The following is a 229,913-nucleotide window of genomic DNA, read 5'->3' on the forward strand; positions in this document are numbered from 1 at the left end:
GGTTTGTGCATTGTTGTGTGCAGTTAGTGTGTGTGTGTGTGTGTGTGTGTGTTGTTACCATTTTGTGTTGTTTTCAATATATAAACCCTCTCCTGCCCAGTCACTGAGACGAAGAGGAACGTTTCCCCACTGTAAAGAGACACATGGACACCTAATGGGGACAAATGATGGAGCTGGAAGTACCTGTCTCCATCCAGAGGTTTTAAAGGTCAACCTACTTATTTATTTATTTATTTTGGTTTTTCAAGGCAGGGTCTCACTCTAGCTCAGGCTGACCTGAAATTCATCATGTAATCTCAGGGTGGCCTCAAACTCATGGCGATCCTCCTACCTCTGCCTCCCGAGTGCTGGGATTAAAGGTGTGCACCACTACACCTGGCTAACCAATTTATTATTTAAAATATTTATTTATTTATTTATTTATTTGCAAGCAGAGAAAGATGGAAAGGAGAGATCAGACAGAGAGAATTGTCATGCCAGGGCATCAAGCCACTGCAAACAAGCTCCAGATGCATGTGCCACTTTGTGTATCTGGCTTTACATGGGTACTGGGGACTCCAACTCAGGTCAGTAGGCTTTGCAGGCAAGTGCCTGAACCACTGAGCAATCTCTCCAGCCTGTATGTAGATCAACCTGCTTCTCCAGTCAGAAAGCCTTATAAACCCCAAGGTGGAAAAAACATTGATGGTTGAGAAGTTCAAGGTGATTGTTTGCAAGGACAGCTGGCCTGAATTTCATTCCTCAGTAGCCATACAGAGCCAGATACATAGGGTGGCATGAGTCTGGAGTTCGTTTGCAGTATCAGGAGGGCTGGGCATGCACATGTGCTCTCTTTGTCTGTGTGTGTGTGTCCTTGTAAATAAATTAATTAGGGAGAGGATACGATGGAGAATGGAGTTTCAAAGGGGAAAATGGGGGAGAGGGAGGGTATTACCACTGGGTATTTTTTTATAGTCATGGAAGTTGTTAATAAAAATTTGGGAAAAAATTAATTAATTAATTAACAATATCAAACATCAGAAAAAGCCAGGCGTGATGGCACAGGCTTTAATCCCAGCACTCAGGAGCCAGAGGTAGAAGGATCACTGTGAGTTCGAGGCCACCATGAGAATACATAATGACTTCCAGGTCAGCCTGAACTAGAGTGGGACCCTACCTCAAAAAACAAAAGCAAAAACAAAAGAGAGAGAGAGAGAAGGACCCTACCTCAAAAACCAAAAACAAAAACAAAAAGAGAGAGAGAGGAAGAGAGAGAAAGAAGGAGAGAGGCTCATTGGTAACCCACTTTCCTGGGCTCTTCTCTGTTGCACAAAGCTTTTTTTTTTTTTCTCTCTATTTCTTTCTTTTTTTCCTTCCTTCCTTTTACATCTTTTGCTTTTCAAGGGACAATCTGTCTTTAGATATTCTCTTATATGGGATCTTCTCCTACAAGAGCTATTCTTTCTGACTTTTCTATACAATAAAGCTTGCTTTCTCTCTATAATAAGCTTTTTCTTTAAACTTACTTTCTCTCTGTAATTAACCTTTTCTTTTTTTTTTTTTTTTTTTTTTTTTTTTGGTTTTTTGAGGTAAGGTCTCACTCTAGCCCAGGCTGACCTGGAATTCACTATGGAGTCTCAGGGTGGCCTTGAACTCACGGCGATCCTCCTACCTCTGCCTCCCAAGTGCTGGGATTAAAGGCGTGCGCCACCACGCCCGGCTCCACAACCTTTTCTTTTTAAATTCATCCTTCTGTGAAATTCATTCCTGAATCTGTTATTACATGGGTGGGGTTTTTTGTTGTGTTTTTGTTTTTTTAAGGTACAGTCTCACTCTAGCCCAGGCTGACCTGGAATTCACTAAGTAGTCTCAGGCTGGCCTCAAACTCATGTTGATCCTCCTATCTCAGCCAAGCCTGAGATTAAAGGTGTGAGCCACCATGCCCACTTTAAGCTCTATTTTGTACAAAGACATATACTTTGTAAATATGACTGGGCTAGGCTATCTTTAACATTTTGTATACTGCTTTGGAAATATAAATTCACCCCAAACTTTCTGGAGGGCAATTTGAAGAGGTTGTTTTGTTTGTTTGTGTCTAGTGACCTTCTCCTTGCTGGGATAAAGCACCTGACCAAAACAGCAGATGGGAGGTGAGTCATTTTATTCTGGCTCACAGTCTCAAGAGGAAATGCCATGATGGCAAGGGACAGCATGGCATGAGCAGAGGCTGGACGTCAACTGTGCCACGGCAGGTGGGAAACCGTGGCAGGAGAGTGAGTGGAACTGACTAGCTAGGGGCCAATAAACCTCAAGATCCCCTCCCCCCAGAGACACACCTCCTGCAGAAAGGTTCCACCTCCCAGACTGCCATCAGCGTGGAACTAGGCATTCAAAACACAAGAGTTTATGGTTCAAACTACCACAGGTTTTTTGGTTGTTCTTTGTCTTGTCTTGTTTTGTTTTCTTTGTTTGGCCCGGAACTTCCTATACAGTTGAGGCTGACCTGGAATTCACTTCGTAGTCTCAGGGTGGCCTCAAACTCACAACGATCCTCCTACCTCTGCCTCCGAGTGCTGGGATTAAAGGCGTGTGTCACTACGCCTGGCTTTGAATTCTTGATCTTTCTACCTTTACCTCCCACACACCCAGGTGCTGAGATTAGACAGGCATTGCCATGTAAGACTTTGAAGGACAATTCGACCCAATAATTCAAAACCCTCCAAATAGTTGTTCAACCCAGTAATTCAATTATTTCTCAGAATTTGTCCCATCATAATCACCAGAGAGAGGACCAACTGTTAGGTCAAGGTTATCAGAATGCTGTTTATCATGGAGAAAAACTGAAGGTGGGCTGTAGAGGTGGCTCAGCAGTTTAAGGCAGGTTTTTTTTGCAAAGCTTGATGACCTGGGTTTGATTCCCCAGTGCCCATTTAAAGCTAAATGTATTAAGTGAAACATGCATCTGGAGTTCATTTGCAGTGGCACAAGGCCCTGCCATGCCCGTTCTCTCTTTTTTTATTTTTTAATTTCAGAGAGAGAGGCAGAGAGAATGGCGCACCAGGACCTCAGCCACTGAAGTCGAACTCCAGATGCTTGCGCCACCTAGTGGACATGTGCAACTTTGCACTTGTCTCACCTTTGTGCGTCTGCCTTATATGGGATCTGGAGAGTAGAACATGGGTACTTAGGCTTCACAGGCAAGTGCCTTAACCACTAAGCCATCTCTCCAGGCCTCTTTCTCTCATTTTGCTTTTGGTGTTTTGAGGTAGGGCCTCACTCTGGTCCAGGCTGACCTGGAATTAACTATGGAGTCTCAGGTGGCCTCGAACTCATGGCGATCCTCCTACCTCTGCCTCCCTAGTGCTGGGATTAAAGGTGTGCGCCACCACGCCTGGCCTCTTTCTTTCTTTTTAATGCATGTATTTGCTTATAGACTGTTAACTATATCTGGGACAATAGGGAAATGGCAACATGGCCTCTTGAGAACTGGGTGACTAAAGGGCAGAAGTGGATGGGAAACTCGTTTGCATATGCAAACCTTTCGAGTATTGCGCCATGTGATAGAGATGACTGTCAACATGACTGTAGTCAAGCAAAGCTATGTTGATGAGTTTTCTACTACAAGGATGACTCCATGCCACAGAAACTGTCAGTGTATCAGGACGTGGGAATAGAGATGGACTTTTATAGCAATTGGGCTTCTCTTCTGCTGAGGGATGAAGGGGAGTCTATGGCAAGCAAGAATCAATTCTTTTTTAAAAAAAATTTTTAATATTTTTATTTATTTGAGAGTGACAGACAGAGAGAGAGAGACAAGGGGTGCGCCAGGGCCTCCAGCCACTGCAAACGAACACCAGATGCATGCGCCCCTTTGTGCATATGGCTTACGTGAGTCCTGGGGAATCGAGCCTCGAACTGGGGTCCTTAGGCTTCACAGGCAAACGCTTAACTGCTAAGCCACTCTCCGGTCCCCCCAAAATAATTTTTATTTATTTGTTTTATTTATTCATTTGCAAGCAGAGAGATTGGAGATACAGAGAATAGCCACCGCAAACGAACTCCAGGTGCATGCACCCCCTTGTGCATCCGGCTTACGTGGGTCCTGGGGAATTGAACCTGGGTCCTTTGGCTTTGCAGGCAAGCACTTTAACCACTAAGCAATCTCTCCAGCCCCTAAAAACTAATTTTTGAACCCAGCATTCAGGAGGCAGAGGTAAGAGGATCACCATGAGTTCAAGGTCACCATGAGTTCAAGGTCACCCTGAGACTACATAGTGAATTCAAGGTCAGCCTGAGCTAGAGTGAGATCCTACCTCAGAAAACCAAAAAAAAATACATATATATATATATATACACACACACACACACACACACACACACACACATATATATATATATATATATTTATTTATTTATTTATATTGGAAGCCAGGCGTGGTGATGCACGCCTTTAATCCCAGTACTTGGTAGGCAGAGGGAGGAGAATTGCCGTGAGTTCCAGGCCACACTGAAACTGCATAGTGAATTCCAGATCAGCCTGGGCTAGAATGAAATCCTACCTCAAAAACACAAAACCAAAAAAGGTGTTTTGAGGGGCTAGAGAGATGGCTCAGTGGTTAAGGCACTTGCCTGTGAAGCCTAAAGACCCATGTTCGACTCTCCAGATCCCACACAAGCCTGACACACAAAGGTGAGACAAGCACAGGCTGCTCGTGCCCTCTCGGTGACGGAAGCATCTGGAGTTTGACTGCAGTGGTTGAGGTCCCAGTGTGCCAATTCCCTCTCTAAAATATTGTAAAACATATACTTATTTATTTATTTCCTGAGAGGGGAGGAGGTTTGAGGTAGGGTTTCACTCTAGCCTGGTTGGCCTGAAATTCACTATGTAGTCTCAGGGTGGCTTTGAACTCACGGCGGTCCACCTACCTCTGCCTCCTAGGTGCTGGGATTAAAGGCGTGAACCACCACGCCTGGCTCTATTTTTGTTTTTATTTATTTATTTGAGAGAAAGAGAGAAAAAGGGGTAGGGGGAGAGAATTGGTGAACCAGGGCCTCTAGCTTCTGCAAATGAACTCCAGATACCTGCACCACTTATGTATCTGACTTACGTGTCCTGGAAAATTGAACTTGAGTCCTTTGGATCTGCAGGCAAGTGCCTTAGCCACTAAGCCATCTCTCCAGTCCTCTTTCTCTCTTTTTAAATATTGTATTTATTTATTTTTGAGAAGGGGAAAGAGAGGCAGAGGCAAATAGAGAGCAAGAGAATAGGCACACCAGGACCTTAAGGCACTTGCCTGCAAAGCCTAACGACCGAGGTTCAACTCCCCAGTACCCACATAAAGCCAGATGCACAAAGTGTTATGTGTAACTGGAGATAGTTTGCAGTGGTTACAGACTCTGGCATGCCCACCCATATTCATCTCTCTCTCTTTCTCTCTGTCTCTCTCCTTGCAAGTAAATGAAAAAAAATGGTGTGTCAAGGTAGATAGAGTCTTGGGGCTGGAAAGATGACTCAGTGATAAAGACACCTGCCTGCGAGGCCAAACGACGGACCCAGGTTGTTTCTCCAGGACCCCCATAAACTAGATGCACAAAGTGGCACATGCGTCTGGAGTTCATTTACAGTGGCTGGAGGCCCTGGCATGCCCATTCTTTATCTCTCTATCTGCCTCTTTCTTTCTCAAGGTAGGGTCTCACTCTAGCCCAGGATGGCCTGGAAATCACTCTGTAGTCTTAGGCTGGCGGCGATCCTCCTTCCTCTGCCTCCCGAGTGCTGGGATCAAAGGTTTTGCACCACCATTCTGGGCAAATAACTTTTTTGTGTGTTTGTTTGTTTTTTGAGGTAGGGTCTCACTGTAGCCCAGGCTGACCTGGAATTCACTATGTAGTCTGAAGGTGGCCTCAAACTCACGGTAATCCTCCTACCTCTGCCTCCCAAGTGCTGGGTTTAAAGGTATGTGCCACCATGCCTGGGTATGCAGGTCTTGTTTAGAGAAGGACAGCTGCCTTAAGGCCATGAATACACTAACCACATTATGTCTGGGAGATAGCATTCCAAAGCTCTCCTTGCCATCCTCTGGCTCTTACATTCTTTCCACCAGCTCATCTGAGATAGTGCCTGAACCTTTGGAGGGTATGATAGAGATGTCTCACCAAGTGCTGAACACTCAACTGTCACTTCTGGGCACTTTGCTAAGGTTTGAGTCTCCCCAGCAGTCACCACCATCTGAAAAAAGAGACTTTTCTAACCAAAAGCAAGAGCCACACTAACACACACACACACACACACACACACACACACACACACACACATATATATGCATAGACGTAAGTGTTTAGAGGGAAATTTGGTGGACATAACATATCCATAAGTCCATGTAGTCAAGCAACAGCAGTTTCCTTCTTTTCTTAAAACCCTATCAGGAGAGAAAACAAGTTATCTTAGCACAAGTCTTAGCTCTCTTTTTCCTAATTTATTTTTTTACGTGAGAGAGTGAGAGAGAGAAAGAGGCAGACAGAGAAAGAGAATGGGGGCGCCATGGCCTCCAACCATTGCAAACAAACTCCAGACGCGTGTGCCTTGTGCATCTGGCTAACGTGGGTCCTGGGGAGTTGAACCGAGGTTCTTTGGCTTTACAGACAGGCTCCTTAACTGCTAAGCCATCTCTCCAGCCCAGAAGTCTTAGCTCTCATTAATTCCTCCACGATCCAATCATATGCATTGAGGACTTCTCATTAGCCTAATGAATTGTGACCCTTTCTGGACGCTATGGGCGGGATCAATCATATTCCAATTCCTGTTAAGAAGGTGGATGGTAACATAGCAGCCAACCAAATTTAAATAAATATATACATATAACATATGCATATATATATATATTTGAAAACATCTAAAATGAAAAAAAAATAAACATGGTCATCTCTTAGTGGTTGAAATTATAGGTAATTTGTATACACTTTCTGCATTTTCTGTAATGTGTATATTAGCTAAATGCAGATGGTAAACTTTGTTTACAAAACAACGGAACATATCCCACTGGTTCACTCTGTCCGACCTCCACTCATTCCTGCAAGGACCCCAGGGTGACCGAAGCCGAAGGCCACGCGGAACCTGTGGTTTTACTGCTGCCAGGCCCAAACCCCAGCGTCCCGTGGGTCCTCCTTGTCCACTGGACACACGCCACCAAACCACTCTCCTTGCATTAACTTGGACACTGTGGCCAGTTGGAACCGTAGCTTGGTGTGCTGAGGGTTGACCAGCCAGCCTCAGGAGCAACACTGGAGACAGTGGTCACAACAGTATCAGGAACATTCTGGCATTAGCAGCATGGGACACCCAAGACCTCTCAGGATCCATGCTCCTAATGAGGTAGTGTGTTATCCAGGGCAGCCCTTTCCTTGTGGGGGCGGGGCACTGGGACTAGGGCTCAGTCTGTGATGAGGTCAGGCTCGGTCAGCATCAAGATGAGCCTTTAGTTTAAGACCAGGTTTGAGCCGGGCGTGGCGGCGCCCGCAGTTACTCCCGGCCCTTGGGAGGCAGAGGTAGGAGGATCGCCATGAGTTCAAAGCCACCCTGAGACTACAGAGTGAATTCCAGGTCAGCCTGGGCTAGAGTGAGGCTCTACCTAAAAAAAAAAAAAAGAAAAAGAAAAGAAAGAAAGAAAGAGTAGGCTTAAGCCAGGTGTGGTAATGCACAGATGTAGCCTCAGCATTTGGGAGACTGAGGCTAAATGACCACAAGATCAAGGTCAGCTAGTCCACCTAGTGGAGCCTCGTCTGAAAATATATACCACAACCTACTACAAGAGCCCAGCGGGCTTAGAGCTGAACCTGGGATTGAGCGAGGACTCAGTCTGTAACCAGGATTAAGACTAAGTTTTTTTTTTAATTTAATTTTTATTAACATTTTCCATGATTATAAAAAAAATCCCATGGTAATGCCCTCCCTCCCCCCCCCCCACACTTTCCCCTTTGACATTCCATTCTCCATCATATTACCTCCCCAGCTCAATCATTCTACTTGCATATATACAATACCAACCTAAGACTAAGTTTTTGTAACCAGGGTCATGGCTCAGGTAACAATTAAACTCAGGGGTCAGACTTAGACCAGATTTCAGGAGTCAGTCTAAGGTAAGGGTTCAGTTTATGACCAGAGTAACTAGAATTTGCATGGTCCCGGGTCAGAATTCATTATGAGATCAGGGTTTAATGAATGACTAAACTCGGGGTTCAGTTTGTGACCAAAATATCAGATTTTTTTTTACTATATTTGTTTATTCATTTATTTATTTGTGAGATAGGGTCTTGCTGTAGCCCAGGCTGACCTAGAATTCATTATGTAGTCTCAGGGTAGCCTCAAACAGCTGTCATCCTACCTCTGCCTCCTGAATGCTGGGATTAAAGGCATGCGTCACCACACCTGGAGAGACCAGATCTATTTGTTTTTTCTTTCTCTTTTCCTTTTTTTTTTTTTTGGTTTTTCCAGGTAGGGTCTCACTCTAGCTCAAGCTGACCTGGAATTCACTATGTAGTCTCAGGGTGGCCTTGAACTCACGTCAATCCTCCTACCTCTGTCTCCCAAGTGCTGGGATTAAAAACGTGTGCCATAATGACAGGCGAAACTAGATCTTTTGAAAAATATTTATTTATTTATTTGAGAGAGAGAAAGACAGGAGTGATAAATTAAGTAAGGGCATACCAGGGCCTCCTGCCACTGCAAACAAATTCAATATACATGTGTTACCTTGTGTATCTTGCTTTATATAGATACTTGGGGAACCAGACTTTGGCTGGCAGGCTTTGCAAGCAAGTGCCTTTCACCATAGAGCTATATCCTCAGCCCTAAGATCAGATCTTAACCTTCCATCAGGGTTAGGGTTCGGTCTAAAGCAAGCGTTGATCTAGAAAGGTTAGAAATCAGCCTGTGATTAAGATTCTGTTCTTAGGCTAGAATCCTAGCTGAGTCTGAGTCCAGAATCAAGGCCCCCAAGTCAGGACCAGCCTTTTACCAGGCTTAGCTCAGAGCTAGGTATGTGAATAGTCAAAGATCTAAGGCAATGGGCAGAGGTCGGTCCAGAGCCCGAGTAGAGGTCCAGTGTTGGCGTGAGCTCAAGCCTCAATCAAGACCAAGGTTAGAGATCAAGCTGATTTATGGGAGCAGGGCCACAAACCAGGACTGATTCTGGCTCTCTGCTCTCTTCTGACCTCCAGTGAAGACGTTGTTTTTGGAGATCCAAATGCCCAGAGCAAATCAGCGTGTGAGAAATGAGAGGGCCTCGGGTGCACGCTTAGCAAGGTCTGGTCCCTGCGGTAGCTTTCCCTTCCCCGCTGAGCGGCCCAGTGTCCTAGAGTCTTCTAACCTACATGGCTTGGCTGCTCGAGAACCCCCCGTACCAGAATATAAATAGCCACTCACTTCAGAGCAGCTGACAGCGGGTGCCAGGCTGCCTAGGAGGAGAGGGAGGACAGAAGCCTGAGCTCAGCCCCAGATGTGTGACCTTGGGAAAGTCACTCCTCCTCCTTCAGCCCAGTTCCCGAGTGGCAGCCTGGGGAGCAAGAATGACAACTGTCCCACAAGGTGGGGGTAAGGAGCCACCCATATAACACGCGATTCTGGCTATCAATAAGGACCTCCCAAGAAGAAATGCTGCTCAGTGTCCTGTCTGCTCCATCCTCCTGAGGCCACCTTCTCGTGACACCCTATGACACCCTCTTCATCTTTCCAGATGCATCCCCCACGGTGGCCACTGCGTGGCTTCCTTCCTGGAGAGCCTGGCTCAGGGTACGGAGGGGGACAAAAAGGACTGAGGTACCTATGTCATGGCCACCCTCCCGTCCCCTGGAGAGAATGAGGAGGGAGGGGAAGAAAGTCTTTTCTTCCTGCCCTGCTCACCATGCGTTTTACTCTGAGCCACGAGGCTAGGAAGGCACAGGAGCTAATTTTTTGACTTTCTTTCTTTCTTTTTTTTTTTTTTTTTGAGGTAGGGTCTCACTCTAGCCCAGGCTGACCTGGAATTCACTCTGTATTCTCAGGCTGGCCTCAAACTCAGGGCGATCCTCCTACCTTTGCCTCCCGAGTGCTGGGATTAAAGGAGTACACCACCATTTCTAGACCTTTCGTTTTGTTTTTGTCAGGTCCAGATTTAATATCCTCTCGCAGGCAGAACTTCCACACCCCAGCCTTCCCAGTGCCGCCTTCTCCAGGCTTCTAGCCTCCTAAGCATTTCTTCCTCTTCCGCTTGGCATGGTGAACCCTTCTTCCAAAGACTCAATGGCACCTCTTGTGCAGGGAAAACTGTCCCACCTCCTCCCTAGGAGCACGATCCATGGTTCCTCCTTTGCCAGTGGGGGTTGTGAGAGGGGACTTAACCCGGCAGGGTAACAGAGGAGGAAAGTGCCGGGGATAATGCGTCTGTCTGGTGTCTGTCTGTCACACACCAACCTTTGGTTCTTATCCCTGACCTGAGCTGCCTGGGGGGGGAGGGGGAGGAGCGCGTTTCAGAAAGGGACTGTTTGAGAGCTGGAGGTTCTGCCTGGTACACCCCACAGAGAGAGAGAAGGCAGGGAGCCAGGAGGGGCCTCGGGAGACAGCCGTCTCCAGGGGGGCGGTTCTCCCTGGCAGCTGCCCCCGGCCTGCCGCCCTGAGCCCCGGAGCCTGTTATCAGCCTCCTTAGTCATCATGCCAGTAGCTCAAATATAGCTCCTACCAGCTCCCTTCTCAGCAGGGGTCCGCCCCCCACCCCGTGCCACCTCCTTCTCTTTCCCCTTCCCCTCCCAGGGATACAACCACTCCAAGCCTCAGTTTTACCATCCACCAAATGGGTAGGCTGGAATAGATGATGGTGGCAATGGTGGTGATGAGTTAGATCACAGAGTAGCTGCCTTTACTAAGAGCTTGCCTGAGCCTGGCTCTATGCTAGATGCTTCATATGTGTTCCTTGATTCATGTGCACAGCACATTTAGGAGTTATCTACTGTTCTTTTTGTTTGTTTGTTTTTGTATTTTTCTTTTCTTTCTTCTACTGATTTCTTTAAAGATTTGTTTCAGAAAAATTATTTACAAGCAGAGAGAGATAGAGAGACAAGAGAGAATGGGTGTGCCAGGGCCTCCAGCCACTGCAAACGAACTCCGGATGCATGTGCCACCTTGTGCATCTGGCTTTACGTGGGTCCTGGAAAATAGAACCCAGGTCATTAGGTTTTGCAAGGTAAAATTCCTGTACTGGTGAGCCATCTCTCCAGTCTCTCTTCTACTGATTTTTTTTTTTAATCTCCCTTATACATATCAGGAATCTCAGTGACCTCCCTAAGTAAGTCAGTGGTGGGGCCAGAAACACAGAAACAAAGTCCCTGGAGCTGGAGGGATGGCTTAGCATTTAAAGTGCTTGTCTACAAAGCCAAAGGACCCAGGCTTGATTCCCCAGGACCCACGTAAGCCAGATGCACAAGGGGGCACAGGCATCTGTTGTTCATTTGCAGGGGCTGGAGGCCCTGGCATGCCCATTTTCTCTCTCCTTCTCTTTCTCCCTCTTTCTCTCTGTCAAATAAATAAATAAATGAAAAGTCCCTGGCAGCAGGTCTCGGGGAGTAGGTATTGTGCCCTTGGGCAGAGGTTTCCTCTAGCTGCTCATTTGCATGACATTTGCCTGGCTTCCAAAGGATACCTAGTGACCCTTTCTAAGCCTGAGGGTTGGTCCCAGGGGCCCAGACCTGCCCATAAGCCTTTCCAGAATTGCAACAGAAGCTGGTACTATTTTTTTCTTTTTATAATTTTTTGTTCATTTTTATTTATTTATTTATTTGGGAGTGACAGAGAGAAAGAGACAGATAGAGAGAGAGAGAGAGAGAATGGGCGTGCCAGGGCCTCCAGCTACTGCAAACAAACTCCAGACGCGTGTGCCCCCTTGTGCATCTGGCTAACGTGGGTCCTGGAGAATCGAGCCTCAAACCGGGGTCCTTAGGCTTCACAGGCAAGCGCTTAACTGCTAAGCCATCTCTCCAGCCCAGAAGCTGGTACTCTTGAGGAGGGGGCAACATCTCTATTTATTTATTTGGAAAATAAGAGTTGGAGTACTGGGCAAGGTGGGCATCAATTATCCTCCCTCTCCCCCACCCCCAGGTAGGGTCTTAGGCTAGCTCAGGCTGACCTGGAATTCACTATGTAGTTTCAGAGTGGCCTCGAACTCACGGTGGTCCTTCGTGAGCCACCACGTCCAGCTAATTTCCCTCCCACTTGGTGAACATGTTCGCGCTCACATCCTCCCTCACCACCCCTCCTACCTTCCCCTCCAACCCTACCATCACCTCTCCCCCACTCAACATCCCACCATCTCTCCTCTACTTCCCTGCTACCTTCATTGCCATGGCTACTAGCCCTTCAATCCACTCTCACCTTCGCCCTGCCATCAGCATGTCCACCACCGTCGTTGCCTCCGCCTTTCCCATCCCTCTCCCCATCCCGATCACCACCTCTGCCATCAATCCTGTTCTCATCATCATAGTCACGTGCATGGTCACCTTCTCCAACATCACTGTCACCATACCGTTGTCACCATACGACTGCCATCCAAAGACCTCTCTACCCCAATACCCTAATATGGGCTGAGTCTTTTTCAAAAAAAAAAAAAAAAATAGGGCTGGAGAGATGGCTTAGCTGTTAAGCACTTGCCTGTGAAGCCTAAGAACCCTGGTTCGAGGCTTGATACCTTAGCCAGATGCACAAGGGGGTGCACACATCTGGAGTTGAGTTCATTTGCAGTGGCTGGAAGCTCTGGCATGCCCATTCTCTCCCTCTCTTTCTCTCTCTATCTGCCTCTTTCTCTCTGTCATTCTCAAATAAATAAAAATGAATAAAAAAGTGTCCTTCTCTCTCTAATAAATAAATAAAAATAAAATATTTTTAAAATATTTTATTTGAGAGAAAGAGGGAGGCAAAAAGAGAAGGAAAGAGAAAGAGAGAGAGAATAGGGCTGGAGAGATGGCTTAGTGGTTAAGGCACTTGCCTGTGAAGCCAAAGGACCTCAGTTTGATTCCCCAGGACCCATGTAAGCCAGATGCACAAGGTAGCATATGTGTCTGGAGTTAGTTTGTAGTGGCTGGAGACCCTGGTGCGCCCATTCTTTATCTCTCTCTCCTTCTTTCTCTCTCAAATAAAAATATTTTTAAAAATAAATAATAAAACAAAAGAGAGAAAGAATGGGCACACCAGGGCCTCCAAACGCCAGGCCAAGATGCATATGCCATCTTGTGCATCTGACTTACGTGGGTACTAGGGAAATCGAACCTAGGTCATTAGGTTTCGCAAGGCAAGTGCCTTAACTGCTAAACTATCTCCCCAAGTGCTGAATCTTTGCCCCTACAGATTCCAGCCTCAAAAAGATACTGGCCCAGAAACACAGAAGGGACCCAGAGGGAAGCCCAGCCAGGAGGCTGTAGAGAGCATGTGTCTTCAGCAACTTTGCATAGAGATGGAACAGGCCAAGGAAAATGCAGGGGTGACTGTGGAGCAGCTGGGGCTCTGAACACAGAGCCCTAAACATTTTATGCCTGAACTGGCGGGGGTGGGGGGATTCATTTTCTGTGCAATCCAGAAATCTTGGAAAAGCTGGGATTATAGCAACAGCCTAGCAGAGAAGAATGGGAGAAGATCACAGGCAGCCCACACTTAGCTCTGGCCAAATCTGACTTTATTGATTTTTTTCTTCTTCTTCTTTGAGATACTTGCTATGTAGGCAAGGATGACTTGAACCCTTGATCCACTGGCCACCTCCTAGTGCTGCGATTACAGGCTCAACTCTCCCAGCACATTCATTCATTCAGCAGACACTCTCCTAGGTCTGTTAGTGTGCTATTAATTTATGAGAGAGAGAGAGAAAAAGAGGCTGATAAAGGGAGAGAACAGGCATGACAGGGTCTCCAGCCACTGCAAACAAACTCCAGACGAATGTGCCACCTTGTGCATCTGGCTTTTACGTGGGTCCTGGAGAATCAAACCCGAGTCCTTTGGCTTTACAGGCAAGTGCCTTTACTGCGAAACCATCTCTCCAGCGCTCCCTTTTTTTCTGAGGTAGGGTCTTGCTCTAGTTCAGGCTGACCTGGAATTTGCTATTCAGTCTCAAGGTGGCCTCGAACTCATGGAGATCTTCCTACCTCTGCCTTCTGAGTGCTGGTATTAAAGGTATGTGACACGTGCCACCACGGCTGGCAAGACCTTTTTGGGGGGTTTTGTTTTGTTTTGTTTTTTGGTATTTTTCCAGGTAGGGTCTCACTGTAGCCCAGGCTGACCTGGAACTCATGCAATCCTCCTAACCTCTGCCTCCAGAGTGCTAGGATTAAAGGTACGCTCCACCACATCCAGCATTCTCTCTCTCTTTTTTTATGGGGGGTGTGGTTTGTTTTATTTTATTTGTTTGCTTGCTTTGGTTTGCGGTATGGGGTCCCAGCTAACCCAGGCTGGCTTAAGTGCTCATGAATCCTGCTTCAACCTTCCCACCTTCCCAATTCCAGCTGTGTGCTGCCACCCTGGGCAGGTACGTTTCTTGACTCTTCTGCCAAGTCTCTCCTCCCACTGGTGAACAAGTCCTTTCTTCATCATCCTCAGTTCCCCTTCCCCACATACCCCATTGGCTCCAGCTGGTCTTGGGCCACTGGGCTTGGTTTCCTCCCTGAAGCTCAGGAGACTTCCCTAGTTCACGGGGTGACCTTGAGCAACTGCTCTCCGGAGCCTTGCCCAGTGAATACTAGAAAGAGGACTGGGCTGGGGCAGGCTTGAGTGTGGGGACCTCGGAGGGCAATGAGGTGTGCGCAGAAGAGGCGGGGCTGGTGCTGAGCAGGAGCGGGCAGAGGCCTCCGCTGGATGGAGCCTGCCTGTCTGCTTTGAGAATGGGAAGAGCAGAGCCGGGCAAGGGGGGGTGGAAGGGAGACGCTGCCAACAAGGCTGAAAAATGGAGCAAGGGTGGGGGCCCAGGCCAGGTCTGGGTTGACCAGCAGTTAGGAAAGTCATAGGATCGGGGCTGGCGCTCGGTAGTCTCTGAGGTCTGGAGAGGCTGCTGACCTTGGAACCACCTGTACCTATCTTACCAGCAGGTGTGTCTATGCCCCTCCCTGGAGCAAGGGTTGGTCAAGCCACCTGATTGGAGGGTGGGGCAGACAGAGGTGTCCTCCGTAGGCACCCAGTAAGGGACCTGAGCTAGGCTGTTGGGTGCTCCCAACTGCCCATAGACGTTTCAGGCTCAGCAGCTAGCTGGAAGGGCTCTCAGGGGTTAGCCACTGTGCCTTGGCCACTTCCAGGATGAGAAGTGGAAGTGGGTGTCTGCGCCTTTAAATTCTCAGCAGGTTGAAACGGCTGATGACATCACTAGTTCCCGGGAGCTGAGGAGCAGGAGCCAGAGCCCGAGGGAGCCCAGGCTGCCAGCTTAGGGGCTGCAGACATGGAGGGCCAGAGCAGCAGTGGCAGTGGGAGGCCAGGTGCCCAGGCTGGCCTTGGGTCCTTACCCATGTCCCGCGGGGCTTCACAAACTGGTGCACCCTCCAAGGTAAGACCTCCTAAATCCTAGCCCCCCCATTTATCATCCCTAGTCTCACACCCCCATATACTCTGCAGGTACTCTGGGGCCCCTGGCTAAGGGGGCTGGCACTTGCCCGTATCTACTAAGCTAGAGCTAGACAAAAATACAGGTCACCCTGGGGGGGGGGGCATGATGAGATGCCTGGAGAGAGATGGAGTGAACCATCACCAGGAGCCCCTCAGAAGAGACATGGATAGGTGTCAAGGGACCCAGTTGTTTCCTAGCTTTGCTGTGTGACCTTGGTCAAGTTGCTTGTCTTCTCTGAGTGGATGTAAAATGAGGGGGTTTGTGTCTGAAGACTAGAGCTGTGACATCTGGGATGTCTAAGTTGTTAGTGCTGGAGGCGGTGTGATGTTTAGGGGGGAGGGGGCACACAGTGGGACACTTGGAGCCAAGGAGAGCGCCCAAAAATGCAGCCTCAAAAAGCTGAGGTTTAGACCGAGTTTCAGGTTCTCTGAACCGAGAAGGACAGGGCACACAGATAGAACTGCGTCTCTAGAGAGACAGGGATGGGCCACCCTGGGGCGAATGGAGACCTTCTTCCGTCCTCCCCAGCAAAAGATGCTTTCTCCTGGCTTCTGAAGACAGGGGGTATCACAACCAGAGGGTAGAAGGGGCAAGGGATCAAGCCCCTCAGCTACTGACTCTCTCTACCTTCCACCTGGAAAGGGCACCTGCTTGCTGGCCCTCACAGGTGGAAAGAGGGCAGGAGGGCACAGCCTGAGCACAGAGAGGAGAGGTGGCAGACCCCACTGGATGGAGGGTCACATTGGCTGAGGGCAGCTCATTCTTCAGTGTTCTGGGTAATTCCAGTTCATGTTGGGCTTATAAATGTCTCGAGTCCAAGACTCCTTGGAATGTGGTGTGGTCAGGAAGCTTTACCTAACCCTCGTATTGCAGATAGGGAAACCGAGACCCTGGGCAGAGGGACGTTTGCTTGGCTGGGGAATCTGCATAGCTAGTCTCCACTCCTGGCTCTTGCCCGTGCATGGGTACATTGGGGAATACACGGAAACGGGCAGGGCTGGGACCGAGGGGAAGTGGCAGTGTGAGGGGAAGATCTGAGAGCTGCTGGGTATCTGAAGGGGCGAGGCACTTAGCTGGCTATACCTGGAGTCCCTGTACGGGATGTGGGGCCTTCAGCCCACTGTCAGGTGGCTGTAGGAGTTACAGAACCTGGACAGGTAGACGGAGTAGGTGCCGGGAAGATGAGGAGGAGTGCCCTCAGATTCAAGCTCACGTTCTGCCTAATCTACGTGGGGTTTCAGTTGCTCCATCGGTGGAAGATGTTCTAAACTTGAAGAGGGGCACATGCCTTTGTGTCCTGTTTCCTCCAGGAGAGAAACTGACCTGCAACAGAATGGACTGACATGAGATAGTAGGAAGAACTTCCTTGGATCAATGTGCCATTCTTAGTTACATGGGTCTACTAGGGGCTCGATGGAAGCTGAGACTCAAAGCCCTTGTAAAATCATTGATTTGTCCTCCACAAGGTGAACTCAAGTTTGCAGCTCCCAGTGAAGAGCGTGGCCCCAGGACCTTCAGGACCCAGGCTGGCTCTTGCACCTGTGGGACCACAAGCTGCTATGTCACCTCCCTCAGAGGGGCTGAGGCCGTCTCTGGCATCTTCCCGACCCATCCTGGCTCCCCTGTCTGCCCCTGGAGAACAGAAAAGAGCTCCTGCCCTCCGCAACAACAGCCTGGCTCCAACATCTGTAGGACAGCTGGTGGTATCTGCCTCGGCTGGACCAAAACCTCCACCAGCCACCTCAGGCTCCATGTTGGCTCCAAAGTCACTGGGGCAGCTGGTGATATCTTCCTCAGCTGTCCCAAGGCCTCTCCCACCTACCTTGGGGCCCAGCCTGGCTTCAACTTCCAGGGACCAGAAGCAGTTGTCACCCACCTCTGTGTGTCCTAAGCCAGCACTGGCAGCTTCAGGCCTGAGCCTGGCCCTAGCCTCTCAGGAGCAGTCCGTCCAATCCCCCTCCAGCCCTTCCCCAGTGCCCAGTCCAGTTCTGTCACCCTCTCAGGAGAAGAACCTGCCTGCATCCATGACACCAGCCTCTGCTTGTGAGAAGACCACAGCCAGACAGAGAGATGTCCCGAGCCCCAGGCCCCTCCCCACCACAGAGCAACTCCAGCCCCCAGTTCAGGCAGCTGGTCCTGCCACTTCCCCACCCTGGCCCCAAACATCCCCAGATCCTCGGTTTTTCCGAGCCCGGCCTGAGGTGCCTCGCCATAGCCCTGAGGATCCTGTCTTGCCACCGCCACCGCAGACCCTGCCCTTGGATGTGAGCCCAGGCCTTCCCGAATCTGGCACCCGCTCCCCTGGACTTCTGTCTCCTACCTTCCGGCCAGGAGCACCTTCAAACCAGACTGTGCCCCCAGCTCTACCCAAGCCGCCTCGGTCTCCAAGCCGCTCCCCTAGCCGCTCCCCCAACCGGTCTCCCTGTGTCCCCTCGGCCCCCGAAATGGCCCTTCCCAGACCTGGCAGCCAGGGTGCAGGGTCCGGTACCCAGGGTGCAGGGCCTGGCTTCCAAGGCCCAGGGCCTGGCAGTCAGAATGTTGGGCCTGGCACCCAGAGTACAGGGTCTGGCAGGTGCCTGAGCCCTAATGAGCAGTGCCAAGCAGCCTCAGCCCCTGTCACCCCCTCTCCTTCCACATGTACCTCCTCACCTTCCTCTTGGTCAGCTCAGCCCACATGCAAGAGCGACCCTGGATTCCGGTAAGGGTCTCTCTCTCTCTCTTTTTGTCTCTTCCTCCCTTCCTCCCTCCCCTTGGGCTTGAATGTAGAGACTGGCCATTCTCCCAGGGTAATGATGTATTCTTGCTCCATTCCCCCCCCCCACACACACCCAAGGATTTATCTTTGGGAGGGCTGCTGGGCCCACACTGATACCCTCTGAAGATAGCTTCCCTTCCTAAGGGACTTGGTCCTCTCTTTATTTATTTACTTACTTGACAGAGAAAGAGGGAGGGAGAGGGAGAGAGAGAGAATGGACGCACCAGGGCCTCCAGCCACTGCAAACGAACTCTAGGCCTCTAGGCGTATGCATCCTTGTGCATCTCACTAACATGGGTCTTGGGAAATAGAACCTGGGTCCTTTGGCTTTGCAGGCAAACGCCTTAACCGCTAAGCCATCCCTCCAGCCCGACGGTCCTTTCTAAGGGTGTCTACCCGCACCTGCCTCAGTTTATCTCCCTTGAAGGAGAGTGAGGGTTAAAGTGGTGCCCAGTAAACCCACCTATGGGCCTGTCCTCCCCGCCCCCCACCAGGATCACTGTGGTTACGTGGAACGTGGGGACAGCCATGCCCCCTGACGATGTCACATCCCTCCTTCACCTGGGCGGTGGTCATGACAGTGACGACGCAGACATGATCGCTATAGGGTGAGGAGCAGTGGTGCAGGTGTGGGTGGGCCCCTTCCGGAGCCCTTTGAGCCCCTGGGCCCTCCTCATGCATGACAGGGATGTCTAAGTTGCTGGACTGCCTCCCCTCACCCCCCCATTCCCGTCTCCCCAGGTTGCAGGAAGTGAACTCGATGATCAACCAGCGGCTCAAGGACGCTCTCTTCACGGACCAGTGGAGCGAGCTCTTCATGGACGCCCTGGGACCTTTCAACTTCGTGCTGGTAACACCCTACCCACCTCGGGACAAGCAGACACCCTTCTGCAATTTTTTTTTTTTTTTTGGATTGTTCGAGGTAGGGTCTTGCTGTAGCCCAGGCTGTCCTGGCATTCACTATGTAGTCTCAGGCTGGCCTCGAACTCACAGCGATCATCCTACCTCTGCCTCCCCAGTGCTGGAAGTGAAGTCATGCGCCACCAAGTCCGGCTCCCTTCTGCAGCTCTGCCCCCATCTCCGCCCAGACTCGCTGGGGCTCCTTGCAATAGGGGAAAGGGGGGGGGGGTGAAGGAGCCGACTTTCTAGAGACAGACAGGGGCTAGGGGTGAGGATGTGGCCAGCGCCTCCCCCACCCCCAGCTCACACCTGCTCCCCCTGCAGGTGAGCACTGTGAGGATGCAAGGCGTCATCTTACTGCTGTTCGCCAAGTACTACCACCTCCCGTTCCTGCGGGACGTGCAGACTGACTGCACGCGCACTGGCCTGGGTGGCTACTGGGTGAGCCTGGGGAACGTCTCCGGGAGGGACCGAAACCCCGACGTGGTGGCCCTACATGACTTCCCCAGGCACCTGCAAGGGCCCCTCCCCACGCTGGCCCCTTAGCCCTGCGGGATCTGCCCTTCCCCGAGCACCACCCATTTCTTTAGACCCTGCCCCTTCCCTTCTCTCTCCCCCCACGATTCACCCCAAGGTAGGGTCTCACTCTGGCCCAGGCTGACCTGGAATTCACTATGGAGTCTCAGGGTGGCCTTGAACTCACGGCGATCCTCCTACCTCTGCCTCCCAAGGGCTGGCATTAAAAGCGTGCGCCACCACGCCCGGTTTCACACACCCCCCCTTTTTTTTTTTTTTTTTTTTTTGGTTTTTCGAGGTAGGGTCTCACTCTAGCTCAGGCTGACCTGGAATTCACTATGTAGTCTCAGGGAGGCCTTGAACTCACAACGATCCTCCTACCTCTGCCTCCCGAGTGCTGGGATGAAAGGCGTGCGCCACCACCTTTTTAAGCCTCCTCCTCCTCCTCCTCTTCATTCGCGCCCCCCCACGCGCCCCGCCCATGGTCTCACCTCCTCGCCCAGGCCCCGCCCCTGACCTACCAAACCCCGCCCCCTAGGGTAACAAGGGCGGAGTGAGCGTGCGCCTGGCAGCCTTCGGGCACATGCTGTGCTTTCTCAACTGCCACTTGCCTGCGCATATGGACAAAGCCGAGCAGCGCAAGGATAATTTCCAAACCATCCTGAGCCTCCAGCAATTCCAAGGACCTGGCGCGCACGGCATCTTGGATCACGAGTATGGCTGGGGCGGGGCCAAATAGGGGGTCGGGGGAGGGGCGGGGCCAAATAGGGGGTCGGGGGAGGGGCGGGGCCAAATAGGGGGTCGGGGGAGGGGCGGGGCCAAATAGGGGGCCGGGGGGAGGGGCGGGGCAGGGTGCTCGCTGGCCTTGGAGGGAGAAGGCGGGCCTGTCGATTGGGTGAGGGACTAACTCGGATGGTTAGGGCAGGTAACAGTTTGATGGAGAGGCTGCAGAGGGTGGAGATTTGCTGAGTGGCCCATCTTGCTGTGGATTTCAACCTAATTTCTCTAAGGTCCCCTCCCCCCCCCGGCCCCGCCCCTGGCTGGCTGAAGGTTATTTAGGGCCACCTGCCTGTCATCACTAGAGCCACCAGCGCCGTGCGGTGGGGTGGGATGGGGCCAGGAGAGATCTGAGTCCATTGAGTCTTTGCATCCTGTGGGCCCACCGACCCTCGCCTCTCACTCGGACAGCCTCGTGTTCTGGTTTGGGGACCTGAACTTCCGCATCGAGAGCTACGACCTGCACTTTGTCAAGTTCGCCATCGACAGTGACCAGCTGCATCAGCTCTGGGAGAAAGACCAGGTGGGACCCTTACCCTCCTGCAACCCTTGCAAGTTCTCACCCAGGACCTTAGGCTACGATCCTTGTTTCTGTCTACCTTCTGTGGGTGCCGAAAGGCCCAAGCTCTGGTCTAGTTCTGTCCTTCTGTTTCCTCCCCTCTCCCCTCCGCAGCTCAACATGGCCAAAAACACCTGGCCCATCTTGAAGGGTTTCCAGGAGGGACCCCTGAACTTTGCTCCCACCTTCAAGTTTGATGTGGGTACTAACAAATACGATACCAGGTGAGCAGTGGGGTGGACTTGGGAGGGGATGTGAGCTGACATCTTGTGGAGAAGGGGGCCGTGGGAAGAAGGACAAGCACGGCTGGGGGACTGTCCTTTGACCTCAGGCCCTGACACTCAGGCTGCCCTTCCCACCTGCAGTGCCAAGAAGCGGAAGCCAGCCTGGACCGACCGTATTCTCTGGAAGGTCAAGGCTCCAGGTGGAGGTCCTAGCCCCTCGGGAAGAGAGAGCCACCGGCTCCAGGTGACCCAGCACAGCTACCGAAGTCACATGGAATATACAGTCAGTGACCACAAGCCCGTGGCTGCCCAGTTCGTCCTACAGGTGAGTCTTGGCTTTGTCCTTTCCTCATGATGTCCCTTGGCCCAGCTGAGGATCTCTGCCCAATATTTTATTTTTATTTATTTACTTATTTGAGAGAGAGAGCCCGGTGTGGTGGCGCATGCCTTTAATCCCAGCACTCAGGAGGCAGAGGTAGGAGGATCACTGTGAGTTTGAGGCCATCCTGAGACTACACAGTAAATTCCAAGTCAGCCTGGACTAGAGTGAAACCTTGAAAAAACAAAAAGAGAGAGAGAGAGAGAGAGAGAGAAAGAGAGGCAGATAGAAAGAGAAAGAATGGGCACATAGGGCTTCCAGCCACTGCAAACGAACTCCAGATTCATGTACCACCATGTACATCTGGCTTATGTGGGTTCTGGGGAATCAGACCGGGGTCCTTAGGCTTCACAGGCAAATGCCTTAACTGCCAAGCCATCTCTCCAGCCCCACCAGTAGCTTTTTGCACCTACCCTTAACAGTATCCATTTGTCATGATAGGATGGGTGTGGAGTTATAGCTTTTATTTCCAAATGAGGAGTCTGACGCTCCAAGACTAAGCAACACTTGCTCCATTGTACAACTAGCAGGATGAAGAGTTAGAATTTGAATCCAAGCCAGTTTAATTACAGAGTTCATGCTTTTTCCCTACTGGCTTCCCTTCTTCTGACAAAGGGTTAGAATAACTTAGGTTAAAATTTACACACATAGGCCAGGCGTGGTAACACATGCCTTTAATTCCAGCACTCGGGAGGCAGAGGTAGGAGGATCGCCATGCGTTCAAGACTAGCCTGGTACTACAGAGTGAGTGGCAGGTCAGCCTGGCTAGAGTGAGACCGTGCCTCAAAAAAAAAAAAAAAAAAAAAAAAAAAAAGAAGAAGAAGAAGCTGGGGGTGTCTCACACCTGGAGAGTTAGGAGGATAGCAGTGAGTTCTAGGCCAGCTAAGACTACATAGTGAATTCTAGGTCAGCCTGAGCTAGACACTACGTCAAAAAAAAAAAAAAAAATTCACACATGTAAAGCTGAGTATGGTGGTGTATGTCTATAAGCCCAGCACTCAGGAGGTAGAGGAAGGAAGATAAAGGATTTAAGATTCAGGGACATGATGGTGCATGCCTTTAATCTCACTACTAGGGACACAGAGGTAGGAGGATCACTGTGAGTTCAAGGCCACCCTGAGGCTGCATGGTGAATTCCAGGTCAGTCTGGACTAGAGAGAGACCCTACCTCAAAAATAAGGGGGAGTTGGAGAGGCCGGGCATGGTGCTGCACGCCCTTAATCCCAGCACTCAAGAGGCAGAGGTAGGAGGATCACCATGAGTTCAAGGCCACACTGAAACTACATAGTGAATTCCAGGTCAGCCTGGGCTAGAGAGAGACCCTACCTAGAAAAACAAAAAAAGAGTTGGAGAGAAGGCTCCATGGGAAAGAGTGCCTGCTGAGTGAGCATGAGGACCTAGGTCCAATTCTCAGCACCCCCATAAATTCAGGCATGGCCATGCATGCCAGCACCCCCCACACTGAGAACAGTGGAGACAGGAGGGTGGCCAGGCCTTGCTGGTCAGCCAGTTTAAGCAAAACACAGTGAGTTTCACCTTCCTCTGGTCTCCATAGGCCTGCACATGGGATGCACCTATTTGCACACACATGTCTACAACATACTTACCACGCATGAAAAAAAATAAATTGCAAAAACAGCCGGGCGTCGTGGCACACGCCTTTAATCCCAGCACTTAGGAGGCAGAGGTAGGAGGATCGCCGTGACTCTGAGGCCACCCTGAGACTCCATAGTGAATTCCAGGTCAGCCTGAGCTAGAAAGTAACCCTACCTCGAAAAACCACAAAAAAAAAAAAAAAAAAAAAAAAAGTTGACTCAAATCCCATGTGACAGTCATTCATTTTTCTTTAAGGCTTAGAGAGGTTTTTATTAGATTATAACGAGAACTTAAAGTGCCTAAGAGAAGGAAAGTGGAGAGAGCGTGTAGACAGCGCCTGCCCAGGAGAAGGAAGGAGTTGGAGTAAAGCCCTATTTATTGATTTTAATTTTTAAATATTTTTATTTATTCTAAGGAGGGAGAGGGCAGTATGCCAGGGCTTTTTTTTTTTTTTTTTTTTTGGTTTTTTGAGGTAGGGTCTCACTGTAGCTCAGGCTAACCTGGAATTCACTACGTAGTCTTAGGGTGGCCTCCAGCTCACGGTGATCCTCCTATCTCCGCCTCCCGAGTGCTGGGATTAAAGGCGTGCGCCACCATGCCCAGCCTCTTGTTTATTTTTAAGTTTTATTTATTTGCCGTCTGTGTGCATGTATGATGTGTGTGGGGGGGTGGGCACATCAAGGTCTCCTTGCCACTGCAAGCTAATACCCACCCAGCTTTATGTGGGCTGCTGGGTAAGGAGTACTTACTATCTTGTCATATGGCAAGCATTATGAAACTGAGGCAGTGATGAGGAGGAGGGATAGAGGTATAAAACTGCAAAGCCAGCCTGCAGCTTCATTAGTACAGGGCTTGCCTAGTACTCGTGAAGGCCTGTGGCTTGCCTAGCATTCATGAAGTACCACGCTACCAAGCATGATGGCACAAGCCTATGATCCTACCACTAAGGAAGCCGAGGCAGCAAAAGCAGGAGCTCAGGCTGGAGAGTTGGCTTAGCAGTTGAGACGCTTACCTGTGAAGCCTAAGGACCCAGGTTTGATTCCCCAGAACCCACGTAAGCCAGATGCACATGGTGGCTCGTGCGTTTAGAGTTTGTTTGCAATGGCTAAAGGCCCTGGTTCGCCCATTCTTACCCTCCCCCTCTTTCTCATAAATCAGTAAAAATAAAAATATTTTTAAAATTTAGGAGCTCGGGGGCTGGATGAATGGCTTAGTGGTTAAAGCATTTGCCTGCAAAGCCAAAGGACCTCAGTTCGATTCCCCAGGACCCATGTAAGCCAGATGCACAAGGGGAAGCACGCATCTGGAGTTCATTTGCAGGGTCTGGAGGCCCTGGTGCACCCATTCTCTCCCTCTCTTTCTCTCTCTCTGCCTCTTTCCCTCTCTCAAATAAGTAAATAAAATAAATATTTTTTTTTAAAAGTTAGGAGCTCAAGGCAAACCTCAGCTATATAGTGAGATTGAGACCCTGTCTCAAAAACAGGAAAAAACCAAACTTTGAAACTAGTATAATTGAGTACAGTTAGCTCTGTACATCACAGGTTCAGCCTCTGCAGATGCAGCCTATTACAATTCAAAAGTATTTGAAAAACAATTGTATCTGTACTAAACATGAATAGATCATTTTTCTTAAGTATACAGTATAACAACAACTTATACAACATTTATGTTAGGCATTATAAGTCATTTAGAGATGATTTAAAATATATAGAAGGAGCCTGGTGTGGTGGTACATGCCTTTAATCCCAGCACTAAAGGAAGCCAATGTAGGAGGTTCACTGTGAGTTTGAAGCCAGTCTGAGACTACACAGTAAATTCCAGGTCAGCCTGGGCTAGAGCAAGACCCTACCTCAAAAAACAAACAAACAGAAGATATATGTTTATTGGTATTTTATTTATTTATTTATTTGACATAGAGATAAACAGGTAGAGAGAGAGAAAATGGGCACATTAGGGTCTCCAACCACTGCAAATGAACTCCAGATGTGTGTACCACCTTGTGCATCTGGCTTACATGGGTACTGAGGAATTGAACTTGGATCCTTAGACTTCACAGGCAAGCATCTTAACCATTAAGCCATCTCTCCAGCCCCCTCCAAAAAGATATGTATGGAAGGATCTTGGGAGATGACTCAGTCAGTAAAATGCTTGCCTCACAAGCATAAGGATCTGAGTTTGATCCTCAGAAACTAGGTAAAAATGCTGGGCATGGTAACACAAGACTGTAACCACAGCATTGGGGAAGCAGAGACTGGAAGAGCTGACTGGCCAGCCAGTCTAGCCTAACTGATGCGCACCAGGCCAGTGAGAGAGACCATGTCTCCAAAAAAACAAAAAGAAAGTTGGACAATGTTCCTGAGTGACAAGGTTCCCACCCAAGGCAAGGTTGTCCTCTGGCTTCCATATTCACACATGTACAAATACACATCCACAGGAACATGCACACATACACACACACACACATACATACATTGTTTAAAGTTCCTAAAATATAGAGAAGCCAGGCATGGTGGCGCACACCTTGAATCCCAGCACTTGGGAGGCAGAGGTAGGAGAATCGCTGTTCGAGGCCACCCTGAGACTACATAGTGAATTCCAGGTCAGCCTGGTCTAGAGTGAGACCCTACCTTGAAAAGCAAACAAACACACACACACACACACACACACACACACACACACACACACACACATATATATATATATGAATGCACAAGGTTATATGTACATACTTTTTTTTTTTTTTTTTTTGGTTTTTCAAGGTAGTCTCACTCTAGCCCAGGCTGCTCTGGAATTCACTATGTAGCCTCAGGTTGGCCTTGAACTCACAGAAATTTTCCCATCTCTACCTACCAAATGCTGAGATTAAAGGTATGTGTCACCACACCTGGCTCTACCATTTTTTGAATTATTTAGTTTTTTGAGATAGGATCTTGTTCTAGCCAAGGCTGACCTAGAATTCACTTTGTAGTCTCAGGGTGGCCTCAAACTCTTGGCAGTTCTCCTACCTCTCCCCCGTTCCCCGCTTCCCCCCCCCCCCCCAGTGCTGGAATTAAAGGTATGCACCACAATTCCCAGCTTGGCATTTATTTAGTTAAGAGGGCAGGATAGAGAGCGAGAAAGAGAATGGTGAGCAGGGCTCCTGTCACTGCAGACTCCAGACACATGCGCCACTTTGTGCATCTGGCCCTACATGGGCACTGGGGAATCGAACCCAAGTTGTCAGGCTTTGCAAGCTGAGCCATCTCTGAGCCCTACATACCATTTTGTATAAAGAATTTAAACCTGGGCTGGAGAGATGGCTTAGAGATTAAGCGCTTGCCTATGAAGCCTAAGGACCCCGGTTCGAGCCTCTATTCCCCAGGACCCACATTAGCCAGATGCGCAAGGGGGCGCACACGTCTGGAGTTTGTCTGCAGTGGCTGGAGGCCCTGGTATGCCCATTCTCTCTCTCTCTCTCTCTCTCTCTCTCCCTCTGTTGCTCTCAAATAAGTAAAAATAAACAAAAAAGAATTTAAGCCTACGGGCATGGTGGCGCACACCTTTAATCCCAGCACTCGGGAGGCAGAGGTAGCAAAATCACTGTGAATTTGAGGCCACCCTGAGACTACATAGTGAATTCCAGGTCAGCCTGGGCCAGAGTGAAACCTTATCCCCCCAAAAAAATATTTAAGCCTACTTGGATATGGGTATCCAGCAGGGGGACCCAACTGACCCCAGATGCTGAGAAATTACTGTATTTTGTTGAGGATCCAGACTTCTCATTGCCGCAGTGAAACGGAGTGCCCAATAATGTCAGAACCCATCTGAAAGACAGTGTAGTTTAACTCCCTGTTTCTTTCTCTAGGGTAATCTAAGGCTCTATTGAGATAGGCGTGTGTCCTGAGTCACACAGAGGCTCAGGGGCAAAAAGCAGAGCAGGGTAGATGCCATCTTTCCAACCCTGAAATCCAATCCGGGTTCTCTAGGTCTCTTGATCTGATAAGATCCTCTGCAGACCACAGAATGTTGTTTTTTTCCTGGTAACATTGTCACGTGATCAGCCAATGGGCCAGTGGCCAGTACTGCAGCTAAGAATGGATATCTATCTGCCCATGCCTGGCCTGTAACCTCTGATAAAGAGCTTCAATGGGAATTTCTATTGTTGCTGCTTTGGGGGGGGGGGATCCCCCCGCCATGTGCTTTGGTTGGTTGGTTTTTCTTGAGATAGAGTCTTGCTGTGTACTGTAGACTTCTTTGAATTCCTGACCCTCAGGCCTCAGCAGCCTGAATGCTAGTGTTACCAAGTGCTAGGGTTACAAATATGCCCACCATGCCCTGGGCAGGGTGGGAGCTTTCGCCAGCAGTCAGGAATCTCACCTTGAGAATCATTCCTTTTGGTACCCTATCCTGCCCTTCCTTTCTGCCATGTCCAGGACTAAAGTGTTACCTGGGCCTAGGGATGTAATTCAGTGGCAGAGTGCTTCTCTCTAGCATGGGTAAGGGGGCGGTTTAAAAGAAATTTTATTAAAATAAATGAGTTGGACCTGCTGGCCCCCACCTGTAATCCCAGCAGTGAGAATACTAAAACAGTTGAATTACAAATTCAAGGCAATCCTGGGCCAAGTGGTGAGAACCCTGGAGCATATTTCAATGAGCCCTTCTGTTTAGGAACCTAGGGACAGGGAGAGAATGTGCCGGTTTCTTCTGGAACAGCCTGGCTCAGAAGCTGAGGGAAAGAAACCTGAAACCAGATCAACAGGGAGCCACACAAAGGCTGGCGCCACCTGAGCCCTTCCCTTAGGGACACAGGTGGGCAAACCTCTGGTTGCTTGCCACTGCAGAAGTTCCACCTATTTTAAGTGACCGGTCATCCTGGTTGGTCTGGAGGGACAGATAACCTCACAGTTATAATTTGTCTTCATGGACTGAAGACAAGGCATTGGTTAGTGGGCCCTTTAGTACTTAAGATTGTGGGGGGGGGGGTCGAGTATCAGATCTCCAGACCCCATGTAAAAGCTGGAAGCTGCCGGGCATGGTGGGGCACACATTTAATCCCAGCACTTAGGAGGCAGAGGTAGGAGGATCACCGTGAGTTTGAGACCACCCTGAGATTACATAGTGAATTCCAGAATGAGACCCTATCTTGGGGAAAAAACAAGCCAGAAGCTGTTGCAGGGCTCTGTAATCCCAGCACACTGACTGAGATGGGAAGTGCAGATGAGAGAATTTCCCAGAAACTCTCGGGAGCCAACTAGCCCGGCAAACACAGCAGTGGGTGAGTAACAAAGAAAACAAGAGACCCTACCTCAGAAGAGATAGATGAAGGCCGGGCGTGGTGGCGCACGCCTTTAATCCCAGCACTCGGGAGGCAGCAGTAGGAGGATCACCACGAGTTCGAGGCCACCCTGAGACTACATAGTGAATTTCAGGTCAGCCTGGGCCAGAGTGAGGCTCTACTTCAAAGAAACTAAAAAATGAAACAAAAAAGCAACCACAGAGGTAATGAGACCACAAAAGAGGTAGATGGCAAGGACCAGCACCCAAAAGTTGTCCTGTGGTTTCCGCGTGTGCTCTATGGCATGCACCCCCCATGTACACATCATGTGCACACACACAGATTGAGGATGGCGAGGGTCTTGCCTGAGGCCAGAGCCTGGAGATGAACTAAGGCCTCTGGCCACCCCTCCAGGGCTTTTGTCTGCTTAGGGGAATTGAGTCAACCCCAGGAAATCCCTAGTGCTCCGTAGGACTTTAACTGTCTTCCTTGCTAGCATGTCGGGCACCTGTTTTCATACTGGGAAGTTAGTGAGATGCCTTACAAATTGCACTTAAAGGAGTCGGTAGAACCACCGAAGTGTAAACGAAGAGCCTTTGGATTTACAGACAAGGCCCCTCTCACACACACGTGCACACAAGGACAACTGTTTTTTTTTTTTCCAGGCAGGGTCTCATTCAGGTCCATGTAGACCTAGAATTCACTATGTAGTCTCAGGGTGGCCTCAAACTCACGGTGATCCTCCCACCTCTGCCTCCTGAGTGCTGGGATGAAAGGCGTGCGTCACCACGCCCAGCTGTAAGTACAACTTTTAAAAACCCACTATCGGGTTGGAGAGGTGCCTTAGCAGTTAAGGCGTTTGCCTGCAAAGCCAAAGGACTCTGGTTCAATTCCCCAGGACCCACAAGGGGGCACATGCATCTGGAGTTTGTTCGCAGTGGCTGGAGGCCCTGGTGTGCCCATTCTTTCTCTCTCTCTTAAATAAAAATAAAATAAAAAATACTATCTTCCTGCCTCAGCCAGAGCTGGTGTTAGGAGCCCTAGGTAAGTGAGTTGCTACAGGCTGTCCTCTGATGATGTCCCCTGCCCCCGCCTTGCCTGGGCAGTTTGCCTTCAGGGATGACATGCCGCTGGTGCGACTAGAGGTGGCGGATGAATGGGTACGGCCAGAGCAGGCTGTGGCGAGGTACAGCGTGGAAACCGTGTTTGCCCGCAGCTCCTGGGACTGGATCGGCCTGTACCGAGTAAGAAGGGCAGACTTGTGGCTTCGGGGGAGGGAAGGACCTGGAGGGCCACTGCTTGCCCGCTGTTGGCCACTATCCCTGGAAGCTACTGTAATCCTGCGTTAGGGTCCCAACCTTGGTTTCTCTTGCCGCAGGTGGGCTTCCGCCACTGCAAGGACTATGTAGCCTATGTCTGGGCCAAACATGAAGAGATGGTTGGAAATACGTACCAGGTACTTACGAGGAGGGGAAGGGAGGGAGAAGTCTGCATTGCTGTGGGGACCTTAGAATTCAGTTTGGGGGTCCTGAGGCTGCCTCTTGGCCCCAGCTTGGGCCTCTACCCCCTGTGCCCACCAGGTGACGTTCAGTGAGGAATCACTGCCCAAGGGCCATGGAGACTTCATCCTGGGCTATTACAGCCATCACCACAGCATCCTCATTGGAGTCACAGAACCCTTTCAGGTAAACAGGTCAGACTGCAGGCCCAAGAGGCCTCATTCAGATGCCACGGCCTCCACACTCTGCTCGGTGACCTCAGACCAGCCGTTCAACTTCTGGGTCTGCCAACAGGGAGGGGTGAAGTGGTTCGGGCTACAGAGTGGGATGCCCTGGTGACCAGCGGGTCCTCCCCAACCCCCCCCCAGATCTCGCTGCCTACCTCGGAGTCCTCCAGCAGCAGCACGGACAGCTCAGGTGCCAGCTCAGAGGGGGAGGACGACAGCACCCTGGAGCTGCTGGCACCCAAGTCCCGCAGTCCCAGCCCTGGCAAGTCCAAGAGGCACCGGAGCCGCAGCCCGGGCCTGGCCCGCTTTCCCGGTCTCATCCTCCGGCCCTCGTCCCGCGAACGGCGGGGTGCCAGCCGTAGCCCCTCGCCCCAGAGCCGCCAGCTGCCACGGGGAGCCCCCGACAGGGCCAACAGTGGTGGTGGCCGGGGTAGAAGTGAGGAGGGACCCTCTGGGCTGCCTGGCTCCTGGGCCTTCCCACCAGCTGTGCCTCGAAGCCTGGGTCTGCTGCCAGCCTTGCGCCTGGAGACGGCAGACCCCGGTGGTGGTGGCTCCTGGGGACCAGACAGGGAAGCCTCTGACCCTGACAGCCTGTCTCCCAGCCCGCAGGGCCAACTGGGGCTAGAGGAAGGGGTCCTGGGGCCCTGAGGTAGTCAGGCAGATGGGCCTCGGCAGCCCCGCTCGGTCTCCATCTTCCACAACCTGCCTGCCTCTCTCCTGCTGCGCTCCAGCTGTATCTGCACCTGCCACTCCGTCCTGGCCAAGGGTGGACAACTGAGATCCCCCCTCGCAAGCTCAGTACTGACACCACCTCAACTGTGACAATCAGCAAAGCCCCGCCTGCGCCCCCATCTGGGAAGGTGGGGGAGCTACGGCAGATGTCCCGATCTCGGAGGTCATCCATTAGGAATTAAATTCTCCAGCTGCGTCCCTGGCTCCTTCCTGACTTGTTAGCAGTCTGCGGATAGGGGTGGAAGGAACGAAAGAAGAAGGGACTAAAGCCAGGGCGTGGTGGCGCACGCCTTTAATCCCAGCACTTGGGAGGCAGAGGTAGGAGGATCGCCATGAGTTCAAGGCCACCCTGAGACTCCATAGAGGATTCTAGGTCAGCCTGGGCTAGAGTGAGACCCTACCTTGAAAAAGAGAGAGAGAGAAAGAAAAGAAAGAAGGAAAGGAAGGAAGGAGGAGGTACAGAACTGGTTGATAGCAGGCTTCAGCTCAGCTGTGTGCCCACATCACCTGCACCCATAACCTGTATCGAGTGGTCAGTCCTTAGGCTCATTTCACAGGTGAGCCGACAAAAGGCTCCGAGAGGTTCTACCCGCGTCTCGAGGTCAGACATCAAGGTCAGTTTGGTTGTGTTAGAGGAAGAGAGTGTTTATTAGGTGCATACACGTGTCTGCGCACAGAATAGCTCGCGTACTCCTCAGCAGCACTATGAGGTAGCTCATGTTTACAACTCCCCTTTCCAGAGTAGGAAACAGGCTCAGAATAAGAGGGGGGGAGGTCCCTTGCCCAGCCCCCCCCCCCAAAGGACACAGGAGATTTAAATTTAGTGCAGAAAGATTGGTCCAGGCCTGGGCTTGGATGGGATTAGCAGCTATTAAAAGAAGGGGCCTCCTGGGAGAAGGGGAGTTGAGAAGGCCTCCTGGATTTCAGGCCCGACATCCCTTATTTCCCACTTGCAGCCCTGCGCCTCACAGCCAGGTGTTAGGACTTCCCTAGCCAGGTCTTGAGACACATTGATTTTGCAACATGGGCAGACATGTCACTTCTTTCAGCACCTCCCAGGGCTGCTGCAACCTGTCAGCCAGCCCCTCCCCATTTCCATCTGCATGTGAACTTCCCTGGCAAGGCCCAAGCCCAAGGCATCAAAGTCAGCTTCCTGGACACCACGTCCAGGAACGGGAAGGCAGTGTCTCTCAGTGTAGCGGGAGACTTGAGGTCCCTCCCATCACCCTCCTGGACGTTCCGCAATCAGAGCCACCACCATGCTGGTTCATGAAGAGGCCAGGTCTCCCCAGGGCCTAGCAGAGCCAAGCAGGAAGTCCAAGCTGGTGCCCAGGAGAGCTGCCCCCTGAGGTCATGAGCTCCAGGATGTCTGCTGCCCACTGGGTGTCCAGGTTGCCTGGGTTAGCTGCAGGCACTGACTGAAGAATGACCCAGGAGGCCGCGGGGGCTCCGCAGGCCGCGCTTGTCCCTCGTCTGCGTCTTTATCCCAGCGGTGGGGCTGTCTCCACTGAAGCCGCAAGTGCCGAGCGGACACTCTGATGGCCCTGAGGTCTCTGGAACAGCTGTGGAGAGAATGAACTGATGAGGCGCCAGCAGAGTCCTGCCTGATTCTGAAAATGGGAGCAAGGCCTAGAGAGGACCAGAAAAACACAGAGGGCACAGGGGACGGAATCAACCTGAGCCAGTCTCCAGAGGTCTAGATTCTGATCTACCAGTATCTGGGCTTCAATTCCCCCCACCCCATCTATGTGCTGGACAGGTCTTGAACTATATATATATCATACACTCCATTTCCTTGGCACCTACAACCTTTTAGTTGTAGCTTTTGGTTTTTTTTTTTTTTTAGGGAAGGGTCTCGCTCTAGCCTAGGCTGACCTGGAATTCACTATGTAGTCTCAGGTTCTGTAGCGTAGTGGTTATCGCGTCTACTTTACGCTATGTAGTCTCAGGGTGGCCTCGAACTCACAGCAATCCTTCTACCTCTGCCTCCCAAGTGCTGGGATTAAAGGTGTGTGCCACCATACATTTTGTGTTTGTTTTTTGAATGGGGGTGGGGTGGGTGCTTGTTTGGTTTGATTTGGATTGATTTTGCATACCACCCCTCCCAAGGTAGAGTCTCACTCTGGCCCAGGCTGACCTGGAATTCACTATGTAGTCTCAGGGTGGCCTGGAACTCACAGTGATACTTCTACCTCTGCCTCCTGAGTGCTGGGATTAAAGGTGTGCACCACCACACCTGGCTTGATTTTGCTTTTTTGAGACAGGGTCTCACTGTGAACCCCAGGCTGACCTTGAAGTTGCTATCTATCCCTAGCCTTAAACTTGAGATCCTTCTGCCTCAGACTGGCATCACAGGCATGTGCCACCAAGACTAGCTTTCCTACAGGCAAGGAAGTAGAGGTTTGGAAAGATGAATCAACTCGTCAAGTACACACAAGAATTAAATGACAAATTTGGGAGGCAGAAATAGGAGGATCGCCATGAGTTGAAGGCTGCCCTGAGACTACATAGTGAATTCCAGGTCAGCTTGAGCTACAGTGAGACCCTACCTCAAAAATAAATAAATAAATAAATAAATAAAGGACAGAAAGCCTGGAATGGTGGCACATGCCTTTAATCCCACCACTTAGGAGGCTGAGGTAGGAAGGTCGCCTGAGACTGCACAGTGAATTCCAGGTCTGCCTGTGCTAGAGTGAGACCCTACCTTGGGGGGTGGGGGGAAAAGAATTAAATGACAGGGCCCAGGTATAGCTTCCTACCCGAGGCCAGCTGCAGAGCTGAGACCAGGGGCGGTATGGTTGAGAGAGAGATGATGACCCTTTCTTCACCCCCTTGGCCCAGGCAGTTGGTTATCTATAGATGACCTAGCTGGTGACAGAAGTGTCGCTCTCTACCCCTAGGCTCAGCCATCACTTACCCTTTACCCTCAGCACAGTCCAGCGGAGGGACCAGCTTGAAACAGGTGGTGCCCAGTAACTCCCAGAGCTTGTTGGCGCCAGCAGGTGGGCTGCGGAGCTTCAGGAAGCGTGCCAGGCTGAGGGAAGAGGCAAGCTCAGGCTGGGGCAGGACTGCCAGTCACATGCCCTTTCTCAGTGCCTGGTAGAGAGCAGGCAGCCTGCCCCCCAGGAGCCCAGCAGGCCTCACCGGCGGGTACAGTTACAGTGAAAGAGGGGCTCGTGGGCACTGTTGAGCAGGTGGAACTTGGTTTCTTGGGGCTTGATCTGGTGTCCACACCGGTCCAGGTGGCGGAAGCTACGGCAGGCTCGGCGGGCACCTGGAGCCAAGTGGGGTGGCGAGGGAAGTGCATTGCGCCAAGGAGGCTTCGGTCACACAGTGGGCCTTGGTCTCCCGCCGTGTGTTCTCGGAGCATTGCCCACAGAGAATGTTCCCTCAACACACACACACACACGCACGCACGCACACACACGCAGCAGTCATAGGGGACCCCACAGTGTTGAGGGTGCTCAGGAAAGGCTTTCTGGAAGACAGAGCCTGCAGAGATGAGGCCGGGAGACAAAGAGAGGGATCCCGGCAGGAAAGCCAGTTAGTGCAAAGACCCAGTGGTGAGCGAGAATAGATTGTGGTGGGGGGGGGGGCGGGTTGCTTGTTTGTGTTTCATCCAGGGCTGGGCATCAAACCCAGGACCTTAACACATTGTAGGCAAACGTTCCACCACCGAGATACATCCAAGTCCTTGCAGTCTGCACCTGAGGAACTGGATGAAGTGTGTGAAACTGAAGTTTCAACCAGAGGACGGAGTCCATGGGTTAAGACTGCGGCAGCTGCTATAGAAAGGAGTGAGGGAATCAGCAGGGAAGAACATGGCCCAATCTATGCAGTATGAAAACCCGTTGCCCTATAAGACGTGATGAGAAAGCCTGGGGCACCCTAAGAGAAGGTCGCAGGAGGAAAACAGGCAATACCCCACATTTGCACACACAGGCAAGGACACCCCCTCACCATCAGGAACTCCCCCAAATTTGGTGCTGAGCTCACCTTGAGGTGTTGGACCACTCAGGAGGCGTGGGTGAGGGACCCTTGTCTGGATTCTGAAGACCACATCTGGCCTGAGGGTGGCCCCAGGGGCTGGGAAGGCTGTGGCATTGGCTAGGCTGGGGTGCCTGGACCTTGTCTGCTGTGGGCGCCTTTTCTGAGGGTGCTTGCTGAAAGCTGGGCTCTGGGGGCTGGGAGGAACGGTGGTGGCTACTGAGTTCCAGGAGGCATTGTAGTAGGTCCTGGGCTGGAGGTGCGCAAGGGGCACTGAGCCGTATGTCTTGCACCTGGAAGGTGGCAGAGGCAGTTGGTAACCAGGAATCTCTGCTCCAAGAAGCCCCCAGGGTCTCTCCACCAGTCCCACTCCCCATCCTGCTAGGTTGTGGGAGGTGCTCAAGAAAGGTCCAGGGCTGGAGAGATGGCTTAGTTGTTAAGGTGCATGCCTGCCAAGCCTAAGGACCCAGGTTTGATTCCCCAGGACTCACATAAGCCAGATGCACAAGGTGTCTGGAGTTCATTTGCAGTGGCCAGAGGCCCTGGCACTGCCATTCCCTCCCCCGTCCCTCTCTCTCTCTCTCTGCCTCATTCTCTCTCAAACAAATAAATAAATAAATAAAAATATTTTAAAATTAAAAAAGGAGAAAGTGCCAAACTGGGCTCTGCCCTAAAGAAAGGACAAGCTCTGGACTAGAACGAGAATGAGACCATGAGACCCTAGCTCAAAAACAAAAAAAAAAACAGGCTTGGTGGCGCACACCTTTAATCCCAGCACTCGGGAGGCAGAGGTAGGAGGATCGCCGTGAGTTCGAGGCCACCCTGAGACAACATAGTGAATTCCAGGCCAGCCTGAGCTAGAGTGAGACCCTACCTCAGAAAACCACCAAAATTCAGACAGGACAAGCCTGACAAGGTGTGGTTCCCTAGGAAACCTCCCTCTTTGGAGGCTAGATTTCTCTCTGGTCCCCCATAGTCGGGAAGGGGCTCAAGGGGAGCAGTTACATACCCGCCCCACCAGTACCATGCCACGCAGGACTCCTGCTCTTTCAACACGAAGCAGGGTATCTCCAGCACGTTGAAGAATGCCACACCCACGATGTCCGAAATGGAGTCCCGCTGGCCTCTCAGGCACTGCTGGAACCTGTCATGGAGCCCGAGTTCAAGTGCACAGACCCCAGAGAGCCTCCCACACCCCCTGCAGCCCACCCTGCCGCCGCCTACCAGATGCTTCCTTCTCTTACGCCCCACTTTGACCCTCTGCCACCTGCACCGAGGAGCAGCCTGGTTGATCTTTAGGATGCTCTGGGATTCTAGGGTCTGCACTCAAGAACTGGGCAACTCTGCCTTATTCCCGAACCCCAGGACCCCCCTGCCTGCAGCCAACCTGGCGTCACAGTCGCAGTGGGAGATGGTGTGGAATCGGAAGTTCCGGATGCCATAGTTGTATTGTAAGGGCGAGATGTTCTGCGGGCAGCGGTCATGTTCCTGGCAGCAGAGGTCAGGGCCCCGGAAGATCCCTGTGTGGAAAGAAGGGGACACCAGTTCAGCAGGGTTCCTAGGCACCATGTACCAGCTGTGCCCACCTGGCATATCAGAGGTGTAGAATCCTTGTTCTCATCCCAACCCTGGCAAAACCTTCCGGAGTGGCCTCAGACCAGTGGTTCTTCCTTTAAGAAACCTTCATGGTTTCAAGGTTTTCAGAGAATGTTCAGCCCCTTTTGGATACCTTCTAGGGCTGGACAGGCCACCCATGAGCACACGGAGATGACCTCTTCAGAATATTTAGAATCTGCCCACATAGTTCCCAAGCTCACACCCCAAACAAAACTCTGAACTGATGAAAGCGTGCATAATAAAAACAGGCGGGGTGCCACCTTTCCACCAGCGCAGCAAGGTGTTGGATACTCAGGATGCCAACCTGTTCTACTCAAGTGCCAAGTCTTCCCGTGCCCCTTGCAGACATAGCCATCAATCATGACCCAAGCTGCGGTGGCCTTTACGGGGCACCCTCACACACCCAAGCTCATGAAGGGTCGCCTTCGTTTCGCAGGTGAGGAACCTGGCTTTCAGTGAGGGGGAGGGGCTTTCTCAACTTGCGTGTGGAGTATTTTTTCTTCCTGGTTTGTTTCCAGTGCCAGGGATGGGCTAGAAAAGGCTCCACAACCCCCAACCCTGACTCGCTCAGCTTGAATTGCTGAGCTGGGATTTGAGCCTAGGTTTTCCAGTCTCATCATAGGTCAGAGACTTTTTGGCTCAGGAGACCCTGGATCCTTTCCAGACCTCAGAGGGTGTTAAATGAGAATTCACGGTTTGAATTAAGACCTTTTCTCTCCTTGACTTTTTTTTTTTTTTTTCCTGAGGTAGAGTCTCACTCTAGCCCAGGCTGACCTGGAATTCACTATGTAGTCTCAGGCTGGCCTTGAACTCACAGTGATCCTCCTACCTCGGCCTCTGGAGTGCTGGGATAAAAGCATGCGCCACCACGCCCAGCTTGTCTCCGAAACTTTACTTAAGCATCCCATGATGAGACTCGCGGTCGCCCCTACTTTACAGATGAGAAACTCGAGGCTCAAAGTGCCTAAGTCATTTCCCTAAGGACAAAGCCCAGGAGAAGACAAGTCCCAACCTCCCCCATCGATACCCACCCACACCCCGACGGCTCACCCAGCTCCGAGGAATTCTCAGCAGAGTTCCCAACTCCGCACCACAGGGTGCCAGGCATGGTCCAGCCTCTCTTCTTCCGCAAGTGCCCTCTGCCAGCCGCTCCGCCCTGCCCGGCTGCCGGCTTCTCCCGAGCCCCTGCAGGCCTGTGCTCAGCCTCCCTGCAGGCTTCCCAGTGGCTCCGTAGACTCGTCAGTGCCCTCTGTAACTTCGGTCCTGGGGTGTGGGTGAAGGCGCCCTGGCTGGACTGATGAACGCAGAAGGCACTGAAGGCCGCGGTGAGTTCAGGCGCATCCTGCCGGGTGCAAACCTGCAGCCGCCCGCGAGCATCCCAGCGGGCGTGGAACAGAGCCAGGCCCTGGGCATCCTTGCCCAGGAAGCTTAGGGAGCCAAGAGAGCTGCCAGGGATGGGCTTGACCAAGTGGCAGGATGTGCTGTCCCAGGGATGGGTAAGGGAGCCCCCTGGAGCAACCTCCAAAAAGCCCACCACCCCCAGCAGCACTGCTAGGACCCCCATCCTGCCCTAACTTTAGCCTGGTCAGACAAAGCCCCCCAGATGCCTGACTCTGGCCTCGCACGAGGCAGCAGCTGGGCTGAGCTGAGTGGCTGGAGCGGAGCAGATGCCCAGCAGACCCCGGGCTCCGGGGCCAATGAATGGAGCTGCGGAAGGAGGAGGAAAGAGGTTGGAGTATGGGGTGATCTTGGGCTTGTAACCGAATCCACCGGCCGGGCAGGCTGCTGATTGGCTGGGAAGTGCGTTGCAGGGCCCACGCCTCCAGCACCCTGCCTCAGAGCTGCTAAGTCACCTGCTGGCAGCCTCACCCAGAGGGATGAGGTCTGGGGAGAGCCGAAGCCCTGAGCTGGGAGGGAAGGGGGCAGGCTTGGGGGGTGGGGGTGGGGGGCTATGTCTCTTCGGGGTGGGAAGAGGGTCCAAGGACTTGGAGACTCCCAGAACCTTCCATCCCTGTTGAGGCTGTCACACCTAACTCTATCAGATTGGCAGGAAGCCATGGACCTCAGCCAGGGTGGGTGAAAAATGGCGAAGGGCAGAACTGGGTTCTAGAGTGCCATCCTGGAGTTCCAAAGGAAGATCGAGTCTAGTCCTGCTTTTTAAGACCCTGTATTCAGGGAGGATCTTGGCATGACCAGCAGACAGTGCCCCAGTGGCCACCCCTTCTCACCACACATACATTTTCTTATTTATTTCTTTATCTGAGAGAGGGGGGGGAGGGGGAGGGAGGGAGGGAGGGAGGGAGGGAGAAAATGAGTGTGGGCAGGGTCTCCAGCCACTGTAAACAAACTCCAGATGCATGGGCCACTTTGTGCATCTGCCTTATGTGAGTCCTGGGGAATTAAACTTGGGTCCTTAGACTTTGCAGGCAAGTGCCTTAACTGCTAAGCCAATCTCTTCAGCCCCAACATACATTTTCTGGAAAATCTAAATCTGAGCACAGATACGACCCAGCAACAATCCTTCTGGTCTGATGGTTGAGGAATACATAGCTAGAACAGTACTTTTTTTTTTTTTTTCTTGGTGTTTTCAGGTAGGGTCTCACTCTAGTCCAGGCTGACCTGGAATTCCCTATGTAGTCTCAGGTTGGCCTTGAACTCATGGCAATCCTCCTGCCTCTGCCTCCCGAGTGCTGGAATTCAAGGCATTGTACCACCATGCCTGGCCCAGAAGAGGACTTGAAAGCACTATAGAATTGGGTCGGTGCTTGGCATTTGAAGGAACTATGGTCCCCAGAGGAGTGGAGAGGAGTTCAAGGGGAATACGTATATATGTCTCTGTTCTTGGAGTATGGCTGCCTGGAGGACCAGGAGAAGTCGCATACTCCCCAGGGGGCCCGGGGCTCTCTATCTGGGGGGAGGATTTGAACCTGGGACTCCAGTGCTTGCTCCTGTGGCCCTGTGCTGGTGCATCTCATCCAACTCCTGGCCATAGTGCAGATGAAGAAACCGAGGCTCTGGAAGGGTGAGAAAAATTCAAGTGACAACCAGCTGGGAGAATGAGAATCAGAGCTGGCTGGACCAGTGACTTGTCTTTTTTGGTGCTGTTGTTGTTGTTTGTTTTTGTTTTTTGAGGTAGGATCTCACTCTAGCCCAGGCTGACCTGGAATTCACTATGCAGTCTCAGAGTGGCCTCGAACTCACAGCAATCCTTCAACCTCTGCCTCCTGAGTGCTGGGATTCAAGGTGTGCGCCCCCATGCCCGGCTTTGACTTGTCTTTTACTTGCCTGTAGACTCACAGCATCCCCAATATTCCTCTTGGTCTCCATTCAGTTCTTTTCAGGAGTCAAGCCCCAGTCAGGGAGAGAGTCAGGGCCAGTCCTGGGGAGAGTGCGTTTGGTGTGCAACCAAGGAGGAAGGAGGTTGCAAGGTTGCTGGGCCCTTCTCTGTGGCTTCAGAATCCGTGTAAGCCTGGGGCCCAAGGGGTCATAGATAGGAACAATGAAAACAGAGGATGGGAAGTGGGGCGTGGTGGCACACGCCTTTAATCCCAGCACTTGGGAGGCAGAGGTAGGAGGATCGCTGTGAGTTCGAGGCCACCCTGAGACTCCATAGTGAATTCCAGGTCAGCCTGAGCTAGAGTGAGACCCTACCTCGAAAAACCAAACAAAACAAAACAAAAAAGCAGAAGATGGATATAGCCCAGGAGCCAAAGTACTCTCCAGTAGATCAAATAATGGCAGTGGTGGGAGGGAAACCAAGAGTTCCTAAGGACAGGCAGGGACCCACCTGAGCCAAGATGAATATATATATATATATATATATTTATTTTTTGAGGTAGGGTCTCACTCTACCCTAGGCTGACCTGGAAGTTACTCTGTAGGCCCAGGCTGGCCTCAAACTCACAGCAATCCTCCTACATGTGACTTCCAAGTGCTGGGATTAAAGGTGTGCTTCACTACACTGGGCCAAGATAAATCCTTTTTTAAAAAAAATTATATTTTTTAGCTGCTGGAGAGATAGCTTAGCAGTTAAGGTGCCTGCCTGCAAAGCCAAAGGACCAAGGTTCAATTTCTACATAAGCCAGATGCACAAGGTGGCGCATGTGTCTGGAGTTTATTTGCAGTAGCTGGAGGCCCTGGTATGCCCATTCCCTCTCTGCCTCTTTCTCTATCTCTCTCAAATAAATAAGAAAAAGTTTTATAAAAAATTTAAATATTTTTATTTATTTATTTGAAAGAGAGAGGAACAGTGAGGATGGGTGTGCCAGGGCCTCCTGCCACTGCAAATGAACTCCAGACACATGCGCCACTTAGTGCATCTGGCTTTACATGGGTACTAGGGAATGGAACCCAGCTGTCAGGCTCCGTAAGAAAGTGCTCTTAAAAACTAAGGTTTCTGGGCTGGAGAGATGGCTTAGCGGTTAAGCGCTTGCCTGTGAAGCCTAAGGACCCCGGTTCAAGGCTCGGTTCCCCAGGTCCCACGTTAGCCAGATGCACAAGGGGGCGTACGCGTCTGGAGTTCGTTTGCAGAGGCTGGAAGCCCTGGCGCTCCCATTCTCTCTCTCTCCCACTATCTGTCTTTCTCTCTGTGTCTGTCGCTCTCAAATAAATAAATAAATAAATAAAACTAAGCTTTCTTACTGGGTATTGTGGTTCACACCTTTAATCCCAGCACTCAGGAGGCAGAGGCAGTAGGATCGCTGTGAGTTCAAGTCCACCCTGAGAATACATAGTGAATTCCAGGTCAGCCTGGGCTAGAGTAAAGCCCTACCTCGAAAAACTCAAAAAGAAAAAGAAAAATAAGTTTTCTCTCCAGCAACCCAAAGATGACTCATTCTGGGAAGAATTCTAACATTTTGTCCAAAAAATAACTTATCTTAATACTTTCTCTTTTCATTGATTGAACTGCCACCAGCCTCCGTTCCCCTTTTTTCTTTTTAATATTTTATTTTTATTTATGAGAGAGAGAGAGAATGGGTGCACCAGGGCCTCAAGCCACTGCTAATGCACTCCAAATGCATGCACCACCATATGCATCTGCCGTACGTGGGTTCTGGGGAATTGAACCTGGATCCTTGGGCTTCTCAGGAAAGTGCCTTAATAGCTAAGCCATCTTTCCAGCTCATACTCCCCGTTTTCTATACCAGACTTCTTCCCTGCCCATTGCCTGGAAAGGATGGGCAGAATCATAGCAGTAACCTAGTTTAGGAGGTCAGATGGACCCAGCCTGGGTCCTGGCATTGTGTGAGACCCTAGGTTTCAGGAGGCAGAAGCAGGAGGATCACCACAAGTTCGAGGTCAGCCTGAGATGACATAGTGAATTGCAGGTCAGCCTGGGCCAGAGTGAGTCCCTACTTCAAAACAAAACAAAATAAAGACAAAAGAGAAGTCAACTTCTCTAAGTCTTAATTTCCTTTTCTGTATGATCAGCATAATCCCAGGATGTTGGGTAAGACTTAGAGTCAGTGACATTCCAAACCCTATCACTAAAGCCCCAGGATAGCCGTGGGCAGGAGGTAGCTTGGTAGAACTCACAAAGCTTTGGGGCCACCAAACCTGTAAGATCTGCCACAACCATGTGGATGGGGATGATGGGCCTAGAAGCTAGGGCATTGCCTAGCTGAGGAACTCTGGGATGTCTCTGCCCCTGTCTATCCCTCCTCTGTGCAGGGAAAGGGACTATGGGGTTGACCTTTAATATATCTTCCTGTCTGGGCCCCAAAGAAAGGCAGGCCGGGGCCTGCTCAGGCCTTAAGGGAAGGAGTCACTGGGTTTTCTCTTCATACTCCACCCATGCTATAGGACAAGCCCTGTGCCCAGTGTACCTTGTCTCCCAACTGGGTGCCTCTCAGAGTACAAGAAGGGGCCAAATGAGCTGGACAGGATGGGCTGGGCAGGAAGGGGGGCTCCCAATTTTTCTCTGAGTCCCCACCACCTAGGGTTAGAGCCTATTTCACAGCAAGCAGCAATGGGGACTGTGGAGTGAGTGTGAGAGAAAGGCATTGCTCCTTCTTCTGTTTCTATACAGCAGTTCCCATGGACTTGTTTTTTCCAGGTTAAGTTCTTACCAAGTAGCCCAGGCTGGTCTCAAAATTGGGATCTTCCTGCCTCAGCCTCCTGAGCTCTGGGATTACCAGTACGTGCCCCATAGCCCAGTCCTAACATTTTTTGGTCATCTTTGGCCTCTCTATATAATTTCTCTCCTCTATTCCTCCCTTTTTAACAGTTTTTTTAAAAACATTTTATTATTTATTTATTTGAGAGAGAGAATGGGCATGCAAGGGCCTTTAGTCACTGCAAATGAACTTCAGATGCATGTGCCCCCTTGTGTATCTAGCTTATGTGGGTCCTTGGGAATCGAACCTGAGTCCTTTGGCTTTGCAGGCAAATGCCTTAACTGCTAAGCAGTCTCTCCATCCCTATCCCTCCCTTTCTTTCTCCATCCTTCTGTTCCTTTGACTCTTTCCATTTGACTCCTTCTCCTTCTCCTTTTCTGTCTTCTCCCTCAACCTTCTATCTCTCTCTCTCTCTCTCTCTCTCTCTCTCTCTCTCTCTCTTTTCAAGGGAGGGTCTCACTCTAGTTCAGGCTGACCTGGAATTCACTATGTAGTCTCAGGATGGCCTCGAACTCACACTGATCCTCCAACCTCTACCTCCTGAGTGCTGGGATTAAAGGCGTGTACCACCATGCCCGGCCTTATTTTAATTTTAATTTATTTATTTGAGAGAGAGAAAGAGGGAGATGGACAGAGAGAGACTATGGATGTGCCAGGGCCTCCAGCCACTGCAAATGAACTCCAGATGTGTGTGCCACCTTGTGCATCTGGCTCACGTGAGTACTGGAGAGTTGAACCTGGGTCTTTCAGCTTTGTAGGCAAGCACCTTAACCACTAAGCAATCTCTCCAGCCCTAAATATTTTATTTTTATCTATTTACTTATTTGAAAGAGGGAGAGAAAAAGAAGAGGAAGACACAGAGGAAGACAGAATGGGCACACCAGGACTGTCAGCCACTGGAAACAAACTCCGGATACATGTACTACTGGTGCATCTGGCTTATATGGGTCCTGAGGAATTGAACCTGGGTTGTTTGGCTTTGCAGGTAAGCGCCTTAACCACTAAGCCATTCCTCCAGCCCTTCTATCCCTTTTTTTATGGTGCTAGAGATGGAACCCAGGCCCTTACACATGCTAGGCAAGCACTCTGCCACCAAGCGATACACCCAGCCCCATTGAAAAATGGGTAATTAGAAACTACTTTTGCTTAAAAAAGGGGGTGCTGCCAGGCATGGTGGAACATGGATTTAATCCCAGCACTCGGAAGGCAGAGGTAAGAGGATTGCCGTGAGTTCAAGGCCAGCCTGAGACTACATAGTGAATTCCAGGTCAGCCTAGGCCAGAATGAGACCCTATCTCAAAAAATAAAAAAAAAAAAAACTTAAAAAAAAGGGAAAAAAACGGGGGATGGGGCACTGGAGAGATGGCTTAGTGGTTAAGGTGTATGCCTGCAAAGCCTAAGGACCCACGTTCAATTCTCTAGGTCCCACGTAAGCCAGATGCACAAGGTGGCGCATGCATCTGGAGTTCATTTGCAGTGAGTGGCTGGAGGCCCTGGCGTGCCCATTCTCTCTCTCTCTCTCTCTCTCTCTCTCTCTCAAATAGCTAAACAAAATGTTAAAAAATAAAAAGCTCTGACTCCTCGCTTGGGTCCACAAGGAAACTAAAGAGAAAGATGAAAGCCTGGAGTCTCAGCCTTGTTTCCCATGTGTCTCTTTTACTTTGTCACCTGCTTATCTCTGCCCACGGGCATGTTAATCATTCCCATCATACCTATCTGTAACCTGGGTTCTTAACCCATCTGATGCCCCTTCAAGGCAGAAGGCACCTTACCGCCATCTTTTTACAGTGTTCTATCCCCCCCACACACACACACAAGTTACCCAAAGGCCCCCAGTTGTCCTGAACCTGCAGTTGCCTTGGATTCCAGGACTAGCAGAGCCACAGAGGACAGACCACTCCTCAAAGGAGAGCAATTACCTATCAATTTCCTACGCGGTGAGGCTGTGCCCCCGAGCCTGAGCAATGGCCTCCTGAAACACCGAATCTCCTCAAACAACAGGACTTCTTATTTTATTTTTATGTTATTTATTTGGTTTTTCGGAGTAGGATCTCACTCTAGCTCAGGCTGACCTGGAATTCACTATGTAGTCTCAGGCTGACCTCGAACTCATGGTGATCCGCCTACCTCTGCCTCCTGAGTGCTGGGATTAAAGGCGTGCGCCACCACGCCTGGCTTATTTTTTTTTTTATTTTTATTTATTTGAGAGTGACAGACACAGAGAGAAGGACAGATAGAGGGAGAGAGAGAATGGGCGCGCCAGGGCTTCCACCCTCTGCAAACGAACTCCAGACGCGTACGCCCCCTTGTGCATCTGGCTAACGTGGGACCTGGGGAACCGAGCCTCGAACCGGGGTCCTTAGGCTTCACAGGCAAGCGCTTAACCGCTAAGCCATCTCTCCAGCCTTTTTTTTTTTTTTTTTTTTTTTTGAGGTAGGGTTTTGCACTAGCCCAGGATGACCTGGCCTGGAATTCCCTAATTCCCTTTCAGGGTGGCCTTAAACTCACAGCAATCCTCCTACCTCTGCCTGCCAAGTGCTGGGATTAAAGGCATGTGCCACCACGCCCTGCTCAAAACTTAAAGACGCACCACTGGAATTCGAACCCACGATCTCCTGTTTACAAGACAAGAGTTTTTAACCAACTAAGCCACGGCTCTGCCATCTCCTTTTTTTTTTTTTTTCCCCTCTCTCCCTTCATCTCTCATTCCCTTCTCTACATGTGCCATTGCTTTAGGGTTTGTCTCTCTCCCTCTCTCATTTTGTGCTTCTTGCTCTCTTTTTCTGCCCTCCCCTTGCACACAGTGACCCTAGTACTAAGGGGAGCCTTGGGGTGTGCGGCACCCTTTCCTTTACATTTTCCCAGCCATGACCTCATCTGAGGCTTACAACCCCTGCCCCTCCCTAGGAAGAGAGACAGGGTGGGGCTTCTCTTCATAGTCCACATAGATGGAGGATGGCCCGAGAGGAAGGGTGACTTGCTGGGGGAGTCATCAGCAACTCAAGAATGAAACCTGGTCAGACTTCTCTTGGCATGTGGGGACATTTCCCTGGGACCTAGGAGATGCTGCATGGCCCCTCCTCCACGTCCCCACCCCGCCCCTCCAGCCGCCCGAGGGGCGTCTCCCCCTGGCCTTTGGAGCAGGCACTCCCAATCTCACCAGGAAGGCGCTAGCTAGGCTCCTCCGCGCTAGGAGAATGGGGCGGGCGGTGCCTAGCTCCAGAGTATGCAATGCTCATTCACAAAACAAACAGTTACTGGGTTTACTGTGTGCCAGGCGCTGGGCTGGGCGAGACCCAGGAGAATGCAGGCTCCGGAGAGAGGAAGGGAGGAGAACAAAGCAGGCGCAAGGGTTGGGGGAGGAAAAGGGTAAACCCATCTCCAGGAAGAGTGGGGTCCAGAAACCCACCAGAGGGGCCAAGAGGCCAGTGTTACTGGGTTCCCACAGGAAAGCACTGCCAAGACAGAGTTAGAAGCCCCAGAGATTTATTGAAGGAAGATAAAAGGAGAGGAAGTCGGAGTGGGCAGTGGAAGCCTTGGGGCCATGTTTCAGCTCTGACATCTATGGGAAGGGAGACTAAGGGAATAGAGGTTGGGGAAGGAGCGTTTTACATTGCAGAACCGCTCTGAGAAAGTCTAAACCAGCCAACCGGAGCTCTCCTGCGAAGATTTCCCATAGGGGAGTCCCATGTGGATCCAGGCAGCCAGACCCTGGCGGCCCAGTTTCCATCATTGGCTGGAGGCTTCCCAAGAAGACAGTGGCCTCTGCTGTATGGCAGCTGCAATTGGAGGCTGTCAACCAGAAGCAGCTCAGAGAAATGGATGCTCCAAGGTCTTTCTTCTGGTAGATCCCAGGCTAAGGAGAACTGTTTGGGTACAGGGTACACCTGTGAGATTTTTAGGTAGGATCTGCCCTTTGCACAGCTGACCTTCAACTATGCCTAGGTCCAGGTGTAAGGAAATAAAGATCCAACTGGACAGCTCAGGAGACAGGAAAAAACACATTAGATACAGTGTGGTAGATTAAGCTAACATAGGCTGATGTATTGGTGCATGCCTGGAATTCGAGCAATTGGGAGGTGGAGATAGGAAGATCAGGAGTTCAAAGTCATACTCAGTTATATTCTAAGTTTGAGACCAGCCTGGGCTACATGAAACCCTGTCTCATAGAGAGAGAGAAGGGCTGGAGAGATTGAGATTGCTTAAGTGGTTAAGGTACTTGCCTGCAAAGCCTAAGGACCCAGGTTTGATTCTCTAAGTCCCACATAAGCACATGGTGGCACATGCATCTGGAGTTCGTTTGCACTGGCTAGAGGCCCTAGCATGCCCATTCTTTCTTGCTCTCTCTCTTTCCCTCCCTGTCTCTAATAAAATAAAGATTTTAAAAAACTTTTAAAAATTATTTAAAAACAAGAGCAGAGCCTGGCGTGATGGCACACACCTTTAATCCTCGAACTTGGGAGGCAGAGGTAGGAGGATCACTGTGAGTTCAAGGCCACTCTGAAACTCCATAGTGAATTCCAGGTCAGCTTGGGCTAGAGCAAGATCCTCAAAAAACAAGCTTGGGCTAGAGCAAGATCCTCAAAAAAACAAACAAACCAACAAACAAAAAAATCAAGCCTGGCATGGTGGTGCACGCATTTAATCCCAGCACTCAGGAGGCAGAGGTAGGAGGATCACCATGAGTTGGAAGCCACTCTGAGACTACATGCTGAATTCCAGGTCAGCCTGGACTAGAGTAAAACCCTACCTCAAAAAACAAAAACAAAACAAACAAACAAACAAAAATCCAAAAGAAAAAGAAAAGGAGGGGGGGAGTTAAGGAGAGAAAGGAGATAAAAGAAACTATTTGACCTCATTGAGCAACATCAGAAGTTGTGGTGGCTTAAAAATATGCACATGGATTCTTTGATAATCCCTCCCTGTGACGGGATGAGCCTAAAACCCCTCCCTTGAGTAAAAGCTAAACTTAGCGATTTGCTCTGACAAGTCAAATGTGGTGGAAGTGACGTAACTTCTGCGACTAACTCAGAAAAGACACTGTGTTTTCCTCCTTGCTCTGTTGCTGTATCTCTGGATTCACTCACTCTGGGGAACAGACCCGAGTCATTTAAGCAGTCCTGTGAGGAGGCCCATGTGATGATAAGAGAGGAACTGAGGTGTCTTGGCAGCAGTCTGTGACTGAACCACTTAGAAGCAGTCTGGTTTTCAAATATAGCCCCACCTCATGTGTGTGTGTGTGTGTGTGTGTGTGAGAGAGAGAGAGAGAGAGAGAGAGAGAGAGAGCGAGAGAGACAGAGACAGAGACAGAGAGGCAGCTGTTTGGAGGATATAATTCACATACCACTCAATCCATTCATTCCTTTTTTTTGCAATTTTTTTTTTTTGAGGTAGGGTCTTGCTCTAGCCCAGGCTGACCTGGAATTCAACATGTAGTCTCATGCATACATGTTTTTTTTTTAATTATTTATTTATTTATTTGAGAGTGACAGACACAGAGAGAAAGACAGATAGAGGGAGAGAGAGAGAATGGGCGCGCCAGGGCTTCCAGCCTCTGCAAACGAACTCCAGACGCGTGCGCCCCCTTGTGCATCTGGCTAACGTGGGACCTGGGGAACCGAGCCTCGAACCGGGGTCCTTAGGCTTCACAGGCAAGCGCTTAACTGCTAAGCCATCTCTCCAGCCCAACATACATGTTTTTTAAAGCATGACTGTAGGGATGGGGAGATGGCTTAGTGGTTAAGATGCTTGCCTGTGAAGCCTAAGGACCCAGGTTCGATTCTCCGGGGTCTGCATAAACCAGATGCACAAGGTGGCACATGTGTCTGGAGGTCATTTACAGCAGCAGCAGAAGGCCCTGGTGCGCCCATTCTCTCTCTCTCTCTCTCAAATAAATAAAATAATTTTTTTAAAAAAATTGAGTTGGAAAATGGCTTAGAGGTTAAGGTGCTTGCCTGCAAAGCCAAAGGACCCAGGTTCGATTCCCCAGGACCCACGTAAGCCAGATGTACAAGGTGGCACATGCATCTGGAGTTCATTAGCAGTGGCTGAAGGCCTTAACATTCCCCTTCTCTATCTGCTTCTCTCTCTCTCTAATAAATAAAATAAAGAATATTTTTAAATAACTGTATATGAAATGCTTGGAATAGGTAACTACAGAGACATAAAGAAAATCCATGGTTATTAAATGCTAGAGAGAACCAGGCATGGTGGCTCACACCTTTAATCCCAGCACTCAGGAGGCAGAGGTAGGAGGATCACCGTGAGTTCGAGGCCATCCTGAGACTACAGAGTGAATTCCAGGTCAGCCTGAGCTAGAGTGAGACCCTACCTCGAAAAACAAAAACAAACAAGCAAAATCAAAATAAATGAATAAATGCTAGGAAGAGGTTGTATAATGTCTTTATCTTTGTGTGTGTGTGTGTGTGTGTGTGTGTGTGCGCGCGCGCGCGCACATGTTCCTGTAGGGGGTGCACATGTACCATGGAGCACATGTAGAGAAACACACATGCACAGGTCAGAGGACAAGCCACGGTGTAGGTCCTTGCCTTTGAGACAGGGTCTGTTGTTAACCACAGTGTACAACAAGGCAGCTGGCTTCGAGCGTCTGTCCATTCTCCTGTTTCCATCTCCTTTCTCGCCATAGGACTACTGGGATTACAGACGTTCATGCTGGAGTGTCTGGCTTTACAGGAGTTCTGAAGATCCAAACATGCCTTCACATTTCTCAGCAGCAAGCGTTTTATACGCTGAGCCATCTCCTTGAGGCACCCACCCACACAGGGACGTGTGTACACACGCATCACACAAAGATAAAAATGCTACACAACCTTTCTAGCATTTAATTACCATGATCTACTTTATGTCTCTGTAGTTACCTAATCCCATGCGTTTTATATATAGTCACTTTTGTTTTGTTGTTTGTTGCTTGTTTTTTTTTTTCAAGGTAGGGTCTCGCTCTAGTCCAGGCTGACCTAGAATTCATTATGTAGTCTCAGGCTAGCCTCAAACTCATGGTGATCATCCTACTTCTGCCTCCCACGTGATGGGACTAAAGGCGTATGATACCATGCCCAGCTCTAGTGATTTTTGTAAAAATATGTATGTATGTGTGATGAGAGAGAGAATGGATACTCCAGGGATTCTTCCCACTGCAAACAAACTCCAGATGCCTGCACCACTTTGCACATCTGGCTTTATGTGGGTACTGGCGAATTGAACCTGGAACTTCAGGCTTGGGAAGCAAGCACCTTTAACTACCAAGCCATCTCTCCAGCCCAAAAGTCAAGCTTATTTATTTATTTGTTTATTTTGAGCATGGGTTTTACACGAGCCCAGGCTGACCTGACCTGGTACTCACTCTGTAGCCCAGGCTGGCTTTGAGCTCATGGTGATCCTCCTACCTCAACCTCCTGGGATTAAAGACATGTGCCATCACACTCAGCTCACTTTTTTTTTTTTTTTTTTTTTTTTTGGTTTCTCGAGGTAGGGTCTCAGGCTGACCTGGAATTCACTATGTAGTCTCAGGGTAGCCTCAGACTCATGACGATCCTCCTACCTCTGCCTCCTGAGTGCTGGGATTAAAGGCATGTGCCACTATGCCTGGCTCAGCCCACATGTTTAAACAACTGGCACATGTTCTGATAAATGTTGGGTTGGGTTAGGTTTTGTCACTGTGCAAACACCATAGAGTGTACTTATACAAATCTAGGAAGTCTGGGTTAGTCACTTGACGTGGCTTCTTGATTCAAGAGATGTGTTAAACACAAGCGGTCTGAGGCTGCGGCTCCGTAGCTGGGCTTGCTCTTGCTGCTTCACAATGCATGGTGGTTTTGGTTTTCGAGGCAGGGTCTCGCTCTAGTCCAGGCTGACCTGGAATTCACTATGGAGTCTCAGGGTGGCCTTGAACTCACGGCGATCCTCCTACCTCTGCCTCCCAAGTGCTGGGATTAAAGGCGTGCACCACCACACCTGGCCACAATACCTTGTTTTGTAGTCTACTCTAAAACAACAATAAAATAATATGGCAAGTGTGTAAGTCAGCAACACAGTCACTTATTACCATTGTCAAGTGTTATGTAACTAACTGTCCATAATCGTATGCACCACGCTTTTATGGTTGATAGTTCAGTATCATCATAAAACATGAGCAATTATCTGTCTTACACTATTTTGGTGAATGCAGTATCACTAAGCAATTAGAATTTTCCAGCTCCATTACAATCATATGGGACTGCTGCCATATATGCAGTCTATCATTGATTGCTACCTGGTTGGCTGATATAAATATATAAAAGCATATGGTACTGGGCGTGGTGGCGCACACCTTTAATCCCAGCACTCGGGAGGCAGAGGTAGGAGGATCGCCGTGAGTTTGAGGCCACCCTGAGACTACATAGTGAGTTCCAGGTTAGCCTGGGCTAGAGCAAAACCGTACCTTGAAATACAAACAAAAACCCACCAAAAAAAAGCATATGGTATGTGGTCTTTTTATTATTTTGCTATTATTATTGTTTTGATTTTTCAAGATAGGGACTCACTCTAGCTCAGGCTGACCTGAAATTCACTATATAATCTCAGGGTGGCCTTGAACTCATGGCGATACTCCTGTCTTTGCCTCCAGAGTGCTGGTATTAAAGGCATGCACCACTATGCCCAGGTTGATGGTATTTTTATTTTATTTTTTGGTTTTTCAAGGTAGGGTCTCATTCTAGCCCAGGCTGACCTGAAAGTCACTATGTAGTCCCAGGCTGTCCTTGAACTCATGGCAATCCTTCTACCTCAGCCTCCCAAGTGCTAGGATTAAAGGCATGAGCCACCACACCTGGATGGTCCTTTTTTATTTTTTTTAAGAGAGAGAAGAGACAGAGAGAGAATTGGTGTGCCAGGGCCTCAGCCACTGAAATTGAGCTCCAGACATTTGTGCCAACTAGTGGGCATGTACAACCTTGCACTTGCCTCACCTTTGTGCAGCTGGCTTACGTGGGATCTGAAGAGTAGAACATGAGTCATGAGGATTCACAGGCAAGCACCTGAACCGCTAAACCATCTCTCCAGCCCCTGGTCTTTTTGTTTGTTTTTGTTTTTTCAAGATAGGGTCTTTCTCTAGCCCAGGCTGACCTGGAAGTCACTCTGTAGTCTCAGAGTGGCCTCGAACTCATGTCTCCTACCTCTGCCTCCCAAGTGCTAGGATTAAAGGTGTGCACTACCACACCCAGGCAGCCCCTGATCTTTTTTAAAAATGTATTTATTTATTTGTTTATTTGAGAGAGAGAGAGAAAGAGGAAGACAGAGAGTGAGAATGGGAACACCAGAGCCTCCTGCCACTGAAAACATACTCTAGATTACATGTGCCAGTTTGTGCATCTGCCTTGTACATGGATTCTGGGGATTTGGTCTCAGAACAGCAGGCTTTGCAAGCAAATACCTATAACCGCTGAGCCATCTCCCCAGCCCCTCAAGCTCTGAATTCTTGGTCTCCAGCTGAAGTCAGTGTGGTAGGCAGAGCCTTGCTGGAAGGGGTGTGTCACTGGAGGTGGGCCTTGAGATATATTTGCCCCTCTCTTGCCAGTGTTAGTTGGCTTACTCTCCTGCTGCTGTTTTCCATATGCTGTGACAGAGGTAATGGCCAGCCTCTGCTCATGACAGGCTTCTCCTGCCATCATGAAGCTTCTCTTCCAGACTGTGAGCCAAAATAAGTCCTTTCTTCCCATCAACTGCTTTGGTGAAGTGTTTTGTCCCAGCAATGAGAAGTTATGAACCTCGAGTCAAAACCATTCTACTTGAGCCTGGCGTGGTGGCGCACACCTTTAATCCCATCACTCAGGAGACAGAGGTAGGAGGATTTCCATGAGTTCAAGGCTACCCTGAGACTACATAGTGAATTCCAGATGAGCCTGGGCTAGAGTGAGACCCTACCTCAAAAACAAACAAAAAGTTTATTTTTATTTATTTATTTATTTGAGAGAGAGAGCAGCAGATAAGGCTGGAGAGATGGCTTAGAGGTTAAGGCGCTTGCCTGTGAAGTCAAAGGACTGGGGTTCAATTCCCCAGGACTCATGTGAGCCAGATGCAGAAGGAGGGATCTCAGCCATCTCCAGCCCCCAAGGATTCAAGTTCTCCTGAATGTGAATTTGGCCAAAATAAAGGGCAGAGGAGTGTTGGTGCTAGGACCCTTCTCTGAACCTCCTGACACCCAAGACTCGCCTTATTGCTCCGGAGGTGAGAAGAGAGGGTGAGCAGAGCCATTCGCTCGGTCCACACCACAGAACCCACAGAACAAGACTTGCAGAAAACAGTGGTCCTGCAGGATGCTCCTGGAGTTTGTGCAGCTTCTGCTGCCCTCCAGTGGATATCTAGTGTCAGTGCATCCTCTTAAAATTAAATTTTACTTGAGAGAGAGAAAAAGAGGCAGGTAGAGAGAGGGAATGTGCTCAGACGCGTGCGCCCTCTGTGCTTCTGGCTTACTTGAGTCCTTGGAAATCGAACATGGATTCTTTGGCTTCACCGGCAAATTCCATAAACTCCCCAGCAGTCAGTGCATCTTTGAGAAACTGCTGAACAGGTTGTCTTTGCTTATTTCTGGTTCTTCTGCCTGCTCTTTGCTTAGTTGTTGTTTGCTTGTTTGTTTGTTTGTTTGTTTGTTTGTTTGTTTCAGGTAGGGTCTCACTCTAGCTCAGGCTGACCTGGAATTCACTATGTATTCTCAGGGTGGCCTCGAACTCATGGTGATCCTACTACCTCTGCCTTCCAAAGTGCTGGGATTAAAGGCGTGCTCCACCACACCGCGCTGTGTATCTTTTTTGTTTTAAGTTTATATTCATTAGAGGCAGAGAGAGAGAGAGAGAGTATGGGCATTCTGGGAACTCCTACCACTACAAATACAAAGCTCCACATACATGCACCAGTTTGTGCATCTGGCTTCATGTGGGTACCGGGCAATCAAACCCAGGCCATCAGGGTTGAGGGCAACTGAGAGAACTAGGGCCTTTGTCTCTTTAAACCTTCAGTGCCCCAGGCACTAAGGAAGGGTTCCAGCATTCCAACCAGAGCTGTAGACCCTTGCTGCCCTCTGGTGGCGTGATGCTAGTAACTGCATTTCCTCAAGGTCTGTGGTCACAACGTTTCCACGTTTTTCTAAATATTTTCTTTCTTTCTTTATTTGAGACAAAGAGAGAGAATGGGCATGCCAGGACCTCTAGCCACTAAGACGGATACCAGACGCATGCTCCATCTTGTGCATCTGGTTTACATGTGTACTGGGGAAGTGAACCTGGGTCCTTAGGCTTTGCAAGAAAGTGCCTTAATAGCTAAGCCATCTCTCCAGCGTCCTCCACACTTTTCTATGCATCTCACAGTCTTAGCTTCTATCCTTGCTATTGAAACTGCGGACAGTCCCCAATTAGGATTTTCATATTTAGCAAAAACCCAAACTACATGTGTGGTAGCACACATCTGTAGTCCCAGCTACTTGGGTGACTGAGGCAGGAGGATTGCTTGAGGCCCAGGACTTTAAGGCCAAGCCAGACAATATAGTGAGACCAAAAAAATTTTTTTTTAATTTAGTTAATTCTAAATTTCACTTTTTTGTTTTTTTATTTTAAATTTCAATAAACAACAAATAATTTTTTCTTTTTTATTTTCTATTCTTTCTTTCTTTCTTTTTTTGATTTTTTTGAGGCCGAGTCTCACTTTAGCCCAGGATGACCTAGAACTCACTCTGTAGTCCCAGGCTATCCTTGAACTCACAGCAGTCCTCCTACTTCTGCATCCCAAGTGCTTTTTCTTTGTTTTGAAGCAGGGTCTTGATTTAGTCCAGGCCAACCTGGAATTCACACTATAATCCATACTAGTCTAGAACTCACAGGGATCCTCCTACCTCAGCCTTCCAAGTGCTGGAATTAAAGGTGTGTGCCAACAAATCTAGTCTAACAAATAATATTTTTATCCAGGCATGGTGGCGCACGCCTTTAATCTCAGCACTTGGGAAGCAGAGGTAAGAGGACTGCCATGAGTTCAAGGCCACTCTGAGACTACATAGTGAATTCCATGTCAGCCTGGGCTTGTAAACCCAAAAATAATAACAATATTTTTTTAATTAGTTATTTGACAGAAGAATGAGAAGGGGGTGGCAAATTAGTACAAGTGAGCCAGGGCCTCCTACCATTGCAAACAAACTCCAGATGCATGAGTCATTTTGTCCATATGGATTTATGTGGGTACTGGGGAATCAAACATGGGCCATTGAGCTTTGCAAGCAAGTGCCCATAATCACTGAACTCTCTCTCATCAGCCCTAAAAATCTATTTGAGAGAGGGGGGAGAGAGAGAGAGAGAGAGAGAGAGAGAGGAATGGGCAGGTCAGGGCCTCTTGCCACTGTAAATGAACTCCAAATACATGGGCCTCTTTGAGTTTGGCTTTATGTGGGCACTAGAGAATTGAGCTTGGGCCATCAGGCTTTACAAGCAAGCACCTTTAACTGCTGCGCCATCTCCCTATCCCTAGATTTTCTTTTCTTTTTTCTTCTTTTATTTATTTTTTTCCTTTTTAAAAAATATTTTCATTTTTATTTATTCATTTGAAACAGGAAGAGAGAGAAAGAATGGACACACCAGGTCCTCCAGCCATTATAAACAAACTCCAGATGCATGTGCCACCTTGTGCATCTGGCTTAGATGGGTCCTGGGGAATCAAAACTGGATGCTTTGGTTTTGCAGACAAGTGCCTTAACCACTAAGCCATCTCTCCAGCCCCCTTTTATTTATTTGTTGTTGTTGATCGTATTTTTCTATTTCTTTTTCTTTTCTTTTTGCTGTTGTTTTGTCTTTTTGTTTTGTTTTGTTTAAGGCAATCCCAACAGACTGGCCTTTTTGTGTGTGCGCGTGAGAGAGTGAGAGCAAGCGAGACAGAGAGAGAAAGAATTGGTGAGCCAGGCCCTCCAGCCACTATAATAGAACTCCAGATTCATGTACCACCTTGTGTGCATGTGTGACCTTGTGTATCTGGCTTACGTGAGACCTGGAGAGTGGAACATGGGTCCGGTCCTTAAGCTTTTCAGGTAAGTGCCTTAACCGCTAAGCCATCTCTCCATGGTTTTTTGTTTGTTTGTTTTTTAAGGTAGGGTTTCACTCTAGTTCAGGCTGACCTGGGATTCACTAAGTCAGGGTGGCCTTGAACTCCTACCTTTGCCTCCAGAGTGCTGGGATTAAAGGTATGTACCACCATGCCTCGCTGTTTCGCCTTTTTTAAAAAAATATTTTATTATTTATTTGTGTGTGTGAGAGAGAGAGAGAATAGACACACCAGTGCCTCCAGCCACTGCAAACTCCAGACACATGCTCCACCATGTGCAGCTGGTTTCTGTGGGTCCTGGGGAATCAAACCTGGGTCCTTTGGCTTTGTAGGCAAGTGCCTTAATTGCTGAGCCATCTGTCCAGGACTGTTTTGTCTTTTGAGAGGTTCTTTCCATGCAGTCCAGGCTGGTATTAACTCACAATCTGCTTGCCTTGCCCTTCTGAGTGCTGGGATTATAAGTAGAAGCCCCCATGCCTAACTAAAGCAGGAAAAAGTTTTGTTTTTGGTTTTTTTAAATTTTTATTGATTTATTTGAGAGAGAGAGAGAGAGAGAGAGAGAGAGAGAGAGAGAGAGAATGGGCACACCGGGGCCTCCAGCCACTGCAAACAAACTCCAGACGCATGCGCCCCCTTGTACATCTGGCTTATGTGTGTCCTAGGGAATCGAACCAGGGTCCTTTGGCTTTGCAAGCAAATGTCTTAACCGCTAAGCCACCTCTCCAGACCAGGAAGAAAGTTTTTTGCCCACAAATGTGAATGTACAGTGTGTGTGGTGTGATATGTGTAGTGCATGCAAGGGCAAGTACAGATGCGCAGGCCCTGCAGAGCCCCAAGGAAGGAGTCAGGTTTCCCCCTCTATTGCTTGTTTCCTTGAGTCTTGCTGAACCCAGAGCTGTCACCCTTTGCAGTCAGCCTGGTTGTCCTGTGAGCCCCAGTGACTCCCTGATCTTTGCTCCCCACAGGGCTGGGGTTACAAGGCGGCATGTGTGGGATTTGAACTCAGGGACAGTCGGGCCCTCTCAGGTCCTCTAACCAGCATGGCAGACTCTCTTATCCACTAGCCATTTCCCCAGCCCTAAAGCAGGGCGTTTTAAAATTTTAAGAACTTACTGTTTTGAGTCTGTTCCTACTATCCTCACGACTTTCACATCAGTACTGTGTGCTAACCAACTGTGCCACAGGAGCCGTAGCTCACTATTTCGGGAGCATGAATACACCTCTGGTTAAGCAAGTTGGCGGATCACTTATTACAGAGTTGAAGGGTGATAACAGAGTGAGAACCACAGGGAACAATGGGACATCTCAGTCATACAGGAGTTCAGCGTCATCTGGAGGTCACTGAAGGAGTTCATATTAGGTCATTTGGAGGAGGGTTTAAGGAGGTGGGATTAATCTGGATTGAATGCTGTCCATGAGTCGATAACTTGACAAATTTTATCTAGGAGGGCAGCCCAGACTAAAGCTAACGTTTTGAGTCAGGAGAGGGAAATGGGGTGTGTGTGTTTATTTTTGTGGTTTGGACCTGCTCATGTTTTGTCTGGGTTCGGACATAATCACAGAGGGGTCTTGTTACTGTCTCCATCTGTCATGGTCACAGAGCAATCTCGCTTCATTTTGCTGCTCTGTGTAATCGTTAGGAATACAGAGATCTGCATGAGCGTCACAGCAGCTCTGGGTTGCTTTTATCCTTTCTCAGAGTCGGGACTCAAGTTCAGATTTGTGTGACTTGAAATGGCCCCCATCTCATTCCCACCTTTTTTTTTTTTTTTTTTTTTTTTTTTTTTTAAGGTAGGGTCTCACTCTAGCTCAGGCTGACCTGGAATCCATTATGAAGTCTCAGGGTGGCCTTGAACTCATGGCAATCCTACCTCTGCCTCCTGAGTGCTGGGATTAAAGGTGTGTGCCACCTCACCTGGCATCATTCCCTTCTTTCAGAAAAAAATATTTTGTTTAGTTGAGAAAGAGAGAGAAAATGGGCACACCAGGGCCCCTATCCACTGCATGTGAACTCCAGACACATGTGCCACCTTGTGCATCCAATTTTACATGGGTACTGGGGAATTGAACCTGGATCCTTTGGCCTTGCCGGCAAGCACCTTAACCACCGAGCAATCTCTCCAGCCTTTCATTCCATTTCACATGAAGTTTCAGTTTGAGTTTCACCTACAAGTTTATTTCTCCTATTACATTCTCTTTCTCATGAGCAATCCCTAACAGTCTCTTTAGTAAATGTTTGCTTAAAAAACAAGACATTGAAGATGGGACTGGAGAAATGTTTTAGCCATTAAGGCACTAGCCTGCAAAGCTAAAGTATGTAGGTCAGATTCCCCAGGATCCAGATGAAGCTGGATGCACAAGGTGGCACATGCTTCTGGAGTTTGTTTGCAGTGGCTGAAGGCCCTAGTATGCCCATTTTCCCTCTCTCTCTCCCTCTCTTTCCCTCTTTCTCTCTCAAATAAAAATAAAATATAAAAAATGAAGATGGGCTGGGGAAATGGATCAGCAGTTAAGGCACTTGCCTGCAAAGCCTACTGACCTGGTCTTGATTCCCCAGTCCCCACAAAAAGACAGATACACAAAGTGGCGCATGCATCTGGAGTTTGTTTGCAGTGGCTAAAGGCCTGATATGCCCATTCTCATTCTCTCTTTCCTTTCAAATAAATAAATAAAATATTTGCTTAAAAAATAATTTAAAAAAAAAAACACCAATGGAGATGCCATTAAGGACAATTGCCTTGGGATCAATTGTGGTTCTACCACTTGTGTGTGTGACCTGATATGTTATGTATTAGTAGCTATCCACCATCCCATGTCGTTGTACCATATACCAATGTTGTTACATATCCCAATGTTGTCCATTACAGCTGTTCACAATTCACCTGAGGTCAGGATACAATTTAGAATTGCAACATTTTGCTATCAGGCCTCTTTAGTCTCCTCTAAACTGGAATAGCTCCTCAGTTTTTCATGACCCTGACAGTTACTTTGTGGTATCCTTCAATTCAGATTCTTCTGTTTCCTCACATAATTTGAGCATGCACTTTCACTTTTGTTGTTGTTGGGGGGTGGGTGTTGCTGGGGATGAGACCCAGAGTCTCAGGAATGCTAAGCAAAAGCTCTATTCCTTAGCTACATCTCAGCCCAAGAGCAGAGCTGTGTCCTTCTCAGTGTGTATCTTTTTTTTTTTTTTTTTTTTTTTTTTTGAGGTGGGGTCTCACTCTAGCTCACACTGACCTGGACTTCACTAGGTAGTCTCAGGGTGGCCTTGGACACACAGCGATCTCCTACCTCTACCTCTCAAGTGCTGGGATTAAAGGTGTGCACCACCATGCCCGGCTCAGTGTGTCTCATTAAGAGGAACATGACCTCCGCTTGACCTATTACAGGTGACATTAAATTTGATTTATTTGTTCTGATAGGTTACACCTTTATAACATCACTAGTTTCCTTTTGTAACCAGCAAGTAATTTGTGGATGACATTTCTGTGAAAATATCCTGTTTCTCTAGTTTCACTACTCATTAGTGATTTTTTTTTCCCCCATGAGAATTGCCATTTCTTCCCAAAGAGGCCAAAATCATTGGCAAGGATTCACTATGGGCTGCAAAGGAGACCAGAGAGGCACAAGCACTGATTGGGGATTGTCAGTAGGTTGGAGGAAAGAGAAATGGGTGGGGGAACCCCAACTGTCCCTCCTCCTTCTAATGCCATAGAAAAGGGTCCTCCTCAGGCTGGCTCCCTTTCCCATCCCCCATGTCTACTCTCTCTCTGGGAAAATGGGTTGGGGACTTGGGAAGACAGTGTACTGTGGGTGGGTCCCAGGAGGGAAAAGAGCACTGGGGGGAGTGTCCCCCCTTTCATAAGCACTCACAACACTGATCTCACAGGGAGCAGAAAGGGGGAAGCTAGCTGGACCAAGTCTCCCTCCCGCCCTGGATTATGGATTATAGGAGAGAGGTGTTTGGGGGGCTAGAATGTGGGGTATGGTTAGTGATTTTTTTTTTTTCCAAGATAGGGTCTCACTCTAGCTCAGGCTGACCTGGAATTAACTATGTAGTCTCAGGGTGCTCTGAAACTCATGGCAATCCTCCTACTGCTGCCTCCCGAGGGCTAGGATTGAAGGCATGCACCACCAGGCCCAGCCATTGTTGAATTTTTAACTCCATCATATTTAGTAGTCGGCACTTATGATGGTTGCCCTCTGGTTGTCAACTTGACAGGATTTAGAATTACCATGAGAATAAATCTCTGGTCAGGTCTGTGAGGGATTTTCTAGATTAGTTGAGGTGGGAGGACTCACCCTAACTGTGGGTCCATAGTCTGAGCTCCTGGACTGCATAAATAGAAGAAAGCTAGCTGAGTATTCTTCATTCATCCCGCTACTTGGCTTACTCTCTGCTGATGTGAAGGTGTGACCCTGGATTCCTGCTCCTTGCTATAGCAAAGTCCAAAACCAGACCCGCATCTTGTCTCTGCTTAGGACTCTGGCCACCACTGTCAGATGAATGACGGCATGCACAAAGGGTGCAGGAAAAGGAAAAAAAAAAAAAAGCCCTGATGAGTCAGAATATATAGGAGGAGGAGACATGTCTAGCCAGACTGTTCTTGGGAAGTTATAAAAAAAAAAATACTGTTTAAACACACATGGAGGGCTGGAGAGGTGGTTTAGCAGTTAAGGTGCTTGCCTGCAAAGGCTAAGGACACAGGTTCAATTGCCCAGTACCCACGTTATTTATTAGATATATATATATATAGAGAGAGAATGGGGGTGCCAGGACCTCCAGCCTCTGCAAACAGACTCCAAACACATGTGTCACCTTGTGCATCTGGCTTACATGGGATCTAGAGTCAAACCTGGGTCCTTAAACTTTACAGGCAAATGCCTTAACTGCTAAGCCATCTCTCCAGCCCTACTTTTTATTATTTTGAAAATATTTCGGGGCTGGAGAGATGGCTTAGCAGTTAAGGCATTTGCCTGAAAAGCCAAAGGACCCAGGTTTGATTTCCCAGGACCTATGTAAGCCAGATGGACAAGGTGGCACATGCATCTTGAGTTTATATGCAGAAACTGGAGGCTCTGGCATGCCCATTTCCCCCCCACCCCCACCTCTCTCTCTTTCTGCCTCTTTCCTTCAAATAAAAATAAAAACAATATTTTCCAAAAGCATTTTAAAAAACAATAGAGCTGGAGAAATGGCTTATCAGTCAAGGCCCCAGTAGTACCCATGTAAAGCCAGCTGCACAAGGTGGCGCATGTGTCTGGAGTTTGTTTGCAGTAGCTAGAGGCTCTGGTGCGTCCATTCTCTCCTCCTTCCCTCCCTCTTTCTCTCTCAAATAAATAAGTAAAAAAGTAAAATATTTTTAAATAATTAAAAAAATAGACAGTTGGAAGAGAAAATAAACTGTGCAGAGGTGAAGCTGGAGCTGGTGGCCATGGCAATGGCTTAAGACAGTACCCTGGAGCAGCAGATTTTTGCTTGTGATGACTTCATATCAGAATAAGCAGATCAGGAATGATCTCAAAGTAGGATTCTAGAAGTAAAGTAAAAGATCACCTCTTTTCTTGTACCAGATGTCTAGGAGACAGGACTCCAGAGAACCAGGTCACTGCTGGATTCATGCCGGGATCAAAACTGCCAAGTCCTTAAGAGACAAGTACACTGGAGCTTGTTATGCCTGGGCCTAGATCCCTGTCCACTGGAACCCCTTGCAGAAAGTGAGCACCCCAGCAAAGCCAAAGAGGTCAAGGTGACCTTCAGTACTCTCACTGACTGTGGTGTTCCAGTGACTACCAAAACAAGAAGTCCCTCAGGCACAAGTCTGAGTATTGCCAAGTGAGCAGCAAACGACCTCTGTGCCTTTGTGGCTCCCGTCCAGCATACTGCCCGGAGGGAGAAGGTATATGCTCTCAGACCCTATCCGCGGCTCAACGGGTTCAACTCTACCAGGATCTAGAGTTCCCAGGGTAGGGGTAGTTCACTTTGGTTGTCATAAGCCAGCTTGGGTTGGAGGAAACCACGTATGATGCTGGAGGTGGACATTGGGTCAGGAGCTTTGGAGAGAGGGGTGCAGTCTCGTCTCTCATGGAGTTTTGGCTCCCATGAATTCAAGCAGAAGCTTCAAGCCACCCACTACCCCAATACCCCACACCAACTTGCACTTGAGGATGTAGAACTGCTTGCCATAAGGGACTAGCTTGCTGCCCATGGGAGCTCATGTCCCCAGGATGGAACCCCCATCCTGGTCTATGCAATGAGATGCCTCTGTGTCTCCAATCACTGCAGTTACCCATCTGTATTTGAACGCTGTTGCATTGCAGTAGCATCTGTCATGTACTAACAATTGGAGAATCTTTATTGTCTATTCACTCATGTTTATTTTTAAAATATTTATTGTTATTTACTTGACAGAGAATAAGATAGAAAGAGAATGGGGGTGCCAGGGCCTCTGGGCACTGCAAACGAACTCCAGACGCACGCGCCACCATCTGCATCTGGCTTTACACGGGTCCTGGGTTATCAAGCCTTAACCGCTGAGCCATACGTCCAGTACCCCATTTATATTTATAACAAATATAGACGCTACCGTGGGAGACACACACAAAGAAACAAAACCTCATGGATCAACGTGCTATGCAGTGCTGAGGACAGAACTCGTGGCTTCCCACCGACCTCGTCGCCAGCCTTAACCCCAGCTCTTCCTGAACGGCCCGTGTCCTCCCACTTCCCGCCAGCAGGCGGAACCTTCGAGCCTGCGCACCTGGGCCGGAGAAACCGTGCCGCGGACCAGCCTCTTCCGGTCGTGACCGGAAGTCCGTCCGAAAGAGGGGCGGCCGCGCGTCAGGTGACGGCAGTCGGCTTGGAGGAGGTCCGGGCTTAAGAGACTGAGTAAGACTGGCTTGTGCGCCGGCGGACTGGATAGAGCGGGGCCCCGCGAGGTAATGTGACGGGGTTGGGACGGCGGCAGGGGCCGCGGAGGCAGTGGGGACAGGAGTGGGAGATCCGGTTCTGCCTTTCCCGGGGGGGGGGGGGGGCGGGCCCGTGGGGCCGGAGACCCCCCTCCCCGCCGAGAGCGCCTGGAGCCCCGAGACCTAGCAAGCCCGCTCCTTCCCACGGGATCCCAGCACGGAGCTCAGGCTGGCGTCGTTGCGCTCTTCCGGTCCAAGAGTACAGATTTGCAGAAATCAGGGCCTTTAAGACAAGCTTGCTTTCCAGGCAGGGCTTCACCCTATTTGTTTTTGTCCCGGTGCTGGTCAGCCTCTCCCATGGACATTGAACAAGTTGGCCCGAGTGAGCGGGGAGGAGGGACAGGCGAGGGGCGTGGTGAACAGAGAGAGAATGGGAGAGAGACCTGGGTTCGAAACTTCCCCACCGAACAACCAGTTGTGCATTCTAGGCCAGATCCCTTTCTCGGTGTTGAAAAATCTACGTTCCTCACTTGTGAAACGGGGCACTCTTTCTCAGAATTGTGGTCCTCACAACCGTCTGCTTTGAAATCCTCTGCCAAGGCCGGCTTTTCAGATCCTGAAGTCAAGTCAGACAGCTTGTTTAAGAATGTGAGTTTGGAACCTAGGAAACCTCATTGTGAACGTTCAAGGCCACCCTAAGACTACTAGTGAATTCTAGGTCAGCCTGGGCTAGAGTGAGACCCTACCTCGAAAAAAAAAATCAGGGGGGTGGCAAAGAAGGCATCTCCTTCATCCTAGGAGCTGAAGGAGGCAGAAATAGGATCAATATGGGATTCTACAGGAAGATCAGCTTTTATATATTAGATAAACTTGATGGAAAAATCAAATCAGGTGACCACTATGGTCATGGATTGCTTCCTTGCAGAAGGAGGTATAAAAGTACTAGATGGAGATCTTTTCCACCTTCAAAGTCTCTGATTCTAAGTAGTGACTGTGAATCTTTCTGTTGCTGACTTCTTCCCTCAGAGTAAACGGGACATTTCTTGATGCTGTTGTTTGAAGCAGGGTCTCGTATCCCAGGCTCCACTTCCCTGAGTAACCCAGGTTGGCCTTGAATTTTTGATCTACCTCCCTTGGCCTGTGTGTGCTGTGATTACAGGTTTGCACTGCAACACCCAGTTTAAATGTCTTTGTCCTGTTTTCTTGACAACTCCATCCTCCAAGCCTATTAACTCTTATAAGTAAGGCCAACACAACCTTACATAATCTTTTCATTGTCATGTGCACCAGCCTTCTTTTCAAGGAGTGAGCCAACATCTGAACGAATTGTCTGAAATGTCTGTTGTATGAATAACTAACCAGGGATCCATCCTATTGGTTATTTACTTATTTATTTTTGTTTTTAAAAAATTAATTTATTTACTTGAGAGAGAGAGGCAGATAAAAAGAGAGAGAATGGGTACACCAGGGCTGTCAGTCACTACAAACGAACTCCAGATGCATGTACCACCTTGTACATTTGGTTTTATGTGGGTACTGGGGAATCAAACTTGGGCCCTTTTTACTTTGCAAGTGAGTTCCTTAACTGCTAAGCCATCTCTCCAGTTCCCCCTTTTTTTTGAGGCAGGGTCTCCCTCTAGCCCAGGCTAACTTGGTATGCACTCTGTATACCCCAGGCTAGCCTGGAATTCACAGTGATCCTTTTGCTTCAGCATATGAAGTGCTGGGATTACAGGTGTGCCACCACACCCTGGTTGCCAGTAAACTTTTTTTTTTTTCTTTTGAAATTTTTATTAACATTTTCCATGATTATAAAATATATCCCATGGTCAGTAAACTTTTTGAATAACAGAATGGAGAGCTGTTTGACATTGTTCGGGCTAGCCTTCTCTCTGATATATAAACCCATCTTAAATCCTTTCTCCAGTATTGTGCATGTCAGTATGAGAAATTTTCTGTTTTGTTTTAATTTTTTTTAGAGAGAGAGAGAGAGGATTGGCACACTAGCGCCTCAGCCACTGCACTCGAACTCCAGGTGCTTGCGTCACCTCGTGAACATGTGCAACCTTGCACTTGCCTGGCCTTTGTGCATCTGCCTTACTTGGGATCAGGAGAGTTGAACATGGGTCCTTAGGCTTCATAGGCAAGCTAACCTTAACCGCTAAACCATCTCTCCAGTCCTTAACATTTTTTGTTTTGTTTTGTTTTTTGGTTTTTTCGAGGTAGGGTCTCACTCTAGCCCAGGCTGACCTGGAATTCACTATGGAGTCTCAGGGTGGCCTCGAACTCACGGCAATCCTCCAACCTCTGCCTCCTGAGTGCTGGGATTAAAGACCTGCGCCACCATGCCCAGCAACATTTTTTAAAATATTTTTAAAATTTTTATTTATTTACTTTTTTGAGAGTGACAGACAGAGAAAAAGGCAGAGAGAGAGAGAGAGAGAGAGAGAGAATGGGCACACCAGGGCCTCCAGCCACTGCAAATGAACTCCAGATGCATGCACCTCCTTGTGCATCTGGCTAACATGGGTCCTGGGGAATCGAGCCTTGAACTGGGGTTCTTAGGCTTCACAGGCAAGCACTTAACCACTAAGCCATCTCTCCAGCCCCTTAAATTTTTTTTTTTTTGGTTGTATTTTTTTTTCCAAATTTTCTTTTATTAATGACTTCCATGATTAATAAACAATATCCCATGGTAATGCCCCCTCGCCCCCACTTTTCCCTTTGGAACTCCATTCATCATATCCCCTCCCCCTCTCAATCAGTCTCTCTTTTATTTTGATGTCATGATCTTTTCCTCCTATTATGATGGTCTTGTGTAGGTAGTGTCGGGCCCTGTGAGGTCATGGATATCCAGGCCATTTTGTGTCTGGGGGGAGCATGTTGTAAGGAGTCCTACCCTTTCTTTGGCTCTTACATTCTTTCTGCCACCTCTTCGGCAATAGACCCTGAGCCTTCGAAGGTATGATAGAGGTATTGCAGTGCTGAGCACTCCGGTCACTTCTTCTCAGCACCATGATGCCTTCTGAATCATCCCAAGGTCATTGCCATCTGAAAAGAGAAGGTTCTCTACCAAAAGTGAGAGTAGCATTAATATGAGGGTTTGAACATTAAGAGAAGTTTTTACTGGGTAGTTTGATAAGCATAGTATATACATTTAGCCAGACAGCAGCAGACATTTCACCCTAGGGCTCATGACTACCCTTGTTTTAAATTTTCAGTATCAGGGATATATTCCCTCCCATGGAGTGGGCCTCCAGTCCAATTAGAGGGCAGTTGGTTTCCACCAGGACAGACATGCCACTATTGCATCCATTGGCTCATTTGGCCTGCCTGGCCAAATATAAGGCTTGCAGTGTCCACTGTTGAGTATCTTCACTGGTGATTTCTCTCTCTCCCATTGAACTGCATGCAGAATGGCTTCTTCCAGCTTTCTCTCATGTGGTCTACATGGAGGAGGTTATCAGCTCAGCTCCAGCAGGATTTCTCAGTGGCCTTGCAGCCCAAGTATGTGGAGTCTTCAGCAAGAGGGTCTTACCATCTATTCCTGGTGGAAAACAAAGAGCCTCAGCAATGGCCTGTGATGCTTTGGGGGCATCAGGGACCTCCCTGGCCAACAACTCACTGGAAGGTATTCTATACCTGGCACTGAAAATTTTCCAGCAACAGTCTATGGCTCCTGAGTGTTCCATTGGCCAAAAAGTAGTTTTCCATATGATTTATTTATATCCTCTTAGATTTTGATTATCCCTCCCTCCACCTTTCCTTTTCTCAATCTCTTCCCCTGACCTCACTTGAGCCTTTTCACCCCCATTAATCTATTCTTCTACTTACATATATACAATACCATCCTATTAAGTCCCCCCCTCCCTCCCTTTCTATTCCCTTTATATCTCTTTTCTAGCTCACTGGCCTTTGCTACTGAGTTTTCTTCCTACTCACACAGAAGCCCAGTCATCTGTAGCTAGAATCCACATATGAGAGAACATGCAACATTTGGCTTTCTGGGCCTGGTTTACCTTGCTTGGTATAATCCTTTCCAGATCCATCCATTTTCCTGCAAATTTCATAACTTCATTTTTCTTTACCACTGAGTAGAACTCCATTGTATAAATGTGCCATCTCTTCATTATCCACTCATCAGTTGAGGGACTTCTAGGCTGGTTCCATTTCCCAGCTGTTGTAAATACAGCGGCAATAAACATGGTTGAGCACATACTTCTAAGGAAATAAGATGAGTCCTTAGGATATATGCCTAGGAGTGCTATAGCTGGGTCATATCGTAGACCTATTTTTAGCTGTCTTAGGAACCTCCACACTGATTTCCACAATGGCTGGACCAGATTGCATTCCCACCAACAATGTAGAAGGGTTCCTCTTTTTCCACATCCCTGCCAGCATTTATGATCATTTGTTTTCATGATGGTAGCCAATCTGACAGGATTGAGATGGAATTTTTGCATGAGGTGTTTGCTATATGACATTAAACTCATAGGGGCTGGGGAAAGGCTCAGTGGTTAAAGGGACTTAACTTGCAAAGCCTGTTGGCCTGGGCTCAGTAACCACTTAAAGCGAGACACAAAGAATGGTACATATGTGTTGAGGTCTTTTGCAGCCCCTTGAGGCCTTGGCACACACATGTATAAATAAATAAAAATAAGCTCTTAGAAGGATTCCTCCTTAATTAGTTAATTCATGTCAACCTTATTCATTCTCTTTTTATATTCTACAGTCAGAGTGTTTTTGAGAACTTTAGCTCACCTTCATGTAAAGTCTATTTTTTGTTTGCTTTTTGTTTTTTCAAGGTAGGCTCTCACTCTAGCCTAGGCTGACCTGGAATTCACTGTGTAGTCTCAAACTCATGGCAATCCTCCTTTCTCTTCCTCCATGCCCAGCTTCCACCATGCCCAGCTCATGTAAGTCTAAATTAATGAGGTTCTTCTGATGTACAAAGCATAGATGGGGGAATAGATGGCTCAGTGGACAAAGCCCTTGGCAAGCATGCATGCCCTGTAGCATGAGGTTGAGTTCAGATCCCCAGCCCCCATAAAATGCTGGATGGGCGTGGTGGTCCATTTGTAACATCAATGCTCAGGAAGCTGAGACGGGATCCCCTGGACAAATTGGTGTGCTCTTGGTACAAGTGGGAGACCCTACCTCGGTAAATAAAGTGGAGGTCAGTCAAGGAAGACACCTGGTGTCAAACCCAGCCCCCATGCACACAAAGCGGAACATCCATTCAGTAAACCTTTCCCGTAGCAAAAGGAGGGCAGGCACAATTATCCCTGTTTGCTGCTAAGTGGCATTGGCTTTAGAAAATGACAGAGTCTCAGAATAAATCCCATTTCCAAATGCTCTTTTCAATGTGTTTTACTAGAAACCAACAGCCCTTAACTGTGATCTGTCCAGTCTGAAGAGCTTTTCTGTAATAATTCTCTCTGCTATATTGGTTTGAATTAAAACTGGTGACTTCCTGTCATTCATGTATTCACATACATTTATCTAATATCTGCTTCCTGTCAAATTCTTTGCTGGACCTAGGGGGTGTGTTTTACTAGAGTGGACAGTACGCAGTACATAATCTCCTATGTGAGTACACACACAGAAAGAGGGATGGATGGATGGACAGACAGACACTGGGTACTGGGTAATAGACATGAGTGCAAACCTAGACTATTAGACTGTTCTCTGGCCACAAAATCCTGATTTTTCCCTTCCTCCCCCCAATTTGTTTCAGAGTTTGGCCCAGAGCTTGAGGTGAGGCTTAGTAGAAGTGCTTGCCTAGCATTTGGTGCGCCTTGCCAGTCCTAGCTCTTCCCCACTGCTCGGGGGAGGCGGGGCGGAGGAGAAAAATTGGGAACAATACTTAAAAAAGAAAACCTCAAGCACAGATTCAGTTATGTACCATTTCTTAAAGGCCTGAAGAACATAACCACTGGCCTTGTTCGGATACTGATTTCCCCAAACTTAGTTGACTAGGTTGATTTGTATTGAGTGTGCCTGTCTAAGTGCTCTTGGGCGTGCTTTCTGACAACCTGTCATGTTTAGGAGGTGCCCAGCTCTGTGCTGAGTAAGGCACTGGGAAGCTGGAACAGGGCAAGAGGAAATGCCCAAGAGCAGATCACGGAGGAGCCACCAGCCAGCACGTGGCTTGGGGTTGGGAAGCTTTGCCTCTGACTGGCTCTGGGACCATGGCCAGATGACCTTACTACTGTGAGTCTAATGTAACATCCCAAGGATGCTGACTATGTTACAGTAGTGTAAAGATTAAATGAGATATTCATATTGAAGGCGGGCTGGAATATTGGTTAATGTGTAAGGAATATAGCAAGTGCTCCTGATTTTAACACTTTAGGGAAAATTCTGGCTCATCTGGATCAAACTGTCCCATGCTAGATTTCCTCTCAGTGCATAAATATACATTCTGATGTCTCACCTCACCTGCCTTCAAGGAACAATGCTCGTTCAGAAAGAGAAGTTGTGACTCATCCATTCTGCAAAGTCAGCCTGCTGCTGACTGCATTGCTGTGGGAATATAGAGAAACAACATAGGTTCAGTGACCTTGGAAAGGGTCTTTAGTAGACTAGTGGCCCCTTCCTGCTTTCTCTCATTAATTCTTGCAGTTATCTTGTAAGGAAGGTGATGACCCATTTTCATAGGCAGTTAAGACAGAGAAAATAGCTTGTCTGAAGTCACAGTATAAGTAGCGAACTGAAATTTAAACCCTGAGCTATCAGACCTCTCGGTGCCATGCCAACTGTATTTTCTTTTCTTAAATTTTAAATGTTTGTTTATTTGAGAGAGAGAGAGAATGGGCACACCAGCGCCTCCAGCTACTGCAGACAAACTCCAGACACATGGGCCATCTTGTGCATCTGTCTTTTGTGGGTACTGGAGAATCAAACCTGGATCCTTATGCTTCACAGACAAGCACCTTTACTGCTAAGCCATCTCTCCAGCCCCCGATATGACAACCTTGGGTATTATTCTCAGCAACTCTGCCTTCTTTGAGACCAGGGATCCTCACAGTACATAGTATGATCTACAGTTTGGGTGTAACAGTTTACTTAGGAAATGGGAGCTGGGTGGGGAAAGAAAGACATAAAAATCATGGAAGGTTGGGTTAAATGTCATTGGAGTATGAGCCTGGCAGGCCAGGGCTGAAGGGTTCAAGAAATATAAGAGCATCTTTCCTGGCCTTAGCACCAATCTTGCTGCCTTGCCGTATCTATATGTGCCCTGGGGTTCCAGCTGTGCTGAACTTGGCACAGCGAACTGTCCATTTCTCCCTTGTGCTCTGTGCATACCCTCCTAAGATCGTGTTGTGCGCTTACATACTGGGTGCAGAGTTCTGTCAGTTCCACATTTAGATTTGCCTTAATGGTTTCCTTGTTGGTATCTAGCCTGCATGAAATTTTTTATTTCTATGTCTTGAATGTCTGACAGATAATGAGGTCTTTATTATAAGTTACAGAAGATAGGAGGTGGGGGCTTGAGCAAATAGGGAGATTACTAGGTACCAGAGAAAAGTACAGCCCCCCGGGGTGGGGGGAAGAATCCTTCTCTTCTCAGCTTTTTCTGTTTTCCATCCTTTCTGAAGCAGAAAGTCCTCTTGGCCTTGGTCCTGTATGAGAGGGCCATGTCTCTGAGAGCTGGTGAAGGGACCTAAACACCATTTAGAGTCTCAGCTTTTAGAGCTTGTTTCTTTAGGTCCCAAGTTCTACTCAGTTTCCACTGCAACCTTCTGTGAGTGTGATGTAGGCATTCTTGGAATGCTAGTGTCACACGTGCCTCCATGAGGTCCAGCAGCACCCTCAGGAACAATGCAGACAGCCTCAGGCATGCCGAGGCTCCTTGCAGAAAGCTCCTGTGGGAACAGGTATGTGCCACCGGTGCAAGATCTCTGCTAAGGTCCTGCCAGCTGTTTAACATCCAAATCTGTGGTCTTTGTAATGAAGATTGGCATGTCTGGGTCCCTCAGTACCCCTGGCCTGGGAGATTTTAGAGTTAAAGAGGAGCAGAAGGGTGCTAGGATGTAGCTCAGTGGTTTAGAGCGCTTGCCTAGCCCGCCCGTGACCTTGGATTCACCCTCCACCTACCAAGCGCTAGGATTACAGGAACGTACTACCACGCCTGACTTTTGCAGTGCTGGGGTTCTCACTCAGGGTGCTGGGCTTGCTAGGCAAGCGCTCTACCCACTGGCTACTCCACAGCACCTGTGTGCCACCTGTTAGCTCCTGTGTTAAACTCCAGAGCCCTGGCTTGGTGTTGCTTTTCTTGTGGACCCTCCACTTGGGAACATGGATTGTCATTGCCAATGGACAGTTGTTGGCTACATGAATAAACGGAGTGGTGATAAATTTACTCTTTATTCAGTTCAAAGAGCACAAAAGTTACAGCACAAGTGCACCGAATTTGAGAAAAGACAAAGGCTGTATATTTCATTTCATAAAGCTGCATGATAATGAAGTATAAGGTAACATAAAAGAATATAAAGAGCCGGGCGTGGTGGCGCAGACCTTTAATCCCAGCACTCTGGAGTGAGACCTTACCTCAAAAGACCAAACAAACAAAAACAAAAACAAAAAACCTGGGTGTGGTCATACCCACTATAACCTGGGCACTGAGAGGAGTGGCGACAGGAGGATGTTTGGGCTCACTGGTCAGCCAGCCTAACTGGGAAAAAAAGGGGGGCATCTCCATGTTTAGTGAAAGACTACTGTCTCAAGGAAATAAAGTGAAAGAACAATGCCTGTGAAGCCTAAGGACCCAGGTTCGATTCTCCAGGTCCCTCATAAGTCAGATGCACAAGGTAGTGCAAGCATCGGGAGTTTGTTTGCAGTGGCTGGAGGCCCTGGTGCACCCATTCTTCTCTCCCTCTCTCTGTCTCTAACAAATAAATAAAATTTAAAAAGAAGAAGAAGTATGAGTGCCAATGTGTTGGAAAGTTATCTTGATATGATAGCCTGACCTTAGGCAAGTTCTCTAACCTCCTTGGCCTGATGCCCTTATCTGTAAAATGGAGTGAGGATTAGAAACAGGTATAGATTTGAGCATGCTTTGCAAACTAGAAAATAGTCAGGTCAAGAGTGGAGAATAGGGCTGGAGGGATGGCTTAGCAGTTAAGGTGCTTGCCTGAAAAGCCAAAGGATCCAGGTTCAATTCCCCAGGACCCACGTAAGCCAGGTACACAAGGTGGCATTCATTTGCAGTGGCTGAAGGCCCTGGCATGCCCTTCCTCTCCCTTTCCCTCTCTCAAAAGAGTGGATATATTGGCATATGCCTGTAGTCCTGGCATTGAAACCAGACCAGGCAGCATAACAAGACAAGCCCGGTGAGGTTACTATGTGGTCAAGATAAGATCTGTAAGTACCTACAGAACTGTAGAGACCAGCACTCATTTTGGCAACTCAGGTATAGTCGAGTTCCTTTTTTTTTTTTTTTTTTTTTTCCGAGGTAGGATCTCACTCTAGCCCAGGCTGACCTGGAACTCTATGGAGTCTCAGGGTGGCCTCGAACTGATGGCGATCCTCCTACTTCTGCCTCCCAAGTGCTGGGATTAAAGGCATTTGCCACCATGCCTGGCTTTGAGTTCCTTTTTTAAAAAAATATTTATTTATTTATTTAACAGAGAAAGGAGAGAAAGAGAGAATGAGTGTGCCAGGGCTTCCAGCTACTGCAAATGAACTCCAGATGCATGAGCCCCCTTGTGTATCTGGCTAATGTCAGTCCTGGGGAATCAAATCTGGGTCCTTTGGCTTGCAGGCAAATGCCTTAACTGCTAAGCCATCCCTCCAGGCCCCCCCTTTTTTTAAAGGCATGCTCCACCACACCCCATCTGTTTCCCTTTAAATCCATCCAGTTCCTGAACCAACCAGAGCCTCTTACCTGGTTCAGCATTCCAGTTCAATAGGGCCCATGAGAGAACGGTCACGTCTACACGTGCCTCAATAGACAGGCCCAAGGAACGCTGCTCATCTTTGCCTTACCATTCATTCTGTTGTAGTGAAGTTCCTGCACACAGGGTTTGGAAGAAGGTAGAGAGGAGGCTTCAGGAAATGAATGGGCATGTGTCTCCAGAACTCAAGAGACATTGCAGAGGTGTGTGACCAGCCAGAGTGGCAGTTGATGAGCCCCAGAGTCATGCACACTTGCACGCACTCACTCAGCAAATATCTGAGTGTCTACTGAGGTGAGGCTCTAGAGCTCAGCAGAGGGCATTAGAATGAGAGTGATGGAATCTGTGTAGACTTGGGACTTACAAACCTGGCCTGCTGTGAGGCTCCACATACACCTACACACCTCTACCTGACCTGTTATTTGTTACTGTCTCCTGACACTTGCTGCCCCAACACTTGCCTTCATCTAGGTTTTTCCCTTATGCCCGTGTTAGGAGCATGGGTTGAGCATAGTCGTGCTGGGGTCCACGTAGGGTGGGTTCATGGTAAGTGGTGTGTATGTGTACCTTCTCAGTAGCAATAGCCTTCTCCCACTTTGGCATGCTCTCCCAGTCACTAACCTTAGCCCTATAGGTATGGGAACCTCACTTTTCAGGGGAATGAAGAAATTTAAGCCATGGCCACTCGGTAGTGAAGTCAGGACTGGAACATAGAGCTTTTCAGGATTGGGTAAAACTGGAATATTGTGACAAATTTTTAAAACTGTACTTTTACTCCTGTCTGATACCAAAGTAGGATATGTAAAAATGTCAGTTTTGTCGGGCATTATGGTACATGTCTTTAATCCCAGCACTGGGGATGCAGAGATAGGAGGATCGCCATGAGTTCAAATCTGGGTCCACCTGAGACTACATAGTGAGTCTCAAGGCCACCTTGAGACTACATAGTGAGTCTAAGTCAGTTTTGTAAATTTTGGAGGACTTAGAAAATACTAAGTCATTACTATTAAGCCCCTACCAATATAGAGGCATACATATAGTTATGGTATATTTCTACAGTTAAATACATTTTCTAGTGTTTAGATGTGTGATTATGTTTTACGTGTGTGTGTGTGTGTGTGTGTGTGTGTGTGTGTGTGTGTATACACACACACATTTTATAACTTTTTTTAGAAAGTTAGGAAAATAGCCGGGCATGGTGGTGCATGCCTTTAATCTCAGTACTTGGGAGGTAGAGGTATGAGGATCACCATGAGTTCGAGGTCACCTTGAGACTCCATAGTGAATTCCAGGTCAGCCTGGGCTAGAATGAAACCCTACCTTGAAAAACCAAAAACAAAAAACAAAAAAAAAAGTAAGGAAAGTAATAACTGGCTTGTTATAAATTTATTAAATAGAATAAGAATGTAAACATTCAAAGTAACTTGTCCTCTTCATACCAAAAGTAGTTGATGAGGGTCCCAGGACCCACGTTAGCCAGATGCACAAGGGGGCACACACGTCTGGAGTTCGTTTGCAGTGGCTGATGGCCCTGACATGCCCATTCTTTCCCTCCCCCCCCCTGCCTCTTTCTCTCTGTCTGTCACTCTCAAATAAATAAATAAAAATAAATTTAAAAAAAGAAAGAGGCAGAATCGAGCCTCGAACTGGGGTCCTTAGGCTTCACAGGCAAGTGCTTAACCACTAAGCCACTTCTCCAGCACTCTCTGCCTCTTTTCTTTCTCTGTCTGTCACTCTCAAATAAATAAATAAAAATAAACAACAACAACAACAAAGTTCAGAAACAGAGCCCAGCATGGTGGCGCACGCCTTAAATCCTAGCCTTTGGGAGGCAGAGGTAAGAGGATCACTGTGAGTTTGGCCACCCTGAGACTACAGAGTGAATTCCAGGTCTGGACTAGAGTGAGACCCTACCTCGAAAAACAAAAAACAGACTCATACTCCTCATTCGTTATTCACTTCTTGCAGCCAACTTCCTTGTTCTTGCTTTATCTTTTTCTGCTTTCATTTTTTCTGCTCAGAACATTTTAAAGTAAATCTCAAGTATCTTTCTTTGAGAAATATTCAGTATGTACTTCCAGCAGATGGGATTTTTAAGTTATGTAGTACCACAATCATGTCCTACAAAATTAACAGTTCTGCCAATCGAAAGTAAAATAAAACAAATCAAGTGAAGTAGCTTTGGTTTGAAGCACTTTAAAATGGAGTGGGAAGGCCATCGTTAATCAGATCTCAGACTTTTCCTCAGCTGGACCTTTGAACTACGCTGGACACGTCCACCCAGATGGGAGTTGGCCTTTGAAACATTGCTAGTCTCTGCTGGCCTTACTACCCAGGCTGAGACTATACCCAGTCAGTTTCTTACGAGACATAACTCCTGACTAGTAAATGATGGCATTTCTAATCTCCTGGCACTTTAAAGTCACCATTTTACAAGACCTTGGAACAGCTTTTGTTTTGTGGGCATGTATTTGTGTGTGTAGTGCATGCATGTGCATGTGCCCATGGAGCACTGCGTACGCTCACCTGCAGTGGCCAGAGCAGAATGTCAGGTGTCTTGGTCCATCACTTTATGCCTGTTCTTTTTTTTTTTTTGAGGCAGAGTCTCATTCTAGTCCAGGCTGACCCAGAACTCCCTCTGTAGCCCCAAGCTGACCTTGAACTCATAGAGTTCCTACTACCTCAGTCTCCTGAGTGCTGGGAGCCTGGCTTAATGTTAGATGTTTTGAGAGTAGACTTGAATTTTTATAGTGGTCAAAAGTTACTTGGGCTTAGAGTCGTAGCTGACACCTTTAATCCCAGCACTGGGAACATAGATAGGAGGATTGCTATGAATTCAAGGCCAGCCTGAGACTACATAGTGAATTCCAGGTCAGCCTAGGCTAGAGTGAGTCCCTACCTTGGCAGAAAAAAGTGACTTGTAATTGAACTGAGTATATAGCTCAGTGGTAAAGTGCTAGCCTAACATGTACAAAGACTTGGGCTTGATTCCCAATGCTGCCAAAAAAATTGGACTAGGGATCAAATTTGATCCAGTGAGATCAAAATGTGAGATCATAAAATAATCAGAATGCCTCTCTCTGTAGCTCTTAAACTGGTTCTTAGAAGTAATTTCTCAGAGAGGAAAAAAATCCAGGCCTGGGTCATTGTTACCGTTTGACTCTTTAAAAAAAAACAAAAACAACAAACATATTTATTCACTAGAGAAAGAGAGACTAGTATGGGTGTTCCAAGGCCTCCTGCCATTGCAGAAAAACAGCAGACACATGTCCCACTTTGTGCATCTGACTTTATGTGGTTCCTGGGGAGCTGAACTCAGGCTTTACAAGCAAGCGCCTTTACCCACTGAGCCATCATTCTAGCCCCAGTCTTAACTTTTCCTGTTCTTTTATTAAATTTAGTTTTATTTATTTATTTGAGAGAGAGAAAGAAAGGAAGGGGGAGAGAGAGAATGGGTGCGGCAGTGCCACCAGCTCCTGCAAACAAACTTCAGATGCATGTGGCACCTTGTGCAGCTGGCTTATGTGGGTCCTGGGGAATCAAACCTGGGTCCTTTGGCTTTGCAGGCAAGTGTCTTAACCACTAAGCCATCTCACCAGCCCTTATGTCTCTTCTTATCTGAGCTTAAGCTTGGTGGTTTTTTTCATGAGCAATTCTCAGGTCTGTGCTCTGATATGGGACTGGGGTATAGAATGTGACCGTGCCTAGCTGTTTATGTGGGTCCTGGGGATTGAACTTGAGTGGTCTCTTAGGCCTCCTCTGGCTCTCATATTTGCATAGGAAATGCTCTTAACAGCTGAGCCATCTTTGCACTTTTGGTTTCAATTTTTTTGTTTGTTTATTTTCAAGGGAGGGTCTCAGTCTAGCGCAGGCTGACCTAGAACACATGCTGTAGTCCCAGGCTGGTCTCTGAAGTTTTAAAACTATTTTTGCTGGGCATGGTAGCACATACCTTTGATTCCAGCGCTTGAGAGGCAGAGGTAGGGAGATCATTATGAGTTAGAGGCCAGCCTGAGATTACAGAATGAGTTCTAGACCAATATGGGTTAGAGTGAGACACTACCTCAAAACAAACAACAACAACAACAAAAAAAACCATTTTCTTGGAGGGTGTGTGTGTGCGCGTGCGCGCGCGCACACGTGTGTGTGTGTGTGTGTGTGTGTGTGTACACACATACATACATAGAGTTTGGGGTTTGTTTTTTTTTTAAATTTTTTATTTATTTGAGAGCGACAGACACACAGAGAGAGAGAGAGAATGGGCGCGCCAGGGCTTCCAGCCTCTGCAAACGAACTCCAGACGCGTGCGCCCCCATGTGCATCTGGCTAATGTGGGACCTGGGGAACTGAGCCTCGAACCAGGGTCCTTAGGCTTCACAGGCAAGCGCTTAACCACTAAGCCATCTCTCCAGCCCGAGTTTTGGGTTTTTGACGTAGGGTCTCACTCTAGTTCAGGCTGACCTGTAGTCTCAGGGTGGCCTCGAACTCATGCTGATCCTCCTACCTCTGCCTCCTGAGTGCTGGAATTAAAGACATGTGCCACCACACTCGGCTCTCTATTTTTAAAAATTTCTTTCTTTTATTTTGTTTATGTGAAGGGGGAGGGAAGAGGCAGATAGAGGGAATGGGCACGTCAGAGCCTCTAGCCACTGCAGTGAACAAACTCTAGATGCATGTACCACCTTGTGTATCTGGCTTTATGTGAATATTGGGGAATTGAACCAGGGTGCTTAGGCTTTGCAGGTAAATGCCTTAACAGCTGAGCCATCTTTCCAGCCTTTGGATTATAATCTTTTTTTTTTTTTAAGTTAAAAAAAAAGCATTTATTTTTTTTAGTGAGAGAGAGAAAATTGGTGCTCCAGGGTCTCAGCTACAACAATCATACTTCAGAGGCTTGCACCACCTAGTGGGTATGTGTTACCTTGCGCTTGCCTCACCCTGTGCGTCTGGTTTATGTGGGATCTGGAGAGTCAAACATGGGTCTTTCGGCTTCACAGGCAAGCACCTTAACTGCTAAGCCATCTCTCCAGCCCTAGATTATAATCTTAATTAGCTGGAATAAATGTAGTTTTCTTAGTGGTCATCTAGGTTGATATCATTTTTAGTTGGCAGTTCCTTAAGTGTCCAGAGTGCTGAGATTATAAACTGTGCCACCATGTGCATCTAATCTAGTTCTTCATTTTGAAAGAAAATTTGTTCAGCATGGCAACGCTGGGACTGCTGGTGTGTGTAGTTCAGTGTAGAGTACTTAGTGCTTGCCTGCGTGTGCAAGGCAAAGAAACAAGCGCATGGAGCTTCTTACACTGGAGTGACTTCGAACAGCAGGCTCTCCTTAGATGAAGAGAGCAAGTGTGTATGGGAGAGGAGGAGGCCTCTGGTCACAAGATCTTGGAGCTGAGGCCAGCAAGGCACTGGTACTGTCAGCAGCCAGCTGCCCTTCTGGGACATCACGTAAAATGATGTAACTGAGTGAAAAAGTGGTGGAGAGCCAGCCTTTCTCCCTGCTCAACTCACTAAGCTGCTGTTGCAATGAGAGATGCTTGTGGGCTCCAGGCTCTTAATTCTTCTCTGCAGAAGGTCTCCTGGCCTGAAAAAACTGCAGCTTTTTGGAACTTATCTCATACTTTGGACGCTGAAATTCAGGTGGTCTTCTGATATTCTGGTGGTAAGTCCTAGATTTTCGGAGGGGCCACCTGTTTTGGAGACAGTGACCTAGAATGGCACATGTAAGAGCTAGAAGGGGCACCTGGGAGACCATGTAGTTCAGAACTTCATTTTACACGTGAGAAACGTATGTCCAGAAGTAGTGTGGTTCCCGGCAAGCCTGAAGCTAGCCTTAGCCCAGCATGCAAGCTTCCATTTCCTTTGACTGTGGTAGGCATGCAACATTTTCTACTTTGAATTTCTGAGATGGAAGAGGGCAGCTGGATACAGCTCCTGACAGATTTGTTATTATTTTATTTTAATTTATTTGAGAGAAAGAGGGAGGGAAAAATGGATGCACTAGGGCCTCTAGCCACTGCAAACAAACTCTAGATGCATGTGCCAACTTGTGCATCTTGCTTACACGGGTCCTGGGGAATTGAACTAAGGTCCTTAGGCTTAGCAGGCAAGCACCTTAACTGCTAAACCATCTCTCCAGCCCCCAGATTCACCCCCTGCCCCCAGGTAGGGTCTCAGTCTAGCTCAGACTGACCTGGAATTCACTATGTAGTCTCAGGGTATCCTTGAACTCAGAGCTGTTCTCCTACCTCTGCCTCCCAAGTGCTGGGATTAAAGGTATGCACTACCACATCCAGCTCCCCAGACTTTTAAAAATTATTTTTAAAAGATTTTTAAAAATTTAATTAATTAATTAATTTACTTATTTGAGAGAGAGAAAAGAGAAAGAGGCAGTTAGAGAATGGGTGCGCCAGGGCCTCCAGCCACTGTAAATGAATGCATGTGCTTACTACCTTGTACATCTAGCTTACCTAAGTCCTGGGAAATCGAACCAAGTTCCCATAGCTTTGCAGGCAAATGCCTTAACCGCCAAGTAATCTCTCTAGTCCCTGACAGATTCTTTTTTTTTTTCTTTTTTTTTTTTTAGTTAATTTATTTTTTATTAACAACTTCCATGATTGTAAACAATATCCCATGGTAATGCCTCCTTCCTCCCACTTTCCCCTTTGAAACTCCACTCTCCATCGTATCCTCTCCCCCTCTCAATCAGTCTCTCTTTTATTTTGATGTCATGATCTTTTCCTCCCATTATGATGGTCTTGTGTAGGTGTGTCAGGCACTGTGAGGCCTGACAGATTCTTAATGTGCACTCAAAATTCCTGGGTATCCCTTTGGATGGGTCTCATTCTCCTTGCCCAGGTTCTTTGATGTGGAAGTAGTAGTCAGCAGTAGTCTCCTTCCAAAGGTACTTGATAGCCAGCTTTATCTGTGCTGTGTGGCAGTTTGAATACAAATGGCGTGTCCTGAGTCCTGGTCTCAAACACGTACTAGTTGTACCAGTCACTAACCATGTAACTCAGGCTGCAGTTTTCTGAGGCAAGCAGAGCAGATTGAGATCACCCCAAGCACAACATGAGTGAGCTAGATGACAGTAGTGGGAGGATGGACTTTCTCCATTGTGTTCTTACCTGTCTTTCACTTACAGTAAGTCATACTGATTGTCTGTTTATAGAAGTAACATAGACTTCTTTTTTAAATGTTTTGAGGCTGAAATGTTGAAACAAAAAAAATGCTGGTTGTGGTGGCATACACCCTTAATCCCAGCACTGGGGAGGCAGTGGTGGGAGGTTCACTGTGAGTTCGAGGCCACCGTGAGACTATATAGTGAATTTCAGTTCAGCCTGGACCAGAGTGAGACCCTTGAAAAACAAAACAAACAACAACAACAAAAAAGGTAAGTGGTATTCCACCCTGACAGAAAGAGAAGTACAAAAGATTACAGCTTTGAAGATATGTTCCAGCTTCCTAAGCTTCCACAGTTACAGGAAAAATTTTTGTAGATTCTGACATAGACCAACCACAACCTTGAGTAGATTTGTTGTAGTCAACATAGAAGTTCTCCAAAGTTAGAAGACCACCTCAGAGTTCGTGGTTTTTTTAAAAAAATTATTATTTGCATATGTGTATGCCTGTATGTAAGGGCATGCTAGGGTCTGAACGTTTAGTTTAGTGGAGCATATACATATCCTCAGGATTGGCTGTCTATCACAGGAGATGATGCAGACAAGTGAGACATCTATTGAGAACCTTCTGGAGGCTGCTCTGGTTTTACAGTTTGTGTTGGGTGAGGTATATTGTGGTCCACGTTCATGTGCAGCTAACTCATGAGAAGCATGATGCCGTCCCACACTGTTGTTCCTGCCGCCCTCTGGGAAGTCTGCTGGGGTGGGGGTGAGGGAGTCGCCAGCATAATCTTCTGAGGCTGAGAGAAGATGAGGGTGTTGTCCTGGAAGCTGGAGGAGGTGGGCTGCAGAAACAGGCAGTTGATGTTTTGTGTCGTTTCCTTTTGTCTTTCAGAATTTCCTGGGAAGAAGCATCACTGGAAGCTTTGCTGACAGCCAAGGATGGCAAGCAAAGGGCCGTCGGCCTCTGCGTCTCCTGAAAATTCCAGCGCAGGGGGTCCCAGCGGTACTAGTAATGGGTCTGGCGAGAACGGAGGGCAGGACAGCACCTTTGAGTGCAACATATGTCTGGACACAGCCAAGGACGCCGTCATCAGCCTGTGTGGCCACCTCTTCTGGTTAGTTGCCCAAACTGCCAAGTTTGAAAAACCCGTGGCCCTGGGAAGCTTTGGAGCAGAAGGCTTCTCACCCACTTTGGGTCCTGGTGTGCTCAGGCCCAGGGGTAGGAGGCTTCAGTTACCACCCCAGTTCTGCTGCATCCTTGGCACATCCTGTTTCCACCCCGTCTGCCCTCTGTCTCCTCAGTAATAACACCATCGAGTGAACTGTACTGCCACTGGCCATGCTGGGTCTATAGGCAGCATAGCATAGTGGTTATGAAAAAGAACTGGGGAGCCAGATTCTGTCCTCAGTCTTGACTGCTACTTCTGGACAACCTTGGGCAGGTGTTTACATGCATTCTGCCTCCTTTTGCAGGCTTGTCTGGATTAAATGACATAAAAATAGTAAGTCTTAGAAGAGCCCATAGTACGTAGCAAGTACTCTGTGTTAGCCGTGACTGTACTGTTAGGTATGTGTATGTGAAATGAAGCAACAGGGTCAGTGTACTACTGACCTCGATGGTGACAGAGATGGATGTTGAGTTGTCTCTGTTGAGATTTTGAGCTGAACCTTGAAGGGTAGAGGGAAACCTTGAAAGTAGGAGGGTAGAAAATTGACAGATAAGGTGAATGGTATGTATCACTCCAAGGCAGATGATTTCTAGGGACAGGCATGTGCACTCTTGGGCTCATCTGAGTCCCTGTGGTTACAGTATACCTCTCAGCAGCATTCTGGATGGAGGACTGAGCATATTAGGAAACAAGAATGGCTATGTAGGGTTGGGCCAGATGATAAAACCCAGAATATAGAGCTAATAAATAGTTTTGAGCAGGAAGATGATGTGATGAAAGTTTATTTAAGTAATATTTAGGGGAAGTTTAAGTTCCCAACAGTATAAAAAAGGTAAGCTCATTGGTGAATTAACAGACGAGGGCAGAGATTTTTGTTCTTGAGACTTTCGTCCTAATGGTTGTCTTAAATGGAAAATGTTGTGATCAGGAGGTGATTCAGGGCATCACAGAGCTGGGTCTTGGAACGAGTGGCCATGTGCTGCAGGCAGGCACCACGGGAAAGAACTCAGTCTCAGGTGAGGCAGATGCTTCCGGACTGGCTGACGTGTGTGCAGGCAGGCCTGCTGGCTTCTCTGTTATTCAGTTTGCTCTTCTGTAAAGTAGAAATAATTGTAGCCCTGATAGATGAATGTGACCATCCAGTGCCATTAGCATTTATTTGTATTTTTTTTAATATATTTTATATTTATTTATTATTATGTATATTGTATTTAGTTGGGTGTGGTGGCACACGCCTTTAATCCCAGCACTCAGGAGGCAGAGGTAGGAGGATCGCCATGAGTTTGAGGCCACCCTGAGACTACATAGTAAATTCCAGGTCAGTCTGGGCTATAATGAGACCCTACCTCAAAAAACAAACAAACAAACATATATGTATGTATGTATGTATTTAATTTGAGAGAAAGAGAGAATGGGTGTGCCAGGGCCTCCAGCCACTGCAAACAAACTCCAGATGCATGTGCCCCCTTGAGCATCTGGCTTACGTGGGTCCTGGAGAATTGAACCAGGGTCTTTTGGCTTTGCAGGCAAATGCCTTAACCACTAAGCCATCTCTCCAGCCCCTATTTTTTAGTTTCTTTTTAAATTTATTTTATTTATTTATTTATTTATTTGAGAGAGGGAAAGAGGATGTGTGAGAGAGAGAGAGAGAGAATGGGTGCACCAGGTCTTCCAGCCACTGCAAATGAACTCCAGATGCATGGACCACCTTATGCATCTGGCTTACATGGGTCCTGGGGAATCGAACCGAGGTCCTTTGGCTTTGGAGGCAAGCACTTAACCACTAAAACCACTAAGCCAACTCTCCAGCCCCCCTATTTTTTTTTTTTTTTTTCTGGGACAGGGAGTCACTGTAGTGAAACTTACTATGTAGACCAGCTGACCTTGAACTTTTCTGCCTTTGCCTCCCATGTTGCATCATTATTATAATTTTGAACTTTTACCTTGCTGGTCATTCACCCACCTTCACTTCTCCCCCATAGCCTTTGGGAAAAGCTTTGGTTTGGAGTCCCTTCTGCAGAGGTTAGAGTACATCACCAGGTTAATGTAAGAGTCAGATATGAGGCATCTGTCCAGGAAGATTATGATTGGCTTGTGAAATGAATCTAGCCCAGAAATTGAGAAAAGTGCTATCTGTTTGGTTTTTGGTTTTTGGTTTTTGGTTTTTGGTCTTCCGAGATAGGGTCTCACTCTGGCTCAGGCTGACCACTGATTCACTATGTAGTCTCAGGCTGAACTTGAACTTATGGTGATCCTCCTACCTCTGCCTGAGTGCTAGTATTAAAGGTGTGCACCACCATGCCTGGCCTAGAAAAGAAATATTTAAAATGTGAAATTGAATTCTTTCTCCAGTAGGGTAGGTATTGTCTCCCCCCCCTGCCCCGCCGCCAATGTAGGGACTTGCTCTAGCCCAGGCTGTCCTGGAATTCACTATGTAGTCTCAGGGTAGCCTTGAACTCAAGGCCATCCTCCTACTTTTGTCTCCCCAGTGCTGGACTTAAAGGCATACACTACCACACCCAGCTGGTAATGTCACTTTTGTACGTAGTACTGGATATTGAAAAGGCAGTGAAGAGATTTTAGTCCTGGGGCAAGCTGTTATATGTTTCTGAGCATTCATTTCCTACTTTGAAAAGTGAGGTGTTGGAGCTGGATTTGGTGGTTCACCACTAACCTCAGGACCTTTAACTTGGAGACCAGAGGATGATGAGTTCTAGGCCACTGTGGCCTACCTAGTGAAACCCTATGTCAAACAAAATAAATAAATAAAACCAACAAACAAAAGCTACTGGACAGTAGCTATCTAAGCTGAAGGTAGCCTTTGCTAGCAGTTAGCCTCCGTTCCTTTCTATTTCTTTTTTTTTTTTAATTTTTATTAACATTTTCCATGATTACAAAATATATCCCATGGTAATTCCCTCCCTTCCCTTCCCACCCCCACCTTTGTATTTCTTAAAGATGTCCTGCACTTTTAAGCTACTTTCTGTGAGAAGAGCTTTCTCTTAGACTAAGGACATCCCGAATTTTTTTTTTTTTAATTTTTATTAGACTTTCCATGATTATAAAAAATATCCCATGTTAATTCCCCCCACACACACACTTTCTCCTTTGAAATTCCTTTCTCCATCATATTACCTCCCCATCACAATCATTGCTGAATTATTTTTATTATTTATGCATTGATTTGAGCAAAAGAGAGACAAATAGAGAGAATGGGTGCATCAGGGCCTCCAACTGCTGCAAATGAACTTCAGATGCATGTGCCACCTTGTACATCTGCCTTACATGGGTCCTGTGGAGTCAAACCTGGGTCCTTTGACTTTGCGGGCAAGTGCTTTAAGTGCTAAGCCATCCCTCTAGCTCCTGAATTTTTAAAAATAGATAGAGAGCCTTGTTTTGTTTTGTTTTTGTTTATTTTTATTTATTTGAGAGCAACAGACAGAGGAAGAGGCAGAGAGAGAGAGAATGGGTGCATCAGGGTCTCCAGCCACTGCAAACAAACTCCAGATGCATGCACCACCTTGTGCATGTGGCTTATGTGGGTACTGGAGAATCAAGCCTTGAACTAGGGTCCTTAGGCTTCACAGGCAAGCGCTTAACCACTAAGCCATCTCTCCAGCTCTGAATTTTAAAAAATATTTTATTATTTATTTATTTATTTGAGAGAGAGAGAGACACAGGAGGAGTAAATTTTTTTTAATTAAAAACAAATTCTTGCTGGGCGTGGTGGTGCACGCCTTTAATCCCAGTACTTGGGAGGCAGAGAGGTAGGAGAATCACCGTGAGTTCAAAGCCACTCTGAGACTGCATAGTGAATTCTAGGTAAGCCTGAACTAGAGTGAAACCCTACCTTGAAAAATCAAAAAAAAAAACAAAAAAACTTTTTTTTTTTTTTTTGCTAAATGTGGTGGCACATGCCTTTAATCCCAGCACTCGGGAGGGAGAGGTGAGAGGATCACTGTGAGTTTGAGGCCAGCCTGAGACTGCATAGTGAATTCTAGGTCAGCCTGGACTAGAGTGAGACTGTACCTTGAAACCCCCCACTTCAAATGTGTGTGTGTGTGTGTGTACATGCCAGGATCTCTTGCCACCGCAAAGGAATATCAGACAGTTGTACCACTTTTTGCATCTAGCTTACGTGGGTGGTTTGGGAATTGAACCTGGGACATCAGGCTTCCCGAGGAAATGCCTTTAACTGTTGAGCTGTCTTGCCAGCCTGAAGATTTTCTTAAACAATCTGGACAGTCTGGGAATCCATGTCAGTTGTGAGCCTGAGGAGGCTGTGAGCCCACTCACTTTGGATATAAAATTGGGAGGGGGGGTCTGTGCACTCACATGTGCGCATGGTGCATGGCGGTGCTCCTATGAGTTTTCACTCAGGGTCCTTAAGTTTTACTGGATTCCTTCAGAGCCTGTAACCTCTCAACAGCTCATTTACAGATGAGCTGTGAATGAGTGCTCTGGACTCTGGGGCTTTGTTCTTGGAGTGAGATGCCAGAGGTAGAGATTGAGATCTTATCTCCACTGACTTGTTTTTCCTGTGATTTTAGTCCAGTCTTTGTTCTTGTTGTGTGAGGTAGGATCTCAGTAGCCCAGGCTGGCCTCGGGCTCATTGTATAGCTGAAGATGACCTTGGAATCCTGATCCTCTCTCCTGCATCTTTCTCCAAGCTCTGGTATGTGCCACCACAGCCAGTTTAGGCCAGCCTTTTCTAATCTGTGATGCCAGTAATCCCTGCAGACCCTCCATGTGGCTGTAGTGCCCCAGTTATCCAGTTCGGACGCTCGTTTCCTCCTCCTCAAGTGTCTCTGCTAATGACAGCTTTTTTCTCCCTCTTCCCCATCTCCACCTTGATGATTGGTTGCCCTGGGGACTCTGGCAGTTGGCCGTGTTTACATCAGGTAAGATGCATTTCATTTTACTCTGTCTTTCATCAGCTCCAGTTACACAAGGCAGCCCTAGTCTCTGGAGAATGCTGACAGAAGCTGCAATCTCCCCCTCCTCCTGGGCTTATTTGCTTGCTTAACCCACAACCCTATGTACATACCTGCCCACTGAGGGCCACTTGCTGTAATCAGTCATTTGATACCCAAGATGGCCCTACCTCTATTAGCAGTGGCCATTATGGCCCTGGCTCTGCCCACTGCCTCACTGGGTTTTGGTTCGTCATTTGTAAATTGGATTGAATTTGGTTATATTAGTTCTTTTTGTTTGTTTATTTTATGGTGCTGGAGGTGAAACCCAGAACCTCATGCCTGCTAGGCAGTCACTCTACCACTGAGCCACGTGCCCAGGACTTTTTTTTTTTTTTTTAAAGACAGGGTCTTAGGTAGTCCAGGCTGCCCTCTAGCTTGCTGTGTAGTCCAGGATGATCTTGAACTTCTGACCCTCCTGCCTGTATTTCCTAAGTACTGACATTATAGGCCTGTACCACCATGTCAGTTATGTGGTACAGGGGTCATGGAACCTAAGGCTTCACGCATGTTAGGTGAGTCCTGTTCCAGCTGAGCTTCTTCCCCAGTTGTTATTATTTAAAAATAATTTATTTTATTTGAGAGAGAGAGAGAGAGCACAGGTGCTCCAAGGCCTTCTGCCACTGCAAACCAACTCCAGATGCATGTGCCACTCTGTGCCTCTGGTTTTATGTGGGTACTGTGGAATTGAACCCTGGCAATCAGTCTTTGCAAACAAGCACTTTTAACAACCATCTCTCCAACCCAGGTCCTTTTTTATTTCTGAGATTCTGCATTTATAAAAAGTACTTTTACGCCATGTGTGGTAGCACAGGCCTTTAATCCCAGCAGAAGCCACCCTGAGACTACATAGTGAATTCCAAGTCAGCCTGAGCTAGAGTGAGACCCTACTTCAACCCCCCCCCCAAAAAAAATGTACTTTTGAGGGCTGGAGAGATGGCTTAATGGTTAAGTGTGAAGCCTAAGGACCCATGTTTGATTCTCCAGATCCCATGTAAGCCAGATGCACACGGTGACATAAGTGGGCAAAGTTGCACATGTGCACAAGATGGCACATGCATCTGGAGTTCAACTGTGCAGTGACTGGAGGCCCTGATACGCCAATTCTCGCTCTCATAAAAATTTAAGAATAAATAAATGAATAAATAAAAATAAAGCTGGGTGTGGTTGTGCACACCTTTAATCTCAGCACTCATAAAGCAGAGGTAGGAGGATTGCAGTGAGTTCAAGACCAGCCTGGGACTACATAGTGAATTCCAGGTCAGCTTGGGCTGGAATGAGACCCTACCTCAAAAATAAATAAATATAAAAAATTAAAAAATAAGTAAAAAGTATTTTTGAGCCAGGTGTGGTGGTGTATGCTTTTAATAAGCACATGGGAGGCAAAAGTAGGAGGATCTCTGAGAGTTCAGGCCAGTCTGGGAATACAAGTTCGCCTGGGCTAGAGTGAGAGCCTACCTCAAAATTAAAAAAAAATAAGTTTTTTTCAATCGTCCTCCCTCTCTGAAAGGTCTGGAAAATGTTAAGAGGTCAACATTTTTGGCATCAGTAGATAGCTCTTGCAAGGGAGGGAAGTCTGTTTTCCTAGCTTTAGCTTATTATGAAAACTGATCAGAACTCATTATGACTCAGACACCTGCTTAGTGATCCAGAACTGGGTCTGGCATTGGAAACTAAGTGTGAGTAATTACTGTTGGCATGATGGGTCCTAGTATAGCACCACACTCGTAAGTGGCTTAGAGAATGAGAGGATAGGACCAGTTCCAGATTGCTAGCCCTCAGCGTCTAGGTGGGAAAAGGATGAGCAACTGACCCAAGCAGACTGATTAACATGTTGGTACCAGCTTCAGATCTCACAAGTTTGGGCCCCATCAGAAGTAGAAAAATAGTATACAAAGTCATCAAATGCTGCCATCTCTGTGTCCCTGGAGCCCTCTGTCCATGTTATAAGCCTTCTATCTTTGGGTCTAAAGATACAATTTATGTTCTAAAATAAATAATGAGGGGCTGGGGTGTAGACCAGTGATAGAGTATATATTTGGCAAATCCCTAGCACTAAAAATGCTGGGCATAGTGGGTGCACGCCTTAAATCCCAGCCCTTGGGAGGCTGATGTACATACGAGGGTCAGTGTGAATTCCAGGTCAGGTTGAGCTAGAATGCTACCCTACCTTGAAAAAACATAACAAAAATAAGTTGAGAAAGTATATATAATAAATTGTCTACTGTCCATAAAGACAGTATAGGATGGGTGTGATGGCACACTATTGTATTCCCAGCACCAAGGACATGGAGGAAGGAGGACCAGAAATTCAAGGTTATCCTCAACTGTATAGCAAGTATGAGGTCAGCCTGGCCTACATGAGACCCTGTTTCAAAAAAAAAAAAAAAGACATTGCAGGCATATTTTTAGCATCTTTGGTTATTTTTAAGAACATTTAAGCTGGGCATGGTGGCACATGCCTTTTATCCCAGCACTTGGGAGGCAGAGGTAGGAAGGAGGATCACTGTGAGTTGAAGACCACTAAGACTGCATAGTGAATTCCAGGTCAGCCTGGCCTAAAGTGAGACTCTACCTCAAAACACCAAAATAAGAAAGAAAGAGAGAGAGAGAGAGAGAGAGAGAGAGAGAGAGAGAGAGGGAAAGAAAGAAAGAAAGAAAGAAAGAAGAAAGAGAAAAAGAGAGAGAGAGAGAGAAAGAAAGAAAGAATACAGTTGATACATTGAGAATGGTAGAGGTTTATTTTATTATAATTTTTTCTCTTTTTTGAAGTAGGGTCTTGCTCTAGCCCAGGCTGTCCTGGAATTCACTATGTCACTGTGTAGTCTCAGAGTGGCCTTGAACTCACAGTGATCCTCTCACCTCTGCCTCCCAAGTGCTGAAATTAAAGGTCTGTGCTCCACGCTTGGCTTTAAAGTTCATTATATCCACTATCAGTAGCCTGACATGGGTCTTCCTTGAAAGCCTCAGGCTTGTAGCTCCTGCCTTCTGTTTTATTCATAGCCCCTAGAGAGAAACACAAGAAGAAGCCTGTTTAATTATGTGGTATTTAAGAGCAATTTTGATTTCCCTAGTAGTAAATATTTATTGAGTGCTAGGAGCAGGAATCAGACACAGGTTCCTCAAGATGTTTCCTCCACAACCTGTTCATTCCCTGCTGCAGCTGACTGAGGATTCTGGAGTGGCCTTGGGTCATTTAATTGTTTTTCTCTCTTGCTTGCAGTGGTTAGAGACCAGACCTAACAGACAGGTATGTCCAGTTTGCAAAGCTGGCATCAGCCGAGACAAAGTCATCCCACTGTATGGCAGGGGCAGCACCGGTCAGCAGGACCCCAGGTAAAGAGTTAGGGCTCATCTCAGCCCCTTTCCCCTGTGGATATAAATTCCCTCCATCCAGTACTCCCTAACCCACGCTTAGCTTGGTGCTTGTTGACTGCCTAGTTTTGGAAGCAATCTGACTGACGTGAGAGTGGGTTGTGCAGGTGGGGGTGGCGAGCAGGGCAGCCAAGGTGCCGCTTGCTGGCCTGTGGTCAATACCTGCTGAGTGTCCTCTACCAGCCAGCAGGAGACCCTGCAGTGTGCAAGGCATCACAATTGCAGGTGTGCAGAGTGCTGTAAAAGAGCACTTTCTACAGCCTAGGAAGCAGACTTTTTATATCGAGAATGAGGTCGCTGCCCTAGTGATGTGTGAGGTATAAATAGGGAAGCAAGGAATAGGGAGTCCTTGTGGTTTGGAATTTCAAAAATGAACATGTGGTGGACCCAGCATTCTGTACATGCAAGTACTGAGAGCGCTTAATAGTCTGGCAGCCCAAACCTTTCCAGAAGCATCTCTTGACCTTCTCCCCTCCCGGTATACCCTGCGCCACACTGGACTCCCCACGGGCTCGCCTTCCACCTTGCCTGGCTTGTGTCTGATCTCTGCTCCGCTCCTGCTCTCCTTGGTCCTACTGCCTCCCCTAGCTTCTACCCATCTTTTCTTAAAACATTTTTTAAATTTTTATTTATTTTCGACTCTGAGAGAGAATGGGCACACCAGGGCTTCCAGCTGCTGCAAATGAACTCCAGGCGCATGCACTGCCTTGTGCATCTGGCTTATGTAGGTCCTGGGGAATTGAACCTGGGTCCTTTGGCTTTGCTGGCAAGCTCCTTAACCACTAAACCAACTCTCCAGCCCCTACCCATCTTTTATAAGCAGTCTTAAAGTCACCTCCTCCATGGGTCGTCTTCCCCCCATGAGTTGCCTTTGTTCTGTCAAATTCTTTTTTTAAAAAAAATATTTTGTTGGGCTGGTGAGATGGCTTTGCGGTTAAGGTGCTTGCCTGTGAAGCTTAAGGACCCATGTTTGACTCTCAGAACCCATGTAAGCCATGTGCACAAGGTGGCACACATGTCTAGAATTCAGTCGCAGTGGCTAAGGCCCTGGCATGCCCATTCTCTCTCTCTCTTCAATAAATAAATAAATATATTGTATTTATTTATTTATTGAAGAGAGAGAGAGAATGGGCATGCCATGGCCTCCAGCTACTACAATGAAACTCCAGACACATGTACCACCTGTGCATCTGGCTTACATGGGTACAGAGGAATTGAAACTTTTAGGCTTCACAGATAAATGCTTTAACCGCTAAGCCATCCTTTCTACCCTCTGTCAAAGTCATAATCCTTACCACCCTGTTTTGTGATTGGTTGCACCCCGCCTGAAACCTCTGTTACCACAAGAAGTAGGATGTCACCAGGCTTCATATTGGTAGCATCCTGCCTAGTACCCAGCATGGAACAAGCTCTCAATCGGGCATTTATGAGAAGAGTGACAAGAGGGAGAGATGTGGAGGCTACAAGAATAGCTTGGGCCGCTGGCTCAGGAGTAATGGAGACAAAGCTGAAGTCATAGGAGCAGATCAGAGAGACCTTGAATGTCAGCCCTCTGCGCTGACAGTTCATCCAGTTTCAGTCTGACTGTGGGATTTCTGGCAACTCTGAGCTCATATACAGGTTGGGAAAAAAGAACTGGCCATTTTTCATAACCAGCTTGGCTCAAGATCTCTGTTGCATCAACTAGGCTATAGTGAATTTGATAAGTAGCCCTGAATCTTTTGGTCAGCCCTCACAGGGAGTCACTCAAGACATTATGTGATGGACTTACTTTGCACCATTTCTTTTCAGAGAGAAGACCCCTCCTCGTCCTCAAGGCCAGAGGCCAGAGCCGGAAAATAGAGGGGTGAGGAACATTCTAGTAGAAGCTTTTTAGAAATGAGCCTTTGTCTTTTAAGTTTGCCTGTTGACCTTATCACTTTTCTCCCTGCTTATAAAAGGAAAGGAAACCGTGTAAAGTGCAGAAAGGAAAATGGCTAAGGGGGAATTCCTTATAACCACACCTCCCAGAGATAACAGCCGGCACCATTTTGGCCTGTTCTTTTTCTTTCCTTTGTTATTTTTGATAGAAAGCTGAGAGGGAGTGAGAGAGAGAAAATGGGCGTGCCAGGGCCTTTCAGCTGCTGTGAATCATCTCCAGACACCTTACCCCCTTGTGCGCATGTGCAGCATTGTACTTTTACGTCTGGCTTATGTGGGACTTGGAGATTCGAACATGAATTCTTAGGCTTTGCAGGCAAGCGCCTTAACTGCTAAGCCATCTCTCCATTCCTCTTTCTTTTTCACTTTCTGTGTACACATAAATTTTGTTGATTTATGTGTGTATGTTTATTTTTATTTTACTTTATTTTTGTTTTGTTTTTCAAGGTAGGCTCTCACTGTAGTCTCTGACTTGGAATTTACTATATAGTCTCAGGGTGGCCTCATACTAACAGCGATCTTCCTACCTCTGCCTCCCAAATCCTGGGATTAAAGGCGTGCGCCACCATGCCCAGCTTATTTATTTATTTTTTACAATATGGGAATCCTGCTTTGTAATTTAAAATAACAGGGAGAGAGAGAGAGAGAGAGAGAGAGAGAGAGAGAAAGAAAGAAAGAAAGAAAGAAAGAAAGAAAGAAAGAAAGAAAGAAAGAAAGAAAGGGCACACCAGGGCCTCCAGCCACTGCAAACAAACTCCAGACACATGCACCACCTTGTGCATCTGGCTTACATGGGTCCTGGGGAATCAAACCAGGGTCCTTTGGCTTTGTATGCAAATGCCTTCACTGCTAAACCATCTCTGCAGCCCCCCTTCCTTTTTTTTTTTTCAGACAGTTTCTCATGTACCAGGCTGGTCTTAAAGTCTGTGGATCAAGGATGGCCTTGAATTTCGGATGCTCCTGAGGAGCTGAGGTTTATAGTTGTTCACCTCCACACTGGTTCACAGTGCTCTGGGGTAGAACCCAGGGCATCTTTGTGCATGCTATCAACTGAGCCACATTTCCAAACCTCTCATTTTTTTTAATATATATTTTTATTTATTTTTTGCTGTGTTGGGTATAAAATTAGGGCCTTGAGCTTGCTACCATTAAGCTACATTCTCAGCCCTTTCATTGAACTTTAAAAATAGTTATTTAGGGCTGGAGAGATAGCTTAGTGGTTAAGCGCTTGCCTGTGAAGCCTAAGGACCCCGGTTCGAGGCTCGGTTCCCCAGGTCCCACATTAGCCAGATGCACAAGGGGGCGCACACGTCTGGAGTTCATTTGCAGAGGCTGGAAGCCCTGGTGCACCCATTCTCTCTCCCTCCCTCTATCTGTCTTTCTCTCTCTGTCTGTCGCTCTCAAATAAATAAATTAAAAATTAAAAAAAAATAGTTATTTATTTGAAAGCAGAGAGAGAAGAGAGATAGAGGGAATGGGAGCACCAGGACCTCCAGCTGCTACCAACGAACTCTAGATCCATGTGCCACTTTGTGCATTTGGCTTTACATGGGTACTGGGGAATTAAACTCAAGTCCCTAGACTTTGCAAGCAAGTGCCATAACTGTTAAGCTATCTCTCCAGCCCTCTTCCTTTGAATTTTGATTGATTATACTTCCTTCCTTCCTTTCTTCTTTCTTTCTTTTCTTTTCTTTTTTTTAGTTTTGCGTGTGACTCCATTGTTCTCTTTTTAACATATTTTATTTATTTATTTATTTGAGAGAAAGAGACTGAGAGAGACAATGGGGCACACTAGGGCCTCCAGCCACTGTAAACAAACTCCAGGTGTGTGCACTCCCTTGTGCCTCTGGTATAAATGAGACCTGGAGAGTTGAACTGGGATCCTTTAGCTTTGCAGGCAAATGCCTTAACTGCTAAGCCATCTCTCCAGCCCCTCTTTTCTTTTTTTGAGTATGGTCTCACTCTAGCCCAGGCTGACCTAAAACTCACTATGTAGTCTCAGTGTGGCCTTGAACTCATAGCAGTCCTACTACCTCTGCCTCCCAAGTGCTGGGATTAAAGGCGTGCCATCACACCCAGCTTGATTGAGTATAATTTTGATTTTCTTCATTGAAAAACCTTAGAGTTGCTTCCAGATTTTATTGTTTAAGTAATACTAAGGTGGCAATTTCTGTACACATACTTTTACTTGAATTAGGGCATTTCCTTAAGATTCTTCAGAATTTGATTTAAAAAACAATAGAAGAAATTGGGCTGGAGAGATGGCGTAGTGGTTGAGGCATTTGCCTGCAAAACCTAAGGACCCAAGTTTGATTCTCCAGGTCCCACGTAAGCCAGATGCACATGATGGTACATGCTTCAGTAGTTTGCAGTGGCTAGAAGCCTTGGTCTGCCTAATCCCCCTCCCTCCCTCCCTCCCTCCCCCCCCCCCCGTCTCTAATAAATAAAAATCAGCGAAGAAATTAAGGCTGTTTTCTCCAAATTTTCCGTGATAGTATTTGCAGTTAACACTTAAGTAGTCTTATGGAAGAACTATGTGTTTTAAGAGTTTTATGTGCATAATCTCATTTAAGCCTCATGTCACCCCATTTAAAAAGGGAAACTGAGCTCAGATTGTGAAGTGACCTGTCCAGGGCCAGTGACTAGGCTGATACCCAGTCTGAGTGGCACTGAAGTTCCTGCTGTTGACAGGCAGGCAACAACCTGGTTTCTCATGGAGTGTTAGCAACTGACAGAAATCAGAGGCCTTGGCCTTTATGCCTGAGGGCGTCCCACTGTGTTCCTTAGCACCTCCAGCTGCTGGGAATGCTTCCTTCATGCCCTGCGTCAGCAGCACAAACCCTTCAAACGTGAGGATCTGTGAGGTCGTATAGTCGTTGCTACAAGAGAAGCAGGTCAGTCCTCAGATTGCATTAACAAAGCTGGGATTCCTGATGAAACAGTTGCACCTTCTCCAGTAAGGCAGTCTCGTCCCAGGAGCCCTCCGACTCACCATGGGTGTTTAAGTAGGAGGCATTTCTGCACCAAGGAGATGAATTCTCTTCCCAATAGGTTTGCTCTTTTATTAACCCATACATTGGGCATTATAGGTAGTGTTGTCCACCAAGAAGCTTGGAGTCATGCACTGGAGAGATTGCTCAGTGGTTAAGCTGCTTGCCTGTAAATCCTGAGGACCCAGGTTTGATTCTCCAGTGTCCACATAAAGCCACATGCACAAGATGTTGCATGTGTCTAGAGTTCATTTGCAGTGACTAGAGTCCCTGGCGTGCCCATTCTCTCTCTCTCTCATAAATAAGTAAGTAAGTAAGTAAGTAAGTAAGTAAATAAGAAGCTGGCCGTGGTGGTACACACCTTTAATCCCAGTACTTGAGAGGCAGAGGTAGGAGGATGACCATGAGTTTGAGGCACCCTGAGACTACATAGTGAATTCCAAGGTAGCCTGAGCTAGAGTGAGACCCAACCTCAAAAAGCTTAAAAAAAAAAGTAGTAGTTTGTTGTCAGGTTCAAGGCTATTCAGTAAAGGACAGGAAGTAGCCACTTTTGCATCTTGCAAAAGATTCACAAATATCAGCTGTTTGTGGAGAAAGGTTGGTCCAGTATTATTTTCTTCCTATTTTTAAAAATATTTTTTATTTTTATTTATTTATTTGACAGAAAGAGAGAGAATGAGAATGAATGGGTGCGCCAGGACCTCCAGCCACTGCAAATGAACTCCAGGCGCTTGCGCCCCCTTGTGCATCTGGCTAAAATGTGTCCTAGGGAATTGAACCTGGGTCCTTTGGCTTTGCAAGCAAACGCCTTAATGGCTAAGCCATCCCTCCAGCCCTTTTTCTTCCGTATCCCATCATTTGTTCTAAAGTTATCACCAAAGTTACAAGGGAAGGAAAAAAGGAATTTGTAAGATGTGCATAATGATTGAGTTTTACATCAGATTGACTCAGTTTTAGATCTGAACTCTGTGCCTTGATGAGTCAGTCACCACTAGAACCAGGTTTGATTTTCTGTAAAAAGCGCATGATGCTAATGCAAGCACGGAGTGCAAAAATATTAATAAGCCTGGGGGCACACACCTGTACTTCCAACGCTGGGGGCACACACCTGTACTGCCAACGCTGGGGGCACACACCTGTGCTGCCAACGCTGGGGGCACACACCTGTGCTTCCAACGCTGGGGGGCACACACCTGTACTTCCAACGCTGGGGGCACACACCTGTACTTCCAACGCTGGGGGCACACACCTGTACTTCCAACGCTGGGGGCACACACCTGTACTTCCAACGCTGGGGGCACACACCTGTACTTCCAACGCTGGGGGGGCACACACCTGTATTTCCAACGCTGGGGGCAGAGCGGGAGGCAGGCCTCCATTACATACTGAGTGGGACCCTGTGAGAAAAAGCCAGGAGGAAGATTTTTTTATCCTGTGCCCAGTGCAGAGTTTGCACTTAGACAGTGGTAGTTACTTATTAACAGGCTGCTTGTTCTACTCTATCATTTCATGGAAAAGATGGTATGCAAGATGCCTGGGAGAAAGAAGCTGAGGCTGATACACCAAACTGCTGACAGTGGTTATTTGGAAGGGGGGAATTTCTTTCTTTCCTTTTTTTTTTTTTTTCAAGGTAGGGTCTCACTCTGGCCCAGGAAGGAGGTAGTGTCATGGTGGCCTCGAACTTACATCAGTCCTCCTGCCTCTGCCTCATGAATGCTGGGATTAAAGGCCTGCTCCACCACACCCAGCTGTGACTTTCTTTTAATCAGCATGGTAGTACTGTTTTTTCTTTTTTATTTCTTTTTTAAGGTAGGGTCTCGCTCTAGCCCAGGCTGACATGGAATGCATTCTGTAGTCTCAGGCTGGCCTCAAACTCAAGGCTATCCTCCTTAACCCTGCCTTACCAGTGCTAGGATCAAAGGCATGCGCCACCATGCCCAACTAGGTCTCTATCTTTTTTTATTTTAATATATTTATTATTTTTGGTTTTTCGAAGTAAGGTCTTAATCTAGCTCAAGCTAACCTGGAATTCATTGTGTATTCAGGGTTACCTCAAACTCACAACAATCCTCCTACCTCTGCCTCCCAAGTGCTGTCATTAAAAGCATGTGCCACTACACTCAGCTATATGTGTGTGTGTGTGTGTGTGTGTGTGTGTGTGTGTGTGTGTATGTTAAAAATGTTTATTCATTCATTTGAGAGAGAAAGAATATTGTTTTGAGACAGGATCTCAGCCCAAGTTAGCCTGAAACTTGATTTCTAGTGAAGGATGATCTTGAATACTTGATACTTGATACTCCTGCCTCCAGCTTCCCACTTTCTGAGACAACAGGCATGCACTATTGCATTGCCCTCTCTGGTTTTGTTTTGTTTGTTGTTGTTTTTTTTTCTTTTTTGGTTTTTGGTTTTTCAAGGTAGGGTCTTGCTCTAGCTCAGGCTGACCTGGAATTCACTATATAGACTCAGGCTGGCCTCGAACTCAGGATCCTCCTACCTCTGCCTCCCAAGTGCTGGGATTAAAGGTATGCATCACCATGCCACCACATCTCTCTATTTGTTTGTTTTTTTTGTTTTTTTTTTTTTAAATTTTATTTATTTATTTGAGAGTGACAGACACAGAGAGAAAGACAGGTAGAGAGAGAGAATGGGCGCGCCAGGGCTTCCAGCCTCTGCAAACGAACTCCAGATGCGTGCGCCCCCTTGTGCATCTGGCTAACGTGGGACCTGGGGAACTGAGCCTCGAACCGGGGTCCTTAGTCTTCACAGGCAAGCGCTTAACCGCTAAGCCATCTCTCCAGCCCTGTTTGTTTGTTTTTTAATTTGTTTTATATTTATTTATTTGAGAGAAAGAGGCAGAGAGAAAAAATGATCACACCAGGACAACCAGATCTTTCTTTATTATTATCTGTTTATTCACTTACTTACTTATGTGAGTGCACTTTCTTTTTTTTATTTTTATTTATTTATTTGAGAGAAAAAGAGGAGAGAATGGCACACCAGGGCATCTAGCCGTTGCAAACAAACTCCAGACGCATGCGCCCCCTTGTGCATCTGGCTTATGTGGTCCTAGGGAATCAAACCTGGGTCCTTTGGCTTTGCAGGTAAGCACCTTAACTGCTAAGCCATCTCTTCAGTCCTTCCTTGATTATTTGAAGCAGGATCTTCATATATCCCAGTCTGGCCTTGAACATGATGTGGAGCCAAGGGTAACTTTGAGCTTTTGATCCTCCTGAGTGCTGCCATTATAAACATGTGCCACCACACGCAGTTTATATCATACTAGAGAGCAACTCCATGCAGAGCAAGAACTCTGCCAACTGAGCTGCACTCGTTGCCCCTATAAAGAAAGTGTTGAGCCGGGCATGGTGGCGCATGCCTTTCATCCCAGTGTTTGGGCAACAGAGATAGAATCACTGTGAGCTCAAGGCCATCCTGAGACTATGTAGTGAATCTCAAGTCAGCTTGGGCTAGGGAGACTACCTCAAAAAACCAAAGAGAGAGAGAGAAAAAAAAATAGTTCTTCCATATCTTGACAATATAATTGCATATTCTCATTTACTTGTGGTTTTGGTGTTGAAATAGTTTTGTCTGGTAACTGACTTAGTCATAAGAGTTTTTGCGTGTGTGTGTTTATATTTGTATATGTATGGTGTGCATGTGCACATACCTGTGCCTGATGTGTGTAGGCTATAGAAGCACGTCCTTTTGTATTGCCCTTTGGCTTGTTTCCTTGAGACAGTCTCTCTCATTGTACCCAGAACTGTTTTTGGTCAGACTGGCTGACCTGCAAGCTCCATGATTCTCTGGTCTCTCTTCCCCACAGGACTGGAATTATGGGTGTGCATTGGCTATGCCTACTGTTTACTATGTGAATGCTGGAGAATCAAACTCAGGGCAGATCAAGCCCTCACGTCTTACATGGCAGCAGCTCTTTACCCACTCAACCATCTCCTCAGCCCCTCATTTTTCTGCCACCTGTGGTAACCCACGCCTTTAATCCTAGCATTCAGGAGAATGAAGTAGCAGGATCACCATGAGTTCAAGGCCAGCCTGGGCTAGAGTGAGACCCTCTCTCAAAAAAAAGTCTTTCTTTATGGTTGCATAGATCAGTGTGCTTGTAGTTAAAGCTAGAAGGTTAGAAGTGCCCCAAGATTTTTTCCTTTAGGGATATAGATGAGAGGAAAGGCTGAGTGCTAACCCTGTGGAAACGGCACCACATGCAGTATGACACGTAAATGTGTGGTGGTTAATGGGTATGGAAGACACTTGCTTATTTTCCATTCTCTTAATTGTTATTCTACATAGGGATTTCAAGGATTTGGATTTGGAGATGGTGGATTCCAGATGTCATTTGGAATTGGGGCATTTCCATTTGGTATATTTGCCACAGCATTTAACATAAATGATGGACGGCCTCCCCCAGGTAAGCCCTATTTCCTTAAAAAAGTCAGGAACCTATTAATCCTGCTTGAAAGCTTATTCGAAAATGGCTGTATATATGTTACAGAAAATTGCTTATGTGGATAATCAGCCTCTTCAGACGGTCCTGACTTCTCAGGTGACTGCATGTGTCAGTAATATTGAGCACTTATCACATGCTGGATACATGCAGAGTGCTCACACCCAAGCTCTGAACTTCTGTGCACTTAGCTCCATTTTACAGATCAGAAAATTCTCAGTATTGTTTACCAAGACATATTCTGTGTCTACACAATGAAAAACTAAGCAATACCCAGCAGAGAAAACACCTAGTCCTAAACATGTACCCTCCACCTTGAACACTGAGGGCAGAGAGGAGTGCAGAGTCAGGGCCTATCTGTTCTCTGGTGTCCAGCTATTCTCAGAACACAAAATGGGGCTGATCCCCACCTCAGATCATGGGAGTCTGTTTTATATATGCCACCTGCTGCTGCATTTCTTCCTCTAGTCACTGGTCTGTTTACCTGCTGCATTCAGAGTAGAGCCGTGTAACAAGGTTCATATTAGACTCAGACACCTAAGCCAAGATTAGTGTTCGAGAACCTACAAAAGAGCTCTCTTTGCACCCATTGGAGCTTTGCGGGCCCTAGGCACAGTGTGAGATACAGAAGTGAGCATTGCATGGCTCTGGTCAGGAACTTAGGTTCTAGAGTTGAAAGTCACTCAGAGGTGATCTGAGCAGAGGCCTCAGGAACTTGGCACATAGTAGGCGATCAGTCAGTCTGTCTAGGCCTGCCTGTGTCAGTTAAGCAGAGCACCCAACTATGCAACTTGGAATGGATACAACTCCAAGAAGTACTGGAAGCACCCTTCCATACCTTACCTGCCTGAACATCTCTTGTTCACACACATCATCCAGTGGAAGGAGATACCAAAGCAGGATGTGATTTGCCTTGAAGGAGAGAGAGACCCTGTGGAGGCACAGGGACTTCCTGGCAGCTCGTTTCTGTCTGAGCTGTCCAAGGATTAGACTGAATCCTACTGTTCACTCCACATCCAGGCTGGACTCTGAATCTTCTTATGAAACTTAAAACAATCCATAGTTTTCCTTTCTCATGTGTGGATCAGTTTACCTAGCCTAGATGTTGATTCTCTTGCCCTCTTTCTCCCAAAGTTGGACAGGGAACTCTAAGTAGTAGCTTTTCTGAAAACAATGAGGAACTGAGACCTAAGTTCTTGCCCAGCGCTATCAACCCTTCTATACGGTGTCTGCGCCCTACTTCTCTTAGGGAGACGCACCACCAAAGGCACGCGTAAAGACTGAGGAGATGGCTCAGTTGGGTAAAGGGCTTGCTCTGCAAGTGTGAGGATCTGATCTTAGTTTACAGAGCCATGTTAATGCTGGGCATGATGGTGTATGCCTGTATTCTCAGCGCTTAGGAGGTAAAGGATCCCTAAAGCAAGCTGTCCACATGCACACACATCTCAGACACAAGAAAGGCAGTGGCAGACATGGAGTCCTCTGGGATCAGTGTGTGGAGAGGCAGGAGAGTGCCTCTGCATCTCCACTGCTGTTCTGGGAACTTGCTTAATATTTACAGGAAATTTTATTCATGTATCATAGCAACTCCAACTCTAAGGGGTCAAGCCTGATGTACACCTGCAGTGAAGATTCCTAAGTAAACGTCCCCTGTGAAAACAGACAAGGGCCAGCCGGTTGTGGTGGTGCACACCTTTAGTCCCGGCACTCGGGAGGCAGAGGTAGAGGATGGCTGTGAGTTTGAGGACAGCCTGAGACTACATAGTGAATTCCAGGTCAGCTTGGGCTAAACATATTATTATTATTGATAGCTTCCATATCTAGCACTTACTTTTAAAAATTTATTTGCATGTGTGTATGAGTGAGAGACAGGATGCATCAGGGTCTCTTGCCACTACAAAGGAATGCCCTTCTAGCCTTAGGTGGATGGCTGGGGAATTGAACCTGGGACAACAGGCTTTTCAGGCAAGGACCTTTAACTGTTGAGCCATCTTCCTGGATCCTTATTTATTTATTTATTTATTCATTTATTTTGCAGTGCTGGGATCTAACTTTGAGCCTCAAACATACTAAGCAAGCCCTCTACCACTTCACCCTTGGCCCTAGAACATCCTATTTCCTGAGGAACTCATATAAAGTGATGTATTTGGCTTGCAAGGGGAGTGGGTAGAGATATTAACTGTCGGGAGAGTCTTCGATCTCAGCAGGCCACATACACGCTTTCGCTACTGCTTACTCAGAAGCAGTGCCTGCCAAGTGATCCCAGGCGCACCGCGCAGCATCGGGCAGTTCCGCGACAGTGGCTTTTCTTCTCCCTCCCTCTAGGAGTGTCCCGCTACTCAGCACATGCAGGCCAGCTCCTTTTAGGATAGTTGGAGATCACGTCCTTATTGCTGCATTATTTCATATGTTTTTGTTTTGATTCCTGTTGGGATTTGGAAGTCTTAATTGTAGAAGATTTGTTGTTATAAAAAAGGGAAGATTTATTTTCTCCAGTCCTGGCCTGAACACACAGTGTGCACAGCTACAGCCTTTTGATGGCTTCTCTTCTCCCTCCTGTCTCTCTAGCTGTCCCTGGGACACCCCAGTACGTGGATGAACAGTTCCTGTCACGCCTTTTCCTGTTTGTAGCCCTGGTGATCATGTTCTGGCTCCTGATTGCCTAGGGCTGGGCTCCGTCCTGTCTGCATCCATAGCAAAGCCTCTGGACTGGTGATGTGCCACCCCCGTTCCTGGTGTTTGGCTTCCTGGCTACTCCTGACCCCAGAGTCGGATCAGAAACACGTCAAGGAGTCTGTCCTCTCCCTTAGAGCTGCGGAACTCAAGATCAGCTGATGAGGACCCCCAAGTGTCACCACTGCGTAAACAGTCCTTTTGTCACCTCGGGCCTTGGTGTTGAGTCCCCCCTCATGGGCGGCAATGTGAAGTCCTGTTCATCAAGTTCTGAGTACACACAGGGAAGTGATGGGAAAGAAAGAAACAGATTATCTTTACCCTGAGTTTTATATTGCGGAAACAAAGGGATGAACTAAATGGTATTTATGGAAACTTACTTTTATCTCTTTAAATACCCCTTAATAAGTGGCCTCCAAAGTGGACTGCTTCTACAGAGAGGGTCCCTTCCGGATTCCAGTACTGGTCTGTCTGTCTTCCCCTCTCTCAGCAGAGACATAAGAAATTGCTGTCCTGGGAAGACCATAATTGCATCAGCTGAAGCTGGAGTTGCTTCATGAATTTACCCAAGACTCAGGTCTTTTACTTACCCAGGCTTTGCTGGTTTCTTGGCCCTCAAAGCTGCTTGAATGATCTCCTAGCTTCCTGGTGTAGATTGTCCCTACTTGAGACATGTCACTGCACTCAGATTTCCCATCAAGTTTCTCCTCAAAATTAAGTGCATCTGCCTCTCTCCTTCAGAGGGAAGAGAGCCTAGACTACTGCTAACCTGAGACTGGCTGCTCTGCTTCAGAGTTCCGATGACAGAGGAACAACCAAACAAGCAGGCCCTGCCCCTAGGGCGCAGAAGCTCTGATTACATCTCCCAGCACTCACCCAGAGAAGACTGGAGGCTCCATCAGGGCCACCCAGTGCATGTGCAAGAACACCAACCTCAGAAGCCCAGTTCTCCTTTTAAAGAGACAGGGAGTTGGGGTACCCACCTGTGATCCTGATTTTGGTATGGCTCCATAGAGTCCCTGAAAACTTGTACATATGCCAAAGCCAGGGGTGGATGTGAATCCAGGAGAGACTATATTTTCCAGGTCTGATTTGTTTTTCAGTTTCCTAAAGTGCTTCCTCCAGATCTGACCGCAGGAATGTGGCGCTGGGCAGGTGAGGCAGTTCTTGCACTGCCCACCAAGCTACAGCTTGGAAACTAGCTTCTCCCTGGAGCTGTCAGTGGTGATGCGAGATGGGCTTCTGCTGGGGTCTCTTGCTCACTCCTCCAGCCCACACTGCTCCTGGCTTGCCTGCAGCAATAACCACTAAATGGAAGAAAGCCTTACCTGGTGCTTTTTCCACATCCAACAATATAATGTATGGAAACCAAGACCTTGAGGATGGTGAGGAAACCCTCCTTCCCACCGCATAGTCCCCGCCCCTCTCCACACACCTGCCGATGCCAGTGTTCAGACAAAACTGTAAAGTATTGAGTAGGTGGGTTGGTTAGGCAAATTCACTTGCTAGGAATAAGCCACCAACTTTATAGTGTGCCTGACGGGTTTTTAACATTCATGGGCATCCCCTCAAGTGTTCTCTTTGTCCCCTAGAAATCCCCGGTATAGGGGTCCCTAGGGGGTCTCTGTTCTAGAGAAAATTGGTAGGTCCTCTCGTAGTGTGGCTCTAACTAGTACAGGGAAAACTTTAATCAGTGTACTTAAAGATACGAGTTTCCAGAAGAAAGATTAAAGAAGAGTTGTGAGTAGAAAAAATTATTTGAACATTTTTGAAATGTGGTGAGCCCAGGAGAGCTCTACCAGCAACGACATCCAGGAACACACTGTTAGTAAAGCTGGGGTGGCAACATGCCTCTTGTGAACCTTATAGGTCCCCATGCACCTCCGACTGGGAGCTGGGCAGGAGAGCCAGCTTGGGAGCCCCCTGCCCTCGACAGGGTAGCCTCCATAGGATCACCACTCACCCTCGGCCACAGCAGCTTTTCTTTCGTGTGTGTGTGTGTGTGTGTGTGTGTGTGTGTGTGTGTGGTCTTCTCAACCTCTGTCCTTCTGCCACCCTCATGGATAAGGACCAGGTCCTGACCACAGTCAGAACATGGCAATATGTACAGCAGCACACCTTTACCAGTCACTAATTTTCACTGTTGTGAAAGTGATTTGATTTAGAATTAAATAAATGGTTTTACATTACTGTGAGTATGGACTTTGTGCTATGGGATATGAATGGTTGGGAAATGGGCACACAGGTCTGGGCCCCGAGAAGTTCTTGTGTGGCCTTGGTAATATTTATGTCTTCAAACACAATGGTAATTAGAGATGAACAGTGTCAACTGGAGGTCTAGCTTTGTTTACAGCCCTGCCCAAAGAGCACCTGTCTGCCAGGCAGTCCCAGTCTGGAGTTCCTAAGCTCACAAGCAACAAGCTGTCTTGATAGAGCTTAGCTGTGTCCTGTCAGGATCTTCAGGGGCGACCACTCACGTGTGTCTCTAAGAGAGTCACATTTTTGAGAGATAAATCAGTCAGTGGGTTGTAGGTGATGGCTCTGGGAGGAGGAAAGACTGGAAGCCAGAGACTGGCCCGATTTGAGCAAGTAGAAGAGACACTGGGAAGGTCTAGTTGGATACAAGTAGAACAGTCCCCTCAAGATAGCAGAACCCTGAGGAACCTGGCTTGTTTTTTGTTGTTACTGTTTTTGGGTTTTTTTGTTTTTGTTTTTTTAAACAAGAAAGCCAGACAGCATCGGTGTGCCAGGGCCTCCAGACACTGTAATGGAACTCCAAGCACGTGTGTCATACTGTGCGCAAGTGTCATGCTGTACACATGTGCGACCCTGTGTGCCCGCCTCACCTTGTGTGTCTGCCTCACATGGGACCTGGAGAGTCGAACATGGGTCCTTAGGCTTCACAGGCAAGCGCCTTAACTGCTAAGCCGTCTCTCCAGCCCGGAACTTGATTTTTGAGACATGGTTGCTCTACGTTGTACAGGCTAGCCCTGAACTACTAAGCTCAAGTTATCTTTTCTCAGCTTCCGAAATAGCTGGGACCATAGATGTATGCCACCATGTTTGACTTGAGGTAGTTTTAAGATCTAGGTCTTCAAGATCCTAGGCTCAGACTTGAGTATGAATCTGTCAGCCAGATCTAGTCTTGGATCCTGACCAAGTTATGGTTAGGTAAATAAACTGGTGGTTTGGGTGTTAGCTTTGTGCCCAGACTTCTCCACTCTCCAGCAGTTCCTCTTAGTTGTTAAGTGGTTTTGGAGTGTTCTCTGGGCCCACCTTGGAGTTATAATCTCTTGGGTATATCATTCTACACATAGCAGTTTCCTTCCTTTACACTTTTTTAAAGAAATTCTAAATTTATTTGAGAGAGAGAGAATTGGCACTCCAGGGCCTCCAGCCACTGCAAACAAACTCCAGATGGATATGCCCCCCTTGTGCATCTGGCTTACTTGGGTCCTAGAGAGTCAAACCAGGATCCTTTGGCTTTGCAAGCAGACACCTTAACCGCTAAGCCATCTCTCCATCCCCCCGCCCCTTCTTTGCATTTTATCTTGCATTTCTCTGAATTACCTGACTTTTCCGGGAACTGGGAAAGGTTAGCTACAGCTGCTCTCAGTGGATGATCACCAGGCTGAAGATGGAGAGTAAGGATATGGGGGGGTGGGGGGAGTGAGGAAGTGGTAGGAACAGACAAATACAGGTGTTAGCTGTAGGGCAGAGGACAGGGAAGATATCCAGGGGTTCTTGGTTACAAGGCTGCCAGTGCCTCTATGCCTGGGAAAACTCAGTGTGACTTCTCTCCCACATGCAGCATGAGAAAGATCCTGTCCTCTTTTTGCTAATCATGAAGCGGCTTGTCAGAAGAGTCCAATGGATCCCTTCACTTTAATTCAGTGCCCAATCTGGTATTTACTATAAATCAGATATTTCCTCAGAGCCAGGCATGGAGGTGCATGCCTTTGATCCCAGCACTGGAGAGGCAAAGGTAGGAGGATCACCATGAGTTTGAGGCTACCCTGAGACTACAGAGTGCATTCCAGGTCAGCCTGGGCTAGAGTGAGACCCTACCTCGAAAAACAAAAATAAAACAGATTTCCTCAGAAGCCCTAAAAACAGTGGCTTAAGAGGGTTCCCAGGAGTTAAATTAGGTACATTCCTCCTCCCTAGCACTTTGTGCACCCTTGAACACATCAGGATCCGTCCAGAGAGAAAAATCGCACTAGCATGCAGCTGGATCTAAAAGGTCGGGGAAGAAAGAAACTGCTGTTTACCCAAGTGATGGGATCAGAAGGAACTGGGCTGAACTTTGTGGTAGTCAAGGGCAAAATCCATTTCCTTGGGGCACATCCACTTTTCCCACTACTTCAGTCTAATCTAGGGACGTTAACAGTTACCAAGGCCCAGCATGAGAGTCCGATGGGAGAACATTAAGCTAACATAACTAGCCTGTTATAACATGAACTCCAATCTCCCAAACCTGTGGAGGGAAAGGGCTGGGCTGGAGAGATGGCTTAGCGGTTAAGCGCTTGCCTGTGAAGCCTAAGGACCCCGGTTCGAGGCTCGGTTCCCCAGGTCCCACGTTAGCCAGATGCACAAGGGGGCACACGCGTCTGGAGTTCGTTTGCAGAGGCTGGAAGCCCTGGCGCACCCATTCCCTCTCTCTTCCTCTATCTGTCTTTCTCTCTGTGTCTATCGCTCTCAAATAAATAAATAAATAATTTAAAAAAAAAAAAAAAGAAAGGGCTGCCCTAACTGTTGTAACTTGTCCTCCACATTGAAGATTTTTTTTTTGAGGAGGGGTAGGGGCGCTGGTTTCGAGGTATGGTCTCACTCTAGCCCAAGCTGGCCTGGAATTCACTATGTATTCTCAGGCTGCCTCAAATTCATGGTCATCCTCCTACCTCTGTCTCTGGAATGCTGGGATTAAAGGCGTGTGCCACCACGCCCAACAGATTTTTTTTTTAAGTCTTGTTTCACATACCCCAGGCTGGCCTTGAATTTACTATGGAGCCAAAGATGACCTTGAGCTTCTGACTCTGCTGCGTACCTCGTGAGTGTTGAGATTGCAGTTGTGCATCACTGGTCTATGTCGTACTGGAGATCAACGCTAGGACTTCGTGCAGACTGGACACTCTGCCGACTGAGTTCCATCCCCAGCCCCCACACAGAGGCTTCTAAACTGACAGCCTGCAGGGAAATTTCAGTTCACAGATGTGTTTTATTTGGCATGCACGACGTTATTAAAGACTTTTGACTGCTATGAACACATCGTAAAAAGTGAGAAAATTTTACCTAAATATGCAGATTTTTGGCTTGTTTGGAAAACAGGAGAACTGAGAATAGCAAGCCTACATTCCAGCAGCCGGCTGCTCCTACTCTTGCAGTAGGGCAGGCTCAGCGTACTCTCCAGTGCGTCGCCTCCACCACGGGTCTGCATCTGTGCACCCAGTGAGCCCAGAATCCAAACTATTCGAATCAGTTGTGGTGGTACATGTTTATAATCCTAGCACTTGGGAGGCAGAAGTAGGAGGATCAGGAGTTCAAAGCCATCACTGTCTACATAACAAGCTTGAGGCCAGCCTGGGCAACATGAGACCCTGTCTCAAAAAGACTAAAAATAAAAATAAGAGCCGGGTGTGGTGGCACACGCCTTTAATCCCAGCACCCAGGAGACAGAGGTAGGAGGATGGCCGTAAGTTTGAGGCCACCCTGAGACTTCATAGTGAATTCCAGGTCAGCCTGAGCTAGAGTGAAATGCTACCTCAAAAAACCAAAATAAACTAATAAAATAAAGGCTGGAGAGCTGGCTCAGCAGTTAAGGCCCTTGCCTGCGAAACTTAAGAACCCAGGTTCGATTTTGCAGTGCTTACATAAACCAGATGCACAGGGATCTGGAGTTTGTTTGCAGTGGCTAGAGGCCCTGGCACTTCCATCCTATCTGCCTCTTTCTCCCAAATAAATACAAATTGAAATAAAATAATTTAATTGTTAATTTGCAAACATGTGTGTGCCAAGGCATGCATGCCAGGGTCTCTTGCTACAAACGAATGCGAGATGCATGCACCACTTTTTGCATATATATTATATAGAATGGAGTCCTTCAACAATCTTCCACAGATAGCCATGGTAAACTGGACCTACTTGGCCTCGCTAAGAAGCTGCTGTTGGATAGGTCACCTCCATACCTTTGACCTAGAAATGTGGGTTTCTCTTAGCTGGGACCTTCAACCAGGTTCATTATCGCCTGATTCCAAACGCTGCAGCGCAGAGCTTTCCACTGGGAATCCGAAGACATATCTGGAAGTCCCATCCAAGGTCAGCACCTAATCCACAGAGCCATTTGGAAGCAGAGGAAATGGACTTCTCTGGTGTTCCCCCCCACACACACACACACCCGTAAAAATGGGGAGATGGCCTAGAATGAGCAATGGGGGGGGTGGGCGTCTTCTGTGTTGAAACCTCTCCAGCCTGCAGTCACCCTCAGTCAACGCCCCTCGCGCTAGGGGGCGCGCTAGAGACGCCACCGCGGAGTTCGCGCCGGAGGGAGGGCGGGGCCTGGCGGGCCGGGGGCGGGGCCTGGCGGGCCGGGGGCGGGGCCGGGGTTGGGGGCGGGCCCTGGCAGGGCAGAGGGCGGGGCGTCAGCAGGCGGGGTTACCCCCCCCTCCCCCTGCCCGTGCCAGGTGCGAGTAGGTCGTCCCCGGGTGCCCTAGGCGGTGGTGTCCCGCTCGCGGCTCGCTGGGGCTCCGATCCCCGCCCGGTCCGCACCCTGGCCTGAGGCTGCTGCGGGGCCCGAGGGGAGCTTCCGCGGCCCCTTTCTCCTCGCACCTCATTTCCGCGCCCCGGGACCATGGCCGCGCTGGCGGGTAAGAAGGTGCCGCTCCGCCCCGCCGTTATCTTCCAAAGCGGGGCCGGGGTGGGGGCACATGGCGCCTGAGTGGGGGTGCGCACACAGCCTCTCTCTGGCTCCAGGGTCCTCGGAAGTAGCCCTTGGGACGTGGGGGAGTGGACACGGTCTCTCCCCACCTCCCCCACCCCCCAGGGGACTTTGAGGTCCTGGGACTCCGGGAGTTCGAGGCGGGTCATCGCGAAGGCTGAGAGCTTCCCAGCGGCTGGGGGGCGGGGGGTCCCGGGGAGGAAGGGATGGATTTAGCACCTCGGCCCCGGGGGTCCGTGCCTGGGGCCCCGGAGAGACCCAGACATTAGGTCCGCGCGCCCACACACACAACCCTTCCTAAGGAAGTTGAGGGACCTGGGATTCCCTTGGGGCGGCGCCTCCGGAATTGGGGAAGTACAGAATCATCCAGGATTTGGGAGATGCCCGCTGCATTCCAGCTTCTGGGTCTTCTGCCGGGGGGGAACGAAGGAAGGTGTGACTTTCTTGCCAAGAACCAAGATGCCCCCGGGTATCTTGGTGCCTGGAGACCTCTTGGGGGCCTGGAGCTCTTTGCAGGAGATGGTTTTCAGTGCGGACCTCCCTTGGGGTTTTAAGATGTGGAACTGGGGCGTAAGGAGACATCGGGACCATGCTTCCAGAGGCTCAAACATCTCGACGTTACCTGGGAAAATTCCCCCCCCCCCAAAAAAAAAATAAGCCTCCTTGAAGGGCCCATGGCCTCCCATGGGACTTGAGTCCTCTGTCGGTCTGGCTCTGTAAAGCAGCCACAGGGGCGCACCTCCCAGGGGGAAGGAGTTCGTGTGAGGGTGAAAGGTGGATTGAGTTAGCTGGGCCTGTGTTCCCCTCGCGCATCACCTTACTGCCCTCTCTCCAGCAGCAGGAACCTTCTGTCGCCGCCAGCCACCTGCGTGGGTGGCTCAGCCTCTCGATGCACCAAGGTCAGCTTCCTTCCCAAAGCTTTCTGGAGGGCCCCCGAGAGAAGGGGAGTGGGGGAGGGGCTGGGATAGCTGCCTCCATTTCCTCCTGACTTTTGCCTGGGGACAGTCACTTCCTCCGTCCTGAATACAAGGACCAGGCCCCTCCAGTGGGTCACTTCCTTACCGTAGGAGTGTGGGATTTCCCCCCGCTCCCATTGCTGTATCCGTGATAATAGGCTCCTGGAGAAGAGCTAGGGGTGAAAATGCCTTTTGTCTTTTCCTAAATTTTTTTTTTTTCTTGGCTGGGTGTAGTGGTGCTGACCTGTAGTCTCTGCCCTGGGGAGGCAGAGGCAGGAGGATACCCCCAAATGAGAAGCCAGCCTGGGTTGCAAAGCAAGACCCTCTCTGAAAATTATTATTATTATTATTATTATTATTATTTTGAGGTAGGGTCTCATTCTAGTTCAGGCTGACCTGGAATTCACTATTTAGTCTCAGGGTGGCCTTGAACTCAGGGTGATCCTCCTACTTCTGCCTCCCGAGTGCTGGGGTTAAAGGCGTGCGCCACCACACCCGACTTTCAAAATCAATTTTTTGTCTAGACTAATTTAATCCAAATGACTTCCAGCTTTTTAAGAATTAATTTATTTATTTGAGAAAGAGACAGATGAGAGAATGTGCACGGCAGGTCCTGTAGCCACTACAGATGAACTCCAGATGTATGTGCCACCTTAGGCTTACGTGGGTACTGGGGAACTGAACCTGCGTCCTTAGGCTTGCAGACAAGCACCTTAACTGCTAAGCCACCTCTCCAGCCCCAGCCCCAGTTCTATTTTTTTTTTTTCTAACCACTGTTTAATTAGGTTCCCAATCTTTAATTCTGATTCTCAAAAACTCATGAAAGATTTTAGTAGTTTCTGTTTTGTGTGTGCACAGTGCGGATCCGTCCCAGGGCCTCATGCACAACAGACAAGTGCTCTGCCACGAAGCTACATACATCCTTAGCGCCTGCAAATATTTCTATTTATTTGAGAGAGTGTATAGGCACACCAAGGCCTTTGCAAACAGACACGGGGACTCGAACCCCAAGCCAGCAGGCTTGGTTAGCAAGCTTCTTTAACTGCTGATTCATCTCCCCAGTCCCCATTCCCCCCCCCCCCCATAATTTTTTAATGGTTGAGGGGACTGAAGGCCCAGAAATGACTTGTTCCGGGTTCCGTAGCCGAGTAAATAGGACTCAAGGGTTCATTTGTGCCGGCTCAGGTTAGTGTTCACCCTCGCTGCCTTACAAAAGCTGGATGAAGTTGCCTGGGGAGTTCGAGAGGGAAGTAGGGCTTGAACTTTTCCTTGTTATTCTGGTCAAACTATGTTCCAAGACACCTCAGATTCCTCTTGTGTAACAGGAGAATCAACAACAAGGAAATCAAATATTTACCGAGTGCCTGTGATGGCTGTGGGGATGGGCTGGGCCAGGTTTTACCTCTTAGAAATTTTAACAGATGGGAGAGTCAAGAGAGACATTTGAGATTCTGTACAGCCTCCAGGTTTTATATTTTTCAAATCTTTCTTTAAAATTATTTCTTACCAGAGAGAGAGAGAATTGGCGCACCAGCACCTCTAGCCACTGCAGCGCCATCTGGTGCGTGTGTGCACGTGTGACCTTGCTCACCTTGTGCATCTGGCTTACGTGGGACCTGGAGAGTCGAACATGGGTCCCTCGGCTTTGCAGGCAAGCACCTTAATCACTAAGCCATCTCTCCAGCCCTTGCTTTGCATTTGAAGAGCCAGGCTCTGGGAGAAAAATGGACTTGTCCAGGATCACTCGATTAGGGGTAGAGCCAGGACTAATGTAAGACTTGTTCAGTGTACTTCTGGCTGTTTGAGACATAGGAGGTCTGGCATATAGTGGCCTATAGAAAATACTTGTGAGAATAAATAATAATGTGGTTTGTGCCTTTGAGAAATTCACTGTCTGCTTAGGGTAAGAGTGCTTCCATGCAAGCACAGAGGCCTGAGAACCCTTGGGTTCAGTTCCCTGGCACCCACATAAACAGCTGGCCATAGCCGTGAACCTCTGTTACCCCAGTTCTGTGGGGAGCAGAGACCAGAGAATGGCTGGAGCTTGTGAAAACAGAGCAAGCTCTGGAATGAGGAAGAGTCTTCGTTTCAAAGGAACACGATTAGCGATAGAAAGGAACACCCACTTTTCTCCTCTGGCTTCTGCATGCACACGTAAGGTGCGTGCAAGTGCACACCACACGTACTACAGTCACACACATGCACAAAAGAAGAGAGAGATGATTCTATGTGTACATCTATTCCCCAAGTAGGTGCACACCTACCACGTGCCAGGCATTTGTGTTCTCAGGCGATACAGCAGAGAATGAACTAGAATCACCTCCTCCTGTCATAGAGCGTGTGTTGAGATGGGGAAGATAGACACTAAATTCTTGAGCAGCATCAGGACAAATGCTTTGAAGGGTAATAGTAAGACAAGGGGATAGGAGTAGTGGGTAGTAAGGACTGTGTTTAATATGTTTTAAAAATAAGCCAGGCCAGCCTGGTGAGATGGCTTAGTGGTTAAAACGCGTGCCTGTGAAGCCTAAGGACCCAGGTTCGATTCTCCAGGTCCCACATAAGCCAGATGCACATGGTGGCACATGCATCTGGAGTTCGTTTGTAGTGGCTAGAGGTACTGGCACGCCCATTCTCCCTTTCTTTCTCTCTCCATCTCTCTCTCTCTCTCTGTGTCTCATAACTAAATAAAAATAAATAAGCCAGGTGTGGTAGCACATGCCTTTTAATCCCAGCACTTGGAAAGCAGAAGTCAGGAGAATCACCATGAGTTCGAGGCCACCCTGAAACTACATAGTGGATTCCACATCAGCCTGGGCCAGAGTGAGACCTTTCCTTGAAAAACAGAAATAAATAAGTAAATAAAAAGTAGCAGTGTTGGACTGGAGAGATGGCATTTGCCTGCAAAACCTGATGGCTTGGGTTCGACTCCCCATTACCCATGTAAAGCCAGATGCACAAAGTGGGACATGCATCTGGAGTGCATTTGCAGTGGCTGGAAGCCCTGGCACACCCATTCTCTGTCTCTCCTATCTCTCTCTGCTTGCAGATAAGTAATAATAGAAAGATAGTTTCTTTGAAAAAAATAAGTATCCAAAGTAGCTACTAGTTTTGATCAGGGAGGAATTCCTGCGTGTGTGCACATGCATGTGTGCGCGTGCAGGTATGCACATGTGTGTGTGCATTGATCGCACACGCTCCACTACTGAACGATGCCTCCAGTCCCAGGGAACACTTCTTGAAAAGGGTAAGATTTGAGAAGTTGTAGATAGGTTTTTAGAAAAGTGGGCAAGGGGGTGATAATAATAGTAAAGACGCTGTGGGTAGGCTACGAGGACAGCGAGCTTTCCTCTGGAATAAGAACACAGTAGAGGGCTGGAGAGATGGCTTAGCGGTTAAGCGCTTGCCTGTGAAGCCTAAGGACCCCGGTTCGAGGCTCGGTTCCCCAGGTCCCACGTTACCCAGATGCACAAGGAGGCACACGCGTCTGGAGCTCATTTGCAGAGGCTAGAAGCCCTGGTGCGCCCATTCTCTCTCTCTCCCTCTATCTGTCTTTCTCTCTGTGTCTGTCACTCTCAAATAAATAAATAAAAATTAAAAAAAAAAAAAAAAAGATTGCTAATGTTAAAAAAAAAGAAAAGAACACAGTAGAGGCCAGGCTTGGGTGAAGCCCACGGAGGAGAAAGTAAAGCTTAGAGGGTCAGTGAACTCAAACTGTGGGAAGTTTAATGCCGGGCTAAGGATTGTGGAATTTCCTGTCTGTAGTAGACACCGTCAGTTCAGAATCAGGAAGTCATGGGCACAGGGCCCCAAGCTTGGAGGTGTGTGTAGTGGCCCCTGGCAAGAGGTGATGGAGGTAGTAATAGAAGGCCACACTGACCAGTAAGAGATGCCGCAAGGCATGGGCAGGGCAGGATGACCTGGATAGGGAGTGGAGCAACCAAGTTAGGACTCAATTTCAAAGCTCACTAAAAACCGTTTGTAGCTGGGTGTGGCAGTGCACGCCTTTAATCCCAGCACTTGGGAGGCAGAGATAGGAGGATCGCCATGAGTTCGAGGCCACCCTGGGACTACATAGTGAATTCCAAGGTCAGCCTGAGCTAGAGTGAGACCCTACCTTTAAAAACAAACAAACAAAAAAAACACAACTGTTTGTGCTCAGGGTGTTGTATTAAGCTTTCTGGTGTTGTTTTTTGTTTGTTTGTTTGTTTTGTTTTTTTCCCTATATCTTCTAGTGGCTGAGGGGATTCCCATCCCAGGGCTGGCTGCTGGTCAGTGCAGCCTGGCATGGGGGCTGGCTGGGGTTTGTGGAGCCTACTAGCGAAGGACGGAGCCTGCCCCATGTCGTTTCTTCCCGCTCCTCCAAACGCATTGCTGGCATTTCACTGGGAGGACTGTAGCAACCTTTCTTCTTTCTTTCTTTTTAAAATGTTTCTTTTTTTTTTAATGAAGAAAGATTTATTTTATTTCTTTGAGACAGAGAAAGAGGCAGAGAGAGAGAGAGAATGGGCGCACCAGGGCCTCCAGCCACTGCAAACGAGCTCCCTATGTCTCCATATTTCTTACACTTGACATTTCTCTCTATAGTTGCAGGAATTAGACTCCTTTACCTATCAATTTACATCTAATAGTAACTGGAATGTGAAACCACTACCCGCTTCCATTTAAGCATTCCTTGAGCTTTCAGCCTGGGATTCTATTTTGTGAGGTTGTTCTGCCTGTAATTTGTTTGACCAGGAAAGAAAGTCCAAAGGGTAGTTAACAGCTAAGCTTCAGATCCTTATCTCTCTGTATTTGATTAGTTCAGACATGAATACTGTCTTGAATGAAGACATTGTTCGGCACATGGTAAGGACCTCAAAGTAAATTTTATTGTTATTATTTTTTTTCTCAATTTTTATTAACATTTTCCATGATTATAAATAATATCCCATGGTAATACCCTTCCCCCCCCCCCACTTTTCCCTTTGAAATTCCATTCTCCATCATATCCCCTCCCCATCTCAGTCAGTCTCTCTTTTATTTTGATGTCATGATCTTTTCCTCCTATTATGATGGTCTTGTGTAGGTAGTGTCAGACACTGTGAGGTCATGGATGTCCAGGCCATTTTATGTCTGGAGGAGCACATTGCAAGGAGTCCTACCCTTCCTTTGGCTCTTTACATTCTTTCTGCCACCTCTTCCACAATAGACCCTGATCCCTGGAAGGTGTGATAGAGGTGGCACTCCTGTCACTTCTTTCCAGCACCATGATGCCTTCTGAGTCATCCCAAGGTCACTGCCATCTGAAAAGAGAAGATTATCTACCAAAAGTGAGAGTAGCATTAATATATAGGTATGAACATTAATAGAAGTGCTTACTGGGCAGTTTGATAAGCATAGTATATACATTTAGCCAGACAGCAACAGATGTTATACCCCTAGGGCTTATTACTACCCCTGTTTTAAGTTTTCAGTATCAGGGATGTATTCCCTCCCATGGAGCAGGCCTCCAGTTCAATTAGAGGGCAATTGGTTTCCACCACGATGTGCCACTATTGCATCTGTTGGCTCATTTGGCCTGGCTAGCCAAATATAAGGCTTGCAGTGTGCACTGATGAGTATCTTCACTGGTGATTTCTCTTTCTCCCATTGAACTACATGCAGAATGGCTTCTTCCAGCTTTCTGTCAGCTGGTCTACATAGAGGAGGTTATCAGCTCAGTTCCAGCAGGATTTCTCAGTGGTCTTGCAGCCCAAGTATGTGGAGTCTTCAGCAATATGGTCTTACCATCTATTCCAGATGGGAAACCAAGGACCTCAGCAATGGCTTGTAATGTTTTGGGCACATCAGGGACCTCCCTAGCCAAGAACTCATCCCTGGCACTGAAAATTTTCTAGTAACAATCTACAGCTCCTGAGTATTCTATTGTCCAAAAAAGTAGGTTTCCATATGACTTATTTATATCCTCTTAGATTTTGATTAGCCTTCCCTCTATATTTCCTTTACTCAGTCTCTTCCTGACCTCACTTGGGCCTTTTCACCCCCATTAATTTATTCTTCTACATATATACAATACCAACCAATTAGGTACCCCCCTCCCTTCCTTTCTCTTCCCTTTCTATCTCTTTTCTATCTTACTGGCCTTTGCTACTGAGTTTTCTTTCTGTGTAGCACAGAAGTCCAATCATCTGTAGCTAGGATCTACACATGAGAGAGAACAAAAAAAAGAACTTTCATTTATTTGTTTTAGAGAGGCAGAGAGAGAGAATGTGTGCACCAGGGCCTGCAGTCACTGCAAACGAACCCCAGATGCATGTGCCCCCTTGTGCATCTGGCTTACGTGGGTCCTGGGGAATTAAACTTAGACCCTTTGGCTTTGCAGGTAAACACCTTGACTGCTAAGCCATCTCTCCAGCCTGTGCCCCCTTTTTTTAGGCAGGGTCTTTCTATAGTCCAGGCTGACCTGAAATGAATTCCAGACTCATGCCACCTTGTGCATTTAGCTTACATGGGTATTGGGGAGTCAAACCTGGGTCATTTGGCTTCACAGGCAAGCACCCGATAAGCTATCTCTCCCGCCCAAGACTTATTATTATTATTTATTTATTTATTTTTAAATTTTTTTGTTCGTTTTTATTTATTTATTTGAGAGTGACAGAAAGAGAGAGAGAGAATGGGCGCGCTAGGGCCTCCAGCCACTGCAAACGAACTCCAGACGCGTGCGCCCCCTTGTGCATCTGGCTAACGTGGGTCCTGGGGAATCGAGCCTCAAACGGGTCCTTAGACTTCACAGGTAAGCACTTAACCGCTAAGCCATCTCTCCAGCTCAGACTTGTTATTTTTTACATAGCCTTGTCTTTCTTTACCTGGTGAATACTCACCAAGGGCTCCACTAGTTCCTGGCCCCATCTTTGCCTCGTGCTTGGGCACATAGAACAAGTTTCCTGGATTTTTCTTTTCTTTCTTTCTTTTCTTTTTTTTTTTTTATTTTGTTTTTTTGAGTTAAGAGTCTCACTCTAGCTCAGGCTGACCTGGAATTCACTATGTAGTCTCAGGCTGGCCTCGAACTCACAGCCATCCTACCTCTGCCTCCTGAGTGCTGGGATTAAAAGCGTGAGCCACCATGCCCGGCCCCTGTATTTGTTTTGAAAACATTCCCTGCAGATTTAGAAGTTAGTCTCTTCAACTCAACCTTTTCCTTAGCCTGCCTCGTAGGCATACATGCAAAAGAAAGAAAAATAACTCACAGATAGGTTCAGCTGAGGGATAGGTACTGTGGGAGGTATTTTCACATCTACTTTAAAAACTTTTTTTGTTATTGTTTGAGCCAGGATCTCACTGTAGCCCACGCTGGCCTGGAACTCACTCTCTATAGCTCACATTGGCCTTGAACTCGTTCATGGTGATCCTCCTACCTCAGCCTCCTGAATGCTGGGGTAATAGGTGTAGCTATCACATCTGTCTCAATTAATTATCTGCTGGCTAATCATGTAAGGTAGATGATATTCTCTTTTTTAAAAATTACTAAATTATTATATTTATTGAGGGAAGTACAGAGTGATGGGAAGGCACCCACGTGGCTAGAGATCCCACATTGAGGGTCTAGAAAAACCATGGAAAGAAAAGAGGTCAAGGAGCTCCTGTCATGTGGGGAGCTGGAGGGGTTAAAGAACTCATATGGAAAGCAAGGGCTAGGGAGCCCTCCCCTTGGCTCAACCAGGCTGGGCCTGAGCCAAGCCTGCCCAGGCCCATCCAAGGGAAAAACTCATCTGTAGCTGGAAGTTCCCCAGGGGTAAGAGTCAGAGAGCCTGCCCTCCCTGTGTGGTGGGCTGTCTCCGGGCTCAGGTGAACCAGAGGGACAGCTGCTTAGTTAGGGCTAGGCTGTCTCAGGAAGAGGCTAGCCCTGACATTAAGTTCAGGGGTGGGGGGATCACTGAACCTGACCAAACACATTGTTTAAATCCTATGAAAAACCTCCCTCCCAGGAGGGGTCCTGGTTATGGAAAAACAGGTCTAGGGAACTAGGCAAGAGATAAGAAGTCACATCCTCTTTGATTTTTAGCAAGTGCAGACTTTCCTGCGCTTTTTACCTGCAGGAGTCCAGTCACCCTAACTGTCCTTCCTCTCAATTTGTCCCTTCATGAAAAGACACTCATTTATTTATTTATTTATTTATTTATTTATTTGATTGTGACAGAGAGAAAGAGGTAGAGAGAGAAAGAGAATGGGCGCACCAGGGCCTCCAGCTACTGGAAACAAACTCCAGAAGTGTGCGCCCCCTTGGGCATCTGGTCCTGGGGAATCAAGTCTCGAACCGGGGTCCTTAGGCTTCACAGGCAAGTGCTTAACCGCTAAGCCATCTCTCCAGCCTGCAAAGACACTCATACCTGCTGTTAGAGGGAAGGGGCGATGACGTCAGGTATTGAGCTACTACCTGCTGAACTGGTGTAGAAATGCGGCGGTTAGAGAGTCTCTCCCAGAGAAGGGAACTATCCTAAAGGACCCCAAAACTGTATTGATGGGGTGCAGGAAGATAGTCTTGGGAGAAAATGTTGGGGAGAAAGAATAAAAGTAAGGAGTTAAGCCAGGTATGGTGGTGCACTGCTTTAATCCCAGCACTTCGGAGGCAGAGGTAGGAGGATCGCCGTGAGTTTGAGGTCATCCTGACTACAGAGTGAATTCCAAGTTAGCCTGAGCCAGAGTGAGACCCTGCCTCGAAAAACCAAAAAAGAAAGAAAGAAGGAAGGAAGGAAAGAAGGAAAGAAAGAAAGAAAGAAAGAAAAGGAGTTAATGAGAAGTGGGCACACAGCAGATTGGTTGCCTTCAGGGTTATCCGTCTTGTGGAATTCTAGGCTTTGGGGAGCATTCGAAGGAACCCAGGTAGGCGGGGTTGGATTGTCTCAGGACCACCTGAGCATGAGCTGAACTCCAGTTCCAGTACTGGGGAGGCGGCCGCAGGAGGATCAGGAATTCAAGGTCCACCAGACCCAGCTCCTCACTCCTCGCCACAAGCTTTCCCTGATAAGCTAAGGGAACATCAGACAGAATGAAGCTTCGGGAGGCACCTGTCTGGGCCCCAATGAAAAATGAGGGGCCCCTGGTTGGCTGTCAGACGTAGAGCTGCAAGGAATCATTTGACCCTCTTTTATGAAAAAGAACTTAGGGCTGGGGAGATAGCCCAGTGGTGAAGGCGCTTGTCTGCAATACCTAAGGCCCCAGGTTCAGTTCCCCAGTACCCGTGTAAAAGCAGATGCACAGGGTGGCACATGCATCTAGTTTGGTTTGCAGTAGTTAGAGGCCGTGGTGTATCTGTTCTCTCTCTCCCTCCCTCCCCCTCCTTGCAAATAAATAAATAAAAAGAATGTAAGGTCCAGAGAAATGCAAGGGCTCCTTCAAACTCATCTAATCTCTTGTCCTGAGACACTCCCTTTGGTAATATTTGGTGAGCTTGTGGGGAAGAAAACCCTTGGGATGTGGGGGGAGGATTGGGAGGAGCGGTAATTAGCCCGGTTAGGCTTGTTGGAGTTCCTGAACTGAAATGTGATCTGGGCTGTGCCGTGCCCTTCAGCTTCCGGCTTTGTCCCAGAACAAGCGGGGCTTATGCACCTGACCTGCCAGTCCCCAGGGGGGCTGCGTTACCATTCTTGTTCCATGCTGCCCTGAGCTGGCTGCATTTTGTTCCTGGTTTTCATTGTCTAGCGAAACACGAGAAGCTTCACTCCAGTGAGTGGGTAGGACTGTAGTGTTAACACGGCCAGGCTAGGCTCCGAGGGCTCAAGAGCCCCGGTGCGTGCTCATTTCTCATCACCGTGAGGCCCGACGGGGACTGGTTTGCAGATACCTAGATACCTGGCTCAGTTTAGACCAAGTTTAATAGGAGTGCTAAGCGGTGCTATGAGCTGAAGCCCGCACCGCCCTTCCACTGAGGGGCTGTGTGATCTCAAGCACGCCTTGGCTTTTAGCTCTCTTTTCTTTGTTCGTGTGTACATGTATTTGAAATATTTTTTAAATGTTTTTATTTTTATATTGTTAATTACTTTAGTTTTTGAGGTAGGGTCTCACTCTAGCTCAGGCTGACCTGGAATTCACTATGTAGTTTGAGGGTGGCCTCGAACTCATGGCGATCCTCCTACCTCTGCTTCCCGAGTGCTGGGATTAAAGGCGTGTGTCACCACGCCTGGCTATTTTATTTTATTTATTTATTTTAGAAAAAGACACACAGAGATAAAGTGAGTATGGGCATGCCAGGACCTCCTACCACTGCAAACAAACTTCACACACATGGAGCCACTTTGCTCATCTGACTTTACATAGGTCCTGGGAAATCAACCCTGGACTGGCAAGCTTTGCAAGCAAGCGCCTTTAACCACTGAACCATCTCTCCAGCCCGTGTTTGAAATATTTTTACTCATTTGTAAGCAGAGAAAGAGAGTGTGTGGGCATTATCAGGGACGCTTGCTGCAAATGCACTCCATATGCATGTGCCATTTTGTGCATCTGGCTTTATGTGGGTACTGGGCAATTGACCCTAGGCCAGAGGCTTTGCAAGCAAGCACCTTTAACCACTGAGCCATCTCCCCAACCTTTGTTTCTTTTTTTTTAAATTTATTTACATGACAGAGAGAAAGAATTGGTGTGCCAAGGCCTCCAGCCACTGCAAATGAATTCCAGGAATGTGTACCACCTTGTGCATCTGGCTTATGTGGGTCTTGGGGAATTGAACCTGGCTCCTTAGGCTTTGCAGAGAAGCTCATTAACTGCTAAGCCACCTCTCCAACCAAGCTCCCCCCCCCCCTTTTTTTTTGTTGTTGTTGTTGGTGGTGGTGGTGGTGGTGGATTTTCAAGATAGGGCCTCACTCTAGCCCAGGCTAGCCTGGAATTCACTATGTAGTCTCAGGGTGGCCTTGAACTCACAGTGATTGCCTCTGCCTCCTGACTGCTGGGATTAAAGGCGTGTGTCCCCACGCCCAGTTTTGTTTCATTTCTTTTTTTTTAATTTATTTTTATTTTTTTTAAATTTTTATTAGCATTTTCCATGATTATAAAAAAATTCCATGGTAATACCTTCCCTCTCGCCCCCCCCCCCCACTTTCCCCTTTGAAATTCCATTCTCCATCATATCCCCTCCCCATCTCAATCATTGTAATTACATATATATGTTTCATTTCTTTTGAGGCAGGATCTTACTCTGACATCACACTCACTCTGCGCCCCAAGTTGGCCTCAAAGTCATGTCACCCTACTACTTTAGACTCCCAAGTACTGGAGTTGAAGGTGTATGCCACCAGGCCAAGCTGCGTGGGGTAAAAAAAAATGCAACTGGCTTGGTGGTTTTGGGGTGTGGATCAGCTTTCACCAGCTTTGTGATGGTCAGGCAACACTCCAAGCACATTCTTTTAGAAAAATGGAATTATTTAAAGTTTTTCTAACCCTGGAATAATGGTACATAGCTATAACCTCAGCTACTCAGGAGGCTGAGGCAGGGAGTCATTGCCAGCCTAGACAATGTAGCAAGATCTTGTTAATAGGGCTGGAAAGATGGCTCAATGGTTAGACAAGGGCTAAGGACCCAGGTTCAATTCCCCAGTACCCATGTAAAGCCAGATGCACAAGGTGATGCATGTATCTGGAGCTCATTTCTAGTGGCTAGAGGCCCTGGCGTGCCCATTCTGTCTCTCTCTCAAATTTATTTACAAATAAAATATTTTTTAATAATCTTGATAAATAAATGGATTGAATGAACGAATGCAGCAAATCCCATAACACTTTGCAAGCACAGTTCTCTGATTATTAAGCACCTGTTAAGAGTCCCTACTTCAGGCTGCTGTGGACATTTACTTAGTCAGGCTCTCCTGGACTCTTGACTGTCAGTAGCCAGTGTTGATGAGTCTGCAAATGTGAGAGGTAAACACGATGGAGAGACAGGGTGATTGATCTGGCACAGTGAGGCAGACTGGACTTTGGGTTGGTCTTCCATTGGGCTTCACAAGAATCCCCAAGACTTTACATTATCATATTTATATTATCATATAATGAAAGTTGTAAGCAAAACAGGAACATTAACTTGCAGGTTTGTAAGAGAGCTAAAGAGGCAAAGTGGTATTGTATAATATAATATTGTGTTGTATGCATTGTATTGTATTGCAGATCTGGGCTGGTCGCAATGGAGCATACCTGTAATCCCAGCTGCTTGGGAAGCTAAGGCAGGAGGATAAAGATCTTAAAGCCAGCCTAGGCAATTATCAACACGTATCAATGTATACATGCCAGATCGGGTGGCTCATGCCTATGATTCCAGCTCTTGAGAAACTGAAATGGGAGAATCTCTGGTTTGAGATCAGCCTGGGCTGCATAGGGAGACCCTGTCTAAAGAAAAAGAGAGAGAGAGAAAGGAGAGAAAGGAAGGAAGGAAGAGAGCAGGGAGGGAGGAAAGAGGGAAGGAAGAAAACAAAGGAGAAGGAATTAGGGAAGTGGCTCAGTGGATGAGTGCTTGCCATGCAAGTATGGGGGCTTGGTTCACCCTATTCAATTCCCTAGCACCCACCTAAACAACTGAGCATAGCCACACACACCTAGAACCCCATTTCTGTAAGGAGTGGAGACCAGAGAATCGCTGGGGATGCTGGTCAGCCAGTGTAACAGAAAACAGAAGTTCTGGGTTCAGCGAGACTCTGTCTCAAGGAAACAAGCAAAAGAACAGTAGGGGCAGAGACAGGTGGTGTTCTCTGGCCTCTGCACATACGCAGCATGCATTCATCTGCACACACAGGGGCAGACATCCTACATGCGCACACACTTGCGCGTACACACACACAGTCTGAGCTAGGGGGGTTGAAGGTTCTAGGTGAATATCCTTGCTCGGGTATTTTCTAATAGAAAAGCAGTTTGAATGTATAGCAAAGAAACTGAGGTCAGGTTTTATTCACATAAAACTTCTCCATAGCGCTGGAGCGATGGCTCAGCAGTTAAGGTGCTTGCTTGCAAAGCCTAACGACCTGGTACCCACATAAAGCCAGATGTACCAAGAGGTGCCCACATCTGGAGCTCATTTGCAGTGGCTGGAGGCCCTGGTGTGTGTATTCTCTCTCACTTCTCTCTACCTCTCTTTTCTTACAAATAAATAAATAATTTTTAAAAGGGGGCTGCTGGAAAGATTCCTAATGGTTAAGGTGCTTGCCTGCAAAGCCTAAGGACCCAGGTTCGGGTTCCTAGAACTCACATAAGCCAGAAGCACAAGGTCACAATCAAACAAGGAGTTTGATTCAGTGGCTAGAGGTTCTGGTGTGCCAGGTTTTTTTTTTCTCTCTCTCTCTTTCTCTCTCATGCGCTCACTCTGGGTCTCTCTTTCATAAAATAAAATAAAACTTCTCAGTCTCAAAAGATAGCTCAGTGGTTACGTTGCTTGCCTACAAAGCCTTGACAACCCCCGTTTAATTCCCCAGTACCCACATAAAGCCAGATGCACTAGGTTGTGCATGCATCTGGAGTGGCTAGAGGCCCTGGCACACCCATTCATTCTTTTTCTGTCAGTCTTCTCTCTGTTTTTCTCTGCTTGCAAATAAATTAATTTTTGGTTTTTCAAGGTAGGGTCTCACTCTAGCTCAGGCTGACCTAGAATTCACTATGTAGTCTCAGGGTGGCCTCAAGCTCATGGTGATTCTCCTAACTCTGCCTCCCAAATGCTAGGATTAAAGGCGTGTGCCACCACACCCAGCAATAATTTTTTTAAGTTTCATTTGTTTGTTTGAGAGAGTCAGAGAGAGGGACAGACAGACAGATAGAGAGAATGGGTGTGCCAGGGCCTCCAGCCACTGCAAACCAACCCCCGATGCATGTGCCACCTTGTGCATCTGGCTTACATGGGTCCTGGGGAATTGAACCTGGGTTCTTTGGCTTTGCAGGCAAACACCTTAACCTTTAAGTCATCCCTCCAGCCCATTAAAAAAAAAAAATTATTCTCCATAGATGGTCACCCTTAGTCCCAGAGCTATCACTCCAGTACAATTGTCCCTGCTAAACTTTGGAACTCATCTTTGTTGATTTTATAGCCTGATCCTTCTAGTTGGATGTTCTTCCGAAGGAGTGTCATGTGCTGGGCCCTCGAGATAAGATGATCAAGGTGCAATCTTTGCACTTGGAGCTGGAGTAAGGGGCTAATGGAGAGAGAATTATACACAGTGAACTCTAATAAACAACAGATTATTCAAAATAGGTGCAGACAATATGAAAGTAAACATGCCTTTGGGGGAAACCATGGAGAAATCTCGTTCGCTACACTCAGAGAATAGCCTGGGGTGTAAATGTCAGGGTGCAAGAATCGGAATGTATGTGGCACGAACACAGAATGGGATCAAGTGTGACCAGAGCGTCCCTTTGTAAAGGGTTCTGCGGGGGGGGGGGGAGGGGGGGTCACCTTATGAAAGCCGCTCACTCCTTTTAATGTTTCTTTGTGCTTGGTTTTGGTTTGGATTTGTTTGGTTTTGAGACAGGTTTCATGAATCCCAGCGTGGCCTTGAGCCTGCCGTATCGCTGTCTGTTATGTAACCAAGGATGACCTTGAATTTCTCATTCCTGTGCCTTCACCTCCTGAGTGTTGGGATTACAAGTCATACACTACCTTCCCCGTTTATGCAGTACTGGGAATCCAGCCCAGGGCTTCACACATGCTAGGCAAGCAACTGAGCTACATCCCCAGCCCCCACTCGCTTTTGTTTATGTATGTATTTTTTGTTTATTTTTATTTATTTATTTGAGAGTGACACAGAGAGAGAGAGAGAGAGAGAGAGAGAGAATGGGCATGCTAGGGCCTCCAGCCACTGCAAATGAACTCCAGACACGTGCATCACCTTGTGCATCTGGCTTACGTGGGTCCTAGGGAATCGAGCCTTGAACCAGGGTCCTCCGGTTTCACAGGCAAGCACTTAATCACTAAGCCATCTCTCCAGCTCCTATTTATGTATTTTTGAGGCAGGGTCTCACTTTAGCCCAAGCTGACCTGGAATTCATTCTGTAGTCCCAGGCTGGCCTCGAACTCATAATGATCCTTCTACCTCTGCCTCCCAGGTGCTGGGATTAAAAGCATACGCCACCATGCCTGGCCCATTCATTGTTGGTTTTTTTTTTTTTAATTATTTTTATTTATTTATTTGACAGAGAAAGAGGGGGGTGGGAATGGGCATGCCAGGGCCTCCAGACACATGCACCCCCTTGTACATCTGGCTAACATGGGTCCTGGGGAATCAAACCTGCGTCCTTTGGCTTTGCAGGCCAATGCCTCACCGCTAAGCCATCCCTCCAGACCCCATTCACTGTTTTTTTTGTTTTTGTTTTTTGGGTTTTTTTTTTATTTTTATTAACATTTTCCATGATTATAAAATATATCCCATGGTAATTCCCTCCCTCTCCACCCCCACACTTTCCCATTTGAAATTCCATTCTCCATCATATTACCTCCCCATTATGTTTTTTGTTTGTTTGTTTGTTTTTTAATTTTTTATTTATTTATTTGAGAGCGACAGACACAGAGAGAAAGACAGATAGAGGGAGAGAGAGAGAATGGGCACGCCAGGGCTTCCAGCCTCTGCAAACGAACTCCAGACGCGTGTGCCCCCTTGTGCATCTGGCTAACGTGGGACCTGGGGAACCGAGCCTCGAACCGGGGTCCTTAGGCTTCACAGGCAAGCGCTTAACCGCTACGCCATCTCTCCAGCCCGCATTTACTGTTTTAATAAATGTTTACTGGAGGACTATAGAGGTCAAGGGCCAGGCTTGGTTCCCTACTCAATGGCCAGCCCTAATGAAGTGAGAGTTTTTGCAGCTCACCTTCATCTTTAGTTCTTTTCTTCCTCTTTGTGGCCCAGTTTATTTTTAGTTGTCTTCTAGAACTCAATTTAGAACAGACTTTTTTGCCCTACCTCTATTTTCCTAGTTGTGAACTTAAAACTCCTTCATGCCGCTTGCTCCAATTACAAACATCATTATGCTGTCCAGTATTTGTTTTGTGTCGAGTCTCCGTCTTGTTTGCTGCCTCTCGTCCAGACAGTGCTAGATGCATAGCCGGCTTGCAGTGGATATTTGTCAAAAGAATGGCCTGAAGCTGTGTCCGTCGAACACACAGTTTCAGAGGCAGGATGGGGGTTGGAAGCGGGGTTGCAGCGGCTTGTGCAGTAAGTGAGAAATGAGGAAGCCAGGGCAGTGACGGGCGGACTGCCGTTTTTCATAGGTGTGGCCAGAGAAGAGAAGCTAGAGTGGTAGCTGGTTTTGATTGTGGAAAGACTTGCTTGTTTTTTAAAAAATATATATTTATTTGCTTATTTATTTCGAGAGTGAAAGGAAGAGAAAGAATGGGTGTGCCGGCGCCTCTTGCCACTGCAGATGAACTCCAGATGCATTTGCACCACTTTGTGCAGCTGGCTTTCAATGGGGACTGGGGAATCGAACCCGAGCCGTCAGGCTTTGCATGTGAGCACCTTTAACCATTGAGCCATCTTTCCAGCCCCAAGACTTGCTTTTGTGTTTGTTTGTTATTGTTTTTTGTTTTTTGTGTTTTTTTTTTCTTTTTCAAGGTAGGGTTTCGCTCTAGTCCAAACTGACCTAAAATTCACTGTGTAGTCTCAGGGTGGCCTCGAACTGACGGCTCTGCCTCTCAAGGGCCGGGATTAAAGGCGTGCGCCACCATGCCTGGCAACACTTGGTTAATTACATGGGCACAGGAAGGAGCCAGTGCGAGGGGTGGGGGCGTGGAGAGGGTGAAAGTGTGCCTCTTCTAAGAGGTGGGATCAGAAACCAGAACTGCAGGCCATGCTGAAAGAAGCCCGCTTTGCTCTGTAGGCGATGGGAAGGCTGCTTGCCGTCCAGGTGAGCGAGCGGCTCTGGTTTTGCAGTGGACAGGGCGAGGGCTCAAGACTGGAACTCGGGCCAGAGAGCGAGAGACACTTAAGAGACGGGACCAGGTGGCTGTGACAAGGGGGAGCAGAGAGGTCTTGATGGTGTCCCTTACACGTCACGCAGAGCACATGCTAAAATACGTGTTGATTGAATGTTTTTGAGGTTTCTCAAGACAGGAAAGGACAGGGCAAGTTCTGGAAGATGTGGCAATAACAAGCTATCTGTAACATACTGAAAGTGGAAAGTCCTGATCCTCTTTGAATTTTGAGAATAGCCAGAAGTCACTCAGAGCCAAAATGTTGAGTAGATGGGTGGTCAGGTTAGGCCCTATCCCTTTTGGGTTATAAAATGGAAATAAGAAACTCGGTGTGGGCTGTGGGAAGCGAAGTCAGGGGGATCAGGAGTTCAAGGTCATCCTCGGCTACAGCTCAGTCTGTCAAAAAATATATATATATATAAATAAGGACAGTTGTTGGAGATGGGGCACCACAACTCCTAAACTAGCTCTAATGGTCTTTTTTTAATTTTTAAATATCTTTTTATTTATTTATTTGAGAGAGAGAGAGATACAGAAATAGGCAGGCAGAGAGAGAGAGAGAGAGAGAGGGAATGGGTGTGCCAGGGCCTCCAGCCACTGCAAACGAACTCCAGCTGCATGCACCCATTTGTGCATCTGGCTTATGTGGGTCCTGGAGAATTGAACCTGGGTCCTTTGGCTTCACAGGCAAATGCCTTAACCGCTAAGCCATCTCTCCAGCCCTCTAATGGGCTTTCTGTAACCCATGTAAGGGTTACAAAAATGTTTCGGAGATGTGCTTCAGAACTTGAAAGATGCCTGTGGTTCATTAAAAACCTTCTTACCGGGCTGGAGAGATGCTTAGCAGTTAAGGCATTTACCTGCAAAGCCAAAGGACCCACGTAAGCCAGATGCACATGGTGATGCATGCATCTGGAGTTTGAGTTTGTTGGTAGCAGCTGCGGGCCCTGGCGTACCCATTATCTCTTTCTCTGTCTGTCTCTCTCTGTGATTCTCTGAAATAAATAAATAAGATAGTAAGGGGGAAAAAACCCTCTAATGGGGCTAGCTAGGGTGTAGCTTGGTAGTGGAGTGCCTCCCTAATGTTTGGAGGACTCTGAGTTTGGTCCCAGTAACACGCACGCTCAGATGCGTGCATGTATTTTACTAATTCACTGTGTTGTCCCGTGTCTGATTTGATCTGGGCCTGGTTTGAGTCTCTCTCACTTTTTACCTTGGAGTTCAGAGTTCAGAGAATGATCGTGTACACTCTGACTACTGCCATAATGCTTCACGGCAAAAAAGCTCTCTTGAGAGCAGGAGGAATTTTAGATTAGTCTGGAGTGGGTGGTGGCTTACACCTGTATTCTGTAAATGAGGGAAACTGAGGCCAACTGGGTCTACATAGTGAGTTCAAGGTAGTCTTTGCTACAGAGTGAGACCCCGTCTCAGAAAACAAAAATGGGCTAGAACGATGCTTCAGTGGTTAAAGGCACTTGCTTGCAAAGCCTTCTGGGTAAGCCACACACGAAAAGTAATGCATACATCTGGTGTTTGTTTGCAGCAGCGAGTGGCCCTGGTGCACCCCCGCTCCCTTTGTCCCCCAACACATGCAGATAAAAATTTAAAAAAAAAATTTTTATCGAGGTAGGGTCTCACTCTAGCTCAGGCTGAGATGGAATTCACTATGTAGTCTCAGGGTGGCCTCGAATTTACAGCGATCCTCCTACCTCTGCCTCCCGAGTGCTGGGATTAAAGGCGTGCGCCACCATACCCAACTAAAAAAAAAACACAAATTTTAAATTCAGGAAGAATGAGTCATAAACTGGTTCTGTGGCACGGCTCTTGGAGAAACTGAGCAGCTAGATTACAAGTTCAAATCCTGCCTGGGGCACAGAGTGACTTGAGGTTTGGGAAACTTAGAATGAGTCTGTCTCGAGTTAACTTTTGTTTTTGTTTGTTTTTTTAAGAAGGGCTCGGAATATAGCACAGGGGTAGATTGCTAGATCAGCTGGCAGGAGGCCCTGGGTTCAGCTGTTTGTACCAAAGGGAAAAAGAGAATGAGTAACAGACATATATATGTCTCATCGCTGAGGAAGTACTGGGCTGCAGCAGGTTTTAAATTCTGCCACCTCATTTAACTCCACTGGGGACAAAGAAGACAAGCAGCTTTACCCTGGATGCCGCTGCCAATGCTGAGCCCTGGTGAAGAGCCTGGAGCCTCGCTTTGTCTATTCACAGGCTGTGCCTGTGGCGTCTAGAGTTACCCGGCGAGAACAAAGCCGCACACACAGCGTGCACAAGAGAGTCTTATAGCAACCTGGTCCCTCTTTCTAGGGCCCAGTTAGGTACCATGGCTTCATTTCAGCCGCTTGTTTCATTTCAAGAAGTTGGCATTTTGGGTCCCACCAAGAGTATTGTATTCTGTTTGGGCCAACTCCCTGCTGGGGGGACTATGTTTCTTTTCTTCTCTTTTCTTTTAAATGTCCTTCTCTGATCCCTTCTGTGTCCCTATTTGTGAGAGGCTATGTGAGCTTTTTCTGCCAGGCACCCTTTCAGGGTAGAGGAAGGTCTCTCTTTTTTTTCTTTAATTCTATTTATTGACTTGGGAGAGAGAGAGAGAGAGAGAGAGAGAAAGAGGTAGATAGGGAAAAAGAGAGAATGGGCATGCCAGGGCCTCTAGCCACTGCAAACGAACTCCAGACGCATGTGCCCCCTTGTGCATCTGGCTTGCTTGGGTCCTGGGGAATCGAACCAGTGTCCCTAGGCTTCACAGGCAAACGCCTTAACTGCTAAGCCATTTCCCCAGCCCAGACTATTTTTTTTTAAATATATTTGAGCCAGGCGTGGTGGCGCACACCTTTAATCCCAGCACTTGGATGGCAGAGGTAGGAGGATTGCCATGAGTTTGAGGCCACCCTGAGACTACATAGTGAATTCCAGATCAGCCTGGGCTAGAGTGAGACCCTACCTTGAAAAACCAAAAAAAAAAAATTAAAACTTAAAAAAGAGGGCTGGAGAGATGGCTTAGCGGTTAAGCGCTTGCCTGTGAAGCCTAAGGACCCCGGTTCGAGGCTCGGCCCCAGGTCCCACGTTAGCCAGATGCACAAGGGGGCGCACGCGTCTGGAGTTCGTTTGCAGAGGCTGGAGGCCCTGGCGCGCCCATTCTCTCTCTCTCTCTCTATCTGTCTTTCTCTCTGTGTCTGTCGCTCTCAAATAAATAAATAAATAAATTTAAAAAAAAAACTTAAAAAAGAAATTTTTTTTTTTTTTAATGCTGGAGGCAGTGGCAGGCTATTGCAGTTTATCCAGTAGCAAGATGAGAGATGGCGATAAGAGAATTTTCCTGAAAGTTCAAGGTCCAGCAAGCTAGTGAGTGTGCTGGCAAAGCTGCGACAGAGAGAGAGGCCGTGCCCCAACAAGATGGAAGGCGAGGACTGACACCCCAGAAAGTGGTCCTCTGACCTCACGTGTACCGAGGCGTGCCGGCGCTCACACACAGTATGGGCGCACCACACACACACGGAAATAAAATAATATAAACAAGACTGTTTTTATTCTGAGTAGGACCATCGTCCTTTTACCTCCTGCTTCTTGGGTACTTGAACCGGCTTGGTTTTGTGCACAGGTGAAGAAGCCTGGAGGTGTCGGGGCTGTGGAGACCACGTTTCTCTGGGCCAGAGGTTGTACAGGACTGCCAATGAAGCCTGGCACAGCTCCTGCTTCCGGTAAGTCAGTCCGTTTTCCTTTCTTTTTTTTTTTTTAATTTTTTTTGTTTATTTATTTATTTGACAGCAACAGACAGAGAGAGAGAAAGAGGCAGAGAGAGAGAGAGAGAGAGAATGGGCACACCAGGGCTTCCAGCCTCTGCAAACGAACTCCAGACGCGTGCGCCACCTTGTGCATCTGGCTAACATGGGACCTGGGGAACCGAGCCTCGAACTGGGGTCCTTAGGCTTCACAGGCAAGCGCTTAACCACTAAGCCACCTCTCCAGCCCCCATTTTTCTTTATTAGTGTACGGGTGGGTGGTTGGGGACAGTATTATTTTCATGTTCTGACAAAAACGGGCACAATTTTCTGAGCGGCGGATCTTAATCCCTTTGGGGTACCAGGGAGGCAGGGTGAGGCATGTACCAAAGAAGAGCGCCTCTCACGCCACAAAAGAGCCCAGAGCTGCTGGGAATGGGAGGAATGAGAGAAGCTCTTTTCCAGGGTTTCTCCCACCACCCTCACTTGATGGGTGAGGAAACTGAGGCCCAGGACCATAGGCACACTGCTCATTTTACAGGTGCCTTAAAGGTGGATTCACAGCTGGGCGTGGTGGCGCACGCCTTTAATCCCAGCACTCGGGAGGGAGAGGTAGGAGGATTGCCGTGAGTTCAAGGCCACCCTGAGACTCCATTGTGAATTCCAGATCAGCCTGAGTTAGAGTGAAACCCTACGGGGGGGGGGGGCGGGGGTATTCAGTGCAGGCGGCCAGACCACTTCTCCCTTACCACGCATGCTCTGTGTCCCTGCTTGTGGGGGGAGGGGCAGGGGTGCAGGTCTGGCACTCCGTGTGCTTTGCTGAGGCGGCGACACTCATGTACAGTGGTTGGAGGTGGTCAGTGGTCAGAACTGAACATAGGGTGTCCTCCTCCATCGTTCTTCCATCTGGCCTTTGTTTTGAGCCAGAGTCTCTCGACTGATTCCAGGGCTCAGAGAGCCGCAGTGATGGTCGGGCCTCTGTTCCCCTGCAGGGCTGTGGTTACAGGTGCGCGTAGTCACTCCCAGCTGCTTATGTGGGATCTGGAGGCCTGAACTGTGGTGGTCTTGGGCCCTCGTGCTGGCGTAGGAAGTGCACTTAACCTCTCTGAGCCCTGTTCCTTGTTTGCTTGTTTTCCAGGTAGGGTCTCACTCTGGCCCAGGCTGACCTGGAATTCACTATGTAGTCTCAGGGTGGCCTCGAACTCACAGCGATCCTCCTACCTCTGCCTCCGGAGTGCTGGGGTTAACGGTGGTGCGCCACCACCCCCAGCTTCTGTTCCTAACTTTCTGTTACTAACTTTATGGTAGATCTTGGATTAGTGTTGAGAGACAACTTAATTGCTTGCACATTACACAGACTGCGTAGTTGCATTGGTTTCTGCTTGCTGGGGCTTGGTTCCTCACTGGGAAGCAGCGATGTTAAATGTTGAGACCGAGTGAGACCTCCGTGTATGCCACCCAGCCCATGGCAGCACCCACTAAATACTTCTGTCCCCATCACACTGGAGTCCTCAAAGGCGGGAGCATGTCTTTGTATTCTGCAGAACATGAAATGTTAGTACCTGGCCCACAGTCACTCCACAGCGGTGGGGAGAAGAGCCGTCTGTCCGCTGTGGAGGCCCGGGGGTGGGGGGTGGGGGGGGTGTTGGGGGTGCCTGGCCCCGTGGTCTGCCAAGAGCTGGGACTGTGCTCATGTCCTGAGAATGAGACGACGGTCAACAGGCCCCCTGCACTGTGGATTCCAGCTCCCACACACGGCTCTCATTGCAAAGTTGATGTCAAATAATTCAGCTGACCTTTCAGCATTTGCCTCCTCCTCCCCAGCACATGGGGGGGAGGGGTTGGTCTGGTGAGATCCGGCTTCTGAACAAGCTGGAAGGGGACCAGTATCTTCCAGCCCATTTAACTCCAACGCGGAGCCCTCATTTTCCCCGTGGCTCTGAGGGCTTTGGTTCCTCCCTTCACTCCTCGGAACGTTTGATTCCACTTTTTTTCTGTCTTTCTTTTTTCGTTTTGTTTTCCAAAGTAGGGTCTCACTCTGGCCCAGGCTGACCTGGAATTTGCTATGTAGTCACAGGGTGGCATCAAACTCACGGCGATCCTCCTACCTCTGCCTCCTGAGTGCTAGGATTAAATTCGTGTACCCAGCTTTTTGTTTTTTCGAGGTAGGGTCTCACTCTAGCCCAGGCTGACCTGGAATTCACTATGTAGTTTTTGTGTGGCCTCGAACTCACAGCGATCCTCCCACCAATGCCTCTTGAGTGCTGGGATTAAAAGGCGTGTGCCACCATGCTTGGCTTGATTCCACTTTTTCTGTGCTGCTTATTAGAATGATAGAAGCAGAGAATGGCAGAGCCTTAAGGAACCTTACAGTTAAAGCCTTCGCTACCCTTTTCATTTTATGGCTGAGGCAAACAAGCAGCATTAGGACTCAGTGAATTCCCAGAGCCAGTATTACCATGGCATCTAACTCAATGATCAGATTTGTTCCTGCTTGCTTCCCTACTGGTGTGAGTATTTTTCTATCTAAAATCAGCAAAACAATATGCTAGCCCTTAGATTTTTTTTTTTTTTTTTACTTTAATTGCAGGACATGGTGGCACATGCCTTTAATTCCAGCGCTTGGGAGACAGAGAGAGGAGGATTGCCGTGAGTTTGAGGCCACCCTGAGACTTCATAGTGAATTCAGGTCAGCCTGAGCTAGAGTGAGACCCTACCTTGAAAAAACAAACAAACAAACAAACAAAAAAACTTTTTATTTGACAACTTCCAAATAATATACCATGATCATAATCCCCTCCCATTGCCCTCTTTTTTTAATTTTTTTTTTGTTTATTTTATTTATTTATTTGAGAGCAACAGACAGAGAGAGAGAAAGAGGCAGAGAGAGAAAGAATGGGCACGCCAGGGCTTCCAGCCACTGCAAACGAACTCCAAACACATGCGCCCCCTTGTGCATCTGGCTAACGTGGGTCCTGGGGAATTGAGCCTCAAACCGGGGTCCTTAGGCGTCACAGGCAAGCGCTTAACCGCTAAGCCATCTCTCCAGCCCTCACTGCCCTCTTTTTAACCCCTTCTGAAATCCCCCTCCACTGAATCCTTTCTTCTTTCTAGCCATTTTCTCTTCTATTTTGGTATCATCATTTATTTTCCCTCTATTGTGAAGGTCTTTGTGTAGACAGTGTCAGTTATTGGGAGGTCATGAATATCAAGGCCACTTTATGTCTGGAGAAATTGTAAGCACTCCTCCCCTTCCTTTGGCTCTTACTTTTTCTCTCCTCCTCTTCCTCAGTGGTCTCTGAGCCTTGGAGGGTGTGCTGGGGGTGTCCCTTTAGTGCTGGACACTCCCCTGTCACATCTCGGCACTTTGGTGACTTTTAAGTCCCGCACAACAGACATGCCATCTGAAAAGAGAAGCTTCTCTAACCAAGAGTCAAAGTAAGGATGGAGAGATAGCTAAGCAGTTAAGGCACTTGCCTACAAAGCCTAAGGACAGGTTCGATTCCCCAGTACCACATAAGCCAGATGCACAAGGTGGTGTATGCGCCTGGAGTTCATTTATAGTGGCTGATGCCCTGGCCTGCCCATTCTCTCTTTCTCTCTTTGCCTCTTTCTCTTTCGCTCAAATAAATATAAAGAAGATATTAAAGAAAAGTGAAAGTACTATAAATATATGGGCATAAACATAAGTATTTACTGCAAATAAGCTCCAGATGCATGTGCTAGTTTGTGTCTTTGGCTTTATGTGGGTTCTGGGTAATTAAACCCAGGCCGACAACCTGGGCAAGCAGTGCCTGTAATCGCTAGCCATCTCCCCAGCCCAAACTTAAGTATTTTGAGGGCAGTTTTAGGGGCATAATATATCCATTTAGTCAGACAACAGTGGTAGTTTCCCCTCTAGAGTTTATGGTCTCCCATAGGCTTTTGATTAGGTTTTTAGTTCCAGGAAGGAATTTACTCGCACAGAGCAAGTCTCAAGTCTAGTCAGAGAGCGGTTGGTTCCCATCATTGTACCGTTTGCACATTTGGTCTGGCTGGCCAGCTGTAAAGCTTGCAGAGGTCACTGCTGGTTAAGACCATTGATGACTTTTCTTCCCCAGGAGGCTGCGTAGCTCTTTGCAGTATTCTCACAGCTAGTCAACAGGGTGAGGTCTTCTAGCTCAGCTCCAGCTTGATTTCTCAGTATCCTACAGTCCAAGATGTTAGTCCTTAGAGATTGAGGCAGGAATATTTTGCGTTTGAAGCCAGCCTAGACTACATAGCAAGACTTTGCCCCTGCTCCTCCATAAAGGTATGTTTGTACAAGCTAGGGACAGGCATGATGGCACACACCTTTAATCCCAGCACTGGGGAGGCACAGATAGAAGAATCACCATGAGTTTGAGGCCAGCCTGGGTCTACAGAATGAATTTCAGGTTAGTCTGGGCTAGAGGAAGTGAGACAGGAGACCCTACCTCAAAAATAAACAAAAAAAGGTATAAGCTATAGGATAACACTGTTTTCTGGTTTTTTTTTTTTAGACAGAATGAGAGAGAGAGAATTGGTGTGCCAGGGCCTCAGCCACTGCAATCAAATCCCAGACACTTGCACCACTTAGTGGGCATGTGCAACCTTGCACTTGCCTCACCTTTGTGCGTCTGGCTTACGTGGGATCTGGAGAGTCGAACATGGGTCTTTGGGCTTAGCCAGCGAGCGCCTTACCCACTAAGCCATCTCTCCAGCCCTGTCTTCTATTTGTAAATCTCAGCTTTTCAAGTTACTAACTTGCTTAAGTGAGCTTCAGGCACCTCATCTATAAGAGGAGGATAAGAGTATTATCCCGTAAGCTTGTTAGGAGATAAAACATGATGCTGTGTGTAAAGTGCCCAGCAGGTAATTCACCCATGACAGCTGTCACTTCATATGACGCATGTGTCTCCCTTGTAAGTGCACAATTACTGCAGTACCTTGTTGCTTATCCACTGGCCAGTTAAGGGCACCTGTGAATTACTCCAGGACATTGAAATCAAAGACCATGCCTGTGGAAGAGGGAGCACATCTAGGTTCCTTTTCTTGGCTATAGCTTCTTTGCCTTGAGGACAGAGCCTGTAAGCCAGCTCTACCAGAGCAGTGCATCTCCCAACAATGCCTGGTCAATTCATAGTGCATAACACGGTGGCCTTCCATGAAGCCTGCTAATTTGCCCTGGGGAGAATAGCTATCTTTTGGATTTAATTTTACCTGGGTTCAAACTGGGAAAAGATGTTCAGGGAACATGGAGCAACAGCATGAGTGGTCTTTTTTTTTTTAATTTTTATTAACATTTTCCATGGTTATAAAGTATATCCCATGGTAATTCCCTCCCTCCCCACCCCGACACTTTCCCTGTTTTTTTTTTTTTTTTCCCCGAGGTAGGGTCTCACTCCGGCCCAGGCTGACCTGGAATTCACTATGTAGTCTCAGGGTGGCCTCGAACTCACAGTGATCCTCCTACCTCTGCCTCCCGAGTGCTGGGATTAAAGACGTGCGCCCCCACGCCCGGCTTAAATGAGTGGTCTTTTACAACCTCTTTCACCCACCCCAGTTTGCTTGTAGTTCTGATGAATTTAGAATGTCTGGGTGCAGGCTTGCTGTAAACAGGACCTTCTCTTTGTGCTGGTCAAAGAAATTCATTCTTTCTTCATTTATTTTTTCTTCGAGGTAAGGTCTTGCTCTAGCCTAGGCTGACCTGGAATTCACTATACATAGTATACTCTCAGGGGGGCCTTGAACTCAAGGCGATCCTCCCACCTCTGCCTCCGGAGTGCTGGAATTAAAGGCATGCGCCACCATGCCCGGCAAGAAATTCATTTTTCATGACTCCTTTTCCTGCGCAGCTCTTACCCAGCAGAGCTCTAGTTACAATAAAGGAAATGACATCTTTCTTTCTCCAACACCTTTTTTGAATGGAGAAATTGCTGGGATTTGGCCCATCCTCCACCCTTCCCTCTCCTTATCCTGTCCTATTCTCCATCTATGGCCACTGGGTTCTCAGGTGCCTGGGACAGTAGGAAGCCACTTGAGGCTGGAGCTTGGGGTGGATCACTGGAGGCCAGATGACAAACCTTCTGGAATTAGCTCAGTCTGCTGGTGCAGTTGGGCACTTGGCCAGGGTCCTTCTGATCTGCTGGACACATGGCTGAGCAGCCCTTCTGCTTCCTCTCCCCCTCCTTCCCACCACACATGTGTAAACTGTGAGGGCCATTGGCTTTCCTGTCCTTGAACAATGCCATTGACTGTGGATGTGGAGCCATTGCCTCTGAAGCTCCCGCTCCGTGGGGGCGGTAAAGCGAGCCAGAGCTTGTGGCGTTTGTAACTGATGCTCTGTGTGGAGATTGAACCCAGGGCCTCCAGGGTTAGGCAAGCACACGACCAGGCGACTGCAGACCTTCCTTGTGAAATTTCATTTGAGACAGAACATAGCCCAGGCTGTCCTTCTGCCTCGGCCTTCTAGACTAGCTGGGTTGTATCACAGAATACATATTCTGGATGTTTGTCCTTTCGCTCTCCTCACAAGTGTTTGGGTTTCATTCTATCTAGAATTCACTATGGAGTCTCAGGGTGGCCTCGAACTCACGGAGATCCTCCTACCTCTGCCTCCCGAGTTCTGGGATCAAAGGCGTGCACCACCGCGCCCCGCTCCAGTCTTGACATCCCTGAACACGGGCGATGGTAGTTCACCTCACAGAGGCGCAGTTTCCTCTTATGTAATATGGAGGTCAAAACCTCAGCCTGTTTGCCAGCCACTGCGAGTGTTAGACTACCTTGAAGGGGATTAAAAGCTTCAAAGGCTTGTTGAAGTCTAGCTTCAGCAAAAGCGTCCTAGCTAGGCGTCTGAAAGGCAGCTGGTGGAGCGCGCCTGCCCCCTGCTGGCAAACTGCTAGCGTTGCTGCCACATTCATTGGCCCAAGGCCTTTGATTCTGGCTGTGAGCTGTGTTTGTTTGTCTGGTTTATCTCTAAGGAAACAGCCAGCAAGCAGGTCAGTGAGCCTGGCTGTTGGCTCTGGGGACCCAGGGCTGGAGCCTGCCTGATAGAGAGGAAGGAAGGACAGGCACCTGGGCCTTCCTCTCCCTCACCCTTAGACACTCCAGCTTGGATGCAGAGTGGAACCCCCAGGATGTAGCAACAGCATGTGACCGTCAACATACCTCAATCTTGTCCTCCCTCCCTCCCTCCCTCCCTCCCTCCCTCCCTCCCTTCCTTCCTTCCTTTCTTTCTCTTTCCTTTTCTATGTAAGGTCTCACTCTAGCCCAGGCTGACCTGGAATTCACTATGTAGTCTCAGGGTGGCCTCAAACTCATGGCAATTCCCCTTACTTCTGCTTCCTAGGATTAAAGGCGAGAGCCACTACGCCCAGCTCAGTCTTGTGCTTTTCTTTTAGAAGTGAGCCCCAAGATCCCAGAGAAGTGCTAATAGCATTGTTGTCTGGCAGACGTAGGCTGATGGAGCAGGTGAGGATTGAGACTTAGTAAGCATCGTTTTAACAGCTTCGTGGATTGGATTTAGTTCTCAGTGCAATTTTGTTACTTTCACTTTATATTAACACAAGAAGGCCTAAAAGAAGGTTAGAGGGGATGTCTCAGTGACTAAAGTACTTGCTTGCAAAGCCTGGCAGCCCAGGTTCAATTACCCAGTACCCATGTAAAGCCAGATTACAAAGTGGCACATGCATCTGGAGTTCGTTTGCGGCAGCAAGATCCTTGGCGTGCCCATACCCAACCACCCAACCCCCGTGTGTGTGTGTGTGTGTGTGTGTGTGTGTGTGTGTGTGTGTGTCCCCTCTTAACTAAAGAGAGAGAAAAGAGAGAGGGAGGGAGGGGAGAAGGAGAAGCAGAGGAAGGAAGGACGCACGGACTTGTCCAAGGTCATATAACTGACTTTATGTGTGTATCTGTGCATATTAAACCCAAATCCTCTTTCATGGTAATCACTTGCTCTTCTACCAAGCCACAGTTCCAGTTAACTTTTTTCTGAGACAGGAGCTCATATAACCCAGGCTGGCCTTGAACTCCATCTGAGTATGACCTGAAATTCCTGATCTTCCTGCCGCCGCCGCTGCCTCTTCCTCCTCCTCCAAGTGCTGGGGTTACAGATGAGTCCCGCACTGCTGGCTAACATTTGGACTCGGGTCTCTCTATCCTCTTTCCCTCTTTCTACTGGGCCTTCTAGGAAAGAACCATAAACTTGGAGTCAGTATACCTCATGTTAGATTCTTAGTGAAACCAGGCAAGCTGGACCTGTAACCCTTTGATCTGTAACCCTTTGATCCTCAGTTCTTGCCTGTGAAGTGTGGTGATGGTAATCTGGTTCAGGAAGGGTTACACTGTAATCCCAACATCCCAGAGGAGAAACAAGAGGATTCTGGGTTTGAGGCCAGACTGGGTTACATAGTGAGACCTTTTCTCAAAAAAATTCAAAGGGGGCTGAAGAGATGGTTTAGCAATTAAGACACTGGCCTGCAAAGCCTAAGGACTGGGGTTCAATTCCCCAGTACCCACATAAAGCCAGATGCACAAGGTGATACATGTGTCTGGAGTTTGCATGAGGCCCTGACATGCCCATTTTCTTTCTCTGTCTCTCTTTCTCTTTCTCTGCCGTTTTCTGTCTTTCTCTCTCAAATAAATAAAATATTTTTTTTAAAAAAGTAGCTACCCTTTCACATGCAGTGGTGAGTGACGAGAAACTGCAGCAAACAAGGTTGAAGCATCTGAGGTTGCTTTCTGCCCTCCACATGCTAACCGTGAACACACACATAAGAAATTAAAAGTTGTGAGGATCAGGCTGGAGAGATGGCTTAGCGGTTAAGCGCTTGCCTGTGAAGCCTAAGGACCCCGGTTCGAGGCTCGGTTCCCCAGGTCCCACGTTAGCCAGATGCACAAGTCTGGAGTTCGTTTGCAGAGGCTGGAAGCCCTGGCGCGCCCATTCTCTCTCTCTCCCTCTATCTGTCTTTCTCTCTGTGTCTGTCACTCTCAAATAAATAAATTAAAAAAAAAAAAAAAAGTTTTAAAAAAAAGTTGTGAGGATCCAGGAGGTCACGGATCTGAAAACACTCTCAAGGGGTGAGGAGATGGCTCAGTTGGTAAAGTACCTGCCTTGGGCCCTGTGAGAACCTGAATTCAGTCCTCAGCGCCCACATAAGTGTCAGGTGTGGTGGCACACGCCGATAATCCCAGCACTGGATAGGTAGAGGCAGGCAGATTCTTGGAGCTTGCTGGCAGAATTTAGACCTAACCAGTGAGGCCCAGACCAACAAGAGCCCCTGTTTCCAAAAACACAGGTGGGTGGCATGCCTGAGGTTGATGCCTGAGGTCCTCTGGCCTCCACATGCACATCCACACGTACAACCACGCGTACACACAGACAGCACACACGTAGGCATGTGCCAAAACAACCCTCTGAAATACTAACATGGCAGAAAGTGGCTTTCAGGTGAGCGGCGCTCCACGGCAGCACCCCGCCTCTTGCATTTAGTGTCCCTGCATCACTCCAAGCGTCCCCTGCTATGTTCAGGGCTCTGAAATGCAGCACCGTTGGACATACAGTGACGACACACTGGCCTGGCTCCCTAAGTGACTCGCTCAGAAAACTAGAAACAAGCAGGAGTTTGACACCTGCCTATCCTCGTGGTAGGCTTTGGCCAGATTTCCATCCATGCTGTCTCCCTTGAAATGTTTCCTCGGAAATCTTGCAGCAGACGGCCTCTCTTCCGTTTGTCCACCCATCCCTCGTCAGTGTTCATCTCAGATGGCCTCCCAAACTGCCTATAGGCACAGATTGAGCATTCCTAATCCAAAATATTCCACAATCAAGCTGGGAGTGGTGGCGCATGCCTTGAATCCCAACACTCAGGAGGTAGAGGTAAGAGGATCACTGTGAGTTTGAGGCCAGTCTGAGACTACATAGTTAATTCCAGGTCAGCCTGGACCAGAGTGAGAGCCTACCGTGAAAAACCAAAAAAAAAAAAAAAAAAAAACAATTCAGAATACTCCTGTTGCAATCAGGTTTGCATTGCAGGTAGAAATCACCCAACCAAGAGCAGCTTGTGGGAAAGAGGTTTGTTGTTGCTTACAGGCCCAAGGTGAAGCTCCACGATGGCAGGGGAACTGATAGCATGAGCAGAGGGTGGACATCACCCCTGGCCAACATCTGGTGGACAATAGCAACAGGAGAGTGTGCCAAACACTGGCAAAGCGACACTGGCTATGACACCCACAAGCCCACCCCCAACAATACACCGCCTCCAGAAGGCACCAGTTCCCCCATCTCCATCAGCTGGGAACCTAGCATTCAGAACACCTAAGTTTATGGGGGACACCAGAATCAAACCACCGCAATTCCAAAATCAAACTTTGTGAGTGCCATCCTGGTGCCATAAAGGGAAAATTGCATACCTGACCTCATGACAGGCACAGTAAAAATATTGCATAGAACTACCTTTAGGCTAAGTGTATAAGGTTGTTATGAAGCATAAATGAACTTCTAGTTTAGACTGTATAAACTGGGCATGGTGACACACGCCTTTAATCCCAGTACTCGCGAGGCAGAGGTAGGAAGATCACTTTAAGTTTGAGGCCAGGCTAGACTACAGAGTGAATTCCAGGTCAGCCTGGGCTACAGTGAGACCCTACTGTGAAAATAATAATAATAATAATAATAATAATAATAATAATAGACTTGACTCATATCTTCAAAATTATGTAAACTGAAAAAATCCCAAGCACTCTGGACTCGAGCGTTTCAGTTTAGTTACTCAACCAGCAGCGGTCGAGAACAGTGATGAGGTAGGATTGGTGCCCCAGACCTGTAATTCTGGTTTTTTGGAAGGCTGAAGCAGGAAAACCACAAGTTCAAGCCCTGTTTGGGCAACAGAGAAAAATGAGTTTGGCGTCAGGCTGTTTGGACTGGTAGCCCAACTGTCCTTGCTAGCCACCCATCCTGGAGCCAGCCGCTTAACCTCCTCTGTCCCCGTGTCTTCACTTACGAAAGGGGATCCCCAGCCCAGACCATACAGCTTACCTTTGTTCAGGTATTCACAGCTCTTATCACAGCTTATGGCCTGGTTAGAACTCAGTAGGTGTTAATGTTTGTTTGGAGTATCTGTCACTCTCTTTTTTTTTTTTTTTAACTTTTTTATTTATTTGAGAGCAACAGACACAGACAGAAAGACAGATAGAGGGAGAGGGAGAGAATGGGCGAGCCAGGGCTTCCAGCCTCTGCAAACGAACTCCAGACGCGTGCGCCCCCTTGTGCATCTGGCTAACGTGGGACCTGGGGAACCGAGCCTCGAACTGGGGTCCTTAGGCTTCACAGGCAAGCGCTTAACCGCTAAGCCATCTCTCCAGCCCTGTTTTTTTTTTGTTTTTTTTTTTGGTGTGTTTAAGGTAGTGTCTCACTCTAGCCCAGGCTGACCTGGAATTGAGGGTGGCCTCAAACTCTCGGCGATCCTCCTACCTCTGCTTCCCAAGTGCTGGGATTAAAGGCGTGCGCCACCACGCCCGGCGCATCTTTGTCATTTTTGACATAGTCTCTTCCCTGTGCTTTCGTGACATTCCACACGCTCTGGCCTGTGCCTCCTCCCCCTCCCCACAGCCTTCTGGTAATTCCAGTTTTCTGCTTCTCCTGGGTTCAACTATGAAATTCCTCCAGATGCTGTTTGCTCCCAGAGAGTCTGATGCACACCTCTGACTTCCACCGTCCTCCACACACTGGTGACCGCAATCACTACCTCCTGCTCCAGCCCTTCCATTACTGTTCTTGCTGTGTTTTGAGTTGGAGTCTCCCTACATTGCCCAGGCTGTTCCCATACGCCTCAGCTTCCTAAGGAGTTGGGACTACAGGAATGCCCCACCACACTCCGCTGCGTTGTGTCCATTCCAGTGTCTTCTAGGCACCTTAGACTAGCTGGTGCTCACTGCTCACCCTCTGGAACCTAACCTTAACCTTTTTTTTTTTTTTTTTTCGAGGTAGGGTCTCGCTCTAGCCCAGGCTGACCTGCAGTTTTTTTATGGAGTCTCAAGGTGGCCTCGAACTCACGGTGATCCTCCTACCTCTGCCTCCCGAGTGCTGGGATTAAAGGCGTGCGCCACCACGCCCGGGTAACCTTTTGAATTACACCATCTGCCCTCTAAGTCAACAAGGATGGTATGGGGAGTCCTTGATACCTCTTCCCTTATCCCTCACAGCCCGGTCTGTCAGCGCTAGCCCTGGCTCACGTGTGCTCAGTTTCTCACTCCCTGCCTGTGCCATGTCTCTGAGACTACATAGTTAAGAGAGAAAGGCAATGGAGGAAGAGTGAGTTCAGCTATTCTAGCCCAGACTACGCATTGCTCTGAAATGTGAAAAATCTCAGTTCTCTCGTCTCACTGTGCAGGCGAGTGGCCTGTCTCCAGTGTCTCCTTTCCTGCAGTCACTCTGCACCTGTTTTCTCTAGAGCTTCTAGAATGAGCGATTTTCCTTCTTTTTTTTTTTTTTTTCTTTAGGTAGGGTCTTGTTACAGCCCAGTCTGACCTGGAATCCACTGAGAAGTCCCAGGCTAGCCTTGACCTCACAGCGTTCCTCCTACCTCTGCCTCCCAGGTGCTGGGATTAGAGGTCTGTGCCTCCACACCTGGCAGCGAGAGAGAAAGAATGGGGGCATGCACCACCTTGTGCATGTGGCTTTACGTGGGTACTGGGAAATCAAACTTGTCATTAAGGGTTTGCAGGCAAGTACCTTAACCGCTGAGCCATCTCTCCAGCCCAAATAAGTGATCCTTTAAAAAAAATCAGCGGACTTCTTTTTAAATATTGTAATATTTATTTATTAGAAAGAGAGAGGGGCTGGAGAGATAGCTCAGCAGTTAAGGCACTTGCCTGCAAAGCCTAAAGACCCAGGCTTGATTCCCCAGAACCCACACAAGCCAGATGCACAAAGGGATCTGTAGGTCTGGAGTTGGTTTACAGTGGCTGAAGGCCCTGTTGTGCCCATTCTCTCTCTCTCTCCCCCTCTCACTTCCTCTTTTTCTCTCTCTCAGATAGATTTAAAAAAGAGAGAGTATGGACACACCAGGGTCTCTTGCTGCTGCAAAACAACTCCAGGTGCATGCACCACTTCATGCATCTGGCTTTAGTGGGTGCTGGGGAATCGAATCTGAGCCAGCAGGCTTTGCAAGCAGGCGCCTTTAACTGCAGATCAATTGCCCCAGCCCCAGAGACTGTCGTTTTAGTCTCACATGTATTCACACAATCCTCTTCTTCATGATAGCTTGCGACATCTGACAGTTAGTCCGTAAGCACATGTGGAGGGGACCATCGGAGTTCCCCCGCCTTTGTGTTACACTGACACATCACTGGCGGAGGAAGCACAATTGTTGAATGAGTTGCTAGAAGTGGCCAAGAGACGTGATGTAAGTGGGGCTTTTTTGTCCTTTCGCTTTCCTGCCTCCTTCCCTTCCCAGCTACCTTGGCCACAGTTCCTGTAAGTGGCAAAGAGGAATTGGTTCCAGACCCTGGGTTGTTTTGGGGAAGTTGCCTGCTAGTGGAGAGGTGGGAAGACAAGCCTTTTGTCTTCTGCCTTCCGAGGGATCATCCCACAGTGAGCAGAAGCTGGAGAGGGCTGGCTCGGGCTCCCCTCCAACAGTGGGCTCTGAGCTGTACTACTTTGTAAATCCAGTCCACACCAAGCCCTGGGTACCTGCGACCTCGGGAGAGAAAGGCAATGGAGGAAGAGTGAGTTCAGCTATTCTAGCCCAGACTGTGCATTGCTCTGAAATTTGAAAAATCTCAGTTCCAATGGTAAGTTTTTTTGTTGTTCATTTCTGCAGTTTTCCCCTTGGGCTAGAGATGTCTGCAGATGTATGTGGTGGAGTGTGTGCCTAGCCAGCACAAGGCCCAGGTACAACCCCACGAAAGTAACATTGACTAAAGCTGCGCATTAAATGCAGAATGGAGGGCTGAAGAGAGGCTTAGCAGTTAAAGCACTTGCCTGCAAAGCTTAAGGACCTGGGTTCGAAACCCCGGTCGGTACCCACGTAAAACCAGATGCACAAGGTGGCACATGCATCTGGAGTTGTTTGCAGTGGCTGGAGGCCCTGACACACTCTGTCTGTTTCTTCCTCTCTCTCTCTCTCTTTCACAAATAAATAAAATATAAATGCAGAATGGGAAAAAATGAAATACGTCCACTGTAGCTGCTTATGGTGAAGAGATGAATGAATAGGTTGGCAGTAGTCAACATGATAATGAAGCTTGTCTTCTGTTAGTTAAATTGATAAAACCAATATATAATGAGAGCAGTATCATGTAGTAAAGACCGCACACTAAAACCAAATTGCGCCAGGTGTGGTGGCTCACAGCCTTTAATCCCAGCATTGGGGAGATTGAAGTAGGAGGGTCTCCATGAGTTCAAGGGCAGCCTGTGGCTACAGAGTGAGATCCAGGTCAGCCTGAGCTAGTGTGAGAACCTGCTTCAGAAAAATTAAAATTAAAAAGTCAATAAATAAGCCAGGCGTGGCGGCGTACACCTTTAACCCCAGCGCTCGGGAGGCAGAGGTAGGAGGATCGCCATGAGTTCGAGGCCAGCCTGAGACTCCATAGTGAATTCCAGGTCAGCCTGGGTTAGAGCGAGACTCTACCTTGAAAAACCAAACTTTAAAAAAAAAAAGTAAATAAATGTAACTCAGTTGCTTGGGTTCAAGCACTGGTTATCGTTTTATGGGCTGCGAGCACCTTGGACAAGTTATTGGTCCTTTCTGCTCTTCCTTGTCTCCCTTGTGCGTATTCCTCTTTCTCGCTTGGCTTCGGTTGTCAGTCCGTCTGCAGATGAAGACACTTACCTCGAAGTGTTGTGGGGAGGGTGACAGCAGAGCGGTCGTGAACAGGGTCCCACCGAAGTGAGCCTTCATGAGGATTAGCCATTTGTTTTTAGCTACTGAAGAGCCAGGTGCCTCCCTTGACTGAATAACTGTGAACTGGTGATTGTTTCACATATTTAAAGAAGTAATCCACCCCCTCCTCCCCGCATGGCACCGCAGCGGGAGGGAAAAGAAGCGATTTCTTATTTATTTGAGAGAGGGGGAGTATGGACACACCACGACTTCCTGTCGCCGCAGACATACTCCAGACACGTGCACCACTTTGGGCATCCATTTTGCATGGGCACTAGGGAATCAAACTTTGCCCGTCAGGCTTTGCAAGCAAGCACCTTTAACCACTGAACCATATCTCTAGTTGCAATTCCGAATTTTTTTTTAATATATTTATTTATTTGAGAGAGAGAGAGAATGGGCACACCAAGGCCTCCAGCCACTGTAAACGAACTCCAGATACGTGCATCTGGCTTAATGTGGGTCCTGGAGAATTCAACCAGGATCCTTTGGCTTTGCAGGTAAATGCCTTAAACCATTAAGCCATCTCTCCAGCCCCCAGAGTTGTTTTTTTTTTAAATTATTTATTTTCATGTGAGGTAGGGCATTTCAAGGTCTCTTGCCACTGCAAATGAATGCCAGACAATTGTGTCATTTTGCATCTGTCTTTTTTACATGGGTGCTGGGGAATTGAACTCAGGCTGACATGCATTGCAAGTAAATGTTTTTAACTGCTGAGCCATCTCCTAAACCCCCAAAAGGTTCAGGAATGTATCTAAGCCTATACGGTGCTTGTCTAGTATCTACAAAGCCCTGGGTTCCCTATATTCAGCTGGAAGAGCAAAAGTTCAAGGTTATCCTCTGCTACATAGTGTCTTGAGGCCAACCTGGGCTACATGAGACCCTTTCTCAATTTGAACAAATAGTGTCCAGCAGTGAAACAGCAAAGGAGAAGTCTGTGAGGCAAAATGAGCATTGTGTCCACATAAAGGTGTTGACTCTGAGGACTGGGGAGGTGGCTTAGTCAGTCAGTGCTGGCCACCCAAACGTGCGGACCGGAGTGCAGATTCCCAGCACCCACGTAATGCTGAGTGGGCAGGGACAGGGTCCTAAGGGCAGCCTTGGAGAAGCCTGAGTGGTCAGCCAACCAACTTGCCTCTGGTGACCCCATTGTGTCTTTCCTCACCAACCTATTGAGTAAAGAATTGTTTGCTCCCCCTAATACTTTTCCTTGCTTGTTTGTTTTTTTAGGTAGGGTCTCACTCTTGCCCAGGCTGACCTGGAATTCACTATGTAGTCTTAGGGTGACCTCAAACTCGTGGCGATCTTCCTACCTATGCCTCCCGAGTGCTGGGATTAAAGGCATGTGCCACCACACCCAGCTGCTAATATTTTTTTTTAAATATATATATATAAATTCACTATGTAGTCTTAGGGTGACCTCAAACTCGTGGCGATCTTCCTACCTATGCCTCCCGAGTGCTGGGATTAAAGGCATGTGCCACCACACCCAACTGCTAATATTTTTTTTTAAATATATATATATATATATATATATATATATATATATATATATATATATATATATATATATATATTTCTTTTTATTTATTTATTTGAGAGAGAGAGAGAGAGGCAGATAGAGAGAGAATGGGCACAGCAGGACCTCCAGCTGCTGCAAACGAACTCTAGACACATGCGCCACTTTGTGCATCTTGCTAATATTGGTCCCAGGAAATCAAACCTGAGTCCTTTGGCTTTGCAGGCAAGCTTCTTAACCACTAAGCCATCTCTCAACCCTCACCTTAATACTTTTATCAAAAAGCATGAAGCCCAGAGAGGCTTAATAACTTGCCTAAGATCACACAGCAAGTCTACTATTAGCCAGGGCAAGTTCTCAGATCTTCTCTGCATACAAGGGCTCTGCAGGCATTATTATTATTATTTTATTTTTATTTTAGGTTTTTTGAGGTAGGGTCTCACTCTGGTCCAGGCTGACCTGGAATTAACTATGTAGTCTCAGGGTGGCCTCGAACTCTCGGCGATCCTCCTACCTCTGCCTCCCGAGTGCTGGGATTAAAGGCGTGCGCCGCCACAACCCAGCCTTCAGGCATTATTTTGTTGAGGGGTCCAAAGGATTTTGTTTTTGTCACTGCAGTCAAGAGAATGTGCATGTGTATGAATACAGCATTTAACGCTGGATTTCAAACACTGCAGTGGAATTTTTTGTTTGTTTATCTGTTTGTTTGTGGTGCTGGGAATCCACTGGAGGCCTCGTGAATGCTAGGCAAGTGTTCTACCACTGAGCCGCATCCCCGGCCCCCTCTTCCACAATAGTAGTCTCACAAAGCAACAGTGGTAGACCCCATTCGTTCCAGTTGTTAAAGTTACCGAGTCCATAGTGCTGTGGTCTTAGGATGAAGGAGGAGTCTGCTGTGAGTGAACACGGGTTGGCCAGCAAGCTTCATGTGAATACACGTGGGCTGGCTGTAGATTTAAGGCATGCGTGCCCATTCGGGGAGCTAACCTGGCAACTGAAAACCAGCATTTTCTTTGGTATTTCTGACTTAGTGTTCTGCTCATTGGGAGCCTCTGCTAGCTTAAGTGCTTTTGCTAACCCTCCACGGCCGAGAGTATCTCTAACTTGGCAGGCCTGGTCTTTGATGGTTGGGGTCTGCTCTTGCTCACCATCCCAGACCCCTCCCTGAGCTCTGCCTGCGCATGGCCTGCATAGCAGCTTACGAGTATGCTCAATGTCACATGAGCCTACCAGGTTCTTTGATGCCTCAGTGCATTTGCACATGCTGTTCCTTTGAGCTGGAAGCTTCTTGTCTCCCTGGCCATCAGCCTGTTCTGGTCAGCTGATGCATCCTGGCGTTGGCCTTCACCCTCCCCACCAATCAGAGGAGACTTTTCCACCCTCCTCGTTACCTTCCTCATACTGGAGTTATAGCCCCATGGGTGTTTGTTTACACTCTTACAGTATGAAGTTCCCCGAGGGTGGAGCCGTATCTAATTCATCTTTGTATCCCACAGCTTAGCAGCCTGCCTAGAATCTGGCCTGCTCCAGAGTTTTTGCTGGGTGAATAATGCATTTGTCAAATGGTGTTTTAGTTCAACAAAGCCTTTCCAATGTGCACCCTCACCAGCCTTTGCTCTGCAGTATTCCCCCAGGCAAGAACTTTTCTTTTCCTTTTTTTTTCCCCCCACTATAGCCCAGGCTGACCTGGAATTAACTATGTAGTCTCAGGGTGGCCAAACTCCTACCTCTGTCTCCAGAGTGCTGGGATTAAAGGTCACCAAGTCTGGCAAGAGCTTTTAGGTAACAGAATAAGAGCTCAGTCTAAATGTCATCTTTGCGATAAACCGCCAAAGCCAAGGGTCTCCGGAGACAGCATGCCTTCTGCTGCTGTGGCTGCCCACTCTGCTGTTTTGCCTCATTTCTTCTTCTTCCCCCAAAGGCTAAAACTGCTTCTTCCCTCCTTTCACCACACTCCTCAGCATTGCCAAGAAAGAATCCCCGAGCACGCAGTGCCAGGCTTGAGTTAAGCTGGGGGGGGCGGGGGCTGCCTTCCTCCGGGTCCCAGCCGTGTTCTGACTGCACCTTCCCGACTGTTCTTGGAAGTACCTGGGGTCCGGTCAGAGCTTGCTCCGTTCCACATCCTCAGCAGCACCGACTCCCGGAGAAGCCACAACTGTAAAGTGAGCCAGCGTGTATTTGTTGTGAGCTTGCTTTAGTTCCAGGGCAAGCTGCGGGGGAAGGGGGTGCTGGGAACGGAACCCAAGGCCTCATGCATGCTACCCAAGGACTCACAACCGCAGAGGTAGCTTTTGCACAGAATGACCCATCCTCCAAGTGACCGTTTCTACTACGCCGTTACTATGGAAAGAGTCAGCTCCCATGGGATTACAAATGAGTAGGAATGATTTTTTTTTTCTAATTTTAGAGTGATAGAAAGAAGCAGGGGGAGGGGGGGAAATGGGTGTACTAGAGCCTCCAGTCACTGTAAACAAACTCCAGATGCGTGCGCCCCCTTGTGCATCTGGCTAAGGTGGGTCCTGGGGAATCGAGCCTCGAACCAGGGTCCTTGGGCTTCACAGGCAAGCGCTTAACCACTAAGCCATCTCTCCAGCCCACCAGGCATGGATTACTAAGCAACCTTCAGAAGAAGATGAACAGCCCACCCATGCGTCCTCACCCGAAACAACAGCCTGCTTCAGGGCAAGTATGGCCTCAGGCTGAAAGCAAGCAGGAGCTGAGATTGCAGAGTTACTCCACATTGTGACCACAGCAACCCTATTCATATCGGAGTCCCGGCACCAAGAAAGGAATAAAAAGGAAAAGAAAGTGGAAAAGTACCTAGGAAAGAGTAAACAGTAATTTTTTGATTTTTAGCATGCATAAGACTTATTTAAATGAAGGTTATTTACCCTAGCCTCAGAGAATGAGGCTGGGCGGAGCTCAGGGTCCTTTGTTTTCAAGAAAGTACCAGAGGAGTCCAGTATAGCTGTTTCTTCAGCCACACTTTGAAAAACACTACCATCAATCAAATAGCAAGTATAAGATAGTTATCTGAAGCCACTTTACTGTGTTGCACTTGGAATCTAAATGCTTGGGTTAAATTCCAGTTTCCCCAATTCCCAAATGTATGACTTTGAACAATAACCTTCTCTGTTGTTGAAAACCCTTCATTCCATCATCTGTGAGGAGGAGACGCCAACCCCATCCATGAGAGCATGTGTGAGCAAGCCCGCCTCTGTGCCTGCTTCGTGGAATCAGCTGTGTGTTTTCTAGAGTGAAAGCTAAGTGTCCACCACTTTGGAACATCCTCCTTTTTTAGAGAAAGAAATGAAGGCTTGGCATGGTAGCACACACTTTTATTCTCAGCACTGGGGAGGCAGAGGTTGTAGGATCACTATGAGTTTGAGGCTAGCCAAGATTACATTATGAATTCCAGGTCATCCTGGGCGATAGCCAGGCCCTACCTCAACCCCTCTCTGCCCCTACCACAAAAAAAAAAAGGGTTCTAGCTGTTACTCAGGCTGGCCTTGAACTCTTGGACTAACATGCCACTGCACCTGGTCAAGACATCATATTAATCAGGTTTCGTGAAAGAAAGAATAAAAACTGGCATCTAGATAGAGCCTTATTTAGACCAATCCCTTGTTTTACTGCTCACAAACTTGACAATAGGAATGGTGAATGGAGGCTCAAAGTGTGTATTAGTACCCAGTCACGTGATCTGCACCCAGATTTGTTTGCTTGTTTCAAGGTAGGGTTTCACTCTAGCTCAGGCTGATCTAGAATTCACTATGTAGTCTCAGGATGGCCTCAAACTCACAGCGATCCTCCCACCTCTGCCTCCCGAGTGCTGGGATTAAAGGCATGCGCCACCACGCCTGGCTTGTGCCCAGACTGTTACATACTGAAAAAATGGGGGTTATCTTGGCACAGTGATGGAGCTACTGTTGTTCACTTTAGTGAACTGTGGAGAATGGGGGTGATAGCCCAAAGTAGAATGATTGCGCCCTCCATCTCCATCGAACACAGAGTCTGTTATGAAATTAACTTGGAGATGGCTAACTGGCCCACTTCTCAGAACAGTTCCTGGAAAAAATAAACTTATGATCCTTTTACTTGATTCCACAAAAATTCTGGGCAGATGATGGATAAGGTGGCCCAGAAGCACTTGGAAAAGGAGCTGATCACTGGGGCTCTGCAGGAAGGAAGCAGAAATTCACTGACTTGCTGATTTTCCCAGCATTCAGTATCTGCTTTCATGATATCCTAACAGTAAGGACGTGGGCATGGAGGTGAGGAACTAGCTCAGTTGGCAAAGTGTTTGCTTTGCAAGCATGAGAACCTGAGTTCAAACCCCAGTACCCACATAAGAAAGCTAAAGAGGGCTGGAGAGGTGGCTTAGTGGTTAAGCCACTTGTCTGCAAAGTCAAAGGACCCAGGTTCAATTCCCCAGTACCCACATAAGCCAATGCACAAGGTGGCATATATAGAGAGTTTGTTTGCAGTGGCTGGAGGCCCTGGCATGCCCATATTCATTCTCTGGCTCCCTCCCCCTCTCTCTCTCTCTCTCTCTCTCTCTCTCTCTCTCTCTCTCATAAGTAAATTAATTGGGGCTGGAGGGATAGCTTAGTGGTTAAGGCGCTTGCTTGTAAAGCCAAAGCACCCAGGTTTGATTTCCCAGGACCCACATAAGCCAGATGCACAAGGTGGCGGTGCATGCATCTGAAGTTCATTTGCAGTGGCTGGAGGCCCTGGCATGCCCATTCTCTCTATCTGTCTCAAATAAATAAACAAAAATATTTTTAAAGAATAAAATAAATGCTGGGCGTGGTGGTGCACACCTTTAATCCCAGCACTCGGGAGGCAGAGGTAGGAGGACTGCCGTGAATTCGAGGCCACCTTGAGACTCCATAGTGAATTCCAGGTCAGCCCGGGCTAAAGTGAGACCCTACCTCGAAAAACCAAAAATAAATAAATAAAACTAAGTAAATAAAAAAGAAAACTGGAAAGGTGGAGACAGGAAGATCTCTGGAGCTTGCTGGCCAGATGGTTTGGCCTAATTAGCTCCATAATAATGAGAGAGCCTGTCTCAAAAAGAGGTGTGCAGCATTCCTGAGGATAGCAGCCAAGACAGTCCTCTGACTTTCACGTACACAAACATACGTGTCATTCAGAGAGGGGAGAATGTGGGCCAAAAACCTAGAAAAGCTGCATGCTAGAGGCAGGATCCCCGAAGGCCTTGCTAGGGCTCATGTTGAAGAAAGGCTTTAGATTTAAGACCAGTAAAGTGCAAACTGGGCCCTTCGTGCCCTGCTGTGCTATATTTATCCCTCAAGAGGTGGTGAGGGACTAAACTACACATTAAAAGGCTTTTGTAAGTCGGACGTGATGGCGCATGCCTTTAATCCCAGCACTCAGGAGGCAGAGGTAGGAGAATCACTGTGAGTTCAAGACCACCCTGAGACTACATGGTGAATTCCAGGTCAACCTGGGCTACAGCAAGACACTACCTTAGAGGGTGAGGGGGGAGCTTTGTGGGGCTGGAGAGATGGCTTAGCAGTTAATCACTTGCCTGTGAAGCCTAAGACCCCGGTTCAAGGCTCAGTTCCCCAGACCCACGTAATCCAGATGTACAAGGTGGCGGTGCATGTGTCTGGAGTTCGTTTGCAGTGGCTGGAGGCCCGGATGCACCCATTCTGTCTGTCTGTCTGTCTGTCTCTCTCTTTCTCTGTGCCTCTTTCTTTCTGTCTGTCACTCTCAAATAAACAAATAAATAAATAAAAATAAAGTCTTTGTAAGCTAAAAAGACTTCCTAAACATTAGCTACCATAACTCTTCTAGGAATATGGTCAGTCATACCGAGGGTCTGGAATCATGTTTATATACTTACCTAGCTAGGCCTGGGCTGGGCCTCAGGAGTACCCAGCACCCGTCCTCACGTGGTTTGTTCTGGCAGTGGGCAGATGTCATGGAACCTTTCCTGTGTGGCTTGTGGTCATGTCAAGGGAACCCATCCTAGAGGAGAACGGATGAGAAAACCAACCTAGATGATGGAGGAGGGGGAAAAAGAAAACGAGGCGTGGAAAGAGGAGGGGGGACAGGAGAAGGTAATGGGAAGATCATGATCCAGTTCATGTATTACAATTCTCAATGTAAAAAGGACAGCTGGGGCTGAAGAGATGGCTTAGCGGTTAAGGTGTTTGCCTACAAAGCCAAAGGATCCCGGTTCAACTCTCCAGGACCCACGTAAGCCGAGGGCACAAGCATCTGGAGTTTGTTTGCTGTTGCTGGAGGTCCTGGCGTGCTCTCTCTCTCCCCCTCTCTCTTATAAATAAATAAAATATTTAATAAAATAAAAAGGCCGGACATGGTGGCACACACCTTCGGGAGGCAGAGGTAGGAGGATCGCTGTGAATTCGAGGCCATCCTGAGACTCCATAGTGAATTCCAGGTCAGCCTGGGCTAGTGTGAGACCCTGCCTCGAAAAAACCAAATAAATAAAATGAAAAGGACAGCTTTCAGTTGGAAACATAAGAAGCGGAAAGGTTTGGGGTGCAGTGGGGAGAGCCTTCTGTGGTCTGGGCAGGATGTGGCCAAAGCAGCACCTCCGGTGGCATAATTGAAGTGACAGCCTCAGAGGTGAGCGCAGTGTGTCTGTCCAGCTTTGTCGTGGGACAAGAGCATCGGGGCTGACTCGGTTTTGTTGGTTGTGCGTGTGTGCAGACGCGTGGGGACGGGTGTGCACGCGCGGTCCGCGTTCTCCACACTTAGTCTTCTCAGACAGGATCGCTAGCTGAACCCAGAGCTCACCGATTTGTCTAGACTAGCTGGCCAGCGGTTTCCTATCTCTTGCCTCCTCCGTGCTGGAATTACAAACACACGCTACCATGGCCAGCACTTCGCCTGGGCGCTGAGGATCTGAACTCAGGTCCCTGTGCATGCACAGCAAGCCCTTGACACACGGAGCATCTCCCCAGCCTCGGGACTTCCCTTACGAAGAAACTGTGCGCTGTTCGCAAATGGTAGCAAATGCATGCTTCCTCATCGCCGCGTCTCGCCTCACCACTCCAAAGAGGAAGCTAATAACCATGTGGTGGAGTCTTCCAGGTGGTCTCTAAGTACTATATGCACGTGGAAACTGGAAAGGGATTTGGGTGAAGGGAGGAGCAGAGGCAAGAAAGATGGTCAGTCAAGAGAAGAGCTGCACTCAGCAGTAAGGATCCGGAGGCAAGTCCCGGCCAGATGTGGTGGTGCATGCCTATAATCCCAGCTACTCGGGAGACTGAGGCAGGAGAATTGAAAGTTTAAGGCTTGTCTGGTTTATACACTGAGAGCCTTTCTCAGCATTTAAAAAAAAAAAAAAAAGCCAGGCATGGTGGCACACCCCTTTAATTCTGGCACTCGGGAGGCAGAGGTAGGAGGATCACCCAGAGTTCGAGGCCACCCTGAGACTACATAGTGAATTCCAGGTCAGCCTGGGCTAGAGTAGGACTCTACCTCAGGGGAAAAAAAAAAAAGTACAAAGCAGCTCAGTGGTTTCCTGGCATGGACAAGAAGAGGTCCTAGGTTCCCTCTCAAAACCCTAACCCTAACCCCACCCCCCCAAAAAAAATCTACACTGGTCAGTGCCCAAAACTCCCTTCCCTAGTTGGAGTCCTCCTGACCAATAGAGGGCCTCACACAACAAACACAGGTCCCTGGGCTTTTGGGGTTATTTGACCAGAGCCTATTTCCATGGAAAGGGTGGAATGATTCATTCATTCACACTTCTGTTCTCCATCCTGCCTCAGACACCCCAGCTGAGCCCCAGCCTCGGCTGGTTCTGAAGAGTCACTCAAGGCAGGTCAACAGGTTTCCAACTTGTGGGTATGTGCAGATTGGCACCCGAGCGGAACTGCCAATCCAAGGACCCCTGCCCGCTGCTGTGCTTCCAGTCCTGAGGGCCGGAGGGGGAAGCACGCGAATCCTCCCTGCGACCTCTCCCCTCTCGGTGCTGGGTGCTTTGGACCCCTTGAAGTTGGCCCTAAGGAACAACAGAACGCACTTGAGTCTGAACAGCCAGCAGCTCATCACATCCGTTGATCAATCCATCAAAGGCCCCTCCAGAGAGCCGGATTTATGGGTGTCAAGTGGATTCCACCTGGGGAGCCCGGCTGCTGCCTTTCCAGGAGGAGGCACTTTTTAATGGCACCGAGAAATCTTCTCTTACTAGCAGTCTTGCTTCCCCATGCCCCTCCAAACCTCTTTGTCAGGGGAGCAGGGAAAGGAGGAGAAGGCCTCCAGCCTCCTGCCCGCATTCCTAGACACCGACTCACTGCGCCGCCCACTGCCACTGAGCAGGAGCTGTGTGAAGTGTCAAGAGTTACGCTCACGGGCCCCGGCCCCAGTCGCTTTGTGGCTTGCTTGTGTTTTCTTCCTTTTTACTCTGTCCATCCATTGGAAATCAGAGGATGCAATAAGAAGATAATTTGCTAGTTCCACATTTAATTTGGGGCTCCCTCCTAGCCTGATTGAATTGCAGAGGAACATAATTTTTTTTTCTTTTTTTTTTTTTTGGTGAGAAACAGCTCTGTATCTGGGAGAAAGAGTTTCTAGCCCTCTAGCCTGGGGCTGCTCTTTCGGTATCCTGTTTTCCCTCCCTTCTGCCTCACCCCCCCTCAGTGGCTCTTAGGTGACCTCCCAGCCAAGAATGATCCTGATTCCTTCAAGGCCAGCTCAAGAAATTTAAGCTCAGTTTAAGGAAAACAGGGAGCCCTCTGGAACCTAGAGACCTAGCCATGGCCCAGACAGAGGCAGGGACCTGCCGGAGGCCCCCTAGCTAGCCCACGGTAGTTGTAACAATAGTCTTAATGATATTAACAGCTAACATTTATCAATTCTTAATGCGTTCCAGACTTGGTGCCAAAGGCTTACGTGCAGCGCATTGTCGCATTCGAGCTCAGACAGTCTGGCTCTGGGCCCAGGTTGAGCTCCAGTGCAGCGTGGTAGGATGTGGGCCCTACTGTCTGGTCTGGGTTTGATGCCTGCTTCTTTCCTAGCTGTACAACCAGATGACTCATGAGCAGTTTGGCCCCTCTGTACCTTGCAGGAGGGGTCATGACACTACCAAATGGCCGAGGTTAAGCTTCATTCACACATATTACTGTGGGCAGTGCCTGCTGTGGGGAGTGACCATCCAGCACACACTGCCCTCAGCTGCTTCTGGGGCAGAAGTTGGGTCTCTGCAGTGTAGACAGACATGTCTGGATTCTGTACAAACGCCAATGCCATTCTTCACCATTAGCAGCCATGTGCACAACGCCAACTTGTGGACACACTGGCCACTTAACTTTTTTGGTTTTCTCAAGGTAGGGTTTCGCTGTAGCCCAGGCTGACCTGGAATTCACTATGTACTCTCAAGGTGGCTTCCAACTGACAGCCTTAACTGCTAAGCTATCTCTGCAGCCCCCTTTAACTATTTTTTAATACTTATTTACTTTATTTATTGGGGGGGAGGGTAATGTCACGACTTCCAGTCACTATATTTGAACTCCAGGTGCATCTGGCTTTTTGTGGATATTGGGGAATCAGACCTAGGCCATCAGGCTTTGCAAGCAATGGCCTTTAACTGCTGAACCATTTCTCCAACCCAACTATTTTTTAAATATTTTATTTATTTATTTGAGAAAGAGAGAATGGGCATGCCAGGGCTTCTAGCCAGTGCAAACAGACTCCAGATACATGCACCACCATGTGCATCTGGCTTACATGGGTCCTGGGGATTCAAACCTGGGTCCTTAGGCTTCGCAGGCAAGTACTTTAACTGCTAAGCCATCTCTCCAGCCCAACTATTTTTTATCTACCTGTGATATAAGGTTTATAAATGGTGGAGGGGGTCAAAAGCAAAAGTCTATTTCGTGACATGAAAGTGATATGAAATTCAAATGTTGGTGTCTACAGTAGTCGTATTGGGTCACGCCCGTATCTGTTTATATTTAATATATGCTGCTTTGGTGTTAAAATTGCGTAGTTGACCAGTTGTTAGAGTCTGTATGACTTCCAGCATCTGAACTATTTATCCTCTCCCCTTTTACAGAAAAAAATGTTCAAATCCCTGCTCTAGACACATACTTACTGGGTTTGAAATTTGTTTTCAAACTAGTGACCTCCTCTAAACGTTAGATTCCTCGGCCTGTTAAATGGGTGTAACATCTATCCTGTACACTGGCACTTAAAATAAGATAGAAAATAGATGTTGAAAGCTGGGCACAGTGGCACACACCTTTAATCTCATGACTGAGGAGGCAGTGGTAGGAGGATGAATCACTGTGAGTTTGAGGCCAACCTAGGGACTACAGAGTTCCAGGACAGCCTGGGTTAGAGCAAGACCCTACCTTGAACCCCTCCTCCCCCCAAAAAAGAAAGAAAACAGATGGCAAGCACATACGTCTTAAGTGCTCAGTAAATGGGAGCTTGTTCTTATAATGCCAACTAAGCCCATTACCCCACCCATCATGTCCCTGTGCCCAACTGAAAGAACGGGAAAAGTTGCCGTGTAACCCAGCGCTCACCTTTGCCATGACTTTCCCGCCACAGTTCACAGTGACAGATAGCAGCTACTGAGTGACTTCTGTCCGCCTCTTTCCAAAGGCAAGGGGGAGTACCTGGTGGGAAAGAGCCCATGTCACATTGCCAAATCCATCAGTGAGGACTCAGTCTCTTCCAGCAGCCCTGCAGGGGGCTTTCTCGATGGCTTGGCCAGCCTCACAGCTGGGACTCTTCAAGTACGCTCCCAGTTCAGATCCCCAGGCTCACCCTTCCCACCAGGTACCCCAGGCCATGTCCTCCATCTAGCTGCCCAGTGGACAGTGAAAGAAGCACCCCACTACCCTGCTGCGAGCTGTGGGTGGCTCTGAGGGTGATGAGGTAAATGAATGAGAAGGCATGAGTGACCCGGGCTCCAGTGTGCTGACCGAAAGCTTTGAAAGGTGTTTCCTTGAAGAGGCCAAATAATGGGTCTGTGTTTAAATTCCAGCGCTGCCACTGATTGGCCTTTTTTTTTTTTTCAAGGTAGGGTCTCACTCTGGTCCAGGCTGACCTGGAATTCACTACGTAATCTCAGGGTGGCCTCCAACTCACAGCGATCCTCCTACCTCTGCCTCCCGAGTGCTGGGATTAAAGGCATGCTCCACCATGTCCAGCTCTGATTGGCTCTTTTAAAAAGTAATTTTTGGGCTGGAGAGGTGGCTTAGCGGTTAAGCGCTTGCCTGTGAAGCCTAAGGACCCCGGTTCGAGTCTCGATTCTCCAGGACCCACGTTAGCCAGATGCACAAGGGGGTGCACGCATCTGGAGTTTGTTTGCAGTGGCTAGAGGCCCTGGCGCGCCCATTCTCTCTCTATGTGCCTCTTTCTCTCTCTCTCTCTCTGTCGCTCTCAAATAAATAAAAATAAACAAAAAAATTTTAAAAAAAAAGTAATTTTTATCCCACTTTATTTGTTTGAAAGAGAAGAAAAAGAGGCAGCTAGAGAGAGAGAGAATGGACATGCCAGGGCCTTCAGCTGCTGCAAACAAACTCCAGTTGCATGCGCCACTTCGTGCATCTCTTTTACATGGGTCCTGGGAAGTTAAATTTGGGTCCATTGGCTTTGCAGGCAAGCACCTTCACCCTCTAAACCATCTCTCCAGCCCTGATTTTTAAATTTTTGTTTTGTTTTGTTTTTCAAGGTAGGGTCTCACTCCAGCCCAGGCTGACCTGGAATTCACTATGGAGTCTCAGGGTGGCCTCAAACTCACAGCGATCCTCCTACCTCTGCCTCCCGAGTGCTGGGATTAAAGGCGTGAGCCACCACGCCCAGCTGATTTTTTTAATTTTTAATTTTTTTTATTATTACTTTTTGTAGTCTCACGGTTGCTTCAGACTCACAGCAATCCTCCTTCCTACCTCTGCCTCTGGAATGCTGGGATTAAAGGCACATGCCACCACACCTGGTGGCTTTTTTTTCCCCCCTTAGGTAGGGTCTCACTCTAGTCTAGGCTGAACTGAAATTCACTATGTAGTCTCAGGGTGGCCTCGAACTCACAGCAATCCTCCTACCTCTGCCTCTGGAGTGCTGGGATTAAAGGCATGCACCACCACATCCGGCTTGTTTTTGTTTTTGTTTTGTTTTGTTTTGTTTTATGAGAGAGGGAGAGAGAATTGGCGTACCAGGGCCTCCAGACACTGCAATTGAACTCCAGGTGCATGCACCCCTGTGCGCACATATGCAGCCTTGCACACTTGTGTCACTTTGTGCGTCCGGCTTGGGTGGGACCTGGAGAGTTGAACATGAGTCCTGAGTCCTTAGGCTTCTTCGCAGGCAAGCGCCTTAAACCGCCAAGCCATCTCTCCAGCCCCTATCAGTGAGCCACTTAATCTCTTGGCACCGTTTTGTGCTGACCTATGAAGTGGGGGTAACTCCTGTCTCGGAGAAGAGTTTGCAGACCGCGTTCGCCACGTGGAAACACCTTAGGCATCCATCGACTGATACTCTGGGCCCTGTTTCCCTGTCTGAAGCACAGCCCTGCTCCACAGTGCAAGTGGCCGGTTCTTGTGGCTGCCCCCAGACCAGGCAGAGGGAGGAAGTGGGATGGGGGTCCCTAACACCAGCCCAGACCTGAGGGTAGCTCTGCAGCGCCGCCTCGGAGCGCTCCCTTCGTGGGGGGGGGGGGGGGGCGTGGCTCTGTCTGGAGATGGCATCCAGTGCTTTCCACCTCTCTGTAGCTAGTGTCCCGCGGGCAGCTCTTCAGGCTGGGGACACTGGGGCTCAGATGTGCCGGCCCCATCTCCTGCACGGTGCTGCCCAGCGCCCTGGGGATGGACGCCCCGCCAGCCCCCGCTTATTGTCTGCGGCGCCGGCCTGCAGCCTAGCTCCCGCCCCTTTCTGCAAGGTCTGTTTCCTAACCGCTGCTCCAACCACGCACCTCGCTTCTGCAGGAGCCCCTCCTCTTCCTCCCTCCCTCGCTGGGGTGGGACTGGAGGACCAGGCTAACTTGACAGCCGCGCTTCTTTCTTAGCCAGTCGCCCGGCCCCGGCCCCGGAATGCCTGCGGCTCTGTAGCCCCAGAGAGGTGCTTCTCCCCGGGAGTCCCAGAGGGGCGGCTTGGGCTTCCAGGAACCAGGGAAGGAGCCGCTCCAGCCATGTGCCCCCGTGGGCATCGGCCGGGGGGCCGGGGGCCCGGCGTCCTCTCGCTCGTCCCGCGGCCCCGGAGGCAGAGGTGAGCCCCCCGGGCAGCCGGCCCCAGCCCGAGGTGCCGGAGCCCGACCTGTCATGGTGGCCCGCTGCGGCCGGCCTGAGGCACTCCCAGACGGGTTTGCAGCTGAGCCTGCTTGTCTGCTGGCGTGGGGCGAAGATGGGGAGTTACTTGTCCGTCCCAGCTTACTTCACCTCCAGAGACCCCTTTCGGTAAGTGGGTCCTCTCCCCGCCCGGCCCCCCCCCCCCCCCCGATCCTGAAGGCTGGGCAGAGGCCTCGCCCGGTCCACCGCGCTGACTTATCCCTCGGCCGCTGGTGCTGCCAGGCAGCCGCCGGAGAGCTGATGCCCAGGCGAAAGCAGCCCGCCGGGTCCTGGGGGCGGTGCGGGGCACGGAAGGGTGCTCCCGGAGGCCCCTGCTCCGCTTCCCTCCCCAGGCGCACCTTGGAGTGACGGGCTGCAGGGACCGAGCACAAGCGGGGAGCACAAGCGGGGTGCCGCACGTTCCCGTAGCTCCCGCATGTCTCTCCTGCAGGCCATGCCGCCTGCCCAGGAATTTGTCCCAACAAGCAGGATGGGCAGGTTTTGCCAAACTGGAAGCGGGCAAGGCCTGGGCGTGGGTACCCTGGTACACTGTAGGCACCGTATAAACCTTTGTTCTGTCGGTGGCAGGCACTTTTGCCCCTGGCCTTGGAGGGTTTCTGAACTCCCAGGTGAGTGGAGCTTCTGGGGCACCCCCCCCACACACACACTCCGTTCCTTGTCAGTCTCCAGACCTGACTGTCTGCAAGAGCCCCTCTCTCTGGGGCTTCTCAGAGGGAGGTGTAGAAATTTTCTTCCTCTGACCTGCCTGTCTTTTCTCTCTGCCCCACCTCCAATAGAAACTCCCCAGGGGGTTTCTGGCCCTCTGGGTCCCTTCTGAATGGAGCCATTCCTGGCCGGGGTGGAGCTTGTTTTTATTCTCTGGGAGAAGCCTGTTGTTCCAATGACTGCCTCCCCCTCACCACTGGACCTGCTTGACTTTTTCAATCCCAGTTTCCCCAGCCCAGCTTGGTAGCCAGGTCTCACGGGCCAGCCGGGAGATCAGTCAGGTGGTGGTCCTTGGACGTAAATGCAGATTACCATGTGGTTTCACTGAATCACTAGGGCCTGGTAGAGAGCTGGGAAGCAGCTGGACCAGGGAGGAGAGACTGACTGGTCTTGGTACTGACTGTACGGGGCGTTGTACTCAGCATTTTATTCTTTAATCTCTCCAGCCTATAGAGATTATATCTGTGCCCATTCCGCAGATGAGGCAACTAGTTTCAACAGAGGTGACATGCAGGCTCCCCTAGCCTGCTCTTTCTGAGTTTCTCCTCCTCCAGGGGTAACTTCTCTCTCCCCCAGGAGCTTGTTCTCAGTGCTTCCCTGGCCTTGCAGAAAGCAGCAGAAGGGATATTTTGCCTGCTGAAGAGATTCTTTCCTGAAGCAAGTTTTTTGAATGGTACTTCTCTTGAGTTTAGGAGGTGAATTTTGTTTGTTTGTTTTGTTTTGTTTTGTTTTGTTTTGTTTGAGGTAGGGTCTCACTGTAGACCAGGCTGGCCTCGAACCCACAACGCTCCTCCTACCTCAGCCTCCCAAGTGCTGGATTAAAGACATGTGCCACCACGCCTGGCTAGGAGGTGATTTTTTTTTAATTAATTAATTTATTTATTTGACAGAGAAAGAGGGAGGAGGAGAGAGAGAAAGAGAGAATGGATGCACCAGGGCCAGGGCCTCTAGACACTGCAAATGAACTCCAGACGTATACACCTCCTTGTGCATCTGGCTAATGTGGCTCCTGGGGAATCGAACCTGGATCCTTTGGCTTTGCAGGCAAATGCCTTAACCGCTAAGCCATCCCTCCAGCCCTGAATTTTACCGCGTGGAATCAAGATGCCAAGCGTTGCAGTAGCCACTTCTGCAGGCCCTCATGTTCCCCTTAGTCCTAGAAAGGCCACTGGGGGGAAAGGTTGTTCCTTTACGAACAGTGTGCTTCTTTTAAAGAGTCTTTTGGGTCAGGATATCTCTCTGGAGGTAGAGCAGACAATAAACTGCTCACCCGGACCTTTGAGGGCCACACGTCCAGTGCCTCCCAGGTTTGGCTGTCCCTTTGTCTAGTTCTGCCCCAACCTCCAGGCAACCTGATGACCTCACCTCCACCCCCCTCCCAAGCTCTGTTTGCCCAGCTGGAACCCAGGGAGCACTGACTTGTAGAGCCTCTGCTGTCTATTAAATGACAGGCCACGTTCCTGAAGCCACTGCTGAAAGATAGCCGGCACACAGGGCCCCAGAGGAGGCCCGAACCAGCTCTCAGACTCAGTCACTGCGCGGTCAGAAAGCTGCTGCTGTCATCTGTTCCCTCCCTAGACCTAGAATGTAGACATTAGAGGTCCTAGGCCCCCAAAACAGGATCCGTGCTGTTCTCTGTCAAGTAAAGTCCTTGACCCTCAGGCCTCTGGAGGAGTCCGGTCCACAAGAGCTCCGAGCTGTGGTTGCAAGGAAGGTGACGCAACCAGATTCCACGGGGACATGATCAGGCGTGACTGGGTGAGGGAAGAAAGAGGGAGCAGGGAATGAAGAACTTAATTTCTGAGCCCTGTACTCCCCGCCTGGCAGGAGGCCTCACTTGGCAGAGAGGGCCCTGTCTTCTGTGCCTGTGCCACTTGTGTGCGGGGCACAAACTCCCAGGTGTGCTCGTGGGCAAGAGCAACCTCACATTGCAGCTTGGAGAAGTAACCTTTCTCGTGAATGCTGGGAACTGGATCCAGAGCCTCTCACATTTCTAAGCAAGTGCTCTACTGTTGGAGCTGTATCCCTAGCCTGGGGAGCGGCCTGTGTCTGACATCTTTAAAGAATATTCTTTTGTCGGCGTGGTGGCACACACCTTTAATCCCAGCCCTTGGGAAGCAGAGGTAGGACCACCTTTAGTTTAAGGGCACCCTGAGACTACATAGTGAATTCTGGGTCAGCCTGGACTGGAGTGAGACCCTCCCTCAAAAAATCAAAACAAGAATAATAATATTCTTTTTATAGAATTTCCTTTAGTGTCCAACATTAAGTTAGTGAGCTTGGTTAATACTTTATCTCTTGAAGAAAATAAGTGCATCTCTGTATTCTTTTTAAAGTATATTTTTTATCTATTTGACAGAGAGAGAGAGAGAATAGGCATGCCAGGGCATCCAGCCACTGCCAAAGAACTCCAGATGCATGCGTCACTTTGTGCATCTGCCTTATGTGGGTCCTAGGAAATCCAACGTGGGTCCTTTGGCTTTGCAAGCAAGCACCTTAGCTGTTAAGCCATTCCTCCAGCCCACATCTTTGTATTCTAAAGCAACCTGTGTTTAAAAGAAAAAATAGAGGCTGGAGGGATGGCTTAGCAGTTAAGGCATTTGCCTGCAAAACCCAAGGTCCCATATTCAACTCTCCAGACACACAAAGATGAGGCAGGCGCAAGGTTTCACATGCCCCACTAGGAAGTGCAGTTGCCTGGAGCTTGATTGCATTAGCTGAGGCCCTGGTGTGCCAATTCATTCTCCTTCCCTCCCTCCCTCCCTCTCTCTCCCTCTTTCTCTCCCTCTCTCTCTCTCTCTTTCTCTCTCCCTCCCTCTCCCTCTCCAAAAGAAAAGGGGGGTGGGGAAAAGGCTTAGTGGTTAACCATGGCATTTGCCTGAGGAGCCTTAGGACCCCAATTCGATTGCCCAGGACCCATGTAAGCCAGATGCACAAGGGCTACATGTGTCTAGAGTTCGTTTGCAGTGGCTGGAGGCCCTGGTGCGCCCATTCTCTCCCAGATCCCTATCTGCCCCTTCCTCTTTGTTTCTCTCTCTCTCAAATAAATAAATTTTTGGTTTTTCGAGGTAGCCCAGGCTGACCTGGAATTCACTATGTAGTCTCAGGGTGGCCTCAAACTCACATTGATCCTCCTATTCTGCCTCCCGAGTGTTGGGATTTAAGGCGTGTGCCACCACACCCAGCTTAAATAAAATATTTTTTAAATATATTTTAAAAAGGAAAAAGTAGGGCTGGAGAGATGGCTCAGCAGCTAAAGGCACTTTAAGCCCTGCTGATTGGGGCTTGATTCCTCAATACCCATGTAATGCCCCACAATTGACGCGTGGAGTTTTTTCAGTGGCAAGAGGCCCTGATGTACTCATTCTCGTTCTTTCTCTCTCACTATCTCTTACCTGTTGGTGCTTGCAAATAAATAAATAAAAATATTTTTAAAATACAGCTGGGCATGGTGGTGCACGCCTTTAATCCCAGCACTTAGTAGACAGAGGTAGGAGGATGACCATCTGGAGAATGCATAGTGAATTCCAGGTCAGCCTGGGCTAGAGTGAGACCCTACCTTAAAAAATAAAAAATAGGACTGGAGAGATGGCTTAGCAGTTAAAGCACTTGCCTGCAAAGTCTTAACGACCCAGGTTCAATTCCCCAGTACCCATGTAAGCCAGATACACATGGTGGTTCAGGCATCTGGAGTTTGTTTGCAGTGAATAGAGGCCCTGGCACACCCATTCTCTCTGTCTCTATTTATCTGCCTCTTCACTCACTCAAATAAATAAACGTAAAAAATAAAAAATAGCCAGGCTTGGTGGCACACACTTTTAATCCCAGCACTTGGAAAGCAGAGGTAGGAGGATCGCCATGAGTTTGAGGCCACCCTGAGACTACAGTGAATTCCAGGTCAGCCTGGACTATAGTGAGACCCCATCTCAAAAAACCAAAAAGTAAATAAATAAAGTAAAAAAGAAATAAGAGGAAAAATGGGAGCAGGAGAGATGGCTCGGTGGTTAAAGGTACTTGCTTATAAAGTCTGGCAACCCAGGTTCAAATCCCCAGTACTTATGTAAAGCCAGATGCACAAAGTAGCACATATATCAAGTTTGCTTGCAGTGGCAGGAGGCCCTGGTGTGTTTATACTTTCTTTGTCTCACTGTCTCTGCCCGTCTGTCTCTTTCTCTCCCTCTCTATTTATTTGAGAGAGATACAGAAATAGACAGGAAGAGTGAGAGAAAATGGGCACGCCAGGGCCTCCAGCCACTGCAGACGAGTTCCAGATGCATGTGTATCCTTGTCCTATGGTTTACATGGGTCCTGGGGAGTCGAGCCTGGGTCCCTTAGCTTTGCAGGCAAGCGCCTTTAACCGCTAAACCATCTCTTCAGCCACCTCCCTCTTTTTTTTTTTTTTTTTTTTTGAGGTAGGGTCTTACTCTAGCCCAGGGCAATCCTCCTACTTTTGCCTCCCAAGTACTGGAATTAAAAGCATGTGTCACCATGCCCACTCTCTCTTTCAAATAAATATGTAAAAAAATATTTTTTAAAGGCTAAAGAGATGGCTTAGCAGTTAAGGTGCTTGCCTGCAAAATCAGAGGACCCAGGTTTGATTCCCAGGACCTACATAAGCCAGATGCACAAGGTGGCACATGCATCTGGAGTTTGTTTGCAGTGGCTTAAGGCCCTGGCACACCCATTCTCCATCTCTACCTGCCTCTTTCTGTCTCTCAGATAAACAAATAAAAATAAATCAAATTAGCCTGGCATGGTGGCACACGCCTTTAATCCCAGCACTTGGGAGGCAGAGGTAGGAGGATCGCTATGAGCTCAAGGCCACCGTGAGACTACATAGTGAATTCCAGGTCAGCCTGAACTAGAGCGAGACCCCTACCTCAAAAAACCAAAATTAATTAAAATTTAAAATATATTTTTAAAAAATTAAATGCCCGTCAAAGGAAAAACTATTGGTAATCCTGCTTAGCTTAACAGTAACTTGGCAGCTGCCTTGGATCAGGTAAATGATCCCCAGTTCTGCAACACACTTGTTTACATTTCCCCTCAACTGAAGGAAGCCCTGTCTTAAACTGCCGTACATCTGTAACACTTGACTTGAAACTACACTTCCTGGCCATAGCGCACGCGCTCTGGTTACGCTTACCTCTTGCAGTTCAGAGGCTCATGTGTCCGGATAACATAGTCTGTAACAATTACAGTTCACTGGGCAGACTTTCAATCCACAGGGTCTGCAGGAAGAAGGAGTTAATAAAGGGACCTTTGGTGGTAAAAGCCTGGGCTCTGGTGGACCTCGGGGAGACAGTGACCAAGGGAGCTCCTCTGTCTCCTGTTCACCCCAGTCTCAGCTCAGAAGCGGGAGTTTGGAAGAAAACACCACAGCCAACTTCCCTCTCTGAGATCCGGGATGAGCATCTGGCTTGGCCTTCCCCGCGACATGGGAGGCCCTGTTCTTCAGTGTCCATAGACCCGCTGCACTGATGACTGCTCCTTAAGTTTGAGAGCTGGCCTGTGAACACCCCGCCTGACGAGTTGGCATGTGTAAAGGCAGGGCCCCTCTCACTTGGCTTCTCCCAACACAGCACCTTGCCGGCTTGTGGTGTCGTCGCACAAAGATGATGGATAGGACTTGGTTAGATCGATTAGATCAGTCGAGATTAGGACCTTCCTTCTCCATTTACAGAAACCAGTTTGGTTCCAGGTCAAAAGCAAACCCATAGTACGTGGGTATGGCAAGGAAAAAGAAGTCGTCATTAGTCCTTGCTGCTCTCAAATTGGAGAGAAAGAAATGAACACTTACTGGGCACCTGCTGTGAGCCAGGCGTCTTATGGGTCATTTATATACATATACGTACGTGTGTGTGTGTGTGTGTGTGTGTGAGAGAGAGAGAGAGAGAGAGAGAGAGAGAGAAAGAGAGATTTTCATAACCCTGTTTTCTCTACTGATTCAGAAAGCCAAAGTTTGGATCTGCACCAACGCACTGAGGTGACCAATGTGTCCTCACCCACGTTGTTTCTGCCCAGCCCCTCTGTAACGTTCTGGGAGACGGGCTTGAGAGGATGTCCTCGTGTGTTCTCTTTTGAGGTTTTCAGCTCAGTATATTCTGGCTCCACAGGAGACAATGGTGACGATGGTGACCTTGGGCTCTCAGCCAGGACAGATTTTGACTTTTCACTTGAAACGTGACAAATATGGAAAGCCGGAGGGCTGGAGAGATGCCTCCCCTCGCTGTTAAGTGTGCTTCATGCGCAAGCATGAGGGCCCGAGGGTGCCTGAACCTGCCAGAGGTTGAGTCTCCCACCTGTCAACCTCTGTCAAAGGGGAGCAGAGACCAGGGAAGCCCACTGCAGGTGCTACAGCGGCATGGAGATGGACCTACACCACACACACAAGCAAGCGAAAAGAAAAGGAAAGGAAGCTGGAAACAATGCTCTAGCTCTGTGAAGAACTGGCCATGACTTTTTAGAATCTGTAGTGGGCCGGGCGTGGTGGCACATACCTTGAATTCCAGGCTGATATAGGAGGATCACTGTGAGTTCGAGGCCAAGTTGGGGCTACTGAGTGAGTTCCAGCCTAGCTTGGGCTAGAGTGAGACCCTGTCTCAAAAACACAAAAATAGGAAGCGGGACATTTTTATTTGTTTTGAGGTAGGGTCTCACTCTAGCCCAGGCTGACCTGGAATTCACTATGTAGCCTCAGGGTGGCCTCGAATTCACAGCGATCCTCCTACCTCTGCCTCCCAAGTGCTGAGATTAAAGGCGTGCGCCACCCTGCCCAGCTGAAGTGGGACATTTTTGAGTAGCACTTTAAATTTCCATAGTGTTGTTCTTTAATGGTCCTACACAACTACTATGGAACAGATCTCCGGAATAAATGGAAAAAAATTGTGCCACTTGACATTCAGTATCTGAGCAGAAGCATCGGGAAGGGTTAACACTCAGAGACTGGAGTTCTCAGAACATCTAGCCTCTTCACTGCCACAGACAAGAATCCTGAAGCCTTGCTGTTAAAGAGATGGCTACCTAGTGAAGTGCACATAGGTGGAGATCCCTTCTTCACTTACATGTCAGGCAACTTGTCAAGTGTCTTGACTTTAGCTTTGCTTTTTAGTCTTATCTGTAAAACAGGGACAGTTTTACCACCTTGCACAGCTTTAGTTTTAGAGTATAAGGAAGGCCCCTCATACAGTGGCTAGAAAATGGTTGACATTGAAATAACAGCAGATGTATTAATACCTTAGCTAGGATGTAGTCTGCAGTGGCCTAAGAGGCCAGTTTTCTATGGCAAAAATAGAGCTTGAGCCGGGCGTGGTGGTGCACGCCTTTAATCCCAACGCTTGGGAGGCAGAGGTAGGAGGATCGCAGTGAGTTCGAGGCCACCCTGAGACTACATAGTGAATTCCAGGTCAGCCTGAGCTAGAGTGAGACCCTACCTCGAAAAACCAAAAAATAATAATAGAGCTTAAAGGACCCATAGCCAGTCCTCTCAGCGCTCCACCTTGCTTCTCTTGAAGACAGCTGTGGGGGTGACTGACTGTGGCTGTGTAACTGGGTGTACCCTTGGAAGGCATTCCTTGACACAGATACGTGCATCGGTGATGTCGCCAGGTGTTCCCAGCAGGCTGGTGTGGCCGTCTGCTGCAAGCCTGCACTCGTTTTCTGCTTGCTCGCCCTCCTGGGCCTGGCCAGAGCGACTGGCAGTGAACAAAAGCAGGATGTTGCCAATAGAAAGGAGGGTGTGTTCTAGTGCTCCTGTGCCCTGCGGTGGTGCACATACCATCATGAGGGTGTAACAGCCCAGGCCTGCAGTTGGGCGCTAATATGTCTGTACTAACTTTTCTACTGAAGACAGGAGAGAGGCAGAACCTGGTGACATGAGCCATGAAGCCTCAGTGCCACCACCTGGGCTCCTGGCTCTTGCCAGTCGTGAGCCACTCTGTTTGGAAGCATTGCTGAAAAACTACTCTGCCCAGCCTTGAGGTCTTGATGCCAAGCCTACCAAGAGCCAATAGGTCGCTGTCCTTTCATAAGAGACTATGCCTACCCAGAGCATTGTCAGGAGGAGAGGCAAGAAGGAAGTCCCTGTGTGTAGTGCTGGCTCTCTGCTAGGCCTCTCCCGCTCGTTCAGAACCACACATAATCCTCATGGCTACCCTGAGAGCTTGTGTCAGAGCTCCTCTTTTACAAGTGAGCAACAAGGTTCTGAGAGCGGAACCTCAGATCATCTTTTGAGTGGGGGGAACACTGATATACTAAGTTAAGTAGATCCAAGGGAGGGCTGGAGAGATGGCTTAGTGGTTAAGCGCTTGCCTGTAAAGCCTAAGGACCCCAGTTCAAGGCTCAATTCCCCAGGACCCACATAAGCCAGATGCACCAGGGGGCGCACACATCTGGAGTTCGTTTGCAGTGGCTGGAGGCCCTGGCGCCCCCATTCTCTCTCTCTGTTGCTCTCAAATAAATAAAAATAAAAAAAATTCAAAAAAATACTATGCTGAAGAAGATCCAGGGGAAATAGTCATTTCATAAAGGGGAGAAATGAGCCCACGGAATGAAAGAGACTTTTCCCTTAAATTTTTTTAAATTTTATTTATTTGAGAGAGAGAGAGGCAGATATAGAATGGGTGTGTCAGAGTCTCCAGCCACTGCAAACTCCAGCCGCATGTGCCACCTTGTACATCTGGCTTATGTGAGTACTGGGGAATCGAACCTGGGTCCTTAGGCTTTGCAGGCAAGCGCCTTAACCTCTAACCATCTCTCCAGCCCTCTTTTGTTCATTTTTACTCAATTCACATATGTGTGCATGCCAGGGCCTCTTGCTGCCACAAAGGAATGCTGTCTGGCTTTACATGGGTGATTGGGGAATTGAACCCAGGTCAACAGACTTTGTAGGCAACCACCTTTAACCACTGAGCCATGGCCCCAGCTCCAGGAAAAGAGCTTTTGTCAAGTGCATGTAGCACCCAAGAAATTGAACCTAGGTCTCTCTCCTTCTAATTCAGAACCCATCCGACATGTGTCCTGCTTTGATTTTGAGCCAGGCACCCAGGACAAGGCCTCACTTTATGCCTCTGACCTCGCTGCACACCTGCTGTATACTCTCATGTCCACAGTCCCTACCTTGCGCCTTCCACAAGAGACTGAAGCTCGGCACCCATAGAACAAAGGGAAAGACACTGAGGAGGAATCACTAGGAGTGTCTGCTGGACATCCTGGAAGACGTGGGCACTCCAGAAAGATGAAGGGCTGTGCAAGGCCTGCTTCTGATCCTTCCCTAGCTCAACAGCTTCCCACAGCTCCCACTGCTCATCCCTCCTACCTTTCCAGTGCTCAGAAATAGCAATAACTGGTCTCTCACCCTGCATTAAGTTTTTTTTTGTCTGTTTGTTTGTTTGTTTGTTTTGTGGGGTTTTTTGGTATTTGCTAGCAGAGAGAGAAATAGAAGAGAGACAGACACATAGAGAATGGGTGTGCCAGGGCCTCCAGCCACTGCAAAAGAACTCCAGACACATGCGCCCCTTGTGCATCTGGCTTACGTGGGTCCTGGGGAATCGAACCTGGGTCCTTTGGCTTCACAGGCAAACTCCTTAACTGCTAAGCCATCTCTCCAGCCCTATTATTTAGTTTTATTTAGACCATAGAAGGTAGGGAAGACACTTTGTGTATCTGTCTTCTATACCTGCATTGCCTAGCAAGCTATGACGATATTATTGTGTGTGCCTTGCGAAATGTTTTCTCACACACACATTAATTTATTTGGTTCTCACATTGACCCTTGATAATAGGATCCTATTAGTTCCATCTGGTCAATAAAGCATTTGGGAGGCAGAGGCAAAAGTATTGCTGTGAGTTCAAGGTCAGCCTGGGCTAGAGTGAGACTCTTATCTCAGAAAAGCCAAACAGGGTGCTGGAGGGATGACTTAGTGGCATACAAAGCCAAAGGACTCAGGTGCAATTCCCCAGGACCCACGTAAGCCAGATGCACAAGGAGGCACATGCATCTGGAGTTCATTTGCAAGAGCTGGAGGCCTTGGCATGCCCATTCTCACTCACTCTCTCCCTCTTTCACTGTGTCAAATAAATAAATGAATGAAAAAGAAATTTAAGAAAGGAAAAGCAAAACAGGGCTGTAGAGATGGCTCAGCAGTTAAGGCACTTGCCTGCGAAGCCTAAGGACCAATGTTCAACTTTCCAGGTCTCACATAAGCCAGATGCACAAAGAGACACAAGCGCACAAGGTCACACATGCGCACAAGGTGGTGCACACATCTGGAAATTGATTGCAGTGGCTGAAGGCCCTGGTGTGCCAATTCTCTCTCGTTAAAAAAGGCAAAACATGGTGGCGCACGCCTTTAATCCCAGCACTCGGGAGGCAGAGGTAGGAGGATCTCCCAGAGTTTGAGGCCACCCTGAGACTACATAGTGAATTTCAGGTCAGCCTGGACTACAGTGAAACCCTACCTCAAAAAAAAAAAAAAAAAAAAAGGCAAAACAGCCAATGTGGTGACACATACCTTTAATCCCAGCACTCAGGAGGCAGAGGTAGGAGGATCGCCATGAGTTCGAGGCCACCCTGAGACTACATAATAAATTCCACATCAGCCTGGACTAAAGTTAAACCCTACCTTTAAAAAAAAAAAAAAAACTGGGTGTGGTGGTACACGCCTTTAATCCCCCTCAGGAGGCAGAGGTAGGAGGATCACAGTGAGTTCGAGGCCAGCCTAAGACTACATGGTGAATTCCAACTCAGCCTGGGCTAGAGAGAGAGACCCTGCCTCAAAAAACAAAGGTCGGGAGGCAGAGGTAGGTGGATTGCTGTGAGTTCGAGGCCACCCTGGTACTACATAGTGAATTCCAGGTCAGCCTGGGCCAGAGTGAGACCCTACCTTGAAAATCCAAAAAAAGAAAAACAAAGGGAAACAGCTATGAGAGGCAGGCTATTTTAGTAACCATTGATGAAATTTTAATATGGACAACATATAGTGTGAAATTACTGTTAGGCTTCTTAGATCTGACAATATTTGTCACCTGGCTAGAAAGCTTCACCTCTCATCAGGTCAGGGGCTTCTCTAAGGTCCTCTCTGCACAGACAACTTTCGTTGTCATCCCCCGCACCCCCAAACCTTTTTTTTTTTCTTTTAAGATTTTATTGACTTATTAGGGAGAGCGGGGAGAGAGAGAGAATGGGCACACCAGGGCCTTTAGTCACTGCAAATGGACTCCAGACGCATGCGCCACCATGTGCATCTGGCTTGCATAGGATCTGGAGAATCGAACCTGGTTCCTTAGACTTTGCAGGCATGCACCATCTCTCCAGCCCCCCCTTTTTTTTCTTCTTTTGGGGTAGGGTCTTGCTGTATGTAGTTCAGGCTGACCTAGGACTAACTATGTAGTCTTAGCATGGCCTCAAACTCATGGCAATCCTCCTACTTCTGCCTCCCAAGTGCTAGAATTAAAGGTGTGCACCACCACACCCAGCTTATCTTTCTCCCTTTCCAAGCCCCCCTCACACGCACAGCTAAGAGCCCCTCGAACCAACCTACTTACCTCTTTCCTGTCAGTTAGACTCTATCCCTTTTTAAAAACAATTTCAGACAGTTGGACGTGGTGGCTCATGCTTTTTAATACCAGTACTTAGCAGGCAGAGGTAGGAGGATTGCTGTGAGTTCGAGGCTACCCTGAGACTACAGAGTGAATTTATTTGTTGGCAAATATGTACATATAGAAAGTAAGAGAGAAAAATAATGGGAGTGCCAGAGCATCTTGCCACTACAAAGGAAACTCCAGATGCCCCACTTTGTGCATCTGGCTTTATGTGGGTACTGAGGAATTAAACCCAGGCCTTTGGGCTTTTGAAAGCATGAAATTTAGCTGCTGAGCCATCTCTGTAGCCCCTCTTTTTTTTTTTTTTTTTTCAAGGTAGGATCTCTCTGTAGCCTAAGCTGAGTTGAAATTCACTATATAGTCTCAGGCGGGCCTCAAACTCGCAGTAATCCTCCTACCTTTGCCTCCCGAGTGCTGGGATTAAAGGCGTGCCTCACTATGCTAGGCTCATGATTTGGTTTTGATGAGTGGAGGTCGATGAGATTTTGTGGCTCATTGAATGATCTGTCTAGATCAGAGGTTCTTAACCGGGATCAAAAGTGGACTCAAAGGAATCCTTTTCTGAGGGAGGCATCTTGGCTCTTAGCAACTTGCAGGCGACATCTCATGGGGTCTGGAGCCTTGTTCACTCTGAAGCAGCTTTCCCTGCAGAGTTGGCACGAAGCTCCTAGCTTCCCTCTACCCCGACTTTGATGAAAGACAGGACTGTCCATTTTGTCATGAAACTAGGAACCAAGGGACAGCCTGGGGAACCTGGTCCCAAGGACCCAGGAGCATTTCTTTGCTTGCCTCACAGGTGTTCAGAATGCCAGGGTTCCCTCACCAACTGGTACTATGAGAAGGATGGGAAACTCTACTGCCATAAGGACTACTGGGGGAAGTTTGGGGAGTTCTGTCACGGCTGCTCCCTGCTGATGACGGGACCGTTCATGGTGAGTGAGCCCTGACCCCTCTACCCCCCCGGGTCACCAGAGTCCACTGATGGCGCTTTCCGCTCCCCTTGGCCATTCACCTTTTGCTGTTCTCATCAGGGAGGACTTCTTCCTTTATGTATTCATTCATTCATTCCCCATGAGGTGTCTGTTGAGCCCTTATGAAATGACAGGTTCAATCCTTCCCTCAACTTCACGATCCAGTTGGGAGTGGGTGGGTGGACAGACAGGGAGGAGACACTGAACAGTGGGATGAAGACTGTTAAGAATTCTGTAACAGAGCCGGGCGTGGTGGCGCACATCTTTAATCCCAGCACTTGGAAGGCTGAGGTAGGAGGATCGCCATGAGTTCGAGGCCACCTTGAGACAACATTGTGAATTCCAGGTCAGCCTGAGCTAGAGTGAGACTCTACCTTGAAAAACAAAAACAAAACAAACAAAATATATATATATACATATATATATATTTAAGTGGTGGGGGAGGGGTGGGGAGGAAGAAGAAGAAGAAACTTAATAGAGAAGAAGATGCACCTTGGTCGTGTTCAGGGGATCAGATGATGAGAACCCATGGTTGGCTGGTGGAGAGAGGTTCTGCCTTCCATAGGCATCCCCCACACTTGCCAAGTCTGTGTTGAAGGAAGTATGATTCCCTGCAGGGGGAATGATTGCTGCTGGGGACATGTTCTCATGACTGAGAACAAAACAAAAATAACAAACAGCAGCACCCATCTGATACTTCCTGTGGAAGCTGTATTTTGGGTTTTTGTTTTGTTGGTTTCTTGAGGTAGGGTCTCACTCTGGCCCAGGCTGACCTGGAATTCACTATGTAGTCTCAGGGTGGCCTCAAACTCAAGGCGATCCTCCTACCTCTGCCTCCTGAGTGCTGGGATTAAAGGTGTGCACCACCATGCCTGGCTTTTTTTTTTTTTTTTAATATTTTATTTATTTGAGAGGGGCTGGGGGGAGAGAGAGAGAAAGGAGAGGCAGATTGAGAGAGAACAGGCATGCCAAGAGCCTCCAGCCACTCCAAACGAATTCCAGATACATAGGGCACCTGTGCATCTGGCTTACATGGGTCCCAGGGAATTGAACCTGAGTCCTTAGACTTCACAGGCAAGAGCCTTAACTGCTAAGCCATCTCTGTAGCCCAAGACGGGGATTTAATTGGAGTTTGGAGGTCCTTGGTTAGAAAGTAGATCGTGGCAAGGGTCAGCAAATTCCCAGCTGCCTGTTGCTCACCCAGCCAGCCCACCTCCTCCAGTAGAAGCAATAACTCACTGCCTCCTCCTGTTCCCGCCCCATCCACTTGTAGGTGGCTGGGGAGTTCAAATACCACCCAGAGTGCTTTGCCTGTATGAGCTGCAAGGTGATCATTGAGGACGGGGATGCCTACGCCCTGGTGCAGCATGCCATGCTTTACTGGTAAGATGGCAGCCCCATGAGCACTTCCCCACTAAGAGAAGCCAGGAGGAGGGAAGGGTGGCGGGTGGAAGGGCTACTGGGTGATCAGAACACCAGATTTTTGCCCCAGCAGGGCTGGTCAAGAGTTCTGTGACCCATAAGCTTTGCTATGAGACTCTCCGTTCTGACCTGCCAAGGGAATAGGCTTGTTCTGCCCAGAGAGAAATGACTGGAAGATACTCTCTGAGGAGCAGCTCACATTACAAGAAAAGGACCATAGAGCTTGGTTCCCAGAAGCCACCTGGGGCCCAGAGAGGTGACACGGGCTAGGGGCAAGGTTCTCACTGCAAGTCAAGGGCAGTGCAGGACACCCGAGGCCAGCTCATGCCCAGGCCGTCCCCACTTGCCACCCACGCTAGGCTCCTCGTTCTGAGCAGCCACTGAGACTCAGAACAAAAAAAAAGGTGGCGATGGGGTAGGAAAGGGGCAGCTGAGGGTACGCTGCTAAAAGCCTCGGCCCCCTCTGTGCCCTCTCCACAGTGGGAAGTGCCACAATGAAGTGGTCCTGGCACCCATGTTTGAGAGGCTCTCCACGGAGTCTGCCCAGGACCAGCTTCCCTACTCCGTGACCCTCATCTCCATGCCGGCCACCACCGAGTGCAGACGAGGCTTCTCCGTGTCCGTCGACAGCGCCTGCTCCGACTATGCTACCACCGTGCAAGTGAAAGAGTGAGTCTTCTGAGAACCCTAAAGCAAAGGTTCTTTTTTATTTATAATTTTCCCTTTTTAAAATTTTACTTTAAAAGGTAGGCGGGGGGCACGCTGGAGAGATGACTTAGCAGTTAAGGCGCTTGCCTGTGAAGCCAAAGGACCCAGGTTCGATTCCCCAGGACCCATGTAAGCCAGATGCACAAGGTGGCACATGCATCTGGAGTTTGTTTGCAGGGGCTAGAGGCCCTGGCGCAACCATTCTCCCTCTCTCTCTCTCTCTTTCTCTTTGCAAATAAAAATTTTTAAGTTTTTCTTAATTCATTTCCGAGAGAAAGAGGGAGAGAATGGGCACACCAGGGCCTTCAGCCACTACAAACAAACTCCAGACACATGCGCCACCTTGTGCATCTGGCTTAACGTGGGCCCTGAGGAATCAAACCTGGGTCCTTTGGCTTTGGGGGCAAACACCTTAACCACTGAGCCATCTCTCCAGCCCATGCAGAGGTTCTTGAGCAGGGCCCTCAGGACTCGGACGTGGGGAGTGGCCTGCTTTCATGCTTACCTCACCCTTCTTGCAGCGCTCCCTCCCTGTACTGCGGCCGCGCCTGGGCCCGGGCACCTGGTGTTCTCTCTGCCCGTGCTGCTTCCACCACTTACTCAAAGCCACACTCTCTCTCACCTTTCAGGTGTCAGGTTTCAGATCATGTTTGCTCCTTGAAATTATCTGGCTTGATTAATGTGTATTAGTTTGATTATCATCTGTCCTTCCCACTAGACTGTAAACTCTAGGAGGAACTTGCTTTGTCTAGTTTCGTACTGCCTGCCAGGGCCTGGCATCAGTAGGTACTCACTGGTTATTGTTTTCTGGGTTGGGTGCATAGGTTGGACAAAGGAGAAAATGGGGCCCATGACCCAAAAGAGGTTAAGGCCTCATACTTAGGTCTATGCCAGGGACCGGGAGACAGTCTACGTGTATATAATGTCAGTAATGAGACACTGTGCTCCATTACCCTATAATGTTCCTTCTTTAAGGAACACATTGCTCACAGTCTCAGACTTTAGTCACCTATCTTTATTGTATCTAGGCCTGTGTTGAGGCAGAGCATCTTGGAGGGAGTATGTGATAAAATAAAGCTTGTTGGGCTGGAGAGATGGCTTCACATTTAAGGTACTTGCCTAGGAAGCCTAAGGACCCAGGTTCAATTCTTCAGAGCCCACATAAGCCAGATGCACAGGGTGGCATATGCAGCTGAAGTTCATTTGCAATAGTAGCTGGAGGCCTTGGCGTGTCCATTCTCTCTCTCTCTCTCTCTCTCTCTCTCTCTCTCTCTCTCTCTCTCTCTCTCTCTGCCTGTTTCTCCAATCAATCAAATTTTTAAAAAATAAAATAAATCATGGGGGGAGGAGTCTTTAAAAAATAAAAAATAGGGCTGGAGAGATGACTTAGTGGTTAAGGTGCTTGCCTGCAAAGCCAAGGACCTCAGTTCGATTCCCCAGGACCCACATAAGCCAGATGCACAAGGTGGCACATGTATTTGGAATTCCTTTGCAGTGGCTGGAGGCCCTGGTGCACCCATTCTGTTTCTCCCTCCCTCCCTCCCTCCATCTCTCTCTCTCCTTATCAAATAAATAGATAAGCATGTATTTGTTTTAAGTTGAAAACCAATAAAAAATAAAATAAAATAAAATAAAATAAAGCTTGTCACTTCACGGTGCCTGAAAGGGGGAGAGAGAGCCCTGTCAATACTGACTGTGCCTGCTCTTTGTTTACCTGAGCCTAGGTCTAATGGGATAGGTGAGAGGTCAGGAGGAGGGGAGGTCTCCTCTGCAGACTCAGTAGAGGAAGAGGAGAGGGAGGTGTGTACAGAGCAGAGGGAGACCAGATCTCTCCAGACATGGGAGTCTTGTGTCTCATGAAGGATGAGATTAGCTCAAGAATGGCCTGTTATTCATGGAGGGCCTTGACTATGAAGTTCCAGCAGGTAGGCTGGAGAGATGGCTCAGCTCAACCTGCAAAACCAAAGGACCCGGGTTTGATTCCCCAGGACCCATATAAGCCCAGATGCACAAAGTGGCACATGCATCTAGAATCTAGAGTTCCTTTGCAGTGGCTGGAGGCACACCCATTCTCTCTCTCACCTGTCTTTCTCTCTCACTTTCTCCCAAATAAAATAAAAGGGCTGGAGAGACGGCTTAGCCATTAAATGTTTGCCTGTAAGCCTGAGGACCCTGGTTCGAGGCTCCATTCCCCAGGACCCACGTTAGCCAGATGCACAAGGGGGCGCACGTGTCTGGAATTCATTTGCAGTAGCTGAAGGCCCTGGTGCACACATTCGCTCTCTGTGTCTGTCGCTCTCAACTAAATAAATAAAAATGAACAAAAAAAATTTCAAATAAAATAAAAAATAAAGTTCAAAAACCTGAAAGATGGTATTATTAAAAAAAAAAAAAAAAAAAGCCGGGCATGGTGGCACATGCCTTTAATCCCAGCACTCAGGAGAGGTAGGAGAATCACTGTGAGTTTGAGGCCACCCTGACACTGCATAGAGAATTCCAGGTCAGCGTGAGCTAGAGTGAAACTCATAACTCAAAACAACAACAAAAAAGATCCCGCAGCAGGTTTATTAAGGGGTTTAGCCAGCAAGGTGATGTGGTCAGATTAGCATTTCAGAAGGACTGGCATGGAGGTTGGGCGGGTGTGAGGAACGGGGGGGAAACCTAGAGACATAGGACCCTCTTCAGGAGGTTGCTACAGTGACCCAGGATGGAGATGTTAGTAACTATGGTGATGGAGAGAAGGGAGGATTCTCAGAGGAGGGTAAGGGCTGGGGAAGCGAGGCAGAGCCTGAGGGAACGCCCAGATGGAGAAGAGACCCTGGTTTCTTCTGGCTCAGGCCGTTGAGTGAGTAGCGGTGCCCTTCAGAAAGGGGGCGTTCTGGTACCGCCTCTGTGTGTAAGCGGCCTGGGCCTCGTGGCCACTGGACGCCTAGGACGTGGTAAGCTTCCTTGCACAAATAGTCAAGTGAGTCTTAAGGATGCCTTCACCCTGTACCCACTCTTGTCTCTCCTAGGGTCAACCGGATGCACATCAGCCCCAACAACCGCAATGCCATCCACCCTGGGGACCGCATCCTGGAGATCAATGGGACCCCCGTCCGCACTCTTCGTGTGGAGGAGGTGCCGTGTGTGTGCAGTCTGTCCTGTGCAAAGGGGCGACACAGAGCAGGCCTTTTGGGTTATCCGGCTGTCGCCTTCACCCTTCCCACCTCAGCCCATTTGTTTGTCTTAGCACTGAGCCTGTGACCAGTAGAGACCACCTAGGTCAGCCTCACGGGTTTCTGTAGCAGCAGAGATGGGCTGGCAGGCTCTGGGAGGTACTAGGAAGCCAGTCAGAGGGCACCGGGAGCTGGCAGCAGGAGCCACCGCTAGCCTAGTTGAGGATTGGCCATCCTCTTGCTTGGACTGTTTGGGTTGGCAGTGGGTACCCTGGGGTGGGAGCCAGCCTTACATTTCTCTTGGCCACAGGTGGAGGATGCGATTAGCCAGACGAGCCAGAGACTTCAGCTGCTGATTGAACATGACCCTGTCCCCCAGCGCCTGGACCAGCTGCGGCTGGATGCCCGGCTTTCTCCCCACATGCAGAATGCCGGGAACTCCCACACCCTCAGCCCTTTGGATACCAAGGAAAATCAGGAGGGAACACTGAGGAGACGCTCCCTGAGGTATGCTCTGTCTGCCCCTGCCTCTGCTCTGTCCCATGGCCATCCCTCAAAAGGCTAAGCTGGCTTGCGGAGACCAATGGCATTAGAAAGACAATGAGCTGACTCTAGACAAACTGAGTTTAATGCTGACTCACAGTTCATAGACAGGGCCTGTGCTGACCCGGCTGTCTGCCAAGTTTCCTTAGAAACCAGAAAAGGAGCCAGGGGTTTAGCCCAGCACTTGGGAGGCAGAGGTGGGAGAATCCCTGTGAGTTCCAGGTCAGCCTGGGCTAACGTGAGACCCTACCCCCAAAAAAACAAAACAAAACAGAAAAGGTTATAAGCCAGGTGTGTTGGTACATGCCTGTAATCCCAGCACAAGACAAGGGAGACTGAGGCATGAAGATCTTGAGTTTGAGGCCAGCCAAATCTATATAATGAGATCTTGTCTCAAAATACCTAAAGAAAAAAAGCAAAAAAACTAACAAACAAAAAAAGCCAGGCTTGCACCTGTAATGCCAGCAACTCAGGAGGCCAAGGAGGGAAGCTTCCCATGAGCTGAAGGTCAGCCTGAGCTACTGTTTAAAACCCTGCCTCAGAATCCAGAGAGGCTTTGTCAGGTTTTGTCTGCTAAACTCCTGAGTTGGGCAGGAGGTGGTGACGTTCAACCCTAAAGACCAACACGAAGGAAACGTGGAGCTCAGAGATGGAAGTAGGAACACAGGTAGGACTGAATAAGAATAAGGATACATAGGACTTTGAAAATGGTGAAGCAAGAGATGAGCAAAGCCGGGCGTGGTGGAATCCCAGCACTCGGGAGGCAGAGGTAGGAGGATCGCTGTGAGTTCGAGGCCACCCTGAAACTACATAGTGAATTCCAGGTCAGCCTGAGCTACAGTGAGACCCTATCTCAAAAAGCCAAAAGAGAGAGAGAGAGAGAGAGGAACAAACACAGTTGTTGTAACCCTTGAGACCAACATCTCCGTACATCAGTGTCTGCCAGGCCTATGGGAGAAGCGATTGTCTTGTACACAAGACGCAAGTACGCAGCCTTACAGCAGCATTCTGGCTCTTAGCCAAAAATGCCCGCATGGTTCATTTCATCTCTCTTAGCCTGCATTTCTGTATCTGTGAAGCGGGCCTGCTGTCTCATCAGTTACGTAAGAATTAAGTATGAAAGGACCAGAGAGATGGTTTAGTAGTTGAGCTTGCAAAGCCCAATGAGCGAGGTTTGATTCCCCAGTACTCACATAAATAAAGTATGAGCCAGGCATAGTGGTGCATGCCTTAATTCCAGGCAAAGGTAGGTGGATCATCGTGAGTTCGAGGCGAGTCTGAGAGTCTGTAGTGAATTGTAGGTCAGCCTGGGCTAGAGTGAGATCCTACTTCAAAAAATAAAAACAGAAAAAAAATAAAAATAAAAACAGCTAAAAAAAGAAAGTATGAAAAAAGATACAGTTATATAGGGTTAGTACTCATTACAAGTGAACTATTTTGGGATGATATGAATCAGGGTATTTATCGACTCACTGTTTAACTGGTCTGAGTCAGCCAGGTCCACCTTGTCTGGCTTCTGTTTGAAACATGGCCCTCCCACGGATTGTGCCCATCACTGCTGGCTGCCTCTTGGCCTGGGCCAAGGCATCAGGGGCCAGAGAAAGGCTGGAAATGCATGGCTTAGGAAAGGGCAGGTGTGGGATGTGTGGAGAGATGCTCAGGTAACGGAAGAGCCATTGTGCCGGAGAGGGTAGCTCACCTTGGGTGCTCTAGTGAGCACTGTTAATGGGGACAGAGCAGAAGAGCAAAGATAGAGCTGGAGAGATGGCTTAACGGTTAAGGCACCTGTCTGTGAAACCTAAGGACCCATGTTCGACTCCCCACATAAGCCACACAAAGTGATGCGTGTGCAAGGGTGCATGTGTGCAGTTCGACTGCAGTATCTAGAGGCCCAGGCATGCCTTAATTGCTATGCTATCTCTGTACCCCCCACCCTTCTAAAATATTTTTGTTTATTTGCAAGCAGAGAAAGACAAACAGAAAGAATGGGCACACTAGGGCCTCCAGCCACTGCAAACAAATGCCAGATGCATGCGCTACTTTGTGAATCTGGCTTTACATGGGTACCAGGGAATTGAACCTGGGTTGTTAGGTTTTACAGGCAAGTGCCTTAACTGCCAAACCATCTATCCAGAACTGCCCCCCCTCTTTTTATTTTTATTTTTTGGTGTGTGTGTGTTTGGGGGGAGGGGAGAGGGAGGTCACCTTGATTGAGGTAGGGCCTCGGGTTCAGCACTGCATTTGCCAGGCTGGATGGCTTGCGAGCTTCCAGGAATTCCACCTCTGCCACAGGGACACTGGGATTGCTGATGCACGCTATCACATCCAGCTTGACGTGGATTCTGGGAGTCCAAACGCAGACCTTCATGCTTCCAGTAACCGCTTTACCCACTGAGCCATCTCTCCAGTCCATTTTTCATTTTGAATATTTGTTGTTTGTTTGCTTGCTTGTTTTTCGAGGTAGGGTCTCACTCTGGCCCAGGCTAACCTGGAATTCACTATGTAGTCTCAGGGTAGCCTCGAACTTATGGCTGATCCTCCTACCTCTGCCTCCCGAGTGCATTTTTACATGCTTAAATAAACCCCTGATATGTGCAGCTCCCAGTCAGTACATCTAGGAGTCCCGTTCCCCAACAACAGCATCTAAATGCAGCTGCTGTAGAAGTGACCCGGCATACCCGAGGTTCCCCCTGTCACCGTGTCCTGGCTGGTCTCTAAGAGTGACCTCGCCTGCTTGTGTCTCATCTTGCCTTATCCTCAGGCGCAGTAACAGCATCTCCAAGTCCCCTGGCCCCAGTTCCCCCAAAGAGCCCCTGCTGCTCAGCCGAGACATCAGCCGCTCCGAATCCCTCCGCTGCTCCAGTAGCTGCTCACAGCAGATCTTCCGGCCGTGTGACCTGATCCATGGGGAGGTCCTAGGCAAGGGCTTCTTTGGGCAAGCCATCAAGGTGAGTGCACACAGCTGCCGCTCCACTCTTTGGCCACCAACACCCCTCTCTTACCTTTGTTCAGTGAGTTCACATCGCAGGGCCCCACTGCAAGCCCACAGGACACCAGCTTCGGGTGCTGGCTTCCAGGGTGCATTCTCTGCCCCAGCCCAGGTCCCTAAGGCATTAGCACCATTGCTCCGGTGAGCGTGTGGCTCGGGAGCCCCAGACTGGGTTAGCCACAGTCGGTGGGTGTGTGTCAGGTGCCCACAGGCCCCGGTTCTGGGTCTGCTACAAGGAGCAGGCTCCTGCCACCCTGGTGAACAGTCTCAGGGACTAACCTCTCTCTCTTTCTCTCCTCCTCCTCCTCTGATGAGAGCTGGGAGGGGGGGTCAGGTAAGCCGTGCATCTCAGCTTGTGGGACAGAGGGGCCGCAAAGCTCACCCCGACCCACCCAGCTCCCTGGTGCATGTCTGTGGCACTCACCCTCCTGTCCCCCCAGACTCTGTTCACTCAAGGGACTCACTCCTGTGCCAGATGACCAGAGCCCCCGCTTGGCTTGGCAGTGTCCCCTCCTGCCTCCTTCTCCAGATTCTCAGCTCTCCTCTGTGCATGCCCAGCTCTCTAGGGGAGAGGACATGCTTCCCTCTGAGTCTCCTGTGGCCCCGTGCTGTGTCCTCTGCACATGATCTCCGTCAGTCTAATGTGGCTCAGCTCAGAATGTACTCCAAGTGACGGGAAGGCCATTGGCATAGATTTTTTTTTCCCCTCAGTGCTGGGGATCAAACCTAGGGCCTTCAGCATGCTAGGCAAGCGCTCTACCACTCAGCTACAACCCTAGAGTTCTCACAAATTATCCTGCAGAGTTGCCTCTGGCCTCTCCATTATTAACCTTTGACCTCCCCGTAGGTGACACATAAAGCCACAGGCAAAGTGATGGTCATGAAAGAGTTGATTCGATGCGATGAGGAGACGCAGAAGACTTTCCTGACTGAGGTAAGAAAGTGGGGTGCACATTCCACCCATCTTGTACTCCTTGCTACTTGAAAGGCTGAGGCAAGGGGATCATATGAGCCCCAAAGTGAGTCTAGGCCACCTTGGACAGTACAGTGAGACCCGATTTAAAAAAGAAACTGAGGGCTGGAGAGATGGCTTAGCGGTTAAGCGCTTGCCTGTGAAGCCTAAGGACACCGGTTCGAGGCTCGGTTCCCCAGGTCCCACTTTAGCCAGATGCACAAGGGGGCGCACGCATCTGGAGTTCGTTTGCAGTGGCTGGAGGCCCTGGCGCGCCTATTCTCTCTCTCTCCCTCTGTCTTTCTCTCTGTGTCTGTCCCTCTCAAGTAAATAAATAAATAATGAACAAAAAATATTAAAGAAAAAAAAGAAAGAAAGAAACTGAGCCAGGCGTGGTGGCGCATGCCTTTAATCCCAGCACTCAGGAGGCAGAGGTAAGAGTTCAAGGTCACCCTGAGACTACATAGTGAATTCCAGGTCACCCAGGGCTACAGCAAAACTCTACCTCCAAAATCCAAGAAAAAGAAAGAAAATGGAGGCTTGGCATGGTGGCGCACACCTTTAATCCCAGCACTTGGGAGGCAGCGGTAGGAGGATGGGCGTGAGTTCAAGACCCTACCTCGAAAAACCAAAAAAAAAGAAAAAGGAAAATAGGGCTAGAGAGATGATGGCTTAGCGGTTAAGGTGCTTGCCAGCAAAGCCAAAGGACCCAGGTTTGATTCCCCAGGACCCACATAAAGTCAGATGCACAGGGTGGCAAGTATGTATCTGGAATTTGTCTGCAGTGGCTAGAGGCCCAGATGTACCCATTCTCTCTATATATCTCTATCTGCCCCTTTCTCTCAGATAAATAAAACACTTTTTAAAAAATATATATTTTTGGGCTGGAGAGATGGCTTAGCAGTTAAGCGCTTGCCTGTGAAGCCTAAGAACCCCGGTTCGAGGCTCGGTTCCCCAGGTCCCACGTTAGCCAGATGCACAAGGGGGCGCACGCGTCTGGAGTTCGTTTTCAGTGGCTGGAAGCCCTGGCGCGCCCATTCTCTCTCTCCTCTATCTGTCTTTCTCTCTGTGTCTGTCGCTCTCAAATAAATAAATAAAAAATTTAAAAAAAAATATATATATATATATATTTTTTTTTTTGGGCTGGAGAGATGGCTTAGCGGTTAAGCACTTGCCTGTGAATCCTAAGGACCCCGGTTCGAGGCTTGGTTCCCCAGGACCCACGTTAGCCAGATACACAAGGGGTGCACGCGTCTGGAGTTCCTTCGCAGTGGCTGGAGGCCCTGGCATGACCATTCTCTATCTATCTATCTGCCTCTTTCTCTCTCTGTCTGTCATTCTCAAATAAAATAAAAAACAAAAAAATTTTTAAATTATATTTTAAGAGCCAGGTGTGATGGCATACGCCTTTAATCCCAGTACTCAGGAGGCAGAGGTAGAGGATCACTGTGAGCTCAAGGCAACCCTGAGAGTACATGGTGAATTTCAGGTCAGCCTGAGCTAAAGGGAGACCCTACCTCAAAAAACCAATATATATATATTTTAAGAGCCGCGCGTAGTGGCACACACCCTTAATCTTAGCACTTGGGGGGGCTGAGGTAGGAAAATCGCTATGAGTTCAAGGCTACCCCTGAGACTACATAGTGAACTCCAGGCCAGCCTGGGCTAGAACAAGACCCTACCTCAAAAAAACTGTATATACATATTTATTTATTTATTTAAAGTATGTGGGTCAGGGAGCACTTACTAAAGTCAGCAGTACAGGCCAGTACAAGGGATGTGAATCTCAGATTGTAAGGATGATAGGCATGAAAACACACCCGTTTAGTACATCTTAGTGTTACCGTCACTACCTGGACACCCTGAAGGGAGCCCCACATGAAACTTTCAGAAGACTGACACCCCCTGAGCATCTACACAGTTTCTGCCCCCCCTCCCACCGTGGTCCACAGAGCAGCTACAGTTTGATTTTTTTTTTAAACATATTTTATTTACTTATTAGAGAAAGAGAATGGACATACCAGGGCCTTCAGCCACCACAGATGAACTCCAGACACATGCACCACTTTGTGCATCTAGCTTACTTGGGTACTGGGGAATCGAACCTGACTCCTTAGGCTTCGCAGGCAAGCGCCTTAACCACTAAGTCATCTCTCTAGCCTGAAGCTGTAATTATTTTTGTTTATTTTTATTTATTTGAGAACGACAGACAGAGAGAGAAAGAAGCAGAGAGAGAGAGAGAGAGAGAGAGAATGGACGTGCCACGGCCTCCAGACACATGTGTCCCCTTGTGCATCTGGCTAACGTGGGTCCTGGGGAATGGAGCTTTGAACCGGGGTCCTTAGGCTTCACAGGCAAGCACTTAACCGCTAAGCCATCTCTCCAGCCCCACAGCTGTAATTTTAAACACCATTAGCCCAGGTACTTTCCCTCCCACTCCAGGCCATTGTCTCCCATGGGCCCTTCCAGGCTAGTTCCCTGAAGCTCTTCTTGGCATCGCAGAGCTTGGCCCTGTGAGGCCATCCCCATCTGCGAGGTGGCCCTTCCTCCTGCTCCATCCTGTGGCTGGTGACATCACACAGCCAGCTGTGCTTGTCAAGCCGACTTCTTGGAGAGAAGGGTATATGAAGAGGAGTGGGTGAGAAGTTAACCACCCGCTCTCTTTGGCACCCCCTTTCTCCTAGGTGAAAGTGATGCGCAGCCTTGACCACCCCAATGTGCTCAAGTTCATTGGCGTTCTATACAAAGACAAGAAGCTGAACCTGCTGACCGAGTACATTGAGGGGGGCACGCTGAAGGACTTTCTGCGCGGCGCGGTAAGCACGCAGCCCGCGGTCTCCAAGAGCCTTGGTGGGTTACCTGTGCCCACTCCCTGAGAACCTTGAAGGCCAGAGGTCCCCGAAGGACCTTAGCGGGTGGGACCAGGCAGAGAGGGAGGGGTCCATGGCACACCCTGTTGACACATAGGACCTGGGCCCTGAGTGAGACAGGACTCCACGTCTCTGATGGGCACTCTCCCACCCCGCAGGAGCCGTTCCCCTGGCAGCAGAAGGTCAGGTTTGCCAAAGGCATCGCCTCTGGAATGGTGAGTCCCAGCAGCAGCCCTGCCGCTCAAGAGTAGGTTCAGATGGCAGGGTGCGCTAGAAAGCAAGACGCCCCTCCTGCGGGCTGGCGCATGCCACAGCTCTGCATTGAGTTTCTCCCGGTGCCAGTGAAATTGCCCTGGCCAGCGCTTCGCAGCTGACAGCTCTAATCTCAAAGGATCTCAGACCTCTCAAAGAGCAAGCAGGTCATAAGTGAGTCAATTCATAGCGTGAAGTGACCTGGCCTGGCTGTCACAGACATGTCCCAGTACCGAGCACTCCTTAAGGAAGCAGAGCCCCCTCGCTGCCCGGGAGATGGGAGGGAGAAGGAGATGCGTTCTAGATGGGCACTAAAGGATGGGTCAGAATTAGATCAAAGCTGTTTTGGGCAAAGAGGCCACAAGGTGATGGCACGACAAAGCCCTGGGAGGCAGAGTGTCTTCTGAGAATAAATGACTCAGGTTGTAGCAATTTCAGCAGCTGACAAGCGCCCATAGCACTGATGCTTTCTCGGTGCTGGACACGGGAACACGCTTATTCCTCCAAGATCCTTTGTTTCCAGATAAATAAGAGCCGACATTAGGACAGACCCAGATGCTGGGCTTGTCAGTCTGACCCCTACATCTGAGAGAGGGAGTGTTTTTATTTTGAATTTTTATTTATTTATTTGAGAGACAGAAAGCGAAAGAGGCAAAGAAGAAAGAAAGAGGGAGAGAAAGAGAATGGGCCTCCAGCCACAGCAAACAAACTCCAGATGCATGAGCCCCCTTATGCATCTGGCTTACGTGGGTCCTGGGGAATCGAACCAGGGTCCTTTGGGTTTGCAGGCAAATGCCTTAACCGCTAAGCCATCCCTCCAGGCCCCCTTTTTTTCTTTTTTTTTTTTCTTTTTTTGGTTTTTCAAGGACTCGTACTGACCTGGAATTCACTATGTAGTCTCAGGCTGGCCTTGAACTCATGCTGATCCTCCTACCTCTGTCTCCCAAGTGCTGGGATTAAAGGCGTGCACCAACCACACCTGGCTCTTACATCTGAAATTTTTTTTTTTTTTTTTTGGTTTTTCGAGTTAGGGTCTCACTCTGGCTCAGGCTGACCTGGAATTCACTATGTAGTCTCAGGGTGGCCTCGAACTCTCGGCGATCCTCCTACCTCTGCCTCCCGAGTGCTGGGATTAAAGGCGTGCGCCACCACGCCCGGCTTACATCTGAAATTTTTTAACCACTGTTCTTCATGCAATGATAGTTTTAGTCTAGAGCAAGACTGGAGATTGAAGGTAAATAAGGGCTGTGTGTTTCAAGCCCAGACTGTATGAAAGTCAGACAAATGGAAAAGATTTTTAAGCAAGGACGAGCAAAGAGATGAGCGTTTTCCAAGTCAGTGGGTTGAGCTGAGAGCGCGTCAGGCAGGGAGGGTTAGGAGGGGACACAGGACTGGGAGGTAGAGTCAGAATGGAGAGCTGGTTGGCTGCGAGGGAACAGGAGCGGGGAGAGTGGTCGCAGCAGCTTGAGGGGCCTAGAATGGTGGTGTCACGCGATCTGGGACAGGTTTGGGGAGCTAGGGTTGGTGCCTGTGGAGAGGAATCTGCCAGCAAGGCTTGGGCGGGGTGATCTGGTCCCCTAGTTATCTGAGGGACCAAAGAGGCGCCATGTAGCCAGCAGAGGTTAGCATGTGAAAAGAGGCTTTGAGAACGGAGGCTGAAAAGGAAACTGTCTCGGGAGCGGGGAGCGTAGGAGAGAGAGTGCGGACAGCCTTCGAGGAGGGGATGTGCGGGTGGCCGGATCATGAGTCGCATCAATGTAGAAAGGGCTCCAAGGGGGAAGGGGCGGGGGGTGGCTGGAGGCATTGCTGCTAGGAGCTGGAGAGAGGGCATGGTTACCTTTACTCATTTGCAGAGGAAGGAAGGAATAAGGAAGTGGCTCCTGAGAGTTGACAAAAACCAGAGCCTGGAGAGGGGAACCTTTAGAAACATTTGGAGCGGGCTGGAGGGATTGCTTAGTGGAGAAGGCACTTGCCTGCAAAGCCGAAGGACCTCGGTTCACATCACAATCTCAGGACCCACAAAAGACAGATACACAAGGTGGCACATGAGTCTGCAGTGGCCGGAAGCCCTGGCTCTTCCATTCTCTTTCCTCTCTCAAATAAACAAAAATTTTAAAAAAAAAAATAGATAGATAGATAGATAGAAACAAACAAACAAACATACATTTGGAGTGGGAGAGATTTCAATACAGACAGTGAGAAGGATGGAGCCCCAAGAAAGCTGGTTGGATCCGGAGGAGAGCTCAGTTTTCCCCACTAACAGTCAGGAAAGCTCTAAAGCAGCTGAAGGCACAGGCAGGCAGGGAGGAAGGAGAAGTGTGTGTGAGCGCCCGAATCTACGTAGCGTGGGTGGAAGGCCACCAGGACCACTGGGGTAGGAAACTTCAAGGGCATCAGGGAGGCCCAGGGCTGTCGATTGGGGAACCAAAGGGCCACCGGAGCTGACCCACTTTCTGTCGCTTTCAGGGGACAAAGGAGGGGTTGGGGTGGGGGCAGGGCTGGGTGGAGCATTGTCTCGGGTTTTCTGAAGCTGGGCTTGGGGCGTGACCTGGGAGGGCAGGCTCCCGGGGCCAGGGCTGGGGTCGGGGTCTGGTGGATTGGCCCTTTGGCACGTTTCTGTTCCAGGCCTACCTGCACTCCATGTGCATCATCCACCGGGATCTGAACTCGCACAACTGCCTCATCAAGTTGGTATGTCCCGCTGCCCCGAGCCTCTGGGCCAACCCTCTGGCTTCCTTGTCACAGTGCAAGTGTCCCCTCTGGCCTCAGAGACCAGACATGCTGCTTAGGGGTTCCTATTAACCCTTCCTGCCATCTCCAAAGCCTGCCATCTTCCGAGGCTCCTGGGCATGTGCACAGAAACACACAAATCCACTCCCTTCAGCCCTCCTGGAAGCCATGTTACTAGAAGGGTGCAGCCCAGAGGTAGAGCGCTTGTCTCACCCACAGAAGGCCCTGGGGTCAATCCACACCCCCGAGTGAAGGGTGGGTGGGGGATACAGCTCCAGTTCCTTACCTGCATGTGGTCTTGAACAGTCCCATAAAACTGACCCTGCTTTACAACACTGACACCTGAAACGCCTAGGGGCCACAGGGCTCTTAAGTTGGCTGAGGCCTTTGTCCCCAGACTTCCTCCCACCAGCCTTCAGCTTGAAGACGTTAGTGTTTGTCCTGCTGAGCTGTAACCTTCCTGGGTGTGCCCTCTCTGCTAATGGGGCCCTGGCTCCGCCCTTTAGGTCCACATTAGTCTTAATCCCTTTCCACACGACTGCCCTGTCACCATCCTAGGAGTTTACCTCCCCTAGCTCCCCACATTGCCCCTGCTTTGTCTTTTCCTAGCAACTGGTTATAGCAACTACCACAAATCTTTACAGGAACAAGGTAGGACCAGGTAGAAAAGACAAGAATATCTGTCTGCCCGTGAGTTGCAGCATTCTCCAGGCCCCAGAGCCCCTCCCCTCCAGGGCTCCCTGTTTGCCTTGGAATTGGCTGTGGGTAGATGCCAGCCAGACTGACAAGTGCCCAGCCATGACCACCCTTAGAGCTTTTGGCTGGGATCCCCGACACACACACACCCCCCCGCGTTGCTGTGCATCTTTACTCCCCTTCTCGTGGCTGCTCCCGACTTGGCCCCTGTCCTCCCAGGACAAGACTGTGGTCGTGGCAGATTTTGGGCTGTCACGACTCATCGTGGAAGAGAGGAAAAGGCCCCCAGTGGAGAAAGCCACGGCAAAGAAACGTACCTTACGGAAGAGCGACCGCAAGAAGCGCTATACTGTGGTGGGAAACCCCTATTGGATGGCCCCTGAGATGCTGAATGGTGGGTTCCCAGTCCCTGGAGGGGAAGTTACCAGAGGGAGGACAGAAACCGCATCAGAAATCCTGGGGTGGCGGGGGGGGCCTGACCCTCAGTACTAAGGGCTAGGTGATTTTTAACCTTCTCCAAACCAGACCTTTCCAGAGCTCAGAGCTGGGAACTGGTCACCAAGCTATCCTGAGCACAGCAGGCCGTCTGACTGGTTTGTGTGTCCAAAGGGTAGTTGAGAGTTCAGGCTGCCCATCACCCTGGCTTTAGCCTCTCCAAGCAGAGCACTGACGTGTGGAGCCCCCTGGTGGATAATGTTCAGAACAACAGGCTGCTGCCTGGCATTCTTGTTGCCAAGCCTCTGAAATGGTGCGAAACAATCCTTTCTCATGCCTGGCTTGTCCAGGAACACAGCCTGGATGAGCTGGGTGCCTTGCTCTCCACTATGCAATGCAGTTGCCTCCTGGGCGGTGTGTTGTAAGGTCACTTCAAGGCAGGCCACCCAGGAATGAGGAGAGGTGACTTCCAAGTGGCACCCATCCTGGGGAACCTGTTCTGGCCTTTGTTCTTGCTGTGCCTTGGTTCAACCCAAGACCCAGTACAAGGCAGGCAAGAGACACGAATTTAATAGCCTGTTCCCTTCTGTCCCCAAGGAAAGAGCTACGATGAGACAGTGGATGTCTTTTCGTTTGGGATCGTTCTCTGTGAGGTGAGCTGTCTCTCAGGGACCCTGCCTGAGGCCTCAGGCCCAGCAGTTCTTCTGGGTCTGGAATCCTTTCCTAGGGGTGAATAGCTTGCTGTGAAATCAGCAGTCAGACAGCAGCATAGCTCAGTGTATCTCAAAGCACTAGGTTGGATAGATACGTTCAAAATCTTCTGTGATCCCCACAAAGAAATGTGGGCATGCATGCCTTTAATCCCAGCACTTAGGAGGCAGAGGTCGGAGGATGGCTGTGAGTTTGAGACCAGCCTGAGACTACATAGTGAATTCCAAGTCAGCTTGGGCTAGAGTGAGACCCTACCTTTAAAAAAAGTTGTTTCCAGGCCGGAGAGATGGCTTAGTGGTTAAGGTGCTTGCCGGCAAAGCCTAAGAACTCAGGTTCTCCAGGTCCCACATAAGCCAGATGCAATGATGCAAGCATGCAGTGTTGCACATGCATATAAGGGGGGCCACATGTGTCTGGATTTCTTTTAGTTATTTAATTTTTATTTGAGAGACAGAAAGAGGAGGGAGAGAGAGAATGGGTGTGCCAAGGCATCCAGCCACTACAAATGAACTCCAGATGCATGCTGCCCCCACACACCCCCCCACCCCCCACCCCCACCCCCACCCCCGTGCATCTGGCCCTCTGTAGAATCCAATCGGGAACCTTTGGCTGTGCAGGCAAATGCCTTAACCACTCCATCTCTTCAGCCTATGTCTGGATTTCTTTTGCAGTGGCTGGAGGCCCTGGCACACCCATTCTCTCTCTCTCTCTCTCTCTCTCTCTCTCACACACATACATACACGCACAAAAGTAAAAAAATATTTAAGTTATTTTCCTCAATAAATAGCAGTTGAATACGTGCCACGTACAAAGTGTCCAATCTGATGCCCAACGGCTTCAAACATGAATCAAGCCGCATGGAGTCTGCTCTGGTAGAGGATGTGGCCCATGGAGGGACACGTCAGGGCGGGGCTGGATGAGGGACGTCTCAGCCCGTGGGTGCCAATTGTGAACTTTGTTTCTGCTGCCGGGGGGCCTCTCCTAAACCCTCCTCAGTAACCAGACCCTCCGTGGAGAGAGCAGTCTGGATTAGCACAGTGATGAGAGATGGGGAGGGGTGTAAGCCATCTAAGCTAGGGTTTTTTATTTTTATTTCTTTGAGAGAGAGAGGCAGATCGAGACGGGGCGAGAGACTGGGTACGACACTGTTAAGCCATCTCTCCAGCCCTAACCTAGTCTTTACAACCCCCACTTGTGCACATCTGGGTGTCCACACAGCAGCACCCATTCCCCCGCCATGCACCACGGCTTCCAGGGGCCTTTCTGACCAGCCCTCTTTACTTGCAGATCATTGGGCAGGTGTATGCAGATCCCGACTGCCTGCCCCGCACACTGGACTTTGGCCTCAACGTAAAGCTTTTCTGGGAGAAGTTTGTCCCCACAGACTGCCCGCCAGCCTTCTTCCCCCTGGCCGCCATCTGCTGCAAACTAGAGCCTGAGAGCAGGTTGGTGTCTTGTCCCTTCCTCCCAGCACACAGGGTCCCGTGGTCCCCAGACGACCCAGCCCTAGAATATCCCGTGCCCTTCCCAGGCATGCCCAGTGACAAAAACCTTGAACTCAACTGTAACTGCCAAACATCGAAGCCACCGGACAACTCTGACGTGTCACACTGGGGTAGGGGAATGAAGGCAGAGCAGTAAGTGGCCCGAGAAGAGCACAGGCACAGCCACTGGAGGAAAGTCCAGGGCCAGGCATGGGCGCACGCCTTTAATCCCAGCACTGCGGAGGCAGAGCTAGGAGGATGCCGTGAGTTCAAGTGCTGGCATTAAAGGCGTGCACCACCATGCCCGGCTGTTTTTTGTTTTTAAGCCACTACCTCTAGCCTGGCTAGTCTTCTCAGAGTGTTATCTTTCATATTTACACCAAACCTATAAAGTAACATGAATATATTATGCCCTTCCCCAGAGGCACAGGGAGGTTTCCGGAGGCCATACAACTAGGAAACGGCTGCATCCCAGCCAAGCTTCCATTTATACCACCCCATGGCCTTCCTGTTTTCCACCTGCCTCTTACGTACTCCTTTTCTTTCCAGACCAGCATTCTCAAAACTGGAGGACTCTTTTGAGGCCCTCTCCCTGTACCTGGGAGAGCTGGGCATCCCACTGCCGGCAGAGCTGGAGGAGCTGGACCACACCGTGAGCCTGGAGTACGGCCTGACTCGGGACTCGCCCCCCTAGCCCGGGCCTAGCCCCCTGCAGGGGGTCGTACCACAGCCAGCATTGCCCCCTCTGCGCCCTGGCTCTGCCCTTCATCAGGACTTCCTGTGGATCGACGGCTTGTTTAGAAACAGAACGAGCCATTCCTACTACCTCCCCAGGAGGCGTGCGGGGCGCAGGGGACACCTCGGCACAGGTTTGGGGGCCGGATCCCTGTCTCAATCCAACACTTATCTGAAAGCTGTGAAGATAAAAAGAGCCTGGGATCTACCAGGAGGAGTCTGTTACTCGGGACTACTGGGGACCTTCCTGACCGTGAGATTCCAGTAGGCTCTGGCTTACACTAATCAACATGACCTGGGCCTGCTGGACAGGATCCAAGGGTGAACCAACCCGCCTGAGGCTCTGATGGTTCTGGTCCAGCTGGGTGCAAGAGGACTTCAGCTGGAACGTGAGCAAGAGAAAGAAAGGCTGGGGGTCACATGGCCCTCAAGGGGTCGAAGCGCTGGCCTCTCAAGGAAGTGAGGTTCTTGAAGAGTTCTGAGGTAGGCACTAAGTAGGACTGGCCAGGAGGAAGAGAGTGGGTTGGTTTCTGCTCACCATCCCAGAGACCAGATTCGTGTGCAGAAGTTTCCACCTCACAGAGCCTGGCAACACGCTGCATCTCAACCAACAGTTACTCATTAAGCACCTAGGAGGCTGGAGCTGGAGAAAGCAAAAGGCTTTGCCCTGTAAAAAGCCCCATTTCCTGGCCGCTGTCACTCACGCCCTGGTGGGCTCAGTCAAAAAGCCCAAGACATTGCTTTGAAGCAGACAGGATCCAGAGGCCACTGGGGCTTGTCACAGGCCTCGGCTGCAAGGAAGGGAAGTCTCTCGGCCTCGGCCATCTGGCAGCTACTGCTTACTCGGGAACACGCTTGGGACAGGAATGGCGGGCCGGGTCCCCGGGCTGAGATACCGAGCACTTCTGAGCTGGGCTATCGGGCTTCTACCTCCCTCGTTGAGGCCCAGTTCTTAGCTTGTAACTACAGCCTCCCAAGCCGCCCCAGGCCATGCGCATTGGAAACACTGAGGGTACCTTCCACCTTGGCTCCTGGATGTCCAGGGACTCCACAGCACACCTGGTTTTGCCTCCTCTGAAGTGTGTGTGAGCTTGCACTGTATTTAACAAACTGGGAATGGGTTTGGGGTGTAAAATGCAATGTGTGGTGGGTTGTACGGGAGAGGGGGTCCAGGAGAGCGGTGGTTAATATTATCGTTATCTGTTTGGTATGTGAAATACTGTACATAGACCGGATGAGTTGTGGGGTAGGAATATCATCTCTGGCCAGTTCACTTGCTCTGTAGACTGTACACGTATGTGCAGTTTGCAAACTTGCTGCAGGGGGGTCTTGAGCGCCCAGCATCTGAGGGTTGTCTCCAGCAAGTGTGGGAGTGGTGGGCCTGAGAGAGGCCGTTAAGCAGATTCAATAAATTAAGCGTTAACACAATTGAGAGTGAGTGACTTAGGAACTGACTCAGGAAAATGTGGAGGCTCTGCTGGCCACCTCCAGGCTGGGGCCACAGGACTCCAACATCAAGGAGTTCTGGCTCCCAAGTCCAGAGCCCTCTCGTTTGAAAGACCTCAGCCAGCTCCCAGAAAACACCTACCGAGGTCTATGAACTCACTTGCTCCCCCTGCCAGCTGAGTCCATAGGAGCTCTCCCCTCCTCTTCTAAGCACCAGACAGCTGGGCAGGACAATACACCACTTGGTAAGGTCCTAGGCATACCAGAAAGCCGTAAACCACCCAGGCTTGGCAACACATGCTTGTAATACTGCGCCCTGAGAGGCAAAAGCAGGAGGACTGCCTTCAGTTCAAAGCCAGCCTGAGCCAGGCGTGGTGGCACACGCCTTTAATCCCAGTGCTTGGGAAGCAAAGGTAAGAGGATCACTGTGAGTTCGAGTCCACCCTGAGACTACATAGTGAATTCCAAGTCAGCTTGGGCTAGAGTGAAACCCTACCTTGGCCAAAAAAAAAAATAAAAAAATAAATTATATATATATCAAACTATACCAAAAATAAAAAAAAAAATCTGGTTCCTGGGCTCAGAATGGTGACAGTCACCTTTGGTCTTTCAGCACTTGAAAGGCTAAGGTAAGATCATGTGAGTTCTACAGAGTGAGTTCTAAGGTCCTGCCTTTGAAAAAAAAAAAAAAAATACGGTTCCTGGTGAAAACAGGCTCACAGTTCGCAACCACCCAACTGCTGCCAGTTACTGGGTCAAGGTTAATGAAGAAAGGTCCAGAGCTCATTGCACAGGTGTTAAGATAACCCAAAACATTTCAAGGTAGTAGGGAAACCCCCTACAAGCAGGACCCCACAAGAACTTGGCAACATGAAATTGTTTTGTTTATAAGTCAAATGTGGCATTTTCCCTGACTTTATACACAGGTGTCAGAATGAGGTATATAAAATGTGTCTACAGAGAAATGCTTTTGTAGAAAAGTAGAAACCAGTAATGTTCTCTTCTCCGGCATCACTAGTCACTAACACCACGGGGCCCCTGAGGTCTGGGTGCCCGTAACAAATAGTTCCAGGGAGCCACCTTCTGTGGGGACTGGGCCCCACTCCTCCCCTCTCCATGAAGAGCTCTGGCTGGGAGCACTGCCATGGCCTCCAAGAGACATGGAGGTGTGGAGACGCCCAGACCCGAGAGCACAGCATGGCAGAGAAACAGAAACGCTGTCCCCTGCCCTCAGGAACATTTCTCCTGGCCATTCAGAAGTTTGCTCTCTGACCTTGGGCAAGTCATTTTCCCTCTGGGCTCATCCCTGAAAGACTTGAATCTTAAGGAGTTTTCCAATAATAGTTTCATGACTGCTTCACAAGTTACAGGTTGTGACTCTAGCTAGCTCCACAGAAGGTGCCAGAACCCAGTGGCCACAGGGCTACCTGCACACCACCATACCCTGCAGGGGGAAGCCTCTACTGCCCTGCCTGTACACCCAGTTCCCAGGTTTACTTCTCAGAAGCAGCTCACCACACCCCGCAGTATGTAATTCCTGTGGGCTAGCCTGCTGCTCTGTTACTGGTGCATCCACCCCAGAAGATAGAGACAAGTCTAGGACACCCAGGTCTGCATCTGTCCTGTGACCTAAGGCAGAAGCGGATTCTTCCTTGACTTCCTAAATGGAATGTTTAGTGCAATTCTTCTCTTCCTTTCCTTACGAAATGAAGAGTCCTGGGCCCAGGCCTGGCCCGGCCCAAGGTTTTCAAGGCACATCACTGCCAGCAAGCTGGAGCGCACCCAGCAGCCCCTGGTCTAGATCCCATCCTCAGCCCCAAGTTCTGGCTTTTTGTACAAACTCGTTTCCGGGTCTCAGGAGTCCATAGGGACTTCCATCCCAGATACTTTTTGTTTTCAGTACTGCCTCTTGACCTGCTTGACCTTAATTATATGACCCAGTGGAAAGGTGGGAACTGAAGCCGTCTTGGAGGGTAACATAGAGGAAGGAGCCCAGGAAGCTCCCCATTGTCCCTGGTCCGGTTCCAGGGGTGCAGGCAATGTCTGGAAGCCCTTACTAGCCGCAGCATCACCACTGTGGGAGCTGTGCCAGTCTCCATCTACAGGCAAAAATCCTTCTCCAAGGAATGAAAAAGAACATTCTACCCCCACCTCCTGGCCCTCACTGGCAGCACTACCTGCTTCTGTCATGGAAAACAAAATCAGGGTGTAGGGTTAACCACAACACAAAATGTAGCCCCTCCCAGCTGTAGGAGGGTGGGCTGTCCTGCGCAGTGTCTGCATGGGCTCCTGCCCACCGAACAGGCTCAGGCCCCAGGGGTGCCAGCTTGGCCCACGAGGAGGGTGCTGCCCTCCTGCAGGTCCACGGGAGTCTGGTTGCTGTGCACAGTGACAGTCTTCTCATCCACAATCTCACAGGTGGGGTTGGTGAAGGCAGACAAGGGCAAGGTGATCCGCTGCATCTCCCTCTCACACGCCTTCTGCTCGCGCTGCTCCCTGAAGTCCTTTGCCCTGGCAGGAGAAGAAAACATTCAGGCTGCATCTCCAGCGCGGCAGGGCTCCATTAAGACAGCGTCCTTAGCCCAGCGCGATGGCACATGCCTTTAATCCCAGCACTTGGGAGGCAAAGGTAGGAGGATCGCCATGAGTTTGAGGCCACCCTGAGACTCTAGAGTGAATTCCAGGTCCACCTGGGCTAGAGAGAGACCCTATCTCAAAAAAAAAAAGCATCCTTGAAACCCAGGGGCAGGGTCTTGCCCTGACCTGTGAGTCATTGGCTAACCCAGGCCCAACACATCAAGTGTCCATTCTACCAGGCTGCCTTAAACTCATTAAGACACTCCTGCAACTCTTCTCTGTGCTTTCCCATGGATGACAGCAACCACGGGGCTCAGCAGACAGAACGCAGAATGCGACATAAGCCGTAATAGTTTTGTTTGTTCAGCCCAGGAGTGCAAGACCCGGATAACTAAACCAGATTTGGCCCAAATCCACTGAATTGTCTATAAGATGGGCTTGTCCACTCTACTACGAAGCAGCCTTTGAGTCTTAGAGCCCCTCCAGGGGGTAGAAACCCACCCTCCTACAACTTTGTGTTGTGGTCACCCCTATACCGCATTTTGCTCCGGGCCAGGAGGGGGAAGGGCCCTGCCGATGTCCTTTCCCATCCCTTGAAGCAGATTTTCCCTGTAGATGGAGGCTGTCGCAGCTCCACGGTAGTGATGTGGCGGCTAACAAGAGCTTCCAAACATGGCCTGCGCCTCTGGAGCTGGACCAGGGACAGCCGGGGAGCTCCCTGGGCTCCTCTGTGTTTTACCATCCAAGATGGCCTCAGTCCCTACTCTTTTATTTGTTTGTTTATTTTGGTTTCTTGAGGTAGGGTCTCACTCTAGCCCAGGCTGACAAGGAAGTCACTATGTAGTCTCAGGGTAGTCTCGAACTCACAGCAATTCTCCTACCTCTGCCTCTCGAGTGTTGGGCTTAAAGGCATGTGCCACTATGTCTGCCTTTCCTTTTGTTTTTTCTTTTTTTGAGAGAAAGAGAGATGGAGAGAGAGAATGGGCACACCAGAATCTTCAGCCACTGCAAATAAACTCCAGACACATGCGCCACCTTGTGCATCTGGCTTTATGTGGGTACTGGGGAATCAAACCTGGTTCTTTTGGCTTTGCAGGTAAGTGCCTTAACCACTAAACCATCTCTCCAGCCCCCCACCTTTCCATTTTTTAGTGGGTTGGAGTCCAAGCTGGAAGTGGATCATCTCCAAACCATTCAGAAAGCAAAAAGGACTCAAGGCTGAACAAGTGTTCAGGGGAAACAATGAAATGACCCCCAGAACCCGCCAGAGCCTTTGAATTCCAGTGATGCTCGGTGACCGAGCTCAGGCCATGGTGCTCTTCTCCTTTGCCATGTGCAGGACTCACACCACCCACCTTACGTTCAAGTGAACTGCAAGACCTCGGGCTTACTGAGTTTATAAAGAAATGGCCTGGCCAGTCATGGTGGCCCACTCCTTTAATCCCAGCACTCGGGAGGCAGAGGTCAGAGGATCGCTGTGAGTCTGAGGCCAGCCTGAGACTACCTAGTGAATTCCAGGTCAGCCTGGGCCAGAGTGTGACCCTACTTCAAAAAGAAAAAAAAAAAAAGAAAAAAGAAAGGGTCTAGAGTGGTTAAGGGATGCTCCAAAGATATGGTAGGTTCAAACCCAAGACTGTCAGGCACCAGCTGCTGCTCTGAGAAGGTCTAACCCATTGAGAATCTAATAGTGGGGCAGAGATTCGAACTCCTGACTTCTGACTGCACTGTAGTGTGACTCACTGGACTCAGCCACCACATCCCCCACAGTGCCAACCGAAGGGCTTGAGGAATGCCCAACAGACAGGGCAGGATCCTTGGAAGCCAACAACTTGGGCTCAGCTATCGGAGAAACACTTTCGGAAGGAGCCCTGGCGTGCATGGTGGTGGCTGATTTGCTAAAACAACATGGGTTTGCTTTGCGTGTCCAGGGACATGACGGTGATGCGGTAGATTACACATCCATCACAACGCTAAAGGTAATGACACAAGCTTCCGGAGAGGGTTGGAGGAGCAAGGGTTTGCTCAGGTGCCTCCACTGTCTAAATGTCCAGTTCTTCCTAGCACCAACTCAGCCTAGCTAGGTGACACTTGGAAAAGCAGGGGGGCCTCTGAGCCTCGGTTTCTTCGTTGTCTCAAACAAGATAACGAATGTGAAATCAAACCACTTTGGTTTTTTTGTTTTGTTTTGTTTTTCGAGGTAGGGTCTCACTCTAGATCAGGCTGACCTGGAATTCACCAGTCTCAGGGTGGCCTCGAACTCACGGCGATCCTCCTACCTCTGCCTCCCGAGTGCTGGGATTAAAGACATGCACCATCATGCCCAGCATGAAGTCACTTTGAAAACAGTTCAACTACTGCGAAAACATACAGGTGATCATGATCACTTGCTCTGCATGTGACTTGGCTCACCAAGTAATGCTATCTTAATTTGCTCTCCTCTCCCATTAACCAGCCAAGGCAAGTGCTATATATACATATGTAACTATGGCAGCTCCTCCTCCCTGAGTGTGGCAGTCAGGTTCGCATTGCTGGCAGAAATCACCCAACCAAGAAAGAGCAGCTTTTGGGGGAAAAGGATTTATTTTGGCTTAGAGACTCAAGGGGAAGCTCCATGATGGCAGGGGAAATGATGGCCTAAGCAGAGGGTGGACATCACTCTCTGACCAGCATGAGGTGGACAATGGCAACAGGAGAGTATGCCAAACACTAGCAAGAGGACACCAGCTATAACACCCATAAAACCACCCCCAACATACACTCCCTCCAGGAGGCATTAATTCCTAAATCTCCATCAGCTGGGAACCTAGCATTCAGAACACCTAAGTTTATGGGGTCACCTGAATCAAACAACCACACTGACCATTAATCCTTTGTAGACTAAGGAGATAGAGATAATTATCTGTAGGACCCTGGATATTCTGTAACAGTCCCCTCATGAGACGCACCCCAGTTCCCGCATTCCCACTATAAGGCCACAGGAGATGCGTGAGCTCATCCTCTTGAGTCACCCTGGATGGCTGGAGGTGATCAAGTTCCTAAGCATGCAAGCCCAAGCTTCTTGTTAGCTTCTGTACTGGACATCACCAACTCCCACAGCAGAAAAAATCTCAGAGCACTGAAAGGGGAAAGGAAGGGGCACTATTCATGGAGAGAGGAAGGGCCACCCAGAACAGGTATCACCCTAGCAACATCCTGAGTCACTGGACACCATTACAGGCTGCTGCCACACAGAAGGAAACGCCAATCTCCAAAATGAAACAAAAAGCCAAATTCAGCCAGGCACGGTGGCTCACGCCTTTAATCCCAGCACTCAGGGTGCAGAGGTAGGAGGATCGCCATGAGTTCGAGGCCACCCTGAGACTACATAGTTAATTCCAGGTCAGCCTGGACCAGAGTGAGACCCTACCTCAAAAAAAAAAAAAAAAAAAAAAAAAGGAGAAAGCAGGAAAGCTAAGAATTCACACCACCATCCAGAAAACCTACCAAACAAGCAAGGTACCAGGAAACAACCTACAACCTATGACCAGGATGAGATGCACCTAACATGCCACACCCTTTACATATAAGCACTGTCGTAATTTCCACCCGTGTAAGGGGATATGCTCCCCATGTTGTATGAAGCAGCTTTGGAGTCCAATTCCACAGCCCTGCTTCCCTCAGTTCCCTCCTTTGTTAAGCATGTGGCTGTAGCCTGCTGGCCCGGCTTCCTCACACACAAGTGCTGGGGGGGGGGGGGGCGGCGGGGAAGAATCGATTCTTCCAGCAGGGCTGGAAGAGCGACCAAGGGTAAAGCCGACTTAGTCTGGGTTTGGTCTGTAAGAACCTGGAAGCACACCTCGCCCCCCACGTCTGCTGCGAGCTGCCTGGGTCCTGGACACCGAGTTGCTAAGGTGCAGGCCTGCGGCACTGACCATCGGTCCAACCAGCCTCCTCTCACTGCCTTGGAGGTGAGGTAGGGGGAACAGCCTGGCTGTTGTCTGGCAGCCAATCAAAAACAAAAGGCTTATTCACTGACTCAGCTTCTCTCCCAGGGGTGGGACAGCCCTGACTTACTGTTTTTCCCTCCCCTTTTTAATCAGAAAATAAGAGCTCCTGACAGAGCCGGCTAAAACACTGCATTTGAGCTCCTCGGGGAACAACTTGGAACAGACCGGCCAGCTGAACCTCGTGGTCCACACTAACAGGACAAAGACCCATCTGGGCTGAGTCCACCTCCACCCCCAAGAGGAAGCCATGTGCCTGGCCACTGCTCCCAGCAGGGAAATCTCCCTCCCCCTCCGTAAACCAAGCCTCATGGCCTTTGGCAGAGTTCAAGATTTACAGGAAAAGCCAGGTGGGCGTGGTGGCACACACCTTTAGTCCCAGCACTTGGAAGGCTGAGATAGAAGGATCACTGTGAATGTGAGGCCAGCCTGGACTGCAGCGTGAGTTCCAAGTCACCCTGGACTAGAGTGAGAACTTGTCTTGAAAAAAACAAGAGTTCCTTCAGGGTTGGGGAGATGGCTCAGCAGTTTAAGGCAACTGCTTGTACGGTCTGCTCACCCAGGTTTGATTCCCCAGTTCACATGTAAAGCAAGCCTCACAAAGAGGCCCTGGCGCACCCATTCCCATTTTCTTTCTAGGTCTCTCTCTCTCTAACAAAAAAAAATTCTTAGGACTGGAGAGATGGCTTAGCAGTTAAGGTGTTTGCCTGCAAAGCCAAAGGACCTTGGTTCAATTCCCCAGGACCCACATAAGCCAGATGCACAAGGGGACACATGCGTCTGGAATTGGTTTGCAGTGGCTGGAGGCCCTGGCATGCCCATTCTCTTTCTCTTTGTTTTTCATTCTCTCTCCCTCTCTCTCCCTTTTTCAAATAAATAAATCAAAACAAATTATTAAAAAACTTAAAACCAAGAGTGGTGGCATACACCTTTAATCTCAGCACTCAGAAGGCAGAAGCAGGTGGTTTACCATGAGTTCAAGGCCACTTTGAGACTACAGAGTGAATCCCAGGTCAGCCTGGGGCACAGCATGACCCTACCTCAAAAAACCAAAAAAGTAAGTAAATAATTTTTTGGAGGTTTCGTTCATTTTTTTTTTTATTAACAACTTCCATGATTGTAAACAATATCCCATGGTAATGCCCTCTCTCCCCCGACTTTCCCCTTTAAAACTTCACTCTCCATCATATCCCCTCCCCCTCTCAATCAGTCTCTTTTATTTTGATGTCATCATCTTTTCCTCCTATTATGATGGTCTTGTGTAGGTAGTGTCAGGCAGGCACTGTGAGGTCATAGGTATCCAGGCCATTTTGTGTCTGGAGCAAGTAAATAATTTTTTTAATGAGAGAGAGAAAGTTGGTGCACCAGGGCCTCTAGGCGCTGCACTCGAACTCCAGACATGTGCCACTTTGTGCATCTGGCTTACGTGGGATCTGGGGAGTCAAACATGGGTCCTTAGGCTTTGCAGGCGCTTTAACTGCTAAGCCATCTCTCCAGTCCAATAATTTTTTTTTTTTTTGAGGTAGGGTCCCACTCTAGCTCAAGGTGACCTGGAATTCTCTATGTAGTCTCTGGGTACACTTGAATTCACAGTGGTCCTCCTACCTCTGCTTCCCAAGTGCTGGGATTAAAAGCATGTGTCACCATGTCCAGCTCCCAAATAAATAAATATATATTTGTTTGTTTGTTTGTTTTTTGAGGTACGGTCTCAATCTAGCCCAGACTGACCTGGAATCACTATGCAGCCTCAGGGTAGCCTCAAACTCACAGCAATTCTCCTACCTCTGCCTCCCAAGTGCTGGGATTAAAGGTGTGTACTACCATGCCAGGCTCCAATAAATAATTTTTTTAAAAAAGAAATACAATGCCTTTAACCACTGAGCCATCTCCTCATCCCTCTCTTTGGACTTCTAAGCTCAGCCATCCTTTGAAAACTTTCTATTTTTCCTAGTGCCCTTTGCAATTCAAATTTTCAAACCTATCAGACACTGACAAACTTTTTGGAGATACTGACAGTCTTTCGACATACCTTTCTGTCAAACTACTCGTGGCTCACACCTCACACATGTAATCTCAGCACTCAGGTAGCTAAGGCTTGAAGATCATGAGTTCAAGGTCAAGGCCAACTTGGGCTACATATTAAGTTCCAGGCAAGCCTGGGTTACAAAGTGAGACTCCATGTCTCCAAATAGTATAACAGTCCTTCAAGGATAGTCAGGAGCCTTAGGGAACAGAAAAGTATACAGCAGGGCCTTACTTATCAAGAAAACATGAAGCTGGGCATGGTAGTCCATGCCTTTAATCCCAGCACTCGGGAGGCAGAGCTAGGAGGACTGGAGTGGATATGAAGCCACCCTGAGACTACATAGTGATTTCCAGGTCAGCCTGGGCTACAGTGAGACCCTACCTCGAAAAAACAAAAAGAAGGAAAGAAAAGAAAACATGAAGCTGAGTGTGGTGGTGCACACCTTTAATCCCAGCACTCAGGAGGCAGAGGTAGGAGGATCTCCATGAGTAGAAGACCAGCCTGAGACTACAGAGTGAATTTCGGGTCAGCCTGAGCCAGAGTGAGACCCTACCTCAAAAAACAAAAAACAAAAAGCACATTAAATAAAAGTTGCCTGCTTTTGTGATTATCTGATTGCTATTCCACTGTCTACACATAATGCTTAACAATAAACTTGAGTGAGGCATGTAGTCCTATTTAATTACAGGCTACCTACCTAGGTTCAGAGGCTACCTACAACAACATTCGACTCACAGCTCTTGCCCAGACACGGTATTGTTCTCTAACTGTGGGGTGATGGGAACTCAGCGCTTGTCTCTTGCCCACATGCAGTTTCCTGTTGTACAGGCTGTTCTCGCTAAGCAAAGGGGTGGTCTAGTGGTTAGTAACAAGGAGCCTGGTGATTTAGTGCCTCTCCTGAGTTCCAGGAAAGTAGGTTCTATGCCAGGGAGCCTACTAGGCAGTCCCATGCCAACCTAGAAGAGTGAACACAGAAGACCAAGATCTGGCTTTTGCACTGGGCACCAGCTGAGCTGGGAATTGTGAACATTTAGTTCATGCAAACACCTGGAAGGCCCGTCGCAAGACTGGAGGACTGCCAAATGCTGTGCAGTGTCTGAGGAGGGAGGAAATACTTCAAGGGCTAACGTCAGTTGCCACGGTTTGGGCCTGAGAATGATAAAGAGTCAGGTCACTTCACTACTTCCTCAAACCCTCTGAGACGAACAAGCAGGTGTCCCAGGGCCTGCCAAGTGACCACCCCTACCGGGGGCCACAGCCTCCCTCGTGGACTCACCACGCTCCTTCAGGCTCACGCTTCCTTCCCGTGCCTCTCTGCTTCCTGCTGCACCCAGAATCAGAGAAGGAACAGGCCAGGAGAGCAGTAGGCAAGGATCCATGTCCTACAGAAAATAGCTACTGGGCTGGGGGGACGGCTCAGCAGTTAAGGCACTCGTCTGAAAAGCCTAATGACCCAGTTTGAGTCTCCAGGACCCATGTAAACCAGATGCACAAGAGAATGTATGCATCTGGAGTTTGCTCGCAAGGGCTGGAGGCACACCCGTTCTCTCGCTCTCACTCACTCTCTCTCTCTCTGCCTGCCCACCCCCCAAATAAATAAATAAAATGGTATTTTTTTTTTAAGTCTAAAAAAAAAAAAGCTGGGGCTGGAGGGATGGCTTAGCAGTTAAGGCATTTGCCTGCAAAGCAAAGGACCCAGGTTTGATTCCCCAGGACCCACGTAAGCCAGATGTACGGGGGGGGGGGGCGCACATGTCTGGAGTTCATTTGCAGTGGCTGGAGGCCCTGGCACACCCATTCGCCCTCTCTGTCAAATAAATAAATATAAAATTTACAAAAAAAAAAAAGTTGGGCATGGTGGCTCACACCTTTAATCCCAGAACCCAGGAGGCAGAGGCAGGAGGATTGCCATGAGTTTGAGGCCACCCAGAGACTACATAGTGAGTTCCAGATCAGCCTGGGTTAGAGTGAGACTTTACCTCGGAAAATAAATAAATAAATAAATTTTTAAAATTTTCAGGCAGGCATGGGGGCGCATGGCTTTAATCTCAACACTTGGAAAGCAGAGTTAGGAGGATCACCATGAATTCAAAGCCACCCAGAGACTATAGAATGAACTTCAGGGTCAGCCTGAACTAAAAGTGAGATCCTACTTCAAAAGAGATGGCTTAGGAGTTAAGGCATTTGGCTGCAAAGCCAAAGGATCCCGGTTCAATTCTCCAGGACCCACATAAGCCAGATGCACAAGAGGATGCATGCATCTGGAGTTCGTTTGCAGTGACTGGAGGCCCTGGTGCACCCATTCTCTTCCCTCTACCTCCCTCCCTCTCTCTCTCTCTGCCTCTTTTTCTCTCTCTCAAATAAATAAAACACATTTTAAAAAATTCAAAAAGGGGGAGATGGCTTAGTGGCTAAAGGCCCTTGCTTGCAAAGCCTGTTTAACTCCACATAAGAAGCCAAAGGCAATGTGAAGCTCACCACTGCCGCAGCAGCAGAGTCTAGCTCAGAAAGGTAAGAGCCCAGACTCCTGCAGGTGTCTCTGACCTCCACATGCTTGCCATGGCATGCAAGCAGAGACATCATTTTCTTTTTTAAACTGGACATGTTCGCCCATGATTTTAATCCCAGTACTCCAGAGGGTCAAATAGGGGGTTCACTATGAGTTCAAGGGCAGTGAGAACCTGCCTCAAAAAAAAAAAAAGAAAAACAAAAAAAAAAACAGGGTTGGAGAAATGGCTCAACAATTACGGGCACTTGCTTGCAAAGTTTTAAGGATAGGGTTCAGTTCTCCAGTGCCTACATAAATCCACATTCACAGAGCAGTACAAATATCTGAAGTTCATTAGCATTGGCAGGAGAACCCGGTGTGGCCATTTCTCTCTCTGTTTTTGTTTTTGTTGTTGTTTTGGTTCTTGAGGTAGGATTTCACTCTTGTCCAGACTGACTGTGGAATTCACTATGTAGTCTCAGGGTGGCCTCAAACTCACAACGATCTTCCTACCTCTACCTCTCAAGTGCTGGGATTAAAGGCATGAGCCACCACACCTGGCAATTCTCTCTCTAATTGCTAATAAATAATAAGTAAAAATTTAAGGGAGGCTGCAAACCAAATATATATATTTTAAAGGGGCTGGAGAAACTGTGCATGGTTAAAGATGCTTACTTGAAAAGCCTGCCAGCCTGAGTTCAATTCCCCAGTACCCATGTGTGGTGGTTTGATTCAGGTGTCCCCCATAAACTTAGGTGTTGTGGTTGCTAGGTCCCCAGCTGATGGCAATTGGAAATTAAAGCCTCCTGGAGGTGATGTATTGTTGGGGGCAGGCCTATGGTTATCATAGCCAGTTTCCCCAGGCCAGTGTTTGGCACACTCTCCTGTTGCTATTGTCCACCTTCTGTTGGCCAGGGGGTGATGTCCACCCTCTGCTCATGCCATCGTTTTCCCCTGCCATCGTGGAGCTTCCCCTCGAGCCTGAAAGTCAAAATAAAGCTCTTTTTCCCAGAAGCTGCTCTTGGTTGGGTGATTTCTACCAGCAATGCGAACCTGACTGCAACACCATGCAAAGCCCGATACACAAAGTGGTACATACATCTGGAGTTCATTTCCAGCAGTAAGAAGCCCTGGAGCACTCACCCATTCATTCTCAGTCTCTTCCCTCTCTTGTTCTCTCTCTCAAGCAAATACATAAAAACAATATAGATATATATTTAAATTACAGCCTGGAGAGATGGCTTAATGCTTTAGATACTTGCCTGAGAAGCCTAAGGACCCAGGTTCAGTTCCCTAGAACCCACATAAGCCAGGTGCACATGGTGACGCATGCATCTGGAATTTGTTTGTAGTGGCTACAGGCCCTGGTGTGCCCATTCACTCTATCTGCCCCTCTCTCTCTCATAAATAAATAATAATACATATATTTTTAATTATAAAAGAGCTGGAAAGATGGCTTAGCAGTTAAGGCAGTTGTCTGTGAAGCCTAAAAACCCACGTTCACCTCTCCAGGTCCCACGTAAACCAGGTGCACATCACGACACAAGTGCTCAAGGTTGCGCATGTGCACAAGGGGGCGCACGCATCTGCAGTTCGTTTGCATGCAGTGGCTAGAGGCCCTGGCATGCCCATTCTCTGTGTGCCTCTCTCTCAAATAAATAAATAATAAAATATTTTTTAAAAAAGGCCAGTCTGTTGGGCTTGCATCAAAAAAAAAAAACAATTACAAAAGAGTGACTGAGGCTGAGAGGCATGCATGCAGCATGTCTGAAGCAGCAGCCAGCATAGGGGAAACCACTGTAGCTGTGTCTGTTACTCCAACTTCCCCTCGCTCCATTGAGGGACGAGGCTGACCACCTCTAATGACTCTCTAGGTTTATATAAAGCTGGCTCACCCGCCAGGGCTGTCGGCTCAGACATGGCTCTCACCACCGGACAATGGCGCCTACTGTATCACGGCCCTTACAGAAAGACTTCTCAGGACAGAGAAATATAGCTGACTCTCAGGGCTGGAAATCAAAACCCTGGATTTTATCCAAGAACAGAAAAGAACTGTCCAGATTCAGCTGTAAAAATGATTTTGACTCTTAGAATCAGGAGGCTTTCCCACTTAGCATCTCAGGAGACATATCAAAATAAGCATTCATCTGTGTCCTATCCAACCGCAGGGAATGGCCTTGCTTCCCAAGTCATCTCTTAACCTTTCCTGTGTTCAGAGGCAACTAACAGCCTTTCTTCTGAACTCGCTTTGGTTCTTCCTGACCTTGAAGGGATTCCACTGCCTACATAGGAATGCCTATAAATGGCTAAGGAAATGTAAGCCTCGATTGCAAAACCAGTGGCTAGGAACCCTTTTCAGTAGCTAAATTTTTGTTTGTTTTGTCTTTTTAATTTTCTTTTTATTTATTTGAGAGAGGGAGGGAGGGAGGAAGGGAGGAACAGAATGGGCACACCAGGGCCCCCAGCCACTGCAAACCAACTCCAGACGCATGCACCACCTTGTGCATCTGGCTTACGTGGGTCCAGGGGAATTGAACTGAGGTCTTTGGCTTTGCAGGTAAACGCCTTAACCACTAAGTCATCTCTCCAGCCCTTTACTTACTTTATTTTTATTTACTTGAAAGAGCAAGAGAGAAAGAAGCAGAGAGAAAGAGAGAGAGAGGAAGTGTTTTTTTTTTTAAATTTTATTTATTTATGAGAGACAGAGGGGGTGGGGGACAGAGAGAGAGACAGAATGGGCACGCCAGGGTCTCTAGCACTGTAAACAAACTCCAGATGCATGTGCCAACATGTGCATCTGGCTTACATGGGACCTGGAGAATCAAACCTGGGTCCTTAGGCTTCTCAGGCACGCGCCTTAACCGCTAAGCCATCTCTCCAGCCCAGGAAGTATTGTTTGGTTTTGGTTTTTCAAAGGCTGACCTGAAATTCACTCTGTAGTCTCAGGGTGGCCTTGAACTCACAGCGATCCTCCTACCACTGCCTCCCAAGCGCTGGGATTAAAGACATGTGCCACCATGTCTGGCTAGAAGCAGAATTTTTGTTTTGATTTGTTTGTTGACACACTCTGCAGCTCAGGCTGCTGGAACTCACTGTGTGGCCGTCCTCCTGTCTTAGTATCCCTTAGGCCCCTTTTCTAGCTATTTAATTTTTTTTTTTTTTTTTTTTTGTCTCCTGCTGAATTTTTTTTTTTTTTTTCGAGGTACGGTCTCACTCTAACCCAGGCTGACCTGGAATTCACTATGGAGTCTCAGGGTGGCCTTGAATTTACAATGATCCTCCTACCTCTGCCTCCCAAGAGCTGGGATTAAAGGCGTGCGCCCCCACACGCGGCTCCTGCCGAATTTTAAAACTCAACAGAAGGGGCTAGGAAGATGCTCAGAGGTTAAAGATACCCCAAAATCAATCCTGCTAGCCCTGGCACAATTCCCAAGCTGCCCAAGAATGAATCTGGTGCTTGCAGGCGTGGGGGCACACGCCTTTGATCCCAGCATTTGGGAGGCAGAGGTAGGAGGATCGCCATGAGTCTGAGGCCACCCTGAGACTACATAGTTAATTCCAAGTCAGCCTGGACCAGCGTGAGACCCCACCTTGTAAAAACAAAACAAGCCAACAAAAACAAAAAAAAAAAAAAACGAATCTGGTGCTTGTCTGCAGCAGCAGGAGGTCCTAGAACACCTACACACTCACCTATCTCATGCACATAAATAATTTTTTTAAAAGGGATGGAGAGATTGCTCAGTGGTTAAGGCATTTGCCTGCAAAGACTAATGACCCAGGTTCAATTCCCCAGTACCCATGGAAAGCCAAATGCACGAGGTGGTGCTTGTGTCTGGAATTTGTTTTTCTTTGTAGAGACTGGAGGCCCTGATGTACCCATTCCCCTCTGCCTTGCAAATAAATACGTACAATATTTAAAAAAATGAATTCTAGCCAGGTATGGTGGTGCATGCCTTCAGTCCCAGCACTTGGGAGGCAGAGGTAAGAGGATCGCTGTGATATCAAGGCCATCCTGAGACTATATAGGGAATTCCAGTTCAGACTGAGCTAGAGTGAGGCCGTAACTCAAACAAACAAAAAAACTTCCTTCTAGTTAAGAAAGCTGAGCTACCTACAAAGCCACAGGACCCAAGTTCGATTCCCCAGGACCCACGTAAGCCAGATTCACAAGGGGACTCATGCATTTGGAGTTCGTTTGCAATGGATGAAGGCTCTGGTACGCTCATTCATTCTCATTCTCTCTCTCTTTCTCTACCTGCCTATTTTTGTATCTCTATCTATCTCTATCTCTCCCTCTCTCTCAAGTAAATAAAATGTTTAAAAAAAAGAAAGCCACAAAGTTTGATCTGTACCCCTTCCTCATTTCTCCTCCCGAGAGAGCCCAGAAGAGAAATGACGACTCACCTCTTATAGGTGTAGCCCAAGATGATGCCAACTCCAATGGCAATAATGATCACCATCATGGTCACGCCCACCACGTAGCCTGCCAAGAACAGGACAGAAGATCCCGTTAGCCAGCCACATCCCAGGCAATCGGCAAACAACCTCTCTTGATGAGTGCCAACACGGGCAGTGGCGAGGCAGCCATACCCAGAATCCCAAGGTCCTTCTTCTCCTTGGAGTTCATCCTCACATGCTGACTGATCCCAATCACCGGCTGCACAGCTGCTGCCTCGCTCCGGGCAGGGAGGGCGTTGGCAGGAGGGAACAGTTGTACTGCGTCATCATCATCATCATCATCATCACCATCATCTGTCACCTTGGACGTCTCCTCCGGCTCTGTTGTGGAAGCTGGTGGTGCTTGGGAAGTGGTCTCTGAATATGAGATGAAAAACAGCTCTTATCAGATACCAACCTGCATGACAGGTGAACCTCATCCTGGGTGTTGGGGAGGAGTGGGAAGGGATCCACCCTTGAATGTTCCCCCATACTGAAATCAAAGCCTACACTAGGGCCAAGATCAGGACGGAAATGTAAGCAGAAGGCTGCAAGAACTGCCTCCCATTTTTTATCTCCAAGTCCTCACCATCTTCCAAGACCTATCTTCTCCAGAGTGTGTCCCACCTTCCTGTCAGGAGACTATCCATGACTCCTCCGGGCAATTCATAGTGAGCCATTTGGGTCAATCCCTCTGGTCAGTTATTTACTTTTTATTGTTGCTATTTTTCGTTTTTCTAGGTAGGGTCTTGCTCTGTACCAGACTGACTTGGAATTTACTATGTAGTCTCAGGGTGGCCTTGAACTAATGGCCATCCTCCTACCTCTTGCCTCTGAGTGCTGGGATAAAGGCAGGCAGCCCACCAGCTCAGTTATTTACTTTAATGATCGTATTTAATCCTAGAGAACTATGTTGCTGCCTCTGGGGCAATAGCCTGCTTTAAAAAAAAAAAAGAAAAAGAAAGAAAAAATATTTTATTTACTGAGAGGGACAGAGAGGCAGAGAGAAAGAGAATGGGCACACCAGGACCTCGTAGCCACTGCAAATGTACACCACATGTATGCCACCTTGTGCATGTGGCTTTATGTGGGTATTGGGGAATCAAACCCAGGTTGTCAGGCTTTGCAGGCAAGTGCCTTAAGGGCTAAGCCATTTCTCCAGCCCAATAGCCTGGTTTTTGTTTGTTTTGTTTTGTTTTTTTGAGGTAGGGTCTCACTCTAGCCCAGGCTGACCTGGAATTCACTATGTAGTTTCAGGGTGGTCTCGAACTCAGAACTTTCAAAAAAAAAAACAAACAAACCTGGGACCAGGCGTGATGGCGCACGCCTTTAATCCCAGCACTCAGGAGGCAGAGGTAGGAGGATCACCCAGAAGCCAAGGCGACTCTGAGACAACATAGTAAATTCCAAGACAGCCTGGGGAAGAGTGAGACCCTACCTCAAAAAAATAAAAGTAGAGCCGGGCGTGGTGATGCATGCCTTTAATCCCAGCACTCGGGAGGCAGAGGTAGGAGGATCGCGTGGGTTCGAGGCCACCCTGAGACTACATAGTGAATTCCAGGTCAGCCTGGACCAGAGTGAGACCCTACCTCGAAAAACAAAAAAAAAATAAATAAATAAAAATAAAAAAATAAATAAAAGTAAAATAAACTTGGAGCTTGGAGAGATGGTTCAGTGGTTAAGGTGCTTGTCTGCAGAGCCTAAGAACCAGGGTTCGATTCCCCAGTATCTACATAAAGCCAGATGCACAAGGTGGCACATGCATCTGGACTTTGTTTGCAGTGGCTGGAGGCCCTGGCGTGCCCATTCTCTTTTTTCTCAAATAAAATATAGGAAGAGGGGGGGGGGGAAAAGACCCTGTATTCAAATCTGCAAACCACCGGCTTGCCTTTGGTAAAAGTCACCGAATTTCCCGTGGGGCTCGCGTTCCTCAAACGGCTTCTTCCCCCGGGGTGCGGTTGCTGTCAGCAGCGTGCCCAGCCCCGCAGCGACGCTCCCTTGCACACCACGTAAAGGCCGGTGGCTGCGCTCCAAGGGACCCACCCTTCGGGGACGCCCTGCGGAAGGAGCGTGCGTGTGCGCGTGCGCGCGCGCCTCCCACGGTTGTTTACAAGCCGCTCGCGGAGGATGAGCTCACTCAGAAATCCGTCGACGGCCAATGGGCTTTCAAGGCCCGCGGCCTGGAGACAGCACTGACCAATCGGAAAGCGCGGAGGCGGGGAGTGGGCGTGGCCGGCGTCGTTGCGCCCGCACGTGCGCGGCGGGGGTTTAAGCAGCCCCAAGGAGGGCGCTGGCTGGGCGCGGGGGACTATCGCGGGGCTGAGTGTTACCTGCGCAGCGCACATGCTCGCAAGATCTCTTTTCGGGGGTGCCTGCCTCGCTTCGGACGTAGCACCAGGGCCCGCGTGGGTCGTGGTCGGGGTTCCGGCAGTAGTTGTGGTTACTGATGTCTGAGAGAGAGAGAGAGGGAGGGAGGGAGGGAGGGAGAAGACGAGGCGTCATGGGACGGGGATCGAACCGCGGCCACCCGCCCGTCCGTTCCCTGGGGCCGGTGGACACTCACTGGACTCCCCTTCCGCCGAGTCCAGGCCGCCCTGCGCCTCCAGCCAGTTGAGACAGCGGAGCCCCGGCGCAGGCGAGGGCTGGTCCTGCCGGTACAGGTGGCCGTTGTCCCAGAAGCAACCTGTGTGCAAGAAGAACGTCCTGGGCACACTGACATGGCGGCCAGGGGAGCAGGTCCACTCTGCCCGTGCCCCCCTGCGGGCTTGCCAAGGGTGGGGGACCCTGACCCTGCTGCTGCTGCTGCTGCTGCTGCACCACCTCCTAAAACCTCGCGTACCCTTGCACTGACAGAAGAGAGACGCATGTTCAAGCCCTTAGCGGTTGGTGCCTGGCCCACAGTCAACACTCAGCTTTTGTTTCTGTTTTTGTTTTTGCGTGTTAGAAAAATGCTACCAAAAACAAAAAGTGCAAGAGGTTTGTCACTCTTGAACTTGTGAACACTTTGAAGGAAGAAGAGGCCTAGTTTTTTAAGGTCCCATTTGTGAAAAATGGTCAGAGTTTTTGTTTGTTTGTTTTTTGTTTTTGAGGTCTGGGCAGCCAGATCTGAAAGTCCATCCCTGTGTTGAAATGTCCACATTATATAAACTGATGTTCCTTCACGGATATGGCCACCTGCCAGCTTCACAAGGCGACACCACCCACCGCCTCCCAAGAGGATTCTACAAAAGCCTTGATTTCACTCACTGAGGCAAAAGATTTTTCAACAGAGTCTCTTCCAAGGGAGGGAATCTGCCTGGTGTCTCTCCTGGATGTGACTCTCAGCCCCCATGCCACCCCTTGGAAGGAGAGCCACGGGAGGACACTGGGGTAGGTGCGTCTTTTTGTCTTACCACGCCAAAGGGCTTTAAAAGGCCAGGACTTGAGCCAGGCGTGGTGACACATCCCTTTAATCCCAGCACTCGGGAGGCAGAGGTAGGATGATCACCGTGAGTTCGAAGCCACCCTGAGACTACATAGTTCATTCCAGGTCAGCCTGGACCAGAGTGAGAGACCCTATCTCAGAAAACCAAAAAAAAAAAAAGGCCAGGACTTAAGAAGTAGAGGTGATGAATGCCAGAGCTCTTAACCAGTCACTCATGTGCAAGGAAAGGGAAAAAGAAAGTAGCTACTTGCCTTTGTTCTTAATGCCAAAGAAAGGAGAGAAGAAAAGCTTCACAGGATAATAATAATAAAAAAAAAAAAAAGCCAAAATTCCCGTTTCCAATCAACCTACCAACGTATGGGAAATAAGGGACTTTACCCATTTTGTTTCAGTAAGTTACTGCAAAAAGGAAAGATGGTCATCTTACCTCCAGAGCCATAGGTTTCTGCAAGAAGCATGTTGCTGAAAAGGAATATGTGTACCCAGGACAACAGCATCCTTGCCTCCTCCGTCTTGCAGGTGATTGAACAAACAACCAGTGCCCGGCCGTCCAACTAGGGTCTCCTTGGCAGCGGCTTTGCTCCTCAGCCCCAGCCCGTGCAGCAGTCAGACCTGCCCTTGTTATGCTTTTCTGGTAAACAGCCTCTCTCTAGAACTGGGAACTTCCCAGCCAGCTTGCTGCAGCGGCGGCAGCGAGGTGTTTTTTTTGTTTTTTGTTTTTTTTTTTTTTTCTTCCCAGCTAAAAGGCGCCCCCTGGGTCCTAAGCCTCCTATGCCACACAAGATCACCAATCCTGAGCCAAGAGAGGAACTCAGCCAAGTGAAGAATGGAAGAGAGGTTCAGGTTGTGCTTTGGCAGCGGATTCAGTTTGACACCTACATCCCTGGGGCTGATCATTCCCTTCTGTTTGCACTTGTGTGAGTGCAGAAAGAAGAACTCTTTTTTTTTTTAAATTTTAATTTTTATTTATTTATTTGACAGAGAAAGAGGGAGAGAGAGAGAATGGGCACGCCAGAGCCTCCAGCCACTGCAAACGAACTCCAGACGTGTATGCCCCCTTGTGCATCTGGCTAACGTGGGTCATGGGGAATTGAACCTGGGTCCCCTCCAGCCCTATCCAGAGGCATCGTGAACGAACACTAAGGCACAGAACAGTTAGGGAAAGGCTGCTAATTGAAAAAAAAAAAAATTCAGAATTTAAAACACATGGACAGCACAAATAAGAGTATCTGGGTGGAAGAATCACTCATTACACTCACCCTTGAAAAAGAAAGAGGGAAGCCGCCTTTAAACCCAGCACCTGGGAGGCAGAGGTAGGATCATTGTGCCTGAGACTACATAGTTTAATCCCAGGTTAATCTGGGCTAGAGCAAGATCCTACCTCAAAACAAAAAAGGAAAAAGAAAAAGGAGCACACTTTTTAAAATTTTTAAATAGTGTACTTTAGGCTGGAGAGATGGTTTAGGTTAGAGATGGTTTAGTGGTTAAGAGACTTGCCTGCAAAGCTAAAGGACCCAGGTTCCCTAGTACACACATAAGCCAGATGCACAAGGTGGTGCATGCATCTGGAGTTTATTTGCAATGGCTGGAGACCCTGGTATGCCCATTCTGTATGTCTCTCCCCCTCTCAAATAAATAAATAAAAATTTAAATAGTGCAGCCGGGCGTGGAGGCAGAGGAAAAAGGATTGCTGTGAGTTCGAGGCCACCCTGAGACTCCATAGTGACTTCCAGGTCAGCCTAGGCCAGAGTGAGACCCTACCTCAAAAACCCAAAATAAATAAATAAATAAATAGTGTACTTTGTCAGGGTCAGGCATTCATTTGGCTTGCATTTGAGTTTTGGGGTATCCATATATAGTAGGAATACAAAAAGGGTATCTTTAGCTGAAAATACATGTTATGCAAGCATTGGGAAATTTGCTTAGCTATATATATTATAATAGTCTGCCCTTCCTGTTCTACCATCCCTGAAGTTAAGTAAAATGTCTCCCTCACACCCCTCCACTAGCCTGTGGGAAATCCATCTGCATGGGTTTATATCTGTCATTAAACCTCACCACATCCATATGACTTAGGGCTTTTGGAGTTAGAAGAATCTTCTTCCTGTTTGGCTGGCATTCCCAGACAGCCTCAGTAAACTGAGAGAGAGAACAGAGTGATTCGCCAAGACTACCTTGTGACTCAGGCAAATCTCAAAATAGATATGGGAGACTCTGTTTTGATCTTACCCATAGTAAAGTGAGGAGGGAAACATTTAAGTTTTATAGACTTTATCAAGGTAGAAAGCTAATGTGAGCCCAACAAATCTGAGTTAAATTTGAATTTATTACATTCAGATATACAAGGTTGCATAGTGATATATCCATTTAACTGTTTGGGGGTGGGTGGCTGGAGAAATGGCTTAGCAGTTAAGGCACTTGCCTGGAAAGCATAAGGACCTAAGTTCAACTCCCCAGAACCCAGGTAAGTGGTGGGGGTGCATGCATCTGGAGTTCGTTTGCAGTGGCTAAAGGCACTGACACGCTCATTCTTCCTCTCTCTCTCTCCCTCAAATAAAAAACTTTAAAAAAAAAGAGCCAAGTGTGGTGGCACACGTCTTTAATCCCCAAACTGGAGAGGCAGACGTGGGAGGATCACTGTGAGTTTAAGGCCACCCTAAGACTACATAGTGAAATCCAGGTCAGCCTGGGCTAGAGGGAGACCCTACCTTGAAAAACAAAAACAAAAATAATAAATAAACTGTTTGGGAACAGGGTCTGATATCCTACTTTATTTTGCAATCATTTGTCTATCTCTTCACACAAGCCTCGGACACCCTGTTTCCTGACTTAATCTCTACTGGGAGTTATGCCATAGAATCTGTAAATTTCTTCATACACACGCATAGAAATATGACAAAATTTTAGAATTTTAACAATTGTAACGAAGTCTTTTTTTTTTTTTTTTTCCTATGTAGGGTCTCTCTCTAGCCCAGGCTGACCTGGAATTCACTATATAGTCTCAGGGTGGCCTCGAACTCACTGAGATCCTCCTTTCTCTGCCTCCCAAGTGCTGGGATTAGAGTTGTTTGCCACCGTGCCCGGCTTTTAATTTTCTTGAAATGTAGTCTTACTGTATAGTCCAGGCTGGCTTGGAACTTGTGATATAGTCAAGGCTGGCCTCAAACTCTGAAACCGCTTGTCTTTAGCTTCCTAGTGCTAGGTTTCCAGGCATGTTGGCTGTGCCTTGTAAAAGTAGAGTTGGTCGTTTCAGAGCAGTAGAGATTCTTTAAAGTTGATCCCACAGCACCTGACAAATTTCCTTTGTAAACAGAGGGCTTAGTTCCTGCTATTTGATGTCTGAGGAAATGTTCATCCTTTGATTCTAAATGACCGTTCTTGCTGGATTACATCTCTCACTAGTCATGATTCAGATGGGCTATTATTATAGGCCAGTACCTGTGTCGCTTTCGGGTTGTGTACCATGCCAGTGTACTGATGTCACTATTTCTACTTCAGAAACCCGGGGCAAGTGGGTGTGGCGGTGCACGCCTTTCATCTCAGGCTGAGGTAGGCAGATTGCCTTGAACTGGGGGCCAGCTTGGAGCTATAGAGTGAGTTCCAGGTTGGCCTGGGCCAGAGTAAAAGGAGGGCTGGAGAGATGGCTTAGTGGTTAAGCGCTTGCCTGTGAAGCCTAAGGACCCCGGTTCGAGGCTCGGTTCCCCAGGTCCCACGTTAGCCAGATGCACAAGGGGGCGCACGCGTCTGGAGTTCGTTTGCAGAGGCTGGAAGCCCTGGCGCGCCCATTCTCTCTCTCTCTCCCTCTACCTGTCTTTCTCTCTGTGTCTGTCGCTCTCAAATAAATAAAAAATAAATTAAAAAAAAAAAAAAAGAAACAAGAAGACCAGAGCTGTTGTCTAATTCTTCTATTAATGAAACTGCTTTTTCCCTAACTTACAGCCATATTTTGTGCTATGTCTTAGCAGGAACACCATTGCCTAAAAGATATGACAAGCCAGATTTGTTTTTCAGTTTAGTCGTTTTTTATAAATATTTTATTTTTATTTATTTATTTATTTGACAGAAAAAGAAGGAGAGAGACGAGAGGGAGAATAGGCACGCCAGGCCCTCCAACCACTGCAAACGAACTCCAGACGCTTGGACCCCCTTGTGCATCTGGCTAACATGGGTCCTAGGGAATCGAACCTGGGTCCTTTGGCTTTGCAGGCAGACACCTTAACTATTAAGCAATCACTCATCTGTTGTTTTTTTTTTCCTGTAATTTTTTTTATTTTATTTTAGTTTTTAGTTTTTTGAGGTAGAGTCTTGCTCTAGCTCAGGCTGACCTGAGTTCACTATGTTGTTCAGGGTGGCCTCAAACTTTCAGCAATCCTTCTACCTCTGCCCCTGTCTCCTGAGTGTTGGGATTAAAGGCGTAATACCCAGCTTTGATTTTTTTTTTTCTCCTTTGGTTTTTCAAAGCAGGGTCTTGCTCTAGCCCAGGCTGACCTGGAATTCACTACAGAGTCTCAGGATGGCCTGAAACTCATGGTGATCCTCAAATTTCTGCATCTCTAGTGTTGGGATTAAAGGCATGCAACCACACCCAGAGGTTTTCTTTATAATTTCTGGAATAAAGCGTTTATGGGAACATAAGCCATGCTCAACTCCAATGCTAGAGAGGTACAGGTAGAAGGATCAAAAATTCAAAGCCAGGGGCTGGAGAGATGGCTTAGTGGTTAAGCGCTTGCCTGTGAAGCCCAAGGACTCAAGTTTGAGGCCCCATTCCCCAGGACCCACATAGGCCAGATGCACAAGGGGGCGTGTGCACCTGGAGTTTGTTTGCAGTGGCTGGAGGCCCTGGCGTGCCATCCTCTCTCTCTCTTTCTCTTTCTGTCTGTTGCCCTCAAATAAATTAAAATAAAGAAATCTTAAAAAAAAAAAAAAAAGTTCAAAGCCAGCTACATGATATTTGTCTCAAAAAAGGAAAAGAGATGGCAGAAAGAATGTAAGAGCCAAAGGAAGGGTAGGTCTCCTTACAGTGCGCTCCTCCAGATATCCATGGATATCCATGACCTCACAGTGCCTGACACTACCTACACAAGACCATCATAATAGGAGGAAAAAATGATGGCATCAAAATAAAGAGATTGAGAGGAGGAAGGGGTATGATGGAGAGTGGAATTGCAAAGGGGAAAGTGGGAGGAGGGAGGGAATTACCATGGGTTATTGTCTATAATTACAGAAGTTGTCAATAAAAAATAATAGCCAGGCGTGGTGGTGCACACCTTTAATCCAAGCACTCGGAGGCAGAGGTAGGAGGATCACCAGGAGTTCAAGGCCACCCTGAGAATACAATAGAGAATTCCAGGTCAGCCTGAACTAAAGTGAGATCCTACCTTGAAAAAAACAAAACAAAAAAAAATTAATAAAAAAAGGACTTCCAGTTAAGATGTGGCTTAGGAACCACGCCAAAACAGCCTAGGGGAGAAAAAACAAATAAACAAACAAAAAAACAGCAAAATACACTCTTCTACTAAAAAGTGAGGTGTATAAGAAATTACCAATGCAGCAGAGAAGTAGGAGAGGTCCAGAGCGTCTAGAGCGCACACAGGCAGGCAGAAGCAGCTCCGGCAACGGCAGCACCAGGCGTGGCTCCAGCTGCAAGGCTCGGTGGGAGCCACAGGAAAAGGCAGGTGAGGAGACTCTCCGCTCACCCTGGAGCTCCGCACAAACTCAGTAAACGTGATGGGAGGATGGCTGGGAAGAACGGAGGGGCAGCTCAGGAGTGAAATGACTGCCAGGACCAGAGGGAGAACATCACCACCATCCACAGCCTCCCCACCCCCCCAGCGCCAGCCCAAGCGCCAGCAAGCACCAGAGAGCTGGGGAAGGGCGCGCTCCTGCACATCACCCAGGACTGGTGCCCAGAGCAGCGAGCCAGTGAGCCAGCAACCCAGCCAGCCTACCTGAACCCACAGCACAGCACAGCAAAGAGGGGCCCAGGCAGGAGCGCAGCATAACTGAGACCAAAATCATCCCAAAAGGTAAGTGCAATTACACCAGGGAAGGGCCTCACATGGTCACTAGCTGACTTGGAACCCTCAACAGATAGAAATCTTAGCCTCCTAGTTGAGAGGATTGAGGGTGTGGGGCAACACGCATCCTAAGGGACTGACCTTGTTTGAGGGTCTGGTAGTCATAATACCTACTTTTGCATAAATACTCCGTGCTGCTCTTCATTGAATGTGTACATTGTTTACTTAAATTTTAGAATCTGCCTGTATTTTGTTCCAATCAGCCTTCTTGAATACTCTCATAGCAGGCAAACACAACATCCAGGGTCACTTTTGTGGATACTCTGAGAGTCTTAAGAGCCACACCTAGCACCTTAAGCTCCTACCCTGAAGATATATAACACCAGATTGATTGATACATCTAATAATACTGCAGCTAACTAGAAAATCCAAGCATTAAATTAATCCAAGATGCAAAAATATGTACATTATTGTATACAAGAAACACAAAAAATCAAGACAATATAAGTCCCCCCAAAAGTAGTAATGCATCAGAAATGACCTCCAGTGAGACTGATTTAGAATAAATGCCTGAGAAAGATTTCAAAAGAATGATTATAAATATGTTCAAAAAATCAGGGAGGAAATCAAAAGGATCAAGGAGGAAATCAAAGGAATCAAAGAAGATACAGGAAACCAATTAGATGAAATGAGGAGGTCAATAAAAGACATAAATAAGGAAATGGAAATAATAAAAACCAGTCAATTAATAGCAATGAAGAACAAATTCAATGAAATAAAAAAAACTCTGTAGAAAATCTCACTAGTAGAATGGACGAAGGAGAGGACAGAATATCTAAACTAGAAGACCAGGTGGCAGATCTAATGCAGTCCAACAAGGAGAAAGACAAACTAATAGGAAGGTATCAATGAGAATTTCAAGATATTTGAGACACAATGAAAAGATTAAACATAAGAATTCAGGATATAATATAGAAGAAGAATTTCACTCCAAAGGCATAGAAGGCATTTCAACAAAATCATAGAAGAAAATTTCCCCCAAGTTGGGAAAGATGTGCCAATGAAGATACAGGAATCCTTTAGAACAGCAACCAGACAAAACCTGGAAAGAACCTCTCATCACCATATTATAATTAAACTACCAAACATACAAACCAAAGAAAATATATTGAAAGCAGTTATTCAGAAAAATCAAGTCACATACAAAGGCAAGCCTATCAGGATCACAGCAGATTATTCAACACAAACTTTCAAAGCCAGAAGGGCTTGGAGTGATTGTATTCCAAGTTCTGAAAGATAACAACTGTCAACCAAGGTTATCCTGCAAAGGTATCCATTCAGATAGATGGAGAAATAAAGACATTCCACAACAAAAGCAGGCTAAAGGCATATTTGAACACAAAACCATCTCTATAGAAAATACTTGAAAGTATCCTCCATGCTGAAGAGAAAGAAATACACACATATAAGGAACCCAAAAAACAAAACAAACAAACAAAAAAAAAAAACACCTCAAATACTAGGTAATACAAGATAGCAAAGGTAAAACCAGAAAAACTAATAAGAAAAATGGCCAAAATAAATACACACCTTTCAATAATAACTCTTAATATCAATGGCCTCAATGTCCCAACCAAAAGACATAGGTTTGCAGACTGGGTTAAGCAAAAGGATCCTTCAATTTGTCGCCTCCACAAAACTTACCTATCTACAAAGGATGGGCACTATCTTAGGGTGAAAGGATGGAGAACAATGTTTCAAGCAAATGGGCCTAGAAAACAAACAGGGATTGCTATCCTAATATCTGACAAGGTAGACTTCAGTCCAACATTAGTTAGTAAAGATAAGGAAGGTCACTTTATATTGATTAAAGAGACACTCCAACAGGAGGACGTTACAATCCTAAACATATATGCACTGAACATGGGGGCTCCTAACTTCATCAAACAAATGCTATAAGAACTAAGGTCACAGATAATACCAAAGACAGTTGTAGTGGGTTGCTTCAACACCCCACTCTCATCAACTGACAGGTCATCCTGGCAAAAAATAAACAGAGATGCATCTGGATTAAATGAGATCATAGAAAAAATGGGCCTAACAGATATCTACAGGACATTTCATCCAAATGCTGCAGAATACACATTCTTTTCAGCAGAACATGGAACATTCTCTAAAATATATATATTAGGACACAAAACAAATCTTAACAAATATAGGAAAAATGAAATAATTCCTTGCACTCTATCTGATCATAGTGGGATTAAACTATGAATCAGTAGCAAGAAAAGCTATAGAGCATACATGGAAACTAAACATTATACTACTAAATGATGAATGGCTCAATGAAGAAATCAAGAAGGAAATAAAAAAATTCACAGAGTCAATACCAAAACTTTTGGGACACAATGAAGGCAACCCCAAGAGGGAAATTTATAGCTTTAAGTGCCTATATTAAGAAACTAGAAAGGTCGCAAGTTCACAAATTAATGCTTCACCTTAAAGCCTTGGAAAAAGAACAAGGCAAACCAAAAATTAGGAGACAGGAAGAAATAAATAAAGATTAGGACAGAAATAGAAACCAAAACAAAAAAAAAAAAAAATTCAAAGAATCAATGAAAAAAAGAGTTGGTTCTTTGAAAGGATAAACAGGATTGATAAACCTTTAGTAAATCTGACCACAGAAAGAGAAAAGAGATACAAATTAATAAAATTAGAGATGAAAAAGGAACTATCACAAGAGACACTAGAGAAATTCAAAGAATCATAGGGATTTACTATAAGAACATATACTCCACTAAATATGAAAATTTGAAAGAAATGTATGATTTCCTTGATTTGTATGACTTACCTAAATGAAATCAAGATGAGATTAAATAGACATGTAGTAAGTATGGAGATCCAAGCAGTTATCAAAAATCTTCCAACTAAGCCAGATGTGGTGGCACACGCCTTTAATCCCAGCACTTGGGAGGCAGAGGTAGGAGGATCACTATGAGTTTGAGGCCACCCTGAGACAACATAGTGAATTCCAGGTTAGCCTGGGCTAGAGGGAGAACTTACTTCAAAAAAAACAAAAAAAAACACAACTCCCAACTAAAAACAGTCCAGGCCCAGATAAATTCACTGGTGAATTTTACCAGACTTTCGGGGAAGAACTAACACCAATGCTTCTTAAACTTTTCCATAAAATAGCAAAAGAAGGAATCCTACAAACTCCTTCTATGAAGTCAGCATCACCCAGATACCAAAACCAGGCAAAGATAGAAAAAAAAAAAAAGAATTACAGACCAATCTTCCTCATGAACATAGATGCAAAAATTCTCAACAAAATATTGGTAAGTGGGCTGGAGGGATAGCTTAGCAGTTAGGCATTTTGCCTGCAAAGGCAAAAGACCCAGGCTCGATTTCCCAGGACTCATGATAGCCAGATGCACAAGGGGGCGCACCCATCTGGAGTTTGTTAGCAGTGGCTGGAAGCCCTGGTGTGCCCATTCACTCTCTCTCTCTCTCTTTCTCTGTCAAATAAATAAATAAATAAAATATTTTTTAAACAATATTGGCAAACAGAATACAAGAATATATCAGCAAGATCATTCATCCTGACCAAGTAGGCGCTATCCCAGAGATGCAGGGATGATTCAACATACACAAATTGATAAATGTAATACATTATATAAATGGATTGAAGGACACATGATTGCTGGGCAAGGTGGCACATGCCTTTAATCCCAGCACTTAGGAGGCAGAGGTAGGAGGATCACCGTAAGTTCTGGGTCAGCCTGAGCTAGAGTGAGACCCTACCTCAAAAAAACTAAAATAAATAAATAAATAATCACATGATTGCATCATTAGATAGAGAAAAAATACTCAACAAAATCCAACATCCCTTCATGATAAAAGTCCTACAGAGACAGGGAATAGAAGGAACATATCTCAACATACTAAAGGCTATTTATGACAAGCCTACACCCAACATAATACTAAATGGAGAAAAACTTGAAGCTTTTCCAGTAAAATTAGGAACAAGACAAGTGTGTCTACTGTCCCCACTTTTATTTAATATAGTACTGGAAGTCTTAGCCATAACAATAAGGCAAGAGACACACATAAATGGGATACAAATTAGAAAGGAAGAGGTCAAGTTATCATTATTTGCAGTTGACATGGTTTTTTATATAAAGGACCCTAAAGACTTTACCAGCAAACAGTTAGAGCTGATAAACACCTATAGCCATGCATCAGGATACAAAATAAACACACAGTCAGCAGTAGCCTTCCTATATGCTAACAACAAACTCAATAGGATGAAATCAGAGAATCACTCCCATTCACAATTGCATCAATCAATCAATCAATCAATAAATAAAGTACCTTGAAATAAACTTAACTAAGGAAGTGAAGGATCTCTACAATGAAAGCTTTAAAACACTCAAGTGAGAAATTGCAGAAAACACTAGGAAATGGAAAGACATCCCTTGTTCTTGGATCAGAAGAATCAATATTGTGAAAATGACAATCTTACCAAAAGCAATTACTTTTAATGCAATCTCCATCAAAATTCCAGTGGCATTCTTCACAGAAATTTTTTTAAAAATCCAAAACTTCATTTGGAAGCTCAAAAAATCTCAAATATCTAAAACAATTTTGAGCAACAAAAATAAGGCTGTTGGTACACCTGATTTTAACCTATACTACAGAGCCAGAGTAACAAAAACAGCATGGTACTGGCACAAAAACAGGCATGTAGATCAATGGAACAGAATAGAGGACCCAGATGTAAGTCCAGGTAGCTATAGCCAACTGATTTTTGACAAAAATGCCAAAAGTATTCATTGGAGAAAAGATAGCCTCTTCAGCAAATGGTGCTGGGAAAACTGGATATGTATCTGTAAAAGGATGAAAATAGATCCTTATCTCTCTCCATACACAAGAATTAAGTCCAAATGGATCAAAGACCTTGATATCACACCTGAAACTGCTAGAGGAAAAAGTAGGGGAAACCCTTCAACATATTGGTCTTGGCAAGGACTTTCTGAATATAACCCCAATTGCTCAGGCAATAAAACCACAGATTAATTACTGGGACCTAATGAAATTACAGGCCTCTTGTACAGCAGAAAGAGGCAACCTACAGAATGGGAGAAAATCTTCGCCAACTATACATCTGAGAGAGGATTAATATATAGGATATAGAAAGAGCTCAAAAAAATAAATGATAAATCAATCAAGGCCGGATGGGGTGGTGCAAGCCTTTAATCCCAGCATTCAGGAGGCAGAGGTAGGAGGATCACCATGAGTTCGAGGCCACCTGAGACTATAAAGTGAATTCCAGGTCAGCCTGAGCTAGAGTAAGACCCTACCTCGAAAAAAAAAAATCAGCCGGGCGTGGTGGTGCACGTCTTTAATACCAGCACTCCGGAGGCAGAGGTAGGAGGAGCAGTGTTAGTTCGAGGCCACCCTGAAACTACATAGTGAATTCCAGGTCAGCCTGGGTTAGAGTGAGACCCTACCTCGAAAAACCAAAAAAAAAAAAAAAAAAAAAAAAAATCAAACAACCCAATTAAAAAATGGACTAAGGAACTAAGTAGAGAGTTCTCAAAAGAAACACAGATGGCATATAAACATCTAAAATATTTTTTGACATCCCTAATCATCAGGGAAATGCAAATTAAAAGCATGTTGCGATTCCATCTCAGTCCTGTCAGATTGGCCACCATCATGAAAACAAATGAACATAACTGCTGGCATGGATGCAGAAAAAGAGGAACCCTTCTACACTGTTGGGGAGAATGCAATCTGGTCCAGCCATCGTGGAAATCAGTGTTGAGGTTCCTGAGACAGCTAAAGATTGACCTACCATATGACCCAGCTATAGCACTCCTAGGCATGTATCCTAAGGAGTCATCTCACTACCTTAGAGATACTTGCTCAAACACGTTTATTGCCATTCTATTTACAATAGCTAGGAAATGGAATCAGCCTAGATGTTCACAACTCATGAGTGGATAATGAAGATGTGGCACATTTATACAATGGAGTTCTACTCAGCGGTAAAGAAAAATGAAGTTATGAAATTTTCAGGAATATGGATTGATCTGGAAAGGATTATACTAAGTGAGGTAACCAGGTCCAGAAAACAAAACATCACATGTTCTCTCTCATATGTGGATCCTAGCTACAAATAACTGGACTTCTGTGTGAGTAGGAAGAAAACTCAGTAGCATAAGCCAGTGAGCTAGAAAAGAGATATAAAGGGAATAGAAAGGGGGGGGACCTAATAGGATGGTATTGTATATATGTAAGTAGAAGAACAAATTAATGTGGGTGAAAAGGCCTAAGTCAAGTCAGGGGAAGAGATTGAGTAAGGAAAGGTGGAAGGAGAGCTAATCAAAATCTAACAGGATATAAATAAATCATATAGAAACCTACTTTTTGGGACAATGGAACACACAGGGGCTATAGATTGTTACTAGTAAATTTTTGGTGCCAGGAATGGGATACCTTCCAGTGAGTTGTTGTCCAGGGAGGTTCTTGGTACCCCCCAAACATTACAGGCCGTTGCCAAAGCTCTTGGTTTCCCACAGGAATAGATGGTAAGACCCTGTTGCTGAAGACTCCACATACTTGGGCTGCAAGGCCACTGACAAATCCTGCTGGAAATGAGCTGAAAACTTCCTCCATATGGACCATCTGACAGAAAGCTGGAAGAAGCCATTCTGCATGCAGTTCAATGTGTGAGAGAGAAATCACCAGTGAAGATACCCAACAGTGGACACTGCAAGCCTTGTATTTAGCCAGCCAAGCCAAATGAGCCAATGGGTGCAATAGTGGCATGTCTGTTATGGGGGAAACTGCCTGCCCTCTAATTTGACAGGAGAGCCACTACATGGGAGAAAATACATCCCTGATACTGAAAACCTACAATAGGGGTAGTCATGAACCCTAGGAGTGTAATGTCTGTTGCTGTCTGGCCTAATGTATATACTATGCTTATCAAACTGCTCAATAAGCACTTCTCTTAATGTTCATACCTATATATTAATGCTACTCTCACTTTTGGTAGAGAATCTTCTCTTTTCAGATGGCAGTGACCTTGGGATGACTCAGAAGGCATCATGGTGCTGGAAAGAAGTGATAGGAATGCTCAGCACTGCAATATCTCTATCACATCTTCCAAGGCTCAGGGTCTATTGCAGAAGAGTTGGCAGAAAGAATGTAAGAACCAAAGGAAGGGTAGGACTCCTTGCAATGTGCTCCTTCAGACACAAAGTGGCCTGGATATCCATGTCCTCACAGTGCCTAGCACTACCCATACAAGACCATCATAATAGGAGGAAAAGATCATGACATCAAAATAAAAGAGACTGATTGAGAGGGGAAGGGGATATGATGGAGAGTGGAGTTTCAAAGGGGAAAGTGGAGGGAGAGGGGGAATTACCATGTTTACAATTATGGATGTTATGAATTTGAAAAATGTTTTAAAAATAAATAAATAAAAATAAAAAAGGAAGCGGGGCGTGGTGGCACAAGCCTTTAATCCTAGCACTCAGAAGGCAGAGGTAGGAGGAGTGTGAGGCAACCCTGAGACTACATAATAAAATCCAGTTCGGCCTGGGCTAGAAAGAGACCCTACCTTGAAAAACCAAAATAAATAAATAAATAAATAAAAATAATAATAAATAAATAAAATAGTAAGAAAAGGTGCTGGAGAGATGGCTTGATAGTTAAGGCACTTGCCTACAAAGACTAAGGACCCAGATTTGATTCCCCAGGACCCACGTAAGCAAGATGTGCTTTCTTTCTCTCTCAAATAAATAAATATAAAAGGAAAAAAAAAATTTTTTAAAAAGGAAGTTGGATGTGGTGGTGCATGCCTTTAATCCCAGCACTCAGGAGTCAGAGGTAGAAGGATCATCATGAGTTCAAGGCCACCCTGAGACTACATAGTGAATTCCAGGTCAGCCTGGGCTAGAGCAAGACCCTACCTTGAAAACTCAAAAACAAACAAACAAAATACTATAGGTTATTTATATCTCTGAAGGCAGCATGGTGAAATATAAATTCATGATTTACTAAATAGCTCAGATATGTTTGACTCTTGGTTTCATATGAGGCGAGAGTTGTTGCAGAGTAAAAGCTATGTAATTAAGTCAGGAAGTGACCTTGAGAGTATTTCCCCAGGATGGGCACTTTGTTTTGCTAAGCAGACAGTTCAGTGGTGGAGTTCAGTCAGGAGGTCATAAAACTGTTAAGGAGTTTAAAAATAATGCTCGGTGTGGTGGCTCAGAGCTATAAACCCAGCACTCGAGAGATTGAAGTAAGAAGATTGCCAAACCCGGCATAGAGGCACATGCCTTTAATCCCAGCACAATGGCCCTCTTCTGAGAAAGATAATTTCAAGCACTGTGCTTCTGTTTCCTGGGTAATTGGTATCCACACAGGTATCTAGAACTAATCAAAGATATTTTCTGTTTTGTACTATTTTATTTTTACTTATTTATTTGACAGAGCAAGAGGGAGAGAGGGAGAGAGAATGGGTGTGTCAGGGCCTCCAGCCACTGCAAATGAACTCCAGATGCATGCACCCCCTTGTGCATCTGGCTAACGTGGGTCCTGGGGATTCGAACTTGGGTCCTTTGGCTATGCAGGCAAATGCCTTAACCACTAAGCAATCCCTCCAGCCCTTTTGTTTCATTTCGTTTTGTTTTGTTTTTTGAGGTAGAGTCTCACTCTAGCCCAGGCTCTGACCTGGGCTTCAATATGTATTCCCAGAGTGGCCTCAAACTCATAGTGATCCTCTTACCCCTGCTTCCCAAGTGCTGGGATTAAAGGCGTGCTCCACCACACCTGGCCAAAGATATTTTCAAACACAGGTGACAAGACTTCATACTGTTCTACTTGTCTTTTTCCTAGCAATTTCTAGGTTAATTGGTTTGGATTTGTTGGTAAAAATATTGTTTTCAGGACTGGTAATATGTTCTGCCTATATTTATAACTATTACATATTTAATTTTTTATTTTTATTTATTTATTTGAGAGAGAAAGAGGCAAAGAGAGAGGTAGAAAGAATGGGCATGCCAGGGCCTCCAGCCACTGCAAACTTTCCAGACACATGTGCCACTTTGTGTATCTGGCTTACGTGGGTCCTGGGGAATTAAACCTGGACTCTTGGGCTTCGCAGGTAAGTGCCTTAACCACTAAGCCATCTCTCCAGCCCAACTATTAGATTTTTAAAAGATAAAACATGCCTGCTTTGTGTGTGTATGTTTTTAATATATTTTATTTATTTATTTTAAATATTTTTGTTTACTTTTATTTATTTGAGAGTGACAGACAGAGAAAGAAAGAAAGAAAGAAAGAAAGAAAGAAAGAAAGAAAGAAAGAAAGAAAGAAAGAAAGAAAGAAAGAGAGAGAGAGAATGGGCATGCCAGGGCTTCCACCCACTGCAAACAAACTCCAGATGCACGTGCCACTAGCTTATGTGGGTCCTAGGGAATTCAGCCTTGAACCGGGGTCTTTAGGCTTCACAGGCAAGCACTTAATGGCTAAGCCATCTCTCCAGCCCTATTTTATTTATTTATTTGAGAAGACAGAAGGAGAATGGGCTGCCAGAGCCTTCAGCCACTGCAAAATCCGGATGCATGTGCCCCCCTTGTGCATCTGGCTTATGTTGGTTCTGGGGAGTCAAACCTGGGTCCTTAGGCCTCACAGGCAAACACCTTAACTGCTAAGCCATCTCTCCAGCCCCTTGTTTTGTTTTGTTTTTATTTTAATTTTAGAGAGACGGGGGGGGGGTGGAATTGGAGTGCCAGGGTCTCAGCCTCTGCAATCGAATGCTAGACACTTTTGCCACCTAGTGGGTATGTGCAACCTTGTGCTTGCCTCACCTTTATGCATCTGGCTTACATGGGATCTGAAGAGTCAGTAGAATATGGGTCCTTAGGCTTTTCAGGCAAGCACCTTAACTTCTAAGCCTTCTCTCCAGCCCCCCTCCCACTTTTTTTTTGAGGTAGGGTCTCGCTCTAGCCCAGGCTGACCTCTAATTCACTCTGTAGTCTCAGGGTGGCCTCAAACTCACAGCGATCCTCCTACCTCTGCCTCCCCAGTGCTGGGATTAAAGGCGTGCGCCACCACCCCCAGCTTAAGACATGCCTGCTTTCTGTGCTTCAGATATGGTCTGTGCTGTCACAGGATAACTAGACTTAGACAAAATCAATGAAAGCATTTGTGTTATTCTTTAACTAAATATGTTTTATTAACCAAATGTCCTATATATGGACGCCCTTCAAGTTGTATAACTTCCTTCCTAAATGGGCTAATAACCTATGCAGAAGCCAAAGCCAATTGGAATCACCAGAAACTAAAAAGGCCAATGTTTTGGCCCCTGCTCCCCGGTTACAAGGCCATTGCAGATGGTGGGACACGTATAACATGTTTTACACTGACCCTCTGGCCAGTCACCTGTCTTCCTGATTAGGAAGGGTACAGAGACCCAGAAACAAAGACACCCATTGGTACACAGTCTGAAACAAGGGAGTCACAACTGAGGGAAAAAAAATCGGTCCTCCAGGCTTTCCAAAGGAGCGAAGTCTACTTGGCTAGCACGGATCAAAAGAAAGAGAGAGGGCTGGAAAGATGGCTTAGCGGTTAAGCGCTTGCCTGTGAAGCCTGAGGACCCCGGTTCGAGGCTCGGTTCCCCAGGTCCCACGTTAGCCAGATGCACAAGGAGGCGCACGCGTCTGGAGTTCGTTTGCAGAGGCTAGAAGCTCTGGTGTGCCCATTCTTTCTCTCTCTTTCTCTCTCTCGCTCTCGCTCTCGCTCTCACTCTTGCTCTCCCCCCTCTCCTTCTCTCTGTGGCTCTCAAATAAATAAATAAACAAACAAACAAAATTTTAAAAAAAGAAAGAAGAGACAAAAAGTAATAAAATTAAAGATGCAAAAGACATCATCACAACAGATACCAGAGAAATTCAAAAAATCACAGGGACATACTATAAGAACATATACTCCAATAAGTATGAAAATCTGAAAGAAATGGATGATTTCCTTGATTTG

The 229,913-nt window shown here is 48.1% G+C and overlaps 5 protein-coding genes and 1 long non-coding RNA gene across 10 annotated transcripts; 3 read left to right on the forward strand and 3 right to left on the reverse strand.

The window, feature by feature from the left end:
- Positions 1-13,708: 13,708 nt before the first annotated feature.
- Positions 13,709-19,434, reverse strand: LOC123454149. Its single transcript, XR_006633192.1, has 3 exons — positions 19,336-19,434; positions 16,659-16,898; positions 13,709-13,828 (listed from the first exon to the last, which is right to left on the reverse strand). It is a non-coding gene; the product is annotated as an uncharacterized LOC123454149 (long non-coding RNA).
- Positions 14,926-31,189, forward strand: Inpp5j (inositol polyphosphate-5-phosphatase J). 2 transcript variants are annotated; one of them, XM_045132656.1, is made up of 14 exons: positions 14,926-15,066; positions 15,313-15,515; positions 17,042-18,273; positions 18,825-18,938; positions 19,072-19,180; positions 19,555-19,671; positions 20,285-20,460; positions 20,935-21,046; positions 21,197-21,306; positions 21,448-21,631; positions 29,642-29,779; positions 29,914-29,991; positions 30,116-30,220; positions 30,403-31,189. In XM_045132656.1, exons 2-14 carry the CDS (start codon positions 15,411-15,413, stop codon positions 30,907-30,909), a joined length of 3,087 nt encoding a protein of 1,028 aa, XP_044988591.1. In that variant the 5' UTR covers positions 14,926-15,066; positions 15,313-15,410; the 3' UTR covers positions 30,910-31,189. The 2 variants fall into 2 exon arrangements, with proteins under 2 accessions (XP_044988591.1, XP_044988592.1); XM_045132657.1 differs by lacking the exon at positions 30,403-31,189 and having other exon boundaries at positions 30,087-30,218.
- A 611-nt stretch (positions 31,190-31,800) lies between these two features.
- On the reverse strand, positions 31,801-38,161 carry Pla2g3 (phospholipase A2 group III). The gene is made up of 7 exons (XM_004664079.2): positions 37,648-38,161; positions 36,368-36,500; positions 35,990-36,124; positions 34,990-35,273; positions 34,138-34,267; positions 33,911-34,027; positions 31,801-32,555 (listed from the first exon to the last, which is right to left on the reverse strand). The coding sequence occupies exons 1-7, from the start codon at positions 38,159-38,161 to the stop codon at positions 32,345-32,347; spliced, it is 1,524 nt and encodes a 507-aa protein (XP_004664136.2). The 3' UTR covers positions 31,801-32,344.
- A 24,423-nt stretch (positions 38,162-62,584) lies between these two features.
- On the forward strand, positions 62,585-103,467 carry Rnf185 (ring finger protein 185). 2 transcript variants are annotated; one of them, XM_045133130.1, is made up of 7 exons: positions 62,585-62,723; positions 80,612-80,834; positions 85,771-85,789; positions 89,085-89,197; positions 91,028-91,082; positions 98,452-98,569; positions 101,174-103,467. In XM_045133130.1, exons 2-7 carry the CDS (start codon positions 80,659-80,661, stop codon positions 101,269-101,271), a joined length of 579 nt encoding a protein of 192 aa, XP_044989065.1. In that variant the 5' UTR covers positions 62,585-62,723; positions 80,612-80,658; the 3' UTR covers positions 101,272-103,467. The 2 variants fall into 2 exon arrangements, with proteins under 2 accessions (XP_044989065.1, XP_012805510.1); XM_012950056.2 differs by lacking the exons at positions 62,585-62,723; positions 85,771-85,789 and having other exon boundaries at positions 80,781-80,834.
- A 4,547-nt stretch (positions 103,468-108,014) lies between these two features.
- Limk2 (LIM domain kinase 2) lies at positions 108,015-193,885 on the forward strand. Of its 3 annotated transcripts, none has more exons than XM_045132687.1 (16): positions 108,015-108,141; positions 129,679-129,778; positions 172,598-172,733; positions 174,046-174,155; positions 174,675-174,863; positions 177,917-178,022; positions 178,371-178,567; positions 181,365-181,551; positions 182,440-182,526; positions 185,229-185,360; positions 185,573-185,629; positions 188,292-188,357; positions 189,312-189,486; positions 190,125-190,180; positions 191,526-191,683; positions 192,272-193,885. In XM_045132687.1, exons 1-16 carry the CDS (start codon positions 108,126-108,128, stop codon positions 192,414-192,416), a joined length of 1,917 nt encoding a protein of 638 aa, XP_044988622.1. In that variant the 5' UTR covers positions 108,015-108,125; the 3' UTR covers positions 192,417-193,885. The 3 variants fall into 3 exon arrangements, with proteins under 3 accessions (XP_044988622.1, XP_044988623.1, XP_004664139.2); XM_045132688.1 differs by lacking the exon at positions 108,015-108,141 and adding an exon at positions 109,087-109,111; XM_004664082.2 differs by lacking the exons at positions 108,015-108,141; positions 129,679-129,778 and adding an exon at positions 158,950-159,603.
- Positions 193,886-194,765: 880 nt separating this feature from the next.
- On the reverse strand, positions 194,766-213,524 carry Pik3ip1 (phosphoinositide-3-kinase interacting protein 1). The gene is made up of 6 exons (XM_045133172.1): positions 213,266-213,524; positions 211,978-212,097; positions 211,745-211,864; positions 209,568-209,792; positions 209,382-209,460; positions 194,766-196,414 (listed from the first exon to the last, which is right to left on the reverse strand). The coding sequence occupies exons 1-6, from the start codon at positions 213,333-213,335 to the stop codon at positions 196,210-196,212; spliced, it is 819 nt and encodes a 272-aa protein (XP_044989107.1). The 5' UTR covers positions 213,336-213,524; the 3' UTR covers positions 194,766-196,209.
- Between the last annotated feature and the right edge of the window lie 16,389 nt (positions 213,525-229,913).

The sequence above is a fragment of the Jaculus jaculus genome, chromosome 13 (assembly GCF_020740685.1).
Source record: "Jaculus jaculus isolate mJacJac1 chromosome 13, mJacJac1.mat.Y.cur, whole genome shotgun sequence".
Classification (NCBI taxonomy): domain Eukaryota; kingdom Metazoa; phylum Chordata; class Mammalia; order Rodentia; family Dipodidae; genus Jaculus; species Jaculus jaculus.

Coding starts and splice junctions, on each gene's coding strand:
- Pik3ip1 (XM_045133172.1), bottom strand. CDS start 213,335: ATGCTGTTGTCCTGGGTACACATATTCCTTTTCAGCAACATGCTTCTT. Junction 209,461..209,567: donor GAAGGACCTTGGGATTCTGG/GTATGGCTGCCT, acceptor TGTTCTTGGCAG/GCTACGTGGTGGGCGTGACC. Junction 196,415..209,381: donor TTGGGCTACACCTATAAGAG/GTGAGTCGTCAT, acceptor TTCTCCTGCCAG/GGCAAAGGACTTCAGGGAGC.
- Inpp5j (XM_045132656.1), top strand. CDS start 15,411: ATGGAGGGCCAGAGCAGCAGTGGCAGTGGGAGGCCAGGTGCCCAGGCT. Junction 18,274..18,824: donor AAGAGCGACCCTGGATTCCG/GTAAGGGTCTCT, acceptor GCCCCCCACCAG/GATCACTGTGGTTACGTGGA. Junction 21,047..21,196: donor AGCTCTGGGAGAAAGACCAG/GTGGGACCCTTA, acceptor TCCCCTCCGCAG/CTCAACATGGCCAAAAACAC.
- Pla2g3 (XM_004664079.2), bottom strand. CDS start 38,161: ATGGGGGTCCTAGCAGTGCTGCTGGGGGTGGTGGGCTTTTTGGAGGTT. Junction 36,501..37,647: donor TGAGAATTCCTCGGAGCTGG/GTGAGCCGTCGG, acceptor CTTTCCACACAG/GGATCTTCCGGGGCCCTGAC. Junction 32,556..33,910: donor GACTGTGCTGAGGGTAAAGG/GTAAGTGATGGC, acceptor TTCTCTCCACAG/CTGTTCCAGAGACCTCAGGG.
- Rnf185 (XM_045133130.1), top strand. CDS start 80,659: ATGGCAAGCAAAGGGCCGTCGGCCTCTGCGTCTCCTGAAAATTCCAGC. Junction 89,198..91,027: donor ACCGGTCAGCAGGACCCCAG/GTAAAGAGTTAG, acceptor ATTTCTTTTCAG/AGAGAAGACCCCTCCTCGTC. Junction 98,570..101,173: donor TGATGGACGGCCTCCCCCAG/GTAAGCCCTATT, acceptor CTGTCTCTCTAG/CTGTCCCTGGGACACCCCAG.
- Limk2 (XM_045132687.1), top strand. Junction 129,779..172,597: donor TGGCACAGCTCCTGCTTCCG/GTAAGTCAGTCC, acceptor CTTGCCTCACAG/GTGTTCAGAATGCCAGGGTT. Junction 191,684..192,271: donor AAACTAGAGCCTGAGAGCAG/GTTGGTGTCTTG, acceptor TTTTCTTTCCAG/ACCAGCATTCTCAAAACTGG.